The sequence below is a fragment of the Harpia harpyja genome, chromosome 5, assembly GCF_026419915.1.
Source record: "Harpia harpyja isolate bHarHar1 chromosome 5, bHarHar1 primary haplotype, whole genome shotgun sequence".
Lineage (NCBI taxonomy): Eukaryota > Metazoa > Chordata > Aves > Accipitriformes > Accipitridae > Harpia > Harpia harpyja.
The window spans coordinates 67,335,166-67,623,523 of NC_068944.1; the positions used below are offsets into that span (position 1 = coordinate 67,335,166).

A 288,358-nucleotide genomic window follows, 5' to 3' on the forward strand; every position below is an offset into this window, starting at 1 on the left:
CCTGGTCTGGAGGAAAAGGACGTGGGCCCTTGTCCCACTAGAGGTGACTATCAGCTCATTACATGAGTCCTGTGGGAGGACACAAATGCTGTTAAAGTGCTTCCTACAAGGGTTTAATGCAGGAATATTCATCTACACTTTGAGCAGGGCTCTAGAGCGTCTAGAGAGTGACCACACTCTACCATGGGTAGAGCACTCTTGGAGACACTGCTTATCCCACCAGTCCTTGCTGTGTACCTGCTAACCACCATGTTTTTCTCCTTGCTCTCAGTGAATGAGTCAGGGAAGGGAGATTACCCAGCTAAACTGTGAGTCCTCTTGGCCTTCCACCAGTCCCCAGTGCCTCTGTTTGTGGCTGGTTGCAGTGGGCAGCTAGGATACAGACAGCAGCTCTACAAAGGCTGACCTCCTCAATGGCTGTATGGAGGATGTCCATCGCCTGCCCCACACATCATTTGTGAAGGACCCAACCTCTCCCTTGAGGAAGAGGTGGGCCAGGAAAGACCATCAGCAAGCCTGATTCTGCTCATCAGCCTTGGCTGAGGTGAAAGAGGCTGGTATTCTTGAAAACCAGCCCAGTCTTATACGCAGAAGAACAAATTTGGGAGCCAAGGACCTGCCCTAAGCTAAGGGAGACAGAATCCATGGGACATGGACTTGGCATTGACAAAAACATGTGGAAGAAGCTAGAGCAGAGGTAAAGCTAGAGCAGGACATTCAGCAGTCACCATTTAGAGATGGTGAGGCAGACAAGGGTGGAGATAGGCAGCAGTTATAATTTAGAATTGTAGCAGTGAAGCAGGCTTGAGCTGTGGTTGTACCTGAATAGTCCTATCACAGAGAGACTCTCAGTGAGCTTCCTCTGAGGTACAGGTAACACCTCTCTGGTGGAGGAACAGTGAGTTAGAAGATAGTGCAACCTTTCATCTAGGGGTTCCTGTGCCTCTTGCCCAAGGCCAAGTTTGATGTAGCACAGCTGAGTGAATTTCAGTCACTTTTATCAAGAAAACAGTTAAGATGTGAAAAATACATGAACTAAAGCCTTGCCGATAAGAAAAATAAAAAACCAGAAATGAAGCTGTTGAAATTGTAACAGCAGCATAAGGATTAGAGGAGAATTCTGATATGAAAGGTATAAAATCCTAAAAAACAAATCAGGAGATCAGAAGACAGCAACACTGAGGACGTCTCTGCTCTACAGAGCAATGGAGGTCAGCCTCTCCCCACCTGACTGATGTTCTTCTGAAAAGCAAAGAGCCACAGGGCATCTTACCTAGGGCAGTGAACATATGCTTAGCCCAGTAGCTCATTAGTTCTAGCTCTGTATTTGTTATGTATTTTGGCCAACAAGTTTTTGGGTTTTGCTCTTCGATTGGGTTTATCCTGCCTGAAGAGTTTTTGCTTAGACAGTAAAATTTACCTGAACGAAATGGCCTCTGATACCCTCATCAGGTCAGGGTGAATCACTACAAAGGTCAGTATCCTCAAGGAGGTGAAATAAGAGATGAGAAGTGCCACTAAATTAAGCTTGGACTTCAGAGGAAAATACTCAGTTCTCCTATCCAAGAGTATTTTGTCTAGGAGTACTTTTTCCAGTTTTTAAAGATTAAGAAGCAATTGAACCTCCTAATGAAAAGTTAGAGTAGATGCAGAAAAGACTGAAAAGAAACAGGGAAGATGGATGGCAGGGAAAACATACAGAACTGAGTGGAAGAACTTATCTGCACCTTGAGACGATGAGTTTTCAGAAGCTTTTATCACATGCTCCTACAGTCTAAAGAGACAATCTTTGGTTTACAAAACAACCAACCTGCTAAAATGGAACTTGTCAGCTGTGTGCAATCTGTCCACCAAGTTTTGTAGGCTAGGCATCTTGCTGTAATGCACCCCTCCAGACCCTGTAATTACAGGCTGTCCCCACTTTTACTGACATTTCCAACCCATAATTTTCAGTCATAAACTTTACCTATCCTTGATGTTTATAGATGTCAAATGTTTTATATGCAAAACACTTTTATTGGCAAGCAATATTTTTTGTTATGAAGTTATGTGGAATTTAGTATGTGGCAATTAACCCTCTTGGGAAGAAAGTTTGCTCAGCAGCAGGAAAAGTTCACTCACAGCAAAGTCGATGTGGATTAATTCCTGTCTCATACGATTTTTTTTTTTCGTATTTGCTAAGCTCTCTCTGCTGATCCCTTCTCATTGTCTGGCTTGTCCTTTCCATCTACCCTCGAGAGCTCACCTGTTCTGAAATTCTAGTGCATGGATAGATTATTGTTGATGTGTAATTTGCAGTTCCACTTCATGGGAATTCACAAATATAAGCTGCTTTCCTTCTTGCTTCAGCATTGCTCCATACTGAACTTGAAGACTTGACTGTCTTCTGGGTGAATATAAGCTCCAGCTGTGTAGAAACAAAATGCTCACTGAGCAAATGACAGAGAGAAATGGCCTCTGGGATCCATGATAGGTCTGCCATAGAGAAGGAACCATTTGGATTGCATGTGGAGATAGACACTACAGAGGCTGCATTTCTGTTCAATGCTGCGTAACTGCACAAAAAGAGACTTTTAAAATAAATGCCATTAGAACATTGATATGCTGCTCTACTCTACCTCTGTCATCTGGTTCTTTAACCTCTTTTTCCCTTCTCAGTATCTGTAGTCTGTCTGCCATCTGTTAACCCTATTCCTACATTGTCACCTTCACACTGCAAGCCTGAGGACTGTATATGCCTGTAGTGGCTTGTAAAAATCTTTTGCTGTCTTCAGCAAGGCACGACTAGGAAATGTCTATGGAACGGATCTTCAAAATCAGAGAAAAACACAAAATTGTCACTGCTGGTGTAAAGATTGTAATTTTAAAAATAATGAGTTAGCCTTTCCCTTTCCTCTCCTTCTGTCCCAGTCAGTTGACTTGTGATTATGGCTATCATTGACTGAACACTCACCCACTCTATATTGTAAGAAAAAGAGGTAAACACATTGATAATATATTAAAAAATCACAATGTGCAATCTAAGAGATAAAACGATAGAAAAATGGAGAGCATAATTCCAACCTTATAGGGAAAACAGAACCAAGAACGGGACAAGTGCTTATAGATGTAGCTGTTGGGTCTGACACAGGGCATGTGGCCACTGGCTATACCACAGTCTGTATGTATGTTGCCCGTATTTCTCAAGCCCAAATAACTTTAAATCACAGCCTGGACTCCCCAGGCATTAAAGCTTTGCCACCAAAGACGTGCCCTCTTAATATTCTGTACTAACAGACTGCAAAGAACATAATAGCTACTAGCTTTAATTCCCTAGTTATGCATTAATAAGAGACAAATTATTTTACAATCTTCCTGCTGGGATAGAGAGAAAATACTGCTAGGCATCCCTTTGAACACTTTATAAATACAGTATGTCATCAGGATGAACTTTCATGATGTGCTGCATAATGTTTTAAATTTCTTAGTGGATTTCCAATTCATGCATTACATACATATATATTTGATAAAGTTTTTGCTGTTGCTCAGACATTAAGCTGGGGGTTTTTTGACACTAAAAACTCACTGAAAACATCTACAGAGTTCTTCATTGTGATCAGTTCTTGAAAACTGCACTGCACTACTTTGCCAGAAAAATTAATTAAAACACTCATCTTCTCAATATAATAAAATCCCCACATGAAGCGTAACAGTTTTGTATCCCTTCATCCACCCACTGATATATGTGCAACAACAATTACAGCTTTTTATGTTATGCAAGTGGCCTCTTGCTTCAAAGCTCGAAGCACCTCTAATTCTGAATAATTGCAGTTTCATATAATCACCCTTCTCATTTTTCAGTAACTCTACCACCTTCCTCTTCCAAACATTCACCAGGCTCTGCTTCTTCTCATGATGATTAGTGAAACATAAGGACAGGTATTTTTCTTTCACCTTTTAGTCTACACGCTAGACTTTCCCCATCTCTCTACCAGTGCGGGTAGATGACCATTAACTGGATGCGCAGTGAGACCAGGCTCTACATCATGTGTAGCCTGTTCATGGACAGCGAGGCTCAGTCTCATGCAGCACATGCTGGTCAGTTTTGCAGCATATAAGCAATAGGTCTGATACCTTGGATATTGGTCCTGATGCATGTGCTGCCAGGGTAGTTGTGACCATGAACTAGGGGCATGTCTTGTGTTTTATGGGTCTGCATCTTAAGATGGCAGACATACGATGCCTACTTCTGCAGGACCAGCAAAGTCTTCATCAAGTGATTTATTTTGTATACCCTCGAGTTCAGCCAACCATTTCTGGTTATTCCAACATCACATCGTGCCCTGCCGACTGCTGGTTATCCAAGTCTGAAAACAGCATTTCACTGAGTGAAGCCGCTTCTGGAGAAGGGCTAAAAGTCTGCTCAACTCCAGCCTCTTCTCTGCTGCCTTTATTTCCTGGCTGTGAAGTTGTTACAGAATTTTAGAAATTCTTGTTTCAGCCTGTTCATATTTGCCACTGTGAGATTTAAATAATGAAAAGTTGTTTCACAGTAGTCATCTCGACAGTGTTTCACAAGTGAAGCAAGAAGTTTCTTATTCTAGAAACAAAATTCTTAACAAAGTTCAAGAATGCACATAAATACAAAACAAAAAAACCGGGTTGTTTTGTAAAGTTAGAAAATAAGGCTATAGCAAAAAATCAGTAGCTCTACCTACCTACCTATCTACAGAAATACCTTCTTATTTATAATAATGTAAGCAACAAGACATAGCTCTTACAGTGAACAAAGAAATGCAAATATGTCAAGCTCTTCACCATAGCCAGGACAGTGAGAGTAAATGAAGAGGTGGTGGGGAACCACCCACTTTCGATGTCTTGGCTAGAAATACAGAAATGTTCCGATAACATCTGAGCCTTGAACAGATGCATCTGTGAGTGTTGCATTCAAAACCGGAATTTTGTAATTGCTTCAATTTGCAGTGCTAACCACTCTGAATATAAGTATCAAGAAAAATGACTCACAAATTACATAATCCTGAAAGGCATTTTACATGAGTATTTCATCAACAGAAGGTGATTTTTGGGGGTAGAAGGAGAACAAACATGCAGCTGAAGATACACCCACACTTACTCCTTCCATACCAGCCATGTATTGTTGCCCTCTCCTCTGGCTCAGGTGCAGTGGCTACCAGGTGACTTGGACGAGACAGAAAGTTGATGTTCTGTAGTGGGTTACACTTACATGTTGTCACTGAGTCAACACAAGTAACCTTACAGCTGCATGAAGCAGGATCCACAGGGGGTGAAAAGGGGTTTTGGGTAGTTTGCATTAAAGTGGAAGACGAAATTTTACTCTAATCTTAAAATCCTCATACCATTATCTTCATTCACATAATTCTGCTTCAGACTGTTTTCTTAAACACCATCCTTCCTTCTGTTAGCCACTTAAGCTTGTTCTGGGCCTTGGTACAGTTCTGACTATGCACTTGCATTACTGTGGCATTATTTTCAGTAGTTGTTGGTTCATGTATGTCAATTGACATTTCTTGGTCTTTGGAAGGTTTGTTTTGGTTCCAGTAACTTAAAGGCTATGTTTTTTCTCGTGTTTGATCTCTAGCGTGAAATGCCCAGAAGGGTTACACACGCTTTAACTTGGTGTTACAATGTACTGACTGACTCCACGGAGCTCAGCCCATAAAAAAGGCATTTTTAGCAGGGACAAGGAACATTAGTAAAGTGAACATAGGAAATCTAGTGCAGATGTACTTAAGAGGTTCAGTCTCAAGTGGTTTAAATATAGAACTTGCTGACAGCTATAATAACCCTAGTTCAAACTGGGGAAAAGTAGCTCCTGCTGTGAACATGCTTTTACAGGTAGATGCCTACGATTACAGATGCCTCTGCTGCACCAGAGTTCATTTCATCACTGAGGGGAATAACCATCATTGTTGCATGAGACCTGTGTCTTTACCACATAGAAAACCTGCACTTGATCTCCTTAGCTCACAGGATCTTTACATTTAGCCTGAACTGACTGATCTGATGAATGCACCAAAGCCCCTTCTCTTACCAGCTCCCGTTTCTGCCTGTATTCATTCAAGTCTACCAAACTGTTTTCAGTGTCCTTTTTACTGCATGAGAAACTACTAAACATTTTTCCCCTCTTCAGAATCCACTCCATTTTACCACTGCAAGGATCTTGTCTCCTTTTGCCCCATTTACATGATTGGTTCTGCTCGTTCTTTTACCAATTCTTCCTGGAGTGGAGTCCTGACGTGTTTCATAGCTTCATCCCTTCTAAGTATTATTATACTGCAACAGAGAGATATGTTCAATATTGTTGTGCTGCAACAAGTACATAGCCCAAGAAAGGTCCCTCTCACAGAGAAAAAGGGAGGACCACTGGTGTGTGCCACTGAGGAGCTCAATGCTAAAAAAGGATTATTTCTGTTTTGTTGTTTTTGTCCAGCCATACAACTCATCCCAGGAGCAAATCTCCAAATTCCCCTTCCTCGGTAAGGCTGGGGCACAGCGGGCTCTTATCCTTCCCCTTGCCTTTTCTCCCATGGGTTTTGCATTTCTGGGCCCAGTTTGCAGCTGAGCGGCTGCCAGCCTGCCCCTGCCCCTCTGGCTGTCCTGCAGCCGTACCCTTACGCCTTTCCCTTGGAAAACGGCTCAAAATCTCCTCAGGCTGCAGGACGGTGCCGTCCCTCAGAACTGACCAGCGCAGCCCCCTGCGCTACCACCCCCCCCGTCCTTTGAGCTGTTGGCCCTCAGCCTCCTGTCCCCCACAGCCGGGCAGGCGCCGCACAGAGCACGGGAGACCGCGGTGCTGCCACCGCCCGCCTGCCACCGCCAGCCCCCCGGCCTGCACCGCCGGCTCCCGCCCGCTGCCCTCAGGCTCCTCGCCGCCCTCTCAGGGCACGTGCGCCCCTCCCAGCGCGCATGCGCCGCCGCGTGAGGCAGCCGCGCGGGAAGCGGGGAGCGGCAGGGCTGGCTCCGCCGCCGGCCCGCCGCGGCAAGCACCAACCCCTCATCCCGTGACCATGGCAACCGTCAGCGCTCCCGCCCCGCCCTTCCCCGTCGTCACATCGCCCTAGGAGCCCGGCGGCCGCAAGCCCCGCCTGCCTCCCGCTCGGATTGGGCGCCTGCCCATAGCGCCATCTCGGCATAGCACCGCCGATTGGCCGGATGCCGCTGAGGCACGGGGCGCGCGGTTCCCACAAGGAGGCGGAGGCGGTTGCTCCATTAGCATAGCCCCTCCCCTCGGCGGCCGGCAGGCCCCCCCCCCTCCTCTCCCCCCCCTCCCCAACTGCGCTCGCGGGGTGCTCGCTGTGAGGCGCCGCCGGAGCCCGGGGCGCCGGGCGGGAAACCGGGGCCGGGGCGGGGGGGGGGGGAAGGAGGCAGCGCCGCGTCCTCCCTCCGTGAGGCGGCTGCGGGGGGCAGGTAGAGCAGGTAGAGCATCAGCCGCGCCCGCCCAGGGCGTGAGCCTTCCTCCGCCCGAGCCGCCCGCCTGGGCGCGTCACGGGCGGCCGGGGCGGCCCCCTGGCAGCGCCGTCGCCTCACTCAGGGGCCGTGGAGTCTCCGGCCGCATCGCCGCCGAACGAAGGCGCATCCGTCCCCGCAGCCGAGGCGGGGCTGGGCACGGCGGAGGGGTGACCCCGGGAGGCGGTGGGGAGGGAAGCCGCCGGGCCGCGGCGGGGACCAGCTCCGGCTCCGCGAGCATCGCCTGTGGCGGCGTGCGTTTCCTTAAGGTGCGGTGGGGGAGATCGGCGATTTTTAAGACGACGTTTTATATTGATTTTTGGGGGGCGTTTTTGGAACCTCTCTCTGGGCTCCTGTGGCAGCCCAGCGAGGGGAGGCTTGTCCCTCTACAGGGTTTGGTGGAGCTCCTTGTTTTTTCATTGTGATCTCCCTCCCTTCCATCGCAAAGGAAGTGTTTGCATTTCTGTACGTACATTTATTCGTAACTCGCGCAAAACCCCCTTTTGGGCAGCATCCGTCGACGGGAAAGCTTTGGAGGAAGCAACCAGGAACAGTGACCAGTCACCTCACGATGTGGACCTTTCTGGGTATCGCCTCCTTCATCTACGTGTATAAAAAGTGTGGAGACCTCATGACTTACGCTAATAAGGAGGTGCTACTCTCCGTGTTAGTGTTTTTCTCCCTCGGCTTGCTGCTGTCGTACAGGTACCATTTCAGGGGGCCCAAGCAGCAGCAGCAGCAGCAGCGGAAGAAGACCCAGCTGGGGATGCTCTCTGACGTTCTCTCAACTTTACCACTTGTTGGCTTCTTCTGGGCCAAACCCACCCCAGGATCTCAACAAGTTGAACAGCCCAAATCCAGAAAGGTAGGTTCAATTCAGACATGGCACATGGGGTGCAGTGTCCTCCTGCTGTTCCCTCTGGCCGCTGACCCTCTGCCCTGGTGAGGGAAAGGAGCTAAGAAAGGATTGGAGAGGGTTTGTCTTTAGATGGTGGATGTCTGATTTGTTGTATGTTCTGTTAGTTTTGGATGGCAAAAGAAACAGTGAAACTTATTTAAGTGATAGACCAGGGGGTTTGTAGAGTCAAATCAAATGTAAGTGTTTGAAGAAATATTTGTAGTAAAGGTTTATTAATCTAGCAGAAAAATATCTTCAGTTGCCAGTCTGTTGTAGAGATGAAGGACTGGAGCATCTGTCCTATGAGGAAAGGCTAAGAGAGCTGGGGACCATTCAGCCTGGAGAAGAGAATGCTCAGGAGGATCTCATCAATGTATATAAATACCTGAAGGGAGGGTGCAAAGAGGATGGAGCCAGGCTCTTTTCAGCGATGCCCAGTGACAGGACCAGAGACAATGGGCACAAAGTGAAACACAGGAGGTTTGATCTGAACGTCAGGAAACACTTTTTATTGTGAGGGTCACCAAGCACTGGAACATGTTGCCTGGAGAGGTGGCAGAGTCTCCATCCTTAGAGGTATTCAAAACCCAGGTGGACATGGTCCAGGCCACTCTGCTCTGACCCTGCTTGAACCAAGGGGGCTTTGGACCAGATCACCTCCAGAGGTCCTTTCCAGCCCCACCCATTCTGTGGCTCTGTGATCAGCTTCCTAATATTTATAGATAAATATCATTTGTCTAGACAACTGCAGATAGAGTTATTTGGAAATTATTCCTAAACTATTGCTTGTACAATAGCTACAGGAGCTGTGCTCAAATAGTCTGTTCCGCTGAGCCCAGCTTGAGAGTTGCTGTGAGACAGTGGAGAGAGCTGTAGTTTGTGGCTGTAGCTTAGCTGGAGTCCTGCCATCCAAGACTACCGACTGGACATGCATATTCAGTACATCTGTGGGTCAGCACTCTTTGGCTACTTTCCTGTGTACTTCTGGGCATTTTTGGCTGAGCACTGACCCCTTGCACAAAAGAACTTGAAACTATTTTTGGCCGCAAGTCGAAGGTTCTGGATTTTCTTTTTTTCTGGTAAAGCCTGCCTTTACCCCAACTTCTTCTATTATCTGAATTCAGACAGTTTTGCACTCCCTTCCTGGGTTGTAGATATAAACATGACACCATGCCACTAGAAGTTCTGGTGTCAGTGTTGTTCTGGGCATTTGTTTCTCTGATGCAATCATATTTTTACCACTGTCAGCACTGCAGTGCTGAGGCATTTGTGAAAGAGTGAATTGGACTCAATTCTTCATTCTAGCAGCTGGAGAAATGACTTGCAGGTTTGCAATGGAATTGCCCTTAACAACTTTTTTTCACTTCGAAGTGTATGTGATTAGATTCTCTTGGGAAGGTACTATAACATAGCTGGTCTTCAGGTACCAGTTTGTATGTTAACTGATATGTAATCTGATGTATGTCAATTCTTAGCAGTTTTAAATGTAGGTGAATCGTAATTTTGCCAATACTTTTGACTGTCTGGTGAGTTTTCATTTCAGGACCACTTCTCTGTAACATTTTACAAGTAGCTGCTTCTGCTGACACTTTTCCATGCTGAGTATTACCATAAGCTGTTATTTTGGTAGGTAGGTTCACTTAGAGTAAAATTAAAGAGAAAGAGAAATACATTTTCCAGTGAATCTGATAACTTTTTCATTGCAAAGTGCTAAGGCTTCCATGTGGCAGTCTCACTGGTATGAAGGCATTGGTGGGTTACTTTATAGACCAAGAATATGGGACTGCCTTGGCTTACTGCCTTTTATAGGAACCTGACTTTCAGTCTCTCTGAGACTATGTTAGTGGTTTGTCTTTGATCAACAGGGCAGTTTTAAGCAAGTATCTTGACTTTCTTTGGGCAGTGTTGTTTTTTTCTTTTCTCTGCTTGTTGTGTTTTTGTTGCATTGTAGAGTACAACTGATTTCATTTAGGACAAAACTAAACTGGAAGATGCTCTCCAACTACTGATGCGCTCTCAGTCGCGTGGGTCAAAGTAGAACTAGTCCAAAGTCAGCCCTCTGACAAGGTTATGGTACAGATACATCGACATGTGTAACTTTGTTGGCTTTCTTTTCTAAAGGGTAAAAGAGAAGTAAACTTCCCAGATGTATATCTGACAGAGACTGCTCCAAATGCAATATTATCACCTCAATACAATCCAGAAATTATCATTGTGGGATCAGGCGTCCTTGGTTCTTCCTTGGCCGCAGTGCTCTCGAGGGATGGAAGAAAGGTGACTGTGATAGAGAGGGATCTGAAAGAACCTGACAGGATAGTTGGAGAATTGTTGCAACCTGGAGGTTTTAATGCACTTAAAGAGTTAGGTCTTGAAGGTAAGTGCATTTCAAAATGTAAATATATCTATAAACAACAGTTACTATACTCATGTTTTTAGAAAAAGAATGCCTACAGGGAAAATGAAGAAATACATTATCTATGCTTCATATTTGATTTGAAATTGCTTGTATATTTCCAGTCTGCCATTTTGAAAATATTCATCCTTCAGCGTGTGTGTTTTGATTGAGAAAATTGGACTCTATGTAAAGAAATGCTTTTCATACATAATTAAGCTTTCTTAAAGACTTCTTAAAACTCATCTATTGCCTTATATTTTGCAGATACAGTAGAAGGTATTGATTCACAAACAGTAAATGGTTACATAATTCATGACATGGAGAGCAACTCGGAGGTTGAAATTCCTTATCCAATGTCTGAGGATGGCCGTGTGGCAAGTGGAAGATCTTTTCATCATGGCCAGTTCATCATGGGTCTCCGAAGGGCAGCTATGGCAGAGCCCAAGTGAGTCACCTTGTGAACAGCACAGTTGGGACCCAGAGGTTCAGAAGCACTGTTCCCAGCATCTGTGAGATTCCTTAACCATTTCACTCTGTCCCGGCACATAAGGCTCCAATGAACAAGACTGAGAGAAAGTAACAGCTATAGTTACTCGTTCTGTTTTCTGTAGACATGTTCATGCGTTGTGTATACATCATATGTTACCCTTTGGGACAACTTAGTCTTTAAACTATGGGAATAGAGGCTTTAAATATGAGGCAAGGTACTGGCCCATCCGTGTGAGAGAACAGTTCAAGGGTAAAAGGCTGGTTCTCTTCTGCTGATTCTTGGGTTTGGCATTTTACCAGAAGAAGCGACCTCTTCTCAGTGAGCAAAGCGTAGAAGTTCTTTGGTCAAGAAACGACTGGCAAATCTGGTATCATTTCTTAGAGTCATAGAATGGTTTGGGTTGGAAGGGACCTTTAAAGGTCACCTAGTCCAACCCTCCTGCAGTGAGCAGGGACATATATTTCTTCCACTGATGTTATATGTGATGCCAGAAATCAAGCTTCTTTTACATTTGCATGTTGTTCTGTTTTTTCTGATAACAAGAAGTCAAGCAAAATAACTAGAAAGGAGCACTAAATGGAATTGGCTCTTTCCAGTTATTAAATTCTGTTTTTCAGAATCTTGAAGACACCTCTTCCTAATGAAATAAAAATTAGTGTTTGGTATTCCCTCTTTAACTGATTTCTTTCTTTTATACAAGAGATGAGAAGGAAACTTTTCTTGAAACAGAATAGATTCTAGGTGCTGTTTTCTGTGGGGCGTTTTTTTGGTTTGTCTTTTTTTTCCCCTAAATAATGCTTTGAAGGGAAGCTTGGCATTACCATCTTTTTACCTTACATGTCTATTCTGAACTGGAAAATTGCTTTCTCCTATCGTATCTGTTATATCATATAAACTACTAAAAGTAGCACTAAAAGATAGCAGCTCTGTAGTACAGTTAAAATTAGTGACAACCGTGTTTACTAACTATAAAAGCTAAAGCCTTCTTGTTGAGGCTTTGAGTTCAGTGAAATCTGGGCACCTGTTTGCTCAACTTATGGGGCAAACTCCAGTAGCTGTACACAGTCTTTGAAGCAGAAACTTACAAAAGCTAATGTTTGAGACTTGAATTCAATTCTTTCCCTTTTTCCACACTGTCTTTAATGTTCATGTTGTGTAGGTTTGCTTTTCATTTTAATTGTAGCACAGAAAACTGCATGTTAAATTAAGGTGCGGGAGAGATCAAGAACTCTTCATAGTGCCATGAGGCTTTGTTTTTCATCTGAAAGCTTGTGAAAATATAGGGGATAATTATTACTGATTAATATATCCTCTTTAAAAGTACTAGTCAATATGAATTTATTTCAGATGAGTAAAATTAATTTTGCAGAGGAAAGAGGTAGGGCATCATTAGTTAATTATTTTTATAGTGGGTGAGAACCAGAAAAAGAAGTGAGCACTACTTAGGTAACTGAAATGACAACTATAAAAGAAATTTAAAGCCAATAGGGTCCACAGAACTCTGATTCACCTGCTATTAACCTGACATGTTGCTGCACTCCCTTGCTGTTGAAGTTTCTGTTAGTGTGCTTATGCATAACCATTCAGATTTTGATACAGCCAACCTGCCTGTTGCTTGGTAAATTAAGCCAGTCACGATCTGCTCTGAAATTTCTGTGCTGGCTGACATGTCGAAAAGACATGAATTCAATTGCTCATGTTCCCTCTGAGAGGCTAAAATACCAAACTGTTTTATTCTCACCTGGACCTTTAGCTCATTTTTCCAAGTTGTGGAATTCCATCTGGATATGAAAATATTTGTGAGGGGGAGAGAGTGTCCATTTCAAGCTGCTAAGTCTGAACTGCTGGGATCAGATTTAAGAGCTCAGACACAACAAGGAAGTTTAAAGAACAGAGATATAATTTGTGAACCCCAAATAGCTCTGGTTGGGTGGTAGAAGTAAGGGATGCTCAGTTCAAACTCCAAATGTAAGCATTAGCAGAACTTTAAAATCATAAATAGCAAAAAAAAAAAAAAAAAAAGTTGTATCCTGAATTCCTGAGGTGAAGAGCTAGATGTATCTGTCCTAAACAGGTTAGATTATTTTAGACTACTCTGAGAATTAGGTGCTTCACTTTTATCTAGTATATATGTTAAGTGCCAAAGTGCTACGTTGGATCTTGCTCCTAAATTCTGCTTGGAGTTAGGTTTCACTCGTGCTGTCAGCGTTTCCCACCATTTAGCAGGGATGACTCAGTCAGCTGCCTCATTTCTGACCATTATTAAGTGTCAGACTCCTCTCTGCATCTCTCACATGGCCATGGAGCACCTGAAGCACAACTGGGCATTCTGCTAAGTGGTAGGGTGTTCAAGATAAGCACTACGGTTTTAGAATATTCTCAGGTTATCAAATCAAATGGTAGCGTTGAACTGAAATTAATGACAAGCACTTTTTGACATTTAATGTGGCTTCTGAAAGTGGTTTAGAACACATCTTTGTCTGTAAAATTTAAACAAAGTGTGTTGGCAGAGACAAGATTAGTGAAAATCTGGTTTTCCTTCTGTGTCTCATGTCTTGAAATGTTGGCATCATCAATCCTCTTCCATTATGTTCTAACCGCTCTATTTTATTTCAGTGCAAAATTCATTGAGGGGACTGTGTTACAGTTGCTTGAGGAAGATGACTGTGTCGTGGGTGTTCAGTACAGGGACAAAGAAACTGGAGACACTAAGGTAAGACGGTTTTCTGTTATGATCTTTGTTAAACTATTGAGAAAACCAAGGGTTGGTTTATATAAATATATATATACACACACACACATAATTTTTTTAAAAAAACTCTATTTTGGAGCACTAGTACAGATAATGCAGTTATCAAGAAAGTGAAAGCCATAATAAAGGGAGGTTACTTTCTAGTGGATACAGTCCTGGCATATGGGAATTCTTGTTATAACTTCTTGGTTATAACTGGAGAATTCAGTTCATTATTAATTTCAATATTCATATGTCTGGAGTTTAAAATCTCCAAAATAATAAAATATTAAGATTTATGCTTTGCCTGTGTGTAATGGTCTACATTTCCACATATACTTCCACTATCGACTGAGGTGTCTGAAAATAAGAAGATAGGTACCTATTCATAGAGATAGCTCTGTCCAGTCATTTCTTGGATCACAGAAAGAGAGTTCTGGCCTATTTTAATTGAATCACTGATTTGATTAATGTTCTTTGCCTCAACTAATGCTAAACTGCTGGCTAAATGCTGTGAAACTGTGTGAACTTACAATAATAAGTTTAGGAAAGACCAGCCTAGGTAGAACCTATGTGCTGAAGTTCTGGACATACTGCCTATTCTCTAGAAAAGCCAAATTTGTAATCTCCTTCTTTGTTGACTTTAAAATTCATTTGCTACCTAAAGTTACAGAGCCATTGTGTTCAGATGTGCTCTGATGGGGAAGACAGGAATCTCCTGCCTACACACTGCTTCTCTCCATACAAGATTGATAAAGTTCCTGAGTAGTTGGAAGATCCTGCTCTGAGCATTACTAACAAACAAAATCTCTCATCTTTAGGTCATTTAGAAATGGAAATGGTGGTATAAAACCATAGGTAAGAGAGCCTTTTAAAAGTAGTTGCCCAAGATGTAGGAGTGCTAGCTGGTTTTAGACCCACCTCAGGCAAATGGCATTTCAGCCCATGTGATGGCGAAGTGGTCTAAGTAGGAACCTGTAAGAGAGCTGAGTGGAGACATCCTTGACCCCTCTTGAGGTTAGCTGGAGGAAAGGGGAGTTCCAAGTCCTGTTCCTTGGTCTGTCTTACATGTCATGTAAAATGAATAAAAACATATTAGGAAATCCACTCTAATAGAATAAGCCATTGAATCCCACATGGGTACTGGAAAGATGGGGAATTTGGAGAGGAGAAGGTTTTTTGGGAGGGGGGTGGTTTCCTCCCCCCCCCCCCCAAGTCCAATTGACTTTATCATCCAGCAATACAGAAGGTTTGTTTTGTTTTGTTTTGTATTGTTTGGGGCGTGGAGGGGCATAGTGCATATTTTGCTTTGAGATTTGTTTTTAAGCTTTACATATTTGTGGATGTTGTTGTTGTAATTTTAAGTGTGACTTATTTGACCAGCAGTAGGGTGACCAGTGTTTTAGCTTGCATCTTTCCTGAGAGCATGGATGTTGTTCTTAAGGCTTTGAGTTCCCTATCTGTATAATGGGGATAAGCAAATTCATGTTTTGCTCTGAATGCTGAAGCTCTGTGGCTGGAAAGAGCTGTTTCATTTGCTGGCCTAGATCTCCTTTTATTTTAGAAATCTAGTGTAAGAAATTTCCACTAAACATTTCTTGTAACTGTGTTTCCCTGCCTGTGACTTTTTACAACTGGGAAACTACTTCGGGAAAAAAACCCCAAAGCCAAAACCAAGGCCTGTTTACATTCCTTAGCCTGCTTTCATAGAGAAAGGAGGCTGATCTATGTTGTGTATCTGTGTTTTTCTGTTCTCTCCATCCCTCTTGTCTACCACATTACCTTTGAGATTTTTATTCTCTTAAATGAGGTTCAAATTAGCCAGTATGCTAAAAGTGAACATATTAAATTTATCAAAACCGGGCAACTGAATAGAGTAAAGGTCTTAGTATGTTGACTGTGGAAAAATTGTAGCATGAATGTTCAGATCATTAGACACCAGGGAACCCATATGGGCAGGTGACTTTGCTCTAATTGCAGGAATAATTAGAGCTTGCAATCATCTGAGACAGGAATCCATAGGAAAGAAGTTTCATTATCTCTAGTCAGGAGCTCATTTCTAAAAGCTCAGACACCACAAACGTATATTATTTTATTTAGCTCTACTCTCGTGTGATTTTGTCCAACTTCCCTTCACACAGCAAAAGATGTAAGGATTGTGTGACACAAGTGACTGAGTCCATTCCTATGCGCACAAGAGCTGTTCATAGAGGAACCCATTCACATACTGGCTCACCAGATGCTTCCATCCAATAATAAAATATTTTCCAGGAGTACTAATGAAACACAGCGTGCTTTTTTTGCTTTGTTACTTACATCCTAAAAGCTTAAAAGGAAAACTGTTTCCATGCCAAATGTATGAGATTATTGAAGGCCAAGGACTAATGCTCGATATAAATTTATAGTCATTTGCAGTTAAATCATTGAATACACTGACATTGACAAAGCTGTAGGTAGAAGGAAACATCTGCCTCTAAATGCTTTCTAGTATAATAATGTTATATTACTATAACAGTAAAATGCTTAAAAATACATTTTAGTAATCAGAATAATTTGCTTATGTTAGAGAACAATGTATGTGTTACAACATTAGGAATTTGTGCATACGTTCAGGCTGAACCTAATCAGTTTACTCAGATTTTATTTTTTATTTTATCTATAGACACTATTTGTTCTTATAGTTCCTAAGTATACTAGGAACTGCTCAGGGTTCACTGCTTGGTCTTTTAAAGAAGATCTTGGTATACTTACTCATTTCAGTTTGTTACACTTTGGTTTGTTTTTGTTTAGTTGCTTATGCATGGTTCTTTAATTTAAAATTTCTTCTTTGTTTTCTTTTTTCTCCTAAAGAGTATTATAGATTGAAGGGAGCAATTACTCTACTTTCTTGTCTTTTTTTTATCTAAGTTCCTACACGGTCCCTGTAACTATGTTATCTGAATGCATGTCTGAAAAAGCTGGAGTATATCGTTAGGTCAACTTTTAGAGGAAATAGAGTTAAATATGAATATGAGGAAGGCAAAAAATACTGTATTTCTTAATATGCATATTATAAATATGGTCTGTGATCCTCTTATATGTTTATTGTTTTGTAGAACATCTAACATACAATTGAAAATGAGAGCTTGGGAGTTGTTTCCCACTGTTCTAAAGTAAAATTGAAAATGTCATCTTTTTTATTTTTTCTTTATGTTGCAGGAACTTCATGCACCACTTACTGTTGTAGCTGATGGACTTTTCTCCAAGTTTAGAAAAAACTTGGTCTCCAACAAAGTTACTGTTTCATCCCATTTTGTTGGTTGCATTTTGAAGGTAACTTTTATGTATAATACTATGTATGCCAGTACGCTACCACTTCTTAATGTGGGTCTGAATTTCACCAAATGTGTTGTTGTTCATTATCTTTTCCAACAGAATCAGTTAGAACTATACTTTTAGATATTTATGCAGCTGTTCTATCAGTTTCTGTGTCCTTTTGAGGAGTGCTTGGAATTTTTGGTCTATGTTTTTAACTCTTAAATTATTGATGCATACTCCATCCCAGCTCTAGGATAGCTGAACTTGCTATGTCAGACTTAACATATTTGGTAAAGTTACAGGTCAGATTTTCAACTCTTTAAACACTTTTAAGTAACTGTGAGCCAGGTTTGGATTTGTGGTTTGTTTGGGTTTTTTTAAGTGGATATTTTTGTTAAAAATTAGATTTCTGGTTTAAGTGTGGAGTTCAGTGTTAATCTTAAGCATATAGCTGAACAAGGGAGGGTTTAAAAAAAACTAGATTAGGATTCAACATAGCTAATTTAAACCAAGCACTGGACTCAGGAGGCCAGTTCATAGGAAATAATTTTTCTCTTTTTTTTTTTTTTAAGAAAAAAAGTTTCAGCATTTCATATAAGGTAGTGCTATGTGTGCTATTAGTGCTGTATTTTATATAGCACTAATCTCTGGATTAGAAGTAGGCACTATTGTAAAGCTGGAACTCAATCTGTAAAATTGTTTCCCTGGATATAGGTTCTTTGACTGGTTTGTGTTAAGATATCAGTAGCTAAGATGGTGACACCATTTTTTCACAATACTTACGGCACTTGTTCAGGGAGCGGAAATCTTGAGTTTTAGATTATCCCAGGAGCTGCGGGTCAAACCACGTACGTTTTATACTCCAGAAGAATACTGTGATGGGTTAACCCTGGCTGGATGCCAGGTGCCCACCAGAGCTGTTCTATCACTCCCCCTCCTTCTCAGCTGGACAGGGGAGAGAAAATATAACAAAGAGCTTGTGGGTCGAGATAAGGACAGGAGAGATCACTCACCAATTACCGTCACGGGCAAAACAGACTCAGTTTGGGGAAAATTAACTTGATTTATTACAAATCAACCGGAGTAGGGTAATGAGAAATAAAACCAAATCTCAAAACACCTTCCCTCCACCCCTCCCTTCTTCCCGGGCACAACTTCACTCCTGGATTCTCTACCAACCCCCCAGCAGCACAGGGGGACGGGGATGGGGTTTACGGTCAGTTCATCACACGTTATTTTCTGCCACTTCATCCTCCTCAGGGGGAGGACTCATCACACACTCTTCCCCTGCTCCAACGTGGGGTCCCACCCACGGGAGACAGTCCTCCATAAACTTCTCCAACGTGGGTCCTTCCCACGGGCTGCAGTTCTTCACGAACTGCTCCAGCATGGGTCCTTTCCACAGTGTGCAGTCCTTCAGGCACAGACTGCTCCAGCGTGGGCCCCCCACGGGGTCACAAGTCCTGCCAGAAAACCTGCTCCGTGGGCTCCTCTCTCCACAGATCCGCAGGTCCTGCCAGGAGCCTGCTCCAGCGCGGGGTTCCCACGGGGTCACAGCCTCCTTCGGGAATCCACCTGCTCCGGCGTGGGGTCCTCCACGGGCTGCAGGTGGATATCTGCTCCACCGTGGACCTCCATGGACTGCAGGGGGACAGCCTGCCTCACCACGGTCTTCCCCACGGGCTGCAGGGGAATCTCTGCTCCGACGCCTGGAGCATCTCCTCCCCCTCCTTCTTCACTGACCTTGGTGTCCGCAGGGTTGTTTCTCTTACATGTTCTCACTCCTCTCTCCGGCTGCCGAATACCGCCGTCCCAACTTTTTTTCCTTCTTAAAAATGTTATCACAGAGGCGTTACCACTATCACTGATTGGCTCGGCCTTGGCCGGCGGTGGGTCCGTCTTAGAGCCGGCTGGTATGGGCTCTCTCGAACACAGGGGAAGCTTCCAGCAGCTTCTTACAGAAGCCACCCCTGTAACCCCCCCCGCTACCAAAACCTTGCCACACAAAACCAATACAAATACCCAAACTATGCTCCTGCCTGAAGGTGGGGTACCTTGTAACCAGGTACATATATACCTTCAGGACCTATAAACTTCAGGAGAGAAAACGGGTGTCCTGGTTTCAGCTGGGATAGAGTTAATTGTCTTCCTAGTAACTGGTACCATGCTATGTTTTGAGTTCAGTATGCGAAGAATGTTGATAACACACTGATGTTTTCAGTTGTTGCTAAGTAGTGTTTAGTCTAAAGTCAAGGATTTTTCAGCTTCTGATGCCCAGCCAGCGAGAAAGCTGGAGGGGCACAAGAATTTGGCACAGGACAGAGCCAGGGCAGCTGACCCAAAGTGGCCAACAGGGTGTTCCATACCATGTGACGTCACATCTAGTATAGAAACTGGGGGGGAGTGGGGGCGGGGGATTGCTGCTCGGGGACTAACTGGGCGTCGATCGGCAGGTGGTGAGCAATTGCACTGCACATCATTTGTACATTCCAATTCTTTTATTATTACTGTCCTTATTTTATTAGTGTTATCATTATCGTTATTAGTTTCTTCTTTTCTGTTCTATTAAACCGTTCTTATCTCAACCCATGAGTTTTACTTTTTTTCCTGATTTTCTCCCCCATCCCACTGGGTGGGGGGGGAGTGAGTGAGCGGCTGTGTGGTGCTTGGTTGCTGACTGGGGTTAAACCATGACAGTGGGAATCTAGGTTAGTAGCTGAGTGGTTGGAGAACCCAGGTAGAAATCCTGGCTGAGTCTTTCCCTCTGTGGCTGCTGCATTAGCTATTGCACTAACAGCAAAAACAATTATGGGAGAAGGAACCAAAACTACAGAATTTTCACTGGACTGGGAACACTGACTTGGAGGAATTTCAGTGCTTTTTGGGTCCCTAACCCAGTTACCACTGCCCAAGTGCCTCCTGTTTCTCTACTTTTGGAAACTTAAGACCTAGTTAGATAGGACCTTACGATTCTTCCTCAGTTGGTATCTCCATGTAGTTATATACAGACTAGTGTATTTCTTTCCCTCCCACCACTTTCTTTATGAAAAGAAAACAAAATTATCTTACTGAAAGCTATTACATTGATTACATAACAGGTTTTCAATGGCATGTATTAAATATTCAAATGAAATGTGTAACAACATATATTCTAGCAAATATTAAAATGTATTGCCAGCAGGATTGTAACTACACTGAAGTTCAGAACTTTCTTTTTGAAAACACTTCTCTTGTTCATTGAAAGAGAAAAATAACACAAACTTAATATGAGATGGGAATTTATTTCAAAGTATTGCAGAAAATGATTTTGTATATTTGAAGTTTAATATCCTTTCATCGATCAGTCTCAATCTTTCTCCCCCTTCTTTTCTTTTTAAGGATGCACCACAGTTTAAAGCTAATTATGCTGAACTTGTTTTAGCTAAAACTAGTCCAGTGCTAATCTATCAGATTTCTTCAACTGAGACTCGGGTCCTTGTTGATATTCGAGGGGAAATGCCAAAAAATTTAAAAGAATACATGATTGAAAATGTTCATCCACAACTACCTGGTAAGTCTAGAAAGATTTCTATCATAATTGTCACAATTAAATGTGCCAAAAAAGGCACATTTCATTGAATCCATTGAACTGTGTGGGCTTTTTCCATGTGCAGAGTTACTGTTTCAGTAACCATTCACCTTTCTTTGATTCCACATCACATAGCAGTTTGTTCAGCTCACATCTGTGAGGTTAGCAATTCAGAAGGATTATAGATATAAGAAGAGGTTAAAATGGGTTGTGTGCAAATTATTTTAGACTCTAAGTAGTGTAACTAAAATACTTCGTTATTGCAGATCACTTAAAGGAACCATTCTTAATAGCAGTTCAGAATGATCGTTTAAGGACTATGCCAGCCAGCTTCTTGCCTCCTTCAGCTGTAAACAAAAAAGGTGTGTATTATGAAATAAAAGGAGGGAAAAAGGCATTATAAACTTCTTCTGGGACTTAGGGCTTTATTGTCATAGATGTATATTTGTTGTTCAATGCAACTGTCTCATAATTCTTCTATGAAAAATAATATTTTGAAAATGTGTACCTTGGGCATAGTTTAACTAGAATGTTTATATTGACACCGGACTTCAAATCAGTGCCTGTTTTATTTTTAAGTTTAAATCACTCAGTTGCTCAAGCTTATACAAGTGTAGTCTTTTTAGGGAAAACTTGATCAACAAAGGAAAGAAATTACTTTAAAAAGTGTGTGTGTGTATGTTTGTGTTCTTTGATGCACACACATGCCTATAGGGGAAAGAAATATTTTGACCTTGATCATCTTAAAACCTTTTTAAGCCTCTTAATTTAAAGACATCCTTTGGTTTTTTTTTTCACTTTCTTTTTTCTGTTTAAATTTCTAGTTGTCAGTCATCTTATTTTCTGGTGGGAATGAATTCTTAGTAGTTTGACTTTTAAAAAAAGAGACAGTTTGAGTTCTAAGATTATGTAATGGTCATGCAGTATCCCTTTAATTTTTCTCTTCTACCTAGGTGTTCTTCTTTTAGGTGATGCATATAATATAAGACACCCTCTAACTGGTGGAGGAATGAGTGTTATTTTAAACGATGTTAAAATATGGAGAAGTTTGCTCCAGGATATTCCAGACCTTTATGAAGATTCTGATGTTCTTAAGGTGCAGCTTTATTTTGGACTTATTTTAGGCAGCTTTTGCCGCAATTTAATGACACACTTTTAAGATTATGCAACTCAGGGACATGTAAATTATTAATGAGTGTGGTGGGTTGACCCTGGCTGGATGCCAGGTGCCCACCAAAGCCGTTCTATCACACTCCCCCCCCCCCCCCCCCCATCCCCTCAGCTGGACAGGAGAGAGAAAATATAACAAAGGGCTCGTGGGTCGAGATAAGGACAGGAGAGATCACTCACCAGTTACCGTCACAGGCAAAACAGACTCAACTTGGGAAAATTAACTCAATTTATTACCAATCAACCAGAGTAGGGTAAGGAGAAATAAAACCAAATCTCAAAACACCTTCCCTCCACCCCTCCCTTCTTCCAGGGCACAACTTCACTCCCGGATTCTCTACCTACCCCCCCAGTGGCACAGGGGGACGGGGATGGGGTTTACGGTCAGTTCATCACACATTATCTCTGCCACTTCATCCTCCTCAGGGGCAGGACTCATCACACTCTTCCCCTGCTCCAACGTGGGGTCCCTCCCACGGGAGACAGTCCTCCACAAACTTCTCCAATGTGGGTCCTTCCCACGGGCTGCAGTTCTTCACGAACTGTTCCAGCGTGGGTCCCTTCCATGGGGTGCAGTCCTTCAGGAGCACACTGCTCCAGCGTGGGTCCCCCATGGGGTCACAAGTCCTGCCAGAAAACCTGCTCCGTGGGCTCCTCTCTCCATGGGGCCAGGGGTCCTGACAGGGACCTGCTCCAGTGCAGGCTTCCCACGGGGTCACAGCCTCCTTCGGGAACGTACCTGCTCCGGCGTGGGGTCCTCCCTGGGCTGCAGGTGGATATCTGCTCCACCGTGGACCTCCCTGGGCTGCAGGAGGACAGCCTGCCTCACCATGGTCTTCCCCACGGGTTGCAGGGGAATCTCTGCTCCAGTGCCTGGAGCATCTCCTCCCCCTCCTTCTTCACTGGCCTGGGTGTCTGCAGGGTTTTTTTCTTACATGTTCTCACTCCTCTCTCCGGCTGCCATTTCTGTGTGCCCTGCAACTTTTTTTCCTTCTTAAATGTGTTATTTCAGAGGTGTTACCACTATTGCTGATTGGCTCGGCCTTGGCCAGTGGCAGGTCCATCTTAGAGCCGGCTGGTATTGGCTCTGTTGGACATAGGGGAAGCTTCCAGCAGCTTTTCACTGAAGCCACCCCTGTAACCCCCCCTGCTACCAAAACCTTACCACACAAAGCCAGTACAGTGAGGCACAGCAGTTTTCAAAGCTTTGGATAGATAAATCATGCATTAGGCATTCACCAGTACGTGGAACTGTGATTTGTGAGTCTTATAGCTGTGTGGCAAAAGGCAGATTCAAAACTGTGCTTAATGACCTGTCGTGCTTTGCTTAAGGAGACTGGTGTGCTGTGTCTAGTCAGCATGCTTTGCTAGTATAACCTGATATTCCCATATTAGCAGTGTATTTGTAACATAGATTGATTTTAAATGGGGTGGGGTTGGACCATTACACTTGTATGAGTGGTACTTAGAGAATAATGAGCATGTGTACCAAGTTTTTCAAGAAGCATCTCAATGCTCCCCTAGCCTCCTGACTGCTGCATTAATCTTACAGTAGTAAGTTAGAAGACATCCTTTCCTAGGAATCAGCACCATTGGTGTTGATGCTAGGCTTATTTTTTCAGTGAGATTTAGACCCAAAATTCTGATGACTAGATAAGATTTCTTATTTATCTGTTTACAGCTTTTAATTGAGTTAGGCATATTGTCTTGGCTAAATTACAGCTAGAATAATTATAGACTACAAGTAAATGATTCAAAAAGTGTATTTGAAAATTGAGAAGCACTTAGAGGGACCCTGAATGTCAGGACAATACAGGACTTACCTGATGAAATGCAGATGCTCACATCTCAGCTAGTCACCTCAGACTTTCAGTTGTTTCCTACTTAGTCTCAGTCAACAAAGAGAACTAGGTGAGTGTTATCCTCCAAGTTTCTGACCTACCCCAGCCACCTACTGTAGAATGAGATGAAGCACACCCTGGAACTACCTTTTTTTTCTATATTTAGTGTAAGAGGAGTCTAGATAACTGGTTCAACAAGTTTCCAAAATTCTGTAATGACCTAGCTTGGAACCGATCTAGCATATCACTAAATCCACTCCACATTTTTACATGAGTATGATGACTCTTACCACCTCTTTGGGAATCTTTTGAATGCTCTTCTGTATTTACTGACGGAAATACTTTTTTTTCCCCCTCTTTCAGGCAAAAAGAACATTTTACTGGTCAAGAAAAAAATCTCATTCTTTTGTAGTGAATGTTCTTGCCCAGGCACTTTATGAACTCTTTGCTGCCACAGATGGTAAATATATTTTAAAGATAACTTCTGACTAATTACATCTCGGTAAATAAATATGCCTGGGGAGGGGATGTGTATGCGTATGAGCATATGTCCATGTGTTTGTGTGTATATATGTATATATATGTGTGTGTATATATATTAAGAATATGTCAGTCAAAGGATTTTAATGAGTTAGCTTATGTTCTCTGCCTAGTTGTTTAGTTGTAGTGTTAGGTAAACTGAGTTTTAGCAACGTGAAGGCAAGCCTGGAGTTAGTATTAAAAAACCAAAACCAAAGAAAAACCCCACAAATAAAGAAAAAAACAGAAAACACTTGTTCTTGTGTCAGTTAATTCAAGAATATGTAAATATTCCATAAGACTATCCTTTACTTAAAACTAGCTCAAAATCCAGCTGAATTTAACAGAACAACAGCTACCAAAGTCCTGGATTTAATATCACTGTTATGTATGCTGAAAAAGTTTTTGGTATGTGTTGAATATATTTGTTGAGTCATTTTAATTCACTTTGTAGATTCCTTGCACCAGCTAAAGAAAGCCTGTTTCCATTACTTCAGACTTGGTGGAAAATGCGTCTCGGGTCCTGTTGGATTGCTATCTGTGTAAGTTCAGTGCGCTGGTAATAGTTAATGTGAACCGGGTCGAGCATTGATGAATCTCTGTGAGGATCTGCATTGTTCCCTATCAGTCAGCTCTGCACAGGGAGAACGGTCTACATAAGCCTATATTTTCAGGATTATACTAAAGGTTGGAGTTTTATTAGAAGCTATGTCTTTAAATGCTGACTCTTTTTTTTTTTTTTTTCCTTTGTAAAAAATATCACTAAAAGCTGGAGAGAAGTTAATGTAGGTGGCATGGGAGTTTGAATGAGGTCGAGGGGTCCAGACTAGCAGAGGAGCTGGTGGAGACATTTCATGCTTGACAAGTTGAGAATAATGAAGGATGAGGTCTCCCATAAAAGAGCATAAGGAACTGGGAAGTTTGTAACTATCAAGGTGTTTTGAATGACCCCTCAGAAACTAGTGAATGCACAATAAATCATACTACTTTGAACATGTGAGAATGTGTGCATTTATCCTTCTCCCTTTTTGGAATGAGAGCTAAAACTGATAGAGCCTGTTGAAAATAATGCCCTGGGGGTTGATAAAGGCAGACACAGAGTACTGGAAATGAACAGAAAGCAGCACTGTAGAAGGGAATACAGAGTGTGTAGCAGCTCTGAGACAAGCGAGTTAGTATTTTTTAGTTGAGATGGCAGGACCAGAGCTGCCTAAATCAGAAGGGGGTGTGTAATCTTGAGTGGAGATCTCTAGTTGTAAAATGAAAATCTCTCAGTGCTTTCTGATTCCCTTTATTTACATGTTGTATCTATTTATTTTTAATACAGGTTATCTCCTAAACCAATGATACTGATTGGCCACTTCTTTGCTGTGGCATTATACGCTGTTTATTTTTGCTTTAAGACCGAATCCTGGATCACCACGCCTCGAGCATTTTTCAGTAGTGGAGCTATTCTTTACCGGAGTTGCTCTATAATATTTCCACTTATTTACTCTGAAATGAAGTATTTAGTCTATTAAAATCCAGGGGGAAATGACTGGAGGAAGAAAACATGAAAATCACGATGCCTTCAAAATCTTTGGACATGTACTATTTAATATTGTGTTTTCTTCTCTTCGAAATGCGATTTCCTTGATAAGGATTTGACTTAATTTTGGTTTTGTGGTTATATACATATATATTATATGTAAATTTTCTTTTCTTTAAAATTAAAGTTCAAAAAGGAGTTAGCTGTTTACAAGGACTATAATTAAGTGTTGACATGTGGTAGATAATTGCCAGTTTTGTCAGAATTTCATTCCTTGCTTTATCCATTGCCAAGTGCTCCACTAATATTAATAAACTGAAAAGTGAAAACTGTAAATCATAGGCTGCTATTATCCTTCATGCTTTTTTCTGTTCAGTAGTTCCATGGACTGTTTCTTTATTACTGTGAAATAGTAACATTCTTGATTTGGGTTATTTCATTAGGATTTGCCTCTGTTCTTTTTCAGTTGCAGCTAAGATACTAGTCTACTGACACTTAAAAGGACACTGTAAAGGATTTCAGATCTTGAAGTGCCACCAGGTCTTTAACTTCAGTCACTGTTGCAAGTGCCATGTTGCTCTTCTGAAATCATTCTTTGCACCAGAATTCATTTAAACAAGTAATAATCAAACCATAGTTATGTTGGCTACTGCATTGCACTCGGGTACTGAAAGCACATGTTTTTGAAACTTTCTTCCTATCTCACTTCCTTTTAAAAACTTAGGAGTTTTGTTTTGGTTCACTTGGGGTGTGTGCAATTGAAGTTTAACGCTGCCACAAACTGAAGCACAGCAACAAACCACATCCACTGAAACAAATTTAGTCCAGGCTACTTCCAGCAGACAGTAAAGTAATCCTTAGTACTACTTCTTAAAATTCATAAGTACCACAAAAGTGTCCTTTTAATACTTGGAGTATGTTTCTTTTCCTGTAGAAATTACTGCATGCCACTAAAGAGTTCCTGTCTTTTACTGTTGGTCACTCTTCCTCTCAATGTTATCTTTATCAATATGCTTTCCTTTGTTCTTGTGTATTTTCATTTTTCCTTACCTTTCTTATGATTGCTTTGTGTATTGCTGTATGGCTCTCCTATTTTGGCTTGCCTAAACAATCAGTTGCATCAGTGCAGCCAACAGGTTAAAGAGAAGTAACAGATGACCTTTTTCTCTACTGGTGAAACTTTGGCTATATCTTTTGAAAATACAGATTGCGTAAGCTGTACATAAACATACATTTTATGTTGGACTGTGAAAAAAATCTGTGGAGAGGCTTTTTTAGCATTTTATTTGGCAGGTATTTCAAATGACCTGTTCTTTTCCAGGAGCAAAAGTATGTATATTTTTCTAACCATATCACTTTTGATACCCTCTTGAAATTACATGCATCATGAATATGTCTATGTTTAAACTTTAGGGTAAAGTACTAATATTTTCAAAAATCATTATATATAGTAACTAAATGATACCCCTTTAAGGGTATACAAAGTTTGCAGAATTTATACAAGTGTTTTCAAAATTTGTGACAATTTTGAAAATGTTGATTAATTTTACATTTTCTATTTTTTTATATTATTTGCAGTCAGTCTCTTTAAAGTCAAGGATAAACAATCCTGAGCCAAATAAGCATCCTCAGCTAACTTAAATAAAAAGTTATGATATCCATAGATTTTTTTTGTTGTGTATCTCTGGTTAATGCATTTTGTTAGGTCCTGATTTGTCAGGAAATACCAGTGTGCTTAAACTTACATATGTGTTTAAGCACTTTTTTCTGTTCTTTTCTTGAACTCAGTGCCTGGTTAAGTGTCTTGATGATCGGGGTAATGATCACTTGCTGGAAATTACTGTGGGGGAGAGAAAAATCTTGCATGTACGTGTAAGGAAGAGCAACCTGAAAATATGACTCATGAAATGGTTACGTGCCTTGTCCTCAGGACAAGATGAAGGACTTACTGGGAAGTATCGAACAAAGTGGGATCATTTGGACACAGGGCAGCACAGGGTGTGGGCTTTGAACTGAAATTACTGGTGAGTTGGTCTTGGGTAGTGTCTGACAGCATTGGCTGGGCTCCGGCTCCAGCTGGTCAGTAGCACGCAGCAGTGCTTTGCCCTGGTGAAGAAAAGTCACAGGGCAGAATTTCAAGCTGTGTTCCGTAGTCCCTGGCTGTGGTGTTTTTCTCAGGGACACGGAGGTTGGGGGGTGTGGGGGGGAAGTAATGAAAGAAGCAGTTCTTGAGCCAAACAAGAGTAAGAAGAGTAAAGCTGGCAGTGAGTGGGCAATGTCTATAGGTAAAATGGAATCTAACATTGCTAGCCAAAGTATGCAGCAGACAGTCTGTAAGAGTCCTGGTTTTCATTTTCTACACCTGTATGCAGCAAAGGGAAGTGATACGCCAGGGAAGATGTGTCAGGCGTGATGCAGAATCTGAGAGGAACACAGTGCACACGCAGACAACTCACAAGTTGCATCAAATATATATCTGCAAACTCTAAAGAGGTTAGTTCTAAGGATTTTCACATGGCAAAACTTAGTACCATCCTGTACCCTTAGCAGTGCACTCTGATAAGTGTTGCAGGCACGAGACACACATCGTGTATATGTGGTTATCCCTGTATTCAGGACCAGCGACAGCTACAGCTGAGATAGCAGAAGGAACAAGAGCAGCGGCAATACACAGTGATGAGATTGTAGCTCGTACATGGTGCAGGAGTATGAAAACTTGCTAGTGGTGGGGAGGAAAGAGGAAAGGGTAGTCGTCTTCTCTGCTAGCCTGGAGGCTTGTTCATAGGTGGGGAGTCGGTTCATGCATGTAGGTGTCACATTTCTTGTATCATGTAGGTTGAGTGTTCTTGGTCTTCTGTCTTCGGGGGTTTGGTTTGGTTTGTTTTGAACAAGCCCTTTACTAGAAAATATATGGGACAATGAGAGGGGTTTTTTATTACAGCTTTGAAATGCCTGCTAGTGCAGGCATGCGGTGTTGGATTTCTTGTGAGGAGTGATACCTGTTTGGGCTGTGCGTGTGTTTAGTGTCTCCTCTAGCTCCGATGCAAGCAAGTAAAAGGCAGAGTGGTGGTAGTTTTCTTCCCACCTTCACTTTAATCACCTGGAACAAAGAGAAGGCACTTGATTAGTCCCAGATTAGCTGATGGATTTTGTAGCTGACTGTGTTTCTGAGACAGTGGTAGTATAATGTGATGTTAGAAATCTCAAGCATAATTACAGTGCCTGTCTGGGGAAGTGTATGAATAGAGGCTTAAATAGTCTGTTCTGCAACTGAAGAAAAGAGGAGCACATCATTTTCTGTAGATGTAAATGATTTGTTACTGATGTCTGAATAGCACTTTACACTTAGAACTATCACACTGATATCTGCAGTATGCTCAGGGAAAAAACAACAACCGATAACAAGGAACACATGCTATTCCTCATTTGTATCGCCCCAGCTATGTTTCAGTCAAACCATGATTTGGTTCTGAAGAACCACACTTGAGTTTGGTTGTAATCCAGCTGTTCCAAATTACGTGCAACATCAGTGCTGTTACTAGGGATTCCGAACATCTGTGGAAATCTGAAAAAAAGGGGATGATTAAAACAGATTTCTCCTTCCCTGGTAATGCCAGTTTCTGGGTTGTCTTCCTCACTCGTGCTCGTGTCATACACCTGGTCTCTGCCTTCTACCACAGTTTTCTGGTCCTTGCTCTGCGTTTGCAGCCAGAAGCATGCTGCAACATAGGACTCAGCTGCTGCACTGCAGAAAGGTTGGATAGACAGGAAAGGTGCGGTGAGCAGTGTGCTGCCTGTGCTGGCTACCCATGTGGAAGCCGTGACCTGTTCTACTTCAAAGGCTGCTCGCATCTCCTAAAACCTACACGATGGTATTTACTGTAATACTGTTGATGCACACAGGTGGTTTTGTGTCAGTATGGTGGTAATTTATGGTTGGCTCACAGTGCTTGCACATATTGCTCTCTGGAACCAGCTTGTGTATTCTGGACAAAAGCAAAATCCATTCAATCCAGAATAAATATGGGCAGTTGATAAATTATGCATCCTGAAATTCTGGCTTGCTCAGCATGACATTACTACGTGGAAAATAGCGTCAGCAGTTCCTAAATTGTTCCCTGCGGAGCTCCAAAGAGCTGCGCAAGCTCCTGTGCTGTGCATAGTGAACAGCAGCGTGACAGAGTTTGCTGAGATAAAGTTATTCAAGGTACTGAAAATAAAAGCTGACGGGGTATTTTAAATAGTAACTGAAATCCACTGTTACTATAAGCAAAGTAACATAAATAGGAAAAATAATCCTGATGGTGGAACCCAGCTGTGAGTGTCCTGGAATCACCATGACTGGTCCTCTCCAAGCTTCCACCCAGTTCGCAGCAGCAGTCAAAAAGGTAAACAGGATGTTGCAAGTTGTTAATGAAGGGCTAAAGCAAAAAACCATGATTCTGCATGAAATGAACCTTTGCACCAACTGAAGTATGGCAGAGCAGGAGCTAGTAATGCTTCGGGCAGGATCAAGAGAAGCTGCAGGGTGAAGCCTTGGGCCTTTGCTGGTATCATTTTCCAAAGGTAGGGATAATGAAGAGCCATGGAAGAAGGGGCTTCTGGTATCGCAGCCAGGTTTTAGAGCTGGTCATCGAGCACAGGTTACCAGGCCAGCCAAACACAAACAGCAGAACTGTAGGCTAAATACTGAAAGACTCGTTGGTGTTAAGGCAATAGGCATGTACTTAGCAAGCGATTCTGGAGAAGCACCCAGGCGACTTAGTGGGGTGTGTTGCATTCTCATGCATGATTTTAAATGGTTCTGCCTATGCTATTACAGTGACTAATCTATTTTTCCATGGAAAGGTTTGGGTTTTCTTCAGCTCAACACCTTGTTTACCTGTGGGTCACTCCTATGCAACTACTGCTTTTTCAGGTTTCTGTGATGCAGCTACTTTCCTTCAGATTCACAGTTTTTAGGCAATGGCATCCTAACGCTGTCTTCCCAGGTGTGGTTTTTGATAGTCCTAATATAGGGTCTGATACAAATATGGTCCTGAAAATTTACACTGTCTAGTATAAGTATACAGAATTGTATGTACAAATATCCACTTCTAACTGCTGTCTATATACTTAGGCAGTACTGTTGGTGTGGGTTTGACCTTATGGGTTCTTTTAGGCTACGAGACTGGATTTTCTAAGGGCAGGATGGGAAGGGGAAGCTTGCAGAGGGGTAAGGGTCCATAGTCCCAGCTGTGGCTTGGCATGAAGGCTTCATCTACACTGGGAGGCACACCAGGAGCATGGCTGTCTGTCCCCCTTCGCTGGTGGTGCTCTGTCCATCGTAGTCTTGGCATAGGCCAGCTTGGGAGGCATCTCCTGGGTGTGATTTGGAGGGGAAGGGGATTAGCATGGAATAGGGGTCATTGCCAACACTGAGTGGATCAGGCTGCCCCGTTTTGGGTGTGAGCGATGCTGTGCCAGGTGGTTCCTACGTCATAGGATGGGTCCCGACATGTTTTATGAAGTTGTGGAGTGAATACTGAGATCCTGGACCCAAATGCCCACATGGAGCTTCCTGGGCACAGTGGTGAGCCCAGCAACAACTGGTTTATGTACTTTTTGCGTGGGAAGTATGACATAAACATATCCCTCACCTATATTTCAACATAAATAAAACCCTGCTTTTAAGATTTTAGGTTACGAAGCTTTACCACCGTCCTTGTGACTGGATATACTTGCTGCCTCTGCATTTTCCATGCCAGCACAGTGGTCATTTTATCAAGTGTTTTGTCCTCGTGTCTGCTGGAGGAAACTGTTACAGAAGAGGACACTAGTAGGAAGAAATTGGTTTCTATTTTGAGAATGTGGTGGACGTGCTTTGACCTTGGCTAATTTTTGCTTTGCCTTTTGAAATGTGGATTGAAATGCATTTTGTTGACGATGATCACATTTTGATGCACATCCTGTTGCAGGCACATAAACACCTCAAGCATTTGAGATGAGACACCGTGATGCGCAGGAAACCCCCTTGGGTGTTCCTGCCTCCACCTTCTCATGGGTCCTTATTACCACCTCCAGTGGTCAGAAGGGATTCTGTTAACCTTGAGCCTCATACTGCTTTTTCTAGTCAGGTTTTCTCTTTCAAGTGAGAATCAACAGGAGGCAGGAGAAGCTTCTGGCACAGGCTGCCTTGGGATGCCTGGGGTCACTTCTGCTCCCTGGCACCTTGCCCCATGCCAGAAAGCTTTTCTGACTAATGACTGCCGCCTATACTGCATTTTTCTCCAAGGTCTTCATCTCTCCTGCCATCACCAGGCAGGAATCAGATCCAGTACCCAGGTTTTCACCTCCAGGTGCCTTTATCTCTGTCAAACCTGAGCTGTAAAGTGGCACCGACGTGGCTCAGGTTTGGCCATATGGTAACTCGGTAACCACAGGTAATTACATGGTGGTAGAAACTGGATGTTGACTTACCATGGTTTCCTCTGCACACAGAGTACACTTGCTAATTGCTACAGAGCATACATGGACCCGCTTTGTCTCTCAATAATGTATTTGGTGTCTGCATTTTTCATCTTGTCCAGAGCTATTTTCTCCTGCAAATGACACCTGGAAACAGGTAGTGCCTATAGATGTTATCTGCAAGCCCAGCTTGGGGCATTTAAATCAGAGGTCTCTTTGTTTTCATGTGTCTGATCACATCAGCATCACCCGGCATCATTCTGTTGTCCCTCAAACAGGGTTCATTTACCCAGTGTGCAAGCCAATAACACACAGAGTCGAGGTATTTTCAAATTAATTTCATTGATGTGCATGAATGGGTGCCTGTCTCAAGACAGCACACCTTTGTCTTAAAAATTCTCACATTTATACACTTAACTAATACATATTCATTGTTGTTTTCCTTAATGATTGGTTCTTTCTTCTTCACCCCTGTCATGGTTTAACCTGTCAGCAACTAAGAACCACGCAGCTGCTCACTCACTCCCCCACACCGGTGGGATGGGGGAGAGAATCGGGGAAAAAAAAGTAAAACTTGTGGGTGGAGATAAGAACAGTTTAATAGAACAAAAAAGAAGAAACTAATAATGATAATGATAACACTAATAAAATGACAACAGTAACAATAAAAGGATTGGAATGTACAAGTGATGCACAATGCAATTGCTCATCACTTGCTGACCGATGCCCAGTTAGTTCCCGAGCAGCGATCCCTCCCAGGCCAACTCCCCCCAGTTTATATACTGGGCATGACATCACATGGTATGGAATACCCCATTGGCCACTTTGGGTCAGCTGTCCTGGCTGTGTCTCCTCCCAACTTCTTGTGCCCCTCCAGCTTTCTCGCTGGCTGGGCATGAGAAGCTGAAAAATCCTTGACTTAAGACTAAACATTACTTAGCAACAACTGAAAACATCAGTGTGTTATCAACATTCTTCGCATACCTAACTCAAAACACAGCACTATACCAGCTGCTAGGAAGACAATTAACTCTATCCCAGCTGAAATGAGGACAGCCCCTCATGTAAATTAGTGCGCAGAGTCTGTCTTCTTCCTTCATTGTCTTCTTTTGAGTAGGTGGTCAGTGCGTTGGTGGTTGCAATCTTCCCCTGGAGGAATTACCTTTTACGTACTTCTTCCCTAATCTTGGCAGTTCCAAGCGGTTCTTCAAGGTTTATTGACCAGCCCACAATCCATTACCTTTTCTGACATAAACATAAAGCCCCACTGTCTAGTAGTTAGCTCTTAAACCCTAAATCATGTCTAGTTGTTTCCCTAATTTAAATATTAACTGATGGGGGCTATATACAGGACTTTAGCAGCTCCCTGGTTATTTCAATCATATTATACATATTAATTGATAACAATTCTACTCCATTTAGTGCCTACACAGGACCTGTCAGGTACTGTATTTGTCACATACCATCTTTATAATCAGATAAATTAAAGCCTGTAATGGGAAGACATTTCTCATCTCAGACTTCTGCATTACCAGTCATCACTGCCCGATGCTGCTAAAGAGACACTTTTGATGCCCTGGAACAATACTCTGGGGAGCTGCACACCTTAAAAATACCCTTTGTGGTGGGTTAACCCTGGCTGGACGCCAGGTGCCCACCAAAGCCGTTCTATCACTCCCCCTCCTCAGCTGGGCAGGGGAGAGAAAATATAACAAAGAGCTTGTGGGTCGAGATAAGGACAGGAGAGATCACTCACCAATTACCGTCACGGGCAAAACAGACTCAGCTTGGGGAAAATTAACTCAATTTATTACCAATCAACCAGAGTAGGGTAAGGAGAAATAAAACCAAATCTCAGAACACCTTCCCTCCACCCCTCCCTTCTTCCCAGGCACAACTTCGCTCCTGGATTCTCTACCTACCCCCCCCCCCAGCGGCACAGGGGGACGGGGATGGGGTTTATGGTCAGTTCATCACACGTTATTTTCTGCCGCTTCATCCTCCTCAGGGGCAGGACTCATCACACTCTTCCCCTGCTCCAGCGTGGGTCCCTTCCATGGGGTGCAGTCCTTCAGGCACAGACTGCTCCAGCGTGGGTCCCCCACGGGGTCACAAGTCCTACCAGAAAACCTGCTCCGTGGGCTCCTGTTGACGCGGAAGTCACGGACACTGCACACAATCAATATGATCAAGCAGATGCCACTTTATTGCCAAAATATCTCGGTTTATATGCTCATTCTGGTTCCCGTTCACGCATAAGCTGATGAAAGATTGGTTAGCATGTGCTGTCCACGCGCCTAGTTACACCTAATGATTGGTTATATCAACACTGTACACGCGCATAAACATAAGACATAATTGGTTATATTAACTAAAACATGTGAAACTTGTCTCAGTCTAATTGGTCAAGATAAACTGCCGAATTGAGGTTCTTTGTGCCAAGTTCCCTTTATTGTGGAATGCGCACCTGTGTTCTTCTAATTGGCATCTTTCTTTTTTTGTCTTCTTGTTTATTCTGTTCAAGGCCTTCTAAAGGTGTCTGGAATGCTCTTGTGACTGTTAGCTAAATATGTGTCCACAACAGGCTCCTCTCTCCATGGGGCCACGGGTCCTGACAGGAACCTGCTCCAGCGCGGGGTTCCCACGGGGTCACAGCCTCCTTTGGGAACCCACCTGCTCCGGCGTGGGGTCCTCCCCGGGCTGCAGGGGGATATCTGCTCCACCGTGGACCTCCCTGGGCTGCAGGGGGACAGCCTGCCTCACCGTGGTCTTCCCCACGGGCTGCAGGGGAATCTCTGCTCCGGCGCCTGGAGCACCTCCTCCCCCTCCTTCTTCACTGACCTGGGGGTCTGCAGGGCTGTTTCTCTTACATGTTCTCACTCCGCTCTCCGGCTGCCGTTTTCTGTCCCAGCAACTTTTTTTGTTCTTAAATCTGTTCTCCCAGAGGCTGATGGGCTCGGCCTTGGCCAGCGGCAGGTCCGTCTTAGAGCCGGCTGGTATTGGCTCTGTTGGACACGGGAAGCTTCCAGCAACTTTCTTACAGAAGCCACCCCTGTAACCCCCCCAGCTACCAAAACCTTGCCACACAAAGACAATACACCCTTATAACCTGCTTTCAAGGACCGGCATATCTGTAGAAAGGATTATCTTGATTTTATTCAGTTGTATTCAGACAAGTAAATGAAAGTGCTTATTTGCCAAATGCAAGGTAGAGAAGAACACAGCATTCAAAGGTTTAAAAGACACGAGTATGCAGAAATGAGATTGTATCTGCATTAGCCTAGTGTATAACATCAGCTTTAAAAGCCCTGTGTGATTCAGCCAGGAAGATGCTTGAGGCTTCAAAATCTTTTATCCTCATACAGCCATTGCAGCGCTGGGGAGTCCTGCACCAGGGCATGTTTTAACGCTGGAAGAGCTTAGGTGGAGATTCTTGTCTGGGATGGCAATGCAAGTTACAGATGCCTCCTCTCCCCAGGAAGGCATTTCAAACGCCCCATTAACATGTAGGCTAAATAAATGCAAACATCCCCTGAGCAGATCTGAGTGTGAGTCTTGTACTGGAGCTTATCTGAAGCCAGTTAATGAGCTTTCTTGGGCCTTGTTAACCAATTAAGCAATGGATAATGGTGCTGGGAGATAACACAGTCTGCCACTGTCAAACTTAAAGGTAAAAGCAATATATGGGGTCTTTTGTTTCCCATGGGAACGTAAACTGAGAATTACAGTTTAAGCATACTACTACTACTAATTTGCTCTTAATTCCCACCAATGCTAGTGGGAAGCAAATAGCTTGCGGTGGTACTGGCTGTCGGGTGAGCTACAGCCGCGGCAGCTCTGGCTTGTGGGCAGCAGCGGGACGTGACCCCCTCGCAGGAAGGCTCCTGCCGCCGCTGTCGGGTGTCCCAGGGATGGGGTTCGCAGTGGCATGGAGTGACCGGCACCCTCTGTGCAGAGCAGCAGCTCGGTCCTGGGTCCCTGCTCCGGTGGGGTTTCCTGGGAGATGAGAACTTAGGGGTTTTTTTTGTTCTTGCCTGATACTTAATTTTTGCATTACAAAGATGGAGATGGATAGATGGAGAATTTGAAGATGGAGGACATTATTTGATGTTGCTTCATTTGTATATAACTGGATTTTCATTAATGTCTTATTTGTTGTTACTTTTAAAAAAATACAGAATGTGAAAGCTGGAAGCCTTGTTTTCTGTAGATTTCTATTTATTTTGCTTATGTGGAAGGATGAGAAAATATCATGGGTATAACCAATAGATGTCTGCTAGAATCGTACCTCTATGATTATTCTAAGTATTAATTTTCCTGGTTTCATCTGAAGAGCCACAGGTGTTAAAATTAAGCGTCATAATTAAAAATGGCATAAATTGCATTTTAACTTCCATGGCACGCTATGTACTGGTCGGTTTGTACCTGCCTGAAGTGAAAGGGAATCCCTGCACTGGTGGTTTATACCCATATAAAGCACGAGATGGTAATTTCCAGGGAGGAATGCTGGTTAACTCTGGCACCGTGGGTACGTCCCAAAGCAGATAAGTTCACAGTCAGGTCTTCATAAAGCATTATTGAGACTTTGGGCATAATATAATGTTTTAAAGAAGAAATACAGGGCTATATTCCCTGCTGAGGCATACTGTGATGAGCTAGAGTGCAGGAAAGATGCTTGCTGATGTTTACAGGCTACTTCAGCTGCAGAAACTAATTACAAGTATTTTTTTCAGAGCTTTTTCTAGTCTGTCTGTGAGCACTAGTTTTCCTTAATAAAATCATTATTGATTTTTCTGCTTGCTGAGTCACGGCAGTAATTTACACTGCCCTTGAACTGCCCCTTGTAATCTGTTTTTCCCCCAGGGTCCAGTGTAACTCTTAAACAGGACCTAAAACTTGAAGCTTAATCATAATTAATTGCATTAATAACAAAAGCCCTAATGCATTAAGAGTTTTCTGTGTGTTTTAACTTATCCTAACCAACTTTAGGAACCTGTACTTCTGTGGTGGGGGACAGGATATTTGCATTTGTTTTGGGAAAGTTTAGAGCTTTCTAAAGGAAAAGCTTAAAAATAAATTAAAATAGGGAAAAAATAGTTTGATGCCAGTTTGTATTCTTCCTCTGTTGCGCTCTGCTTTCCTACCTGGTAAAGTAGGAGTACATGTTTCTAGTGTGGGTTAGACACTAAAGGCTTCAGGTTATTAATGCTGGGTGATACCTATTCCCCTCCTCTCCCATTTCACCCTATCAATCATCTCGTCTTTTTTTTTTTCTGCAATCTTACCATTGTGTTCCCTTTTTCTCCTGATATACATCTCCATTTGCTTATCTGGTGTCACAGGTGAATTATTAAGAGAAGTCATTGTTATGGGGTTAACTAAAAGGGTTTTATTAATGATCAAACGATGATCAAATGGTAATTAATTGATAACTGAATGAAAATCAAACAGTAATTGAATGGTGATTAAGCAATAACTGATTGATAGTTAAACTGATTTGATGATGATTTAGATGGTGGTGGTCACTCTACTACTTACTACACTTCTAATAATAGCAGTATATACAAATGTTGCTAGCATACAATATACATTTAGGCCTAATGTAAAATGTCATTTACCTTGTTATAGATATCAGATGCCGAGTGAGGGTCTCTGAACCTCGAGGAGTAACCTTGAGAGGTGTCCCTGCTCAAGGGGGAGATCACCACCGTGCAGCCCGCTGCCGAACAAGGGAGCTCAGTGGGCTCGGAGGGGCTACAGATTTTTATAGCGTGAAGTGATTGAGTCATAGTCAAACTTCCCTTTGGAGCATGTGCAGGAGCGCAGCTGTAGGAGTTTTAATTGTGTCTAGTCTCAGCTTGGGCTGGTGCTCTTAGCTGCCGATAAGATTTGACCTAGATTCCTTAGTTTCTGAGAAGATGCGGCCCAGCACAGTTCTCACGGTTTGCACAGCAGGGCTGATCTCAGCCAGGGCCTCTTGTCGGTGATGCCTGAACCAAAGTGCTGTTCACTCGCTCAGAGTCAGGGCATCTGTCACACCTGGAGGGAGGCGTGGAGGCCAGAAGGGCACCGGCTGCCGGCGGGGAAGCCTACGCTGTATCTCTGCTGGCATGAACACGCCAAAGCTCTTGTGTGGGCAGGGACATGGGTGTTGGGCAAGCCTCTGCCTGCTGGTGAGAGAAGGGCTGGACTCCTAACGAAGTCAGCTGCTGGCACAGAATGCAGGAGTTAAAATCCTTCCCCCTTGAAAGCCAAGTCACTGTGACACAGGTTCAGCTTTTGCAAAGTTTGATTTGGGAATAGGTGAAACAATTCTTGTTGGTGCTGAACCCCACAGATCAGTACTCAGTCTTTCAGCAGAGGAAGAGCAGTTTGGGGAACATATTTAAACAATGTGGGCATACAGAAGTCCATGGGGGCTGGTGGGATGCACCCCTGGGTGTGGGGAGAGCTAGCAGATGTCAGCGTGAGACCACTCTCGATTCTCTGTGAATGGTGGTGGTCATCCTGGGGCCTGGATGACAGCAAACATCACTCCTGTCTTCAGGAACAGCGAGGAGGAGGATGAAGGAAGCTGCAGGATGGCCAGCCTCACCACGAGCCCTGGGAAGGAGATGGAGCAAATAGACCTGGAAACTATTCCCAAACATACAAAGGACAAGAAGGTGACTGGGAGTAGTCAGCATTGATTTACAAAGGGAAAACCAAGCTTAACCAACTGGCTCAGTGGCTGGGCCCAGGAGGGTGTGATCAGCAGCACAACGTCCAGCTGGAGGCCAGTCACTAGTGGTGTACCCCAGGGGTTGATACTGGGGCCAAAACAGTTTAATGTCTTCATTAATGACCTGGGCAATGGACCCTCAGCATGTTTGCAGGTGATACAAAACCAGGAGGAGCAGCTGACGTAGCAGAGGGTTGTGCTGCCATTCAGGGGGACCTGGACAGGCTGGAGAAATGAGCCGACAGAAAGTTCACCAAGTTCAGCAAAGGGAAGCACGAAGTCCAGCACCTGGGGAGGAATGACCCCAGGCACTGGGATGACTGCTGGAAAATGACTTGGCAGAAAAGGCCCTGGGATCCTGGGGGATCCCAGTTCACTCCTGCAGTGGTGGCCACCAGCCTCCTGGGCTGCATCAGGCAGAGCATTGCCAGCAGGTCGAGGGAGCTGATTCTTCCCTCTGCTCAGCACCAGTGAGACACATCTGGGTGCTGCGTCCAGTGCTGGGCTCCCCAGTACAAGAGACAGATGGACATACTGAAGGGCCATGAGGACGATGAATAGTTTGGAGCATCTGTCATAGGAGGAGAGGCTGAGAGAGCTGGGACTGCTCAGCCTGGAGAAGAGCAGGCTCCAGGGGGATCTTATTCACGTGGATAAACAGCCGATGGATGGAGGGAGTGAAGAAGATGGAGCCCAGTAATAGTAAGTGGTGCCCAGTGACAGGACAAGAGGCAATGGGTACAAACTGAGACACAGCAAATTCCATTTAAACATAACAATAAACTTTTTTCACTGTTCAGGTGGTCAAACATCTGGGCAGGTCACCCAGAGAGATTGTGGCATCTCCACCCCTGGAGATACTCAAAACCTGACTGGACATGGCCCTGAGCACCCTGTGCCAGCCGCCCTGCTCTGAGCAGGAGGGTGGACTGGACAGTCCCAATGGGAGACTTCTGACTTAATTGCAAACCAATGGAGACAAGGAGGGTAGAGCCCAGCACTACAAGGAATAGACAGGGATCAGCTAATCAGGAAAGCATGGAAGAGTTCAGTCCCATTTCTTTTTCTAGAAGTTTTTCTCCTGATGCTTTCAATCCCTTGCATGTAAAAGCACAGAGAAATAATAGCGGTGATGCCTGTGCCAGTCTGCTCATGGTATTCTAGAATTAAATTTACAAATGTAGTAAAAAGCCAATAAAAAGTTACGTTCATTGTACCAACCTGAAGCAAGCTGAGCATGAGCACAATGTTGTCCATCCTTGAGTTGCTACCATTTGTGAGAGACTGAAAGAGTTAATGTCTCAAACATTGTGGTGGGGCAAGTTCTGCTTAAGGACAAACCCTGCACAGCAAGGAACCGAGGTGAAAAGCCCATCAGCTCAGGCATCAGCAACAGGAGGGGGAGGGCGTGCTGGAGGGTGCGCAGCTCCCTGTTCTGATAAGCTGTTCTGATACAAAGATCAAACAATGGCCGTGGCTGCAGGGGCTCATTAACCTGACGAGTTCGGGTGCCCATCCAAAGGAGGGGCAAGGATGATAAAAGGACACCAACCGAAGCCCTGGGTGCGCAAGCCCACCGGGACTGGACACCTCGGCTGACTGAACCAACGCTGGACCCAGGACTGGTGAAATCTTTCTCTCTTCCTTTTTCTCTCCCTGTGTCTTCTTCTCTCTTTCCTTTTCCTTTTCCACAATCCCTACACCTCATCCGTTTCAAGACATAAACCGTTGACCAAGTCTGAGACTAAGAGTAGATCCAGCCACCCCTGGGCCCTTCTCTGAGGAAGAGTCTAGAAAGCAAGGGGGTCTGCTCTGAACCTCATGACTCGACGGGAGGGATCTCCTTATTCCCTGAATCGATGTATATGGTTACACGGTTTACAGAAGCAGTCTTATGCCAATTCCTGTTGTGAGAAACTCTGCCACCTACTACCACGCCTCCCCAGTTCAGTTTGCTTCTGTCATAAATAAAATCTTTAACTGATCATTTGGTGTCGTTTCACCTTAATTTAGCCCGAGGAAATTTCGAATTAAACACAACTCCCTGGCCTGTCCAGTCTGGGTCGTGACACCATTGCACGAAGCCATTCAGCCTCCTGCTGCTTGCCTGGCCTTGCCGGAGCTGCCCATGAGGCTGCCGAGCAACTTTTTAGCTTTCGATAACTTACAGATGGCACCCTGCTGCACTACGTCCCAGCTTCGAGTCTGTCTGTAGGTGCCATTAACACCCAGGTGCCCAAATTTTTCATGGGCCCACTTGGTGAAAGCTTCATCATGGCATGGCAGAGCATCAGGGGACAGGCTATCAGGAAGTAAAGTAGTGTCATTAATTTGACCTGATCAGTCTGCTGTAGCATTGTGCTCCTCTCTTCCCTGACACTCTGGGTGACATGAGCATCAGCATGTCAATCCCACAGGCTGAAATTCACGTATTTCTGGGTTAACAGCTTCCGTAAATCCTGATCCCACAATGGCTTCCTGCGTGCTGTCCAGCTGTCCACTTACCACTAACCCATGCAGTTAATTCCTTGTATACCACCCAGAAGGCAGTATATAACTCGGGAGTGGTGGTGCGGGGTCTTTTCTAATATCATGAGCGTAGCCATTAGCTCCGCATAAGGGCTGCTACCCCCACCTTGCTGAGCAAGCTTTGCTTGGCAGGATGACAGGCAGCATCCTTCTACCACCTCACGCCTTGACGTATTTTGCTGATCCACCTGTGAACCAGGCGCACTATCACTGCTCAAGGGCTGTGTGTGTACGGCAGAGCTGCCTGAGCAGGGGGTAGCAGCCTCCCTTCACCTTTTTGCCTCAAACTTCAGTGTGCAAGATCATCTCCTGAAATGAGGACATCCTGCTCAGAATGTTTGTGAAGCTGCTCAGGTCCCAGTGCAACCATGGGGCAGACAGTGTGGTGGGCGTGTTAGAAAGCTCTTTCTTCATTTTTCCCCCATCCAAACTGGTTCCTCTTTCTTGCTGCATTATACAGGGGCCCTAAAGGCTGTGCTTAAACTGGCACCAGTACCCCAGTAATCTTAAAAAGCGCTGCACATCAGCCCTGTTTTGGGGCTCAGCTGTATGAAGTTTTGTTTGTTTCTGTAATCCGGCAGACTCCTTGCCAGACGATGCCTAAAAATTGTACTTCACTTGGTGGTCCTTGCACTCGTTTCCCAACCGTGCCCTCCCATGGTGCCCACAACACTGCTCAGCGCTTCCCCGACATCCTGCTTAGGCAGGTCCAGCCAGCAGGATGTCAACAACGTAATGGAGCGGGTGACACACTGGGGCCAGGCTGCACTCCTCTGAGGGCTGAGCCATGACCCCGTGACGAATTGTGGGGCTGTGCAGGTATCCATGAGGCAGCAGCTGGTGCTGTTTGAAGGCTATAGGCTTGGCGGGGGGATCAGCATAATGGTGGGAGCCACAGCCCTCCCTGCCACAAGCTCTGGGGTCCAAGCTGGTCAGGTACCAATGGAGTATTGTCCCAGTGACAGAATAATATCCCCCACCAGCTTTCCCACAGCAGCCCCTAGCATGAAAATTATGCCAGGTATAAAAGATTCCATACCAAGACTGCAAGTTACATGAATAAACATCTTGCCCTGAACATTAGGCATGTTACAATTGCACTGGAAGAAATATTTATGCCTATAAATAGCATGGCAGGACTTTTCAGTTATGGCTATTTAATTATTTTTCTGTCCTTTATAGAGGAAAACTAACTTTTGTAGTACAGAGGCGGATACGACACCTCTTTTTCACATTCATTATCACTAATGGTTCTAACACTTTGGAATCTTCAGTCCTGGCAAACTATCCAACACCTTTATTTCCAATTTCATTGTTCATTTGTGATACAAAAGTCAAACTTCCACAAATAGTTCTTCAGAACAAAAAACTAAATGATTTATACATAAACAATTACATACAGCATTTATAACGTGCAGTACAAAATGTACACTGTTTGGATGAGATACAAATTGCGTATCATGCCAAGATTTAAACAAGTGTTAATTATATAGACTAGTGCTGATGGTTCCATTTCATAGAGACAGTTGTAGGTACTGCCTTAAAGCACAGAAAAGAGAGAGTTCTGAAAAGCTGTACTTGTATCATCCTCAGTCCCCAACTCCCCATTTCAAGTTTGGGTGAAAGACTTGGTCCTTCTTCATATTCATAGAACAGTTCTGAATTCATCAAAAATGAAGCTAGGCACATGTGCTTCAACAACCTAAAGTAAACAGGAAGACACAGTTAGGTATTTTCTTCATTATTCATTTGTATTCTCTATTCATCCATTAACAAGCACAATTAATCTATGAATCAAGCAGACAACACTATTGACCTGAACCACCCCGGCTTTAGGATGTACTCCTGGATGCGTTCTTGCTTGGTGCACAAAGGAAGGGAGGAATACCATGTCAGGCAGGTAAGGCAAACCCTGGGCTGTGAGGAATTGCCGGGACCATAGGTACTGTGTAAGACTGGAGGAATGCTGACACCCTCACTGCTGTTTCTCTACATAGCACCAGGCTGAAGTGGAAGCTGGCACAGGTACCACATACATCAGCTGCAAGACTGACATGGGGACCTTCTACTACATTGCAGTGTGGGCTGGAAAGAAGAGAGAAACTGGAAGAATTTCTCTCTGTTTTAGTTGTGAGTATTAGCTGGGAAATGGCTTATTCAAGAATCACTGAGGTACAGCCTACAGCAAATAGGATAATGACTTACTTTTAATACCACATATAAATAAGGTATCATCTTCAAATGCAGTTAAGTTGCATTTAACCTTAAAAATAAAGTCTCTCTACAAGCCCAGACTTTCAGAACTTCCCTTGCACGTGAAATAAAGAAGCTGCCTGCCGTGCTTTGGCAGGAAGGGAAGGGAAGGAAATCAAGGACCGGAGATGGTGTTTCACCAAAATTTAGACTTCCTAATTAGCTTTTTGCCCTGCATTTAGAATACTGCTAAGTTTGTTACTACTTAATTCTGTAAGATCTCAGAACTTCTACTTTATTTCTTCCCTTCCCAAAAGCACACCAGCAATGTACATGCTCTCCAAAGATTAAATGGAACAGACTCTTCTTAAATCCACACCAAGCTGAAATCCTTTCTCTATTTTGTATCCCCTCTGTGTTTTCTAGAAAATAATTTTTCCATAAGGATACCATGACTAGTATAGGAATACTTACTCAAAGAATTCATTATGACCCATTCCTATCAAGTAACAGATTTTTCATCTCTTTTTCCTTTTGGAAATCTTTCACAGAATATCTGAAACTGGTCAATACTGCTTTTTGGACAAAGTTAACAAGTCCATTATTTTGGATATTTGTTTACAGATGATGCCATGTTCCAGAGTAGATATCCGTGATCAAACTGCTAGTACGTAACCACAGCATAAACCAAGATTTAGCTCCTCTGAACAGCTCAGTCCTACATATAGGAGACATGGAATTCTTTCTTACCTTTCTTGGTAACTTTGTGTAGCGAATGTAATCTTCCAGAAACATGAGGGCACCCACTACATCAGCAGGCATTTCTGGTATCTTCTGGCTAAAATTAAACCACCATGAAGATCATATGCTTTCTAGCCGATCAGTTATTTGGATAAAATTACATGGAAACACGAGCCTTCAAATAACACTGTTTCCACTAGGCACCATGTGATTCCATTACAAAAAGAAATAGTATTTTAATCTTGTATTTAGTCAAATATATTGTTATTATTATGTCAAATATACTCTGCTAGAAAAACATACTGAAGAAGCAGTGATAATACTACTGAAGCCCTCTTCACAAAGGTGATACTTAGAGAAAAAGTAAAACATGGATACCTTGTGCACTGTTCCATCGTTGAACGAATAAACTGACCGATCAGAGCCAGAAATTGTTCTGTGTATCTTGAGTGAAACTGTTTCAACAGGGTAAGGAGTCCCAGAACTAAAGGAAGCCAATCAATTTGATCAGCTGGCCGCTTGCACACCACTCCTGCACAGAAAAAAAAAACCCCAAACAACACATGTTTATAAAACAGAATGTATTCTTTATAGCAGAGGCAAACTTACATAATATACTCTTAATGCTGTGCCTCCCCTTCTGCTTGCCCACATATAAAAATTAAGAACTAATGTAACAACTGCACATCCTCCATAGCAAATAGCTTAATGATATTAACTAAGGCATAGGATGAAATGAGAAAGTCAGGAGTTTGGATTCTGTTTCCTACTCCATTGTATTTGGCTTCAATATTATAACAAACCTGTCTGGACATGATGGACTAAAGTCAGGAACCAAGTATTTTCTATGCAGATAATTTTACTATCTTCTCTACAGATAATTTCACATAGGTTTTCATTAGATTTAGACAAACAACAACTTATACAATACCTAAATTTCTGTTGTACTGAAGTTTTGGAAACTGGGAAATGAGAAATAGGAAGTTGACGGTGGGAAAATAAGGCAGACATTTTGTTGTTATGTAGATCTGGGGGAAAAGAAAAAAAAAGAGGAACACAGTTCTTCCACATATTTTTTTTTTCTCAGTTAATAATCAATGCAATAGAAAAAGCAAACTGTACCAAGCACTGGAATGTAAGCCTGACCTTATTTAATGGATTGTGAATGCCAGCTGCTTCCAGATAAGCTGTGATTTCATACAAAAGAGTGTTGTCTTCTTTAGGATAAGGTAGTGATGGGTTCTGATAATGTGCTTCAATGTCAGCCAGTATTGCTCTAAAAGGAAAAGAAATTGATTATATTAAATACATATTTAAATTATCCCCAAATAAACCTTACGCAATGCCACCTGTCATATTAAAGTAAAAACTTCAAAGACACAATACCTGTAAAAGGTTACAAGCAAGATTAAACCACCTTTTTTGGAATATCTTTTTACAAACATCATATTTGTTTCAAAATCAGCACCACACATTTTCACTGTTCTTACTTCTCATCCAAATATGACCTCAAATCCAGGTATAACCAAATGCAATTAGAAGCTGCGCCGTCCATTAGCATGTTCATACAAATTACTTGCCAAGTTATTTATTTTTAATGTTTTTGTTGCGTTCAAATTCAAATACTCATCAACAAAAACCTGAATACAACCAGACTCCACATTTTTCCATAATTTAGATTTTAAGGATTGCCAAGTTGATAACAATTACATCACAGTGATACATGCAGCTCTTCAGCACATTTTGCTTCTTACTTATTGAGATTTTCCAAAGCAGCAGCCAAATGCTTGGAGTCAAACCTGCAGGAATAATTTAATTCATTGGTAATCTGTCGTCTTAAAATCTGCATCTGACCAACCTGTTGAAACAAGCAAACAAAAAAAGGGTGGGCCGTTATGCTCAACACAATGAAGGAAGAGTAACGTCAAACTAAGGAAAAACTTAATGAGTAACAATTTACAGTTAAATAGATTACACATGTCCTCATTACACCTAACAGCCTTTGCATGGCTGCCCAAAGCAGGGACATACACTGTGGTTGGAGATACTTCCTCATTCTGGTAACAGGGTACTGATTCAGACTTCCTGCAGTCAGAACTGACAGACCCCAACTGCGCAGTGCAGTCAAAGGAGAGCAGTAGTCACAGCGCTCAAGATTTACACACAGCTCATGGTAGCAAATACAGGCAGTGTGAAAAGGGCACTAAAATGGTAACAGGTATAAAACCCCAGCTGCTTGCTTGTTTTTCACTGGCAAGTGAAAATGCTTGTACTCTTTTCCACACCTATCCCTAGACTGTAGGGTCAGCAATGGCAGGGATAAAAACCATCAGAGAGGTTTGCTGCAGTCAACCTTCCCCTTCCTTCCCTGACCATTCCTCTTCTCTTCAGTAACATAAACAAACATTCACATCACTCTGAAAAACACTAAAACACTGGTCGCAAAATATTGTTATAAAGACAAGATAAAGAGACATGTTAATGGGCTAACTTGTTTAAATCTTCGGCACGGTAGACTGCCTTCTGTGTGAACAAGGCAAGTTCAGGAAATGCTACTGCTCCAAACTTTAGCTTTAGGTACATTATGTTCACAAGGCGCTGTGGGGAGTCTCAGAGCTCCTGATACTAAGCACTAACTTGGTCTTCCCAGATCAGATCTCTAGCGCCAAACTCCATTTTTGGCGAACTATTACATATGAATCTCAGCGCCAAGCACTTTGTGGAGTGTGAACTGTCCATACAAACAAAGCTCAGGAGCTCCTGCAAATCCAGGCCTGCTTCACTCAGGATGTTACAGAATTGCAGGTCAACATAATACAACATTGTAAAAAAAGCAGATTAGAGTATATAACTACAGCCTAGAGCAAATTCTGTGTATCACTAAGTAACATAAACCTACCTTCATTATGGAGTCTAAATATGCTGTCCAGATCTTCTGAGTTTTTGCAATTGCTGCAGAATAAACCTTGTTTGAATTTGCTGAGGAAAGAAAAAGGGTGAGGCATTAAAAACAGAACACGTAAGAAGAGAAATAAATGCAAGCGTACAAAGACAATGGCTTGCTTTCATCTTAACCAGTAAGCACTTACCTATAATTCCTTTGAGAGGACTGACAGCATTCATAAGTGCTTTTAAGGTATCCTGTACTGTCTTGTCACACAATATATTTTTCTGAAATATACTGAGGAAATTCTAAATAGAAGAAAGAAATAAGTGAGTAAAATCCTCACACATGTACTCTATGCTTAATCTTGGTGGTATAAGAGCCACATTTTTTGACAGCAGGGAAAGAATATTTCCACAGATGAAGAGTTGAGGAATTCTGTAGTTAGACTTTGTGCTCTTCTGAGTTATGCTAATCAGTGATGCTAATCAGTGTTAGGACAATTAGCAGATCCCCCTCATCAATATGTAATACCCACTGTAGACAACTATTAATTCAGTTTTTGAGGAAGAACTGTCTTCATCCATGCTTATTTTCCTTAAAATCTTTAACCAGGCTAGGATTGGATTCTTCTCAGAAAATTAAAAAAAATTAGTTTCACATAGAGGTATGTATTAGTGAAAAAGTCATTGCAAGAAATTGACACTTTATTTATTACATGGTAGACCCAAACAACCTAATTCTTTGTTGATATCTAGGCAGAAAGACAGAAGTTGACCTGAGATCAACTTTTAAGTATACACAAAGTGTACACCTTCAAAAGGCATTCCTTGCAAACCACTGTTTAATGTAACACATAACCTGGTGTTACACAGCACCATTTATTCAAGAGTACCAACTTTCATAATTATATCTGTAACTGAAATTCTTACCTTTGGGTTTGAATACACATTTTTCAAATGCTTTTGATTTCAATTTACCATTTAAAAAACAAATTAACAGATATTTTATTTCACTAGAAGTTACTAAACAATAAAAGCATCGTGACCTTGAGAAACCAAAGTTCAAAAATTACCTGCAGCTCCTTTACAATCATGAAACACAGCAGCCTATCTAAACCATTGAGACCAAAGGTACCTAAAGTATCTTGGATCTCTGAGAAGAGACGACTATTGGTTACTTCCTGATGAGTTCTGATATCATACCAGGTGTTCATTTGGTCAATGTAACAGGTGATTCTGAGGAAAAAATAAACAAACAAATACTTCAGAACAAGTTGCAGACAGTTCCTGTGAAAATCTGAGTGATGAGTTATCTTATTCAGGCAGAGATTAGAAAGACTCGCTAAGTATCTCAGGTGATGTTTAGTTACTCCTCTCTCCGCAAGGATTCTGTCACCCTTTCCTGGTTTATCTTTCCTTTATTTGTGTAACACACTGTTTTCCTCCTTAGACTAAAATCACAACTTTTCTAGACTAGTTTTTAAAATGTATAGGATGGATTGGGTAAATTTGGTTTTAGATAAAGATGGTGATATGACAGCTAAGGAAAAACTAGTTGTTGTATACTTTGTTTGTATATGGTGGAACTGGAGCAATCCAATGCATGGTGCTTTAATACAGCTTGTGACACAGTACTTACTTTGGGTCTGTGATCCTCAGGATTTCTCTACAAAGCCGACCAATAAATGTTACAGATTCATCCACAGGTGTGAATTTTGGTATGGGAATGTGAGTAGACTGGTATATGCTTTGCCAGTCTTGAATCTGAAAAATAAGTTTTAGAGTAATTTGCAGTGTTACCATTGCATGTTTTTAATTCGCTTAGAAATTTTATTCCTTTTGTTTAATTTAAAAAGACTACACTGTAAAACAATATTGTAAATTACACACAGCAGAACACTATAAATACAGAATAAAGCAAAGAGTGAATCTTATGACAAAGAGCAAGCAGAAGATAAGTGTGGAGGTTGAAAGAACTACCTACATTTTTGGTGAGAATTCCATCTGCAGTAAGACTAGCCACCATTTTGTTAGCTACATTTAAGATCTATTCACTCTACCACTTGTGAAATATCACAAAGAGCTGGTAACTACTGCAATCTTTCTAAGCCTGCATTCTGATGGCTAACAATAGATACAGAGAGGACTACTGTGATTCAGTAATTATTTTATGTTTTCTTTGAGAAAGAGAGGAAGGATATTGTTCACTGGCAAGAGATACTAAAATACTCTGGGGTACTTTGCTCTTCTTATGTACAACTAATGCAGTGGGGATGCTGAAATCATTCAGAAAAAAGCTGGAGGCAGATGTTTTACATAGTAGTTAGCACATTTAGTTTAAGTCACAACAGTATGGACGGTGCACAGTAGAGTACATATGCTCCATCAGTCACAAGCTTTAACATCCAAATATTAAGACATTTATCATCTTTTTACTCATTCTTGTTTTTGACTAGCACCTTTGTTCTTAAGAAGTTATTGCACTCCTGTTCCACATTGTAGTTAATAATACGAGACACTTCCTCTTGCCAAATTTTTAAACCATATATGTTGACATAATCCTGGATATATTCAAATGATCGATGGAACCCATCCATTGTAGCTGCCATTTCTTTCAGTTTGGGCATCAGTTCGCTCGGCTACAGATGAAAAAAAAAAAAACCAAAAAAAAAAGATAAACCCAAAACTGTGAACAGGTAGAATGCAAAGAAAATATATAAGGCTTCTAAATGCCTTTACACAAAAACCTCTAGAGGATTTCACTATGCTCCAGCCAAAACTGAAAAGCACTGAGAAATTTATCAAAGGTTGTTTGATATCTGAAGTAATTCTTGTTACTAAATATTTTTTCCTCCTGCTTTTAATGTCTATTTTAGGCTTCAGTGGTATGACTGACTGATCTGGGAGAGAGACTCAAGAATCTGGACAGGATCAAAACAAGGAGTCACTCTCCTTATTCTATCATTGCCTTTCTATGTTTACCTGGCTTATACATATCAAGTGTTGTCATCAGTCGTCACAGACAAAGACAAAACTGTGAAGTCAGAATTGACAGGACACTTGGCAATAGAATAAAAATATGTTTTTGAATTCTGTGTACTCTTAGCAGTTTATAAACTCATTTTAACATCAAATAAGGCATTCCAAATAACCTTTGAGTTCAAAAAGTGTACTTTTTTGCAAAAAGGAAATCTGTACAGAAAAGTATGAAATATTTCCTAGAAGGTACTATAATAAAAGAGTTCCCAGCAAACCCAAGATACATAAAAAAATAAAATAAAATCAAGCTGTTACACACCTTGGCTCTAGGATTAAAGATGAGTCCCCTGTGAAGAGCTAGAGCTACCCGTTTTACTAGCTCCTTCCTTATTCCATCCTCTAGTAACTGTTTTGGGTCCACCTAAGTTGAAGAAACATTTTTTTCTTAAAGTCAGAAAGGTATAAAAAAAAAACCCCAAAACCCAAGTATTTCGTTTGTACCAAGAAAGATACTAAGTACTTATGACGAATTGGAAAGCACTGCTAACAGATGCACTTTCCCACCAGTGCTTGTCCAAAGAATAAATATTTGAACACTTGTACTAGATAATAAGCAATTCCTTTAAGTTGAATGGCAAAGGTCTGCAATTCCCCTATTCAATCTTTGTTAATGATCCATTGAGAATGTTACAATTATAAGAAGTCAGTATGCATTAAGAAGTGTATATTTCTTCAATCATACTTGCTCCTGGTCCTGAAAGAGGTATCTTAATGCAGGAAGAGCAGTCTTTGCCAATGGAAGAAACAGCTCTTCAGAAAAGCTTGCAGTCATTTTTCCAGTAGGGAAAAAAAACCCAAAGAGCGCCAATTAAGGCTGATTAATTTATTTACAATCAGCACTGTGGGTTCTTAACAACCTTAAATAATACAGTTCTTTTCTGAATGTCAAGTTAGGTGTCACCGTTTGAAAATTTGTATGCAAACTTATTTTTTCTTGGCTTTTTATCTTTCCTCAAGGTCTTGCTTAATGTGCTGAAATATCTGTGCTAAAGTGGTAATTGCCACTGAATGACTTTTTCCTACTAGAATAATGGAACATTACCTTGATGATACCAACTAAAGTAGTCTTCATCATGAGGATACCTTCAGTGAAGATTGAAATTGCGTGGGTTAGCTTGGCAACCTTCAATAGAAAGAGAAAATACAATTTATTAAAGTGATTCAATAGATTAAAATAATTACACTAAAAAGGTATACATCTTTCCCAGTGGTAGCTTCCTATTTTAAAGTAATTTGCACTGATATACTTTCAATTTTACATCTTGTTCTAGACTTACTTATACTACAATAATAATCTTGCTTTTAATTAGATCAATATAAGTATGTTACCAGTAGGAAAGAACAGGTAACACTCAGAGGCTTTACAGAGATTATGGGAGGAAAGACCTAGCCAGCTATATCACGTGTGTACAAATCATGGACAAAACTCTTTTAAGCTGGTACCTTTGAGCAGGCTAGGGACACAGCTTGAAGTAGTTATTTCATAATAAAGCCTGCTGCCAGCAATGAGTCCACTTCAATATTTCCACTGATTTAATACAGTAGCACATTCACTTAGTTTTAAATTATTAGGTGAGCATCCTTAAGCTCAGAGTTCAGACAAGCCAGTCTTTTGCCTTTAAGACATTTACAACATAGAACAGAAACAACATAGTTCAGACTTACGATTCTACAGAAATCAAAAGTGAAAAGCTTTTGTGTGAGATGATTAGTTTCCCCTCTACCTCCTCAAAATAAAATAAATATTACTGAATACTGCCTCCTCCTCCATCCCTGCCTCCCTGCCTTCCCCCCCCCCCCAAATAAACTGTCTTTACAAAGTTTAATGAGGGGGTCTAAACCTAGTGTTTAGGTCTGAACGTCAGCTTAATCAGAGACCACAGCCTGTTTGTATAAAACTCCTAACAAGTAAGCACTTTGGCAAAAACTGCTGGAAAAAGCTGGCATCTTAACTGATAACTGGAGAGATCAAAGATGCATTCTTTGAGGGAAAGAGTTACTGGTCTACTCAGGTTTTTGCTGCTCATCTTTCTCTATTAAAAATAAACCCAAGTAATTTTAGCGTTTGCTCACTCTTCCAGACTGATAACAGTGCAGAAGAAAAAAAACCATACAAAAAGCCAATGAGCAATAGCAACTTTATCTGATCAAACCAACATGCCTCCATCCTGTCTTCACATTTGAGGGCAGCAAAAAGCTTAACCCTGCTGACTTATTCAGCCTTCAACCTTCTTCTCCTGGAACAAGCATTCCAAATGTGGAGAGCTTCATTTCAGACTTGGGTTTTTAGTTTGTTTTTTTTTCCTCTCTACCTAAATAAATCAAAAAATTTTTACCCTCATTTATAAATATATTTAGTTTTCCTTCCCTTTTCTACAAGATCAAAAGTTCAAACTTTTACGAACAGAAGAGCAAAAGTTACTCATCTGTCCTCAGGAAACCTAAGATATACTCATGATAACACTAGTCAATTTTAATTCTTACTCAGTCAACAAATCCAACTTCACTGTTGAAGTATAACTCTATGGAGCTGTACCTATTTTAACTTAGGCTGGAGCTGGCCACCTATAAGGTATGCTTTTTCAGAATTCCCTATTTTTAACTGCACCTCGTATCGTGGTCCAAGCTGAGCATAATCTCGTAGTTTGTCCTTATCAAGGCGAGTAGGCACTTCAATAATATCATGAGTCTGAAGCTTTATAATTTTGAGAAGAGATGTAAACATGCTTTCTGGAATTATCTGTAGAACCTTTGTAAATGAGAGAAGAAACAAACACAGTCAGTATATTCTCATTAAAAAAAAACCAACAAAAAACTTCAATTAAGAAAAAGTAATTAGAGAACAAGACAATTACACCTTTTCAAACGCCTACCTTTCTTACATAGGAAACCAACTCGCCCGAATAATACTGTGATACACTGAGAAGATCAGGACTGTTTGCTTGATTGATGCGGAGAAGTGGCAAGTCAAGTGCAGAAGCAAGCTAGAAATAAAGTTAACATTCTAACTTCACATGACTGTTTTTCTAATGTAAATTATATGCTTGATCTCTCCTGCTCAGGCTCTTAACCTACAACTCAAACCACTAGATTCTTCCTAAAGAGCAGCGTTACTACATCAGGTTTGCCAACAGAAAAAAAAAAAAAATTGTTAAAAGTCAAAAAAATTCCAACAGCCTATAATGCTACATCCCCCTTACTAATTTTTTTTAAAATCTTACCAGCTGCACAAGATATTTTTTCATTGTAATTTTACACTCCCTCCCATGCTATTTTGCACTCTTATTTCTACAGAACATATTTTCATTTGATGCCAGATCTTCATGACAGACAAAGGGCATAGCCAACGTAACTTTTGTATTTCCTTCAGCCTCCTCCGATACATATGCAGAGGATCCCATCTATGCACCAATGTCTCCAGCAAATAACTGTAATGAGTAGAAGCTGGATGATGAGACTTATTTGCCTAACAGCAGTAATATAACTGGTTGCATAAAAAACGATGCATAACTTGGTTTTATTTTCTTTAAAACTAACCTGGGGTTAATTTAATACAGTCTAAAAAACCTGGATATAGAAAACGTTGGTAAAAGGAAGTTTTGACTCTTCTGTGACTTCACAGCCTTAAGGCCTATTTAACAAATGCTTTGGTTGACCTGCAGTGTTCAAGTACCTTCACCGTTGTTCATACTTACCTTTAGGAAAGTGGCTCTGAGTTTAGTTACCATAGAAGGACTGACTCTTATGCTTTCCTGCATAATAGATGTAAAGCTGGGGTAGGAAACAAACAAAACAAATCAACTTCTTCTCCTGAAACTCTTATTTTAAACTCTTAAATCACATGTCACCAGCACCAGTGTAATCTAGAAATAGCACAGGAGATCGCTGAAGAACTTCACTAGAGGAGAATTTTGAGCTGAAGAGATATTGGCTCAAAAAAACCCCTGTAAGATAAAGGGGTAGGTGGGGCAAAAGAAGAGGGCATCAGGGAGTGTTAACAGCCAAGGCAATGAAGTAGCAGCTCAGCAAAATCTCACCATGGAAAATGAGTTCTCTAACATTTGTCTTTCATTGTTTGTTTTGGTTGAAATAGGAACTCCAGTATTTTGGAGAACACTTAACTAGACTAAGGCTGGAGATAGAAGCTTATTAAAATTGCTATATTTAGAACAGGATAGAGAGCAAAAAGTCAGAGTATCACTTAACCTGCAGCTAACAACATAACAAGGATAACTGTTAATTCTTGTTTGCGTGGATTAGGGTTAAATATACTCAACAACTCACAGAACAAGGCTGTTTTTAAATTGGAAATCTTATGGTATTAATATTTATGCATGTTATTTCCCACAAGTTTCGCAAATGATGACTGACTTAGAAGAAAAAGCTCCTGCTCAGATACCTGTCAATTAGTTGCCAAGCATAAGAAAGATCACCAACTATCTGCATGGTGATCAAGACCTCTTCTTTAATGTTGATAGTTCGGATCATCTGATGGAGAAATTTGCGGGTGTCAGCCAGAAACTGGCAAACTTGCAGGTTAGTTTCCAGCTGGTGAAACTCTTGGACCTATATTTAAACAAACCAACCACATAAAACAACTCCTTTTTTTCTGTTCATCTTTAAGGACAGCAATATAAATAGAATCAGTAAACTGACATTTCTTCAGGATATTATTACAGTAAGACACTTAACAAATACTAGCCTACTTTAGAATGGATTAAATAATAAATTTCACAAAGTTACTCAAAGAGGTGTACTGTGAAACACCATACTGAGTATTCTTTTATATCCTGGAAGTAGAAGACATGCATACATAACAAATATGGATATTTTTATTTTGCCTTTCAAATTACTCTTTCTAGTTTCAAATGAATTTACTTTCAGAATTTCTAATAAAATGAGTAATGTTGCCAAATAACATTTAATACTGAATTCATTTCTTAAAAAAACCCTACTAATCCTCAGATGCAGGTGGCATTATGTTTCATGCTATATCCCTTATTTTACAATCACAAGGTCTATAAGCAAGTCCTGCTGACTGTATATATAAAACTGCAAAGATCTACAGACTTAAACAGTTGTTAAAATGCAGATCTGTTTTTTAACTCATCTATCGGAAGTTGGTGCATGTGTATCAAGTGCTATTTTTCAAAAGGACAAGGTCATTTATCTAAAAAATTCTTTGCCATACCTCCTCTAGTGCCTGTATTAGCTGCACAGTTTTTCTGCCTGCTGCAGTGGAATCATCATAGTTTAGAGACATTATTTGCTTGGAGATTTCTCTGAACCAAGCCTGAAGATTTTCTATGTAAGAACAAGAAAAAATGAATCAAATATTTGCATGTACAGGAAGCAACAAAGACAGGGTACTTGCTAGTAAAAAAAAAAAAAAAAAAAAATATTCAATGCTATACATGTAGGAGATTATTTAAAAAGTCTTCATCTTACTCTTAAAACTCTAGTCTTTCAGCATGTAGACTTGTAAAGAGGCAAATGCTCAGCTAAGGTTCACGTACAACATTAAAAAAAACCAACTACCAACACAAATGGGCATTATAAAATCTACACAAGGATGATAAAGCCCTTTAAATCATAAATTTGTGTTTTATGAACGGTTTTACAATGTTAATTGCCTTTGCAGGTGCAATTTCTATGTTTTTGCTACAAGTTTGCTGACCTGAAAAAGATAAAAGGAAATATTTCAGTAAGGTAATTCTGCTTTTAATTGGAAGCAAGTGAGAAAATTGCCTGTATTCTAAGTTTTGTTGTTTTGGATCAATCACAAATGTTGCCCTTATATTGACACTTTATGCAGTGTTCCTGATCAAATGAGAGTGATTTACAATTCTTATTCTTATGCTAGTTCAAGGGGAAAAAAAAAAAAAAAAGAAATGTTTCAAAAAACAGAGCAAGAAATTTGGAAAGAAATATAGATTCATTGCCTTTAAGTCCTTGGACAACTTGGAGAATCAGAAAAGTACCACTCAGTGCAGAAGAGAAGTAAAAGAAGGTTTGAAAAGATGCTGATACAACAGTAATCCAGTTTACAACTAGGGAAAAAATGAGACGAGAGGTTAAACTACCCCCTTATTTAATGGGCATGATCTTCACACTCCTTTGTACATAGAACACAGTAATGTGATCTCCATTCTACATGGAAAAGTGAACTGGCATTTCATAGTCTTACCTGGCATATCTAAAGTGATAAAAAATATTTAAAAAAACACAGCCATCTAAATATTAGGTACCTAAATATGGCTTACATGGAATATATGCGGAAAACCTAAACAAGACAGCGTGTAAGAGACCTCTGTGCCAGCTGAGGGACATGAAAATTTTTCTTATTATCAGTATTAGCATCATGTATTTTCTTTGGTATCAGCTTAGAAATAAAAAACAAAATTATTTTTTTCCCCTCACAGTTTAGTTTTCAATAATTACCATTTTTCTCCACTCTAGTAAGAGGTTTAACTCCTGAGAAGACGTCAGCAAGCTCAGTCATCCTTTCAGATCCCTCTTTTTTATAGTTCTCCCATTTTGTTTGTTTTTCTGACAGCATCTGCTTGAACATCTGTTGAAAAATGAAGCATTTGGTTTACAAAACTGGCAAGAAGGCATATTACAACAGATGAAATAAAATACTGAAAACAGATGGAACCGACTTACAGTGATTACTACATAACTTCAAGATCTTGCCAGAATATTAAATACAAAATTAAAAATATTAAGAAATACAGCCAGTGTGATGGACATACAGTAATAGAAACTAACTGAATTTTAAAAAACAGTACAATGCATATATTACTGATTTTTAGTCACTTATAAAAATATCCAGTAACTTTTTTAGCTTAGAGATCCTAGAAGACTCTGGTCTAATGTTGACTTACACTTTGCATAGTCCTCTCAGCCTATGCAGAGAAACCCAATTCAAAAAAGCATGTACATGATGTTAAGCATGCTCTTATATATTCTACCAGGTTAGTACCAGAGCATTAATGGGGAATCTTTTAGAAATGGCAGAACTTCATATATAGGTGTAAGAGTTTTCTTAGCAGCTCATTCTCAACATACATAGGCTTTCATTTCTGTTTAAAAGAAAGCCTGAAAAAGAGAAGTATGGCAGGATAAAAACTTATGCAGCTTGCTCAACAGATTCTATTATGCCTGTTATAAGGATGTTTATGCAAAATTCTGAGTAAATATAAACACGGTGGGTAAAGAACGAAAACTGCCAATTATTGGCAAGACTGCAAAAGTCACTTCCAAGCAATAGTAGTTTGTAATCTTCTTTAGAAAACTCACAATTAACAAATCAAAATAATCGTTCTTTATGTAAGTGGACTGTGTGGTAAATGTGCCACTACTATACAAGTCTTCAGTTCTGTTCTGCCATTCAGGGGAAAATGTTGAAGAAGGCAGCAGCACATTACCTCTTTCAAAATAAATTCAAATTGAGCTGTATCCAGAAGCAGCTGGAAAAGGATCCTGGGATTGTACCTTGAGTCTGTTAGGATTTGATCCTTTATCTGGCGGAGACGTTTGTTATTTGGATCACAAGCTGAAAGTGGAAAGACAACATTTCTACGCTGTTACCGAATTTGGCCAAGCTTTTCAATCTTGTAAATAGACTCTTATTAATAGCTTGAAAGCAAAAACATTTTGCTCTGATATGTAAGTCCCCACTTGTTCTCCATTTACATGGGTCTCACCACCCTTGTACAACCCTTCCTTAGAAGTGGAAATAATTAAGGTTTCTGTGGTGCTTCAGCCTTCTTAAAACTCGTCTGCTGGCTTCTGCAAACTAAATGTGAATTTAGTACACCTGACTGAGAAGCCCAGAGATCAACATTTCTGAAAACATTACAGACAACGCATGGAGGTATAACAGAAACCCTCTCACATACCAAGAAGCCCCAAAGACAGCACAAACATTCAACGAAGAGAATGTCTAAATAGGTAAGTTTACAGACCCAAACTCATGTCAGAGACATTAGTCAACAGTTTCAGTTGAATTTCAGTTCAACAGAATAAACCCCTTAGTTTTAAACTATTAATTACTAAGATATTAAAAAGTTGGCTACTGCTTTCCTTTTGGTGCTAGGTAAAACTTTCAGAATGATGCTTTAAGTGATAAGGCAGAAAAAGATACAGTTCCCAGACTTCTCCTGCAGAGTATTATTCAACAGGATCATGACTTCTCACACTACTTTTTGTATCTGTGTCTAGCTTGCAAGAATTAAGGAAATGCACGTGTGCCATTTCAGCCAAAGACTTTAGAAGACTGTTAGCAAAAGAACAGCTCAACAATCTATTGCAAACAGTAGATGAAACTCTGCTGACTTCAACAGCAGCACACACTGAGCTTCCCTCGGGATGTAACATGAAGCACCGGTATAGCTCTGTACTACAAGCCTAGCATGAAGTCTTACCTGTATCTGCAGTGTGAAGCATCAGCCAGCGGATTGCTACATTGCAGTCTCGCAGGCAATTCAGCAGCTTGGGAATATTGTCCAGCACCAGCTCTTCCCTTAGACAGCCCTCTTTGAGAAACTGTTGCACCTGAGTGTGCACTCGCTCAGTGACTGCAGCGTATCTGCTTGCCTTAGAATATACAAAGCTTGCATCAATATAATCCTTGCCTCGAATGGAATACATCATGTACAACGTGACTATGGCTTCCCAAGAACTTAAAGGTCACACAGATCAAAATAGTGCTATAAAAATTATTATCATTACTAGTAGGCAATATCATACACTGCAACTGCATGACAAAGGATGCAAGCTAAATTTTAAAGCAAAGAGCCTACACAGGAAGCATAATGTTTCAAAAATGCAGAGTTGTTAACTTCCTGTATTCACTTATGTACTCTCTAGAAATCATTCCTAAAAAATGGTACTAATATTTTATTGCCTAATGAGGAAGAACAACAACGAAAATCTATTCCAGAATGGAAATACTTGTTATGCACTAAATGTCAGTTCTACTTAGTGAACTTCTTCCCTAAAGACTAAGGAAAAATGTCTGCTCATATTCCCTAAGTTTACTGGACAATATATAGTATGGTTCTCCTAATTAGACACTTCCATGTGTTCTTTCCTGAACATTAGGGTCAGATTCTAAGGAGCCATTTAGCTATCATCGGTCAACTGATTTGTTGATTGTGCAAACAATCAACCAACGCAATACTACTGACTGTTTTTTAGGCATGGAAAAAATGATTTCACATAAAAAGAACTAACTGAATTGCATCACACAGCATTCCGGTATCATTCTTTTAAATCAGATGCTTTTTCCAGATTATCGTTTATTTAATTTGGGAGGCCCCATTTAAAACTGACTGAGTGCGACACTCCATCAGCATAAATGTGTAACTTCTAAAACTGTTATCTATGAAAGACCAAACACTACAGTCAGCTTAAGACATCCCAATAATGAACAAAATGGCGATGACTGCTAGCATCTATTCAGTTAAGTCACAACGCTGAAACTTTTACAAGAAACAAACACTGCAAGAGGAAGTGAAACAAGTAGTGCTGTGAAGACCAGATTTTGAAGCTTTGAAGTATCTTTAACTCAAAGTCATGTACAAACTGATGTATTCAAAGTCTTGTACTTGAATGTAATGCAAAGAATTGTGTGCAAGAAAAAAAGACCCACGCATTATTGATGTCATATAACATACTTGAGATGCCCACACAGCTTGAATCTTGCTAAAAATACTTAACTCTGGTTTATATACCTGCTCTTTGACATTTGAAAGATCCAGTGTGTAGTTGAGGGCAGTTTTAGCAGCTTTGTATGGTTCCCATGCTTCTGCTAGATTTACAGTGATTCCCATGTAAATGCTAATAACCTAAGATTGGAAGCAGAAAACAAGAAGTTGTATTGGTATTTTTATTAAGAAAAAGACATACTTTTAGCAATATGAGTAGAAAGTGATATACTGTGGGTATAAATATAACTTAATTTTTTTTGCAGCTGTACTTTTTGCTCCACCACCTTTGGAAATCAAGGAGTAAGACGACTTTGAAATAAAAGGCACACAGTTAATTAGAGGCTTAGTTCTGAAAACAAGCCCACAGTTCTTTCAGTCACTATGTATGATCCTTGGCCTCTATTTTTTCCCCTATGAATTTATGACTTTTTCATTTCCATGATGCTATGCAGAAGACTGATGAAAGCAACTGGGGAAACGACTATGATAGAGGGGGAAAAATGATCTGAATGAATCCTACTTTGAGAATGCCCAAAGGACCAAACTGAAATGTAATGCATCTTCTATGTTGAACACAAAGAAAAAGAAATTATGATTCCACACTGTGATTTTTAAGGAGCAAAGAAGAACTGATTTCAGACCCCTAGCCCAAGTTTAAATGTAATTAAAAATACAAAGTTGTGGTTGACTTACAAGCATTTGTAAGATACTTGATTAAAAATGGAAGCCTTGGCTTACTGACAGATGGAGGATATACAGAGCTGTGGCATTATGAGCTTTGTCACACTATTGCTCCAATATTCTTCCATCCAGGAGTGATCACATCTAGGGGGACACTGTCAGCCTTTGAGCTCTTCTGACAGTGTCAGAAAGGAAGCCAGTAAAGGCAAATGGGACACTGGTCTGCTGATATGAGGATCCCTCTCATAGTATCGAAGTGAAGCTCATTATTTCCTGTAGAGCACAGCTCCTCAAAAGGCTACACTTCAACTGCTAACAATCATTTGAAACCAGCCTAAGAGTCAAGTATTCTGTATGATGCAGCTAACTCATCCATACCTGATCACAAGAAGATAGGTGTTGTCTTAAAAGAACAGTTTGCACTATGAACTCAAGAGAATAAAAATGCTGGCATAATCAAAAATTCACAATGTCAAGTTCTCATTTCTAAAATAAGCTTGCAGTTTTTCAGAAACTGATGGGTTCTCATGTCTATTAAAATAAGCAGCCATTACAGTTTCTTCCCTCCTTTCTTCACTGTTCTTCTTATGGTACAGAAGAATACAACTTGAAACCAATAGATACACACAAATTAATTTATAATTTCTTTGTTAAGTCTGATTCCCTTTGATAGAGACTACGTGGGGACTCTATTGCTACATGCCAGCCTATTTCAGTAGCATTTTTTGCAGACTAGGGCTTCTGGGTGGAAACCCTAAATCTCAATACTGAGACATATAGTAATTCCATTTTGATCGCTGCATCTGAAAAGGTCTATAGAATTGCACAGAGTGACAGGTTTTGCTTCTAAGTTATTTGGACAATGGCACGGAATGAATCCTTAAACAAGTTTTCAAGTAACATCAGTGTGGGGGGACTTCTTGGAGAGCAAGGCTGTCATCCAGATTGTCCTTGACAAGCTGGTAGAATTCACCAGCAGAAACCACGTAATGATAAATACAAGGTCCTGTTACCTGGGACAAAACCAAACCCTTGCAACAGCACAATCTGGGAACTCACTGCTTACGTAACAACTATGCAGAAAAGGACCTAAGCGTCCTGGTGGACAAACTGAACATGAATCAGACATGCAGCCTTATGACAACAAAGAGTAATCATACACTAGGCTATGTCGGCCATACTGTAGCCAGCAGATTGAGGGAAGTGATTATTTCCATCTAGTCAGCCCTCATGAGGTCCCATTTAGAGTAATGTGTCCAGATTTGGGCTCCTCAGTATGAGACAGACATGGACAAACTGGAATGAATCGAATAGGAGGTCACTAAGACACTTACAGGCACCCACTACGAAAGTGGAGGCTGAGGGATTTGGGCTTGCTTAAGCTGGAGGAAAGAAGACTAACGGATCTGACTGCGGTATTCCACTACCTAAAGGGAAGTTACGAATAAGACAGAGCCAGACCCATCTCAGAGGTGCACAGTGAAAAGACAAGAGGCAACAGTCACAAGCTACAACAAGGGAAATTCCAATTGTACAGAAGGAAGAAATTCTTCACCATGAGAGTGATTAAGCACAGCCACAGGTGCCCACAGAGGCTGTAGATCTTAATTTTAGATATTTTCAAAACAACTGGACAAGGCCCAAGCAACCTTATTTAACTTTGACGCTAGCCCTGCTTTGAGGAAAAGGCTGGACTAGAAGATGCCTATATTACATTCCAGCCTACACTTTTCTACGATTCACTTTACCATGACGGTATCAGAGTGGCTGATTCTAAGCATTTTAGACAATAACTGATATTGTCAAAGGATAGTTTTCCACACTTATCCAGAAGGTTTGACTCAGACCACTTCATTCCGAACAAAGTAAAACTTCCCCAGAGAAGAACCTATTCTAGTTTTAGGACATGTTTTCTACAATGCACACTAAAAGGAAGGTAAATTGTTCCTATAACATTAAATCCAGGGAACAGTTTTAAAACAGAATTATTTTTTACCCAGTTATCTGGAAAGTATTTATCCACTATCTCTCTCATTTTTGCTTGTTGAGTGTGAAGAATAGAAGGGTCAAAATACAGTATCACATAGAGCATAGCAGCCTGAGTAGCCAGGGCAGTGCTGCGGTGTTCTGGTAATGGATATGCCGAAACCTAGGAAAAGGGAACAAACCAAAACTGAACATAATATAATGCAACATAAACCACTTGCAAAGATTATGGGACACAATAAAAAGTACAGTATATGGATACTAGGAGGCAAGGAGGATATGTGGGTAAGCCGGACATACTTACACATGCAGCATATTTACCAGATATATTTCACAGAATATAAAAGTTGACTGTGTAAATGTCTGCTAACTTTAACAGGATATAGTAAGATATTACTATGCTGTAAATGAGTCAGAGGAGGGATGAACAAAGAGCTTACGACGAGCTGAAAGGAGCAGAGTTAGAAATAAGTATTTCATAGCAACTGGGTATGTTTAGTTCTTCTCAGATAGAAACAAGTATTCATTTAACTGAAGTAATAGGCAATTAGGATGCAGGTAATTTAATTATTCACCAATGCCATGTACCAGCAAGATCAAGAAGATTCAAATTATCAACTGAATTTTCATTTAAAAAAATACATAGGATAAAATATTAAAAGACCTTCATACTAACAAAAAAAGTTGGTATCAAAATAATATTCAACAAGACATAATGATTTGTTGTTAGGAAAACGGTTCTCTGCTTTTATTTAATAACTTTGTATTTTTCTTTAATTTTGTTTGGTTATTTTATTAGGTTAAGTGTGCAGACTAGTAAGAAAAATCAGGAGGCTTCTACCCACTGCCATCAAGAATAAGCTGCAAGTATCAAAGGAGCTAATACCTCAGACATAACATAATTTAGTAAAACAGGCTGTATTCAGTTTGGGTTGAGCTGAAGATTTCTACCCTACTTTTTGTACTACATTTGGAAAAAGTACATAGCTTATAATCATGCTTTGTATAGAAACATTAATGTTTTCCATTATCACCTGTAAGCATTACAAAATAAAATTCATGAATTGTAATATTATTTTAATGCAAAGGCAATAAACCAACAATATTCTATAAAAAAGAGGAAAAGTAATTTTGATACAACATACCAGCTCATTTAAGTAAGATTTCTAGGTTAAGTACTTTACAAGAGCATAGTCTCACAAACACTTTACAGTTTCCTATCAGAGCCATAGATTATGTCATAAAATGGGCTTTTTTCACAACTTGCTAAGTTGTCTTTTTTTTGTTCCTAGAATTCTGCACAACTTAAAAAATTCTTACAGTACAATACCAAAAAGACAATTTTTCCCCATTGAAGGTTAATATATCTGTCAATTGTATGAAAGTGTTTTTGATACGGTCCCTACTTTTCAATTTTTACTCCTGCCTAAAGTTTTAAGCCTTTATTTATTTCTTACAATTGTTCATTAATCTTCCAATGCTGGTTTTCTGGCATCTATAAACTGCTTCAGTTTTCCAGGATTCACTAAAAGTGTGCCAATAATTACAGAAATAAGATCGTTTGTCCATGCTTAAGACTGAAACCTGCTCAAAAGCAAATGCCTTGTTAAAGATCTCTCAAAGGAGTCATATTAGAAGAGACTGTAAATACAGTAGCCATTATTCATACCTTGCTTCAATTTTTGTTTTCTTTTATTAATACAATTGTCATAGTCAAGAACTGCAATAATAGTGTTCCTTTTTAAACACATTGTCTACTAATGGATGATGAATCTCTTTGCAGTAACTAAAAGAATGGGAATCTCTGAATGAATTAAGAGTTATTAAGAGTGGGCAACCATTTATGATTTAAAGACATTAAATAAAAAAGGTTTCTTTACTGTGAGATTGGCCAAACACTGGAGCAGGTTGCCCAGAGAGGTTCTGCAGTTAGCACCTCTGGAGATACTTAAAACCCAACTGGACACAGTCCTGGGCAATCTGCTCTAGCTGACCCTGCTTGAGCCAGGGGGCTGGACTTTGTGATCTCAAGAGGTCCCTTCCAACCTCCACGATTCTGTGATTTATTTTTTTCTGGGCTTCATGGTCGAGTAACTAACCTGAGAATCCATTTCATACTCAGTTTTAGATCCCTCTTATCTCATAGTAACTTACCTGGTTATAAATGTCATCTGACCGTAAGCGGCCAATAACCATGCTAATGAATGTTTCACTTATGGGTACCCTGCTGAAGTAACTCTCGGGGTAGTTTGGAGGTCTTTTAGCTCCAGGTTGGCTTGAGTATCCAGTGCTTCGAAGCAATTTACAGATATCATCTAAATTGGAATCGGCAGAGGATCGGGCTGCACTGTTTTACAAAAGAAAGAAACAAAAATTGAGCTGTATGACCTATTTCCTCTTCTTCCCCACCTTGTAACCATGCCTTTCCTCCAAGAAAATGAGCAGATACTAAGGTCTGGGAGATTTCTGGCTGTTTATTCCATGAATATAATGTTCCCCATATTATAGGAGGACACTGATAAATGTCCATACTGGAATCCCAGATAAGCAAACAAAGCACAAACAGAAAAATGAACTTTATTCAGGAACAGAAACAAGTAGCTTTATATTCAGAGGAGGAGTTTTGTTCTGTTGGGTTTTTTTTATTTCTTTTCTCCTCCCCTTTCTGAATTCCCCTTGTTGATCCACTTCTGCATTCCAGAGTTAAGGAATTCTCTCTCATTATATACTGACAGGCATAAACATAGTCAAAGAAGCATAGAAACAGGATACCTCCTTTTTTCTATGTGTGAAAGGATTTGCACTGATACCCTTTGAGACCCTAACTGTCATACTGTCATGATGCTGTCAACCTACCCTGGAAACTCATTATTGATTTGACTAATCAAGCACTGAAACTACAAGAAGCAATACCTTTGTCATCTAGATACTCGTGACTTTTCACCAAGATTTCTCACACATTTGGGAACCTGTGATACTTTCATAGCTGGCACTTGCAACATTGGAACTTTAGCTGAAAGTTTATTTGTCAGCAGACTTCAAATTTCTACTGTGACAGCATGAAAAATCTGTTGCTCTGGTTTTGCAGCTAGACCTGGAAAACCAGCTAATGCAAGGAGTTCTGTCAACATGCAGAGAACTCTGCAGAATTACTAGACTCTATCTGTAGACAGTCAAAAAGTTGCTGATATTTCCATTTATCTTAATCCAATAATGTAGGTAACTGAATATACTACATGTTACATCCTTTCAGCCTCGAGTGCTTCTGAAAACCAATATACATTACCTGTATCTGTAGTAGGAAACCAACATTCTTTCTCTGACTTCTCCTTCAATCTTCTGGTCAATGACCAGTAGCATGACTCCATATAAATAGAGCGCTTCACACTGTTTAGAAAAAGGAAAAATGAAGGGAAGAAATCACATAAATACAATTTTGTAGTTACGTGTAAAGACAAACGTACTGGCAAACTAACCCAACATCAACTACATAGTCAATACAACATGAAAAATGGCAGGCTGTACATTTTTGGTCTTTGTCCTCCTAAAAACGAGTCATAGCATTTCCATGCATTCAGTAAATTTAAATCTTTGTCTAGTTTGGCACTAAACTAGTTGGTTCATTTTCTACTATTACAGAATTGTTCAATACTTACCAGAAGCTGTTTTCCATCTTCATTAAGGAGGACCGTTTCTAATGTTTGCTGAATGTAAATTCCTTCATTGAGGTCATCTAAATATCTAGGGATCATAACAAAGAGTTGGTCATTGACTATTTTGCTCTCAAATTGCATGTCCTCAGAACTCAATTCGCCGATTTTCTCTGGAAGTCAACAGTCACATCAGAACATTTCCCTAGTACAAGCGGCATGGAGTTTTTCAGATAAAGAAGAGGAGATGCTCTACTATGAAATGAGAAGCTAAAACTCCTAGCTAGAGCCAACCAGTTGGCAAAAGCCTCCTGCCATATCCTGATGGTGTATGTGAAATACACCAGAGGATACTCTCTAACTTACAGCTAACATTCTCTTAATCTTCTTATGGATGGCTAACAGCCTGAGAAGAGAGTACTGAGAAGGCTTCTACTCCAAAATTTATTAAAACTGTCATTTTCAAGTTACCTCAAAAATATCTCCTGGAAATACCATACATTTGTCTCAGTTGCAATTCAGAAAGTAGAGCTAGAAATAGAGTATGTTCATCTTGATTAACAGAAGTTTTCTTCCTATTAAGGGATTTTCCAGTAACACTACTTACTAATAAGTAATGTTAAACACTTAATTTTTTAATTCATCTTTTCATATAAGATCAATAACAAAAACAATTCTTACACTTAAGATTCTCTGGAACTTTTCCTTAGAGTATTTAATGAATCTTTCATATTGTTTTTCACAGGTAAGAGTAGCAAACTTGAGAATATGGCAACTCCACTGAAAAATTAAGTTCAGGAAAATACTGCCAATGAAAGTTAAAGAAAAAAACCCTATCTGATATTCTGTTTTGCCAAACCAAAAAAACCCTAGTTTACTAATACGGAGTCTCCTTTTATTACAAAAATCTTCACGACAACCTCCAGGATAAAGAAGAAAAACTAGCTCTAGCTTACAGTTGAGGAAATGAGGTACAGAGGTTAAATGTTTTCAAGTCATTTATGATGCTGGTAAGCAACAGTAGGAGTAACAGTTAGTGTTCACTCCAGCAATCCAGGTTTCCTGGTGCACATGAATATGGTTCAACAGCGAATGTATTGGGTCTCTAAGGAAAAAGCTTCTCATTATTAAGAATAAACAGTAGTCTAGTCTCTAAGAAAATCCACATGGATTTAAGATACCATACCTGTTTAAATCTACAATGTATTTATGTACACTCTGAAAAGCTAGATAAAATCTTGTCAAAATTTCAATGTTGTTTTCACGAAATTCTTCATCTAAATCCAGTAACTCAGGTTTGGCTTCCAGTTTGCCTTCACATGTCTCAGGCCCCTAAGAAAAGAAATTAATCTTTAGAGACAATATTTGACTTTGACCTCTATTTTACTTCTCTTGGTGAACAACCACCACTGTGCGCACAACACCAGAATTAACATTTCTTATTAAAACAAAGATCTGTAGTTTTCCAAGCTACTTCATGATTGAACATTGATTCCATAAAGATGAGTTTTACACTTTGTTACAATCTGCAATGATTTTAAATATGATTTATCCTATGTAACCAATGCAAAAGAATAGTTAATGCCTTGGGTAAAGCCCCAATGCATCTGAAGCCACTGTGTGTTTTTTGTAGTGCTAACTATTTCCCTGCTGGAATTTTTTCCTTCACACATTTGATCTGATTGATTTCTCAGATAGAAATCATAACATTGAGACCTCACAAAGATTAGTACCTTTTCATACATTTAAACTGCTTGAAAGTATTAGACCTGTTTTTTACAGGCTCTGGATCTAGCTCAGCACTAGTCCCCCAAATTAATGCAGAAATTATGTCATTAAAAACCGTGGGGGGAAAAGGGTGGGATGAAGAGCCCGACTTCCTTAAAGCAATTGTACAAACTTTTCTAACCATTTACCACTGTCAACACTTCTCATAACCACCATTTGGTCCTACCATCACCATCTAAATGAAAATACCATTAATGCTTAATTGAAAATATTATTAACATTTAATTGAAAATACTGTTAATGTCATTCCACAGACCACTTACAATAGCATGAGATCATGGCTTAAAAGGATTTAGTCAACACAAACTCCGTAAAAATAGCTTCAAATAGTTAAAATAAAATATCAAGCTTAATACCCAGCTGACAATTTTTGTGTGGTTTTAAAAATGCTCTTCTGCTTCTCTTTTCATGCAAAATACCTACATAAAACAAAGGATAAAAGCAAGCCCCAAACTGCCTACAAGTTCAAATGCACAAAGTAAACAGCCTGTATTTTCAAAACATCAAATCACTTCTCATTAGGTAATTATAAGAATCATGAATACAGAAATGGCGCATTCGCAGTGAAAATATCTGTAAATTCACTAATCTCTGCTTTATAAGTATGTCTTTTATGGATTTTGGGGTGATTACTCTGAAAAGCAGCAGCACTGTTGTGCTTTCTTAACATTCAAAAATCTTACAATTTCAAGGGTAATGGTATTTCTCACCAATTATACCTACCTGCTTTTAAATTTTCAAGTAATTTCTGTAAAAAGAGACTTCTAACAATTACTTAGATCTAAAGATATGTGGGAAATCATTTGTGCTCAGGGTTTTCAGTGTCCAAGGCTCACAGTGCTTGAAATTTACAACTCTTACTAAAAAAAAAAATCCCCCCATTTGCTTTACTATTAACACTTCTTGTATTGTACAATCCAGATGAAGTCAGATTAGATAGTCTCTGTAGTTCCCTCTTAATCATGCTGGAGAATGACAGAGGGAAATAGGTACTGCAAGAAGCTTAATTTTATAAGGGAAATAAGGGCTTTTCATGGACACTACTCTTTGATTTATTTGTTTATTCAGCACATGTGACAAGTCCAGTGAATGAACAATCACAGTACTGTCAAACAGGAAAGCAGAAAGCAGTTTTCACGGCTGCAAAGAATAAGCTACAGATAACCAAAAGAAGATGGGCATACTGCCCACAGTACGGCTCCAAAGGAAAACAAGCAACTGCACAGGCTCAGAACCTGCTGGTGAAAGTAGAATTTAATGTTCCTGCAGGAAATAATAATAATCATAATAATTATAATAATTAAAGAATTCCCAGAACCCAATACTTAAGTTTCATATAATCGGTATTCATCAAAGTTCACAGTCCAGATGACTCGTCAAACATTTTGAAAGGTGTAGCTGGGACTGCTCTTGAATGCACTTAAAACTGCCACCCCCTTCTTGTCCTGATACTCTCCATGCAGGTACCAGTTATACTTATATTCTGCCTAGGGGCCCAAGCACAGAAACTTCACTAGACTGCTTCTGCTCACTGAAATGAGTAAGATGAGGCTGAGTATGACCAGAAGTATATAAAATACAAGACATCCCAGAAGTGGAACATTAGCATGCAAGCATATCCCAATTGCTATCTCAGTTTGGTGAATTTCTGGTAAAAACTAAGCAAGAAGTCATGATAGTAAATTCTGAAGAATGCTAGTAATAAACACAATAGTCAAAAATGGCTGTTTCATAACCTGAAGCACCCTCATGCAGGACAGGAATGCTTTAAGAAGTTTAAAAATAAAAGGATTTACCTTAAAATAACTGAAATCAAATATGATATCCCCATACTTCTGTTGATCAGCCTTGTCCTTCAGCCTGAAAACACCAGGAATAAATTCAGAAAGTCTCAGAAGTTCTGCAATGATGGCATTTCCACAGGACACAATCCGAAGAATTGCCTGACCACAGAGATTGTTTTCAGCTAGAAAATCGACCATTGTGGCGCTGGACGTGACAGAGCAGCAGAAGTCCTGCAGCTGGATTCTGATCGTTAGTCTTTAGGTTATTTGAAGAAGAAAGTCTGATGATGAAACTAGCTGCGCCATTAATAACCTGTAAAAACAAACCCATGTACATTCAGAGTGGTTCCCGTTCGTATTCTTTATAGTTTAATCTATGTGGATGTTTAAGCATACTCTCAAATTTTTGAATTTATGAAAACTAAATTATCCACAGCTTTGTAAAATGAAAAAAATGCACTGAGTTCATCTTCAGCACATACGCTGTGTTTGACTCAGTCTCCTGTGTGACCAGGCAAGGGAAGCACGACCTTTTATACCAGAAAAGTTTAAGGGAACTATCGAAGAATGAAACGATCACAAATACTGAAGCAACTGAGACCATGCAAGGAGATGGCAGCAAGCAAAAACATATAACAGGATGTGTTTATAATAGCCACTTTAAAAATACAACCAAATTGACTGCAATAGGCTTTAGCAAGAAGGAAAACTTTTATAGCAAATGGAAAAGATACAGTTCCCTTCCTCTATTTATTGCTGAAGGGTTAGCTTCCATGCTGTGGTTGCATTTCCTAGTTGCAATTCCATTTATTGACATTTCCTGCAAGATAGGGAGCGCAGCACTGCTAAAAATAAGCTTTTTATGTTTAGAAACATTTATGGAACTTATGAGTTGACTTGACATTTCACCAACGACCTTCCAACCTACTGAGCCAAATTCAAGACGACAGTGCCTCTTCTGTCCCCAAATGAGAACCAGGAGCCCGGCCTTCCCGTTAGGCGGGGTGCAGGGCGTTAGCGCTGCAGCAAGCTGCTCCGCAAGGCCCACAGGAGGGCCCTACACCCCCCCAGCAGCCGGCCTGGGCTTTGAACCACATCCCATCCCATCCCATCCCTCCCCGCCAACGCCAGTCACCGTGCCGCTCGCACGCTCCCGCCTCCCGCCCAGCCAGCGCTCTCCCTCACGGTTTGAACCTCGCCTCGGGGCAACGGCCGCGGCGCGAGACCAACCGCCTCAGAGCAGCGGCAGCGGCGGCGGCGGCACCCCCTGCCCTGCCCCGCCCCGCCCCGCTCCCGCTCCCGCCGCCTCCCCTCACCCAGCGGCCTCCCCGCCGGTGCCACCGCCGCTCGGCGGCGCTCACCCTCCCCCGCCGCTGGTGCGGTGAGCGGCGGCAGCGAGGAGGGTGCCCGGCTCCGTCAGCGCCTGCGAGCAGGGACGGCGGCCACCCGAGGGTGAGCTGCGGCGGCGGGTGAGGCGCGGGCAGCGGCAGGCAGGGAAGAAGAAGGCGGCGGCGGAGCTCCGAGCGGCGCGGCCGAGCCCTCCCATCACATGACGGCGTCGTCATGTGGAGAGGCGCCGGCTGATGAGGCGGTTCCGCCGCCCGCCTGGCCCGCCTCCCCCGGGCCCAGCTCGCCCGCCTGCTCCTGCCGCCGAGAGGGTCGGTGCGGGGGCCACCGCCGGGCCAGGAGCCCCTTCGGGCCTCGGCGGCTGGGACTAGGTGAGCAGCAGCCTCTGGTGAGGGTGGCTGCCCTCGCCGCCCCCTTCCCCTCTGGCGGGGTGAGGGCAGCGCTTTCCCGGCCGAGGGAGCGGGAGGAGGCGGGCGGGGAGGGGATGTGGGGCCGTTGCCCTCCGTGCGTGACTGACGAGGGGCAGGCTGGGCCGGGCCAGCTGCCCTGGCTTGTCATGGACGGGGTAGGGGAGTAAGGTAGAGGGCTGGGAGAGCGGAGCTTCCTGCTTGGTGGGCTCTTCTCCCGACCTTTGTGTCAGGGGAGTAACGTCTCCCTGTGATAGATGGCCACCGAGTGCATCTAGGGGGTAGACGCTAGCCCTGGTAGTCAGTGAGCACTTGTCACCTATAGATCTTGTGTTACAGAAGTAACTCTTTTTCTTCTTATCCCTGCTTCGTAGTTTGGTATGTTGAAGCATAGAGAAATTCGGTGATTTGCTCAAATCTTTAAAATAAGAGGCAGAATAGAAACTGTAATTTAAGTCTGCTGCTTGGTAATCCTGTCTGGACCATTTGATCACTCATTGTTGAAAGAAAAAAACGCTGCCTCGGTAGTCTCACTTGGTCTCCTTTTCAACTCTGATTTTGCTGGTTCTGTTTTCCAGAAATGAGGGGGTTGGGGGCTGGGAGTTGCAAATTTTAAGTGCTTCATTGATGCACCCATTGAAGACCTTCCTGGCAAAAAAGAGTGCCTTAAAAACACTGCTGTTAAGTCAATTCCAGTGAGGAATGTGGCTTTTCCTCTGAAGGTGGAATGGACAGCTGCAAGCTGAAGTTGAAGAATTCACTTAGAAAATTCAAGAGTGAAATCTTTGCTTGGGATCATAAACAGTTTCTAAGAACAATAATCTTTTATTTAAAAAAAAAAGGGAAAACTTGTCCAAAAGTACTGAACTTACTTTTCAAAAGAGAATTTGAGATGAAACTACCAATGCAATGGTATGATTTAATATTGTAAACAGTAACTTCTGTTCCTGTGTAGTTTGCTCAGTGTTTCCACAAATCTCAAGAGAAGAAAGAACCCTTTTTAACTTTGCACTGTTGTTTTTTTTCAGATTCCTGCCTTTCACAGTGTATATCTGTGAAATTTCCAAAAGAACAGCAGGCTTTCTCAGTGACTGAGATTTACCAAGTTCAAGAAGGGAATTAGGTTCTCACTGTTAACTTTGATACACTAAATGGGCCCAGAAAGACAAAGCTGCTAACATGATTTTATGTGACTGTTTAATAGTGTATATTTGGATCACACAGCTTCTGTACAGACAGTCTTACTAAGATGGCAAACAGGTGCTTTAAAAACAAAGTTAAATAATGTAACAGCTGAAAGCATTTGTTATTAAATCTTTAAGAACATCCTTTTCCTTTACATTCAAGGAGTTCTGTAAGGAACTTTTTCCTTGTCTTCTGTTGTCAGTCTGACAGCCTCTAAAGATCTCTAAAGATAGCAATCACTGTCTTTTGATGGGGAGAGCATGAGTTGACATAACTGGAACTGTTGTTGAAGGCTGCTGCCTCATCTGTGACAAAATGCACCTTTAGAAGGGGATAGAGAGGAAGGCAATTTGTAATTCAGAAGTTCAAGTTGTGGTAGACTTGAACTGTTGTTAAAATGTTGTTGGAAGCACGACCTAAAAATGGTGTCATAAAAGGTAGTCTTGAGTGGCCAAGCACATTTTCTTAAATGGAAAAAAAGAAAAAGATACAGAAGAAAACATTAGGAGAGAAGAGAGCGTGACGGCAGGTCTCATAGTCTGCATGATATTTGTAAGAAATGTGGCAATGTTGTTTAGGTTAGAGGGAGCACAAGATGTAGTTCTGGAGTCCCAGGGAAAGTAGTAGAAGGAGATACAGCCTTAAGTATGCAAAGCTTGGGCAAAGCTTTGTCCTTTCTATTTAGATATTTTCCAGATTTCTGTTGGACTATAACCTGTCAAAGGCTATTGTTGATAGAACAACTCGTCCCCTTGTTATTTTGTGTATGATTCAGGTAAAACTTCTGGTATACCCCAAATTTGGTTGCGGATTCTGTTCTCTACCTCCCCCAATATGATCTCAGTGTAGTCGTTGAACATATCAGTTATTCTTTACATGGACTAATGCAGTATTTCTGTCTATCCAAGACTTTTGGTGGTTTTTTTGTTTGTTTTTTGTGAACAACCATGTATCTAAAGCTGAGCAGAATTTTTCTTATCTCCTGCAACTTAAAGGATAAAAATCTGCACACCGGGTTCATGTTTCTTGTAATAGCTACATGTTGTCCGAGCAAGTTATGGCAAAGCATGAAGAAGGAAGAGCAGAAGTTGAAATTTTTGAGAAGAAACCAACTGATGTGAACAGTGTGGATAGGCACAGCATAAGCAAACCCACTTGAAGGTTGTATTAGTGACAGAGGAGAAGCAGTTAATGCCCCCAAGGCTGTAGGTTGTGGGTCTGTATTGGAAAGGAAGATGGTGGTAAAGAAGATAAACATGATTCCTGTGCGACACTATTGTGTGCAAATGGAACATCAGTACTAAAATTTTGTAGCATCTTTGGGGGAGGTAGAGAGCATTTGTAAGGTGGGCTTTTATTTAAAAATGGCGCTAGGTGTTTTACTGTTAAGTACATTCTTAGAAGAGTGGCCCTTTGATAGATTATTTTTTCCAAGGGCCAACTGTTGCAACAGGCTTGTAGTTGCTGGGCTGAATTGGATGTGAGAAGTCATATTTCTTTCTAGCCTAATTGATAATATGCCTAGAAAACACAGATGAGGTTTTGGGCATGTGGGCTTCTTTGGATCTGAAATAGGGCAGTAATTTTCAAGTGAACATAATCATTGAGTTTGAACCTCATGGTGGTTTAGCAATAGGAATGAACAGATGAAAACTGCAAGTTGATTTTTGTGGTGTAGTTTTGCCTAATATTGAATAGGAGGTGAATTGAAAACCTCTGGTGAATTGCAGTTCCACTGAAATTACTGTCATCTTGGGAGCTTAGATTTCATCCCTGCTTTCTGATGTTTGCAGTGGTTCTATCGACACTGCTTTATGGTTAGTTATCTGTACTTCTGTTTTCTCTCCCAAATTAATTGGGTGTAAACTGCATTCAAAATGTTGTATCTGTTATTTCTAGAGCAACAATTTCAAGATGCCAGGTGGTGCAAGAATCTCATTCAACTCTGTGGATTCCTCTCTTTCATCTTTGAAAAACTGCCAGTCTTACATAAATACCGGAATGGATATTGCTACTCATGTTGCCCTTGACCTTGTGGAAAGTTTCAGTAAGTATATTCTCTTTTGTATTGCATCCTGAATCTGACAGATGAGTCCTAAGCCTTTGTATTTTGACTTAGTTACTGTCAACATCTACGTTCATTATAGGAGCTGTAGCTCTTCTGGCTAGACCAGGGTGTTTTCGTTCCAATCACTTCATTGTCTTAAATGATAAATTCAGTGAAAATGTAAGTACCAGGCAAACATTGTCCCAGCTTTTGTAACACCCAAAACTAATTGTGTTCCAGTGGTTGTTACCCTACAGCTTTGTAAAAACTTTAACGTTGCTGAGCAAGATGGAGAAGGCCTCTTAAGTGGGTGAATAAAATGACTTTTCATTCTAATACTGGTTCTTTGTGTGTGTTTTATTTGATGTTTAGGGCAAGATATATTAAAATGATGCTAATGATTTTGAGTACAAAGCTTGAGACACCTGTTAGGGGATGCAATTTTTTAAAATGCTGTCTCTTTCTCTGCTGAAAATTAGGCCCTTTTAGGGTGCTTCATTTTGGACATTTGCAAAATGGGTTACCTTAAGTCTGTAGTCACTTCTAACAGTCTTGTCATTGCTATTTCACTATAAAAGGTGCACTGCAAAGCTACTTTTCAAAGACAAACATTAGGCATCCTGATTCTCTGTCTTCTTAGATCTGTGATAATGTTTTCACTAGGAAAAAATAAAAACTTTAAAGCTCCAAAACCCTAATAGTTTTAATTACGAGTGGAGAACAAGAATCCTGTGAAACAAAGTTTTGCTATTCATTATATATTTGCACTCAACTAAGCCAAGGGTTACATACAATCAAGATGAATGCTTTTCTCTTTGTCTACTGTGATGGTTCATTCTCCTTTGACCTTTTTATCCATACTGCTGTCAGAGACAATTGACATGTCATTTCTAGCAGGGTAGAGGAAATGGAAAGCTTGTCTGAACTGTCAGCTGGGGATTCCCTTTGAGGTAAAACTGGTATAACCGGTTCTGTTTCCTTTCTGCTTTTGCAGTCATCATCTCCCCTACTTTGCCATAAGCAATACATGGAAATACACTGAACGTACCGAATTCTTTCAGTCCCAAGACTGCAGAATGATCCACAGAAATTAGTTATTTGTACAAAAGTTAAAAGCTTTGATTAATTTCACCTTTCAGTAGAAACCCCTGTTGCATTCCCGTTTGGAAGGGTGAAAGGCAACTTAAGCTCCACTGTGCAGGTCTGTAGCTGGAAGTCTGTGCATTATAATCCTAGGAAATGTAGTTATCTTCCTCACTTACCTGCTTCTGACACATTAATCTTTAATTACAACCTTGAAATTATTTTGTCCCTTTCATTCAGTAACCAAAGGAACCATATTTAGCATTCTATCCTGAGAGGAGGAGATTACACTTGATGAAATACCTATGGTCATTGTTACAGTTAAATTATACCATGTGACTGGAAAACAGCTCCTAGACTGTAACATTAATTTTATTTTAGCAGGGGCAGCTTTCCTGTAGAATCATAGTTACAGAATTATCAAGCACGACCTTTTAACACAGTCCATCCCATTGCTCTACAGAAAAGGTATTCCAGACTTGTATTTGTAGTTTATACCTCTTTGGTCTGGTGTTATGGCGTTTGCTTTTTACTTACAATAGTTGTCTTCACTCCTACACTTTTCCTTGCAGATGTATGTACATGTGTACATGGAACAAACAGTGAGTGAAGCTCCTCACTTTTATAAGGTTTGGTTTTCACTCCCTTGACTACTCCACTTGGACTTCAAGTTCTTATGTTCCTTACGCAATGCCATCAGGAAAGATACAGGCTTTCTGTGGCATAACATACTTTTGGTAAACAAATACTTCCAGTGTTTTAGAAGTAGCATCATCTGATCTGCCATACCTGACTGTTCAGGTCTTGCCTCCAACTCATATGTGGCAATTTCTATTTCTAGAATTGTTACTCATCTATCCTACTTTGCCTTCGTGTTCTGAGGCAAAATATTAATTTAATTTTGAGCTAGTGTTAGATAATATGTTTCTGCATTCTTGTTCCTGTCCCATTTGTAATTTGTTTTAATTTCCTTTACAAAATTTAACTGTCCAGCTTCGGATAGGTTTCATTGCCAGGCTTTATAGAAGCAAAGAATTCTATTGTGACTATTATTTTATGTTACAAGCACTATTTCTGTGAAAGTATTTTATTCCTTTGGACTTTCATATTAGACAATGCTGGTTTTAGGAATAGTACCAAAAATTTTCATAGCAAGTACATGAGAGAAGTTACATTTACATCTGAAGATAAATAACTGAAAAGGCAGGAAAAGGTAGTGCAGTTAAGTCATGTCTCTTTCTTAATTGCTATTCTCCACAAGCCTAATCCTGAAAACATTTACTGGTAAGCATATTTATTCAATAGTACACAGTTGTGTTTGCTGGACTGCCTACTGTTTAATGCGGTATCATGGAGGGACTTCCTATAAAAGTACCTGATGCTAAGATAGATCAAAAGATCTAACTGGATCACTTTTCCCCACTTTCTTAGGTATGATAGTGGGTTTGCTCTGGTGCTGTATTTGAGGTACTTTCTGGGCAGCAAACACCATAGGGTTTTTTTGTTTGTTTGTTTGGCTTTTTTAACAATTAAAAAGTGATTTGTGAAAGAACCTGTGTGTGATTTTTCTAACTTCAGAGCTCTAGTAAAGCAGATAAATATAAATTAACAAATTTAAGTTTTCTTTTACATGTGTAAAGGGTTTTTATGGTATGCCAATTTTGTGGGCGTTTCCCAGTTCAGTAAAAATAACTTCCTGCACATTAGCACTGTAGGGCTAGAAAAGGCTCTTCACTTTCTGACGCATTTAGTGGAGGACAATACTGAGAAGGCTTCCAAAGAATGTAAAAAGCAAGCAGTTTGGTGTTTCCGCACTTTTGTATGCATGTAAGTTATAAAGCAGCCACGATTGTTCAGGTAGAGTGAAAATCAGAGTTCACTAGGGGGCAGAAGAAGATAGGAAGTAAGCAGTACAAAAAGCATCGAAAAGAAACTGGCCTCTTTACCTGGCCGTTCATCTGGCAATGATCCTTGGGTAGCCTAAAGTCCTCTCTGGTTAAACCATGCAGAGAACAAAGAACTCTTACACTGGTTATGCAAGCTATAAAATCCTCTCAGAATGATTTTGAATTTAAGCTTTGTAAGCAGATGGTGGTAGTGTTACATAGAATAAAGAGGGAATAAAACTACTTGTTTGATCGTGAGACCGGAGGGCTGCAGATAGGAAGAGGTGCCAGACTTGTGGGCAGGAATTGGCTCAGGGTATTCCATGATTTATAGTAACCTCGTAACCTATAGTAACCTTTCTTCAAACATCTCAGATGCTTTGCAAACACTGGCTAAGCCTCTCAACTCTCTGGGAGGTAAATAATGGTTGAAGGGATTACTTACTTTACCACCACTGAAATGAAACCCTTTTGGGTGAAAAATGGTTGCTGTATAGAAACATTGTAGCTGTATCATAATCCGAAAGAAAAAAATAAAATTTCCTTCAACTGACTCAAACAACTGAGAGGACTTTATTAGAGAAGATAGATAGAGGTTTCTGAGTTGGACATCAGGGACATCAGATTAAATTGCTTACTCATGAATAAATATCACAATAGATCTTTCACACCTGTGTTTTGACATAATGTTTGAAAGTTTCAGAACTAAATCAAACACTGGTTTTTCATTTCAACAGTAATTTCATATGGAGAAAGCCTCCTGTTGAATTGAGACTATCCTTTCTCTCTGCACTATAATTCCTTTTAGGAAACTGCTGTCTACCTACTGACTCACTTTAGTCCTGCTTAAATGGAATTTATCTGTTTCTGGGTAAAGGCTGCATGGCTGCAAGCCAGTGCATGTACTGATGCTACCATTGACTACTGTGCCTACTGTTTATTACTGTGCTGCTGTAGTTAAATTCGTTCTGTCTTAAGAGCTCTATGTACATCTGTTCATCATTATATTCTGAAAAATGTACACTTTTGCTCTTCATAGTTAACTTACATGAGGCCATTGCTTTCTGGCAGTAACAACAGAGCCTTTCAGTTTGGATACAGTTCTCAGGTTTGGGGTTTTTTGCCTTTTTTTTTTCTCCTATACATTAATTGTGCTCAGAACTTCCTATTAACTTGGTATTTTCCCCTATAGCTTTTGACTTTCTGTTCTGGAAAGATAAAGTAATCTCACTGGACACAGCTGTTCCAAGGAGTATAAACAACTGTTGGAGAAATTGACAGGGGAGGAAGGGTTCAATTAAGTAATTAAACATTGTAGCTCTGCAATAAGTAGTGGTCAGAGAAATGTAGAAAAGCAAGGGAGTCAGTTTCACGAATATAAATTGCAATTCAGATGACTTTGAAAATCTAAAGATTTATAGCCTCTCATCACATGGTCCTACATTTTGAAATGTAGGACAGAATGTACCAATTAATCTAATTTTCCATGACCTTGAAGGAGTTTGTTTTACTACTTTCCGCAAAATAATAATACTAATAAAAACAATGCTTTCCCATTTCATATGAATAATGGAAAGATTAAATACCCACTATTTCTAGGCAGTTTCATGTTAATCTCTACTTATGCATATAGGATGTCCTCTTGATATCTGTTTGCAGCCCACAATAGTAAATTTAAAATTATTCCTGTCCATTTAAGCTTTATTTAGTGCTGTGAGATGTTTTGGGAGTCCTATTGAGAGATAATATGGAAGTATGGATTTTTTACTTGGAATTGTAAATAATAACAGACCTCACATGAAGAAGTCAAAAGGAAAGTATTTCACAGTAGAATGAAAACAGTCTGAAATATCTGTGAGGCCTCTAATGATATAAACACTCAGAATCTGTTCCCAGCTTTGTACTACCTCCCCTTTCTTTTTGTGCCTTCTAGCATCTTGTTCACTGCTGCTGCACTCTGGAGAGAAATCTTAAGTTAGCTCTAACCACAGTGATTCCCAAGTCTCTTTCCTCTAAGGAATCCACTGTTCACAGTGTGCCATAAGGATGAGATACTTAGACTACTGTAAGGTTCATTGCAAAAACTACACTTAACCAAGTCTTAATTTCATCAGTGATTCTATTGCTTAGTCCACTAATACATTTACATTCATTTTGTTCTAGTCCTGTATAGATTTATGAAAAGAAATTACTAGTGTTAAATATTCAGGTCAGGCATTGCTCATTTATGAATATGTATGATCTCTAGCAAAATAAGGCAGAGTTTCTGTTAACTGCCGTTAATTTAGGTGAAGAATAATTTTAATGCATTTGATCCTGAAAACCTTTTATTTTTCCAGTAACTTTGTTGATGTCCATGAAGTTAAATTGTTGATTAAGACGTCCCTGTCCATTAAGAATCTGCAGACTTGTAGCATTGAGCATTTTCATGGTGTTGTGTTGTGAGCATGTGCTGGCAAAGAGACAAAATTTTAAAAGATCCTTTAAAGGATTAAGGATCTGTATCTAGAGGTGAAAACTAGTTTCACCAAACAATGTCAAAGGGAAACAGCCAATTTAAAAGCTCATTTTATTTAATGAGTTAAAAAGAAAGATAAGTTTTCTGTCCGTCTCAGTCTTTGTGCTGATTATCTTTAGATACTGACATTGTCTAAAGCTAGTATTTTTCTCTTCTTTTAAGAATACCACTGTGGTATAGAAACATTTTAAAATGTTTCTATTACATCTAACCCCAAAAAATGATTCTATATAAAAAAATATGTAAGCAGAAAAACAGACTGTGCACAGTCAGTTTCAGTATGTCCTCCCTGTGCTCAAAACACTCTTGGATGTTCTGTGGCCCAACCTAGCAAAATACTGAAGGCAAGGATACACTGAAATTCTTGAGTGGTCCACCAACTTTCAGAGTGGTCTGTATATTTTAAAGCTTAAGCACATGCTTATATCCTTTGCTGGATTGGAGTCGTAATAGATAGGTGAATTTGAAGGTGATGCTGTTTGAAATCAGTTATAATGCAAGTAAAATCATCTAAGTTCTACTATAATTTGCATCTTCCTAAATTTAGCCTCAGTCTGGTTTTGAGCTTTAGTAGTGTGATTGAAAAAAGAATTCACTAAGTCAGTACTTGTTTGGCAATGTCTCTCAATTGTAATGCTCCTAGTATTGAACTTTAAGCCCCATATTGACACCTTTGCACACTGAGGAACAGCTGTTTGCACTGCTAATTTAACTTCTCTTAGTTGCTGAACTGTCTTTACTTAAACTACTTGGAGTAGTTCTACAGAGTTAGAAAGCACTGCTGGACATCCATGCAAAATACTTGAAGGATAAGTCTTATTCTCTGCTTTTGGAATTAGTGTAACCTGCTATGTGTGTTCACTGATGTGCTGATAATGATATAAATATGCTGGCCCAGTATAGGTCTGCCATATCCAAGACAGGCATCTATTCCCAGCTCTGCTGAAAGTTATTGGGTGTGAGTTCTATCAATTTGCTGAGGATGGCAGTTTTATCTAACTCCTCAGGAGAAAGCAGCAGAACTTTCTCAAGAATATGGGACTGTGAAGTGCAGAGAGCTGTACATAACGGAATGAAGAAGACTAACTTATGGTCATTGCCAGGCTTGCAGCCCAGCAGCTTGCTCTTTAGAGGGGTTGTTGGTTTTGTGCGGGCTGGAGCCAAAGCTATGTGGGACTGGGAAGAATGTCCAGTACAAATGGGAAATAATTGGGAGGGCTTGAGAGTATGCGAACTACAGATGAGATGCTAAGAATGTCTTAGCATAAAACTTCTGAAAAGCATTTTAAAGCATTAACAGATAGGGTTTTGTCTAATTAGCTGAACTGTTTTTCTAGTAGAGAGCAAGATGCTTCCTTGATGTCTGGGACTTTGTTCCAACCACACATCACGTTCCCACTGTGAAGAGTAGAGGCCCTGGAGTGTAGAATAGCTGGGTGGGAAGCAGTTACTGCACCTGAACTCTAATCTCATTTGGGAACAAAAAATGAGCTGCTTTTCTTTTTCTTCAAAAACTTGCCCTCAAATGTCATGGTCAGCTGCTGCCTGTGGCTGCTTGCCATCTGCATTACATAGCAGTGATCTTCCTGTAACAATATCAGGGCCTGCGTGAGAATTCCTCCTCTCTTTCTCCACACTTCGAAGGATTTTTCTGCTCACCAGTAGGTACAGGGCAGGCCCATGGGCCTTACAGAGTGTTAGTGATACGATTCTTTGGCATGTGCCCCAGATTAAGTTAGCCCTTTACAGCTCTGGCTTTTCCTGCTTGTCTGCTCATTTCCTATTGCATAACCTGCTCTCTCTGCCAGCAGTTTACCTCAATTCCGGCTGCTTATCCCATTTGTCTGTTCCCCTTGCCTCAGAGTTGTCTGTGCGCTTTCTTCATGTGTGCTGCACTACATCTCACATGTGCAATGTCATCCCTTTACTGACTGCTTTCTCTTCTCCAGATTGCTTGGGATCCACTTATGTCATGGTGCCTATTAAATAGTAGCTAAATGGTAGTTGGTAATGTAGGATCTTTTTTCAACGTGAATTTAGCTCTGTGAGATTACCCATGTCACTTTGATTTCTCTTACTGCTCTCTTGAAATGGTGTTAAACAGGAATCACTCTAAATGTTGCTGACCCTTGTTGACATAGGAAGGAGTATAGAGAATATAGACACAGCAGTTAGCCTAGTTTTATGAAATTATTGACAGCCTTTTTAATAGACGGTTCATGAGTTTCTATGGAATATCCACTATTCTTACATGCAGTGGTTTTCTAAACGTACTGAAGCAACCTATAACAAACAGACTTGAACATCCTAAGTTCATTCATCACTGAGAGCAGGGGACTTGTCCGTGGAAGTGTCTCTGTCATTGACCTAAAACTTCTACCTGGAATGGTGGAAACTCCAGTATAAGGATGGACTCTGTAGCTGTGTTTGAATATAAAATGTTTTGGTTAATTTGTTTCCTTCATCTTTTTTTTTCTAGTTTATTTTTCATCAAAAATTCAAATGCATGATTCCTGCAGCACCATAGCATAACATGAATCTTAACATTGGTGAAGTTCTTGTGCATGAAACAACCATGATGTGATTGTTTTGGGACCCAGAAATAAACCTGCTGACACCTGTGCTTCTAAAATTCTCATGCTCTGTTAATTTCCATGGTGTTAGAGATCATTGTGCTTCATAAAAACAATCAAAACATAAGGTACTTGTCCTGAGAACAGGCTATAGTATATAGGCTAGAATGATACTTTGCAACCTGCTTGAGTGAGGTAGCATGAAGGTCCACTGACTGAGGAAATTAGCAGGACTAAACTTTGACATGCTATCCTGTTCTTGTCCAGGGAGGATAAGCTGTGTGAAGATGTTTTCTTGCACATCCTACCTTCCTCCGCATATAAGTTGTGGTTTTGTTAGGTTGCTCTCCAACTCGTAGTGGCCTCATAATGGACAAAGCTGTGGCCTGTGTCGTAGAGACCCTGCACAAGGAATCAGAACTTGTTTTTGCCTTGCGAGCCCATATATCTGTGAAGGTGCTCATGGGAAGCAAACAGCAGTTTTATATGCAGTGTAGGACTAGCATTAGAATTGAACAATCCATTACTTCTTTATGGACACGAGGGAACAATCTTACCTGGATTTGAAATCCCCAAGAGTGTGCCTCAGTCTCTGAGAATTTACTTTGTCTTTAGGTTAGAGTAAATTCCAAATAAGGGTTGCAGGTTTTTTTTTTTTCTTGTTGGAGAATGTAAGTGTAGAATGTCAAAGTCCATCCTGGAGATAAATGGCTTTTCATTGATGCTTGCTATACAGAAATGTTTTCTAACTATGAGAGAAGGTACTGTAGAAAACAAAGGGAGTCCAGTGATCCATGAAGTTCAGTAACCCTTCTGTGTTAGCCTCTACCAGATGCTTCCTGTGAAGCTGCAAGAATTCCCTCACGATTCAAAGCTGTTCACAGAGGAAGTTTCTTTCTAACCCCAGGCATTTGTCTGCCAGAAGCTGTTTGTTAACTGGTCTGCTTTGTTGCTACACCAATGTCTGTGGTACTGATTGGTGGCATGCACAAGCTCAGTGTAGGGACCACAATTACGTCTTTCTGTTTGGGAAGATTCTTTTTCCTGTTGTTTAGAGTAAACTTGTATTTTGGGGTATGTGAGATAAAATGTTTCAGATTCCCTTTCTCAAAAATACTAATTTTGCTTTCCTTCAAATCCCTCACTTAAGATTCATCCTTTTAGGAAAGATGTTCTTATTTATCTTACGCTTGTCCTCTATCATGTTGTGCTTCTTGGATTCTTTTATAGGTATTTAATCTTTCAACTAACAGTGAGAAAGATATGTATGTCTTCTTGAAGTAGGTAGGTAAATGGTGTCACACTTTAACTATTTCTTCTTCAAGTAATTTTAATTTTTGAAACAAAAAGGACTGGTTGGGTTCTTGTGAAATGCTTTTCTGAAGACAAAAAAATTACCTTCTGTGCATTATGCTTTTCAGTCAATACCAAAATTTTGAGAAGAGAGGGTTGGATTAATTTTTTATCCTACCTTTGTGCTTCAGTAATTACAGTGTAAAAATGACTTACTACATTTATAGCCAACACTGATGAGCCCATTGCTGGAATACACCAGTTGGTTCTGAAGGCTGTTCTTCAAAGAAGCTGTCTGAAAAATGAGAATTTGGAAATGTGCCTTGTTTCAAAATCTGGAAAAATATGACTTGTAATGAAAGATTTGTGTTCTTTTATATTTATCCAAAAACCACCCTGACCATAGTCTGTAATCTTACAAAGTGGGAAGAAACAAATATGTGGGGTTGTTATTATTTCCTAGTTGGAATTTTGACTGTAAAAAGAACACAGTGCAGCGGGGAGGGGGAAAGTAGCTATATTAAGCAGCATGCTTTTTGTTCTGCAGGCTCTTTTGCGTTTTGGGTACTCGGTAAGCTGAGTGCATCCAAGTATCTTCGTTCCTCAATTTTTGCAGTTCTGGAAGGAAAAAGAAACCCATTAGGTGGCAGCAAAGGCTTTCCTGCAGCGTGTGCCTTCACTCCTTCACCTGCGGTGGTCAGTTGCTGTGGCACTACAGTAACTCACTCCAGGAATGGATTTAGAGGTGTTGGGGCCATATCACTGCACTCTTGCATTTACTAACACTAAAATATAAATGGAGGATTAAGATTAATAGTGGAGAAAAAGAATTTGTATTATCAGTTCATAGATTTTTAAGCCTGTTTGGGACCAGCATGATCTACTGGTTTGACTTCCTGCATAATACAGATCATTGCATTTCGTGCAGTTATTCTTGCGTGAAGCTGGTATGTTGTGGTTGAACTAGAGAGTATCATTCAGAGTGAAATCCAGTCTTGATTTAAAGCTAGCTAGCTGAATAACTGTCTTTAGTGCATTCTCATAGAAATGTACTGACAGCTTGCACCTGAGCAGAAGGTCATACTCTGGACAGTCTTGGTTTTTGTCAGAACTCTTGTGAGTGCTCAGATGAAAACTGCATGATTTTTATTTCTCAGGTTTCCGTAGGTGGTATTCACATAGTTTGATTTCAAATACACACATACGTATGTATGTGTGCATTTTAATACTTTTTTCTTACGTATTTTCGTAAGAAAGTGGGTAGTTTTCTCCCCCAGAGGTCATTGTGAGTTAGGGAGGTTTGCAGTCACCTGGTGGGTTACCTCATGTACCCATAGTCATTATAAATTTCTCTGTGTCCTAGACCTCCTAAATTCTCAGCAGTCTTCAAAATAGATCATAAGTGGGATTTAAATGCTGTATAGACCTTTTTGCAGACCCTCTGCATGCTAGTGATGTTAACCTTGAGAGAATAAGTGAGCTTACAGCTGTAAGTTATAGGCTTGAAATTGCTGGGTGAGGTTCTTTGGCCTCTACTATGCATGAATTCAGAATAGATGATCCTAATAGTCTGTTCCAGCTTCAAAATACTATGAAGTACTGCAGAGGTCTTGTGTGGGCTCTTTAGCACAAAGATAAATCAACCTCTTTGAACAAAAGCCAGAGAGGAATATTTTATCTGAGTAATTTACTGTATGAAAATATTCTCTGTAGTATATTAATCTGTCATTTTCTTATCGTCATATTTCTGCCACAGAAATGTGGCAAAGAGAAAATACTGCTAACTCCTGTTTGAATGTAGAGGCATACAGTATATATAGAAAGTAGTGTGGGCTTTGAAGAACCCATTCTGAAGGCTTTAATTTTTATCAATTTAAGTAGATCAGTATTTAGCTTTCAGTGATCTAATTGTATGCCTAAATAACTAGAGGGAGAGGAGGAACCCACAAAAGTAGAAAAAAATCTGGGGTTGGCAGCATTCAGAAAGATTAAGAATATAAAGCAATTGTATTTCTTTTCTTGATTTTTTCCATTAGGGAAAGATTTATCTGGGTTAAAAGTAAGCGTTGTGCTGACATGTTCTCAGTGTTTGGTCAAAACATGAGAGAAGCCCTTATGTAGACATGATCATTCTGAAACCTTCATCCTGACCCCTACCAATAGACACAGGATGCTCAACTCTTTTTTTTTTTTCTTCTTTTTCTTTTTTTCCTTTCTTTTCCTTTCTCTTCTTTGTTCTTCTCTTCAAGAATTCAAGAACTTGTGACTGTTTTTTTTACCATTCTTTTTTTGATACTCAACTTTTTTGTCAGTGCATGTAGAATTAATTCTGAGAGGTTTTTAATACCTTCAGATAAAAATAAATATAAAAAGAAAACTTAAAAATGCACTCTGACTCAAGTCCAGATTTTATGACATGTTTCCATTTACACCAATATTTTATAGCATGCTGATGCTCTAGTAAAGCATGGTTAAATTCCAAGAATCTAAGTGGGAATGTTTGCTTTATCAGTCAGAATCACACGTAAGACTTGTGTGTTCCTTATGATTGCTGACACTGAGACCTATGAAAAATTTCATCCTTTGGAGGACAGGCAGAGATTGGTTGTCTGAATTGTAGGTTTAGAATATTTTTTATTGTAATTTTCATAGATTTTTTTTCTTCCCTTCTCATTTTCTTTCCCATTTTCTCTCAAGAAGAACAAGGAACTCATAATAGCATTATATGAAAGGGATAAAACAACTGAGATCCTCCAAGTCTGATTTTGCTGAGGCCTTGAGGGTAGGAACAAGTGTGCTTTCAAATTGGCATTGCACTGTGTGGCCTTGGGCAAGTCATTGAAGTTCACTAGGCATCAGTTTCCCTTCTATAAAAAGAGGTGTCAGGAGTGTTTTGAGAGGATGTATGAACATCTGAGTATCTCAGACTCCTGTGTAGATACTCACTTCTGTTGTTGCTTGTGTCTGCTGTGCTTGTGGAAATTAAGTTGCAAGAATCTAGAAATAATGTGAGTTGTCTATAATGGTGGTAGATGATTAGAAAAGGCAGGGGATAGGTAGCCAGGAAAAATATGTGTGCAGGGGAAATAAAAGGCAGCAGAAAACAACAGCCTAACAAAGATGTCATATTTACCATTTGTGAATTAACAAATAGGATGTATCACATCTCCAAGAACCATTATAGGTGATGTGAAATGGTTTGAACTACTGAAATATACACAGGGCACTAAGTGAAGATTTGCACTTAGATGAAATTTATGAGTGGATCCTACAGCCATGTCTACAGGAGGATAGTCTGATGTTTCTTAGTGGTCAATAAATGATACTATGTGAAGACAGAAAATATTACACTGATTCGAAAAATGTGCTACTAAAACTGCTTATGGAAAGAAAATTTACAGTGAACCCCACAGTCCAGCAAAAGGTCAACTGAAGTGACAGAGAATCTATTCTATCTCTGAATAAACAGTTCAACCTTGTATTTTCTTTCTTCATTAGCTTTGTTTCAGTTTTCAGGCACTGCATCTTATGTTTCTGTCTGATAATCAAAGAGCCCAATATGTTCAGAAATCTTCAAGATGGTAGCGGTAGATCATGAGCAAGTCACCTTTAGCGTATCTAACTTAAACTTTGAAAGTTGAGCTGCTTTAGTCAGTCTTGATGTAAGTCACACTTTCCAGGCATTGAGTAATTTGTGTTGCTCTTTCTTTGAAATACTGAAAGAGCTTATTGAAGGAAAATGCAATTAGCAAGATTTAGTCTCATGCTTGTTCGTTTAGAAGGAGCCTTTGCCCTAATTATAGACTATGTGCCATGTAAAGATAGGGACGCATCTGCAAAATTGTCAGCGTAAAATCAGCCCCTTTTTTAAAAAAAAAAAGAACGATCCCTGTACCCCTCTTTAGATGTTGAACAAGGGTCTGATATTCATCATGAGCATTGTACAGCACAACCTTCTGTGTAGGGCATACAGTAATAGCCAGGTAACCTGCCATCACTCACATTGCTGCCCCAGCCACCCTTTCAGGCATTGTTTGCATTAGGTTAGTTCCCAAACTGTGCACTACATAGCAGTTACTATTAATGACTGGTGAGCTTATGTCTTTTTTGTTATTGTTGTTTCAGTTTGTGGTTTTTTTGTGTGCTAATGGACCTTTATGCCAGTAAAAGAAAATCAACAGCCATGAGTCTGTTAGAGCTGGTATTATATAAAAGGGTGGGAGAAAGTGGGACATGACCCCCAAAGATTGTCATCACCAGGAAGGTATCACTTGCTAATAGAGAAAGAATCAAAAAGCAGGCTAGCAAGTGCTTAGGGAGAAAAAGAGCAGGAATGGGGGAACTGGTTGAGGAGGAAGAGGAGAGGAGCAACTGGTAAAGAAATGCGTAATGAAGGAAAAGGAGAGGTAAGAAATAAGAAAGCCACAGCAAAAGGATTAAGCAGGACAGTACGCTGGTCGTGCTCTAGATGATGAAAGATATTTAAATGCCTTCCTAATGATGTTTCCCATGTAAGCAACTTCTGTAGTTTCCACAAAGGTGTTAGCTTTTGCAAGTGGGAAGAATAGTCTGGCATATAAATTGAAGGAGGACTGGTTCATATGGCTGAAAATGAGAAGAGAGATGTGGTCTTTCTGATTGGTCTCACGCTAGAGTTGTTCAGAATATATGTGTGTGTGAATCTCCTTACTTTTTTGACATTATCAACAAATGCTATAGAGTGCGCTGAAATATGCATGTGCTGTAGCACTCAGTAGAAGGTGACAATCTCAAACTGCTCCATAAATTACATATCATGAACTTTCTTATTAAAAAAGACTTAACAAAAGGAGCCAGCTGGCTTAAGGGAAGGTGGCAGATGAAAAGAACACAATTCAAAGAAGTGTTCACACATTAAGGAAGTATTTTAACAGGCTTTCCCCAGACTGTAAGTGGGAATGGAATTATACATTGCATGTAAATGTCAAGTGACAATAATATCTTCTGAGTTAAATCAACCTTGCAAACTCTTTCCTATTTTTCTTAAGCAGATGAATAAAGTTTAACTTGTGATTTCCTTACTAATCGTCTTAGTAAGCAGTGGGTGAGTAGACTTTTTACTGTATGGGTAGATCAATGTGACATTTTCACAAGACTTTTTGTTTTTAAAGTTTATTACTTGTGGGTGTGGATCTAATTCACAGCTGTTTTTTGAGTGAATTAGGTATGCCATCACTCATACAAATTCTGTATTTCTTTGGTATTTTTAGATTAATCTTTTATCCATGCTTTGTTGGAAGTGTGTAGTGAATGCTGATATCTCAAGGTAATCTCAAGGTAATCAAGACTTCTCCACTGAACATACTTTAGTGCACAGATTTGGCCCAGTCACTTTTACAGAGAACCAGATTTTAAATAGAACAAAGTTCAAAAGCATATCAGTATAAAGGGGAGAAAATCTCTCAACTAGTATGTGTCAGCTACACAAATCTCAAGCGTAGTCATATGGCTCTGAATTTAATTTCTTTTAATAACACAATGTCTGATAGCTGTGTGATAGTTTACCAGGTCTGTTTAAGTACTGAACAGAGGGAGCCTTCTACTTCTTCCTATCTAGTTACAGAACATTTCCACATGGTTTCAATTTATATTCCTGTTTTTTCAAAACTGCCTTTTTAAATGCCATGAGGCCCCCACAAAGCTACTTCTTTCCTACTATGGACCAAGATAACAGCATTATCTAAAAAACATGCTGAGACACCATCATCTGTGGTGTACTGTAAGCCATCAAACAAATTCCTGTTTCCTCTCAAAATCATAAATATTTGTGCATATGTGAGAGACCCAGGCAATACAGAATTGCATTGCCCTTTTTTGCACAGAGATGTGCATTTCCACATGATAACAAAGTAGCAGCTCCTCATAGTAGGAGAAATTTTTGTATGAAGTTTGTGGGAAATGAAATTCCAGCAATGGAAAGATTTAGCTCTGTCACTTACCAGTATGCAAGCAACAGAATGAATGCCACATACCAGCAATTCATGCCAAAAAAGGGAGATCTGCCAATTCACAGAAGAGGTTTTATGCAAAGGAGGCCTGCTAGAGGCAGAATGAATTGCTGGTTTTCATTATGCTTGCAGTTTGTGTGCAGTCTTTGCCTTTGCCTTGTCTGTGTAAGACGATTAGGTTATGGGTTGGGTTTTTTTGGGTTGGTTTTTTTTGGGTTGGTTTTTTTTTTTTTTTGGTCATATTGAGGAATTATGGGCTCTGAAAGTCCTAGCTTTAGTATTGCTGCATGGTTAGCACTTCAGGTACCATATCAGTATGTGATTCATGCTGAATTAGATGTTTTGTGTGGGGAACATCACCTGACCTTTGCTTGCATGAGACACTGGTTTTCTAGACTCCTTTAGTTTAACCTTGGTTGTGTTGTCTGTTAGCTCTCTTCAACAGAAACTGGAAACTATCCAAAGTATGTGGAAGTATCTACATTTTCAACAAACAATTAACTTTGGAGATGATACTTATATCTATTTCTACTAACCTTCCCATTTCTGATACTCTAACAGATCAGTGTTTCTGATTTTAAAACCAAAACCTTTCCATTGTTAGCTGTATATTATGAATCTGATTTATCTTTTGTTTATTCCTCTATGTATGTGGACCAGTGTCATCTCTGTTGTAAGACACATAACTGCTCTGTCCACAGTGGTGTACAATGTGGAGTTGCCTGCCAGCCAGATTTGTCTAAAAAGCTGACTGTAAAACTGGATTGTTTTTCCACCCTGAACTGCTTGCTGCTGCAGCTGCAATACGGCTAGTGTCCAGGCTAGTTAGCTGAAGTCCAGCCTTGCTCTGTCTGGGGCTACTGATTAGCTTCTCTAAATTCTGAAGTCAGTAGTGCCAAGGGTAGTAGAAGCAGAAATACAAAAACTTAAAACGGGAGACTGTGTGGGTTCAGAAAAAAAAAAAAAGTTATATTTGGAAGTATCTAATCAAAATATTTGACATTTAAAAACCAGATATATTTTGGCAATTTTCCTCCCCCAGCTGTTTCATTTTAGGTCAATAATGTTAAAATTTGAGTGCTGGAAGAGTGTTCATTTGTGTCTGCATGAAGCTGTTGCTGTTCGGTGTGGAAACTTAGTTTGGATTCTGTGGGTTCTTTTGTGGGGGAATATAACTATAGCCACTGAACTGAGCCAAAATAAGCTGGTGCTGGATTGTCTTGAAGTGAAGAATTGTCTTGGTCTTACCTTCCTGTTTGATACGTGTTCTACTGCTTTAACTTGTACTAGAGCTCATGCACGCTGCAGTCTGCTAATAGGGCTTTGCTTGAATTAGAACAGCTCGCTCAGTTTTAGTGGGAGCAGTTTGTTGAGCAGTTCATGCACAAGCCGTAGTAGACACCAGTGAAATACGAAGGGCGTATGCAATGAGGGACCAAGAGTGAGACTGCCTCTGTACTGAAACTGCACTCTCAGTCACTTTGTGAGGCACCTCTCCCATGCTTCTGTCCTGCATCATGGCCCTGTTTCTGGCCAGGCCATTGATGATGCACCATGTGACTCCTATTTCTTGTGGTGCCACATGCAGCATGTCTAGTCTGTGCAATTAGATTTCTAATTGGATATATCTGCACCAGACTTGGATATTATGGTAGCTTGAGCCCAGATCCAACACAGTTCCATTTACTGAAACATTATATCTGATTAAATAAGCTCTGATGAGGGCTTGGTAGCTTGGTCTCTGAGCTAGGCTGCCTCCAATTCTGGACAGAGGAGTAATGTTTCTGAGAATTTTGAAGGTCTTGGGTGAAAAGGGTTTATTTTCCTATCTTTACTGATTTTTTTTACTGAAATGTCGTTCCAGCCCATTTCCTGTTTCCCCCAAACGGAGGAAATTCTAAGTAACTACTGCATTTAGTTTAATGTAGGTGCACTTTGAATGAGCTTCTCTGAGATGAGAAATATAATAGGTTCGTTAACACAAGCAAAGTTTTTTTGTGAAAAACCTAATGGTATTGTTAACTGCTGTATAATAACAATCATGCCTTTTATTAGAGACAGACTTGCACTTCCCACTAAAATATTTATTTTCCACCTATCAATAACCAGAATTGGTTATTGACAACAGAAAGCATTAACACGGTTGACTTGTGAGCAAAAGAGGGGTGGATTATCTCTGTAGAATTCATAATGTGCAAGTAGAGATCTTGTGTAATACAGAAGAAATTGTGCTTCTTAAAATAAAAAAATTCTAACAAGTTGGAAATGAACTTGTTGGAATCATAAAAAAATCATAAAAAAATTATTTTGCTGGTATTCCTTTCCAGTGGAAATCATAGATAAAGCAGCCTGTGAACCTTTTATGGAAATTGTAAATGCCCATTAAAAACCTTGAAATAAAATACTTCATTTGAAATAGCAGTTGTAGAAAGTGTTCTGAGGGATCAAAGAGTAGCAGTTACACCACCTTAACAAATATTTCACTGTTCCTTGTCAGGGAAAACATTTCAAGAAAATTTTTGCCTGAATTCTAATGTTACCATATCAAGTTCTTAGAGGAGAAGGTGGGTAGAAGGAGGACAGCAGTAGACCCCTTGTTTTCAAATATTCCTAGCCCTCCCATCTCTCATTCTGAGGAAGGCAAGGTCAGCAGCAGCTCGGGGCTCTGAACCATGCTCTATTGTGTGGTGTAGACATGCCCACGCCTCCACAGGCAAGAAGCTTGTTAGTCATAGGAAAATCCTTTCCCATTAAAATTATTAGTGAATGTTGTTTTCAGCCTTAATTTCATCATATGTTGAAATCCACTAAGAAGAGAGGGATATATGCATATATATAGTTAGGAAAATAGAGGGGGTTTTGTTATTTATTTTATGAGAGATTGCCCAGATTTCTGTGTGAAGAGAAAATATGCCTTGTACTTGCTTAGAAAATACAGGTGTGGTTCCTCTACCTTTTTCTTGGCAAACAAGTTGGTTTAGGAAGTTATTTCCCCCCCAAATCCACCCTGCTACAGTTCGCCATCCCCTCAATTGTACTGGTACAACTGTTTGTATATCTGCACTTCAGATTCAATTACTGGAATACCATGGTTTGGGGTTTTTTGGTTTGGTTTGGTTTTGGAGGACAGAATGCTATTTTTAGCTTGGATTGTTTCATTAATCCAATTTACAGTATAACCCTGTGAAAAGTCATGTTATCCTAGCTGAGGGGCAGCAGAGGAGGAACACAGGCGAACAGCAAGGAGTACCTGGGGAAGTGACCTGTGAAACTCCCTTTGTTGCCAAAGAAAAGGTACATGAACTTCAGCCTTGGTGTTTTCTTGCTGCTTGTCTGTCAACATGACTTGTCCTGGTTTCTGTTCTTCTTGGGCCTGTGGATGTAGATAGTATTGAGGAATGCTGATTTACTCATTTGGTGAACAGAGCATAGTAGTTCTGGATGGGTATCACCATAATGCCAGGAAACTGATACAGAATTATGACAGAGGAGAGCTTGAATTGCTTCTCAGAACTGTTGCACCTTGTAAATGCTTTATCCTCCTTTCCGTGCTTTTGCTTACTAGTTACATTGTCTTTGTTAACTTTAAATTGGTCTTTCTGCAAAATTAAGTAGGTGTTAATTGGTAAAATAAAGATTAACCTCACTGTGACCTTGGAATTTATTTAGTAAGGACAAAAGAGGTGCTGGTCTCTTTTGGCTGAAGGGAGGGAATTAGCCTGGGAATTGTATCGGCCTTCATATTTAGTCAAGCAAGCATCCATTTCTATTTGGGGAAGTGTGTACATACTACCTGTCTTCATGTCTTTGTGCTGTATGTGTGGCATCAAATATAGAGGTTACAGTAGCAAAAAATATGTAGATATGATATAAAGACTTGTTTCTCTTTCTGTTCCATAGCAAACTGTTGACTCGTATGAGAGATTAGTTGATGTCTTTTTACTATTTGTGTGCCTCAGCCTAAATTAAACCATCTTGATTTGTGTTGAATAGTATTTTACTTTGGGTTTTATAGAGGAAAGCACGTCAGCACATGTTGGAGTGTTTTGCTAAATCAAACTCTCTGTGAGAACCCACTTTACTTCATTAGGTATTACCACAGTGTCAATAGGTGTTCGGAGGTATTGCCCTTCTTTACATTGCAGTCTGTTTTGGGTGTTGTGGCAGAAATATCTGGTGAGATAGATCTTTGTTACTGCTCTCAAATCTAAACTGGGATCATTATGACTTTTTAGCCTTCCCCTGGTAGTCCTGAAGAAAAAAAAAGTACTGTAAGGAAGTTGCTTTCAAAAGCACTGTTGGCCTAGTTCTGCTGGCAGTGGAGTTTAAGGGAGTTTCATGTTGAGCAAAAGTTTCATGATTACTTTATTATAGAATAATATAGTAAGTTATTTTCAAAAGTGGTTAGTAATACTGGGTGCCTCAACTTCTCTGTGCCCACTCTGAGATGACTCTGTTTTCAGAATGCGTGCAACACCCACTCGCTGGAAATGCTGTCCCCTTGAGATGTTTCAAAGTGGGCATTCCACAATTGAGATGTTTCAAAGTGGGCATTCAGACCCTGCATGGTCTGTTTCTGTTGAAATTCTGACTCTCTCTACAATATAATGTACGTGGCTTTAATTTCCATGGGATTAGCAGGAGCCTCCTGGGTCACTGAATCTTGTCTCTTCCCATTTCAGACTGTCATAGCCTACAGGGAAATGGCTTGTAACACAAGATGAGGTTTTTTTGTCAGGAGTAGTCTGTAATCTAACAGACACTCTTGGTTCATCTTACTTTAAAAAAAAATAAAAATTAAGCAGGGAGAAATGGATAATTGAAAATTTTTTCAGTCACTTGCTGAGTAAAACAAATGTTTAAATCCAGACTGACAAGCATTGCCCTTTCCTTTCCAAAATAAAACCTCAGAAGACTGTACTCAGGTACAAGCAAAATGCTTGACCTGAATTCAAGTATTGTAGTTTGATTTACAATTTCTTAACAGAAGCCGAGTAGAAAATGAGATGAAACTTTAGGAATCATTCACAAGCAATAGTTCTGGTGCAGCTGTGGGCACAGTCAACTAATGGTGGTGTTCTGTGCTGGTCTTTACAAGTTCTAGTAGTACTGTCTCCCACACTCCTCTCACTTTTATTCCTTCTACTCAGATTTTTTCTTTGATAGAATATAGGAAACTCAGATTCAGCTTCCTTCTTTGCTTGAGAGGACTTGAACTTGAACTCACTTTCAACCATCTTCCAGAAGAATGGTTTAGAGACAAGGTTGTTGGATATTGAGGAATATCATAGAATTACAGGATGGTTGAGGTTGGAAGGGACCTCTGGAAGTCATCTTGTCCAACCACCCTGCTCAAGCAGGGCCACATAGAGTAGGCTTCTCTTTCTCTCATTGATGTATTTTCATTTTGTAAGACATACCTACTTTTCACTGGAGTGCTGGTACCTAGGTGAAGGTATTGGTCTGTAAAATCACTCATGCTCGCTTGGTCTCTAACTCCGTGTATATGAAAGCTTTCTATGCAAGCAGAATGGCTTCATTAGTGGACACTGAGGGAAATCCAGCTCAAAATACTCTACAGCCAAGTTAAGGCATTTCCTTAGAAGTCGGAGGTTTCTTTAGGACCAGCTTCAGCAGTAAGTAGCTTCTGACTGTTACATGAAGGGAAATTTTGCAATTGCTGCCCTGAGTTCCCCTTTACTCCATCAGTTGCCATTCCCTGTATGGTTGTTGGCCCTCTAATCAGCAATAATTTTTCTTCTCTTATGAATTGCAGAGGTTAGTTCCTATCCAAAGGGCTCCATGGAGATTTTTGGGCATTCTATTTTCAACCATTTCTCTGGTTTTAATGTGAGGACACCTGCATTCAGTTGATGAAATTGGTTTTCTCCAGTCTTTTGCTGTTCCTTTGTATTGCTTCTGATTTCTTTTAGTTCAGAATTTTCTGTACTAGCATTCTGCTCTTTTTGCAGCCTAATAGATAAAATGTGTTACAGGTCAGGGAGATGAGATTTTGAAAAAAATCTCCTTCGGTGAGAGTTTTCTGAGGAGCTGTCCATGTATGCGCAGAAGAAAAAGTGAAGATGCACCCTCAGTGCTGCAGAAACAATCAGTCTCCTGTTTTAAGTTCCTCTTGGTCTGTATAGTCTGGAGTACCATGGCAGGGTTCAAGTATATCTAGACAGAGGAGGGAAATAAGACAGTGGTCTCCTACATGGGTGTATATCCTCTCACTACTGAGCATCTAGACAGTAGAGGCACATCTCGCCACTGTCTTCTCCAAGTGTTTTGTGACTCTATTCTTAAAGAGTGTGGGTTGGCTGATAGTTTTTTTCAAGATGTCTTGTCCAACTTGAGTTACCAACAGTTCTGAGTAGACCAAAATTGGGGGCACAGAGGGGTTTCTTAGCACTTTTGGTTTTGAAAATGAAATACTTGCTAAAAACTTCAACAAAAATGCTTAGCTGTATCCTGAGTTGAGAATGTACATTCTCCTCAGAAGACTGAACTAAATCAAGGAGTCTTGTGTTCCCTTGCTGTCAGCAGTAACTTGAAACCTGCTGGCAAAGCGTGTATTTTATCTGCTGCTGGTGCATAGGAAGAAGACAACTGCCTACTACTGCTGTTGCTGTTGGCTCAAGTGACAGATGTTTGTGTTACATGTGTTTTAAAAGTATGAAGTCTACTGTCAAAATTTGTGGGCAATGGTATACCATTATTCTGCCTTGAATGATGGGAGAGCCTTGTAGAAAAAACAGCATGTAGCCTTGAAATTCAAAGCAACCTAATACGTAGCGCAAGAGGTAGAACTGACAATGTCCTGTTTTCTTTAAATTGAAAGTTTGACTTTTATTAGCCAATATTATAAAGATATGAAGTATATATATATATTTTTATGCTAACCCACGTTGTCTGTGCTTAAGCATTCATTTTAAGTACTGTTATATTTGTAGGCTTAGAGCCTTCCTGTAATTTCATGGTATTCCAGACTATTTTGTGTTTGAGATAGTCTGCGGTGGAAGTGAATGCTTATTTGAATTGCTGTGTATTGGCTGCAGGACAGCTGTAATACCCTAAATAAGCAAATACTGATGTTGTAACTTTAGCACAGAAAAAGAGGTAGTTGTGAAAAATCTTTAGAAATTCTGCTAACTAGGGAACTAAGTATGAACTCAGATGCTAGACGGAAATGCAAGTTTTGGATAAATGGGTGGCATTTTAGATGAGTGTGAATATAGGAAGTATTAAACCAGTGCTGACTTGACTCTATCCTATTATTGCAACTTCTGTTTTAACACTGTGGGGTTCATGATATGTAACCCAGCCTACAGTTTGAATCAGCAGTAAGGCACCTGAGCATGATCAGTTTGGTCTCTTATTAGAAATGAGAAATTGAAATCTTGCTAGTCTCTTTATGTAATTTTGTTCTTTAATATTTAGGGAGACTTTTCAGAATAATATCCCTGTTTCCATTATAAAAAGAGACCATAAAGTCATGCGAGCTGGAATTCATAATCATGAATTGTGCATATTCAGCCAGCTAATTTTAACATGATGCACATGGGCCTTTGAAAATGAAAATTATGGCCTTGAACTGGGCTTTCTGTGAGTAAAAGATGTAATATTGCAAAATGTATAATCTCTGGGTGGTGAGGGTAAGGACTTGTGGAGAAATGCTTACTAAACTGAACATATTTAGCCTAGATAACAAGGAAACTTAACTACAGTATGCAACTTTGATGATATTTTGTGGCAGTAGCTAAAAGCATATGCAGAGAGTTTGGAATGCATTCCTTAGATATGAATTAGAAACAAGATTAGGATAAATTTTGATTAGATAACAGAAGGACATTGATCCAGCACTTGCAAAGCGTTTGATTTTGGTGTTGAGCTAGGTTGTTAGCCTGCAGAATGCAAGGTTTGAGTACTTTGGAGAGTTAGCTGGCTTTGTAGCTGGAGCCTGGCTGGAGAGTATTCAGCAGATAATGTGGTCATAGTCTGCTGGAAGAGAGACAGTACCTTGAGTCTCTTTACCATGAATCTCCACTGCCTTCCTTACAACTGAAATAAAGGTAGCAGTGGGGCTTGCAGAATCGATAACAGACAATGCCTTTTGAATCTTTCGAAAGCCTGATATAATTATTAAATTTTGATTCTTCTTGATATAATAGTGCTGTTAAACTAATGGGTTGGTGGGATTTGGGAAAGTGAGTTGTGGGTTGGTGGGATTTGGGAAAGTGAGTTGTGGGATGGTGGCAAGGAGAGGTAAGTCTTTCTTTTCTAATTTATTGTTCCCTAGTAAGATCAGGTCAACTGGTGTGTTCCGATTAGTCTATGATGGAGTCTGTTGTAAGGGAAACATTGAAGGTGCTGGGATCTCTGCCTTGGTGAGCTATAAAACTTTACATCCCCATGCAGTCCCCACAGTTTCTCATCATGTGCACCCAAGCTCTCCTCTGCATCTGCTCCTTACCAGGGAGGGGCAGAAGTGCTCTTAGCTCATCAGGGGAAGGGAGAGTGTGGTGGGAGCAGAGGAGCCATGCAGAGTGGGTTATTGCAGTGTGTAATGTGGTACAACCAGAGTTTTTTAAAGGCAAATAGAATAGCCTGTAATGTAAGTTTTCTCTTAAATCTTGTTTAGGACATGAGGAGATGAGTGGCTGGGAACAACATGGGAGAATTCCTCTTAGCTCTCAGCACCCTGGACTATGGATTGAACTGCAGATAGAAAATGGACCCTAGTATCTGTCAAAGAGCAGAAATAGGGGATGGACATCAACTGACCTGTATACAGTCCTTCAGATCTATCTTCATGTCCATAAGAACTTCAAGAGCAGGGTATGATCATGTGTTAGTGATGCACCCAGCGATTTCCCAGTATATATAACATACTTCATGTGCATGAAAAAACAGCAAGAGGGAAGCAGCAGTGAACATCAGAGACTTAAAACAGGCCGGTGGATGGGTGGAACGGTCAGTACCTGAAGAATGTAGGGCAGGATGTAGTTACAGATAATGTTCCTCTTGCCTGAGCTGCATTCCTCCTCTTTGAGCTTTATTTTAATGCATCTCTCAAGTTGCAACATTATTATTCTTTACCTAAAGCTTTTTTTAACTTTTAGGAAAGATGATGTTAATAAAGCTCTCTTGGTGTTTAACAATGCACTTCTCTTCCCCTAAAAAAAGAAAGATTTAGGCCACTGTAGTTTCTTTATGTTGTGGATATGATTCATTATGGCCATGGGAGGAGAATGACAGTTACTTGCTACACAAACCTTTCCTGTGATTCATGGAGTGCCATTTGTGTCAGCCTTGAAGGAGGCACTTCATATGCTTCCTAGCAGAAAGGAAAAAGAGCATGATCATAGTTACCAGATAGGATATGGAAATTGGGTGGGAGGGAAGGGAAAGGGGAGAGGGAAATGCTGATTATTCAGAAGAAAGTTGCAGGAATGCCAAGATTCTGTCTGCAATATGCATTCATCTACTTAATGAAAAATGGATACATACCAAGCCTATATATAATTAAGGGAAACATCATGACTGTAATTGCCATGTTCACAAAATAGTATGGCTTATTATGTAACTTTTTTGTGTAAATATATCTTAGCACTTTTCCTTCTGTCTCCTGGATCTATCACTGTTTCATATGGTATGAAGCTCCTATCCCCAAGTGATGTGTTTCAGCAACAGTTTCAGGTTTTGCTCTCAAGCTAAGACGGCCATATACAATGCTATGTTAGCTTTCTGCAGAGACAGATTTTTGTGCTCTAACATACTAATATAGTTAGCAACTTAAGAAGTGCAGTAGCTTGCCAGATCAGAAGATGTTTTCCTTTCTTCACAAAAAAGTAATTTAAAAATCTATACCACAATTTTCTTCCTAAAAATAAGAGCACAGATTGGCTACTTAAACTGCTTGTAAAGAAGAATACTCCATTAAATGACAGCCCTTAATGCTGCACAGCAGACTTTGGGGCTCTTTAACGGCTTCCAGCTGCTTCCAGCTGTTTTCTCTATACCTAGAAACTGCAGGGTAGGAATAAATGGGAATAGAAGTGGAAAGTTACATTTCCTAATTTCTTAATTTCCTAAAGAGGTTAGGGGCTCATGGCTGGATGTCCTCCCGCAGTTGGCAGTATTTGGTGTGGTACATGCACCTGTGTCAGGAGATACAGCTGTGGCTGTTCAGCCCTGTAGCATCTAAGAAGAGTCCTTATCCAGCCAAGCAGATGCACAGCAACATTAGAATGGGAAAGCAGAGGTGTAGTTAGAGATGAAAGGAGTGAAATTAGGAGGAATACAGAAGAGAATAAAAGTAGATGTGAATTACTAAGCACATGTCCTGTATTCACTGATTTTCACTGGCAATTAAAATTTTACTGCTTGATTCACCAATGCTATTCAGTCTTCCATTATTTCCTGTGTTATAAAATGCTGGCTCTGTTTTGATTTTGCAGTAGCTATGTTTATTGGGGATAAGGGGTCTAATTATAGCTGTGAACTATACTGTACTGAGAGGGCATTTAAGTTTCTTCTGACTATTTCTGAGGCAATGTGATGAGTCATGAAATATAACTTTTGCAGAAAATATCCTGATTGCCTAATGACTAGGTGTTGGTAGATGAAATTACACACACTCTCTCTTGTTCACATGAAACCAGGGAAGTGTCTTTCTGAGTAAGCTGTTTGTTCAAGTTACCCAAGAAATGTCAAGGTTTACAAGTTGCAAAATAGGAAAAAAAGTATATGTTTGAGGAGCTTGAAAACACCTGCTGTGCCTTACAGATGCTTTAGATATCACAGCATTAATACTTGTCTTCATATCTGTAAAGAAAAAATGCTGCCTAAAAATAATACAACTGATCATCCATGTACAAAATATTTTGTTTTGCAGATGATGTAGAGGATGTTAACAGTATGGAAAGTGTCATGTTAGAATATGCTGCAATGGACAGAGAACTTAATCATTATATGAGAGCAGTTGAAGAAACAGTAAATCAGGTAAACTGTCACTTCTATTAAAGTTATGAAAATATATCTTTATTTAAGTATTTTCTTTCAATAGATACCAATGTTACATTAAAACAATACATAGTTGGAAAGATAGATCTTTGACAGGTATAAAATACTAAAGTTGCCAGTACAACTATTAATTTTTCCTCCTAGCTCGTGTGCAGTGTGATACAGTTTCTAATTCCTCCCCACCAAACTTGCGTCAGTTGAAATATGGGACAAATAGTGCTTTGGGAATGACTGAGGACTGTGTAGTTAAGACACCGTAGTCTCAGATGTTACCTGGTTCACATATTGCAGAAGATGGAAGCTGCGTAATGAATGAGGCAGCTGATTTCAGGAATAAACAAGCAGTTGTGGCAGCGGGGAACTGATGAAGCCTGGTTTCCAGTGTGTTCCTGCCACATGAATTTGCTGGTGCTGTGAGGTTGTTAATTGTTCGCTGAATTAACTAGGGTCTCGTTTGCTACCTGACCGCTCATTTTTGCAAGAGCTGTCGCATTTCGGCACGTTCAGGGGTTTTCTAGCTCGGCGTTGAGTGTGACTGCAGTTGCACGGCAGGTGCCGGGGCTATCTGGATGAAACGCACCCAGCACGGGTTGCGTAAGCTCCTTTTCATTAGCGAACCGGGCTCGACGAAGGACGCCGCGCGTTAGGCAGCTGAACGCCAGCTTTCGGAGGACTTCGTCCTCTCTGCCTTTCGCGGACTGGAGGCGACGTCGAACAAACCCCCTCGTACCTCCCCGCTGCGCCCCGAGGGCCGGAGCGCGGCGCCCGGGGAACGGCAGCGGCCGGGCGGGGCCGGGGCGCGGCGGCGGCGGCGCTGGCCGCCAGGGGGCGCCGCGGTTGCGTTCCCCGCGGGCCGCGCTCCGCTCCGCGGCGGCCGGCTCCGCCCGGGGCTGCCGCGGGGTCCCGCCGCCTGCGCAGCGCCTCTGCTCCCCGCCAGCGCCGCCGCTCCGTGCTGTCCGTTCCCGCTCCGCCATTATCTCGTATGTCCTCATGATTATCGTCCTGTCAGCCCCCTTTGATTCTCTGTCGCTGGCTGTTGCGCTATGCGTAATCCACTCAGCTCTGTAACCTCGTTACCCCGATTCCAGTGTGCTGCTGCTGCTTCTGCGTTCTCTCAGGCCGTCCCTGACCGCGCTCTTAAAACAGCTCCTTCGTTTTCTCTTTTCTGATCATCGCAGCCCGGCCATTAGCAAGCAAGGTATTGAAAGTGTAGGCTCCACGGCAGATCCAGACATTGAAAGAGTCAATTTCAGTGCAGTCTGTACTTGATCACTTCATTTTTGGGCCACATCATGCTTGGAGGACTCAACTTTCTAAGTAACCTATTTTAGGGTCTGCAGATAGACTTCTAGGTGTCAGTTTTGTATGGATGTCTCTAGAAAAGGCAAAAGCACATCCCTGATTTCCTTTCAAGGTGTAAAATCTGTGTTTTAAAGCATTAAGGTAATAGAGCTTTTCAGTTAAACCTGTCTTGCTATTATCTTGCCGTTGTTTTTTGCTATTTTTAAAACAAAACAAAAACAGGAGAGCAAAGCAATGCATTTTCCACTAGTTCTATTCTGAGAAATGCCTACATGGTTTTTATTTTGTAGAAAGGTTTTCCTTTAATTTTTAAAAGCATCCTGAGTCAGATGCTTAACTGAAAAATCTTCATTCAAAGAATTAAATATTATATGCTTAAAAGGAGTTGAAAACTATGTATACCTCAGCAAATGTTGGGCAGCATTAAATACAGTCACTGTTCCCCATGCAGTCTTCAAATGCACTTTTCAACTCAGATGTCACCGTAATTGCAGACCTCCTAGTTTGTATTTGTCAGAAACTGGATGGATCAGAACTTTTTCCTTTTATTTGGAATTTTCATGATTTTTAAAGCTTTCCTAGTAAAACATAATGTAGTCCTTGCATTGTTAGAGATTAATCATGTATATCCAGACTTGAGTGAAACATAGTAGGTTTATATTTTGATTGTAAGCTATTAACTAATTGGTGTGTTATTGTTATAATAGAAATTTCAAGTAATTTTCAACAATGTAACTTCTTTAACTATTCCTGTGTATCAGCAGAACACTTTCTTCATCCTTAGGAATATAGAGTAAGCCCGTGCCTTCATCAACAAAGCACTCAAATCCTGTTTACTTCAGATGCCCTCACTCCCAATCTTTTAAGTTAAGCAGAGGTTTAACTGCTTGAGTGAAGTGAAGATATTTTTGTGGGTTTAGATAGGGCAAAGATACATTCATGATTTTTAGGACTGGATTCAACAGCATCTGTTGTATGCATGTATATGCTTGTATGCAAAACCCAAAAAAGTCCTGGAAGGGTTGGTTTTCATTTTTTCTCCCCTTTTCCCTAATGTAGCTCACTTATGTTGTGTCAGAGACTCCTCCTCGCTTTGCTAAAACAGGCTCCTTCCCTGTTCATTCACTCCTTAAGTTTTAAAAATGCAGCTCCAAGACATTTAACACATTTAAGAGTCTACATGGATTATAAAGTCAGTCATGGCTGATCTATTAGCCTCTAGCCACATTTCTCCTATCTCTGTTTCCTACCTCGCTCTAGGGAATTTGCTGTACTTTCCACTGCCAGCATCCTGAACAAAACTTTCTGAGTAAGGGAAAGAAACGTATATAAGCTTATGCAGTAAAACAGAGATACAATCTGTTCTCTAAAAAGTAACAGCTAGTGCTTTGTTTTGGAGGATAGCTACGTGCCATGCCTGTAGAACTGCACAGCGTATCTCCAGTTACCTGTCAGAGACAGCTTAAAATCTGCTTCTGGAAAACAGGTACTGTTGCTGAATTTGAATGACTGCACCTGGAGGTAGCCGTAGAAAGGCTTAGGTTTAAAATAGCCTCCGCTGGCTTGCTCCCGGGTTCCATCTGAATTCCTTACCTGAGGGCTTTCTCTGGGGAGTTGCAGCTGGTCATTCATTTTCACAAGCAGACTGTTTTTCATATACAGTGTTAACAGTATTTGTCTCAAGCTGCAAAACACATTTTATCTGGTTATTTTGTGAGTTTGCGTGGTGTCATTTTTTCTGGTCTGTAGTTTCTTCATACAGCAATGAATCTGAAAGTATGTTACATTCTGTGTTTCACCTTCTAACCACCTGCTTGTAGTGAAATGTCCAACTGGAAGTTAGCAAGATAAGGAGACAGCAGCAGTTAAAATTCCTGATTTATTATTTTATTCTGTGTACCTTTAAATGATATTGACAAAAAGATGATATTGTACAACACAAGTATGTAATGTAAATAACTAGGAGCTAGCATGAGATATATTCACATGTTTTTAAAAGCCAGTTTTTTTGTTGATTTAGGCTGCAGTAGGTGGAATGCAGAAGGTGAAACATACCAGCATCCTCTTCTGGTTGAATCAGCAGCCTGTTGAGCAAGAAATGAGCAGTTGAATCACAGTGTTTCCAACAATAGGCTGTGGGAAATCCTTTGTGGAAACTCCCTGTGCCACTGGATTTTCTCGTACCTGTGTAATGACTGGACCCCTACTGCTGCTTCTTTTTTCATTTTTAACAGGTATTTTTAAAATAAATTAGCCAATATTTGGGTCCTTTCCATGCAAAGTCTGGACAGCACTCTTGGTGTAACAACAAAAGACTGATGGAGCTGGAGTATCTCTTGCAGACTTCCTTATACTCTTGAAGTGGACCTAAGTGACTGGGACCCAAGCTGACTTAGCCAGTTCAAGTGTCCCCTACTTAGGGAGACCTCTCAAGTGGCCACAGCGCCAGCATATTGTGCCTGCTCTTTCACTCCCACTCTGCTCTCTAGATTAGCAGGGGTGTTGGTGGCGGACTTTGATCACTATCTCAGCTTTTCAAGCATTTACCTTGTTTGGGACTCTAAAAGCTGGGGTAAATTTTCTGAAGTCCTTGGACTTCTCTAAATAAAATGGATCACAATGTATTGTAGATCAATCTAGAGAACAAGGAAGACATAACTAACTTTCTAATGTTGCATTATTCCTGCCTCTCTTTCCTTCTCCTGCAGGGAAAGAGAACCTGGGCTATTTTGTTTCTTTTGCAGGTGAGAGCAAAGTGTTGAATGTGGTAGTGGCATCTCTGGCAAAGATTGCCTAGTACTTCCTCTTGTAAGTTACTGCTTTGCCAAACATCAGTTTATCTTTATTGAATTGTGTCTGCCTTTTGCTAAGCCTGAGCGCTGTGAGGGAAGATAAAATGTAAACCTGAGTGAGATGGAAGAAAAACACAGGACGTGTTTAAGAAAAATGTTAAGAGCCATGTTAAGAAAGGACTGAGAGTGGGAAGAGGTATACAGAAAGGTAAAGGACATGGCCTTGGGAAGTCATGAGGTCATATAGACAGATGAGAAACGAGACTGGTTGAGAGTGCTAGGAAGGAGGTGGTGTTGAGCTGGAAGAAAAAGGTGGAAATGTTAGAAATTAGATTGGTGCTTGGGCTTTATCCCTACTTCTGCTACAGCTTTCCCATGTTGTTCTAGGCAAGTCATTTCTATCACCATGTCAGTGGCTGCTGACATCTTTGTTTTCTGATTGTCCTGCATGGAAACTGATTTGAGCAATTATAACTGTAAATTAGATCAAAGGTAAATATAGTTTGAACACAGGAAGTTAAGTTAAACATGTTCTTGTATGTAGTTTTACAGATAAAACCCAACAAACTGGTGTTAGGTGTGTGTCTTGCATAGGATTTGAAATCTGGATGTGTCAGTCATTCATGCCTGTGTGACTTCACACCTTGTCAAGTGTTCAGTGTTCCTTTGGCAAAGATGAGGAGTGCACCATGTTCCTTATACAAAGCAGTTTTGTCCCTACAGAATATACAGGAACTAGTCTTACATTTGTTTTGTATTTTTTATAATAGTTCCCTTTAGACTAGCAAGTTCATTGGGCAGGGGATAAGAGTGGGTGTTTGTTCACTTTGTCAGTAATTTCGAGCAGATTACTTAGTACTGGGGTCTGTTACCTTCATGGCCAAGTGTGTAGGTTTTAATTCTGCAGAGGAATAATTCCCTTCAGTGATGTAAGTCATATTAATTCCAAGTGTGCAGCTTGTGAGTGATCTAAGGAGCATCTGCAGAAAAGGAAAGAATCCTATTTAAAACTGCTGTACAGGAGAGTCCATGGGCTATGTTTGACTTGCAAACTACTCAGAAGAATTCCGGTTTCTTCACTTAAAACCCTTAATATAATGCTCTCGTGACTTGGACAGTCTTCCTTGGTCTCAGAAAAATGAAAGGGACTTAAAGGTAACATCTCTGTTACCTGGGCTCTGCCAGCATAGCTGTGTTGGCCATGGGTCCTACTGGAGAAGGTTCTGCAAATACATCAAAGTCATCTCTTTTGACAAAGCAGACTAAACCAACAAAACACTTTCTGTAGTGGTAGCTCCACCTGCAGCGTGGGTTTTGAAGAAATAGCAAGGTCAACCAAGGAATGTGATTCCACCCAGCTCCCATCCTCCTTGGTGGTACAGCTATGGGAGCAGAACTAATGTGATGACGAAGTCCAGTCTGTGTAGCAGGCACTGACAGTGTCATCAGTGACCTCTTGCTGCCTGTTAGAGACAGGGCTGTGCTTCAAAATCAGATTGTCACTTAGTTTTCTGTAGGGCTAAGTAACAGGAAGACTATGAATCCCATGGGATTCGTGTGTTTTAGTTGATTCAGGACTCTTTTGCCAGTGACTGGCACTGTGATACCCATTACACTGTTGGCAGTGAAACAATTTTTGACAGGGAACTTGCTAGTTTCATGGAACAAACAGCCTTGTTTGGTGCTGACGCTTTCTTAATGAGCACTTTGCTCTTCTTCTTGCTGCAGTGTCATGACAGCATGTTTTAGGGCAAAATCCACTGATGATATCCATATCTGCAACTGTGACCTTTACTGTTCCAGCTGAGTTCAGAGCATTTTCTCTGCTACATGCAGTGCATCAGTGTTGCTTGATTCTGAAATCTTGTATGCTAGCCATGAAAATTTTGAGACCTTCTTTTCATCAAAAAAGTCCTCTGCTACACAGAAATTGCTCAGGAAGATGTTTGTGCAGTCTGCTACCATGAAAATGGGTTTAGTGAAATGGATATATCTTTTCTTGGGCTGGCAGAAAAAATAAAAGAGCTCTTATAGTCTTTCACTGCATTTATTCTGACTCTGTAATTGTAGAAACTAGTGAATCTATCTTGAAGTTCACTTACAGTGTACTAAAGTGCACCATCAGCAGCAACAAGTCAATCCCCTGGTAAAGGACATTGTACCTGTGCAGTGTCCTCTCTCCCATCAAACAGTAAATAGATTTCTGGAGAACTTGCTTCATCTTCAACGTTTTTGTTAACAATGGCTGTCTCCTTGGCCATTATTTTGGTACTTTGAATGCTAACTGGAATTGCTCTTTAGTGCTTGTTTACTTGCCTACTACTGAAGCCACTTCAGATTGATAATTCATCTTACAGAATATGCAAAATACAGACATTGGATCAAATCCTTATCATGACTCGGGCAGGATAGTAGAGGAAAATAGTGTGTGACTCTATAGTTGTGCCTCTACATATATATAATGCCGTAGGGCTTACTAAAACTTTTACAGGCAAACTTAATTCTGGCATTTACTAGCTATGGAGTTCTTTAACATTTTAAAGTTTCTTCAGTGCAATTTCTTTGATATAATTCATAATCAATAGTGTAATGCTTGCTTATAATGCTTGCTTAGTCCTACTGCCATGTCCAAACAGTAATTCACACAATATTGCACTGTTGTAGGCATGTACTCCGTTTCCTGCAGAAACTGGGACAAGGATGCATTTCAGCACATTTCTAATATTTACTTTATAATATTTACTTTACTTTTTTGTGTCTGTCTCTGTATGTGTTGGGCTAAGCATTTGATGGAAGCCACTTTTTTATTTTCCCAGAATTAGTAAGCTGTATGTATAGTTCACTACAATAACATGTTAGAGTCCACATTTGATGAGCTGCAATAAAAATATTTTTTTAGTGAGCAGTATATAAAGAAGTAGGAGTAGTGTTTTATTTTATGTGGGTTATATAGCACATCCTCAGTAGTGTGTCTGAGTGTCTCATAGCAAGCATAAAAACGTGTCCTGCTTTTTGGAGACTAAACCCTGGAAACCCTTGCACATGAACACAGGTTTATTTGACTTCACTGTGGTTACTTACATTTGTCAAGCTAAACGTTTTCCTAAAAATTTGCAGTGTCAACACTGTAGTTGCCTTGGCTTGCATAGGTAGCAGTGGGGCAGCAGGGGCCACAGCTGGTTAACAGAGTGAGGATTTGGGTGAAACGAAATGTTCTGGACCTAGGACCATCACATGGAACTGGGAGATCCATAGACAGGGTGGCAGCAGGGATAGTGTTTAGAACAAAGAAGTCCTCAGAACCCCATAGTAATTTGAAAACTGTGTTTGTTATGTTGGGCAGTGGTGCTGCCCAGTAGGTAGCAAACTAGCCTGGGATTAAGGAGGACTGGATACTATTTTCAGGTCTACTAGCAGCCTATGTGGTTGACCTTGACAAATTGTTTCACTCTGTGCCTTGGGCTACGGTCCCATGTTCATTAATACCATTTTTGTGCAGTACCAAATCACCTGGTAGCACATTCTCATCAAATAAGCCAGATCACATGATACCGTGTTTATGCTGGCTGTATGCCGGTTGCAGAAGGACAGACGCTACCTGATGGAGCGTAACTGTGCAAAATTAGAATTGGCTGAGTGGGTTGCACTTAATCAGTGCATCATGCAGCTGTGGTGTTTTTGATCTTGTACTAGACATACTGAAACTGAATTTACTATCTAGTTCAACCATGATCTTGGTCATGTGGATAGCATCCCATATCTCTGTCTGTAAAGAGATTTTTTTTTTCCTACCTGAAGATTTCAAAGCAATTTGAATTTGTTTTTTTAATGATTTGATTTTACTACTAAGGATTGTAGTTGGCAGTCTGAACTGTTTCTGGAATTCCAGAAGGTCACAACAGAGAGCAACCGAAAGTCTCTGTGGTTTGGATCCCTGCTTTTCTAGGCACTGTCTGCATTTCAGAGTCAACATGAGTTAACTCTGTCTGGTTTAGCTTAGCCTAGAGGAAGAAGATAAAATTATGAAATGTAATGAAATTGGTAGGTGTTGAGGTAGATAGCCAGTGCAAATTAAAAGGCCATCTTCATCTCAAATCATGGATTATTATTTTTTTGTTGATGAAACTTATTACTGGAAACACTGGAGTTGTAGTTTCAGTTGATCAGTAGTGAAAATAGTCTTTCAAATTAACCATCTCATCTAGAAAGCTCCTGCTGACAGTCCAAGGATTTAAATGCTGGGGCCAGGGAGTGGGGGGGGAGTGCTAAAGACTGGATGATTCTCAGCAGCAGCAGGGGTTTTGACTTGAAATTAATTTCTCCTGTTAATTGCACACACCCAAGTTGATCAGTGTCTTTGGGGAGGCAGTTCTGGAATGCCCTCCATAAAATGTCTCTCTCCAAATGTTCAGTGTTGTTTTAATTACTGTAATTGTTTCCAGAAATTATATGTGTATGTTTGGTGTTTTAATATTCCTCTCCCAAAAGTTTAAATGTTAGGTCACTCATTTAAAAACATTTAGTCTTTCTCCTAGTATGTTTTTTAACTGACCGTATCAGCAAAAATATTCAGTTACACAGATTTTCCCTCTGCAAAATTCTTAGCAGCTTTATAATGAATCACAGATAAAATGTTGCTTACAGCATTAACTAGATCACACTTTTTTGTAGCTGCTACTACCATGAATTTGTTTTTGTTAAAGAATTTCAGTTAAGAAGGAGTTCGTAGAAGTTGCTACTCTCATTCCTAGCTTCCTCATAAATTACATTATTTGGGACTTTTTCTGGTTGAGCTATCCAATACTGGGCATAAGCAGGAGGAGTGTGCATACAACATATTAAATGTAGTTTAGAATGTACCAAATTCTTGCAACTTTGTAGTATGGATTGTTCTGAATGTTTTAACTTCTACAGAACTGCATATTTAGGACCTTTGTTAAAATGGAAAGAACTGAAGGTTTGTGGAGCATTTCTTTGTTTTATTTTTTGATGTTGGGAGTTAAGAGCAGCTTTTTGATGTTTATTTCATTAAATTGTATAATGGGTTTCTCATGATTTTTAACACATGCACTGAACTTGTTCTGCAAATGTCAAATTGTCTTTCTTTCTCACCTTTCATATTGCTCCTGTTGATGGGAGGTAGCGCTTTGATTTAAAAGAAGCAGCATGACTTCTTTGTGTTTGTGATTTGCTGCAGTATGTAACTATGCCTATTCTAATGCCTACTAAAATAAAAAATAAATCTGCTCAATAGTACATATGCATTTTATTATCTTTCCAACTTGAGGCAGAGGTTTCAAAAAAGACCTAAATCCTGTGAGAAATCAATAACCAGATGTCACAGTAACTCCCAAACGTGACCCCATTGTTGATAACCTACTGTGAGTTACAAACACTATGCTTGATAATAAGGGTTGGCAAGTTGGACTAATTTCTGGGCTCTCATCTTATTTAACTGAGCTAAATATGTAGCCTGAGTAAGCTGATTTAACCAGCTGAAGTATTTCTTTTATCCTTAGACTTGTGTGTTAACACTGACAGTACATGAAAAATATTTTAAAAGACTTAAGAAAATAAGCGTGTATATCAGACACATTCAAAACTTCCTTGTAAAGTGTAAAGTTCCCATGTTAACGTCTACTCACACATACTATGCCTGATAAATTCCACAAAAACAGAGAAATGAAAAGCTCAATGATGTTGCTACTGTTAACCCTTCTGGCTCTTTTCAAATGTTGGTGCCTTACTGCATTGCCACTGCTTCTGTGTGGTGTTTATTCAACAAGATACTCATCCTTTGTTCAAAGCTGTTATGATGCTATTTTTTCCCCAGCAGTCTGTTTTGTGGGGAGAGGGATAGTAAGGGCTTGGATGCAATGGTGAGTTTACAAGGGTTGCTGGGAAGATGGCAACTCTTTTAGGGAAAACTTCTGGGGTGTGGTTTTGTGGTGTGTGATAATTGTTGTAATGATGAAGCGTGGGCTGTAGATGAAATGGTTCTCCATGGATATTTTTATGCTTAGTTGGAGGTGATCAAGGGATACAGGTAAAGGCTGGGCTACACTAGAGGCAGTTTGGTCCAGTTCAGTAAAACTGTCTATTGAAACAGGGCGTTTCTGGACTTAGCTATTAACAACCCCACTGTATGCCCTCATTCCCCACAAAACAACCCCACCTTCCCCCACTGCTGTCTGTTAAATTCCACTAGCTACTGGAGCCACAGCCCTCATCACCACCTCTTCTCCACGGAATCACGTTGATTATGTTCAGTTTGGTGGGCAGCTCCCCTTCCTGTCCCCTTGCTTCCCCTCTTACAGCCTGCTTATGCTTTAGAATCCCTTTCTCGTCTTCTTTTGACCAAAACCAGAGTTGCGTGTTGTTAGTTGGTGTCATGCACTTGGAGAAGACTTACAGACGCCTTGCCTTTTCTCCCATCCACAGCACTGCATTATATCTCTTGGCAGACAAAATCTGACAGAAGAGTGGAGATCCTGTTGAACAGTGTCTTAAGAGAATCCGGGATTTGCACAGAGCTGCCCCATCAATTATAATGATATATGTCTCTGCTAACCGTCTATGAGCTAATTAGACCTGAGTATAGCTGGTCATCCTCCTTAATCTACCAGTTAGGTTTGCATATGCCTCGCCTCCTTCATCAGTCAGGCTTATAAACATATACCAGGCAAATCGCATCAACCAGGTTTATACTCACAGTATGGATAACTATAGTTGTAACATGTATTACAGCTCAAAGTAAGTTTACACTCAGCCATTTCAAAACCCCACAAAACTCAAACCCAAGCTCCTTATATTAGTCCCTCCTTATACTAGTACTTTTCAGTACTTATTTGTCTGTTAAATTTTTAATAGAGGAACAGTGTTTTATGGTAAGGAGAAAATCCATCTAAAGCAAAAAGCACCTACAGAGGGTCACAGGTGTGGCTTTACTTCTGTTCAAGGAGAAACTGTCAGTTAATTCAGATAAGAGGTGACTATAGTAGCAGTGTGTACAGTCACGGATGGAACAGAAGTGCTTGTTCACAATGTGTCACATAAAAACAAAGAGCCATTTAATGAAATTATCCAGCAGCAGGTTTTAAACCAACAAAAGGAAGTAACATTTTGCAGCGTGAATAATTACATTGTGGAATTAATTGCCACAGGATGTTTTGGAGACCAGAAGCATTAATGGGTTCAAAAAGCTACTAGACAAATTCATGAAAGGAAAACTCATTGACAGCTATTAGTTGTAAAGATTCAAATACAGTCACTGTCTTGGGAAATCCCTAAACTGCAAGTTGTTAGAAGTAGGGAAGGTATATGGTAGGAAACGGGAAGATCTTTCTATTTGGTGGTCTTGTTGTACTCTTACTCCAGCTTTTTGCTTCTGCCAGTGTCAAAGACAAGAGAATACACTGGATGGATCTTTGGTGTGATGCAGTACTCACATCTTTATGCAGCAGAAAACAAACTACATAGAAAATACAGAGTCCACAAGCACTACTGCATCCTAAAATTTATGTTGACTTGCTATGTAGCTTTAGACAAATAACATATATACTCTGTTTCAAATGTATTTTGGAACGGAATTCTATCTAAAAACTACCTTTTGCCACCACAATTTTAATATTTGGAAAGTCTTCGGGGTATCTAATAATTTATCTCCTGTGTTCTTACTCATATATTTGATGATTTAAAAAATAAGTAAATGAACAGCTCCTGCTCTGGGCATTGTTACATAATTGAAAAATTCTTAATCTCAAAGCTCACTTCAAATCCGTATCATAAAACCACACAAACCATTTAATAATTAGGTACTAGCAGATAAAATCCAGCTTGAAGTTAGCAGAGCTACACCCACTTGGACCAAAGAAGGGAGGAATCTTCAGCTAGATCCTTGTCTTGCAGCCAGTTTTCTCCTTTAATTCCCAAGAAAAACTTACTAACTTGTTCTAAATAACAAATCTTGCTTGTAATATTGATGGGAGAAGGTGAACTACAGCTCTGGGTGAGTACCTGCTGGGACCCCTTCTTATAAATTTGATGAAATTCCAACTTAAGTACCTGCTCTGATCTCAACAATGCCAAATCTGATGAAATGTTTTCCTGGATGGTTAGGTCCCATACAATGTACATTTTGTACTTACTTTAATAGTCTGGAAGTTTTAAGATTAGTCCTTGAGATTCCTGGATCAGTGAACAGAAAAATGTCTTTTATATCCTCATCAACAGTGTTATAAACTAGAAAGGTGGTCCAACTGGGATTATATATATGGTCAACTAAGTTGTGACTATGGGCTGCTTATTACAGGAGATACTGAATAAGAGACAACAAAGCATGTCTTATTTTTAAAAAAAGAAAGCACTAAGTTGATAGCATCGTCAGAAAAAAATCGTGATTTTACATGCACTTTCATTACTTGAGGAAAGCTTGGCTCCACCATTTTTATAACTCTTCTTCAAGTAGTATTTGCCTCTCTTAGCCACCTGTTTATCAGGCTAAAAAAACCCAGCTGCTTCAACTTCTATCAAGCGTGAGCCCATGGCCCCTCCCCAGACTCCAGTTTCTCGATGTACCTCTTGAACTGGGGAGTCTACTGGATGCAGTTTTTCAGCTGTTGCCTAATCAATGCTTCATATAGGGGGAGAGTAACTTCCTTTGTCCTGCTGGCCACACTGCTCCTAATGTAGCTGGTATCCAATTTGCCTCATTAGCAGTGAGAAAGTTTCCTCATGTTTTGCTTGGTATCTACCATAACCTCCCTGTCCTTTTCAGCAGAGCTGCTACAAAGCCAATCAGTTCCTAGCATGCATTGATGCATGGAGTTACCCTGCCCCTAGAAGAGGTGCAGAACTTTTCTTGTTGAATTTGACATTTCCAGTCCTGAATTTCCTCAAAGTCCTTCTTGATTAAAGCTCTGCTGCTTGATGTGTCAAACGCCACTAGGTTAGTGTTGTCTAGAAGATTGCTGAGAGTGCATTGTGTTGCATCCAGGTCATTAGTGAGGATATTGAACATTTTCAGCCCTACTGTTCACCACTATAATACTCTGCTTGGTACTGGCTACCAAGTGGATATCAAACTAACGTTTACTGTGAGTGTTACCCTCTGAGCCCAGCTGTCCTGGTAATTTTCAATCTAGCTACCAGACCATTTGATTATATCCACCACTCTCCCCACATCTGCATTTCAGGTCAGTTCATCACATAAGGCAATCAGTTTGATCAAGCATGAACTGCCCTTTGTAAGTCCGTGTTTGTTGTTGCTGATTACCTTTTTGTTCTCTGCATGTTTGGAGGTGGATTCCAAAAGGATGCGGTATGTAATCTTTCCAGGGGCTGAGGTGAGGCTAACCGGCCTGTAGTTGCCTGAGTTCTTTTTCTCATGCCTTCTTTAAAGACAGGCATAGTGCTAGCCTTTTTCCAGTTTTCAGGGGCCTGTCCCAATAATCATGCTTTTTTTGGAGATGGCAGGCAGGACTCTTGGACTCATATCAGCCAACTCTTTCAGCACTTTCAGATTAATCTTGTCTGTCCTCATAGGTTTGAATACATCCAGCTGCTCTAACTCATTCCTAACTTGTCGTCCCTAACCTGTTCCTTCCCACACCAGCCTTGTACAGCTGGAAATCTAGGAGTAATCTTTGCCTGTGAAGACTGAGGCAAAAATGTATTGAGTACTTCAGCCTTTTCCCTCTGCACAACCACTAGGTTGTCTCCCCCATTCAGTAACATCCCCACATTTCTGAACTTACACAATTCCATCTTGCTGCTCTTTATATCCCTCACTCATTTTAATTCTAAATGCGCTTTGGTTTTCCCAGTTTTGTTTCTAAGTGCCAAAGTAGTGCTTTTGTACTCCTTTTTTGTTGCCTGCTCTTCTTTGCTCTATGCTGTCTTTTTGCATTAGAGTTCATTAAGAAGCTCGTTGCTTGGTCAGGTGGGTCTTCTACTGAAACTTCTAGTCGTCTTGTACAACAGGATTATTTGTACCTGAGCGCTCAATAAGTTTTCTATAAAAATTTACCAGCTATCCTAGGCACCTTTGCATTAACTTCCTGGGAGATTCTGCTGAGCCATCTCCTGAATAACCCAAAATCCACTTGCATAAAATCTGAGTCCTAATTCTTCTCCTTACCTTCCCAATCTTCTTCTGGATCCTGAATGCAGTTTGTGGTCACTACTCGCAAGCTACTATCTGTGGCCACATTTGCCGCTTGTTCTTCCTTGTTTGTGCACAGAGGTCACATAGAGTATTAACTTTGTTTGGTCTCTCTAGCATTTGCATTAAAAAGTTATCACCAATGCAGTCTAGAAATATCCTGGATTGCTTGCACAATGCTATGGTGCCTACATGGTTGAAATCCCTAATGAGGACCAGGGCTGGTAATTGGGTTGCTTTTGGTAGTTGTTTGTAGACAGCGTTATCCACTTTGTCCCCTTGCGCAGGTGGTGTGTAACAGGCCCTCACTGTTGCATGGCCAATGTTGCTTTTGCCTTTGCTTTTGACTAGAAGATTCCTATCAGATACATCTCTGGTTTCACACTGGACCTCTGCGTAGACAAGGAGGTGCTTTGTAAGAAAGTGCTACTGCCCTTCTTCTTTATTGCTTGTTCTCCTTGATTAGCCTCCGCAACACTGTTCCAGTCATGGATGCTATCCCATTTGATCTTTGTGATCCTGATCACATCAGAACTCTCTGACTGTGCATAGACTTCCAGTTCTTGTTTGTTGGCCAAGCTCTGTGCATTAGTATCCAGACACTTGAGGTGCATGCCCTCCCTCCAAGCAGAAATGCGTAACTTTCCCTTGTGGCCTTTTCTCACACAAACTTTCTCCTCCCCTCCTTTACCTCTGGGCCAAGTACCCATTTCTCAGTGAATTTAGTTTAAAGCCATCCTCACTAGAATAGCAAGTCTCTTCACAGAGATGTTTTTCTCTTTGTCAGGTGGCTTCCATATCTTCGTAGTGGTCTGTCCTGGTTTTGGCTGGGATAGAGTTAATTGTCTTCCTAGTAGCTGGTATAGTGCTGTGTTTTGCATTTAGTATGAGAAGAATGTTGGTAACACACTGATGTTTTCAGTTGTTGCTAAGTAGTGTTTAGACTAAGTCAAGGATTTTTCAGCTTCTCATGCCCAGCCAGCAAGAAGGCTGGAGGGGACACAGCCAGGACAGCTGACCCAAACTGGCCAAAGGGATATTCTATACCATGTGATGTCATGCCCAGTGTATAAACTGGGGGGAGCTGGCCTGGGGGGCAGATCGCTGCTCAGGAAGTAACTGGGCATCGGTCGGCGAGTGGTGAGCAATTGCATTGTGCATCACTTGGTTTGTATATTCCAATTCTTTTATTATTATTATTATTATTATTATTGTCATTTTATTGTTGTTATTGTCATTATTATTTTCTTCCTTTCTGTTCTATTAAACCGTTCTTATCTCAACACACGAGTTTTACTTTTTTTTCCTGATTCTCTCCCCCATCCCACTGGGTGGGGGGAAGTGAGCGAGCAGCTGCTTGGTGCTTGGTTGCTGGCTGGGGTTAAACCACGACACAGTCCATCTTCATTGAATGATGCATTGTAATCAAAAGAAACCAAAGTCTTGGTGATAAGAGCAGCTGTACAACCAAGCATCAGTCTGCTTGTTACATCTGCTAGCCAGGCCTCTCCATTCACGAGAAGGATTGAAGAGAGCATCACTGGGATTTCTGCCTTCTCATGTTTGCTCTGAGCTCTCTGTTCCATTTGAGCTGCTCGAGGTTTCCCTTGGCTGTGTTACTTCTGTCCCACAAGGGTTAGTAGCAAGAGGAGGAATTTGGAAGGCTGGGTTAGTGTTGGCAATTTCTCTGCAACATCAGTGATCTAGGTTAGGTTCTGGGCAAGCAACAGACTCACCGGGATAATAGGGCACAGGAGCATCATCAGCCACTAACACCAATGCTTTCTTTGGTGCTGGTACTAATCCAAAGACTTGAGATACCCACTCAGAATTTTCTCCCCAAACACTCCCTGCTGTTCCTGAAACTGTTTGCTAGGCACAGCTGGAAGAGGAAACAGAGCTTTATTCCTGTTACCTGAAGTCACAGGCTTCCAGCTTCCACCCTCTGCAAGTTTGTCTCCTCTTCCTGGTCCTTCAGTCATACCTTTCTCCTTAGAATCATAGAATCATTTAGGTTGGAAAAGACCTTTAAGATCATCGAGTCCAACCATAAAGCTAACACTGCCAAGTCCACCACAAAACTATGTCCCTAAGTGCCACATCTACACACCATTTAAATACCTCCAGGGATGGTGACTCAACCACTTCCCTGGACAGCCTGTTCCAATGCTTGATAATCCATTCAGTGAACAAATTTTCCCTAATGTCCAATCTAAACCTCCCCTGGTGAAACTTGAGGCTGTTTCTTATTGTACTATCACTTGTTACTTGGGAGAAGAGACCGACACCCACCTCACTACAACCTCCTTTCAGGTAGTTGTAGAGAGTGATAAGGTCTCCCTTCAGCCTCCTTTTCTCCAGGCTAAACAACCCCAGTTCCCTCAGCCACTCCTCATAAGACTTATGCTCCAGGCCCTTCACCAACTTTGTTGCCCTTCTCTGGACACGCTCCAGCACCTCAATGTCTTTCCTGTAGTGAGGGGCCCAAAACTGAACACAGGACTCAAGGTGTGGCCTCACCAGTGCCAAATACAGGGGAACAATCACCTCCCTGCTCCTGCTGGCCACGCTATTTCTGATAGAAGCCAGGATGCTGTTGGCCTTCTTGGCCACCTGGGCACACTGCTGGCTCATATTCAGCCGGCTGTCCACCAGCACCCCCAGGTCTTCTTCTGCCAGGCAGCTTTCCAGCCACTCTTCCCCAAGCCTGTAGCTTTGCATGGGGTTGTTTTGACCCAAGTGCAGGACCCGGCACTTGGCCTTGTTGAACCTCATACATTTGGCCTTGGCCCATCGATCCAGCCTGTCCAGATCCCTCTGTAGAGCCTTCCTACCCTCGAGCAGAGCAACATTCCTGCCCAACTTGGTGTCATCTGCAAACTTACGGAGGATGCACTTGATCCCCTCGTCCAGGTCATTGTTAAAGATTTTTAAACAGAACTGGCCCTAATACTGAGCCCTGGGGAACACCACTTGTGACCGGCCACCAACTGGATTTCACTCCATTCACCATTCCTCTTTGGGCTTGGCCACCCAGCCAGTTTTTTACCCAGCAAAGAGTATACGCATCCAAGCCAGTTTCTCCAGGAGAATGCTGTAGGAAATGGTGTCAAAGGCTTTACTAGAGTCTAGGTAGGCAACATCCACAGCCTTTCCCTTATCCACTAAGCGGGTCACCTTCTCATAGAAGGAGGTCAAGTTAGTCAAGCAAGGACCTGCCTTTCGTAAACCCATGCCGACTGGGCCTGATCACCTGGTTGTCCTGTACGTGCCACATGATGGCACTCAAGATGATCTGCTCCATAGCCTTTCCTGACACTGAGGTCAGACTGAGAGGCCTGTAGTTCCCTGGATCCTCCTTCTGACCCTTCTTGTAGATGGGCATCACATTTGCTAACCTCAAGTCAACTGGGACCTCCCCGGTTATCCAGGACTGCTGATAAATGATTGAAAGTGGCTTGGTGAGCACTTCCACCAGCTCCCTCAGTGCCCTTGGGTGGATCCCATCCAGCCCCATAGACTTGTGTGTGTCTAAGTGGTGTAGCAGGTCACTAGCCATTTCCCCTGGGATTATGGATCTTCATTCTGCTCCCTGTCCCTGTATTTCAGCTCAGGGGTCTGGGTACCCAGAGAACAACTGTTCTTACTATTAAAGACTGAGGCAAAGAAGGCATTAAGTACTTTAGCCTTTTCCTCACCCTTGGTCACTGTGTTTCCTGCCGCATCCAATAAAGGATGGAGATTCTCCTCAGCCCTCCTTTTGTTGCTAATGTATTTATAGAAACATTTTTTATTGTCTTTTATGGCAGTAGCCAGATTAAGTTCTAGTTGGGCTTTGTTCCTTCTAATTTTCTCCCTGCATAATGTCACAACATCTGTGTAGTCCTCCTGAGTGGCCTGCCCCTTATTCCAAAGGTCATAAACTCTCTTTTTTTTCCTGAGTTCCAGCCAAAGCTCTCTGTTCAGCCAGGCCGGACTTCTCTCCTGCCAGCTTGTCTTTCGGCACACGGGGATGGCCTCCTCCCATGCTTTTAAAACTTCCTTCTTGAAGAATGTGCAGCCTTCCTGGACTCCTTTCCCTTTCAGGACTGCCTCCCAAGGGACTCTGTCAACCAGGCTCCTAAACAGGCCAGTGCCTGCTCTCTGGAAGTCCAAGGTGGCAGTTCTGCTAAACCCCACTCCTTACTTCTCCAAGAATCGAAAACCCTATCACTTCATGATCACTGTGCCCAAGACGGCCTCCAACCATCACATCACTCACAAGTCCTTCTCTGTTTGCAAACAACAGGTCCAGTGGGGCACCTTCCCTAGTTGGCTCACTCACCAGCTGTGTCAGGCAGTTATCTTCCACAGATAGGAACAGGAACCTCCTGGACTGTTTCCTCTCCGCTGTATTGTATTTCCAGCAGACATCTGGTAATTCTCACCTCAGTGGAGCTTAAGCTTATGTCATAGAGAAATTTCTTTGAAGTTCCTACTGGTATCCTGTGCAGCACCCCTAACGCAGTGAAGCCCGCTGACCTCTCTTGGCAGCTCCTCACTGAGCATAGCAGTGACTTGATCTGAATGCACTTCCCCGGCTCCCTGCCCCAGGGAGGAGCACTGGGCATCTGAGCCGGCCAAGCCCTGGATGGCAGAATGTACCCTCAGCACTTCCATGGAGGCTGAGGTAGCCGACGTACCAGAAAGGCTGCACCGGTGACCTGTGCTGTGTTATCACCATTTGGGAGCAACTTCAGTTGGTGACATGTCTGGCATTTACGCTCCCTGCAATCCAGCTGCCATATTAACTGCTTTGCTTCTGGTTTTGTGTCCTGATGGCAGGGCTCCTTGTTTCTGGTATTCCCTAAGGAACACCATCTCATCTCTAGGTGAGTAGGAAGCTGATGCAAGTTAACTCTGCCCCTAGTGAGATTCCCACCTGGCAGGGAGCTCCTCATGCTGCTGGTTAGTTAGTTAGTTCCCTGCCCTGTTTGCTTGCCTTGTGATCACATCACACATTGCTTCCTCTTGCACTGCTGTTCAAAACAAGGGTTGGAAAGTGGACACGAGTTAGCCATGCTGCTTTAGGACTAGGACTAGCAGTCCCAGTTTCAGGACAGGCAAATTAGGGTGATTTACACAGGATTTGGTTTTATGTGCTTTCCACAACAACCATTCAGTAAAGTAAATATATGTTGTTATTTTTTTCTGTAAAGTATTTTTAGTAAATCCTCAATGCCTGTTTTATTGAATGACTAATGCATTTTGGTACATCTGAATTACATCTATACTGAGTCATTTTGTTTTGTAATGACATATTTAAATGTTTAAATCTCTACAGAAATTAAATATTGTAAAAGACTTTAACCTTTTGTTCCGGGGGTTGGTTTGTGCCTGTATTGTATCACCACAAGCCTCTGCTATGGTGAAGAACTGTACACTGAAGAGTGACAGAATGCTGTGTCGCAAAAACATTTCTGGAAACCATAAATGAGCCAGTGTGTTTTTGCACTGCCAAAATTTTGGTTTTTTGAATCAGATCTTCCCCTGCTTGCTGTGTAATGTTGTTGCATTTAACATTTCACAATACTGTCGTTGGACTCTTAATTTTTCCTAAGCCACTGTTCACCCAACATTTCTAAAATTTTCCCTCATCTCTTCTCAGACTGTAGTTACTTCACATTTTGAAACTAAGGCTTTGTTTATGGGGAAGGTTTTGCCAGTGACAGAACTAAAGTAATTATATCAGTGTTCCCTGCATTCTTGCTTTTCTTGTTGGTGTTTTTGGTAGGGTTTTCTTTTGTTTGGTTTTATTATGTTAAACTGTCATGTAGGACATGTAAGCTGAAATGAAGTAAAAGGATCTGCAAGTTTTGTAGTGGGATAACTGTAAAATAAATATAAACATTTATTGCTTGTGTAGACCAGTTGAACAACCTTCCTTGAATTACTTTGTCATGGGTACTACTTCTTAAACTACTTCTTCCCTAGTCTGCTATCTTTCTTTTATCAGCTCAAGATGCCCTTATAGTCCTTGAACAAATGCCTGTTATACCAGGCTGTCCTTATTTTGAAATACCTTACAAGCTTTCACTTGTGCTTCGTTATCCTGGATTTGTAATCTGTGTTACTCCTGATGTGTGGTTTATATTGCGTCTTTGCTTGTGTGCCAGGTCCATCATTTACTTGGCGAGCTCTTTAGGGCAGAGAGCTGTTCATCACATCATGTGCTTTCTGAAGCCCATACCATATTTTTAGAATCCAAAGAACGATCATCAATCATTGTGAAAGACCAATATCCCTTTATTGTGATGTCTATGAATACTGTTTGAGGCTTCTCGTTGCCTTCTCCAAGCAAGGAAGCAAAACTAAGAACCACAGAAAAAGTTGGTTTTGTACTTGCACAAATGGGTTGTATTGTGACAAAGGGTTTGAAAAAGACCCCCCCAGCAAACAAACACACACACAAACCAGCTAGCTTTCATCACTGAGCAGGAGAGCTGGTACTATATATGAGAAGAACGGGAGATATTTGTTGTGGTAATTCTGAAATGAATGTGACTTTCTGCTCTGTAAATATTTGTATGTAAAATATAGAGAATGGGATTTTCAAAAGTGCCTACATGATTTAAGAACCTTGCAGAAACAAAATGAGAGACTGAATCCACAGCTGAATTGTTAGGCAATAACCTGGGATGTGGGAGAGTCAGGTTCAAGTACTTGCTTCAATTATCTTTTAATTAGTTATACAAAGTGGAACAACTTCAAACAGGAGAGACCAAGATGTCTTACCTCTGAATACCCAATAGCCTATGGGCTAGGACAGCTAATACGGGATGAGCAGAGATTTGAAAACGGGTCACTCACCTTACTGATGACTGTTTTAACCACTGAGATATTAAATCTGATAGCATGTGAATTTCTCTCATCATGGTTTATGAGGAAGGATTTGCCTGGCTTAAGCAACTGACTCAAGGAAAGGGTTTGTGGTGGAGGCACCCATTGCCATTAGAGGAATAGGACTGCCTGTCTCTTAGACAATCTTTGCTTAGATAGCTGGCTTCTGTGATTCCTGTCTTTTGACATTGGCTTTCTCCATCCATTTTATAAAAAGCCTGACTGTCTACTTTCAGGAGGGGATTGCGTTATGTAGCAGGATCTCTAAAGCTTAAGTGCTACAATTTGCATATTTGCTACAACTTAGTCTTTTTGTGCATCTAGTGGTCTACCACAAAGTAGGGACTTATTATGGTGCCGATGGACCAAACAGCGCAAAGGACTTTTAGCAGGGCTGACATATTAAATAACAGACATAAAGACATGACATATTGTTAAAATGTATTTATTGCTAAAGGAGGAAACCATGCTAATATACTAATTACATCATCTTGAGAGACTCATAATTATCTCTACAGGATTTCATGAGTCCGTATCCATTTGATTTGTCCTAATTCAGAGCTTTGTCATCCTCATCTGCAATCTCTTGCCCAGATGGAGCATGGAAATCGACACAAGCGTTCCTAATATGCAAATAGAGATCTGCAGTCCCACTTCAAAGCAGCAGCTTCTGAAGTGGGAGTTTTAATTATTCCATTTTGAGTTAGTGACTCTGCAAAAGAGTTTTTTCTTCTGCCAGTGAGTTGGGTGTTCTTTTTTTTCAGTTTTGTTACCCAACTTGCAGTAAGCATGTCTCATTCTCTCTGTCATGTGAACAATGAAATGGTTGACCAGTTAATGATCCATCTGTTTACTGATTGTAATCCATAACTTCCTCAGGGAGTTGTTTGTCCTGTTCTTGGGTTCTTTTGCATGTAGTATTTTATATAACAAGATGAGATTCCTCATTGCTTGTTACAGGAGTCTGTCATGAACTTGAGGAACAAGGGCAGATATCAACTGCCGTATATTTTGTAGAGATGAGCTGTGTCCGCTGTCAAAACTTGAGTCCCTTGGACAAGAGAATGTGCTGGCGAGGTTGGTGGAGAAGAGAAACTCATAAAGTAAGAAATGACTGTATATTGCATGGCAGAAGACAAAAACAAAGGGGAGCAATCATGATGGGGATTGGTAGTAGTTAATCTAGAGGAACTGACCAAAATAGCAAGTGATTGGCTAAGTAGCTGAAATTTCATCTGATTGTGAATAACTACAGAGCAGTGTCAAGTCAAATTTAAATATTTTGCTGTGACATGTACTCATAGAGAAGATCCCTGTTGAAGCGTGAGATGCAATTAAAAGGTTTAGTTACTTACGGTGAGTTATACTGTTCCACTTTGGATGGTGTAGTTTCAGTTTATAAGGAGGTGACTTAAGGAGGTCACTGACAGTTGAGGAAAGTGCGCAGCAGTAGCACTCTCAGGACAAAATATTCCCAGGTACCAGTGGGTGCACTTGCACTTGAGAGAGCACAGACTACAATACCCCATGAAGAGGTCAGCATAACCTACCGTTCCTGTGAGGCTGCTGACCCATGCATGGAGGGGAGGCAGTCACTCACTCCATCTGCTCCCTAAATCCTTTGCCAGTGACTCAGGACCTGGTGTTTGATGAGAATGTAATATATAAAAGGAGTAATGGAGGCATCCCATAATTAGCGCTAGTAATAAGAGAGGAATCAGTTTAGCATGTGATATACAGTGACTGAGTCAGAAAAATGAAGGAAAAGTGAGTTTGATAGAATTGTAAGAAGGAGAGTGCGGTACTGAAAAATTGTGATGAATGGTGATGAGCTTGAAAAGAAGCTAAAAAAGGGAAAGCAAAGTAATATGAGAAAGAGGAAGGACGAGTTCAAAACCAGTACTAAATATAAGAGCTAGGACTGCAAATTCTGGAAGATGTAGGGAAAAGTTCGAATGGCAGGGGAGGTGTGATCAAGAGAGTTGGCTGGCATAGGGTTTATGCTAGCAGCCTGAAAGAATTTGGGGAGACAAATTTGATAGTGTTGCAGAAACTGAGGAGAAAGAAAAAAATGTATCTATTGAGTTTGAAAATAACAGAAAGGAAATACTTGCATGCATAGAGTGATAAGTTCAGAAGAAAGTTACTTCTTTTTTATGCTTTTTAATCTTACGGTAAGTGATAGTTTCTAGTCATGGACAACATCACATTTCTGGGACTGTCAGCCAGTATAATGGGGATGTTTTTGATAGTCAAAAAAGCACTGAGTTTTTCAGTATTATGGCCAAACTCATACTGGTTTGACTTCCCGTATGAGTAAGTTCTTATGGAGACAAACAAGATTTCTACTCCATAACCTTTTTTTGTCAGCTGAGGCAGTATTAAGAAAAGTGTATTTAAATTTGAGGCTAAGCTTTTAAATTTATTTTGCTTTTACAAACAGTATTTCAACAGTATATGTGAAGACTACTCCATTTAGGAATTCTATTTCATGCTCCTTTTTTCTTCTTGCCATGCAGACAGACTCTCAGGTGGAGCCATCTCCTTCAGCCTTATAACTGCAGCTGAGGACTCTAATTTTTTTCCTGTTTCTTCTCACCCTGCTGTCACATTTTGCAGACATGAGTAAACTAATACTGCTGTCACACACCAGTGTCATTCACAGAAATTGTTATTTTAACTATGAACTGTTTAAAAACTGTTTTAAATTAAAGTTGGATTTTAATTACTTCCAACAACATGTAAAAATCAAGGGCTTATGTGTAATGGGGGAGTCTATATGGGCTGGAGAGTTGGAATATGATTTCATTTTTAGTCATAATTTTAAACCTGGATTGATAATTCATGTTTAGATTTTTAAAAAGGCATTGCATATAAATTGCAAGGGTGTTGCAAAACAGATGTCTCTGAATTTTTAAAAACTCTTCTTGTGTGCTTTCTATTCTACAGTCAGCTATCAGATTGCATCCGGTATCCACCTTACAGTTAGGTCTTACTATTGCTAGTACTGTGTTTAATTACAGCTTAATATATTGTTCACAGTTTTTCCTTTAATGTGGAGAGTATGAAGCAAGCTGGTTTTGAGCTAAGATGTGGAAGTTAATGTAATGACCTATAATGAAAAAGCTGTTTAGGTTTCATCAGATTTCTCAGGACCCAGTTTTGTGAGGCTCTGTATAAAAAAGGGATGCTCTGGAATCAGGAAGTTGGGCTCGGTCGTGCAGGGGACACAGCTGTCATAGCACAGAAACAGTCAGACAGTTACAAAGGTGTTTGTGGACATCATAATAAAGGAAGATGCTTTTAAACAAGGATTTTGAAGAAGGATTTAAAGATATATTGCCAAATGTTTATGAAGAGCTTTCTCACAGCAGGAGGACCGGGAGAGAGAAAGTGCGAATGCATTTGTTTTGAAATTCAAACAGGGTGACAGGGACTGGCATCATCAGTTATCTACTGGCAAGAACCAGTCTCTTGATGCTCTGATAGATAACAGGAAAGGTGTGGATAGACTCCAAGGATTTTGGAAAGCTGGTGGGAAGGATGTGTAGGGTGGTAATGTAGACAAGATTAATCCAGGCTGTTATGCAGCATATGTCTTTGCCAAAATTGGTGACAATAGAGGAATGTATAAGCAGCTTAATCTAGCATACTAGGAGCAAGGGCCCTTTCAATGCTAATTTTCTGATACAGTTCTGTTTCTGAGGCTTTGCTGAAACTGCATTAATAACAAAAATGGGACCTATAAGCAAAGAGGAGGAAACGAATTGCAGTTGAAAATATCCTTCTCTGTCAGATGATATACTGCCTGGAGGGAGCCTATAAAAACTATGTAACTGAGATATTGTGGGATACCCATATAGCAAAAAGTGTATGTTAGCATTCCAAACTGTCCTGTGCAACAGAAAAGCATCACTCGTGCATATATACTAGGAAGGCACATAGTGTTTACCAAGACAAGGGAAGAGTGCAAGCTGTCAGCCAGAACTGGTAAATCAAGAAGGATAAGAATGGAAGTAAGACCTAGGATTTAGTGGCTAGTAACTATTGAGGGCTGTCCCAATAGGAAGCTGGATAAGAACACATCACTAATAATGATTGAAGCAGGTGATATGTGGAAAGGCTCAAGGGAGACACTAGTCTCTAAGGCATCCGCAGTAAAGTGCAAAATAAAAGGCAGTTCTGCCACAGGGCACAGACTGGGACTGTCGTACAGGTGAGGTGTTTTGTACCCACTGCAGTGTAAGGTAGGTACTCCCAGTTTATGAGGAAATTTGGGGGAGCTTACTGCAGTTACACTTGTCGTGGTTTTTTTCTGCTTAATGCAGCTCTGCACCATCACTGAGTTCACTGTTCTGTGTTAAAGGTGGAGCTGACCCTGATGGAAGTATTGCCATCTTGATCCATATATTAATACAGATATATTAATTTGATGAGTCTAGGCTGTAAGTGTCAGCCAGGATATATGTTTTTCAACTAATGTCAATTCAAATAAAGCATGAGTCTGTACTTAAGAAATCTTACTGCTGTTTTCCAAAAGTGTAAAGGTTACATTTAGTCTTAATGAAAAATGACAATATGACTCACATTGCTGCTTTGGAGACTATGAAGAAGTGCTATCAGTGCTGAAGAACTTTTTGAGGACAAGGATATAATCAGATGAATGAAAAAAAAAAATGGGAGGAATAAAAATTGAAAAAGACTGCTTGACTTTCCCTGGAGGTATACCCAAGGAATATGGAAAACATCCCTCTGGAAAATCAGCTGATTTTAACAATACATGCTGTATGCAGGTCTCCAAAGGATAAGTTACACTTTGTATTAAACAGGGATCAGCTTCACAGCTGGCATAAATCAACGCTGTTTTGTAGGGGCTGGTGAAGATAACACTGAATTGTACTTGTTTTAGGATTTAGCCCTTTATTTCCACACTGTGGAAAACATGGGGTTTAGTGATCTCAGTCAACCAAGCAGAGCCATACAAGAGTAAACAGGTTGTTAATCTGAAATCACCTTAGGGCCTTCTTCTGCTCCCACTGAAATCAATGTCTAAATTCCCATCAGTTTGAGTGGGATATTAAAGGAAAAAAAAGCTCTAATATCCATGTTAATGTATTTTCTAAATATGTGAATTAATCAGCAGCTTGGTAAACTGGTTCAACAGCCTGATGCATTTGCTGAATCAACCTTGCTAAAACAGATGCACCATCTGCCTCACAGTTTCTAACATGCTGTTAAAACAAAGCAACGTTTTTATAAGAATAGTTATTTTTGCTGTTATATGCCTTAATCTGTGCTCAGGCAAAACTACTTAGAACAAGATGCTGTGTATCTCTAGTGCCCCCAAATTAGCTTGCATATGAACTATGTTTGTGGCAGAACTTTAAAGTACATAGAGAAGAAGGGATTAGTAAATTTATGTACTTGCTCCTCCGCTGTGTCTTGAACCATATCTTTTAGGTGTTTTCATAAATGTCTCCCAAATACTGTAGAATTTTTTGCTTTGTTGTATTCATACTTCATATATTGAAAAACTACAGAGAAACAAGATGAAGACAGACTTCTGTTTGGTTGAAATCATTAAGAAAATTCAGTTTAACCGTCATGGCAAACCACACAGGCATTTGGGCTTTCAGAAATGCTGAAGGGATTAAGGTGCTAAATATCCATTAACTTTCTTCCCTTTGGTACCTTGGGAAAACCTCACCTCTAATGCTAACATTTATTGCTGTCTTTATGAGCCAGTTTTACACTATTGGTAAAAAGTAGTTTCAATACTGGTATTTCAATAAGATCCCCTTTCATTGCTTCTCTTTACCCCTTTGCACTTTGTAAAGCAGCACACAAGGGGTCTTGGAGAGAAACAAAAAGATGTTCACAGTCTTGTCTCTACCATAGCGGGTAACTGGGGAAAATACAAAGAGTGGGTTTTTTTCTGTTAAAACATGTGCAGAGTAAAGCATTTTGCTTGAGGTGAAACTTCTAACAGATGGGAACCCCAAGAAATGCTGTTCAGGCTGTAAACTTTGCACTTGCGCCAGACAATTTTGTTTCTTCACCTAGTGCTCATTTACTGTAATCCCACTCTGTATATATGGTTCCTTTCTAAACAGGAGAAAGAAAGCAAACAGGGTGGGCCAAAGTCCATTTCTAGTCTTGCCAAAATGACTCATGTGCCACGACTTGTGAGGAGTTCGTTTGGATATACCCCAATATACATGGAAGCAGTGCGTGCCCCTCTGTGCTTCCTTTCTTTATAAAGGTTAAACATCTCAAGGTGTGTTCAAAGTAGGGAAAAGAAACTGTGGAAGGTACTAGCAATTTCATTATGGGGGACACCTTACCTACAACCACCATATTGACATGCTGCCTTTGAACCATGGCAACCCTGCCTCATCTTCAGACTGTTATTCTGGCAGTGTTTTGGGATATTTGAAATGTGCTGACAGTCATTTTCTGTTGTGCTGGCCTGGTTTAATAGGCAGTATGTGTCATAAGTATGGGTCAGCCCTCATAAATATGCCTCTCTTGGCATTTCACAATTGTCTGCGAAGGTGTTGCTCAACTGGAGTCCCAGCCCTGCAGCCATGATGTATAGAGGTGTTGAATCTCCTGAATCAGATGTGGGCCCTTAGGCAATTCTGACTGCGGCAAAACTGTGTTCAAACTAGTGCAGCTCCTGCTGCTGAATGATGATATCCTTTTTGACATCCCTTACAGATGTTTCCAAGAGCTGTGTTTTATTTGTGCATCAACAAATGATCTGATATTTGCTAAGGGTTTGAATCCAGCCATTGAAGAATAATAAATGACTGTTTAGGTTGAGCTGAAATTTTGCAGCCTGATTCAGTTACAGTGGTGACTCACTTAGAGTCGGTTCTCACATGATTCACAAAGTGTATGGGTGACTCAACCCACAAATTTACTTAGCTCCCATGTTATTTTCCCTCTCAGTGAAAAAAATTGGTTATAATAAATAATCACAGCAAACTTTGACTTACCCTGAGGTAAAATAAATGTGCGTGTTGAAAAACTGCATATTTGTAATAATAAATTATTTAGTGAGGTGAGGATGAAATAATAGGATGTAGAAATCGTTAAACAAGAAAGAAATGTGACATGCATTTTTGATTGATTTTGTTGCATGGCAGATGTAAATAAAGGAAGAATAGTTATTTTTATCTGATGGAGGTGCTCAGAGAAGCTGTTTTGACAGTGTCCATACTTATTGCTATAGCCAGCCAATTTGTTCTCTGAAATAAGTAGTTTTAGATATGTCCATGTCTGCGTCAGACATTTTAAAGTGATGTCAATTCAGAAAGTGTGAGATACCTAGGTTCTGAAAACTGGGTCTTCGTAGGATGTCTTAGGCTAGTCACCCCAAGTCCTGAAGTACCTGAAGTTGTGTGTCTGAAAAATCTTGACTGAGTTCCTCTACAATATTAAATTCACAGAGATAAGAAATTCTGTCCCAACAGGAGCTATAAGATACTAAGTTTTTCTCCAAAAGATGCAGCTGCTATCAGTGTTCCGTAAGCATATGCACAGGCACATTGCTGTAGTGTAAATACAGTCTAAATTACTATGAGTTTAGAGTTAGCTGGAGACATCAGCGTATCCTTTTTTGGGTTATCCCAAAAGGATGTAAATATCTAGGTAACTACATACCTCTGAGCTTCGTAGCACTGAGTGACTAATCACCCTCCCTTTCATAAATGAAACAACAAAGAATCTGAAAAATGAAGAAATTCTGCCATGTCAGCTGACTTGGTCATTAAAAAGGTCATTAGCAAGCAGGAATGTTTCTTTACCTCACAGATACCAAATGTCAATAATATCCATAAATTAAACTTTAAAAGTCCGTATTTTGTAGGGATTAAGTTACAGGGAAAAAATAATGCATGTTTTGAAAGATTAAGGTGAGAATTCTGAATACTTTGGAAAGACAGTTCTTTTGCAGATTGTGTCACTGGTTTGAGGAAACCTCAGCATGGTTTAGGTATGGCAAGAAATTTGTGAGAAATAAAATGGATGGCACTGGCAAACTCCCCAAAACCAAGGGACATAAATGATTGCCCTGAGAAATTAGGAACAGCGACAGGATTAAAAATATGCAGCTAAAGGACTTCTGTGCTAGTGAGAGAAGAAAGAAAAGGCTAAGAAATAACCGTGGAGTGTCACATGCTGAACTACTGCAATGCAAAGTCCAGTGAAGCATTTTTGTGGTATGCAGAATGCCACTCTTTTATCACAAAGTTTGCCAAGCAGCCACAAGGCAAACCTTGTTTCAGACCTCTTTGTAGAGAGTGAACCAAATGCACATGTTAATTTGAACTTTCCCTCAGCTAAAGGAGAAGGTAAAAGGATGGCTTTGTGCTCAAAGCACAGAACCGGGATTTATTTATTCTTGGTTCTGCCACAGTCTCCTTGTGCAACCCGAGGCCAAGTTATTAATCTCTTCATGCCACGGTCTCCCCATTTGTAAAATACAGTTGATGGTACATATGTCACAATGGGCGTTTGAGGCTAAATTCTTTAACGTTTGTAAAGTGTTTTGGGACATAATACTGGGAAGGACAAATTACTAAATGTTGCAATGCTACATGCAGGGTTATGCTAATTAGTGCATTTTTAGGCACTGATTCCTTACTGTATGTAGACTAATACCGCAAGCTGGTCCAATTTTAGTCTATGATACCTTTGACCTCACTGGTTCTGGGATTGATCTGGAACAGAATAATTTATTTCCCATTTGGTGGTTGTGGTAATTGATGAAATAAAAATTCCCTAGACTGCCCCTTAGAATATCCTGAGTTTACTGTTATCTTAGGCTGTGCAAGCTGGCCTTTCAAAAAGCCTGATTTTTGGAGGCATAGTCTAACAGCTTATGCATGGAATAGACACACTGCCAGTGAGAGAATCTACAAAAGGAAGGCTCATCCTTACAGATAGATATTGGCAGAAGTCAAAGACCTGCCATGAACTGGCTCATTTCATAAGCATTTCCCATCAAACGCAGTAACCTCTTTGCACATGTCACCTGTGACCAGGTGGTGTGGTGTGTTGCCATGAGCAAATGTATCTTTTGATAGGTAAACCACAGCTACGTTTTTCTAAACAATTATTTTTTTAGTATTTCTAAATGTGTTTTCTTGACAGCACTGCTGGTAGATCATGTATGGAGTATCATTAATTATCATGTATAACATGTCTGTTCTCCCTCTTATTGCTGAGCTCCCATGTAAATACCCATGTGGTTCTTTGCTGCTATGGGACTGTCACAGCAGATGCTTTTGCTTTTTCTATTGCTGTAAACAAGCTGTTGTGACTGATACTTCTTTTCACCATATGTCCTGAACACTCCCAGTTCATAGTTATATGTCATTTCGAGGATGCTTTGTAGGGTGTGTATGCCTCCACCCCATTTCAAAATCAATGTAACTCTCAATGGATTGACTAATGACTGCAAGGTGTTACTTAGCATGCTGGTTTTGGCTGACAGTGCTACTAAACGAACAGTTGTTTGCTTAACATGTGTTTCATGGTTCCCATGTGAAGTAACTTTTACTGACAAACTGAACATGCCAATGGCTTCAGGTTTGCTAGTAAGCATTTATCTGACATGCTGCTTAGACCAAAAAGAAGTATGACCCCAAGTTGTCCTGAATATTGGTGATTTTGCCCTGTTCCTTAGCCATATCCTATGTTTGTATTGTCCTCGCACATTTTGTTATGCTGATCTCATCATCACTACATCCATCATGAATCTGTAGAGTAGGAGTGGGTGGTGGTAACTAAAGAAAACTGTAATGTACCTGTAAGAGTGTTGTGCTGATGCAGTTTATAAGATGTTGCAATTCTGTACCACCATGAGGAACAGGGACTGATGTCACATTTTCTTTCATTTGTTTTCATTTATGTTCTTGGGTTAGAACCATTCTCAACCCTCTTCATGGAATAGGATATGCAGCACCAAAGAGAAATTGCTTGTGCACAGCAAACGTATCTGCTTGTTATTACAGTGGGTGGACATGCCTTATTATTCACCTGTGACGTGTTGACCTTCCAGAAGGTCTACCTGGCATTTCAGTAATAGCATATGTGATGGTACAGTATTGAGTGTGGTCAGGAATGGTGTCTCTACTAATCATTTTAATGAAAGCAATCATTTGGAAGTGAACAGAAACTGAATTTAAATTGTAAACATGAAAGAAGTTAAACTACAGGAAATAGCATTCTTTGAGCATCTCTCTCATCTGACTCTTTAGGTTTCTATATTAGATGGTTGTCTGCACCTATGTCATATGTGCTGCATTGCTGGATTATCCTCACAATGTAATGTATTGCTATTGGGAATATAGCTGGTGTGAAAGACTTTTATTTTCTTGGTAACTGGTGGAATTGTTCATGTTCCCTTTAGCAAATCGCATGCTAGCTCTTACTTTGTTAGATATATGGCAGCAAGCTGTGTGATTATAGTTACGTAGCCAAGGGAGGGTGTTGTATAATTGTTCTCTTGAGGTTAGTACAGATGTCTACATGCAAATTTTTGTAGCTCCACAGTGGCAGGGGCAAGGCTTATTTGTGTGCATATAATGCAGCTTCTCAAACATCTGTCCTTTTTGCTAACAGAACAGTGTAAGTTACAGTTCCTGCTCTTTTTCTGCTCATATATGTAAAGTCCTTTAATTCTGGAACTTGGAGCTGAGAGAACCACTGTTTCAGCTAACATTGGCTGTGCCCTTCTCTTCACCTCTCACTCTGAGGGTATGATTGAAGATCCCGTGTGTGTTAATTTCTGTATTCAAATCTTCCATGAGTCAAGAAAAAGATAAAAAGAGCCTGATGTAACTGTATCAATGTGTAACATAGTCCCTGTGGAGAGAAAAAGATTATTGACGTTGTCTTTGCTACAGATGGATGTCTGTAATGAATGTCCACATAATTTCTTTTACTCTTTGTGTGAGTATCAGCAACTTAGAAGCACTTTGTGAGGTTTTTTTTTAGTATACACAGCTGGATCTTCTATATGGTATCTGGCCATAGTGCTGTCATTTGTGATGAGGGCAGGTCTTAGTGATGGGTTGTTATTTGGACTGTGCTTGTGAGTGTGGTCCTGTGTTTATATGTTATTTTTATGTTAAAGAGAGAATGTCTGTAAAAACAGCCTGATGAAGTTGTTGCAGAGAGGAGTATGTTTGCACCGCATGTTGTCTGAATCAAATCATTGCTTTATAATGTGTTGGATTATGAAAGTATTTTGATTTAGTAACTGCTTTCTTGTTCTTACATACACCTGATGGCCAAGTTTCTTCTTCAGCAGAGTACTGAACAATGTTTGTTTTGGTTGTGGTAGGCCTTCTTTTGCAGCAGTTTGCTGTGATGCTGACACAGGCAAATCATTGGAGTGTGTATGATTGCCCCCATTGCCGTGGGCGCAGGATGTTCTGTTTTCCTTTGCTCCTTTTTTCAAGTTTCATAGGATAAGGACTGTATGCTACTTCTTACATTTATGCATCAGTTTGAGCATCTGTGATGACATGCTGTTGGTCTTTCATAGTCACTGTGCTCCTTTGTTACAAAGCTATTCCTGAGTCTTTCCCATTCACAGTTGGATGTTGTGGTAGGTGATCTTTTATCTCCAGGTACCTTTGAAAACTGCATGGTATCACCTGGCAGTGCATGGTTTTTTCTTATTTTTCTTCTTGCCACAACTCGCATCTGCCTAAAGTAAACGTGCCAAACTGGCTTTACTCTTGGAAGAAATAATAGTTCTATGGATTGCTTTGCTTTGATTAAAAGGAAAGTAACGTTTTCTTGGCTACATAGCATTTTATATATCCGCAAAGTCCATTTTTACATGAGCATTTATTATTTCTTTGGCTCCTGAAATAAAATATATTCTGTAGGATTTCCAAGGTCTCTGTAAACTCTGGAACCTGAAACAATTTGATGAAGTGGACCATTTTTTTCTCAGTAGGCTTTTTCCCTGTCTTTCACAATGAATAGTACCATGGTCTGGTGAGGGGCAGAATTTAATGTGTGCGGTAGGGGAAGAGTGGCTCAGCAGAAATGATGCTTACCTCTTTCTTTCAGATTGGCATGTTTTGCCATATGTTTGGGATAGAAATAGTCTTTGTCTGCTTCAGAAAATGCTTAGCATTAAGGATTTGACAAATGTCCACCTTCTTTCAGAGTTTGTGCTGTTGCTGATCATCATTGCATAGCACAGTCCCCACCACCTGTAAGCTAGGTCTTATGAAGACCTGTCAAAGGTACCATTCCCTAGAATTTAATGTTGGCTTGAGAAACAGAAGGGAAAACTCTTAATTATTGTTTTTTGGGGGGCTTTTTGCATTCCCAAAGTGCTTTTTGCATTCTCGGAATATCTTACTATTGCCTTCGTGATGACTTCCCTTTTATTTCTAGTTATTTATTCTTCAGGTCATTTCAGATGCGATTACTGTAAGCAAGTGCTTTTCAAGAAACTGTGTTTTTGCCTGCCTATATGGCATAATGCTTCTTGTTTGCACAGCACAAATAAATTGAGGTGGTTTCCTTTTACGTTAGCTATCTGTACTGCTTTTGCTGGTGTTATCCCACTAATCATGCATGTAGATTATTAACTTCTGTAAAGCTGATTGAAAAATGGTGAGAGAGTGGAGGTTTTTAGAAAATTCTTAAAAATGTTATTTCTGTTTTTCAGTTATCTTCTCACTTTTTGGACAGACTCTTATTCTTTGGTTTCATTCATATTCAGTGTTATGCTGGTTGCTGTTAACATGTTGACCTTTACCACTCACGGAAGCAAATTTGACTGCAAGGTTCAGTTTTCCCTATTGTTAGTGTGAGAAATACCCTGTATACAGCAACTGAGTTAAATGACACTGAGAAGTTAATCTCTACATTTCATAGTTACTTTTGCTGAAATAAATAATTACCTGGAGGTTATGGTTTCACAGCAGGCAACCTAACTGTAGTCAAAAGAAACTGAGATTATGTTCTTGAGTTTTTGCTTGATGTCTTTTGCTTTGTATTAAAATGTGTCATATTGAATAACATTCTATTTCTTATTCCTTACAGATAAAACGAGAAAAACCAGAAAATATACCAGATTTAAAATATTTAGTAAAAGAAAAATTTACTGCACTGGAGAGCAAGAACAGTGACTCAGATTTACAAAGGAATGAAAAATATATGTATTTTAAGGATCAACTTAAAGAGATGAGAAAACAATGTAAGTCTTATTTTAAAAAAAATAGATTCCTTGAATGCTAAATGGTAAGATGTGACTAACTGCCCTAAAATACAGAACTGCCAGTTATGGCTTAAACTGAGGTGAGTGTTCTTATTTAAAAACTTACTTAAATTGATATCTGTGTAGAAAAAAGCCAGCGTAATTACCTTGGTAGTTTTATTTAGACTCCCACAGTTCCTGCTGTGTTTGAATACAAATATCATGAAAATATTGCTTCACATCTTTTTTTTGTAAGGTGGACTTTTTCATTTGAAGAGTTTTTCATTTTTTTTCTTAATTGATAGGATCTTCTAAAAAGATTAGGTAAGCTGTTTTCATTTGTCACTTAAACAAATTGCTCCTGTTTCACAACTTTAGGTTGTGTTGCAACTCTAAGAAGACCTTTGCTTTAATCGTAGAACTATATTGTTGGAAAATGCTTACTGTGTGTGTTCTCAGGTTTACAGCTTCTATGCACGCACCCAGTAACACTGCAACTTACAAAAATGTGTTTTTCTTAATTCACGTGATTTATCAAGTGTTAAAATTTTAAGTTATTTGTGCTTGAATTACCAGAAAAGTTGGAGAGTGAACAGTTCTAGTATTTATGCAACACAAAAAAATTGTATGCTTTTATTGCCCTGCACATATAACAGCTATTAACATATCACTCTGATTACTGTTGGCAGGAAAGTTCATGGGCTCTAACACTATTTGTGCTGTTCTTCCCCAATCATGATTATGTTTTGAAATTATATTATTCTGCTTGCTGTCCCTTGACCCCTGTACGTATTCCCTCCCACCCTACATTTTGATTTCAACATAAACTGGTATCTCAGGAACTTCAGGAGTCATAGATTAATGATTTATACCATTGGAAAATTATATACTGGATGCTCTCCTGTAGCTCTCCTTGAGTTTTGTTTTTTTGGAGCCTTATCCAAAACCCACTGAAACAAGTGGAAAGAATTTCCCTGCTGACTTCACTGGACTTTGGATTACTTCCCTATAGAGATTTACGAAGTGTGAGGACATGCTTGACAAGGTGAATTTTAGATCTGATATCTCAAGACTCCCTAGGATTAGAGCTTGAGGGCTTAATATATTTGTTTCCCATCTTTATGGTTTTTAAGATTTTGGATTTGAGTATTAGCACTGATCTCTGAGTTTAATAGAGCTCTTGGCACTACTCTAAGAATGAACATACCAAGTTGCAGACCACAAAACAGTGTAATTTTCACTCCCTGCATAACCATAAAATTACTACGGCCCCACCATTATGTTGTAATTCCTAATTTCCAGGTGTTTGTAACTGAGAAGATAAAATCTTGATAACTGACTTTGGATTTACTTTCCACCCTGTAACTGCCTGAGGAAGGGGTGTATGCCCTAGTAATGCATTCAGCTTAGGCTATGGGACTAAGTTCTAACTGGCAGACCTATTGAAAAAAACCCAAATTAAATAAGGACAATAAGAATTATTCTTTAAAAAAAAAAAAATGGGGACATCATTCTGCTACTACTGCCTGAAATCCAGATTTGTCTTATTAGCCACTTGGACTTTTCTTTTGGTTGTGCACAGAGGTCAGACTGTGCCCCAAATGAAATGCATGATGATGTTGAATGGACTGCTGTGTTCAGTACGCGGACTATTGATCAACTGGAACAGCTTGGGTTTTGTAGAATTCATGATGTTGTTGATGAGGTAAATCCATCACATTTGCTCCTATCGCAGCATTTATTGCAATTTAAAAGGTTGAATGGAAAGTTGTTAGCTTTCACAAACAGTCTTGGATGCAATATGATGACCATGTATTCAAATAAACAGTCTGGTGCAGCCCACCTTCTTTTAGAATCATAGGATCATAGAATCGTTTAGGTTGGAAAAGACCTTTAAGATCATTGAGTCCAACCGTCAAACCAACACCACCATGCCCACTAAACCATGTCCTGAAGTGCCTTGTCTACACGTTTTTTGAATACCTCCAGGGATGGTGACTCCACCACCTCCCTGGGCAGCCTGTTCCAATGCCTGACAACCCTTTCAGTAAAGAAATTTTTCCTAATATCCAATCTAAACCTTCCGTGGTGCAACTTGAGGCCATTTCCTCTCGTCCTGTCACTTGTTAATTGGGAAAGGAGACCAAAACCCACCTCACTACAACCTCCTTTCAGGTAGTTGTAGAGAGCGATAAGGTCTCCCCTCAGCCTCCTTTTCTCCAGGCTAAACAACCCCAGTTCCCTCAGCTGCTCCTCCAAATTTGAAATGGAAAACTAAATGCCACCTCAGGTCTGCAGATAGAAAACAGGTGGAAAATTCAAAGTTAAATTTTTCAAAGCAAGCACAATTCTGCTGCCTTAAACTTGCATCAGTGTTGTGTCTTCTGCCTAAATAATCTGTGGATCCACCATAAATTCACTTTCCTACTTTACTTTCCTCTTCAAAAGGCTCTTTTACCAGGAAGGCTCCCAGAAATTCTTGAGTAATCACGGGTGACTGAAGATCAGTGGAGTCTGTTTATATTCACATATGTAAATTTGCTTCTATATGATACAGTGACCTGGAACCAGTCAGACTGTCCAGTTCTCTAGTTATTGTAGTTAAGTGATCTTCTTGCCATTACCCTTATCCTCCCTCTCTCCTTTTGTGTGTTTTCTCACTCGTACCTAGCCTTTAAAAAGACCCATGGAATTGAATATCACAAATTTATTCACAAGCTTAAAGATGACGGATACCCACATTCTTACAGGATCAGGGCCTCTGGTCTTAACATTGTTGTGAGAGGCTAAACTGACACGTGGACTCCATCTGGTATAAAAAGCCTCTTCTCATTGTTGAGCTCTATGTAGTAAATTACTATGCTGAGATGTGTAATTGAGCACTGTCAATACTATCTAACATATCACATATGCCATGTAGAAAGTACTGCAAAGAAAGAGTGGACTCAGAGGCAGTAATTTCTGGGTTGCAATACCAGCTGAGCTGAAGGTTCATAAAATCTGTAAAAGACATCTACTAGTTTTGATAAATTGGTGATTTACCCTACAGCACATTGTGTGTATGTGTTATTTTTTTTTCTTTTGTAAGGAGAACATTAAGGTCACCCTGTTAAATACTCAGCAGCCATGCTTAAGTCAAGCCATCTCTATATTCTTTAGCTTCTCCTGTATGAGTTGTGATTTCAAAAGCATGAGTCCTACAATACTGGTCCCATAATACAGCATATTACGTGTCTGCAAATTTTGGGACACACTTGAAAACTACTTGGTGTGAGTTACGCATATCGATAACTTCATCAACAGCTACCTGGTTAGTATTTTGTTTTCAACTATTAGTCTTGCCAGGTTTGGGCACAACTTAGTGCATAGCTCCTGGCCTGTTTCAAGCACATATATACAGTATGGTCCAATTTTTAGCTCTTTCCTGGGATTTGGTTTTATTGCTAAATCAGATAAAATACAAAAACTCCAGCCAGGTTTTCTCAGAGGGGCTTTCCTGGAGTTTTCTTTTGTCCCAGCCTTTTCTATCTCAAAGAAGCACATCGGGTAGATGCTAAAATGATTTGCCTTTCATGATGAGTTACCTTTAATTATTACACACCTTCTATGCAGAATTTGACATTCGTATTCTAGAATAGCTGAACAAGGAAACATTATATTCCCACATGGTCTTGCTACTTAGAAATTAACTAGGATTTGAAGGAGAAAAACTTTCTTGGCACAGTTTTTAGGTACGGTGCAGAGTGTGAAGCAGTTAAATATAACCTTATTTTAACAGAAAATTAAGAAAGCTAATACATTATCTCTCTTGATACCTGCTGCCACAGTGATGAAAGGGAGCTGCATGGTTGTTTCCTGCCACCTGACAGGTGACATGCAGTGCAGTAGGTAGCTCTAATACTCAGGGAGGAGAATGGCGCTGTATCACCTTCAGATTGTCCTCTTCTCTGGGCAGTTCTGCGGGAAGGAGACCTTCTTAGCTTTGAACTTTAGCGGCAGCTAAGGTGCAGAAATGAAATTGGGAAGGTGCATGTCTGTGGCAGTAAGAATGATATCGTGCCTCAGAGAAGTTTCTGTTCTGCTCATCTTTCAGACAGTTTGCAGGCATTTTCCATCAATCTGTGAGCGTTTATTATGCAGCTACTTTAGCTGGAATTTGTGCAAAATGATGCAAAATCTCCACCTCTGATGATATTTGTCAAAACACTGTCAGACAGATTTTATGTGAATAGCAAGTGATTTTTCTGAAGTCTGTTTTCAGAATTATCTTACATTCCTAAGTTCCCACTTCTTATTTTCAATGGAAAACATTTCATTTTTCTGCTCAAACCTGCTTAGAATGTAAACAGTAGAAAAGAATTGTTGATTAATTTTTTTTAGTATTATTTTATTTTAGCTATTTTGTGTACCCCCAAAGGGCTGCATTATATTTTCCAAATAATTGAGCACTTGGAGGGATATTGACTAAATCTGCTAATATCAGAAAGTTCTAAATTATTGCATGTGTGGTTTATAAGGAAGACTTTTTGTGACCTTAACCCTACATAACTGATGCTCTCCTTACACATAAGGGTCCTGGATGTGCAAAGTGCTTAGTGATCTCCTTTTGATTAAATGAAATGCTTAAGCAAGTTGCTTAAATTAAATTGCATGAGTAGGTCCTTTGAAATGAGTGAGATTGCTGGCATGTTTCACTTCCTTATTGGAGTATAACCACAGTACAGAACCTTGCAGGACTGAGCCCATAGGAACTAAGTCATGATTACTGCAGGAATTGTAACTTTGCGTTTTGTATCTTCTGTAAATTTAAAATCCCACCTTCTGTTTAAAGTGTATTACCAAGTCTTTTTATTTCATGCCAGTATATATATATCAAAGGCATCTTCTGGCACAGAGTATGAGAATTTTGCCTTCACAAAATGAAAGTAAGATCTGTCTTTAATGTCTATGTATCGGTTTAAATTTCTGATACTCTGTGAAAAGAGCTAATCAGAAGGTATAATCTCTACTGCTGTGACCCTAGCTGCCACTGCTGTATTTGCTGAAGGTTATTTAGTTTCACATTCAGTGCACAAAGTATGACAGGTTTCATAGCCCTTTTATAGCAGCTAATAACATGCACTTTGGAATCCTTGATAACTACAGCCTGTACGAACACCTAACAGATGCATGCTTCAGTAGTCATTTTGTAGAAAGTGGTAAGATTTGAGTGAAGGACAATATTGCTGGTTATGCCAAACAATTTAAGGAGTGAATCTGGTAAATGTAGGAAAGATAATATTTTTTTGATAGGTAACAAATCATTTTGAGACGCAATAGTAGTTCAGGCAACTTTTGTCATAGGAAACTAGTCATTGTAATGTACTTTGGAAAGTAGCAACACTGCAGCTGTAAAGCTCTTCCTTGCCCTCTCCACTGAAGAAAAACAATCTCAGAGGTTCTGAAAGGAAAAAGTATGTATCGTGATTTAACATTTTACTAGGACAGATTTATAGTAGTTACCAATAAGCAAATATTTTGAAAAGAGAAGGTTTAAAATTTAATATTTAATGTTCAAGTAGACACCACTATGCCCTGTTGATACATGTATTTTAAGCCATGCATATGCTGAGAAATAATGATGTAAAAAAATGCTATTTTAGATGCAGTTTGGGGTAGAAAAAATGACACTGTGAAAGGAATTATCTTTAAATTCATAAAACAGTCTATCTGGAGATACCAGGAAAGACTGAAGTCTTTGATTTGCTTTTAGTAGGATAAGAAAACAAGCTGCAACAAGACACTGTGTAGTATAATGCTTTACAAGTTTCATCCAATTAATCCTCACAACATCACACGGAGGTAGGCAAGTTAATTTTATTCCTCACCATATAACAGAGGTGAAACTTGAGTAAATAGTTGAAGTTACTTGTGTGGAGTCGCATAACTGATTTGCAGATCTGGGTTTCTCTTCCATTGTACTTAACTTCTTAGTTGGTCTATTTTCATCTTTATACTTAGAATGGGTTGGCAGAGGATCAGCTGAAAAATAACGTCAGTGTATTTTTCTTTGTATCTTCAATATAAAATAATAATAATAATTTAAAATCCCTTTACTGGCTAATTATGGGAAAACAACTTCAGCACAAAAGTTGCAAATTCTGACTGAAAGTGGGATTGGTATTATGACATTCAGTGGTGTGTGTGGGATACGCACTTGTCCTGGTTTCAGCTGGGATAGAGTTAACTGTCTTCCTAGTAGCTGGTACAGTGCTGTGTTTTGAGTTCAGTATGTGAAGAATGTTGATAACACTGATGTTTTCAGTTGTTGCTCAGTAGTGTTTAGACTAATGTCAAGGATTTTTCAGCTTCTCATGCCCAGCCAGTGAGAAAGCTGGAGGGGCACAAGAAGTTGGCACAGGACACAGCCAGGGCACCTGACCCAAACTGGCCAACGGTGTATTCCGTACCATGTAGACGTCCCATCTAGTATAGGAACGGGGAAGTGGTGGCAGGGATTGGCCGCTCGGGGACTGGCGGGGTGTCGGTCGGCGGGTGGTGAGCAATTGCACTGCGCATCATTTGTACATTCCAATCCTTTCATTATTTCTGTTGTCATTTTATTAGTGTTATCATTATCATTATTAGTTTCTTCTTTTTCTGTTCTATTAAACCGTTCTTATCTCAACCCACGGGTTTTGCTTCTTTTCCTGATTTTCTCCCCCATCCCACTGGGTGGGGGGGAGTGAGTGAGCGGCTGCGTGGTGTTCAGTTGCTGGCTGGGGTTAAACCACGACAGCACTTTTCGTTTATGTAAAATTCCTTATAGACAGCCCGTTGACTAGTAAAGAAATGAAAGATGATCTAGCACTTAGGAAGGTTGCTTGAAGTTTAGGAGACCTCGGTTTAGTTCTTTGCTTTGTTACAGTCGTCTTGTATTAGATCAAGTCATTTAGGTTCCGAACAGATCACTGGGAGTTAGGTGCCTAAAATCTTTGTGGGTCTGAACCTAATACCTATGTCTGAAATTCAGCTATGTATCTATTGTGTTTATAGACTGTGCAAGGAGAGACTAATGAACGTAGACTGGCTCATATCCATGCTGCTCTGGGCTAGTACACTATGGAGGAAAGTACCCATGTCCGCTCTGCACTGCAAAACACTCAATTGCCCTGCTTCTCTTGAGGCACTAAACCATCATTATTATTTTTTGTGATTTTTTTTCAGTTCAAAGAGCTGGAAATCATAACATAACTGTGTTTTAGTCTGCCAGAGTAATGTTTTCATGGCATGATACTGAGGGAGCAAATTGCAGCCCCTGAGGAGTGACATGAATATGTTTAGAGGCGTTTGTGTGAATGAGATCTGACTTTTGGGTAGGGTTAAAGGACTACCCTGAGAGAGAAACTTGGCATGGTTTTGTGCTTTTGGGACTGTCCTGTCTGAATATTTTCTGGAAGGAACTAGTTGGCTTGCTCAGGAGTGAGCTAGCCCACTTGTAGTTTTGAAGAATTAAAAGATCAGGGCCTGGGAGTGAAATGGAATGAGTTAAAGTGATGATGATTATGTCTGACATACAAACCCTCTATTTCACAGAGTTACTGGAAAGAGAAACAAGCTAGAGAAACAAACTAGATACACGGGATGCTCAAATACTATAGCAATGGGAGCTATACAGTACCTAAGATGAATACCCAAATTGCAATATTACTATCACAGCAAGGACAAAGTGTCCTTGCTAGTTTGCAAAGAAGGACCAACTCTAGAATGAATGAAACCGTCAAAACTTTCTTTTGCAATCTGGGACAATTTTTCCAGGTCAAAAATTAGCTATGTTGATAGGATAACAGGCAGAAGCTTGCATTAACAATAATTCTGTTAGTGGATTAAAGAAGAACATAATTGCCAATGGATCTGGTGAGGGTTTCTTGGATGAAATGATTGCCTTTCTAATGTTATTGATCAAAATAAGTTTCTTGCTTTTGCATTTAGAACTCTGATGTGGAATTTGTAGTTAAAAAGAAAGAGGAATCAACCCACCCCCTCAAACAGCCCTTCTCCATTTTAAGTAACCTGGAGTATAGGAGACCTGGTTTTCAGTCTCAGTGATTTAAAATCAGAACTTGACTGACTCTTGGCCTACAAGGTGATTGTCCTGTAGCTCTGGAATCAGTCTCCCTCTCTCTCTGTTCAGTGTGTATTTAACTATATATAAAAAGGGAAACAACTGCAGAAGGAAATAGAGAGACAGTGACCCTTTAGCACTATAGTAAAGGCAGTCAGCTGAGGGAGGTATCTAAATCAGAAAGACCATCAGACGTAGGTCTCTCCTTTTATAAGTATCTGCCCTTCCAATCAGTGAATACTTGAGGGTAAACTCTTTTCATCTCTTTCTGTGTCTCTCATCTGATCTATACATATATTTTAAAAAGATGTACATTTTATTGAATTGCAAAAGTCTTTGCAAAATATAATTATTGCTTTTATATCAGCCTGGCTTTCAGATCAGCACTGACTATATAAAATCTAGAAAGGAAATGGAGTGTTGCATAGAAATAATTTTTTATTATTATTATACACTTAGGGATAATACTTTGGGTAATTTATTGTTACTGTCATGGGATAATTCTGTCTTAAGTGAGCACATTGATGGCTACCAGGATGGCATTTTTACTGTTTGTAAGAACATATAGGTCAGGTAAGGAGCTTCTGGATGCTGATTCCGTTCCCTTAATGTTGCATTCAATCACATTATCTAATAAAATGCCATCTTAAAATATATTAAATTTTTCCCCTTTAATTCTGTTGGAAGAGTGATGAAAAACCTTAGAACCTTGCTCAGATGGTGAGAAATTTTCAGGCAAATCAAGCCTGTGACCAGTTTTTTGCTCATTTGTTCTTGTGCCAGCACTGCACCTTAGCTTTTATAGATGTTCTCCCTCAATGGTGTTTAGTTCAATTCAGTCAGTTCCTGTTTCTCTTGACTCTATGGTAATCCATTTGTGCAACATGGAAACTTACAAAATCTCATGTCTTGTGACCATATTTGAACTCATCAGAAATGTTTTATAAATTTCAGAGGAGTAAGAAGCATAGAGATAGATGGTAAAGCTTGCCTGTATCTGAAATTCTGAAAACTTCTATAGATGGATTATACCTTATGGAAAATTTGCTTTCTGTTAATAAAACATAAGCAATTTCACTAAGAGTTTTCATTCACTTCTTTCATGGTGTAATAGTACATACTATTTTTCTTGTAAAAATCTGAGCAGTGAAAATGCAAGAACTGCCTCTGCCAGCTCAGTACAATTTTACTTGCCATTATGTCTTTTGCATGCTATTCAGACAAATTTAAAAGATAGAGGATGGAGGAATTCCATTTTTGTGCCATGAGGTTACAGCTTAAACTTGAAGTGTGATCACAGGACAACAGGTAAAGAACAGTCCAAAGAGAAGAAAACAAAGAAAGAGGAAAGGGAGAGCATCTCAGTGTTACAATTTTTCAATTGAGATGTTCTCATTTTGAAGTTAGGATATTGAGGAGGAAGGAGGAAAATAAAGCTCAATGGAGCCTTAAACTTAGGGAACTTTGTTTTATTTACTCATTTTTTCTGTTACTTGAGTATTTGTCTTACTCCTGGAGGGACAGTAGTTTTTTTTACCCTTCCTATATGTTAATTTTAATCATTTATATGTGGGACTTTGTGCCACCAGTGTGCACAGGGATCAAAGGAAATACTACTTCAAGTAGAACTGTACTCCAAGTAATGCATTTGGATTGAGTGCCAGCACAAAAAGCATTTGAGGAAGAACAGGGAAGTAGATCTGAGATAATGCTGACTAAATAGTAATCCACCAGCGCATATCACACTGCATGGTAACTTCAGAGTACCCCAGTTCAGAGAAAGGAAAACACTTGGTGACTTTATGCTTCCTGAAACTGTTTGCCATGTAGCTCTTTGGTGTGTCCTTCAAAAGAGCTGCAGGTTGAGCTAGATCTTGCTTTGGTAAGCATCAGTGTAGCTTCTGAAATCAATGGATTTTCCCTGATCTGTACTTGCAACATGCAAGTAACATGCAAACTAGTAATGTACAGCAAGATTAATAAACATCTTCTAATTCCTTATCAGAATTTCACGTGCATTGGCTGCTTACCGTAATTTTTGGTATCCATATTGTTTCATTTCCTTCTTGAAAGCCGTAGGCACCAATAACCTCACAGTAAAGCATGATTTCTTTCCAACTTGAATTTTGTGCCTTTAAATGTACTGGAGATCTTCTTCACACTACCCCAAACCTGTTCAATAAATTGAGCTGAAATGGAGGAAGAAAGCTAGAGAAGCGCTAAAGGACTGCAACACCCATCATTTAGGTTTGTGGGCCTCAGACTGGATGCCCAAGCCCAGAGTTAAGTGCCTTAGCTCCCACAAGGAGGGTTATGGCACATCTGCGTGAACAGCTTCATTCAGTGACGAATCTATTCTGTCAGCGTAGCGTGCTTTACATCTGTACGTCAATCACAGTATTGCATAAGATAACTAAAAACCTGCCAACTATAAACTAATGCAAAGGGAATGAATCAGGGCTTTTACTGTGAGATGAGCACACATGCTTGTATTATGTAGCTGGAGAGGAAATGGACCATGGCTCTAATCTGTGGATTTGGGAATTTCAGGCGCTCAGATGATTACGGATGTTATCAGGGAGCTGAAGTGGTAATTGTGTGTACTGTCTCTCAGCGGTAACCTAAGATAGGTTGCTTTCAGTCACCATTAGCACAAAGTCAAAGAAGTCAAACACCTTCGCTGGCATTTATACTTACCCTAAAACAGCCTTGGAGCATTCAGATGTTCTGTCGCAGCTGAGGAGCGGTTTAAGTTGTCATCTTTCAGCTGTTATTGGCTCTCATTTGAGACACAGCATCTGACTTTACAAGTGTGGATAGTTTTATCATGTCTTATCATCTCAAGTATGGATGTAGATTTGTTGTGTTACCAGACTTGCCATGAACGATCTCAGGACTAAAGGCAAGTTGCTTAGCAGGTATTCCAGCAGGCACCAAAAATACCTCGTGAGGGAGAGAAGCAGTTAGTGGAGCGATAGTGAGAGTGCTTATGTTTTATATCATAGCATTGTGTCTACAGCAGTTGCCCAGGAAGTGATGCAAATGGATTCACAAATAAGCATCTAAGAAAAATCCCTTACAGGGAAGATGTCACTTTTGGCACCTCTCTGGATCCTCCAAATGCCCTGACCAGATTACTGGAGGCTGGACAAGAATACAGGAGAACATTGCTGTAGGCTTTCCTGCCTTGTGCCCTCTGTAGGGATTTGCTATTATTATTCATCATCAGAGTAAGACTGCTGGATGGGATAGACCTTACGTCTGACATCACACAGTTGCTCACAGGCATTTGAGCAACCCCTTGGTGGTAGGTTAGTCTGTAGAGGGCACTCTTTGGCCCTGTGGTTGAAACAAAATCTGCACTGTGAGCAGCTGGAAATGGAAGGGGGCTAGGAAGGATGTGAAGAGGGTGCATGACTGTGTACTCCAGTACAGCAAGGAATGGGAAACTGGGTTCTCTACATCTCCATCACCACCTTGTCTTCTTCTACGTGGATGGAGCTGTGCCTACTTTCAAGAGCCAAAGAGGGCCCAGGACAAACAATGTATTCCTTGTTACCCAGGCTGGGGCAGCTCTGGGCAAGTACAGCAGTCAGAACTTCAGATCCCTGGAGAACCTGGGAGGGGCTTATCAGTGTTAGATGCCTTCAGGGTTAGGAGGCCACTGAACAGGATTTTTCATCATTTTGGACTTTAGTGTCTGTAGTTTGCTTCAGTTCTTTGGATCCGTCCCAGACTTAAATATTCTCCCTCACTTCCTATTTGAAAGTTTATGGGTCAGTCCAAGACTTAATGAAATCAAAAGAAATCTTTCCAGGAAGGCTGTTCATCAAGATCTATCTATAAACTTCCAGTATAAACTAAGTGGCTAGTTTATAATCATATAGGAAAACAGGGAAAAAAAAGCCCTGCTTATTGCAGCATGGAAGAAGACTTCATGCAGAAAAGCTAGAGTTTTCTTTGAGGGGAAAAAATGTAAAAGCTTCCTGATTGCTTTATCAGCCTCTACAGTAAAAATAGTAATTACTGCAATTTAAGACCAATGAATAAATCACTGCATCCATTGCTTTGGTTTTTTTGTTGTTTTTTCTCCCTACAACCCAGATTAATTCTCCCTTCCTGTTCTCCAGCAGAGTTTTGTTATGCCATGTCAGATGTCTACATTAGTTGGGCTCATATTCCAGAATTCCACAAATACCTGCTCACCTAAGAAAACAGGGCTGTGCAGATAGCTTCATTGAAATCATGCCTGCATATGGGTTTTGTCACATCACAGCTATGTCATGGAAAGATATTTTCCAGCTCTGTCGTACTCTCTTTACCACTTCTCTCATTTTACCCAACTGTTCCCCAGCCTGAACCAGCATCCTTCCTCGTTTTTCTGCAGCAGCTTTCCCTTTTCACATGACGCCACAACCTCCTTCCTCCCTTCAGTGCTCCTCTTTGGCTTTCCTCCCTGCTAGCTCCTCCTTAGAAGTGTCACAGAACATGTTACCCATGATTGATGTACTTAGTTTCACTAGTGAGGCCTTCATGTCAATCTTGTTTTGTCCTGAAAAAAATACATGTAACTTCATTATCACGATAAACCGTTTGGTTCATTTACACTTGCTTTTGACTGCACAGTTACTGATATGCCAGCATGCTGCCAGCTCAGTTGTGTACACAGCACAAGCCATAATTTAGAGGAAAGTAGTGGCTATTGACCACTAACAGTACGGTTGGTGGTGTGCTAGCTATGGCTTTACATTTTTGTTAGAGTTGGAAAAACTAGTAGCTGAGTGAGTCATGAAACCCAGTGTAGCAAAATTCAGTTGTAAATGAAAGAGGAACATTTCCATATTCTTAATTTGGCTTAATTCCTGTGCCTAATGGCTGTGTATATACCATAAACATTGTGAAGGAGCAACCATGGAAACACTTGTTTTCTTGCATTGCTAAATTTACTCTGGGTTGAATATTAACACAGCGCCTGGCATTACTTTAAAAGCAAAAATAGCTAAAGCATGACTCACTATGAGTCATTTACTGCTAGTCCTGCTATACTGCCTAGAGCTTGACATTGAACAAGTTGGCAGCCTGCATTGCTACATTTTTTTCTAGGAACTTTGAACACATTTCATTCTTGTGAATTCTCTTGTGCAACAATATTAAACACAGCAATGTGTTTATTTTGCTTCCAAAGTCGAATGAATCAGAAAATGGTGAAACAAAGAGTATTTTTCTTGGAGATTCTGGAAGAGCTGGATTCTGAGAATTATTTTTTAGCTGCAATAACAAAATGATTGCATGGATGTTAAAAGTTAATTACATTTTATCCAGATTATGTAAGATATACTTTAAACATTTTAAAATATCTTTAAAAAAAAAAATTACTTGCATTTTCGGCAAAGGCATACGTGGAATCAGAAAGCTTAGCCTTCTCAGCCTTAGGTTGAGAACGTTTTCTCTTTGGTTGGCAAAGGTTTTATAATGGGAAGGCAGTCAACTCTTAAGGGGCAGACAAAACGAGGCAACTGTATTCCTATTGGCCTCTGTATTTAAAAGGCACACCCTAAATATGGTGCTTGGTATCTGACAGCAAGTAGCTTGTTGGCTGACTATGGGAATGCCTATAAAAGATCAGCTGATTTCAGTCAGATGTGAAGGGGTAATGAGAGAGGGCTGAAACCAAAAGCAACTTGCTGAGGCAACCATGTGACGATATCCTGAAATACACTGGCAGGGCCAAATATCACTCTTCAGTTTGCTAAAATTTTGGTTCCAGCCAAATGTCATTTCTAACTAAAAGCCAGTTCTTAGAGCAATAGATAAGGAAAACCTTTAATATTTTCCATAATTTTTTCTACTTAAAAAAAAATATAACTATGATGATTGAAGGAGAATCTTATGGTATCAGCACACAACCTTCTGCATGTCTTTAAAGGAGGTACCATAAATCAAATTAAAACACTAGCAATGTAAGTTCAAAACATCTACAAAAGTAAAATCCCACATACCTGGATACGGTTAAGAAGCTTGCTATGTATCTCTTCCTTTAACTACAGATGATGGAAATAGAGACTATACGGTGCATTCATCTGTACATTTAATAATACATGCTGTTGCAGGATCTTTATAAGCTAAAGCATTTTCTTTATCATCTAATCTGTTAGAACACCAACTTCAAAACTTTCTCTTGAAGTGGTTTCCCTATAAAAAAATCTCATTATGATGACTCAAGAGAGAAATAAGAATGATTAATTAAGCTTAACAGTGGCATCCTATGCATTGTCCTGATGTGCACTATTCTACTTTATTTCAACATGAATTTGTGAATAAAAGTACAGACATAACTGCACTGGAGAGACTTCTGTTTAAAACTTAAAAATGTTCAGTAAACTTAACTAAAATAAGGTTAAAGTAATTTTTCTTTAAGTTTTCCTAACAGTCATACTAAAAAATGATAGTATGTTATTTTCCTAAACCTAGAATAAAAAAATAATTGTGTTATATCAAACAGTGTAAAGTGGGACAGGGTTTTGATTTTTTTCTGTTACCTCTTTGACAGTGACCCCCAAATCACTGTTATTAAAATGGTTTCAGTAGTTACTCATGGTATATGCTCTTTAGCAATCTCTTCATAGCTACTGAATAGGCTGTACATCAGCCACACCTCCAGACATGTTATGCAGAATATAGACATGAAAATTTATGTTAGGAGTAAGACTGTGCCTTTTCAAAGACAGCTCTGTGTAGGAGGTTTTTCTGCTCTGAGGATCATCAGAAACATTGGGGCTGCCTAAGGTCTGATAACTGTTGGGCATCTCTATACACGTCGTGTAAGTTAATGCCTCTGTTAAGCTATAGCAAATTATTCCCCTCACATATGCGTGTGTTTCTGTGTATACATATACTCTGTCTCATATTGACACAGAGAATATGGGCAGGGCAGTGACATGGAGTCTTTCTCTTTAGGGCCTATCAGAAGACCTTGTGCTGAGCTCTAAATTAAGTACACAGGTGCATGGTAGTCTAGCACTGAATGTGACCTTCATTACAAAGTATTAACTGTTTTCCATAAATACATAAGAAATACTCTGTTGAACTGAAACCAATACCCTATGTTACATGTGCATCCTAAAATGACAGATGAAAACTCTCAGTTCTCAAATCACTTTCTGTTCCAGTTATGAATCCAAGATGATTTTCTTTAATATTTTCATATGACAGAACAAACAGAACACATTATGCAAAGCTGTAAATCATGCACAGTGATGAAAGAATTTATATCCACTTAACCACTACAGGCTGTGAAGATGTCCATCTTGTTGCATTCTTCTCCTGGGTCTTGAAGTGTGTTTGAGGTACAGTATAGGAACCAATATGTCTGTGAGTTGATGATAGAAGAGTGATAGGAATTTTTGACTAACAAATTGTGTTCTGTGGATATATTCAGTTTCAGCACTGCTTTTAAGAGCAAAATGGAGGCTTTTTTTTCCTCCCCCCTTCAAACTCATTTTATCAGGTACATCTAACCTGAGGAACTCTTTTTCATATATGATGGATGGCATGCTTAAATTCCTTATTCCTCATGAGTTGTGAATAATACAGTTATTACTAAGCAAATTTGCCATTACATGTAGTACTTGCATAGCATGAGCTACAGATAGCCAGAAGAAACCTGTTCTTTGTCTGTTGCACTATTTTTAATGTGACTGTACCCCTGTAGAACCAACCTTACTGACTAAGGTTGTCCTGTGATCCTTTAATCTTAAAAATAGCCCTTTTTGCTGGAGTTTGTCTGAGGTTGATTCACGAGAATAGTCATACAAGATCCAGTAGCATCATTGGACTGACTGTTAATCACTGTCACCTTTTGAGAAGAAGAGACTGAATGTTAAATTGCTCATTTCTAAACAGCTGCCAAATTCTTTTTCAAAAGCCATTAGTCTAGCAGATTTCACTGCTTCTGTTTTTTGTTTTTTCCACACTTAAAATCTATGGCAAGCCTTTTATACTTATGGTGGCAGGTGGTTTTGTGAAGTGGTTTTGTGAAAAACAGGTGTTTGCAGTTGAAAAGATCTTCCAGGTCATGAGAGTCCTTAGTCTTGGGGGAGTCAAGTCACTGAAGGCGATACGAATAGAGACATGCTTTTTACTAAGCAAGTTAGAAACTCCTGCTTTAAGGCATAACTAGCTTGCGTATTTCAGATCGACTGTGCCAGTTGAGAAGTTCAAGATACTGAAAGTTGACTTTCTGCATCAACACTGCACATTACAAAGTTAATTTCCTAAATCCACATTTAGGAATCTAAATCTGGAGCCATATTTTTAGTTCATATATAAACTCAGAGTATCTCTTTAGCTCCCTCATAGAGAAATTTGATTATCTTCTTTATTATGTTGCCCTCTGTATATCAGGGAATGTCTGCAGCTCAGGATGAGTGTTACAGACATGTGCAGACATATTGAGTTCCTCTGCCTGCGTTGTCTCTACATTTAGCCAGTTCAGTGCCATGCAAATGTGGCTAATACAAATTCTGAATCAGCACTAGCCTCCATCAGTTCACCCAAGGGAATGGGCAAAGGAGCTCTGTTTACACCTACCTATGCAGATATGCTGTCAGATTCTTCAAAATTCCAGAGAATGAAGATTGTAATTAGAACAATATGCTCATATTTCTGCTTATATAGATGTCTCTACATGTGGGTTAATTTGCTTTTACTGCTTGTTCCTCCTGAGCAGAGGTCAAGCCTCTGCTTGAGACATCAGCATGATTAATACTACACTGGATATCTAGCACAGCATCATTACTGTATTTTTTTAAGCAGGTAAAAATAGGTAGCAAGAACTGAGAAGTTTTTAATAGGCTGTGAACCTGTTGACATACCTTCTCTTTAAAGAGGAGCACACAAAAAAAGAAAACATTCTGTATGTAGGATGTATGAAGTTTATTCCAAAACTGCTTGAATAGAGTTGTTCAAAGAAAAAGATCGTGTTTGCAGTTCAGGTATTGTTTTAGACCTTAGTAAAATACTACAGAATGTGAATCAGTCGAAGGTTATCTGTGATGAGCAGGTAAACAAAAGATTTATTTCCCAATGGGTTTTTCATATGATGGTGACAAACTCCATTGCACAACAATGGTCACATTCCAAAGCTGCAACCAGGTTCTGGAGGGCTTAATTTCACAACTGCTTGCTGTGTCCTATTGCATTACAGTGACCTTTCAATAAAGAAGGGAGATTGCTGGTTTGTTTTTTTGTTTTTTTTTTTAACTTAAAAACTGAATGAGGATATAGTGCAGTGCCCTACTTCATCATAGCAAATTTTGTCCTTGACATTTTTAAATTATGTCCTCTAGTAAAGTATTCAGAAGCTTTTGTGGTTTCTAGCTTTTTATTAAACTTATAATGTGTAGATCTACTTAAGGTCTGCATTTACATTGGCAATACAGTTAACTGTGAAAAAAAGTAATTCTGATATTGAGAGACTGACATTAAAAGTATGTTTTTCTGGTGTAGCAACTTATATATCATCCTTTTGACATATCAACACAACAAAATTATTTATTGTTTAGCTTATATGTGGGGGTTTTTTTCAAGGTGAACTTCCTGAAGCCCTGATTTCTAAAAATTATTTTTAGAAAATAATTTTTTTTAGAAAAAATAGCTACAAAGCAAAAATAAAGTAATGTTAACATGATATGATATAAGAAGGATACAAAAAGTCATCTCAGTATTATTTAGTTCTTGGCTGTTACAATTTATTTTGTGCTTATGACATTCCCTACATAGTGACTTATTTTGGAGTTTGAATTTTAATAACATGAAGCACTCTGCTACAAGTACGCTCTTACTTCATAGTGTGAAACAGTTATGTAATCTTCAGAATAATGTCAGTGAAAAATTACTCTGAAGCTGATAAATGAAGACAGTATCCAACAACCTGCGAGCAAGCTGAAGAGGCCAGATCTGCAATGAAAAATATTTTACTATTGGTCCTGGGAAGGCAAGGTAGAGAGAAGCCCAACAGACACTAGCCATAATCAGGAAAGAGCAGCTAGTTAGATAGTTTCTTAAAACAGGTGGGTCTTAGATCATCTGTGTCTCATAGGACTGTGAACATCACATTTAGGCCTGAGCAGGCATTAAGTGAACAGTATATAGATTGTGAAGCTTGAGTAAATGCCTATTCATGATAACTGAATAGTAACTATTAAGCCCATTCTCAGCTACAAGCTTGCCCATCATCCACATTGTTTATGTTGGGTGTGTGCTCAGGTGCAGACTTAGGTCTGAGCCTGGGAGATGCTCTCAATGAGGAAAGCTTGAGGCTGCTAGCCTGACCCCAAGCTGTCAATCATGTGGTCTGATCTGATCAGGTGCAGGTAGATCTGATCACCTAACAACTGCAACTCACCAGCAGATCACATAACCTCTGCTGTTTGTAATCATAATTTGGATGCTTTGAGCCTGAGCTACAGCTGTGCTGGCAGCTGGCAGCATGGTACCAGCTGTGACACCTAGAAGACTTTGCTTTCAAACAGCTGTTGACTTTACAGTATAGACAGAGGCCAGAAATTACCCCTGAAATTCAGTGAGAATTAAATTGAATGTGTAACACTAGCTTCAAAGTGGTCTGTAGTGTTAGTGTCAATAGATGCCTTCAGAAGAGTCCATGGCTCTAATGACATTCCTAGCAGCGAGAAAAGGTCACTTCCATAGTGAAGGTCTCCCCCCAATTTCCACACCAGAAGGAATCTTTCTGTGGTGCCAGTGAGTCTGAAAGCAGTGTAAGCAATTAGCGAGAAGAGCTTGAAAATTCCAGTGCAAGAAGCAGGACTGCTCAGGAGTGGAGGCGCTTGGGATTTTTCAACCTGATTAGCTCCACTGACAGAGAGGTGATGTATGCTAATTACAGCTCCTTAACCTCCTTAGAAGCAGTTGCATAAAAGCACAGAACATCTCCATGTTGAAACGTAAGGCACTGCAGCATTCCCTGGCTTCTCTACATTGGTATTCTCAGACCATCTGTACAATCCATTGACCTGCCTGGATGATGCATAGAAAGGTGTGTCTGTGAGCCAACCCGCCAGTGGTTGTGGGTACAGGAATGGGAAAGTTTCTCATTAGGACATGTGGCTGAGTAATATAAGCCCTGATACTATCTCTTTGGGTCAGTCAACCTTTGAGAGTGGATCATGAAAACTGCTGTGCAGTATTTAGCCAGTGCTCTGTCGTGCAGGTCTGATCCAAGTATAAAGAATAGAAAAGTGCTTTTTTATGTAAAATGTCTTCCAGCTTTACCAGGTGACATTTTCTAATATGGTGTGGTTTTTATGCTGTCTTCATTATAAAAAGAAATAACGGCATTTGATCTATAATAGGCAACGTGATGAATTCTGATTGTTCAGTATTGCTTGGAGGGGGAAGGAGAGATCAACACAATATTTAAATTAACTCTTTGTAAATATGAAAGTCTCGTCATAGATAATGACTGTCACATTTTTTCCAGGAATTATAATGAAAGGATGTTTTCCAACTATTTTTCAACACATTTTTTCCAGGTGGTTCATGGAACAGATTGTTTAAGACTTAAAATAGAAAAGCAGTCTTTAGGCAAAAAAATTGTTTTAAGATACTGTCTTTAAAATAAACAACCAAAGACTTGAACAAAAGATCTAACTTGAAATAATGCTTTCTGTTCTGCTTTTTTTTCTAGGCAGTTCTCTTTAAATTGATGGTAGTGTTGTAAGAGCAAAACGTAATTCCTGTATAGAGATTAATTCATAAACAATAATTAAATAATAAGGGATGTTTTATATATGTAGCACTAGAGTTTAATCTGGAAAACCTTGCATATTGCATGGACTTTTATGAGACACTACAGGAAATATGTGCCACAGCAAGCACCTCACACCATCAAAAAATATGCCTAGATTTTATGCAGGTCATCAGCATTGAGGTAACTGTCATCCCTACTCTATAGTGAACTTTTTCCAAAAGTTCTATACACATTTGGTTTAATGTTTGGTTTCAACATTAATTCAGGTGAAAATTAATATTTAAGTGAAACCTGATGACTGTAAACATGGCAAAGAGATGTTAGTGCACTTTTTTTTTCTTGAGGAATTGCATCTTCTAACTGGTTAGGCATTGAGTGCAGGGATCCTTTTGTAACCATTGACTGTCATTTCCCCAGATCCTGTTGTAACCATTGACATTGACAGTCTTTTTATTTCTCAGTTAGCTTTTCCTCAAGAGCTGAACTGGAAGCTATTTGACTGCTCTTTCTCCAAAATCTAGCAAAAGTACAGTATTCTGCTGGGTTTGAGACTAAATACGCAAATGACTTGCTGTTCCTGGATGAGATGTATGAATTTTACATTAAGAAATAAGTATTTTAAGCACACATCAAAGGAAGTAATGATGTACTTGAAGTGCTGTTAGAAAGGCATGTATTAAGTTTGAACATACTATTAACTAATTCAAAGTCTGTCCAGAAACACTGAAGAATGCAAAATGTATGAGCTAGGCCTATACCCGTGGCCACTGTGGGACTTGATCCAGCACTGTTATTCTTAAAATTTGTGTTTATGGTCTTTTATAGTTATCAGTGTGGTCAATTTAAGCAGGAATTTTCCCCTTTTACTAATGTTTTTAAGATACCGTGTATATTTTACATGCTGTGTATATATTCACTTCTGTAACTGTGCCTGCTACCTACTCCTGTCAAGTGTTGTGCCAGCCATGGGGGATTCACTGATTTGACCTCTATCTCACACTCCTTCCTTGCAGTGCCTCTATCTCTGCGGTCTTTCCTTTTCTGGTCAATGGCTGATGGATGTGTTCTGAAGTTTTGCTCTCACTGTGGCAGTGCCATCTAGCCAGATCCCAGCTTGAGAAGATCGTCCTAGAAGGTCCTTTCCTTGAGAAACAGCCTGGCACCAGAGCCCCCTCTAGACGTTCAATCTTGTTTGTCCTCACTGAGGATCTAGATATCCACTGCCCTTGTGGTGTGTCACCAGGTACATGGAGGGTCATGCATCAGAGTTGAGTTACGTTGAGAGATCTCTAATGATGAGTCCTACAACCTTGCTCTTAAATCCTGCCTGCTGTTGAAGTAAGAACAGCAGGAGGAGCACTCTAGGTGATTCCTGCTAATTAGGCTGATAATCCAGCAAGGCTTTTTAACTCTTCTGTATGGAGCCTACAGTAAAAGGTGTTTCATATGCAGTCTAGCTTGTGTAATAGTAAATAAATCAAACTGCTTTGACAGTGTATTGTGACTGCATCAGTTTAGGAAAAAAGCCACAGTGGATTCAAAATACCTGCTTTAAAGGTTAGGAAAATCGAACACAAAAAAATGCCTTTGCTGCTGTTTTTATTAATCTTGCATTCTTGACTTACTTCTGTGAACTAATTTTCCTGGAAATAGATTTTGTGTTAAATCCTCTTGCTCACCACCACTTACAATATTAAGCCATATTCTGATAAGTATTAGCTGTTCAGAGATTGCACAGCAGAGCTGCCTGGCATGAAGCATATGTACTAGCACAGTTCCTTTTATTTCGAAAGGCTTAGATGTCCTTGCCAGTGCTTCACTGTAAATAAGTTTCCCTTCATTTTCATTTCCTTCATTTCCATTATTTTCAAAAGTAGTCTTATTTTTCTACTTTCAGTTTTACTCAGTTATTTTTCATCCTTGATCAGTATTTTTGTTTTGGGATGCTACAAATGCAGACACACAGCTCTGACAGCTGTGAATTTCCTGCAGATTTTGTCTTAAATACAGCAAATCTGCTGCTGTCAGTACCTGTTGTAAAGCTGTGGTTATCTGTTGCTTGCTACAGGGTAATGGTTGCAGTCGTATTTTGCAGCCACTCAGGGTATCCACCCATAATGTGAGCAAGTAGTCTGACTTTTCTTTTTAAGAGCTGGCTTATCCGTACAGAATTTTGCAATACTGAGACCTCAAGTTCAGTGAGCTGTTTTTCCTGTCCTAGTAGAAACTGAAAATGACTTACATTTCCAGAAAGAAAGGACCATGTAATTGTGTAAAAGACTGTATTTACAGAAAATGTCATGGAACGTCGAAAGTACTATTTTTGCATCTTTATATTCAGTAGATATGTTGCAATGCTATAATAACTGTTTTTGCTAAACCTGAATTTCATGACTATTTAATCCATAGGCCCTGCTTATATAATGGATGGATTTATCAGAATGAATTGAAAATGAAATCCCAAGTTCTTCCCTTCAGAACTGAAGGGAAGAAATCTAGACACATTGAATAAGTTCTGAATCTACAGATTTAGAAGGTTTGAAAGTGAATTGTGTATGACCATTCTATTTTAACTGTTTAAAATAGCAATTGCTAGAGTAGATGAAAGCAGCAGTTCATGAAAGCAGTTCATGTATTCAGGTTTCCTGTCCTGAGGGAGACAGACATATTGTTTTGGAAGAAAGGGTAGAAACCCAAGCAGGGATCATTATGTCTAAGGACAAAAAAAATATTCTTGACTTCCTCATTTAGAGAGGTTCATGTATAACCCTGAAGAAATATGTTTTCAGTTCTTTTAAATCATTTTCTTGGTGTTCACACTTCAATAAAGACATCTTCATTTCTCTGCAGATGATCTCAGTGCATTCTAAGAAGTACAAAGCAACTGTTCAATGCCAGCAAGTTGAGGTTATACCCTTTCAACTAAGATAGTGTAACTGGAAATAGCAGTTCCCAGTCCATTGTAAATGAGAAGTAAAACCAGTTAGCTTAAACCACCTTGAAGGTGACTTTTAAAGGATGTTCTGACTGTGTGAGCAAAACCTAAACAAGCAGAATATACCTTTCTGACCATTTAGCCTTTCCTGTCTGTGACCCGTTATCTCACTACGTCCTTGACACCTGCCTTTGTTGCTGGTCTCAATCTTCCAGCTCTCCTTGGGCACCTTTATCCTTTCTCTCATGACACCTTACTAAGCATAGGAGAAGCTCCAAGACAAAGTCCTGTCCTCCTCCAAGTGTCTCTTCAAAACTGCTCTGCTGTACTGCGTAGAGAGCACTCTAATCTAATTACAGGTGGGCAGATGGCATGTTGTGATTGTTCTTCCTCATTGGCTGCAAATCCTGTGCATCCTATTATTTGTTACCCCGTCTTTGCTACCACCCCCAGACCAACCCACTTGTTTGTCTCCTCCACCTGGTTTGTCTTGCCTTTTAGGTTGCATGCTTCAGAGCAGAGATTGTCATTTTACCTAGTATAATGCTGCTCTGATCAGGCTGGCATTCAGATGCTACTGCAATATAGATATTATGTAATTGTAATACTTCTGCAGAGATAGAACAAGTGTTTTATATAAAAAGAGCTTAATTCTCTTCCAAGATGCACCACATGCAAATATTTTGTGGGCTTAGCTATGAGCAGAAGCTTTTATCATACACATCTAAATAGAGCTACTTTGGCAGACTCCCTGTGACAAGAGCCGGCATTCTATGAATGTAATTTAATCAATGAACTGTATTTAAACCACTGAAATTTATTCAGTCTAAACATATCCAGACTCTTTCATGACAAATGTTTAATCCTTCAAGATTGCATAACTGAGAGATTTATGGATTAGTTAGCTTTGAAAAATAGGTCAGGGAAAACATCTACATTTGGTTAAAAGCTAATCGGGCAAGGAAATAAGTAAAATAGTATAAAAGCTTTAGAAAAAGTCTTTTGCAAAATGAGTTTTATGTAATGGTACAAAGAATGTTTTCTATTTATGAGAGATGCAGAGCCTCATCCCCTCCCTTTGTTTACACTGCTAGAATTCAAGTGAAACTCCACTAAACAAGTGATGCAAGTGTGTGCAGAGTTAGGAGTTGTGTGTTTTGTTTCTCTTGTGTCCAATGCTTTGGAATAACTTCATACAATTTCATAAAAACTTCAAAATTACTATTAAAAGCAGTGATTTGCAAGTAATGGACACTATCAAAAGTTGCAGTGAAAATAGGATTGCAATCCTAGAAGGGGGGTTATGAAAGAAAAGCTTAGGAATCACTGCAGTGGGGCTGTTGACCTAAATCTAATAATCTCCCCAACCACTGAAGTCTGAATTCCTTCTTTCAACTACTATTCAATTTTTCTTCCTCACTTCACCTCTTTTGCTCTCTGAAACAGACTGTCTGCTTTCTAGGGCTGTCTGGCATCATGGAATGGCTTGTATTGTCAGAGGTTATACAGTCTTACCATCTGGGTTCATAAGGGTTTTGTTCTGTCAGATTATTGGAGAAATAAGTTCCAAAATGCCCTACAAGCTGGTGTTCAGTTTAATCAAGGTCTTTGTGATTCATAGAGAAAGAGATGCTGTCTCTGAGATGCACTGCGTAAGTCTGTGTAACTTTGTGCTTTTGAGTGTTGTAAGAAGCAAAAAGCACAGAAATATCTTCAAAACTGCAGCACAGCTCACAACGCAAAATGTGCCCCCATGAACAGGGATTGCAGACTAAATTTTTTCACCTCGTGAAATTTCTTTGTAATACACTGAATACTTTGCAGTTTAACATCAGCAAAGCTAAAATCCATCACAGCACTAGATCTGCACCGTCTTCTAGTTAAATGAACAGTTGAAGAATATTTAAAAAAAAACAAAACAGTTTTATTGTCTACAGTAAGTATCTCCATCTCCAACATATCCCGGATTAAAAAAATGAATGTTCTCAACCACTACATAGAGTTGCTGTAAAATTAGCTGGTATTATAATTCCTATGAATACAGTTCTTGCAACCTTATCCTTTCTCTAACAAAACATACATTTGCCCTGATTAAGGACTGTGGAGATTTAAGCTACTGACGGGGTGTATTATTGTTTATTTGTTCAAGGTTTTTTTAGCTTTCTAAAATTTCATTATTTCAAGGTGACATGAATGTAACTAACCAATTTATCTCTTTCTTTAAACAGTTATCGTTGGAACACATGGAGTGTTTTATTTTTCTACCTGAAAAAGAGTTTTAGTAAGTGGCAGTTTGTATTGCAGGCATGTGATATCGAGATGGCAGCTTCATTACAGAAACATTGAAAAGCATGCTAAAGGTTAGCTTGAGTTGAGCATTCAAACTTAGGTAGATTAATAATGAAGCTTCTTACTAGGCTGGGAAAATGAGAAAGGAGAAAAAGAATACCCAGCAATGCATGAATCATTGACTTGTGATCCAAAATTCAGCATTAGAGTCCCTTGTAGCACTATGAAAATCTCTTCTGTAGTTCTGTAGAACTGATTTCCTCTTTGTTCTTTGCTGTTTTCAAATCTTATTTTATAAGCTATTATTTTCTGTGCTGTGCCTTCTCAGTTACCTCATTCCTCTGTTAACCATCAGATCAGATGCTTTTATATGCATCTATTTTCTTGTCTTATTTAACACAATACATTAGATTCTGATTCAGCTGAGAAGCAGGAAGATAAATGGCACAGGGTTTTGATTCCCAGTTCTAGGGTCAGATCTGAACTGCCCAGATGCTGTGAGGCTGTTGGGGGTCCATAGGAGCAGCAAAAGTCAGTGGAATGCAAAGATGGCCCATGCCACTCATCTCCTCTGTAAGCCATGCAAGGGCCTCAGAGAGGAATGGTGGTATTTTGAGCTTTATTAGCTGAGCTGCAAAGTTTAAAAAACATTGTGGAGTCTGCACAGATCTAAGCTTGATAGAAATCCCTGTAACTTTTTTTATTGAGAGCTTATTTTAGAACTGGAATTTCTTTGGGTCGTAAATTCCATCTCATTTCTTTTGTCCTTGTGCTTGACAGATATGGCGAAAACAGCCCAAAATAGGATTTTTGTTTGTTGAACTAATTAAAATAGAAAAATTCCTATGTATTGAAAATTATGAAAATACTTGCTGGGAAAAAATGGACAAGTTAGTGCTCTGAAATGATATGCAATGTCCCACAGTTGACTTGAACTGTGGTGTTCTTGTTTGTGTAACTGCTATGAAACTGGCAGGAATGGCACTTCCAGCTTCAAGAACCCTAACAGTGCTCTAACGCAACCTCTCCTTACAAGACCTACCTCCTGCTTCTCTGGCCTGCCATATTCCAAGTCCTGAACACCTACAGTCCCTTGTCAGGGCAGTCAGAGAAAGCGGGGTGGCAATGGAGCCTCTCCCATGCAATATGGCTTTGAATTAGACCCTTGGGCTTCCTTGCCTCTTACTGCCGCAAAGTCTGGCAAGACTAGGATCTTGTGGGCCTTGCAATGGCTAGATTCCTGAGTCTGCAGCAGGAAATTTGGGACATCTAGTACAGCGAGGCTGTTTTGTGTTTGGAGAAGTTCCTTTCCAGCAACTCATCAGAAAATCAGAAACATGCTGGTGACATGAAAAAGGTGTATAAATCCACAATGTTTTCTTGAAACATATGAAATTGGTCAACTATGTTTTCCATTGCAGAATTTGTGGTTAGCTTTAGCTGATCATCAATTGCTCATGAATTTAAGACAGAAGCATATTTGGAGCCACATCTGGTTTGGGGGACTTTCTGCAGCGTCCTGTGTAAGCTGGCAGGAGTTACATGAAATTGCAGGGTATCAGAGAAGCAGAGCACTGTCATTTAATGCAAATGTCTAAAAGACATTTAATTTCTGCTATTGAGGATTTTGTTTCAACTTCTATACTCAAATGCTGAATTTAGAAAATTCCACTGAGAGGCTGAGATAGCCTAGTCTCCACTATCGATCTTTGTCTTTATTTTCTCGAGTTCACCAGTCAAAACCAGTATTTTCTCAAGACCTTTCAAATTTAGATTAATTCCAAGCATTAGATTTAGTTATGAATCCCCTGGTATAACTGTGTACATAAAAATGTAGATAATGTAAAATATTTATTCGTTCAGGACAATTTTTGCAGAAGCCAGCTGTTGAGTCTATGACATGATACAGACTAGAGTCCCTTACAGGGGCATTCAATCAGAGCAGCAGGGTTTGTTTCATTATGCAGTGGTATATGCTTTTGATGTTGACTTTCATATTCAGTTGTTTATGACCCAAATTTTGGATTTAGCTTTCAGTTACTGTAGAGTTCACTGCATCATTTAATGTGAACTATCATAAAAGAATAATACACTAGTGGGGGAAAATGAGACAACAAGCTGGCCATCTTGATACTTTACAGTCTAAAGACAAACAAATCAACACAAATGTGTTTCATAGACAAAAGAAAAAATCTTATGCTAAAATCAACAACCTGAACTGCAGTCCCCAAGCTATAGCTATAGCTATAACTGTTTCTCTGTTAACTTGAGCAGATACTTGTCTTTTATTATCCTCTGACAAACTTGGGAACACAAGCACAATGACAAGACAGTCATAACTAAATGCTGTTCAAAACATAATAGTCATTTTACAGTCAACATTTTATATTTGTTGCGTCACAAAGATTTATTGAAGAGATAAAGGTGGTTATGGAAAACACTGTCCAGTAACTATGGCAACAGTTATTTGATCTCACAATAATTAGCTTAACATTTGGTTGCACAACACTTTCACAATACCTCCTTGGTTAGTTCATTAAACAAAATTAGCTTTTGTTTGAACTTTCATCATTTGTTGTTTTAAGATTAGTCTTAAGGTCATAAGAATTGAAAAATGTATTTTCAAGCTGCTATTGTACATGAGTAATTGATGCTATAAGTGAATTTGTTAACCTCTATGCAGTAACACCAAATGTATTAGTTCTAGATGTATTTTGTTGGTTAAACTGAAAATTATGTAATATATAGATACAGGTGTACACACAGTGTCAGTGTGGAAGATTTGTGAGTGCTTGCATGAATATCAATATGTGCACACACATAATTCGGAGTTAAAAGGAAATTATGAAGGCTCTAAGGGCAACCTTACAAACTAAGTGTCTGAATTAAAATTATTATTTTATCCCCTCCTCTTTCCCCCACACATAAGCAGTCAGATAGCCTTTAAGTTACACAGTCACAATTTACTTTTTCCTCTCAATTCTGATTCAGTATTTTGTATTCTCTACCTTGTTGGCTATATGGTCAATGCCTTTTTCTTACTGCTGTTACAGGTATTGTTTACAGTCTGTGAGTTATTAAATACCAAGACTTCATTGTGTTAAGATATAAACATAGACAGAGAACAAAAGGCCCATTTGTTGTTTACTGCAGACTAATCAAACCCTTTTCTTAATGCAGAGTTAGTGCTTCTGTTGTGCTTTTTTTTATGGTACTCATTACTGCAGTATCTGCAAGCATTAATGAATTTGTTTTTACATTACCCATATGAGAGGATTATTATTATTCCCACTTGACAGATGGAAAACTGAAATTCAGAAAGATTAACAAATGTTTTTGGTAGCTTTTGAGAAACCTAGGACTTGGTTTATCAGTTGTTGATGTTATATGGCACACAGTTCCCACTGACTTCAGCATTTATGCAAAGCACACTGCAGTCTTACGTCAGGTTTCATAGGTCATCTTGAATCACTCCTTTTCTAAATTTGGAATAAGGAAACTCCCTTCCTAACTTCCCTTTTCCTTTCCCTACCAGTCTTCTGTTTGTTCAATCCCCCTCAGGCTGCTTTTCCTAATCTTCCTCTTTCCTCCCCAAGGCTTGCGTCTTACCCCATTTTGATCAGAAAGCCTTGTCCTCCACTTAGTCCACTTAGTTTAGGCAGGGGAATGATCATCTTCCTTTCTTCTTTCTGGACTCATGCCCAGTCTAGATGAAATGTCAATATTACTAAGCCCAGAAGCCCAGAAGAGAATGTGCAGATTTCAGCTGTTCAGAAAGTTATTGTTGGGTAAAATTGACAGATTCTTATAGGAAAGACAAAAATTTATTCCCAACACAGAGATGACTTGAGCTTAACTTCAGGTCCCCGCTTCAGCACAAAGGGATGTTGGAGCTGTCCAAAGAACAAATTGTCAGAATTATGGAGGCAAAACTGCATAATTTGCCTTAGCTTTGTGATTTTGGTGCTCTGGATGCACTTTTTTGACTGAAATTCAGTCAGTCAGTTTCAGTCCAAGTGGGTACTGTTTAGCAAAATTATAAGCCCTGTATTGCTGTATTACTAACACTGCTATTTCTAATAGAACTGCTGAATGTGATCTGTTTGGGTATATGTTTGAGAACAAAATATCATTAATCTAACTTACTTGATACTAGCTTTGTCAGATGGTTTTACATTGGGACATGAAAGAAATATGTAGATCTCTTTCTTTAGTAGTTAATCTTTGATTAAATTGCTACTATATTATTGCACTATATACAATAAAGTGTTTTAGCTGCTTCTTCATAGATACAGCAGAAAAGTGGCAGAAAAGCCTGAGTATCCACAGGAGAGGCGAAGTCTTGGGGCTGATGCAGAATATAGTTATCCTCTGTGATGATGTGTTCTAGGGTTGATCCTCTTGTAGCACTTGCAAGAGTCTAGCAGCAAACTTTGGAAAGATTACAGGTCAGAGTTTATCCATATTTTAATAGTATCCTGTCTCAGACAATTTGTTCACCTATGCAACTATTGCTTTCAGATATTAGCACCAGCAGTATTGGCGGGACAGCAGAAATACTGGAGAATTCTGCATGATGCCCTCATACCTTAACAGAATATATTCTAAGTGGCAGAAATTATGTACTTCTTGGGCATCAGGTCTGGTGAGGCCAGAAAGAGAAAGCAAGTTTCATCTGTAACAAATGGCTTGTTTATCTGAAAGTACTGTAAACAGAAATCTTATCATGTAGTGATTCATAGCTTCTGAATTTGTGGGCTGAATTGCTATCGCAGGTTTTGTTTGTGCTGGATGAGACAGATAATGAGATTAACGGGGTTTACTAGAAAAATGGTTTTCCACTTTTCTAACTGAAGGCAAACTGAGAAGAGATGCACGTGTAGGTTTAAGGCAAATTCTAAGTAGTGACTGATAGCTGTAAGAAAAGAGATCTTTTCCCGTTTTTGGAAGCAGAAAAAGAGAAGGTAGTGAAATTTTTTGACAAGCAGAAGTCTAGACCCATCTCCAAAGACAGCCTGATGAGCTAGTAAATCCAGTAGATAATATGGACTAAATAATGAAGAGAGTATTAGGGGAAATCCAGGACACTTGGACTCTCATAAAGAGCTTCTTGTTTGTGGGAGGGCTGGTCAATAGATCCTGGTCCTAGTGATACTGGTGTGATTTGTCTATTGCTAATGCAGTAGTTACCAATTTCAAATGCAGGCTTCACACAATGAAGGTGTTGGCCCTTAGAAGGCAAGCCTAAGTCTCATAAAGATTAGTTTGCTTCTTTTAACCCTACAGTCTCCCAGATGACAGACTGAAAACCATTGACCTACAGCCCATTAATACATGGGGCCTTACCTTGCAAATCCTCAAAGACAGAAATGTTAATTTTAAGATATTTTTAAATGGCATGGATGCACAGAGCACCACAATAGTAAATAGCATTTCAGGACTTGTATTGTAAATGGTACTAAACTACTGAGGGAACTTTCAGAATTTAAAAATTCACAAGTGCTTTACATGGCATAACCAGATATATATATAAAAAAGACCATTATATTTAAGGTTAATTGTCCGAATTAGTATCTTGAGATTTTTAAAGGAAAGTTACATTCCGTACTGGCTAATTGTCTAAGGTTTGGCTGTCAGCTGCCCAGGTGTGTAGACACCTATCGTTCAAAATATTTGCTTTTGCAATAGCTCTATCTAGCTATAGCAAAATACACTCAAAGTTGAGCTCTTTCTTAAAAAATGCTTTTGCTCATGATAGTATTGGCACAAAATCTTTCAGGTAAAGGATTCCAAACTACATATATGCATAGGAATGAAGGGTATTCAGCTCCCTTGGGGAGTGTTTGGGTTTGAATTTTAATTTAAATGCTGCCATTCTGGCAAACAAATGGTATCAGAGGAGAGATGAATGGTGGAATTGCTTGAGAAGGAATGGATTTGAAAGTGTAAAGGGAGTGTGGTTAAAGCTGCAGGAGTGGAAACCCTTTCTTTGCATAAATTAGAACAGAGTCTGATTTGCTGCAGCTATGTCCATATGGAGACTCGCATTTACATGAGAGGCTGATTTCGCAAGATAAGCAATCATGGATTTACCTGTACATCAAAGAACTTTACATTTGGTACATGCTATTTTATCCTCTTAGCAATCTCAGAAGAAAATATCTGGGCAAAGGCACATCATAGTTTCATCATTTCAGTTGGGGTTTCTGTTCTGGATATGGAAGTAACTCATGTGAAAGCTATTAAACGACAACAGATTTTGATTCAAAAACTTACATGCAAGGTCAGATTTTTTGAAACGTGTGTGCCCAGTCTGGTTCCTCTTTGTTTTTTTTTTAAAATTGCATTTCAGGAATATTTTCCTTTTGGATTGGCTCCTTCAGAGTTGCATATTGAAAGAGTCAGTGTGGTCAGCAGTATGGGACAAACAATAAGGGCATAAAAGATTTTGTTGATGTTTTATTATTTGTTCTCAAAGATCAGTTTTCAAGTTAGTTATGAATTTGGGCATCTGGAAGATTTTATCGTCCTCTTCTTGAGTTTTAAGGGAGTTTGTATTTACGTTATCTTCGCTTTCTAAGAAAGAAAAAAATATAGCCCAGAGTTCACCAAAATGTGGCCTTCCAGTAATTATTGTTTCTGTAGTCCCCAGCCAAGTATTTGATTCAAGAAAATCTTTTTATCTAAGAGTTGTTTTTACCCCTTAATGACTGTAGCAATTGTGAATATAAGATATAACTCAGGATATGTTCTGAACATGTGATTCTGAAAGTTCTTCCAGGTATTATGGAGGTAGTCTAGCTGGAGGAGACTGGAGATTTTTTGTGTGAACACCTGTTCAAAAATTAAACACAAACACCAAAAGCTACTGTCCTATCATTTACATTAAAGTGAATCACAAATAAATAAATAGAAATAATAATAAAATAAACCCCAAGTAATCAGTTACATTATTTAAAATGGGATTTTGCTTTCTTTTTCTTAGCTTCTAATTCACAGGGGAACTGTAAAATCAAATCCGGTCCTGGGAACTTTGAAAAGAAGAAAAAGTCTTAAATGCAGTCCCTAATGTACATAGTTCTTATGGACTAATTAACAGTGACAGATCTCTGCTCCAAGCGGCTTACAGTACAAATACTTTATGGAATGCAATGTGCAAGAGAAAATGCACATTGTTTGTTAATTGTGGAATATTCACTTTGGTGCATTTATATAGAATTAGCTATGGATTCGTTATCCACACAGCGTAGTGTGCATTTTCAGTCTCTTCTTACAGCACTGTGAATAAGCCTCTTATTTGAAGAAAAAGTGCTTAATTGAATTTCCTGTAAGCTGGATCTTTCTTCTATTGTGTTTCCTTTGATTTGAAACTCTTCTGAGAGAACATGAGCAAAAATTCCAGGTAAAACACCTTGCACAGTTTGGGTGCTACTTGAACACAAATAAATCTGGAAAGTAACAAATAATAAACTTGCTTATTCTCTTCCAGCTACACAGAATGATCAGAAAATATTTCAGGTCATAAAAAATCCTGTGAGAAATGTTACTTGTTTGTAATCAAATTCAATCTGTAGTGTAGACTGTGGTTGGCAAGGTAATAGACTGTTCAACATCAAATACTCTGTGTTCTCTACACTTACTAGGCTTGTCAGTCTCATAGTTGTTAACAGAAATCAGAGCATAAGCAAGTTCCTGGCGTAAGCAGCAAAACTGAATGTCCATCTATTGTGTAATCAAGGAAATATTTTTATTGCCCTATGAAACATGGAGTTTGATAGGTGAAACAAGGCACTAAACCTACATAGCTCTCTGTGCCACTTGCCTAGGTTGTTGATACCCTTATGTAGTTCCCTGCCTTGGTCTGTTAAGTCTCATTTTGCCTCTGTGCTTGGTGCCTCATGAAAGGCAGTGTGGACTTGTAGGGCTAAACAGAAGTGAGATATGCATTGAGTTCTGGAAGGGCATGCTGAACATCAAAAAACAGTTGAGCAGTGCACGTTGCTTACTCTTGATTTCATCATCGCTTTTTCCTAAGCCTGCTTTTTTCTGTGGTGGAATTACATGTTTATTCAAGCTATTACCAGCTGAAAATGGCTTCACATGATGCCAAGTGCATCTGTGAAATAATCTCTGGACAGCTGACTTGTCTGTTCTAGAATCATGTTTCTTAAGCAGAAAGTGGTAGAATACTCAAACGATCCAAAGCAGCTTCTCACTTACTAGCAGCTGCAGATGAGGAATCATGAAGAGCTCAGACTGCAAAAAGGCCACCCTGATAGGGGAAGTAGAAAGGTTATTATTCTATTATTCAAAATGTAGATAAATGCAGCAACATGGAAGCTGCTGCAATCTTTATCTACGAAGAGGAAAACTAAACAGAGATGCTGGGATCCTGCTACACAGTTGATGAATGTTTCAAGTATTACCCAAGACGGAAAATGCTTGAAAGCCTGACAGTTAGTTTCCTGCAGATAAATTACAGGCACTGTTAAATGGAGAGTTTTGCTTTTGACTTCAGTAATACCAAGATATCATCCATTTGGAAAAAAAGAGTAGAGAATAGTTTGAATTTGCCTGTCAATAGCATTTGGAAATGTTCTGGGCCAAGTTTGGCTTTCCTCTGTGTTTTGTACTAGGTGCGTTGGTTGGGCATTAATTTCTTCACTCTCAGATTTAGGTTGCCTCATCATCACATTTCTGCTGAATGTCTAAAAGGACGTTTGATTGTGGTTTATTGCTTTGGTGAATGAGGGACATTGCTGATATGTTGGAGGCTATTCTTCTTGCTCTTCACTGCACTTCTGAGAAAGGTCCTAACAGGTACTGGCAGACAACTGTATGTCATCATCAACTGTTTTGAAATGCAGCAGCCCTTAAGGCCATATTCTGCCTCCCATGTAGTTTAATATGATGCCTTGTAGAGCTACCACTTCAGAATTTAGAAAGGAGGCTCATCAGTATGCTGGTGAAATACAGACGTGTCTCTCGTTACTCAGAAGAACCTGAAAGTTCAGCATCTCTCGTGAAGTAATGCTTGGATGATATTGCCAGCTGGCTGTGTTAAAGCTACCTTATTTTCAACCCTGGGAAAACTAAAGTGCTGCCACTGAGTAAAGGTCATTGATAGAAGGAGGTTTATTCTGCCTTTGTCTCCCTGTTTATCCAGGCTATGTGTTCACAAGTAACAAAAACAAGCTAAAGATCTCAGAATCTCTTAGGACCATGCCCTTTTCACAGAAAATCTTCTGTGTTGGATTGTTAGGATGTATTTTTTTCTCACTACCCATTTTTTGCTGTCTGTGGTTTATTTTGTTTGTAATTGTATCAGAATAGCAGCATATACCTTATGCATCAGCGCTTACAGATGGGCTTTTCTGTTGCCCATAATTCGTTGAATCACCAACACAGCTGCTCACCAGTTTGCATGCACCTTTACATATATGACTTGTTTTTGGATTCTTTATACTAACTGTTACCAGAGTAACAGGTTAACCGTAGAGTTGCACCATTTCTCTTTAATGAAGCAGATTCTGGCAGTGTATCTGTTTCTTTTGAGCTCTTCGTACTGGTATCCATTACCTTCACATTAGTTTATCTAATACATGAAACCTTCATTAACTTCATCCATGGAGACATATGTACTCATGCTGCCTGCCACTTAGGCAGTCTGTTGTGATTTCTTCCTAAATCATCAGCTTGATCACAATTTTAGTGTATTGAGACAGTGAGCATGAAATAAATTCAGTTGACAATTTAATCATGAAATGAGAGGCATAAGTCCTGAAAAGCCCGAAATAAGGGGCTTTGGCACTGTCACAAGCTTGCTGTATTAATGTGTTTCTTTGAAAAATTGCTTGGGTCCTCTTTAATTTACAATGTCACAGCCTTAAAGTTCCAGCTGTTCAGCAGACTATTGAACACCCTACATGGTGATTTCCATTGTATGTCACTGAACTTTTTAACACACACATTTTCTTTTTTAGCAGGACGTGGAATTTACAAACTCTTCAAACTCCAAAGTATGGCTTCTCAAAAACTTTTGCTGTCATCAAACCTAAGACCCATTTTACACTGTCTATTAGAAGAGATTGTGAATAAGTTGAGTAAATGACGACTGCTCTCACCAATGTGAGAGTTCATATAGAGAAAACTTTTTTCATGCCTAATGAGATAACTCGATGCAGCAAAAATGTCTCTCTTAGCTTCACTTCTCCATGACATGCTAGGATACAACTGCACTGTGGAGTCATAGTGAGGCAATATGAAATAAGTGCTAAAAATAAGCAAAATGTGAATCAATTTAATTCTGCCTTGAACCTCAACTGAAGTGTTTATCCAACTGAATTTGATCAGTATTTTCCAAATAATTGTCATGTGTAGGACTTTATTTTTCTCTTGAAGTACCTATCAGTAATTATTTACTATAAATAGCCACGACAAGCAAGCTGTTGGAACACTTAATATGATTTTGATTACATGCCTGCTGGAGAGTTTAAATAGGAACAGTAGGAAGTGGCAATAAATCAAATGCATGAAACTTAATGACAACAATATTTTGGCAGAAAATCTTTGATTCTGTTTCAAATGTAGAAATGTTTCCTCTTTCTATTAATTTTTGAAAATAAGGGTAGGTTGCCATACCCTTGCTGGTTATCTTTCTTTTTCCCATGCTAGCAGAGCCACAAAGGTTTTTGCTCTTCTGGAATCTTCCTAACACAGCAGCGTGTGTCAGAGAAACGGTGACTACCGAGACACTGGGACTGTTTATTTTAAAGACAAGTACGGCTTTGGGACTGAAATGTATTTTTCTAGGTCTGTTTTTCTCCTGTCTATCCTGCAAAATCCCACACAGCCAGTACTGTCTTTAAATTCTTCTGTACTGTAGATACTAGTGGGGAATATGTGAGCTGCTTTGGAAGAAATGCTGTTTTGCAGTAATACCTATTTTGCAGATGGATACTGGAGACCCAGAAAAACAAGACTTACTCTGACAAAAATATTTTTGGGGCCTTAACTCTCAGGGGTTTCAGTGGAAGTTAGGCATAGCATTCTCTTTGTGGATCTGGGTTGAAGTGATCTGTACAGGAGTTTTCAGAAAGTGTGTCAGAACAGAGAATTTTATCCACTTCTGTCACAGGCTAATACTTTTTCTTCCAAATCATGCTTTCTCAATCATATCTTTCCTTATTTTCTCTGTCAGTCTGTCTCTATACACACCTTAAAGCAGAACATATACCTGGAGAGTACTTGCTGCATGGTATCTTTGGCCACATGGAGCCCTAGTAAAATGCCTGCTCACCAGGAGTAAAGCTGGGCAAATGAAACTTATCTCTAATGAACAGGGACATAATTTTCGGAATTAGAGTGCCAGAACCCATAAAGCTCTCAGAAAGCCTTTAAAGTATTTCTGTTCAGGTGGTGAACAAGTTAACATTGTTGAATTTTCTAAGCATGAGAATAATTTCAACAGAGTACTATTAAACTACGGAATTAGTCTGGTCTCCTGACCCGTAGCACAAAATCTGAAATTGTTGTGAATAATAAAGTCTTTATCAGATTTGGAAAAATTAAGTCCCTTTCTATGGCACGCGAGAAGCCTTTTATTTCAAAAAGCAATTAAATATGGACCAGGAGAGGGTAAAATAAAGAACAGGAATAAGTAACACATTTTGTCATGAAGGCGACTCAGTTTGAGGTGACTTAGGGGTCCATTCAGAAAAAAGGTCGTAACACAGTAACTTATTTTATTGAGTAAATTTAAAAAAAAAATTAGCTTAGGCCAGAGTAGAAAAACTGTGTGAACTGTGGTAAGCATTACCTTAGATTAATTCAAGCTAGCACAGATAAGTTTAGGGGTAATGCCTACAGAAAAGAGAACAAGTCTGCATACGTGTGATTAGACTCAAAACCTTCTGTCTGCCCGAAGGACAGCTGGGAAGTGTCGGCCCAGGTCCCACAGCCTGGCACAAGCACAGGGAGTGGAATGAGGTGCTTCTGCTTGGCAACCAGCAGTCTCCTCTTCCAAAGGACTTGGTACAGAAAACCAAGGCATTTCAGAAGGAGAAATTAAGTTCTTTTCTGTAAGAGATTTTCTTACTTGAGTCAGTACACTTTAAAACGCAGACTCGGCTCATGAGGTCAAGTAGATGTTAACAGTCAGATGGCTTTGTTGTTCTGCACTTGTGTTCTTTAGAATAACTCTGTGGAGGAGAGCTCTGACTTCCCCAAGAACTGATCCCAGCAACACACTAGCTTCCTTATATAAAAGCCTTCTTGATCACAGGCTTTTCCTCCCAAGCTCTTTAGAAGCAGAAATAATTTCAGCCTAAACCTCTCCAGCTAGATGTTGCCTTGTTTTGTTACGAACAAATGGACAAGAAAGGCCCAAAACGATGAGTGCTTTCTTTTCTAGGTCCCCAAAATCAGGCCCATCACAGTACAGCAAGAGGAAAAGGATCATATTAAAAATGAATAGAGAAAGCTGAGAGATTATATACAAATTATGTATCCTCACCATGAATGCTGTATTCATCTGCAGGGATCTTATCTTCAAAGGGAAGGCAGTTAAACTAAAGTTCAGAGAGAGACAGGAAAAACTATTAAAGGCACGAAAAAACTTTTCTTCTATGAAGAAATCTAGACTGGAAATGAAATGACAGAAGAGAGGCCCATGAAATGATGAATCATGCCAAGAAAACAAATTAGAGCGTACAATTTACTCCTTATTTCAGATAGAGATATGCTCTACAGTATTCAAGTAGGTTCTGTTTAAACCTGCAGAGTGAAGCACTTTCTTCATTTTAAATGTAGAAGCTTAGAGTAATTCAATATTAAAAACAAAAATTAAAGTATGTATTTTGAATACCTCCTCAAATAAAACCAAAAAACTTTATAAGTAGCTTCCAGAAGCAAATGTAGTTACATTAGGAAACAAAAGATATTCTGAAAACCCAGAAGCCAAAACTTTACAGAAATTCAAAGACCAAATAGGAAGAAGTCACGTGAGAAGAGTTTTTTTTAAGGGCGTAATGATTTTAGTCATAAGTCTATGATGCTAAATAGCCAGCTATTCAGACTGAATGAGTTCATTGTAAATATGTGAAAAGGAGAGTCTTACAAATATTTCCAGTAAATACTAAAAAATTAACACATGAATGTTTCTAGGTTGCATTTGTAAAGATGGCTACATTTTTAAAAGTTGATCTCATTCAAAAAGAATTATTCGAGGATGGTGATGCAAGGGAATTACTCAAGACTGTAGTTAACATCAGAACTATTGAGAGAATAAAAAGCATTCTTCTACAGTGAATAGGAAAAAAGTATTTTCATCTATAGTGAATAAAGATGACCAATAGTTCTGGCACAGTTAGCAAGGTGTGTGTGCATGCATTCATATATGCAGGGCTGAATTTAGTAACAGGGTAATGATCACCCCAAGTTCAGTGATGACTTGTACATTGCTCACAGAAAACGAGGTAGAAAGTGTGCTGCTGGAGCATGGTTGCAAAAGTGTTCTCTGTCCTGTCAGTACACAGAGTAACAGGTTCAGATGACATGCTGAGTCACAAGTTTTACAGGAAATCAGCAAGGAAATAAATGAACCTTTAACTGACATTTGTAGATGTTTGCTGCAATAAGAGAACTGCTGGAGGGTTACAAAGAGAAAAACAACATTCTACTTTTAAAAAATTGGATGCAACTTATAAATTAAAAACAAGGGAAAATAGTTCAAGATCTTGATTTCTACTGTGAAATCTGCAAATACTGCATACGTTTGTGCTGTAGAAATCCTGCAAGCAATGTCAATAGCACTGTTTACTGCACTGTTCATGTGCGTGTTTGTATTTCCACTTTGTAGAAACTAAAGCCACCTACTTGTATTTTGCAGTCTGCATAGTTATTAGGCAAATCTTCAGTATTGTTTGGAGGGTTTTCTTGAGTGATTGCTTTGTTGTTCCTATTGTGTCTATTTTCAAGTTCCTCCCCACCCACCAATCTGTTGCTATAGCTGAACTATTCATATTTATGTATGCATTCATGTTTTTCACAGCAATAAATTCTATTCATCTCAATTAAAATACATATCCCATCAGACCCGGTGCTACACATATGCATAATAAGAAATAATCGCTGCTCAGAATAGATTATAGTCTAGATGCAGAACAGACAGTCAGAGATTCAGTACTATTCCTAATTTCTGTAAAGCAAAATCCCAAAGATTACATGTGATAACGCACAGATCTTCTGAGTTCCAAACTATTCCATTGCAACAAGACTAATGCCTGCTTTGGGGTGCTCCTTGGGAGAAATACTGATGGCCTCTACTAATTTTTTGTTTGGTTTTTTTTTCATTATTATTACTTTGTAAAGGTTGGAGGAGAAGAGAGCAATGACAAGGGGTTTTGTTTGTTTTTTTAAGTAATTAGTATTACACACTTTGAGTCCTTTTTTGAAGTAATATTCTGAAAACAAGGTGGAAAACAGTGAATGGAAGGTCCAAATCTAAATTAACCAAGCAAAAGTATCCTGTAAGAAATTGTAAGGCAGAACACTGAGAGTCACAGAAATAATTTCTCAATTGAAGTCAACTTGTTAGATTGAAGAGTTTATACTAAAATAGAGAAGCAAAGCGTAATCATATGCTATTTACTAATTTTCAGCAGAAGTTTCATTAAGCATGCTTTATTTCATAAGTACTTGGAAGTCAGGTTTCATATCCTTTCTGAGTCTTTTGTAATATGAGCTCTCTTTGTTATGCTTAAATATCCAGCAGTCCCTTTTTCTAGCAGCAGTTTTGTCATTTTACTGTACAGAAAGTATTAGCGCTATAGAATATATTTTAATTCAAAAAGATCATCTTCTATAGGGGTGTGATGGGAGGCATCTGTAAAATCTTCCCTGGGTGGCAACAGGACAAGTTACTGCTCTTCTATTCTTTCTTGCACCTTTGTCCATCACTATTGCCACTGTGACATTCCATGCGCTGATGGGTTTTTTAGGATGAGAACCAGCAATAAACCCCATTACTTGGTTATTTTCTTTCACTGCTGCTGTTTGTATTTTTTTATTTTGATTGTACATACTACTCCATTAAATATATTGAATATATCTTGGAGTTTCTTTAAAAGACTGGAAACCCTAGAAAAACTAATAAAATTAGTTCCTTGTCAGCAGATTCACTGAGAACACATGACAGATGATGAATGAACTTGCAGAAGTCCATTGCTTTTAGTATCCTTCTTTACATGATGTTGAATTTCCTTACTCTAATCTAGTATTTGTCAGCATTTATACCTAAAATAGCTTCTTTAATATTCATGTATTAACAAGAACAGTAGTCATTATCATGGGTACCATTGTGTCAAGACTGGTGGGTGTGCTGATGACATTACAAGCCTGTGCACCCTAAGTACAAGATAACTGGTTTTTACTTAATTACTGCTGCTTATATACCTTGTTTTTAATCACTAGGTGTTGATGTGTTTTACCAACAAAGGCATCTCAAATGAGGAAATTCAGACACTGAAAGGGAAAGTGATTTTCTGAAGGTCACCCCACCAGTCAGTGCAGTGTGAGGAATACAGGCCAATGGCATAGAAAAGCCTAGGAGGAAATGGATCTTCTGTAATTCTGGTTTTGATGGCTTTAGTGAATGAGACACTGAACCACACACTGAGTCATGATGATAGAATGAAATGTTAAAGACTGATCTATTTATTGCTCTGCAGCTATCTTGTGCTATCAGTAACATCGATCTCGTGTGGTTTTTTTTAAAGTATGAAACTGCTTAATTAAAGGACTGTTTTGTAATGCACGTGACAGCTTATCTTCAGGAAAGAGTGATGTTTTTAAAGTATTTTTTAAAAGTGGGCATGTAACATTTGATGTGCTCCAATGTGATCCTTCAGAAGATGCAAGTAAACCAATACAAAATTTGTAAAACAAATATAAAAAATTCATTTAGCTTCAAGTTCAAAAGTCAAAAATGCACTTGGTTTTTAAGAGCAAAAACATAAATTATGTGTATTAGAGATTCTTTAGCTTTCTCTCTTTTCATAACTTCCTGGAGAATTTGTGGACAAGTACTAATCTCCCAAATTTAGATTTCTGCAAATAAAACAGTAAAATCAATGAGTTTCTTTTTCTTCATGTTAAAGTAGTCTAATGTTGTTGTGCTTTACTTTTTGAAAAATCTCAGTTCAGGAAAGAGAGAGACAAAAAATATGCATTACAGGAAGAACAACCCAAATATTTTTTTTCTGAAAAGATAAATAAGAAATTTAAAATAAGTCTAAAGTAAGTGGAATAAGCTAAAATAAGGCAGAAAATAGGCTAAAAATTAAATTATTGACTTAATAAAAAAATATAAGTTTACATAGAAGCTTTTAATATGAAAAAGCCAAAACAAAACCTGAGAGGACAGTTGTGAAACAACTGGTGCATGAAGTTATACCTAAGGCATTTAGAACATCAAAACTATTAAACAGATCTTAAGCTGTCCTCATGGGAGATGGTAGCCTTGTCAAAGTTAGATTGCTCTTTACATTCATGTATTCAAAATGATTGTGAAATACTTGGAAGGTAATGGGAACAGAGGGCTGGAGGACTCTCATGTAGTGAATACAGTGCAGCTATTATTAAGATTTATTTGATGTTTTACATCACTGAATTTTAGATGAGTAGTCATTAAAATCACAGGAAGAAGAAGTTAATTGAGTTGGTAGTTCTCTTTGTAGCAACAGAATAGATTTCTCTTGCTGCCTGAGAGTTTTATGATATGTAGAAATACTGTTAACAAAGAAATTGAGTACTTTAGACAGTTATTCTGTTAACAAATATTCTTGATATGATATCTCCTACTCTTTTCTTTGGATTCTAAGACTTACAAAAATGTAACACAAAATATAAAGATAGGCAGTATAATGCATCATAATTTGGGAAGAAATATATACAGAAAGTAGTTTATGTTGGCTGCTTGGGGTGGATAATGTCTTTCTAAGTGAACATACAGGATCACTTAAGACTGGAAGAAGATTTGTATGAATACTTTTTTGATTGCATGTTTTTAAAATGAAGGACAAGACAAGTGGTGTCAAGGAGTGCTCTAGCAAGATGTTTCAGAGGAATATTGCACAATTCCAGCATTTCAGGGTGGAAGTATTTAATCACACTTACTGTTATGACATATTTTATTATTCAAGTCAAAACTATAGATATGAATAAATATGAATGGAATTATATTTGGATGTGGCGAATCAACCTAGAAGATTTTTAGTTTGATAACATCTTGAATAAAGGTGTTTGTTTACTTAGATGTGAGGTCAAAAGGGTAAATTCTAAATGCATAGAGAAACCACAAATATATTTACATAGCTCAACATTTTTAATTTCCATGCTTTTTTGATTTTGCTTTCAGTAAAATTCTCAGCCATATATGTTATAGTAAAAGTGTTATTTTCTGTTTAGGAATATTTTTTATTAAAGAGTACATAGGCAGCTCATAGAACTAAATTTGTCACAGTTTTCATCAAAGTAAATCTGTTTTCTGTCTTTCTGATGAGAAAAAAAGTGATTGATTGTGTAATGTTATGCCTGGTGTTTTGTATTTTATATTTAGAAGTGTTCCTTCTCTTTTACAATAGCCATTTCTTTTCATAGTAATGCTAAAAATATCTGTCCCTATAAGGTGGCTGTAGTGAGTTTATTGCCTCCTGACACCAGTTACACATGCAGAATGCAACCTGTTGAAGTCTTGTCTTTGTGGTTCATATGGTCATCAAAAACCAAAATAAAAACATATCTGTATGTCATAATGTTATACCTTGTAATTGGTATATCTTGTGCAATTCCTTCAGTGGGGATTTCCCTTTCTTTCCTGTAAACTGAAATCTTTCATGTAAGCAGTATTTAGACATACTCTTTTGTTAAACTGATCTTATCAGAATTATACAGAGCTTCCCACTTTTCTACAGGGGTTAAGGAGTGCTTACCACAAATGGTACTAGTATTTCAACTGGAAAATGGAGATGCTTTCAAAAAGAGGTGGTTTTTTTAAGGCTTAATATTTGATTTTTTTTAAATGGAACAAAAGCTATTGTATTTCCATGAAGACAGTATACTGAATAGCATATGTGGAGTTAGACAACTCCCTCTTAGGGACGTAAGGAATCCCTTGTTATTTTATTATCCATTATTGCAACAGCTTATAAACAGGCTTGAGTATTTTGTAAGTTTTATTGATGTTAGAAAATGATTCATTGAAATGTCACAGAAATAGCCTTATAAAACTTCAGAAATATGTCTCATTGTTATGCCTTACTCCTCCCTTCTTTTCCACCTACCAACCTTCTGCTAGCCCACTACCCCACTTCATATGTATTGTCATGCCAGAACACGACAAAACTCTTACAAGACTTGCAAGATGAAAACTTTAGCACTTAAACTTAGGAAATACAAGAACTGGCATTGTTTTTTATTTGGCTTTTTGTTTGGTTTGGTTTGGTTTGGTTTTTTTAATTGATTTTGATCTCATGTCCGATATATTAAGATTAGAATTGATTGAGCAAAAAAATCCAACTTTTTATTCTGACTCAGAAGGAAAACTAGCAAATTTGACTTATTTTCTTGGGGAGGGATGAAAAGAAATGCCAGAAATGTTTGAATAATTGTACTCCATTATAAGCAATAAAACAGAATGGTGCAGCTGGCTTGTCCTCACCTCTTGAGAAGATACCCCCAAACTTGCTGTGCGGGGGATCAAGCACTGTCAAAGAAATTCCCTTTCAATGTGTTACTACGGGCAATTTAATTCACATGGAACCATACAGAAAAGATTGAAAAGATAAGATTTTATTGAGCCTGCATGTTATCAACTGATTTGGAACATCAGGGTATATGGTGTCCCCTGCCACTAAGACAAAGAAATACCAGCAGAAGCAACAGTTTATGTTCTGTTTTCTGACCAGCCACTAGTGAGGGATTTTCCCAGTGTTGAGGTTCTGGAATTTCAAGTTTAATTTCAGACTCAAGGAAAATATGTTGTATTTGTAGAAACTCTCCTATTGCAGCCTTGGATATTTCTCCCTGCTACCCGTTGCAAATTTTCCTGACGTTCTTCAACCTAGCCCCTGCTTGTGCCTGTCACTCCCACCTCTTCTCCTTCAACCCAACTGCTACTATATTTTTCACCTTACCATCCTAATTCTTGCCCAATTCATCCACCTTGTGCATTCCTGCCACTTATCTTACTTGCTACCCAAATCTGCCTCGCTTCCCCTTTCTTCTCCTATTCCTAGTTTCCTGTTTTCATTCACTCATAATCTCTGCAGACTCAGATTCTAGACTACAGAAGAGTTTCAGCATTTTTAGTCTCTCCATGTAAAGTAGTTTGTCCCTGTCCTTGATCATCCTATTTGTACTTTTCTGTACCTGTTGTAAGTCCACTTTGTCCTTGAGTTGCAAAAAACAGAACTGCACATAGTACCCTAAATGCGGGCGCACCGGTGTTTTACGTACAGGCAGGAAGGCACTCAGTGTCATGTTCTTAATGCCATTCCTGGTGATGCCAGTTCAGCACTGTGCAGTCATGGTTTACATTATTTTTCTGTAGATTAATCCCCTTACATTTGTCTATATCAAAGCTCCTCTGTCACCTTTTTGACCACTTACTTCTGTAAAGTCTTGATGTAGTTCTCATTATCAGGGCAGCACTTGACTACCTGAAAGAGTTTAATAACATCCTCACACTTTGAGATTTCACCACCTCATTTGTCTGGGTCACTAGTGAAAATGTTGAATAAAATTGGTTCCAGCAGGGATCCCTAGAAGGGATCACTGGTCCTACTGCCGACTCTTCTTCAACTTTCAGTACGTAAAAGCATCTTTCCTTAGTCTTGCAGAAACATAATCTCTTTAATAATCTTTGAAGTGGAACCTTCTACACCTCCTCTCCTGCTTGTGAGGAAATTTTTAGAAATTTTAATTTCCTAAGTAATAATACTTTAGTAAGATATGCACAAAAATTTTTTTTTTTTTGCTAAGCTTTTAACATGCCGAGTTTTGGGGGGCGGGGGGGCAAGTGTCAAATCCATGACATGATGGTGTCCCTTTCATTGCCAAATATCTGACACTGGATATTCTTGAAATCTTCATTTACAACACAATTTTGCTAATCTTTGTAATTCTTACTGTGTGTCTTAGCCTAATCTAATCTCAGAACAGGCTTGTACCACGTTTGTGGGATTTGGTATCAAAACATATGTATCAGCCAGAGGCAGGCAGCTGGCTCAGAAAATTTCTGTCTGTACCCTTAAAATTTAACAGTATTATATCTGCTGAAAATTGCTATCATTTTGCCCATGATTTCTGTTAGTAAGTTCACATTATGAGTCTCCTGGGAAATGATGCAAAGTATTAAAGCTATGAAATTTTGAAAACATAATTTGGGAAGAAAGGTAGCTAATTTACAGTGATAGTGTGAGGTTTAATTAATTCAGTTGAAGCATCATTCTGGAGAATGATTCTGGTCTAAGGGAGGTCCAGGAATCCTTACAAAGTCGTATATTACTTGAATAGTTTTAGAAGGGCAGAGAGTTTAGAGGGCCAGAGAGTTTTAGAGGGTCTTTGTGTTTGCTGGAACTGTAGAAAAGTGGCTTTTCACAATCTGAGCAGGACAAATTAATTCAGTTTTAGTCCTGCACTTAACATCCTTCTTCATGTATCTACCAGGTAAAATACATAGTGAACATTTCCCCCTCCCGTTCTCTCACTTTGCCCACCCCAGAGCATAATTCTCTGATACAATTTATGGTGGTAACTAGCCAAAGGAGCTAATCGGGGAGTCGTACAGAAACTGAGACTTGTTTAAATCAAGTCTTAACTCCTGTTTGGCCTCTTCTGGCAGGCCTCCACAAATGGCAAAGAAAGTTTGCTCTATGGCCTTGCTGAGCTTCGCCAGAAACTATTGGCAGGATGCAGAGAGCAGATCCTCCGAGAAAAATCATTAAGAGGAAACAATGTTAATTTGTGTTGTGAATAAAAATATTTAAAAGCTAGGAAGGAGTTCAAACATTTTTAACTGTGCTTTTAGTAATATGGCAGGAATACTTAACTTTCTTTGCAGTTTTCCCTTGAACTTTAGGAATGATCTTGAACCCTCTGAGATCAGTAGTTTCTGTTAATCCGCTCTTCCACTGCAAAAATACTTAGGTAACTGTAACTGTTTACTTTTAAAGATTTTGTTTTATTCTCGGTAACGCAAGTCTGCAGAAGGAGGCTGTGTAAATAATTGCATTGGTATGTGGATAAAGAATTACTTTTGTTGGAACATTTTGTATGAAAACAGGAAAATAATGTATGGATAGATACTTCTGAGCTTGTAGATAACTAATGTTCTAATCTGAAGGCCAGTTTTAACATAAGGTTTCATTCAATGCATGAGGTAACTAGCAATACTGTTTCTTAGAAGAGATGCCAATTGACGCTAACAGCATTTACTGGCATAAACTGACCCAGTGTTTAGACATTTGAGTAGGTGTCCTGATTTCTTTGAAACACTGAGGACTAAGTGAAAGGAATTATGCATAAATGAGCACCTGGAGAATCAGGACATTTTTGTTCAGGTTCCTAAAAATCAGTTTGCAAATAGTATGTTAGACAAATTTCAAGGTGTTGGTCTTTCTTTTATAGGTTTTCTATTTATACAGATGCTTTTCTTTTTCCTATGGGTTTTCTATTTATATGCTTTTCTTTATCTTCTGATTCTAATGAGTTTCTATTCCATATTTGCTTGTCGAATAGTATCTCTCATCTTTATTTCTCTTTTCCTATTAGTTTTGTCATCAGTTGAGAGAAGTTGAAAGAGACAAAAGTTGGCTTTGTCAAAGTGAATATGTATATTCTGTGATCACAAAAGGGGCAGAAGCAGTTTGTTAAACTGGGTAGTGCAAATACTGATAACAGAATTTTTAGCCCAGCTCAGGCTAATGTGCCCATGCTAAAACAGGTTATCAAAGACATGACTAGAGGCAGGTAGTGGAAGACGTATAGGGGTTTGAGAGGAAATGTAAGGGGTGCTCTCTCTGCAGTGGTTTAAAACCAATATTCACTCACTAGACTTCCAGTTCTAAGGAGCATAACAGATGCTTCTGTGACTTTCTTAGAAGTAAGGGGCCATCACTGGAAAGGCATCCCTGTGTTCTTGTCATCGCCAGGCTCCAGAATAGCCCCTTGGGTATCATTGGTGGCCCTCTTCAAGACCAGGCAGACAACGTGGTTTCTCTAATTCATGTTTGGTGTTGGACTCTAGAGAGCTTAAAGATTTTTTACTTTCTCATTTTTCATTTCATAGGCTATTGTGCAAATCTGTCTGAACAGTATATTCTGGCCTAAAAATTGTATTTCTGCCCTTTCTATGTTGATCTCAGTGTTGAGGTATGTAAAAGGGAGAGAGATGGGTTGAGATACAGGACCAAATGAAAAGAGGGAGGTTAGAAAAGGAACAATACATGTATGAATTGCAGATAGTAGTTGAAGCTATGTGAGTGGTTGAGGTCACTCACTGATAAAAGGTTAGTGACAAAAGATATGAATTGTCTCTGTGACACAGAAATATTAAATTAGCGGAGTTCTTTAAATAGACTGTGAAAGGTTTGGGGTTTTTTTCAGGCTACCTCTAAAGGTTCTGTCATTGTTTGCATACTAATGAAGCACCCTAAAAGGAGACAGTGATTAAAGTTTTGCATTAAATGGCTTATATATTTTGGAAATATAAACCACAGATAACCTGAAAAAGGAAAAAATCTTTTAAAATAAGTACGTTCCAGTATTTGTAGTTGCAGAAAGGAAAAAAGGATAATTGAATGAATCGATCAACATGGTAAAAAATGTTCACTATAGCTCAGCTGTTGGATATTTTCCACAATTAGTTTCTAAGCAAGTATAGTTTTGGATGATAAGCTTTTTTTGTTATTGTTTTTCCCCTCATTCTTTGTTTTCATTGTAGTGAGCACACAAAATCTGCACTTCAAATATTTGGAGATTGCCATAGAATAGACAAATCTATGCTAAAAGAGAGATATGCCATAGACTCCATGAAGTCCATTAAGGATTTAGATCCTGAAAGAATCAAACTAAAGAGAAAGAGTGGTTGGGGAGACATTTGTAGATTTAGATGTATGTTCCTTAAAAGCATCAGAAGACCAAGTCATGTAGTAGAATGCCTAATGCTGAGTTACGCACCTACATGTTCTGAAATGAAAACAGACCTTTAAGGATAGGATTTACAACACATAACAAGCTTAAGCAGCAGAATACTTAGAACACCTATGTGATCTGAACTGCTACATGGAGATGAAGCATGGAGATGAAACAGTGTGTCTCCTTTAGACACAGGTACCTTGTTCACGGATGCAGCTAGTATGTTGTGCCATGTACTGTTCCTGTGAGAGACGCTTCCATGTCTCCAGTGAGTAATCCAGAAGCTTGAACTGAGGCACAGCATTTGTTTATTTGGGTGTAGATCCCTGTCTCCCTCTTCTCTTCAAGAAGAGCAGGGGTGGCAGGAGAGGACCAAGCAAAAAGTAACATTTTTGCTTTTTAGTGGTTGGGGCATGCAGCTAGGTGTTGGCACTGGTACTGTTCTCAGAATACTGAAGACTGCATTTTACATCAGGCAGCATGTGAGTAGTTACTAGAAATAACCGAGGGAGCTAAGGGAGAAGCTCAAAACTTTCTCCTTCCCAGTTGAATGCCCTCCTCTTGGAGCTGCAAAATCATGCTCTGGATTTTTGGCTCTCGTTTTCAACCCATTCCTCCAGCTGCACCGTGGTCCAGCTTCAGCAGGAGACATCAGAGTGGCCCCCTACTTCTTCCTTAGTAGGGCTGCAAGCTACCCATGAATAACTGAACTTTTTTTCTATCTTCTTAGTTACTGAAAGAAAGGGAAAGAGTGATGCTATTGCTTTCTCTTCCTGACATGTTTTGAAAGAAACAATATTGTCTCCTATTATTTAGAAAGAGCTTTGAACTCCAGAAAAGCCTTAGAACTCTAAATCTCTGGTGGTAGGAGGCTTTTGCAGAATAAAGCACCAAACTCCCAAATATGAGAGATCTGAAGTGCTGTCATCAGCATGTGCTGTGTGATATCTTTAGCAGTTTCAAGGTTGGTGGTAGTTGTAGATCCCTTTGCTAGTTAGCTGACTTTCCTGAAGCACTATGCAAGAGTCTTTAGCACCTAACTTGGTCCTCTCTCTGCCAATGCAGTGGCTGGGCACCTTTGGTGAAATCACTCGTAAAAGAATCACTTTTAATTTTACATAGCAGGTACCCAAGAAAGGCATTAATAGAAAGTTATATAAAACATGAAGACTGACAAAGACAGGCAATGATCTGGGTTGCTTTGTGTGTCCTTGTAATAAGAGCTTCTGAGGCAGAGCTAACTTTGGCCACAGGATTTAGATAGCTATCTCAGTCTATACTGATGATTACTATACATCTTCAATTAGCAATTAGGACTATTGTAACAAAGAACCTTCCTTATACTAAAATTTCTTTATCAGCTCTCCCAGCCCACATATGCATGGTGAGGAAGGGACCCGCATTGCAATTTGTGTCCCCAAAAGAGATTCGCACCCTCAGAAAACTAGCAAATCCTTGTAGAACTGTACTGCATGGCAGACTGGTGTGCCATTGCAACGAATAGTAATTATAGACATGCTTGAAGCAAGACTTTCATAAAACTGAATGAAAATTATGATTCATTTCACAGGAAGACCCACCCACCCATTCAACCATTGACATGTCTGTCGTCTTCTTTGGCTTCTTCTTTTTTTAAGTTTCAAAGGGAAATAAAAAGTCTGAAGTAGACCTGCCTGAACATATTCCTCTTCTGTATTTAAAACAATTTGTAAAATAATGTTTTGATTATAAGGTTTCCTAATTTCTCAAATGTTAATAACTCTCTGCATTTCCACCCATCTATTTGTATACTAATCACAAGTGTTGCTCAATGGATTAAATCTGATGTTGGCCTCTGATAAGGAAATTTTCATAATTTCAAATCGTATTTTAGTATAAGTTGCTAACATTGGTTAAGTAGTGTATCTCAAAAAATTTTACATGTAGCATTAGAGCTGTGCATTATCTTAAGACAGTTATTTCCTTTTGGAAAGAAATGCGTGTTGTTGTACTGCTAAGATTTCAATTAGAAACTAGTTTTTACAATATTATAATGCTCAACGCACTTTAAATGTTCAAGCATCCAATAACTAGATCTTTACAATGTTGCATATTAGAAAAGATGCCTGTGGCTACCTATGCCAGACAAGTTTGCAGGATTAAAGCAAGAGTGCAGTGGGGTGGTGCTAATGCTACTGGTTTATACCAGGTTTCGTATGTTAGTGCTGCCTGATTTCTGCACCTTTTTCAGAGGGCTAGATCAGTGTGAGCAGGATTCTAATTATGTTCTTCCAAATAAAATTTCCCCTGCATCTTCAAAAGCATTTTTTTATTATTTGATATTTGTAATTGTATTTGATTTTTCATGCATGGATATGCTTTGTCTAAGTATGACTTAAATTCTAAATTTTGTGTGATCAACAGACTAGACAAAATTCTTCTCAGGATGTTAACCATGACAGCAGCGTATGTAAAGAGGGATTTCCATCCTTCAGCGAGCTTAGGGACAACAAGATGACTATTCAACACAATTAACAAGACTGCTGGTACTGCTCTTGTGGAGCTCATTTCATGGTCAGGATCATAAGACAGAGTCAAATTCCCTAGTTAAAAACCAAAACAAAATAAAAAAACTCCACTCCATTTGTGATTTTATTGGAAGAGGAGAAAGTATTTCATAAGGTCCTTAGACATTCACACTTGTCAAAAATGAAAAGCAATAGAGTAAAATAGTGTACATTGTAAGATCTATTTCTGGGTCTGTATGCAGATAGCAGAATCCATAACTTATATGGGAGCATATAATATTGTATATGGTCAATACTGATATCTCAAATGCAGCCTCAGTTTACCAAATCCAGCTGATCAAAACACCCAATTAGTCGAAGATGTGTTCTTGTCTCCGGAGTGAACTTTACTCTTGTGGAGACCTGATTAATGTGCTTTGGAGACCTGTAATGAGGGAGAGCTTAATTATTCAGATTCATCAGCTTGCAAAGGTTTTGGATGATCCCACATAAGCCTGCTCAATCAGCATTCCAGAACATGTGCAACCTGCGTGTTTAACAGTGGTCATGGTTTGTTTTAAGCATACATTTTAAGGTTAACCCCAAGATTTTCAGTAATGTTTTTCATTACCTGAAGAGATCCCCTCTTCTAGACAACTGATTTTTAATGCTTATTTGAGATGTTTCACTTTATATACTGAACTGATTATTATTAATTATGCATATAGTGCCATAAAAGCACTGCCTCTTGACTATAGAAAGATGTGTTCCCTGCCCCAGAATGCTTGCGATCCAAGATAAGTGAGACAAGACAATGAGAAAGCCATACAAGAATAGGAGGGTGTGGAGTGAAACAAGAGACAGATAAGATGGGAAAAAAGAATCTGACAGATAGGACTCTTGCAGGAGTAGGCTCTGGGAATGCTTTAGCCGTGAGGACCTTCAGACTGCTGCCGCACCCAGCTGTGCGCTGTGCGACTTGATGGAGTCACCCACTTCCCCTCTGCTTGGCCAGCACTGCCGACCTCGATTGTCAGCTTTGCTTATTTTCCCCTAAGTGTCCCTTTGCTTTTTCTTGTGCCATCCCTTACAGGAGAAATGTTCTCCAGAAGGAAGGGAGCCCTGTGAAGGAAATTTACCTTCCCTCAACCACCCCCCTTTAATGACTTCCATTGTAGAAACACTAGTAATCCCTGAACCAGTGCTAAAGTAAAGCTAATAATACCTTTTTACTGATTAAAAGAAACTAGAAATGCTCTATAAGTAGAAACTGTATGCCCAGCTAATCTGTAGAAGCAAACGTGCTGCTTGTACACCATCTCTCTCACTCCACCATCTGTTTGCTTTGCATATCTATTATGTTTTGTCTTTAGTGAAGTGTTTCATGGCTTTTCTAAAGTTGTTTTTAAACTTACACAGCTTTGCAGCTGGACACATAAACTTGTAGCAGTGAAAATTATGAAGAAGAAAAGTGGAAGATGCTTTTGACAGAGAAGTAAGATACAGTTCTGAGCCCAAGAGAAACATACCCCAAAGTAGGCAGCAGATTTGAAAATAGCACTAAAGAGGTACAAGAAGACTGAAAGTTGGAAAGAGGGAAGAAACCCATTTTCCTACTTTTGACAGAAATCTGGGAATAATGAACCCAGCAGCTCCTCTTTTATGAAATCTTCAGCCATCAGCAGGAGCCAGAATTTCCATTTCTATCCACCAAGTAGCATTCTGTCTGAGGAGAACTGGGCAAAATTCTCATTGGCTTTTATCAGTGAGATTCCCAGTGTACAACAAAGTGAATTCAGAAGTCCCCTGTGAGCACAGACAGTGTATCAGGGTCAGAGAGCTGAGGAAATGACCTGTTCCTCCTTTTGAAGAGCTTTTCTGATGTATCAACCTGCATAGTTTTTTACAGGAAAGTAGGCTAAAGCTTTTGATGGCAAAAATATGAATAGAAATACTAACCTATTATTCTGTCTTTGACAAAATAATGCCATATCTAGGTTTTAGCAAAGTGTCTTGGGCAAAAAGGAGCTGCTACAGACATCTACTCTAGCTTTGGCTTGTTTCCCACCTTTCTTGTAATTTTCTGTATTCTGTTATTCTTGAGATGGCTGCAGTAGTTCTCCAACAAAGACTTGTCAGGGAAGATGCTTAGAGACCTATGGAAGCTGCCAAAGCCAGGGAAAATATGGAGAATCTAGAGGTACCAGAAAGAACTTGTGGACTGCTGAAAACAGTGCATCTTAGGTGTTCCACAGGAGCAGCAAGAGAGGTACTGAAGCAACCACATATACATGCAAAGTAAATAGTTTGCTCTGCCACTGCATTAGCAAGGAAACCACTTCAAACAACTCTCTCCACCTAGGGAAAAATGTAGTAATAATAAGCAATAGCATAAGTCTCCACTCCTTGCCCCAGAGGTTGTCTACTAATCCTTAGGAGCCTTTGCACTCTGCAGGCTTCCTTTTTCTATCGTCATTTGTCACTGGAAAAATATTTGTATGGGTCAGAGGCATAGTGCAAGTCAAAAAAAATATTATTAGAGAAAAAAATGAACAGTTCTCCAATGAATCCCTTTATATATGAGAAGTAAACAACAATTTATCTTCTCTGGGGAAAACAGAATGTTGTTCAAGAAGCTAGAAATGCCTACTGCTTGTGAGTCGCTGGTAGACCATTGTGCTGATGCTTCTGAAAGGAAACTGAATGCACTTGTGAGGGTTTTCTTTTCTTTCATTTCAAAAGCGTTCTCTGGTTTGAGATCTCCCCATGGCTAATTAAAACAGAACACAGAGCGACTTTAGTTATGCACCAGAGTGGGAGTCAGAAGATGTAAGTTCAGTTCCCAGCCCTGCCACCGACTTCCTGGGTGACCTTGGGTAAGCCTCTTGATGTAGATTTTCAAAAGACCTCTGGGCCAAATTTTCATATTGAAGTTTGATTTTCAAAGGAGCTCAATATCTAGTGATTTCCATGATGTTGATTATGGCCAGAATTTCAAGTGAGCTCAGCAACAAATATGCTGAGCTCATTTGAAAATTGGGCTCTTAATCTTTTTCTGCCTCAGTTTCCCATCTCTGACAGTGCTGGTAAGATATTTTCCTTGTCTGTCCTGATTGTTTAGACTGTAGCTCTGCAATGCCAGAAATTGTCTTTTCATGAATGTGTGTAGTGTCTTGTACAATATTGTTTGATCTCTGTTACGGTTTTTAGGCATTACTGTAATGATTGTTACACCAGTGATGTGTTTTAGAAAAAAAGAAACTGTAATCAGAAGAAAGCTTAATTATTGTGTTGTTTCTTGGATCTGGGTGAAGATCTATACTAATTTCTTTAGTTTGCTTGGGAGAAAGTCATCTGGAGAGCATCAAAAGCTGTATTTAAAATCAGCATATATATGTTAGCTGACTTCTCTCGGCCCGTAGGGACAGTTAATCTATCGAAGAAGCAGGTTAGATCAGTTTGGCATGATTTGATCTGGCAAGAAACATATTGATTGCCTCTTACTACCTTGTTATCCTTTAGCTGCTTACAGTTGAATTGTTTAATAATTTGCTGAAGAACATTTTCAGGCACTGAGTGGTGTGGAATTCCATATGCCTTCCTGCCCCCCATGGTAAATAACGTGATGCCGTTTGTAGTTTCTACTGCACCAGCTCTGTTTGCACTTTTCCCACACTGCTTGCATGCTCTTGCAACATCTCGGAGCAACATAACATTCTCTGTTGGCAAAGGTATAGAGTGCTTCTTCACTTCATAAATGCTGTTTGCTTCCCGGGACCCACTACAACCCATTCTTGAAATTCCAGATCAGCATTGTCAGTGATAATCGAGCTCCTGGTTTCAAGCTCTGTGCTGTACAAGCCAGAGGCCAAATGTAGTAACCCAGGAATGCGTGATTGCAAAGACTGTCACTTCCCAAAGAACTCTGCTTACTGCTAAATGACTGCCCTTTCGACATACCTGTGGGTGTCACTAACACGGTGACTCTTCCCTGTTAGGTTTGTCATATATGGGTGGACAGCACCTCAAGCAGCTGAAAGTTTTGAAGCGATCATTTCCTATGTTTACAAAATCAGCATGCGACTCGCTGCTGTTTTCCAGGTTCCTCTGTACTCCCTGGCTAGAACTATTTATTATTCAAGTATGTGCCCTCTGAACAGCCCTTTTGATACTTTATATGTTTTCTTTTATTTGAAATGGGATGCTGTACCATGATCAGATTTGCAATGAAAAAACTAGCAGGACCCCTCTAGGAAGTGTATGTTGCAGCAGTTTTTCAGTTAAGGCTGAGTGTGTTTTGTCATGGGGAGAGCTTAACTGTGACATTTGTCTGTGACTAGCATTTTCTATTGTTGCACTTTTTAAAGGATATAGTCCCTTTATGGTCTTTACTAAAAGTGCTTTTCAGCTTCTTAATCTAACAAATAATTTCCTAAATTGTGTTACATTTTCTAGTATCGGCACGCATGCCATATCAAGGTAGTAGCTGATCCCAAAGAGCTGTAACTGCCAGTGCTGGTATCTGCAAATAAAAGCTTGGAATCAGGGAAAAATTATAGAATTGTTTGGGTTCAAGGGACCTTAAAAGATCATCTAGTCCGGCTCCCCTGCCATGGGCAGGGACATCTTCCACTAGATTGGGTTGCTCAAAGCCCTGTCCAGCACTTCCAGGGTGGGGCATCCACAGCTTCCCTGTTCCAGTGTCTCACCACCCTCATAGTAAAGAATGTTTTCCTCGCACACAATCTAAATCCACCCTCTTTAGTTTAAAACCATTTCCCCTTGTCCTGTCACTGCAGGCCCTGGTAAAAAGTCTCTCTCCATCTTTCTTATAATCCCCCTTTATATATTGATTCTGTCCTTAAAGGTTTTCCATTCCTTCCAGTCACTGAACCAATTTCCCATATATTTTTAGTAGCTGTAGCCAAATGTGTAGAAAAGGAGGAATCTTAATTACCCATACAAACCAGAGAGTCTCAGTAACGCTGACCTAACCTAAATTCTGAGTTGCAGGGCTGTGCTTGGTTTCTGATGTGAAAGCAGCATTGACAAAAACAGGGTGTGCCTTATCTTCATTGTTTTGAAATGGTGATTCCTTAGTGTAGCTCTGTTGTGTTCAGTTTTGGTTTCCTTCCTTCATTAGTGCAGTTTGATTGTTTCTGTTACATTAAGCAGTTTATGTCGAGATAGAAAATCTTGATCTTTCTCAGCGTACATGTAGGGATTGTACGTGTTTCTGCAAGAGCTGATGTGCCAGCTAAAGAGTGCAAGGGAAGTTAATAGTTCTTAAGAGGACAACTATAATGTTTCTCCATCCTGGTAATAACTATAAGATTGAAATAGTGAGCGTGATGTTAACTGCTTTGCTAGAAAGATGGAGACTGTACAGAATGCCATGTGATTTAACTATGTGCTCATTATCCTTATTATGAAGCACAAGTGACACTGCAACTGCTGTCCCATCAATTCAACATTAGGTTCCCTTGCTCTGCTTGTCTTGCTTAGCCATTCTTATTTGTGCTGCAGTGTGCATCTGTGCTGAGGGTGTTCAAGTCCTTTCTCTGTCCTGCTTCACTACCCTATTAAACCTGATCTGGAGAGGAAAGTGTAGACAGAGAGAGACCTTGAGGGCTTAAAAGACTTTGCCTCGTGCTTGACCTGTGTTAAACCCCTCACAGTCTTCCCAGCACATTTCCCACAAAGCACAGTCATTTCCAGATTGTCTGTCATCTGCACCATGCAAAAAAGTCAAGGTGAAGTCTGAAATGCGTGTGTTGCTGTATAAATGACACGTATAGAATCGTAATGATTTTCTGATGCATGTGGCATTAATAAAGATGCACTCTGCCAGTTACACTCCTGGCAAATGAGAATCTGCAGAAAGAGATTTAAAATAAATATCGATCAGATTTAAAATTAACTAATTACCATCAGAAGCTAGTAGGCTGCTGCAGTTATAATACATGAATATTTATAGCTCAGGGCTTTAGCGTTAGGTTTTTTTTACTGACTGCCATTCAAGAAGCCTAATCTTACATCACAGGACAGGTTGAGAAAAATAACTGTTCAGCTGTTGCTAACTGATGATAGCGTTATGTTTAGCTGCACAAGCCCCCTGTGACATTGTTTTGGAGGATCCTGTATAAATTGGGATTAGCAACATTTTTTATTTCTTTTAGGGAACAGTTTACCAAGGATTATTGTAGTGAAGATCTGCTCAGTGTACACAGGATAGTTTATGCAGAATGTCTTAGTAAACACACATGCAATATGTTCCTCTGGCTTAACCTAAATGAAAACCTTGCAGTTTTATGACAGAGCAATGGCAGATCTCTAAGTTCCTCTTTTAAAAAAAAAAACTGTGAGTTTTATTTCTTAACTTGTTTTGATATATTAAATGTTGATTTTTTTTTCCTTTTCTCATGTAGTTTAGCAAAGAAGCATTATTTTATAAATATGACTTACCAGAAAGTGATCTTGTGTTTTTCAGTGCAAGTGTTAGTTTTCTCAAAATAAACAACCAGATATTGTGCAATTACTAGAAGATACTGGTTTCTGTATTGTATTTTTTGCTTTTAGCATGGAACTGATGCATTCCCTAAGAATGTATTTGGCAACTGTTCATAGCCTTAGTTACTCAAGGGGAAGGCAGTGTGGTCTAATGGGAAAGACAACGGTCTAGCATACAAGATGTGCTAGTGGCTCTCATATATTCCTGCCCTGTGCCTCAGTTTTCCACCAGTGAAACAGTCATCATAGTAAAACTGACCTTTTTTATAGTGCTTTGTGTTCAAGAGAAGAAGGAATTGGGTGTTATTACTTCCACAAATGATTCATTGCTTTAGGAAAATTCCTCTTTTGAGAAGGTTGTTGGGGCCATGGGCTGGTGACCAAAGGCAGAAGCAGAGCAGGAGATGCAGCCCCAAGCAGGTAGTCAGCCAGTGCCTGGAGCAGTGACCGCAGCAGGGAGAAGCTCTGAGATGGTGCTGGAGTAATGACCATGACATGCAGACAGCTGAGTCTTCTTGCCCATCCCAGAGGCCATTTCAGCAGAGGCATTTCAGGCAGTGCAAAGTTGCAGAATTCAGGATAGCTGGAGTGGTAAAGTTTATATGTGAAATACAGAAGAAATTAATTTCTATAGAAAAAGCTTGGGAAATGAACACAACTTCTCTCTTTATACATGTAATATAACTCCAATAACTTATGTGGATATATATAGTGCTTCACTGCACATTGAATTGTAATCACTTGATATTATAAATTTCTAAATGAAGGAAATTCATTTTTTAAGTAGTTTTAGAAAGCACTCTGAAGGATTGAAGTGCATCAGTAAGAACAGAATTGCAACTGTTGCTCGCTTCATTAATATTAATTTTGAAATAAAATATCTCACCTAAAAGTTTCTTTCAACTGTTTCAACATTAGGCTTTAGAGGGTGGAGAAAAGAATATTTTGTCCCCACCATTTCAGTTTCACTTTTTCTTATTTGTACTTCTGTCTTTATTCAAGAGCGATATAGTACATCTGTCTTTTCCTGGTAAAGAGAGGCAGATCTGTCTCTCCAGCTTCCTTTGGGTGAAGGGGGCAGTGGAGCTGGCTTCCTGTACTACAGACCTGCTGATTCCTGCAGGTGAGAGATTGCTCTTTCCTGTGCTTTCTCTGCAGTTTCAGACAGCTGCTGAGTTGGTGCCATCCTTGCCAATCACAAAATCAACAGGCTAATGTTCAGGGATTATAGCTTCATGCCCTCTCACCATATACCTCATAAATATTCTTACCTATACCCCAACACATGACAAACTACATGTGTCTGTATTCACCACTCCCCTGACACCAGGGCTGGGGGAATTATTTTGGTGACTTCTTAAAGGTGTTTTTCAACAGAGCTGTTTAGGATAGAAATACAGTGAAGTCTTTGTCAAAAAGTCTTGTGAGGAGAACATGAAGAGGCAGATTGAAAAGATAATCAGAATTATAATCTTCTAGGGGTGTGATCATTTGGGCTAGCTAGGGGCTTTTCTGCTCACTGGTTCCATAGCAGCCTTTTGGATGGACTGCTAGGAAGCTATGCTACCTGGTCTGCTTACCTGATCACTGCTCTTTTTGTTTTCTGTCCCTCTGTTACACTGGAACAGTTCTGTCCAGAAGTGTTTTCTAGTAGAAGCTTGTTCCACCTGAAAATATGCCACCAGTTCAGCTTTTCAGAAGCGAATGATTAAAAGAATGCACAAATGACATACTGAAATGGGCAAAGCCAACCTCCAACCATATAGGTTACAAGATACATGATGTTAGTTTTTGTTCAGAGATGTCATAGACATGGTTTCTATTTGTGAGCTAATATGTAGAGAATACTTGGCATGGATTGTTCTGAGAAAATTCTGAATTAAATTACAGAATAGACCATCCAAGGACTGCTAAAGACTCATGCATAAATGGATGTGGCTCCAAACTGCTGTCAATACCGACAGCTTTCCTCTCACTACTCCTGTCCAGCATTAACAATGCCTTTCTCAAGTCCACTGTGGAAGTGGATTAGGCTAAACAGCCAAAAGGCACTCCTAGTGCAGAATAAGAGCGTCCACACAGTGAGTTAATGCCAAGTAGCTAATGCATTTTACATTCACACCCTTGCTTATTTTGCAACAGCTTCCCTGTGTAGGCAAAGCCCTACATGTTCATGTCATTTGATGGTTAGCATTGCATCAGTGACATTCCAGATTCTGACCACAATGTTAGTAATGGAAAGTGGTTCATCTTCTAATGAAATGGTAGGCCTTTTTTTTTTTTTTCTGGTTGCATCTTTTGCAACTTTTTCTTTCATGTGTCTGGAGTGAATTTCTTAATTTTTTAAAATGTGTGTGATATTATTCTAATCGCTGATATATGAAATGATGCTCTCTAAGCATGGAAATTGCCTTTATACAGTATACTGTATGAAGCAGCGATTGTTCAGCCTTTTTTCTTCTGAAGAGCAGGAGAAGACCCAAGTAATAAAAATGTTCTTTACATATATTTGCAATTTAGTAGCTTGTGTCTGATATATTTTTTCCTCGCAAGATATTCCAGTTTTTGTCTTGCTTTGCTGTACTGTGGCATCCCTAACACTTTTGCTCTATTGTCACATGCCTGGCATGCTTTCATGTAGACCTAGAGTTTCCTGGTCATTTAAGTAGTCTGTTTATCAGTTAGGTTCATTTTCAGCAAGCCTTTGGTGTTTAACTTGCTTATGAAGATTACATGCCATTGTGGGTGATGTGTGGAAGAATATGGCCACCGTAGATTTTCCAGAAAGAGTGGCTCCTCTGAGCTTAATGATGAACCTTCATGACATCTTTTTAGGTAATCTTCACCTCCCCCAGGAGCTTCTTCAGCTTGAGTCCAGACTGCAGTGATGAGGAAACTGTTGTTTGAAATGTCATCCACGGACTTTGAAGTGTGGATTTCTCATGTTTGTTTGCAATAACAGAGGGAACAAGAAAGCTGCCTCTGTGTGTTTGCGTACCAAACTGTTTGAGTTGCGTGGTTTATAATCAAAGATATCCTTTCTGTTCACATTTCTAAGGTCACAGTTCCCACTGCACAACAGTCTGAATTTCCCAAAATCTAAAGGCAAAGATGATGTCTTACTTCTCACTTTGAATATTGTATAAGTTGAAGGTTTCACAGGGCACCTCTGGAGTTTGTTTTTTTTTTTCTAGGTGGGATTTGTAGTCACATTTGATTTATTAATACATTAAACAGCAAATTGTATCTAGCTTCAAGTGCCTTTCCATCTCCTTCACTTACATTTCTGTGATGAGTGTCCTATAACATTTCCATCAAATCATAATCTCTTTTCATTTTAAGGTCATTCTGGAAAACTGGCATCAACCAGCTCTACCCTGTAGTGAAAGGATAAAATGGGAACAGTATTTCTGTTTGGAATAGTGTATTTTAAAAGGCCTGTAGCTTAGTGGGACAAAATACTGTAAAATACGCAAGTGCTGCGAATTTGATGGCATTAAAGGAGTTTTTAGAGGATTGTTGCTTAGTGCAGGATACTGTCCTTTCCTTCCCCACTCTTATAAAGGGATTTGTTCATCTAATTTGTCTTTCACACTCCAGGAGAATCAGAATGGCTTATACTTACAGGATTGTAATTTTATTTTGGATTGACCAAATGCATACCTATGTACTTCTTACACAAACATGTGTAAAACAAGGCACATACAAGGGACTTGTCAGTAAATTACCAGCAAATTGCTTGGCCTGGGCAGGAGCAAGTAAATTTGCAATTGCAATCTGGAGCAACATGTTAGAGGCCACCTTCCTTAGATCAACTTGTATATTGCAACACCAGCAAGTAATCAAATTGTAAAGTACTTTAATGCAAAGCCTAGTTTGGCTTGGTTGGCAAATTAAACTATCGCATGCCTCTGGCAAAAGCAGAAAGCCTTTGAACTGTCTGACTGCAGCTGTAGCTAACACACCTTATTTTCCCTCTTAAAAATCAAATTAAACTGTAACCTGCAGCCTCTGTGGTAAGTTTCAAGGAAAATTAAACTGTTGCTAACCTTTCTAGCAAAGATAACTGTCTCAAATCAAGCTGAAAAGTCCAGGCCCAAATTCCCCTCTCCAAGTTCAAATTCATTGGAGGAAAACTCTAGTGCTTATTAAGTACAAAGATATTACCTCTGACTCAGGAAGTCCTGGGCCACAAATTGCTAGAGACTGGGAGAGTTTGCCAGGAAGGTATTACTCCGTGCTTCCCCTCTTCTTTTACTCCTCCTACAGTATTTACTGCAGATCCATCCCAGGGGCAGGACACTGGACAGTTGTTCTGGTCTGCTTCTCTGGATCTGAAGTCTAACCCAAGTTCAGAGCACTAATGGGCATGCTGACCCACCCTTAAGCATTGCCCATGGTGGTCTCAGCAGTGTGTTTCATGGAAAGCAGTGTCTGGGCCTTTTCCCTCCTTTAGACTTCTCCTTGCACCTTTCTCACACCATGCCAGCAGTGCCCCAGACTCCTTCTGGCTCTTAACTCTTGGATGTGATGATGTCCTTCACCACCCTCACCTTTCACTATTTTCTGTGTCCTGCTGGCAGGAACACTTGGCATTTGACTTGCCCTCATAATATTCATGTTTTTCTTGGAGCTCTCAGAGATAGGATTTTTCCCAGCCTGGATGAGTTGCTGTTATTTCTACAGAGTCAGCAGTACAATAGACCCTCTTGGGAGCCAAGACCTTGTCTGTCTAGTGGCTCAGGCTTACAAAGACTAAATCCGGCATGCTTAATGTTACCCTTTGATTTCCGGGATTAGTGTCTGACTGATGGCAGGTGAGAAGGCAGAACAGCGCGGCACAAAAGGAAAGAAATCAATTAAGTTTACATTGCAACATGTACTCACTCAGGGCCAGTTTAGAGAAACAGGAATTGGGTAGAGGACGTTGGCACTGGAAGGAGTGAACAGACAGCAGTCTGTCTGTCATAGAAGTGACAATGACAACGAAAAGGATCTTTCCTCTAATGCTTTTTTAATATGTATACTATCCATGCTTTATATAATTCACAATATTGCAGTTAATGTCTCCACACTATGGTTTTCTTATTTTTAAAAGTTTCCTTAAAAGTTCTCAGTCTCTCTCAGCAGAGTAGGTAAAACTGAGCTAAGGCATATTAGTCACGTTTTTATCAAGAGATGAAAGTGATAGAGATATAAAGTACTACCAGCTTTTAATTAAAATTGAATAAGTAAAAAACAGTTGGCAGTTGCAAAATTCATTATGATGTGTTACCAAAAATAGATACCTTTATGAGAATGCAGTTTTATTACAGCAGTGGGCACTAATTAGCTGTAAACATCATTGCTGAGATAGCCAGATAGAAAATGTGTTACTAATACTCATAAGAGGTTTCAGTTGGCTGGAATCGAAAACTAGAAACTCTGAAGGCTCTTAAAATGTAATCTCTCAGACTACCAAAATAGATGTATGTACTTCTTTTACTTAAGGCAACATCTGAATTTCAGGAACAATAACTTAGTGTTTTCTGCATCTGGTTTTAATTTGCAAGGAAAACTCAATTTTACAAAAATGTAACCTGACTTAGCTGAAATATATATGACCTGGTGTTTTTATTCCTTCTTTCTATAGAATAGTCGGACTTGCAAGTTAGATCCTCCAAACTTTTATACCTTTCATTTGGTAAAAAATCCCTTTGACCTTGATAAAAATATCTTCCAATATGAGTCTAGAGGTATAGATCTACAGTTTAGAGCATCTTACTGACCAGTTCGGGATGTATGTTTGTCTTGCGTAATGTCTGCAAAATTCACTGTAATTGAAAAAAGTTATTTTCCTCTCTCCTCCTGTAATCTAGAACATCAAGCAATAACAACAAATCTGTGGGTGGTTTATCTGATTTATGCTAATTTGCTATTGACTTGTTTGAGGTATCACTTGCATCATCCCAGTCTTGCATATTTATTATTAAAAATATTAGCTGCTTATGAAAAGTAAATATTTAAAATAATTATTCATTTGTGCTGTGATAACCTCTTGAAACCAGGGACCCACTCTGGCAGGCTGTATATAAAATCATTGCAAATGAAGTGCAACCTGAAGGGTTTAAGATAAGCTTGCAGCAAGAGGACAATTTGAATCCAGGAAGATTAATATATCCCACCTACAAGGAGTGGGTCTCAACTGATGGAATTTCCACCATTAAACATGAGGCATCTAAATCACCTCCAAAGCCAGTATGAGAAAGAGGTAAACCCAGCCTGTGATTTAGCTCACATAATTTAGAGACCTGAGGCCTTCAGGGGAGACTCAAGCACCAGTACCCAAGCTTGAGCTCCTATTTTCAAACTTGGCTGCTTCAACATAATCTCTTAAATTCTTGTGTCAGTACCTAAGTAAGCACACACAGAAGTGATGAGTGAAGTGGTGACTCCTTAGCAAAGTCAGAAGGTGCTGTGCGAGGTGAACACTCTTCCAGAAGAGGCCACTTACGTGCCTAACTTGGAGTGCTGAGTTTTAAAAATAAAATCACAGGCACAAGCCCCACATTTTAAAACTTTACCCACCTGCCTTGGCATCTACATACTGATACAAAAAAAAATAATCATCCTTTGTAAACAATCACCTGTCCTAGATCTTGCTAGTACTGCTGCTTTTTAACTTCATTGACTGATGTGATGAGGTGGTACACTGGAACAACATGCCAAGTTCACGGGTTGAAACAAAGTACAACATAGAAAAATATGAGTTTCCACATGTTTTCGGCAGGAAATATTAGAGCTGCAGTATGTCAAAATTTGCAGATACATGAATTTAAGGAAATTCTGAATCTCTTGTTCTTTGTTGGCATTACTCACAGAGAAAAAAAATCAGTGTGGTATTTTAATAAGGCAGCCCATGCCAAAGCTGGCACCTACCAATATTTGCAATATCGTTTAGCCTTCCTGTCTCAGTGGGATTTCACCCATTGCTTTGTATTTCAAAAGCTTCATTAAAAACCCCGACTTTTTTCCCCCCAAAGTTGTATTTTTGTCAAAATACTTTGCGTTTATGGTAGAATAAACCTTATGTATGAGCAATCTAAGAATAATATGTGACAGGTTTTCTATTCTGAAAACTGGTAACTGATGCAAGTCTTTTTCCGATGTCTATACCATTGCAGTTTTGGTATTTACAGTTAAATTGTGCCCACTTTTTCCTTCTGATTTGAAAGTGTTTACTTTTGTTAGGGGATCATTATCTGATGAAGGTGTGTTAATATTCTTGGAGATGAAAGCCTTAAAATTATTGACGTTGGACATTTGAGCTCCTTTTCCCCCTTCATCCACACCCTATTGATTGACTGAGGCCTTAGTAACATCAAGAAATACCCTTGATGCTTGCCTGAGTATTGCCTAAGTATTTGCAGGAGTACCTGGGTCAGAAACATTCCTGAATGCTTGGAAAACTCTTGGTATATTGGAATGGAGGGAAGGGCAAGCTCTGTTAAAGAGGAAGGAAAAATATGCAAATAAAACCAGCATACCAAGAGGTGCTGTGATGGAGTGATGGCTGCAATACCAATGCCAAGAGTACCTCAATCAGAGATGTGCTTGCTCACATGGCAGTGTGCTCAGTCTAGACTGGGTGTGAGAGATTGTGATTGCTCCAAGAGTGATGTCTGCTGTTATCATCCGGAAGGTGATGGTATTATACAGGCATGCAGGACTGACCATAAGTTAGGAAACACTGGTCCTTAACAGATGTGGAAGACTGAATAACAGGGATGCAAAAATGCAAAGATCAGCTGATAGTGTGCAATAGCAGCAAAGGGAATGAAGGCTGAGACTTTGTAGAAGGCAAATCATGAAGTAACTCTAAACCTTCCATGTTCACTTGTGTTTCTCACTGCCCCCTTGGCAGTCAAAGCCAACACAGGCCACTGAAGGATTTCATCCTCTCCAAACCCTGTGTTGCTACATTGCAAACTAGCTTGTGCAGCTGGAGAGAAAAATGTTCTGTTCAGCTTGGGACACCTTGAGGACTACACCCCAGGGCACTGCTGCAAAAAACATTGCAGAACTACCCCAAAGGAATGGAAAGTGATGGCAGGTGTTAAGTTTGCTATTATTACCAGATAAGATTTAAGGATAAACAAATGCGTTCAACTAGAAGCCTAGATTCACAATAACAGAGCAAAGTTAGGAAAAGATAAAACAACATGTATACATTTATTAAGGTTATACTTAGCAATATATATCCTCCTTAGCTGCTTCTGTGTCTCAGCTTTTGACTCTGGCTAATTAGTTTCTGCATGAAACCCTGGGCTGGCGTGCCCCTGGGTACGTAGAGATGCTTACACCTTGCCTTCTTCTTCTGGTAAAGGTGGGGACCTGCATCTTCTCTAGCTCAAGGTGGATTTCTTCTTGTTTGTCTGCCCCTCATTCCCTGGCATTGGGCCATCAGGTGTTTTCTGGGAGAGTTCAGTATTTCATTCTGCCCCTCCTCCTTAAGGTTACGTCAATAATGTTTCTATTGTCCATCTCAAATAACACTTTCTTGGCTTTTGTTTTTCACCAATTATAGTCTTGTTAAAATACAGCAGCATCACTTCACAAATGATGCATTATGATAAATAGTACAAATTCCTTTTAAAGTATATGCTGTGTATACAGGTTATATAGCAAGCCCATTTATGACATTCAAACACAAACTGATCTTGAGGGTAGGACTGACAAATCTGCAAAAGCTTCACCTCACCCTTTGTTAGATTTTGGGGATTCATCTGCATGTTACTGGTTTTTGGTGAACTTGAACAGAGAATACCGAAGGCTTTGCATATATTCAGGCCAGCTTGCTTTCCTTCCCAGCCCTCCTTTCTAGCATTGGCTATAAATAGCCATGCGCGCACACACATGCAAAAAAAGTGGTTACCATTTTAAAATCCACATTTTCTAACAGAGACTATGGTACAGTATTTTCTGCAGTATCTTGTTCAGGGAGTGGTACAGAAGTGTGTTGTGGCATCTTAGATATCATCGTGAGATAATGCTTGGCAAATGCTGGTTTTTATTTGCTTATGTTAAGTATTGGCTATCTATATTAAATATTAAATGAAAATTGTCTTGTTTCCCATTATAGTTTGTCGTCAATCAGATAATGATAATGAGACCATTGAACAAATCGATGAAGATTTAGCTGTGACTCAGAGTCAGATGAACTTTATTTGTCCCATTACACAGGTATGCTATCACTGCTGCTATAAGCAATTGGGAAATAGTTATTTCCTATTCTTCATTGGATTGTTTATTACAAATCTGTAATACTTGTTAAAAATCAGGCAGCGTAAATTACAAGCATTATCAGAGAAGAGCAACATTGCTTGGGAAAAAGCCTCATGTAAATAGGAATGCGATTTACTATGCAGGACCTGACCCCGTAATTTGAGTGGAATGCCATGTACGAATGGCAAACACACTTCCTGCTGTTTTACATAAAATCTCATAAAAAGCATTTTCGTGGGCATTATCAGTTCCTTTAAATTAAACCTTGTTGATTACAGATGGAAATGAAGAGGCCAGTTCGAAACAAAGTCTGTGGACATACTTACGAAGAAGATGCGATTCTAAAAATTATCCAGACTAGAAAGCAGCAAAAGAAAAAAGTCCGGTAAGCTAACAAGAATGTGTGGAAAAGCTATTTGCTTTGCTGTGTAAGTGGAATTTTACTCCACTTGTTCTAGGAAATGTATTTGGATTGGCAAGGCTGCAGGAAGTAATACCTCAGTGTCTGCCCAAGTCACAGGCTCCTCATTAGTACTGTGCACGTGAAGGAGCTTTTCTTTTTAATGAAAACAATGTGTAAGGAAATATTCAGGAAGTGTGTGGGGAAGTTAGAGCTACTCGAGGTACCTGCACGACAGAAGTGAAGAGATTTCGTATAGCCATGAACAACAAAGAGAAACTTCAGCTTCCTATGATTTAGTTGCTCATTTTGTTCCCACTGCTTATTTAGCAAGCCCTGAAGTTAATGAAAAGAAATAAACATCTCCTCTGTGCACCCTCTTTTGCAGTTATATTCCAGTACAACTGAGAAATACTAAAACACTTAAATGAGTGTTAAAGTGAGAAATATTAAAACACAACTTTTTATGTAGTTCAGAGTTTAAGAATGATCAGACAGAGCTTTAATAATGATCAGACAGGATTGTGCAGTTCCTACTATGATGCAATTAAGTACTTCTTACTTTATATCATCAAAGCAGTCTGCCACTTTCCACACAGGACGTATTTTTTTGAATGAAAAGATGTAACAGTTGAATTTTTAAACCTGAAATTCTCCCCAGTAAAGTTTCAAAATTAGGGTGGTTTTGATTAAAAAAAAAAAGAGAGAAAAGGGGCTCAAACACTTTTTAGAGCAAGTTTAGAGGACATATCATTTCATCATTAATTTCACATTTGTTTTTACACCATATGTGCTAGAACGTCATGCTTTGGGGTTGATGACCTCATGGAAATTTACCAATTGTGGACTTTTTAATAAACGTGCAGTTTGCACATGCTCAGGAAGGTCTGTCAGAGACTAGCACCCTGATTTCCCCAAAGATAATGCCACAGGCAGCTTACTTCCTCCGTCTCTTGCTCTTGCATTTCTGTTAGACTCTACATACTCTGCCATGGGGGATACAAAGGTGGAGTGGGACTTTTTATTCCATGCTTCTTCCTGGCTACAGGAAAGCACTGCTATGAAATTGAGCATCAGTTGGGGTGTCCAGCCACTACCTTAGTGTCAAGACAGCTTGAAGAAGAAGATGGGAGTGCCTTGCCTGTGTTATGAGGTCTAGGGAGAAAAAGGAGTGGGCACAATATCCTGGGAATAACAACAAAAGCAGCAACATGGATGGACAGAAACTTGGCCGGAAAAATGAATGGGAGTTGGGGAATAGCTCACAAGTTGGACAGAAGAAAGTGAGTGTTCTGGAGGATAGGGACAGACATGTGCTCAACAGCCCAAAACCATGACAAAAACACCTTCTGTAATACAGAACTGAATTTAGGATGTTCATATCTAAATATTTCTTTGTGTTGTTAAATCCATCAGGAAAATGTCATGGTAGTAGAGATTGTTGTGGTGGATCAAAAGTTTCAGCACTGCTTAAAAACTAATGGGGTCACATGATTGAATTTTATTTTACCTTTTAAGAAATTAAAGACTTAGAGAAATTCTAGAGTAAAAAAAAAAAATCACGTAAGCCATACAACACCTAGCTTTAAAAGCTACCTTATACCCAAACTGAAGTTATTTGTGCAGTCTGAATACTGGTCATTCTTAATTTTGAGCTTTTAGCTTGCAACCTTACCATTTTTACAGCAGTTATTCCAGTATGCTAGAAAAGCACACACACAGCAGTAACTCAGCTTTGCTGTAACTAAATTAAGAAAGACTACTTGGTTTTCTCTGCCCAGTCTCACTGACCTGCTATAATTTTAACCTTTCTCATGAAAATGCAGTCAATTTTGAAAAACCAAAGTCTGCTGTGGTGGGAAGACAGGCCAGCTGATGCAACAAGTTCCCCATTTAAGTACCCCATTCTCATGGTCTTGCTACTTGACTGCGCTCCTGCCAGCAATATTCAAGTGGAAGCAGGTATCTTGATAGTGCGCAATCATGGTTAGGGGTATCCTTTCTATCCTGACTCTGAAATCAAAACTGTTCCTCACTCTGGAGTTACAGAAGTGGCTGTTTTCTGACACATACTTTCCAGTTTGAATCCATGGGATCCCTTCGGTGCATTTGGCATTGCACTGGCTGAATGTCAGCTCTTCAACTGATGTACGCACAGCCACCGTTTTGTGCTGATAGACTTGCTATAGACTCCTTTAGGCAACGCTTACGTGTCTCCGTTTGCTCATTGTTTTCCACTGCCTGGAAGGACATGCTAATACTTTATGCTTACAGGAAATGTGGGAAGCTTTCTGAGCACTTGTTATTCATTAATCTGGCAAGCTATTGCTCTAATAAGGTGATAAATGGGAAAACTGAGGTACAGAGCAATTAAGTGACTTATGCATGACAAACATAGTAAGCTGTGGACAAATCTGGAGTACAAGCTATGAGTACTGAGTGTAGATAAGTTCAGCGCCTCAGACAAAAGTTACTCCTAACAGAAGAAAAATTCAGGAAAAGTGTTATATCTGACTACAGGTACCATCTGTGCATGTCTGGGCCACTGCCAAAGGATAATGACCTTTGGTCCCTGAATATCTTTCACCTTGCTGTCTTTATCTGGCTGTTTCAAGTAGTTGTAAGACTTTTTGCATTTGATTACCATTTAGAGGCTGTTAATTTGACCCCATCTCTCCTTTCTGTTCTTTCTGAGTTCATAAAAGGCCTGGTAAATTTTTACGTCAGCTAGATAGTCCACTGATTCACCAGTCAGCCTTTGCAAGTCTCATTCTCTTTTATCTATTTTCCTAGAAATTTATTTCCCTATTTATCTATCAGTGAAGATTATACTTTTCCACTGCAGATTAGTAAGGTAAGAGGTAGTTACCTGCAGTTTGTAGAGGGCTGCAAAGAGAGAAGGCAACACAGAAAGATGTCCATGCAATGCTAGTATCAGTACTGATGCAGGCAGCTTGTGTACATGAAGCAAGAGAGTGATCTACAGGTGAGAGGCTCCGTCTCTCGCTGTGTTCCTTCCTTCCTTCCTTGAGCTGTTGATTCCCACCAGTTTAGATAAATGGATTTATTTTTCCCACAGAGAGCTGGTGAAGAGGAACAGAGGTAACGAGGAACTGACAGAGAGAGTGAATCCCAGATAAATACAATAACTAGCAGATGTTATGTAAAAGCCTATATCTGACAAATACAATTCCTCTGATTTAATGGAGTCTCTCTTTTCTTTTTAACAGATGCCCTAAAATTGGCTGTAGCCATGCTGATGTAAAAGGATCAGATCTTGTGCCAGATGAAGCACTTAAAAGAGCGATTGACAGTCAGAAAAAACAAAGCTGGTCAAGACTGGAGAAGTCAGCTGGATACGCTGCTGCCACAAACAAAATTTGTTGTTAGAGGTCTTGTGAGATAAGCTGCTGATTGTAAGTAGGTTGTGTAACTGATTGTTATTTAAAGTGTTTCATTTATAGGCAAAGTCGAAGGTCTCAGCTGTAACTGAAAGCATTTTTTAAACTGCCGAATATGAGAATTTCCAGTTTAACTTGTTTGGGTTTTTTTTAACCCTCCTGAAATTCTAAAAGTTTGCATTTGATAAATAAAATGTGGTTTGCAGCATTTAAGCTTCCTTGTCAGTGTGCTAATTTTTTCAGCATATTAGAGATGCAGATTCTGCCGGCATGTAATAGCGAGTGCTTTGCTCAATATTGCAGATAGTTCTGTTACTGTCTGTAACTGCTGGGAATACTTGGGGTAGGGCACTCTGACCAAGGATTTGCCCTGCTTGGAAGCACATCCATGTTTTAATACAAACCTCAGGAAACCTTAATAGAGCTTAACTTGCAGGAAGTGCTGCACATCTATACCTTGCGTGTGGACACACAAAATTACCACTCAGCTTTGAGGATCTTGGCCTTGTTCTTAGAATTTTTGAACGCTCTGCCCTAACTTAGGCTTTTCTTTTGATATTCAGAAACTTTTATTTCAGGTTTTTTGCGTTTGGAAGTCCCAGAGGGCTTTACCTTAATACTGTAGGTTAGGAGACTATAATTATTTACAAATGTATTTCAATAACTAATTTGTAGATAATACAAATATATTATAACCATATGCCTTGAATTGAAAAGCAGTTAATCTCGTTATATATAAGCTTCAGATAGATATCTATGCATTTGGGCACAGATCCAAAAAAGGACTTAAACTTTGTGACACTCCATGTTGATTACCTAAATTGATCTTAACAAATCTAGCAGATAAGGCACTACATATATGAATTAGAGATAGCCGTAGGTAAAAGGAGCTGCCTTGGTAGTCAGATGGCAATTATCTCTTGGCATATGTGAAGCAGAAAATATAGGTTTCTTTGAGCTTTGGGATCCTTAGTGGGTTAGATGGTATTTTCCTAGGTCATTTTTCTGAATTTACAATCTGATGTTTAGTGTAAAATGTAGCTAAGGTACCTAAATGCTAAGCTTTTCACTCTGGGTTACAGTTTGCTAACAGCTTTCCTTTCATAGACCATTATTAACCCCAATTGCACTTAAGAATGCAAACCACTTCAAACTGAAATTGTTATTTTGTAATTCAAGAATATTAATCTGCAAGCTGATTTCATAGCTAAAAAAGGGAACTGAACCATTATTATTTGCACTGAGCTTTTGTGTTCAAAACACTTCATGGGAATTATGCGTAATTTTCATAATGTGTTCTAACCCCAAAGGTCCATCTTTTCAAAACTCAGCAGTGATCGTGAGTGCTTCTGTCTGTTGGAGCCCAGCTGAAATAGCTGAAAGAGTCTGGGGGGCGGTTAAGCAGTATGTACTTATTTGTATTTTTATGTGTAAAAATCAGGTCCCTTTTAAGACATCTCAGGTCTCAAACCTATAGTTTTTAAGATGGGTCACTGATTTTCAGTTAAATACCACAAAGGAGAATGTTAACTGTAGCATTTGTCAAAAAAAAAAGAGGGGGGAGGGTGAAATGTCCTAAACTGTTCATAGCTTTTTGTTTCATCCTTAAGTTTGTGGTTAAATTTACTGCAGCATCATTTATAAGTAGAACACTTAGAAACAGAAACTTGCGTTGGTTAAACAGTCTCTGCAGTTTCTGACAGAAGTGCATTAACGTTGTCCTCATGGCTCTAATTCAATCCCTAGTGGTAATCAGCCTCCCAAGTTTTCAGCTGCAGAGATGTACATACATTTTACATAGCTGCAGTGTAGCACCTCAAATTTAGTTTGTGTAGGTGTCTGGATGCTTGAATGTACCTTCCAATAACACATAACATTATAAATGCTAAATTATACCCAGATTAATTTGTACCGACAAACTGGTGGCAGCAGGTTTGGTTTGCTGCCTGTGGTGTTTGTACCAGTATACCCTTACATAGCTACAGTTCCTGATATGGTCATTACCCTCATGTTCCAATGAGTAATGCTCTAAGGGAGATTGCTGTCTTGGTTACACCTTGTTGTCGTACGTTAGAGGCTTGACCCATAGCAGTGCTGCTGGCCCAAGTGGAAGCTGCACTCAATCTGTCTGTCTTAGCTAATCCACAGGCAATAATGTGAACTGCCTGCTTAAGATGATGCAGCTGGGAGAAAAAACAAACAAATCTGAAGCAACACTTTAAATGAAGAGAACAAATAGTCAAGCACTTACTTATTGCCACTCTAAGTGGAAAGGTATTTTTGAATGTTCACATTCCTGCCTCAAAATACATGATCTTCCTTCTCTTCTTGGCTAGGCTGAGCCAGGCAGCATCAGTGAATCAGAGAGCCTGAACAGCAAGTGCAGGTGCAGCCTAAATTCTGAAATCCTTCTCAGTCTTCAGCTGAAAGAAATGGACTGATTTTGGGCAGCACTTACCTGCTTAGCTATAATAAAAATCACATATGAGGTGAAGAGGCATGTGTATTAAATTGAGGTAGGTTTCCTTCTATCATCACAGATACCTCTTTTCAAGTATGGCCACAGCCATAATGTCCAGAAAAAGACAAATACTCATGCACTTATGTCAGGATTGCTGACGAGAGTACTTGAGTCCCATCAAAATCAGTGATGCACCGCATAGATTCAACTGCTAGAGAAAACTGCCTCTATTTACTGAAATCAATGAAGTTCTGCCCAGAATGTTTGGCATTTCTGAATTTAAAATATACCATAACATCCAAGGAATGCTAATATGATGAGTGATTTTTTTTTTTCTCTGAACCTGGAATTTGAGCCATCCTGTTGATTTTTCATGGCTGGTTCTTTCTTGTTGTTGGTTCTTACAAGTAGTTTTCCTCTGAAATTGAAAGATTACAGGCTTGGTCATCAGCATGAATTGCAGCTGGCAGTTGACTAGGTGGAAGGACAGACTGGCCTTGGCATTGGGGAAAGCTTCTGTGCCTGTCAGCTGACCTGATGGAAGTTATAAACCACTACTGATTTATTGGGGTGGCTGTAGTTACTGGTAGCTCTTTGCTCTTTCATTTGCAAAGTTGGGGGTTTGTTATGCGGTTGTGACCTCTCTGTTTCTGTGTCCCATGTCCCCCATGAACTCCCCTCTGGACAGAAGTAGGTTGAAAGAGTTAAAGAATAAAAATAAGTCTCTGTGATGAATAAGCTGATCTGTATGATTCACAGCAGTGGAAACTCAACAGCAGTTAAACCTTCAAATCTTAATCTGTTTTGGCTATAAGATATCATATGTAAACAGGCATATGTTAACGGTTCACAGGGTAATTTGTGTCTCATTGTTTGACGTCAGAAATTTTGCAACAATATTTAAGGAAAGAAACTCAGAGGTGAGGTGGGGTTTTTTTTTCATTTCCATAAGGGGTGCTTTATAAATACAGTAAACCTCAATGTATCTGAGAAGAGTCTGTCATTGAAACCTGGTGAGAATCTGTCTCTGCCAGCGAACAGAAGTTCCACATAGTATTTTGAGTGATTAAAGAAACTTCTAATCAAACATTAAAATAAAGAAAAGGCAAAAGAGATCCATATGCAACAGCTTTCAGTGGTACCCTGAGGCACGAGCCATTAACACAGCTCTCTCACTTGAACAGATTCTCCCCGTGAAGCAGAATTCTCCATTTTACAACTAGAGACTCAGAAGTTTTCAAATCAGTGGAGCCATGACGTGTAAAGATAAAAACTAATCAGGCAGGCATCTCATGGAAGATTTAGCACACTTGTGCTAAAAGGAGTGCACATTCCTCTGTATCAAGGACATATTCATCATTACTGCTCCGGAGCTGTGATCTTATTCATTCTAGAAGAATCAAAAAGACTAGGCTAAGTCAGCGCTCCCTTGAGAAATACCCGGAGCAAAAGCAGGGGCTGCAGGAAGTGATACCGGTGACTCAACAGCCAAGGCCAACACACTGCCTTATTTTAGACAATGTCCTCTTGGACGTACTCATGTTTCCTCATGAGTGGCTGATGACAAAGGTCTTACCTACCTGTGGTCACAAGTGCCTCATGAGGTTTTTCTCAAGAATAGCTCTAGTATTGTAGCCAAAACTAGCTTGGAATTCACTGTGCAACTTGATTAACTTCCACTGCCGTTTCAAGTGAATCTTAATCTCCACCTTCCCTAAAAACCTCTATGTATGGATCCTGAGGTACCGTGTGGTTCATTAACTGAACATTTCCATAATGAACAGTGCTTTGTTACACAGTGAAGAAGATGCACCTAGGAAAGGGGCTTCCTGGAGTGGAAAACATTAGAATATCCCAAGGACAGGTCTTCCTTTATCTTGCTACAGCCAAAGCCTTAAGCTGATGGCTCCTTACTACAAGTACAAACTAGTACTGACTGCAAATTCCAAGTCTTCCATAAATAATGATTTATTTTCTTGTCATAAAGTACTTACTCTTAATACATATTATTTCAAACACACAATGTGGTCACAGCAATGCTCAGAGGAGAATCCTATGTGTAGGTGCCAGCGAATTCTAGGCTGCCAGCCAGTAACTATAAGAAGTAAAAACATTAGATTGATTGTCAAGCAAGTAAAATTCTGGGATGTGTGTACATCGTACAGTAGATACCTATGTATGTGCTTAGCCTCTTGGTGCATGAATAATCTCAGTGACTTGACAGGACTGCAGCAACGTACAGAAAACACAGTGTGTTTCATCATTTCAAAATGCTGCAGAAAATGCTGCGGTGGGCTGAGAAGAGAGCCTGCCTCACTCGCTTGTTCTGATGTTAGTCCAGACCCAAAGACAGAGCTTGAAAGCACTCACATGAATTGAATTGCATGGGAAGCTTACCAAAGGAAGTGTTTGCTTGTAAACTCAGTATGAATAGGATCTTCTCTGACCGCAAGGGAAATGGAGAGACACTCATTCACTGTCCGCTTGTGCAATCAACTTCTGAAGTAAAAACAGGATTTGAGGTTTAAAACCTGAACCTTCACACGTCCTTCAAGCAACAGAAGAAGCCTTCATGCTCTTCAGTCCGCAAAAGAACAAAGTCAGGAGGTGCTGCTCATGAGACTCCTTGGATTTGGTAACAACTGGCTTATCAGAAGGGAATTATTTAGATTTCCTAGCAACAGCAACCCTCAGAGCAGCTTCTGTGCGGGCTTGAGGGGAGACATCTGAACACCATTACATTGCACTTCTTTTGATGTCACTATGTGCTCATCATGTGTTTTATATCTTAACAGTGAATCTGCCGCCGAGTTCCGCAGTGTCTAAGGATGGTTGTGGGTTTATCACAGATGCCATGCCTGCTGTAAAAAACATTACTTTTAAGTTATTTATCACCTGACCACGTAACTACTCTTTGAGCCCTGTCTGTGCAGGGTGATTCTGTACACTAGTAGATTATGTGCAACCCGCTGGTTTTAAATTGCTGGCTTTCAATCTAGCAGTAGTTTAAGTTTCATTACCTAGCTTGAGATAACTTGTAAAATAAAGATATTTATTTTTCATCATTTGCCTGGTAGTTTAATATTAGCTGAAGTATTTGTGTGTCACGCCTCTCTCATCTGATAACTAAAATAATGGCTTTTTAATTTCTTCCCATAGCAAGCAGCCAGTTTATTTATAAGTGGCCTAATCTAATAAAGATTTACTCTGCATGTCCCATGAGACATGTTATCAAAGTTACCAGACCTGTCCCAAGCACTTGGGAAGTGGGGAGATATGGTTACACAATTCTCATTGCCTTCGGCTGTTCTAGTTACAAAGATAAAGGGTCAGAGAACTGGAGCAGCGGAGATAATTTTGTGAGCATCTAAGGAAAAGCAGCTGTTCAGGTGAGTGTAGGCACTGGCTGAGGGCGAGACAGGCTTGAATACCATGTAACAAAAATCCCCTTAAATAAAATAACATGCCAGGAAAAGAGAATGTTGATGCCTGGCCACCAGAAATCCTGGATTCTTCATCTGGCAGATGCAATAGCACTGCTTGTCTGTTTTAAGAGAAAAAATATATGGAGAGCAACATTCAGCTTGCCACAGTTTGGCAAACCTGTGCTGGGCAAGACCCTTCCCTTTGCTGGCACGTGCCAGATCTGTGATGCATATCCCATGGGATCTCATCTCTGCTCCAGTCCCAGCTCCTCAACCTAGCAGCTGGGACTCCAGGAAGAGAGGAGACAGCAAGCCGTCCTGCTTGCTTTGACCATCCTTTTCCAAGGCGGGATCTACTTTTTGTAATGGTTTTGTAATATCCTTTGACTGGGAGCTCCTCAGACTTCCTTAGCATTTGGAAGGTGCCTGTTGCACACTGTTGTCCTTTGCCAAGCACAAAGACTGCTGATCTGTGCTCCCAAAGGCCATCCCTGCCCCACCTCACTGGTACCGGGCCCCTGTCAGAGCATCCAAGGCTGGGTGTTGGGTTCCTTGTAGTTTACTGGCTCATAGCAGTTCATTTTTCCAGCACTTGGATAGCAAGACTCATCCACAGAGTCAATGTTTTATCCCAAAGTTAGGTCTGTAGAGTGTGATTCTGCACTGATCTGTGCTCCACAATGATTTACAGTGCTGTCCATTGGAGATGGATAACACTGCCTTGGTTCATTTGGAAGGGCTGTAAAGCCATTCAGACTCAAATTCACCGCAGGCACAGCTAAGAATTGCCATGCTAGTATTCATCTCATGTATGCTAAGCAGGTAGCCCCCAAACAATCTTTTTGGGGGGAGGGGGAGATGGAATGATGAAGGCTTGTGCAGAGAATAGAAGGAAGACCTCCAATGGCTTTTGATTTAAGGAAAAGGCTAATGCAGGAGATACACCTGGATGCTTAAAAGCCTGTGGTGAGACCTACAATGAGCAAGAGACTGCTATGGCAAGTGTGGTAGCTCCATATTCTGCAAAGATCTTCTAATACTGAAATGCTGCAACAATTCTTCTGTTCTTCACAAACCTCTCCCTGGAGTTCCTCCTGTTCTCTGCACTGGGTCATAACCAAACCAGTCTTGCATGCAAGCACTGGTGGAGATGGGTAAGGAGGACAAATTCCAACGCTTCAAGAAGCACCATGCTGTGCAGATCATCAGACACCATTCTTGGCATCCCCCTTTTTTTTCTGCATTGTGGGGAACAGCCAAAATTAGAAAAAACAGAAAAGCCAAAGTGGGAATCACTTCTCTGCTCTGCATGTTGGAATGAATTTGGTGCGGATGGAGAGGAGTCTGGATGTGGACGTTTTCTTATGATCCGTACCCAAAACATAAGACTGAGAATAAGGTAGTGAGCATTATTAATTTGGTTAATAATTGCTACTCTATGTTTATTCCTGACATTAATGCTTAGAGTACCTGAAATCATGCCAGGCATTTTAAAGAAGCAATGAAGGTTTCCTACTGTTAAGAACTGTCCCCATTTTGCAAAGACCTGATTCCTGGGAGATTTAAGCTTGGGTTCATCTCGGGCACACGAGACAACTGAAGTTTGGTCTATACAGTCAGCTGGGCGAGGGCACCTACCAGCACTTCTGGGATGAATTGCCCAGGGGTTATCTTTTCCTGGCCTTTGGGGACTGCACGCCCAGTTTCTGTGCTCCAGTTAGCAGGAACACCCCCACAGAGCGTGAAATCTGGGGAATCCGTGTGAGGAGAGGCTGCCCAGACACCAGGAGCTTGTGGCAGGACTATGGTGTGCAATGCTGTATGTACCTCTGTACTTTGCTCTCCTGTCACACCCTAGATGGTTTTTTGGGGGGACAGGATGACGAGGGGGGCTTTTTGCCCTTCTTAAGGACCAGTGGCTGCCATCCCCCATTTGGCTGCCAGTAGCCTGAACCAAGCACCTGTGCTGGTGGCATAGGGCCAGCATGAGGTGAACAGCTGTGGACTCTAAGAGGCTTTAAATGGCTGGGAGGCTGGGAAGGTGAAAGATACGGCTTCCAACAATGTGTGCAAATGGATCCTCAGTATGGCCCTTCTCCTCAATGGGGACAGTGAGCTGGCACAGGAGCTGAGAGAGGGGGATCTTCAGGAGGTTGAGGGCCAAAGGCAGGTACTTATCCCAGGTGCACCACTTGGTTTTTACACTGACATCTTCGCTCCTGCTCACACTGCATCTCAGTCTGAGCGCGCTACAGGGGATGCTGTTACACGCTAACAATGCCCGTGAGTAAGTCTATGTAGGTCCATTGCTATTTTGATGTGTCTATACCTTTCCTCTCTTCCCAAAAGCACTGATACACTCCCCCCTCACCTCACACGATCTCAGATGTAGAAAGGAGCCCACACATGAAGCATCCTACCAGCTAAATTTACCTGGCAGCGGCATCCCAATCATAAAACTTCCAGGAAAGGAAAAGTAAAACAAAGGTCTGATGGATACTCGTGAGTGTTTTACCTATGAGAGGAACGAAATAGTATAGCGCACTTTGAGAGTCGTGGTGAATTGCTCAGAAACAATCTGCAGACATTAATGGAATTTTTTCTGGGGAAAAAAAAAAAGGAAAATGCAGGCCCTGGGATATCCCTTTATGGCATATGCATTTTATGTTTAAATGCATTAATGGGACTGCTATGTTATGAGTCATCCTGCACAAGAGTTTCATGTGTTTCTTAAAATACACTAGAAGTAGCTGAAGGCATGCACGGGTTTGCCGTGCAGTTATCTATCAGGAATCTGAGCGAATACCTGCACGCGTGGCATCACGGGCTTTGGAGCTGGGGTGGGGAGAGGGGCCGTCCTGGGCCCTCTCTGCTGCTTAAACAGACCAGGGTTGGGGAAACAAAAACGGGATAGGAACTGATCCTACAGAATAACAAAACGCAGGCTCCCTGTGTTATTAGGGAAGCCTCAGCACTGAATTACAGAAAATTTGCATATATGTAAACAGAAAAGCTGGAGAGTTTCCTTCTGAAGCACTCTTGTCAAAACTACAGCTGTCTGCATTTTTTCCAGGGATGATTTGTTGTCTGTTTTTTTCTCATTTTTCTTCCGTTTACTAACAGTCCTGGCTACAAATCTATTTACTATTTCTTTAAACTCACACTTCTGAGCCCTACTCTCTGCTCCTCACAGGTCACTTCTTCAGCTGCTGGCTGCTGCTAGCTCTCGATGCTATTCCTTTTTCGGAGAACAGATAGTTTTAGCATGGGAAACACCCAATGCAAAGTATTTCTGATGGTGCACGTTAAGTCTGTGCTCGTGAACGAGCGTTGCTTTGCGATGCAAACCTTGGGATGAATGATGGTTAGTTAGCGATTAGCGAAAAGCAAGAATTGGGGCTGGGGGGAAGCTGCGGCAAATGGATAAAGGAGAAGCTCCTGGGAACGGAGCTGGGTTCGCTTTTTCTCCACAATTAGCCTGGCTTAACTTTTTGTTTTTACACATCGCACGAGGCGATGCTGTCTCGAAAGCAGCGCAGCGGCATCTGAAATTTCTGGCACCGTTTCCCACACGCTACTCATGGATAAACCCGCTGCTGCCATTTCCAGAAGAGACGCTCATCCTTTGGTTGCCGGTGACTTTTTTTTGTTTTATCGCTCAGCTTGGCTAGCAAACGCTCCCTGCCTCTTATCTTTCGGCTTACAAGCGGGAGGCGGAGGCTTCAGGGTTTTGCGAGCGCTCTGGGTTTGCCAGGGGCGAGCCCCAAAAGCCCAAAGGGTGATCCCCCCCAACTCCCCCCCAAGCGCTGTCGTCCTCAGGATGGGGAGGAACGTGAGATGTTCCTTGCTCCGGCCGGAGGACCACGGGGCCGGGGGGGTGTCCACGCCGCGTCCCCCGGACCCGGCGGGTCGCGCAGCCAGGGCGGCGAGGGACCCCGCCGCCCCGCCTGGCTGCGCGACCCGCCGGGTCCGGGGGACGCGGAGAGCCGCGGGTGGGGCAGAGCAGGCGTGTCCGAGCCTTCCTCCTCCCATTTCCCCGTGCGTCAGGGCTAGGAGGAGGAGGAGGAGCCTCACTTTTTTTTTTTTTAATTTTTTTTTTTTTTTAAAAAGCCTCTAACTACTTTAGCGCGGAGTCGGCAGCAGATGGTGGACACGGCCCGAGGTTTCGGCGGGGAGAGCGAAGGGATGCGCCAAGCGCGTACCGCCCGCCCTTAGCTCCGCGCCCGTTCCCGTTCCCCCCCATGAGCCGCCCCGCGTCTCTCCTGCCGGCCGCCCGCTGCCGCAGCGCTCCGGCTAAGCGGCTCCAACCTCTCCACGACGGCCCCGCCGAAGAAACGCCGGCCGCCAAGTACCCTCGCCTGGCCGACTGCGGACCCCCGGATTGCCTCAGCGCTCCCGGGTCGCCTTGTTCGCCGGCTTCACCCCCCGCCGGCGGGGGAGCGGCGGGTCCCAGCCTGATCGCCTCGTACCTGCTGCTGCCGCTGGCCGAGCGGGAGCAGGTGTCGAGGGCGTTGAGCGTGAGCTCCGGCCGGGAGCTGCGCTGCAAGGTGAGCGCCGAGCTCCGCCGGAGCGGATTTTGGGGGGGGGGGGGGGTCCCTGAGCGCCGGACCCGGGGAGAGCCTTGCAAAACATCCTCCCCGGTTAGAAACGCCCGGCCTGCCGCCGGTGGGGATTTAGATGCGCTGCGAGCAAGCTGTAACTCCGGGTTGCCTCGGAGGACCTTCCCCAAAAGCCTTCGGGGATGGTGGTTTGATTTATCCCCCCCGCCCTGCCCTTTTCAATATAAAATGAACAGGAAGGGTCTCGGTAACCGCTTTGAACGGCACTCCTGCCGAGCCCTGGCTCCCCTCCAGCTCCCTCGTCATTGTTTGGGGAGAGTTGCTACGCGAGCGGCTGCTTTCAACGTCCTTGAGAATGAATTTTGGTTTAATTTCCTCTTTACAGGTGTTCCCCCTCAAACACTACCAGGACAAGATCCGGCCTTACATTCAGCTGCCGTCGCACAGAAACATCACCGGGGTCGTCGAAGTCATCCTCGGGGACACCAAGGCCTATGTCTTCTTTGAAAAGGACTTTGGGGACATGCACTCCTACGTGAGGAGCTGCAAGAGGCTGAGGGAAGAGGAGGCTGCCCGGCTGTTCAAGCAGATTGTCTCCGCTGTAGCTCACTGCCACCAGTCGGCCATCGTACTTGGTGACCTCAAGCTCAGGAAATTTGTCTTCTCTAATGAAGAAAGGTAAGCGGTTATCACCAGCCAGCTCCGGGGTGAGTGGGGAGGGAGGAATGCCGCATCCAGAGACACAAAAAGCGTCCCAGGGAGCGGAAACAGCCCTGTCAGCCAGGCATCACCTGTGAGCGATCCGAGTAGGTCTCCGTCATGTGCGTGTAGTAGGTCACGGATCTAACCGGCACGCACTTACTCTTAGTTAGATCTCGACTGATGAAAGGGAGGAAGCTCGCCGGGAGCTTCCTCTCATTCAGCAGAAGTTCAGTGAAACCCACTGGTAGACAAAGGGACAATAGTTCGGATGCTCATTAGCGCCAGAAGATGTCATGTGTGCCACTCACTCAGTGTAAAATGAATAGAAGGCAGAGAGAAAGAAAGGAGGGAGACCGAGGCGTTGTGCCCGGGAGGGGGAACCGCCAGGCTGGGGGAGCAGGAGGTGTGAGGAGCTGGAGCTCTGGTCCCTCCTCACGCCTGGGAGAGCTGCCCCGTGGCCACGGCAGAGCTGCGGCTCTGGGGAAGGGTCTCCTTGCTGAAATCCCCTGCTGATCAGGGTTACGCTGCTAATAAAGACAGGCTGTGTCCTTGGAGGCTTTTTTCCTTTTGCCACTACCGCTGTCGGTGCTTTCCGAGCCCCCCGTGCCCATGGGCGTGGGCACGCACAGGAGGGAAGGGGCGACATGGTTCAATATTGGTTTGGGAATCCTGCACTGAAGAAGAGCACTTTGGTAAAACTTAGCCTAAAGCCTAGGTTTATAGAGAGGAGATCCAGAATCTAGTTGTTAAATTTAGATTAGGGAAATAATTCAGTATTTCCCTGGAGTGTTTGCTGCTCTTTTAGTGCCTCACCGTATGTGGCAGAGCCAGAAATACAGTTTTAATCAGCAAAACTGACTCTGACTGGCTGCTTATCCTGTGGAAAGCTAAAAAAATAAGTAAAAGCTGTAATGGAGTTGTGCTTAATCTGATGAAACTGGAGGTGATATTACTGAAGCAGAATAAAACGCATGTGTTTGGTTTTTTTTTTTTTAACTGGGCTAACGCTTCTTCAGGATATCGTTTATAAAAGCGATAAGAAAATTAACCAGCACTGCCCCTCTTAAACAGAAACAACCATATGTTGACATGCAAAGAAAGTAATTCCTTTGAAGGAAACTATTGCAGCTTTTCCCTCCCATAAGAAGCTGAAACATTTGTTGAAATGTTACATTGCACACAGTCTCGCTCATTTGGAAATAACGCGTTGCACAGGCGAGTGTCATGTGCATCCCATTTGGCAAGAAGAGGGTTAAGCAATGGCAGGCGGACTCGGGCTCTCCGGCACAGGTGCAGTTTCAGGGCTCCCGCAGCCAATCCCGGGCCCACGGTTCGCGTTGAGTCATATTTTCCGTTTGCAGAACCAATGGGTATTTGGCGAGGTCACGCTGAGGACAGGCTGCAGCCAACGCATCTACACCCCAGCGGGCTGCAAGGCAGCGCAGAGCCCTTCCAGGGCGAGCCGATGGCTTCCTCGCTGATGCGAAGGTCCCCTTTCCCCCCAAAACCGGAGGTTTAGGGTGGACCCACCTCCCCCTGGGAGGTGGGGGGTGCGTGGGGGGTGCGGTGGTACCCTCCGGAAAGGCAAAAAGAATAAATTACAAAATAAAATTAAAAAATAAAATACAAAACTGAGGAGAGCCGACGGTCCCTGCAGAAGGGAGCTGGACTTTGCAGTTTGCAAAATCACGCAGCTGGACTCTGTTTGCTCAAAGCCTGAACCTCAAATAGCGGCGTGCGCAATGCTTTGTAGCCGATTAACCCCCTGCAGTTGCAGTGCAACCTGCGTACATAGAAGGTGACTTGCTGATGTTCCTCGAGAGCCCCCTGTGTTGTTGAAACCCCCGGCAAATAAGCAGGCGTCACTGGGCGCCTGCCCGATGCACATAGCTGCGCTTCCATTACATGGGTCCAGGAGTCCAGGCAACTTCTCCGCTGCAAATTAAAAAATGTTTCCTCTCTTTTTCTTTATGCCGATGGGAGAAGGGGAGTGGGGATTGCCGTGGCGGGGGGCTCGCCGTGCTCACTTGTGCCTTGGTGTTGCTATTTCTAACCTTGGCTTCCTCTCCTGCCCTCCCTAGGACTCAGCTGCGGCTGGAGAGCCTGGAAGACACGCACATCATCAAAGGCGAAGATGATGCGCTCTCAGACAAGCACGGCTGCCCGGCGTACGTCAGCCCTGAGATCCTAAACACAACAGGGACTTACTCTGGAAAATCGGCTGACGTGTGGAGTTTGGGAGTGATGCTCTATACTCTGCTGGTGGGACGTTATCCCTTCCATGACTCGGACCCTAGCACTCTGTTTTCCAAAATCCGGCGTGGACAGTTCTGTATTCCTGACCACGTCTCCCCCAAAGCCCGATGCCTCATCCGCAGCCTCCTGCGGCGGGAGCCCTCTGAAAGACTCACTGCTCCGGAGATCTTGCTTCACCCTTGGTTCGAGGCAGTTTTGGAGCCTGGATATACAGACCAGGAGACGGGAACTTCGGATCAAATTGTTCCAGAATACCATGGAGACAGTGACGATATTAGTTCCTTCTTCTGCTAACCGCGAAATCTCAAAAACCTCAGCAGTTCTCACCTCCGGCATCTTCGTAGGGTTTCATTTTTCCACATTTGTAAACTCAACAGCATCTTAAAGTGCCAGTATGGTCAGAAAAGTGACCTTGTTTAAAATAAATGCCAACCCATAGATCTCCGCTTCCTGAACATACTCAGAGTTTCATCCTCTTGCTCTGCTGGTAGGTCCGTCCCGCTGGCCCTGGAGGACCCGTGCAGCTTTGCAAGAGCCACCTGGCTTCTCTCCTGCCTCCCGCATCCTCTCCTGGCGTAACTGGTCGCATCTTGGCTGCAGAGTCTTACGGCTGGTGAGATGTGAGACAGAAAGGCAGCCCCATCTCTGCTTTCCTGCGGTGGCTACGGGGCTGCAGAGCCCTGGCCGTGATGCGTAGGGTGTGGGGGGCACGAGGCGCGCCTCTAACTGAGCAAACCTGACAGAAATGGGTAAAAAGGGGAATTGACTCGGCGTGCCACACTGGCCGGCTTGCAAAGTAGCTTACTGACTGTAAGCGCACTTTAATGAGGGAAGGAGGTCTTCGCCCACCACGGCCAGCTGCCTGCTTGCTGCTGCACGTCTGGCTGATACTGCTTTCAGAGGCATGAAGCTCCTAGATCCACCCGTAAGACAAATAGCTGCTCTGGCTCTTTCCGAAGCAGAAACCGGTGGATCTCCCAGCTGGATCCCCTCCGATTCCATTTGCTGACCAGGAAAGCATTTTGAACAGACTTAAGCCTCACGTTACCATGGCATAGCCTATATAACTTTATGCCCTCAGCGAGCTTGTCAAGTAGCAGGTCTCCTTAGCTCCGAGTGCCAAAACATATCCGTTTACCAAACCGTAACACTATCGGCTGGGGCGTCTTCCCTTGGAAAACGATAAGGGGTATCTTGTACAGTACATGTAAACATGGTCGTGTTTTCCTACAGGCTCAACTCTTAAAAACATCACATCCCCTCTCCTCTTCCCTCCTCTACCCCCCAAAAAAGTTAGTCTTAAGAGTAAAATCTCCACACGCCCTTAGTTGATTATTCAGGTATGTTGTTTGCCTCTGGCTACATTTTTTTTTCCCTTAAAATTTTTTTTTTTTTTGCATGATTATTCATAGTCTTTCCAATGTGCGTGGATAATGAATATATCTAAATCATTAGCTTCCTGGGTTGGGGGTAAGTAAAGCTTAGTCCTGCCTAAAATTTCTGCTTTGTTTCACATTTGTGTCCAGTGGCTTATGCAAAGAGATGTCCATTCGCCTTAGGCGAGAGCACGGCTTCTGAAATGGCCGTGAGGTGGCTAACGTATGTCCCCAACACGGCACAGTTCCAGTGAAGTCATTTTAAGGGTTAACCCCCAGCAAGCTGCAGTCCCACCACGCGTTGCGAGAATACCATGTATACCTCATGGACTGTGTACTTTGTACATACCTTACTGTTTGGGGTTTTGTTTTCTTGTTTTGTTGTACTTTGTTTGTCCTAATAAGAGGTGTTGAAGAGCAATTTAATGTGAATTATTGTTGGCAATACTAACTTGACAGAATCATGAGCATTAAGAGCAGGGCACTACAGCTCTCCGTTGCACTAAACCTCTCATGATTGCTTGACATTTGTATCTGTGATACAGTTTAACCCTTCTATGAAAAACAGTACATTTGTATATATTGGTAGAAAACTCTGCCAGAAAAGCTAAAAACACTATGATGTCCAACTTGTAAATATGTATATGTATGTGGAAGCCTGGATGATAAAGTCTGACTTGTAGAAAGTTTTAATAAACTTGGTTTCATAATGTTTGTCCCTATTTCTTGTTGTGTCTTGAGAGGAATGCAGCTTAATTATGTTTGGTTTCATCTGAAAAGACGGGGTTTGGCCTCGGAGAGGATCAGCTCATCTACGGTCCCTAAGCGTGCTCCATCGTGCCGGAACCACCGGAGCCTGAGCCCTGACTCCCCCAGCTCTGCCTGGGGTTGAATCCCCCTGGAGATGAGTGGAGACAGGGGATGGCTCCTGCCTTTTGGGGGGTGGAAAGGGCCTGAGATGTCCCCAGAGCTACATGAAATGGGGTATCCTGTTCATCTGAGAAACAAGGGGGAGAGGAGTTACAGCCCTGCCTCTGAACTTCAGAAACCCTATTGCCTTTCAGCACGTGCCTTCGTTTCCATCTGCACCCTGTGAGCAGAAAATGCTATGGCACTGCAAGGCTGTCACCCTGCACCTGTGTGCGTGGCAATGTGATGCTCAAGCCAGTGGAAAATCGGATCTCAGGTGTCTAAAAGTGAGCAGCCAGAAGCAGAGGCAGTGGTCGAGAGCATTGGCTTTAGCGGGGAGCCGGAGCCAGTAGGCAGGGGCTTGACCCTGCTGCCGGGAGGCAGCAGAGACGCCACCCGGTGCTCCCGTTAAAAATGAAGGGAAAGATTATTACAGCTGCTTTTCTTTGTGGCAAGAAGAGAGGAGTATAAATAGCAGCAGTATCAAGGTTAGAGAATGTGCTTTCCTGAAAGAGATCAAGCCACCCTTGTAATCCACCCGGAGCGGTGAGATCATCGCTCACAAGTAGAGAGGAGGAGGAAGAGAGTCTTGATTTTTATTTATACTTTGCCTCATGTTTAACTTTGTCCTTTTGCTTGAAATCTGTTCACCAGAGCAACTGCTTCCAGGCAGCTCTTGAGCCGGAGCAACTTTAAAAAGGGTTTTGCTTTTAGAAGGGGAGTGGAAAGAGAAAAGGAGGGAATAGGGACACAGGCAGTGATAAAGCAAAGTGCACTGACATTAATTAGGCACCTTGACTCCCACTCTGAGAAACCAGCAATCTGTGCAGTAAGCATATTTTCTTAGCACTTGCTGAGCGAATGTCAGACACCAAAATATCTCAAGTTACTTTACTGATGTTATTCTTGCAAGACTTGTAAAAATACATGCGCCACATAGCCTGGCTGATTAAGTTACCCCCTGCCCTACCATGCTTTCGGGCTTGGACAGAAGCCCTGATGCATCCTTTTAAAACAACTGCAGGAGGTTTGTGTTTTGGTGAAACCTTCAAAACTTCCAACCTCCTTTTTTTCTTCCCCTTGCAGTTAAGTCACCCTTAGTAGGTGAATGTGTAGGTCATCCCATGACTTTATTTCACATGAGCTAAGCTGCAGAGCAATTAAAATAAACGCCAAATTGTAGTAACATCTGCGAACAGCCTCTGTGTTGCTTTAGGGATTATAATGCAACATCCGTTTGTACAGCAGAATAAATTGCTATTGCTTCGTAACCCCATCGTTTGTATTATTGTATACAAAGTTTCAGAGCATGTTGAAAGAACCAGCATATTAAGTGATTAAACTTTGATGGTGGGTGTGAGAACTTTGATTTATGCAATGCATACATTTCTTTTTGAGAGTCATAATTTGTCTATTTTTAAATGCTCCTTTTGGATGAGGACTTTATGAATCTCTTATGTATTTCTCAGACCCGGTCACCATTTTCATCTTCAAGTTGAAAGATATTTCTGGCCTCTGTGAAGAGTGCTGGGAACCTTAGTCATCCTCTGTTTGCTGCTGAAAACACAAGAAAAGTTGAGGTTTTTCACAACATCCTGGGCTCCATCCTAAACTGGCATCAAACCGCCTCCCAGTCAGGGTAGAACTTACATCCTAAATATATGCTTTTATCAACTCTTGATACTTTGGCTGCATTTTAGGCATCAGTTCAATAATTTTCTTTTAAAGTAGCACAGGAGAATTTATAAACCAGCTTCCTCTTAATGCGCCAGGTAAAACAGCCAGCTCAGCAAGCTCAGGTTTAAGGTCAACATCTCTTTGCCAAGCAGGTGATACTGCTGAGGTTATTTGCAGTTAATTAGGGAGGATTGGTAGAGGTTCAGTTCTACCTATGCTAAAAAGTGCCCTGATTTTAGGAGAACACCTTCAAGTCAGTCAAAGGCACTTCTGCATCCATGTAGCATTTATGAAAGAAAAGGGAGAAAAGAACAATTTTTTATACAGATGTACAAGATGAAGATTCATTGCACTTGGCTGGATTGCAAAGCCAGTGCAATGCTCTTCTCTAGCTCTGCTTTAATGCACTGAGGTTAGGCCTGAGAGACAACAACTTGAAAAACACATTTTATTCAATCAGTGCTGAGGGCATTCTGTCAAGCAAATCTCCAGACTATCTCTTTACACAAAAGCAGATTTTTTTTCCCCCCACTTTTTTCATGCTGTTGCATTCTGTCAGGGAAAAAACCCCGACGTTTAACATTATGGCACTGCACAGATTTAGCAGCACAAAGAAATATCCTATGCAAATGCTTCTTACAAATACAATGTTTTCCTAGCGAGCATTGAGAAGAATAGCTTGACATGTAACCACAGTCTGAATTATTAATCCCTTGCAAAAAATGGCTTTGTTAAATGCAACATCTCTCAGAAGTATTGTTGGTAAAAGTGCCGTGAAATTTGCAACAGTTCTTACCATGATTCCTCCATAACTTGCAAAATCCTGTTCTCCAAGTGAAATCCAGAGTTCAAATTTCAGCCAGGATCAATTTTTGTTGCAGCAAAACGACAAATCCTTCAGGATATGAGTTCACAGCAGAAACAATTTTTTTATTTTTTTTAATGAAGCCAGCTACTTAGAAAATGCCTTAAAGAAAACTCATTAGTTTTCATTGCCCTGTATGTATTTACAGTATTTAACCAGCTAAACAAGCTAATGTGCAGCACTTCATTTCCTAATTTGGCTTTGAAGCCGGAGCAGCCGAAGTATCAATTACATTCTGTCAAATGCAAACATTAACATAACTGTATGAAGCAATCATGTTTCTAACAACAGCAAGCACTGCCCAGAGGACCAAAATAAATAAAATTCATAGAGCAAGAGGTAACGCTTTTCTTTACGGCAGGATTAGGGCTGGCGAGTGCCCGTGCGCTTTCCTCTCAAGGGACGTTTGTCTCGCAGGGCTGCGGAGGCAGCCCCGGCGCTGAAATGCAGGTGATTAATAAGGCACTTGCTCACCGAGGGCACGGTCTCATCACAGCGGGCGTGGATTTCTGCATGCAACTCCCACTGTTATTAACGGTTAATTAATGTGTAATTTGCAGAAAGAGATGAAACTGGGACCTCGGCGGTGTGTTGTGAGCACACACACGGGCTTATCATTCGAAGAAATATCAGGGTGACACGAAGGGTGGATGACAGAAAATAAGTGCGGCATGAATCAGCTGCCCCGTGTTTATCATACGGCGCTGTTGTGGGAAAACATTCACCTCCACTGACTACCGTCTCCTGCCAACAACAAAAGTCGAGTTTGATAAATTATTAGTGGAGATGTTCTCAGTGGCTTTGCTTAGATTTTACTCCTCTTGCGCAAATTGCAGATTAGGAAAGGATTAAGTAACAACAGTGTGGCTAAAGTATTACACATCGTGCTGGCGATTAGCCAAAGAATGTAGCATGCAAAAGCTGACATTGCCTAAGAAATCAAATATAGCTCCGGTCACCACAGAAAATGACTCTTCCCCACCACCTAAGGTAGTTGCTCAGTTTCTCCTGTGTCACCCAGTGTCTTGCAGCAGCAAATTGTTCATTACAGGGCTTTTTTTTTCCTTTCCTTTTTTTTTTCTTTTCTTAACTTCCAGGTAGTGACAAAGCCATAAACATTTAGATGAATCACAGAAACCATAAATGTAATTGAGTGTAAAGCCATTGTTGGGCCTTGTGATAACATCCCCGTCAAGTCTCGACTTGTCAGATTCGTAGTCTCGCTAAGGTTCAAATACTGCGAGTTTTCTTTGCTGTGCTAGCAAACGGGGGCAAAGTATCAACGTAATTTGGGGCAAAAGGCTGCCCAAGGCTCTCATGCCCAATGACAAGGACTTTGCAGATGGGCAGTGGGACACCTGGTGTGAGTAAGTGTTTCCCCTGGTGAGTAAAGGCAGCAGAATAAGGCTCACAAAGGTCAGCTGGCAGCCTTTGTTGCAAAGCAGGGGGGCAACAGCCCTCAAAGCCCAGGCAAAAGGGTAAAACCCACCCTGGCGCTTGTGTGCAATTGTTGGCTGACAAGCAACAATTCCTCAAGGTGGGAGGAAGAGGCCTCACCCACCCTCATGCCTGTGCCCAAGCTGCCTGCATCTGGGGGAAGGCAGAATGCTGTCGGGCCAACAGGTCCAGCCAGCCGCAGGAGAAGCACCAGCAGATGCCTACAGATGTGCGTGGGAGCAGGGCAGGAGCCCATCGGGCTCCCCCTGTGATGTGCCCCCTGCAGCACAGGGACACTGTCCTTCAAGGGGGCCTGCAGGAAAGATGGGGAGGGACTCTTTATCAGAGCCTGTAGTGACAGGGTGAGGGGTAATGGCTTTAAATTAAAAGAGGGTAGATTTAGATTAGATGTAAGGAAGCAGTTCTTCACGGTGAGGGTGGTGAGGCACTGGAACAGGTTGTCCAGAGAAGTTGTGGAAGTGTTCAAGGCCAGGTTGGATGGGGCTCTGAGCAACCTGGCTTGGTGGAAGGTGTCCCTGCCCATGGCAGGGGTGGTTGGAACTAGGTGATCTTTAAAGTCTCTTCCAGTCCAAACCATTCTATGTTTCTATGACACCGTGGCCCACTGATGCCCACCTTGCTGTTTAAACATCCTCCAAGGACCTTCCTATCGAACAGTTGCTTGGCTGCCCTTGACCCTATCTGTACTTTGGGGTCTCGAAATGCTGCAGCAGTGACTTCCACAGCAGAGCTTCGCGCCACTCCATTAAATTACCTTGCTTGGAAAGGGGATGTGCTCCAAAACACAACAATACGACTGGAACCACTGAAGAGGACCAACTGGCCCAGTTTTGGAGGGACTTTGCGCTGCCCTCGCTCCTTGTGGGGACCGGAGGCGATGCAGAGCGGCCGTGCTCTGTGCAGGGCAGCAGCCTTTGGAGACGGCTGCAGCGCCCGGGGCAATGGGGACTCAAACCCAGTGGACAGAAAGGCTTAATCAGCGAACTCGTGGGATGTTTTATCATGGGTCTTGTGATCCTTAATATGTAAAAGCCCTGTCTGCTGAAGTTAATGATCTCTAGGAGGTTTCAAACTTTCATGTGAGGAAGAACGAGCAAGTGTCCGGTCCTCGCTGTTACAAAGAGGGATTTGAAAGGATGTGTCCTGTGATCTCTTTGGACTATTCCCTGCTTGTCACCGGTGTCCCAGCCAGATGCTCCATGCTGCAAAGGCATGCTTGACCGGCTACCTCATTACAGCAGGCAGAGCTTTGTCCTTTTATCTGAGCAGCTGGCAAAACAATAAATTAAAAAATAAGGCAAAGTCAGCAAATAGTTTTCTTTCCCCATGTGCAAGGTTAGAGGAACTACTCCCCCTCCTCCAGAATGATTTCCTGACTTGGTAATATTTTTCTCAATCTCCTCTTCTTCTTTTTCTCCAGGCACGTGGGGAAAAGCAGGATTTGTGATTCAGCCAGAGGGGGAGCACCTTTTCATGCCGTGCTGCAGCCCAGACGATTCATGGGCATGTGCCAACCGCAGCGAAAGCCCTGAAATATCTTTCTCTAGCATGGAGCAAGGGTGGCTTTGCAGGGAGAGCGCTTTCGACACATCAGGATGGGACCTGGGCTCCAGCCATGAGGGACAACCCCCCCCAGCTGCAGGCTCGTCAGGCAAGCCGTGCTTGCTGGAGACAGCACTGCCTTCAGTAGCTACGGCCAGGAGATGCTCCATCCTGGGACATCTTTCCGTGCTGGAGGGAAGATGCTGGAATCGCATCTAGCTTCAGCCCCTGGTGCTGGCTATGGCTCGGGGTCGCCGGCAGAGCTTTGGCTGCCGGACACAGGCAGGGCTGCTCCCGCAGGGCGCCGGGGGCCGCGCTGGTGACCCGGGTCTGGCCCGTGATGCACATCCTGCTCACGCATGTGGGCATGAGTCAGAGCCCAGGAGGAAGAGGCCTCACCCAGCAGCAGGCAGAGCGGCGCAGGGAGCTGGGGCTGCGTGCTGATGGAGGTGATGATTGATTGCTTATTACTGCTGACAGCCTCCCTCGGTGAAACGCCTGCACCTGCGGCGCGGGGAATGGGGTTTGGAGATCACCAGGTCGCCCGCCGCGCTGTCAGAGGTTCAACGCAAACGCTACGGGATGGGTTTGTAGAGGCAGCTCAGAGCCTGCCTTTCGGCATCTGTGTACCTTAGAGCTGAAGGACACACACATCCCACGCCGCAGCCCATCTGCCACGGTGAGAAGGCACAGCGAGGCTGAGCAGATCCACGTCCATCCCCCTCTACTCCGCTGTCATGAGACCCCACCTGGAGTACGGCGTTCAGCTCCGGGGCCCCAACATAACAAGGACATGGACCTGTTGGAGCAGGTCCAGAGGAGGGCCACAAAAATGATCAGAGGGATGGAACACCTCTCCTATGATGACAGGCTGAGGGAGTTGGGGATGTTCAGTCTCAAGGAGAGAAGTCTCTGGGGAGACCTTATAGTGGCCTTCCAGTACTAAAAGGGGGCCTACAGAAAAGATGGAGAGGGACTCTTTATCAGACAGTGTAGTGATAGGATGAGGGGTAATGGTTTTAAACTGAAAGAGGGTATATTTAGATTAGATGTAAGGAGGCAGTTCTTCACTGTGAGGGTGGTGAGGCACTGGAACAGGTTGCCCAGAGAGGTTGTGGATGCCCCGTCCCTGGAAGTGTTCCAAGGCCAGGTTGGATGGGGCTCTGAGCAACCTGGCTTGGTGGAAGGTGTCCCTGCCCATGGCAGGGGTGGTTGGAACTAGGTGATCTTTAAAGTCTCTTCCAGTCCAAACCATTCTATGATTCTATGCTGGGCAGAGGCCTCTGGAAAAGCAATGCAGTCTTTACCTCTCTTCTTCCCATCAGCTTGACCTCAGTCTTGCTATCTTCAGCACCCGTCAGCTGCTCTTTACCCAGGTGCTAATCTTGCTCAGGCACTGAGACAGCTGAGCGACGGTCCAGCTGCCCCCCCCCCACCTTGCCAGGAAACAGGTGTCCAGATCTTTTGACCCCTGCAAATGATTGCATTTAATTATTTCTGGAAATTTTCCACTATGGTCTTAGTGTGATTCTTCCAGAAATCAGGTTCATCTTTGCTAGGAAGCTGTCGTGTGTCTCAGGCAAAGGTCAGGATGAATCATTTTGGAAAGCACTCCAGCTGCAATGGACACCCAGCACCGGGTGAGTGGAAGCATGTCCATGGTTTGGCACTTACTTAAACACAAAGCCCTGAACAGCCCCAGCACTTCTCAGAGTCAATGGGATGACTTGCATAGAGCAACAAATGCCGGGTATGACTGTAGGCAGTTCAAAAGCCAGCGGTAGATGGATCACTGTCTCGCAGCTGTGGCTTTAAAAGGGTTATGGATTCATTTGGAAACAACTAGCAGGAGTGACTTTGTAACAGACAGGATTATTTAGTCTCACCACATGCCGAACATAGACAAAGTACAGGTCAGCACTGAGATTCTTCCAGTGACCATCACATAAACCACCCAACAGGATAACACACCGATGCGCTGGATAATGCACTTTCCTTAGGTATGTTTGCAGCCAGTGAAGGACGTGTGCAGCCCTCAAAAGCAGAGGAAGAAATTCTTCAGTTAAAGACCTAATAGGGAGGAGTTCAGTTGGGAAGCAATCAACCAAAACAAAAAAAGTATGCGGATAATGGTACAGCCATGATCCAGGCTGCTGCAGCAGTTCAAAGTAAGGAGAAATAAATCACTCTGTGTGTGTATAGAAAATGCATGCTCTGAAAACACACAGGAACAACTTCTCATCTCCTATCTGCTTCCTATGCTGGGCAGCCTAAGGGAGCTGGAGTTTTCCTTTATGGGCCAGCTAAGGATGCTCCTGGTGACAAGGACACACAGCATGATACCAATGGAGCCATCTCATATCCCAGTTGCTCCTCCTTTGCTAGCAAAGTGTCAAAAAATGCCAGGGAGTTACAGAGGCAAAGACACCCAGGGATGGGAACGACCAGCATGTTGCTGAGTTGTCTGCTGTGAGCCCTTGTGGGTCCTACCCCATTGGTGCAAGTTAGAAAGGCTTCACTCAAACCAGATGCCTCTGAGAAAGCAGAGAGCTGCAATTAAACCCTGGCAGCCCCACCGTGTCTTCTGCAGGGAAGAGCCAGTTTCTGTGCATGGGGTATCTGGTCCCAGAGATCCCACATGCAGAAAATCCCCAGCTGGATCATAAGGGTATATCCAGAAGTTTTGCTCTGACATGAACTGTAATGCAACTATATTCAGGATATACTCAGGAGTTTTGCTCTGACATAAATTATAACACAACCACTGCAATCTGCAGCAAAGTTAGGCTTGGCCTGCCCAGCAGCCCACTGCATTGCCATCCTGCTTGCTGCGTGCTGGGTCAAACCTAGAGATCCTAACTCAGTGTTCACCCAGTGGAGCCTGAGGAGTAACCCAGGGAGAAATTTTCCAGTGCATGCAACATTCCTGTCTAAATCAATGGGAACTGTAGAGTCTGGCCTGAAGTCAGGATTTCAGGATTTGACCCAATTTAACCTTGGCATAAATAGTTGCCCAACTCCAAATTTTTTTTTGTGAGGCTCAACAATTAACTTTCAAAACAGCTTTAAAAAAAAAAAAAAAAAAAAGCGGCTGGGGTTCAGAAGTGCTGTGTTAGCCAGCAGTGTTTTGTTAAAAGTTACTTCCACTATTATGGTATTTGTTGGCGTCAGCACTTTGTGCAAAGTAAAGCACTGCTCTGGGCTCTCCATCCAGGGCAGAGCTGTATGAGCCCGGGGCAGAAGTTGTGACTCTTCCCATATTGGACACACAGGCGCGGTAGTTCCTTTTACTGAATTCAACCATCGGGTTTTTTTTTACTCACTGGAGTGAAATTCAGCCATGTGCAAAATGCAAGGACTGCTCATTGCTCGGGTCCGATGAGTCCCAGTGTTGAAGGTTTATTGGAGAGGCTTTGGGGGGGACCGAGGGGTGGGATAAGAAGATGGGAAGAAGCAGGAGATGTTTAAACCCTTGCAGAGGGGTGAGCTTTGCCTTGGGGACTCACACCCTCTCTGTCCCTTCTTGTTTCTTTCAGGGAAAGGATACCGCTTCCCAGGCTGTTTTCAGGAACCTCTTTCAAAGAGCTGATGCAGATATAAAGCTCTTTTTTTTTTTGCTCACCTTCCACCCACAACAAAAGGCATCATTTCAACCTTAAAGATTTTATTGTTTTAATTACTGCACTGCATCTTGGAGTTTACTATGCCACTACTTGTTAATATATTTAATAGAGCACAGGGGATGCCAACACCATTGGAGCCTGCTGACATTTTGTTTCACCTCAGATCCTGACTTGTTACCCTGCACTGGGCAGTCCTGTGGCTCCGGATCCGACCCGGGCAGCAGCTGCCAGGGATGGGTGTCTGGCTGCGGTGGCAGCTGCTGCGGTGGGAAGGACAAGCCCAGCACTGAGAAGTCACTCGTAGCCCTGTTGTGCCCGTTAGGCAAAACCAAACGTATTTTCAGGGAAAACTGGTTTTATTTCCCCTGGGGTAAGTACATGCATCATTTCTTTCAGGTTTAGAATAAAATCAGTGGGATGGTCAGTTGCAGGGTGTTAAGTAGGAGTGGGTTTTAATCCATGTTTAAGTGCTTTACTTAGTTTTGGTTCAAAACTCTGTCTTGATTTTTAACACTTCCAACTACGAGATATCTGGGCTCTTCAGCTGTGGCTTCACTTGCAAAGGACCATGAAAATAAGAGAAAAATGGCAATTTTGGCAGTAAAACTAGCCCACGGAGGTTTGAGAGGCATGTGGACATCCTGCCTTGGCTCTCTGACATGTTTTGGCACCGGAAGCATTGCGTGCGTTGGTGTGTGTGGTGGCACGAGAGATGCTCAGGAACCCACCAGTGCTTCTAGTCCGAACGTGGCTTCTCCCTTGCAGTGCCCATCAGGCAGGGTCATCAGTTGTGCATTTAACATAGGCCTGGGCAACTTTTGGCCTATGAAGCAATTTCCCCCTCACGGCACTGAGCCCTGGGCTGCCGAGGAACACAGGGGAGGACAAAGGTGAGACTGGGAGCTGCGGTGGCCGGGGGAGGAAGAGTGCAGTTGTGGAGGGGAGATACAGGATGGGAGAACTTGAGGGTGGGAATTTTGCTGGTGATGCCAGGGTTGCCTGGGCTGCTGGTCATGTTTTATAATCGTGTGGGTGATGCCAGGCCACCGGCCACTTTGCTCCCACTGCCCCTTGCCTCAATAAGCGACTGGAGCTCAGCCTCTGGGCTTATTCAGACCAGGGAGGGGAGAAAAGGGGGTGGCGGGGCACGTGTTTGGATGACTCTGAGGTTGCACCCAGCCTACTGAAAGCCAAGAAGAGCTCTTTGACTCACTCTCTGGGCTTGCAAGAGTGAGCAGAGAACAGGAGGGGTTCAGTAATAGTGAAAATCTCAGATTCGTGTAAGAACTTTTTACTTTTAGCCTTTTACTTTCCCCTCCGCCTCCCCTCCTGTGACTCAACGCCATCGCCGCACGGCAGCGTAACTCCAGGCACACAATCGTCCTCCAGATATTACGACTGTCAGGCAAATGGATTGCTCACTCCATTCCATACTCGGCTGAAAGGATTACAATATAGATTAGGATCAGGATTGCCTTCCTAATGTTCTCAGCCTCAAAACAGGTGTAAGGGAAAACACGTGAGGGAAATTATTTGCCAGTGGAGAATCTCTCCAGGAGGAATTGTTGGATAAATACTAACTGGAGATTGGGATCAGGCAGCTGCTGAGTTAGGCTTTTCCCACTCGGAGGTAGTCTGAGAGCACCATTACAGGCTGCAGGCCCGTGCAAAGCAAAAATGCCGTTGCATGCATGCATGACGGTAATTGCCTGTGCACTCACACACTGCATCCTGAGAGACTCTGGTAAAATGGTAACAAAATAATGGAAAAAAGAACTGAACACACTCCTTTGCCAGTGAAGCGGACAGCGTATGTACTCGCTGTTGGAGGTGGCTTAAAGAATGGAGTGAAAAGCGTGACTACAGAGCAAGATCCCAAGGATTCATGCATATATACAGCCTTTTGTTCAGGTAATCCTACATACGTTGAGGTTGTCTGAGAACTGCAAATGCAAAGAAAGAGCCACAGGTCCAAAGTCAATACGTATTACCGAGAGCCTGGCATCTTTGTTAAAGAGTATTATTAACTCTAGCCTGCATATGTGGTATATCAATTTAGATACTTTCCTGTAAATACATCTGTGCTGGAAAGTTCAGATTGGATTCAGCATGTATTTCTCGCCTGCTTTTTTCAGCTGGATAGACTTAAGCAAACTGAGATCATGTGACTTGCCAAAACCACCCAGTGAGTCATTGGCTCAGCCCAGATTAGATCTCAGGAGCTTTCTAGCTTTGATCTAGCCACAAGACCACATGGCCTCTTTCTATAGTCTTTGATGAAAGGCTACATAAACACACATAAGGGAGTTTACTAAATTTTTTTGGAGGTTCTGAAAAAAGTTTTGCCCCTGCGGCAAGCAAAATTGGAATGGGCTATAAACGGGTGCCATGCACGTATCTGCTGGAGTAAAAAAAATAACAGGGAGAAAAAGTATATGTCCGAACACCTGAAAGAAAAACCGTGCGAATGACAACAGGATGCTCTGGATAATAGTGCGTGGATGCTGTACCTGCCATATGGGTCTTTCCATAAGAGCTGGTTACCTTATAAAGAGACATTGTTGCGTCATCCTTCAGAAAGTATAAACACATTAAGCAATGTTATTCTCTAAAACATCAACACATGAGCTACTTACAATGGACTAAAAAGTCATTGTTGCTTTGAGGATGTATTTGTCCCAAGTGATTCATAACAATCTGTGGCACTGAGGCTATGAAGACTTCTAAAGGATGCCTCCACTTCCAGGCAAGTATCCACGGAAACAAGCCCACAAGTTTGCTTTGTTTGCCGTCTTTTACCTAGGATAACCTTTTAAGCTGCTTTGTAGACAGCCAGGCTTCCTGACTGAAGCAGATGTCTATCCCCTCCGGATGCGAGGCTTCGCTTTCTATACCTGCTGCTGACCACTGCAATCCCTCCTGGAGGAAGGGCAGCGGTGCCCTTTGGTGGGGCCAGATGAAGATGAGGACATCTCGGTGGCAGTAGCTCCTATAGTACAGTACTAATGCGGTTCCAGAGGCGGCTGCCAAGAATTGCTTGCCCATGCATGCCTGCGCCAGGAGATGCGTGGAATGACGAAACCGAAGCTAGCGGAGTGCAGGGGCCGTGTCGCTGTGACCTGGGGATTTGGAGCAGGACCCAAGAGCAGCTCAGATACCCTCGTGCTCTCAGGATGGGCAGCTCAATTAGGCAAAGTCCATCCTCTGGCAAGGGAAAGCTCGATCGTCACCACCGATGCCAGAAGACTGTTTAGGCCTGTATATCATCTTTTAAAAATTATTTTCTCCACCCCCGCCCCCCGGCCTCCCTGTCCTTCTGAAATCAACTCTGACATGTAGGGAGACATCCTATAATATTTTGGATCCTGTGTAGCCCCCATGGCCGACTGGAATTTAGCTCTCAGTTTTCAGAGAGACCCACGTCATTAGGGTAAACCAGTGTGTGTGTGTCTGTGTCAACACATAACAAAACACATTGTACGCACCCTGAGCTCAGGAACTAATACGTGCTCTGGCAGGAAGACAGCTGTACCAGCAAGAGCACAGGGTCATAAGCAAAGGCAATATTGTCTCCTGTGGGACTAATAAAGACAAAAGACAAAGCAACTGTTTACTGTACTATTGAGGGGGCTGTTTGGGACACTGTACTGGGGAATGCAGCAGCTATTGTCACATGGTCATTAAGCACAGGTAAATGTTCAACCTGAAAAGCTTACGGAAACTCAACCCCAAACTGTACACAGATGTTCCGGGCACTGAGGAAAGTGCATAGCTGTGGCATGTTGGAGAAGCTTGTCTGCTGTCCTCCTCGTACTGGTATTAGCTCATCCTACCTTCTTGATTTGAATCAGTTGAACAGCATCCACATTGACTCATGTTTTCTATTCACATCAGTTGTAGAGATGCAGAGTCAGTCCCTTTCTGATGCCCTGGGGAACCCAGTTCCTCTGTGCTTCTGCACCAGGACTGGGCTCTGTACAGCTGCCAAGCTCTAAAAGCCTGCACAGCATTTGTGCCCAGTACCAGCAGGAAATGTCTTCCTTCTGGTTCTGCAAGTAACAAGATGTGATTTATGGAGTGAAGTTCTACTTAATAAAACTGGAAATGAGATACTGATGGGTGGCTGTGAGAAGACCACCTCACTGCACAAGAGAACAGGGTGTTCAGTCCTCCAGTCACCTCTTCACAGCTCAGAGGAGGAAACCCCACCAAGATTTTAATTTGCTGTTAGTTGGGTCACTTCATCCAGCCATCAGCAGTTCCCCAGAGTTTAAAAAAATAGGGGCTCATTTCTTAAACTTCAGACAGCTCTGGCTAACTCAAAAGAGAGCCTCCTCCTGATGGAAATGGAAGGATTAATCACTCAAGCTAAAAATTAGAAGTTGTTTTTGTACCACAGATCGTAATCAAATTAGATTTATCTCATGCAAGTAGATTAGAGCACTAATTATCAGCCTATGTATGCAGTGTGCACACGCACATCTGTGAATGTAAACACCGTATGTTTCTATATTCAGAAATACACACAAGGTTGAACCCAAAAACCCAAGTGGAGGTTATTACTGCCCTGTGTGGGGAGGAGGATCTCCACATCTGTGGTGCTGAACAATCTCCACATCTGTGGTGCTGAACAATCTCCACTTCATCAATGGCTTTTGATGCTTCAGACATCTGGGCTTGTCCATAAAGATGGTATCTTGGAGGTGGAGGATTTGGCAAAGCTTGTGGTGGTGGTGGAACAACAGTTAAGCCATAGACAAGTGTATGGCCTGGTAGGAGTGGAAGAAATTGCATTGAACGTTGGGTTTCTGCCAATGAAACATTAGTAGCCATGGGGCAAGTTAAGCCCTTGTGACCTTGTGGTCAAATTTCTAGCTGTAGCCTCTTCAGGAGAAAATCCAAGTGATGCTGGTGCCCTTGTTGAAGTCAGCAGACCTGAAGAACATGTATCATTGTCAGAAGCCCAAGCACACACTGACAAACTTCATCACTTCTTGGAGACACAGGCTGGTACATCACATTACTTCACTGTGACTGATGGAACTGAGACCTCTGCGGAGCAGCAGAGAGCAGCGTCCGGGGGACAAAGATCACTGACTTTTTTTAGTAATGACATGACTGAAGGCCTGCTCACCATATCGAGGGTGGGTTAAATGCACTCTCTCACTCCAGTGTCATAACAGCACTTTGCCAAGTCTGTTCTTTGGTGTTCCCACTTCATACAAATTATTGCTAACGCGACCATTTTTTTTGTGGTCCCCTTGTATCTCAGTTTTCAAGGTTGCGCTGTGTTTATGTGTGTGTGCATGTGTGTGTGTATGCACATATTTAAAGCAGTTGCTGGCATAGTTGACTGGGAACATAAATGTAAAATGTGAAGTGTTAATGAAAACTGGAAATTATCCAGGACTTCTCTACCGGATGTTCAAAAATCCATGATATCATGGAGATGGAAAATAGATATGTGGGGTAAGAAACACCCTGTTTAAAAAGAGATGTAGAAAGAGCAATATAACATGAAGAAATGATGTATAAAGCAGGCAACCCCCACCAGGAAATAGAACAATGATGATTATAAATTACAAGTCAAAGCAATGTAAGTGATTGATAAAAGGAAACCAAAGGATTAATAGACTATCAACAGCCAGTGGAGTGAAAGAAATGCAGAAAACATTCAAAAAATCATGTCAGGAACAATGCTGCCTCCTCTCTCAAACCCATCCCCACGGCAGTATAGATCAATTGTTAAATGTAGATGGTAAAATCATAAACAGTGGTGCAAAAAAAAGGCAGACATGTTCAACAGCTATTTCTGCTCTGCGTTTGGAAAGGAGCGGGATATTCATCCCATATGATGTAGCGGATGGAGTACAGCATTTACCATCTGGAACCACGGAGGATGTGAGGCAGCATCTGCTAAAATTAAACATTTTTCACATCATCTGGCCTGGCTATCTTTGGGTCTTAAAGGAGCCAGCTAAAATGCTCAGTGAAGTTTTATGTTTACAAATCTGGGGAAATTCCAAAGACGTGGGAGATTGCCAGGGCAGCTCTGGGACTTAATAGGTGTAAAAGGGACACTCCGGGGAGCAATAGGCTGGTTAGCGGGACAGTATCCCTTGACACAATTGCCAAGAGTTAATTCAGGTCTCCAACAACAAGGCATTAGAAGCTAAAAATAAAACCAATGCTAATCAGCAGGGTTTTGTGGAAGGTAAGTCTTGTCAGAGAAACCTGTTGTCTTTTTCTTCAGACAAGATTAGAGATCTGGTTGACACAGTATTCTTGGCTTTCTCCACCACTTGACAGGTTGATTAATGAGCTTGCATTATACGGGATAAATAGGGCACACACTACCTGGATTAAAAGTTGGCTGAGTGACAGATGTAAAAAAGTAGTTATTAATGGGGAGTTAATGGGGAAGAAGCAGACCAGGGATGTTTGAAGGGGTAAAGGTAGCCACGTGGAGCTCAGTGTTTCTGTAGCTTTGGTCTGGGTAATTCAAACATCTCCATCCTATGGTAAAGGGTTAGAGACCCTAACATCGCACATTTGTCTTGGCAAGTTCTTGTCTGTTTGCACAGCACTAAGACACATCTGAGCAATTACCTCCGTTATCCAGGTAGAAAAGCAAGGAGGTAACAGACATGGGCTGCTATTTTAGGAAGCTGTGAGAAACAGTGGCTGCTGAGAAACCAGCTGCTTTTTAAGGGACAGTTTGGGCAGGCAATATCAAATTTCTGGCCTGACAAACCCACCAAGGCCATAAGCAAATCAGTAGCAGAGCTGGGAAGATAGCTCAGCAGTCACTGGCTCAGGGCCTGACCCAGGATGACTCACTTATCTTACACATGTTGCATTTTTCCATGCAGGGAGCAGGCATTGACATCAGCAGAGCCCAGAAGAACTTCTCCCACTGGCCAGCACTGATTGTTCACTCTCTTCCCAGCACATGCCTCAACTTCCACCATCAAATAGCTGGAGCAGCACTTCATTTAAAAAAACCCCAACATCCTCCTTTACTAAATGTTTGGTAAAAGATTAAAGAGACAAGTTCTTGTATGCTAATGTGCTCATCAAGTATTTGCTCCTATTTATCACTTCACTTGCTTTCTTGTCTCTCCTGACAACTTGACTATTCACAGGAAATGTGAGTTTGCAGGGTACCGCACAGGCCGATGTGACTGTTAAACACAGTTGTAGGAAGAAGCCAGGTAAGGTAAACTTTATTATGTGCATTAATATTTTGTTTCTACAGCTGGCAGAGCAAAAAACTTGTGTCTCAAAGTTTGCCAGTACCCCGTCAGCAGCAGGTAGTACCTGGTTTAATGCTGAGGGCTAGCTGCAAGTCTGCAAGTAGAGCCCTGTTCTGTCCTGGGAAGGCTGGAGAAGAAATGAGAAACCCCTCGGGAATGCAGTGCTTATGGCAGAGCTACCCTGCACCCTCCCTCCAAGTGCTGCTCCCTGCCAGCAACAGCTGTTCTGAAGGTGAGGGCGAAATAGTCTTTATAAAAAAAAGAAGTGGGAAATGAGGTAAAATAACTGGCTTGCAAATATTTTATTATCTGTTGGAAACCAGCAAGATTGATTTTATTTCCTCTGCAGTGCCTGTGCTTCACATAGGAGAGCTGCCAGCTATGACATCTCCCCTAGGATCAACAACCCAGAGAGCAGGAATAACCGACAGCTGGACCCGTTTGGGCTTTTCACAAAAAAAAAAAAAAAAAAAAAGACTATGATTAATAAACAAAACACAAGGCAGAAGGCATCATACTGGGTATGCTCCGGGAAGGGCAGGGTGCAGCACTGGGCTCCTGCACCTGCCCCTGACTAGGCCATTTCCCACCCCTGAGGAAGGCAGGTCCCTCCGAGGCCAGGGAGGTTACCAGTGGCATTGGGGATAGCGGCAGGAGCAGTGGCAATGAAGATATGGGTAGAAATCCCCTCTGGGTGCAGGGGTCCCCAGGGGCAGGGGAGCTGAAACTCAGCGCTTGCCCACACGGCAGCTGAGGTGCCGAGCTTAGAGGGCAACCAGGAAGCCCTACCTGGCTGCAGCCCTGTAACAATACGTGGTGGCATTTATTTTTATCAGTAACAGCACTCGCCATGCTGTAATTACAGCCAATCGCCCGGGAATATTAGCAGAAACTCTAACCCCTCCAGCAGTACGACTGCAACAAAACCCAGGTATGCAGCTGGCACACCCCGCTGCTGCCTCCTGAGGTCCCAGCACAGGACTGAACCCCCGGCCATCTCGTTATAGTGGCAATGGCTAGCTTTTTCTGGAGACCCCAGCATGCACCCACCCACACCCTGCAAGTGAATGCCAAGAGCATGGTCAGGGTAATAACTAAAAGATAACGTGGTGGGGCTAGGAGAAGCTCCTGGGGACCCTCAGGGCTCGGGCGCAGCTGCAGCATCGTGAGTGAGACTCTTCCCCTGGTCATCGGAGACACCTCCGTGGAGGTGGGGTGACTGGGCAAGGAAGCCTTGCCAGCAGCGTGCTGGGGACAGGGCACTTGCTGAGGTGTTCCAATACCCCTGTTCGTTCACTCACCACACCCTTGGATGAAGAAAGCCTTATCGTTCCCAGTTATCTCAAAATTGCCCACAATGCCAGACAGCATGACATGAGATGCAGACAAAAGCACTGATGCATAGTGGAAAAAAGTAACCAGGACTCATTTCTAAAGGGTGGAGGTGGAGACCCCCCTTCCTTATCTGCTCACACAAGGACAAAGCTGCAGAAGTTGCCCCGGACACCACCAACGCACACAGCTTCTCCTGATGTGAAGGTGCAGGGGCTGCCATCCTTCCATGGCTCTTACACCCCTGGGGCATCCTGGAAAGACCATCTGCCTTCCTGGTGGATTAGGGTAGTTTCAGAGCCTGCCTGCCCCTGGAGATCCACTAAGAGGACCTGGCAGCATTTACCCATTTTCCCAGAAACTGCTTGATTTCTTCTTTTTGCAGGGGATGGGCTGATAGCTCTTGGTTAAATTAAACATCTCTTCACTTCCTTGGGGCTCAGCTCTGTCGCTGTCAGATGAGTGCTCACATACCGTCCTTCACAAACCGATGGCCAATCCTCCTCTCTCCTCTCAGCTACCTGTTTGAGTGGAAATCACTGTTTCTTTCCTGGAAGCAGTGCACTACAGCCCCTGGCATGTTACTGTACATGAAATTAAATTTAAACACAATTAGTGTGTGTGTCAGTGCTGGTTTCTGATTGAGATCATTCACTGTGAGAGCAAGTAGCGGGTCCTGACTCCAATATTTTTCCTCTAGGCAGAGCTTAACACACATGTCTAGAGCACCAGATTCATGGGAGAATCCCGGAGTGGTGGCATTTCTGTGTCTCCATCTGGTGCACAGGCACCCCAGTATGCTGCATGCTAAGACGTCTCCTGCCATATTCGTAAATAATACTAATTACTCTGAGCTCCTTCAGAAGCGCTGGAATTAGAGGGAATAATGAGCAAACTCCAAAGCTGTCCTTCTGAGGAGCTGCAAGCCTGGGTTAATCAGACGGTGTTACTGAGCACAGAAAACTCAGCAGCTGCAGTGGTGCTGCAAAGCCCCAAAGACAAAACACAGCCGTGCCGGTGGGGCAGAATTGGCAGCCCTCACCTGGGCTCAGGCCTCCCTAAAACTCCTCAGCGGCAGAGGAGTACATCAAAGGCTCAGTTCTGAGCTCAGCTGAGGAGTTAAGCTGAAAAGGCTTTTTCTCGTGAAGCAGCAGTGGGAAGCAGAGGCCCCTGGGGAGGCTGCGGGATGAGCTGCCCTGGGGCTGACAGCAGCCCCAACATTGTAGCCATAGGAAGGGGCTCACATAGATGTGGGGTCCACAGCTGAGCTATGAGATCAGGAGTTTGTCAGGAGCAGTACATCAATGAAATCCATGAATCGATGCAGAGGATGTAACCAGTGCCTTGCAAGACTGCGAATAGGCCACCAGCAGCTAAGGCTGCAATGCTGAAAGCAGGAGGCTCTGTTTCTGCTACAACCAGGCTGTGTAATTTTTCCAGATTGTTGGGTGCTGCTTTTTTTTTCTTTATCATAGAGAGAAAAAAAAAAAAAAATCAATCATTTTCAAAGAGCATGAAAAACGGCAAAGACCCTCATTTTTTTGTATAAAATATATTTTTTGCAATATTAAAAGAAATCTAATGCTTATGGCAAAATACCATTCTCGTTCATTCATGGATCAGGCACAATTCAACCTCATTTATGCCCAAGCACCAAGATTCATTTTGGTTTTTGCAGCTGCAAACTTGTCACTCGCTGCCTCAGCCACATGCATTAACCACAGGCTCTCCCCAACAGTGACACACATCTTCATGCCGTGGTCACTCCTGCGGTGCTGCCCATAGCACAGAAATAGCTGGGGGAGCTTCACAGGCGAGTTTTGCAGCCTGCACCGAATTCTGGCTAAAGGCAGGTAGTCCCACACTGACTCAGTTGCTCTAACGTGGACATGTCCAGACTGCGGTGGCCAGGAGGTCAGCCTGTGAGGAGGACCTACGCCATGAAATGGGATTCAGCGTGGGGCTGCCCGAGGTAGCTGCGGCCCAGCTGGCACACCCACGGGGCACAGCGAGGGTCTGGCTAGCCCCAGGTTGGAGAAGCCAGGCTGTATTTACACGGCACTGCCTACGAGATCCCAAGCCCTGGCTCTTGGCAGCTACAGCCTGATTTGTCTAGACTACATCTGGACTCGACCTGGCTCCTGGCCAGCTTCGAGTGAATCTCTCAACACCGTGCTTCCCACACGTCCAACCCTGGGATTAGCATGGGCAGGGAAAGCTCCCATCTGCCTGCAACAGCCAATGTAGTCAGTGCTACAGAGGTTGATAATATATCCTGGATTTGCTAGAACACTTATCTCCCCAAACCTTTGAAACAGACACATCGTGTTTTGTGTTTGCAGCTCGTGCAAGGGTCCCTGTCCTTGACTGGCATTCCTTGGCAATACTGCAGCATAAATACTAACAATATGCACTATAAATATATATTTTCTAGCAGCTGAGCCAAAATTGAATGACGTCCATAGAGAGGCATAGACAGCCTCTGGTTTTACAGTTGGACATTTATTTTTGTTCTGAATAAAAAAAAATAATTACCATCTAAGAAAAAGTTTTCAGGTCATCGTTGACTCTCAGGCTATGTCCATATTAGTATATTAAACAGCACACATTCCTGCGCCCTGATACACAATCATCCATGCTATTGAATAGTTAAAATGTTCCATTGTGCAGTGCTGGCCGGTGTTAACCAGCAGGCTTCCAAACAATTCCCAGGCACCGTTGTTTGGGAGTCAACAGAGGCTATTCAGCTCTCAATGGACAGGTTGGATATGGCTACCCTGTTTTGATGGGTAAGGGAATTTAACTGCACTGACATGCTGTTCCATGCCAGTTGGCCTCAGGGTCAGAAATGGTCCCAAGCACATTTATTTTACCGGTATAGACATAGCCTTTGGTTGTGACCACTTATTTAAGTGTGTGTAAACAGGTAATTAGGATTGCACAATTGTTGCTTGGATTAATTGTGTATACCAGATCTTTAAAAGAGGGTGGGTGCTCAGCACCCAATATGCACCTTTTTTTTTTAAAAAGAAGCAGTAATTGTGTGTAATAAACACTTGAAAACCTGGCCCCAGGGGTCTGTGTAAGGCTGGCAGAATTCAATAGGAGTAGTTGACTTTGCTATTTCCATGGTGGTTTGGGATGGGTTTTTTTGTTTGTTTGTTTTATCTTTATTGCAGTTTCTGAAATTTGTGGCTTATTGTGGCTGGCCAGATGGATGTGAGAGTAAAGAAAATTGGCTACTCAACATTTTTCAGAGAAAATTGCCAAGCTAGAAAGTGGAAACCTTGAGAGTCCAGGAGGGAAAAAGAACAGGAATGCTTAAAAATGGAGACCTGGGGCTATTGGAGCATCATGAGCTCTGGCTGTTGGAGACCTGGTCCACAGCACTAGAATCATGGCAGCAGGTGATTTAAACTGATTATTTAAATAGTGTTAATTAGCACTATAACAAAAAACTTAATTTTTTTCACTGAGGATCATAATAGAATTTTTTGCTGTTTGCAAAATATGTCGTTTTTGTATTTCTTCAGCTCGTTACATTACCTATTGCTCTTTAATTCACATTAGATTAATAGCCAGGAAGATTTCAAATGCAACTTGGTGTGTTTTACCATGTTCTCTCTTGATCAGCCTGGATACTTGGGGACTGCATTCCTCACACTCTTTCCTGCTGCGCTGGTCATTCAGCGCAACCCCAGGACTAGGATAAATCCTGGATTACAGTGAGTTTCTGTCAGACTCATGACTCCGCTTGAAGTTGCAGACTTTTGAGCCTTTTATTGGGAATCATGGTGTTAGTGTCAAATTTTTGAAAGTGTTCTTCAGTTCAAGTTGGCTCTAGTTTAACTGTGCAGATAAGGTTGAGGGTTTTCTGATTCAGTTTATCTGTTTGCAAAATTAATATAATGCTAATTAATTAATCATGAAAAAAAACTTATTCTGTATATAGATCCTTTTTTTCCTTCCTTGTACGATTTCAGAACCTCTTCAAAATGTCACAAATAGTTCCCAGAGGTCACTTTATCTCCTGCTGAAGTACAGCCAGCTTTGGAGTGATCTGTGGCAAATATTTAACATTCCAGAGCAACAATTTAGGCTAGGAAGTGGAAAGGAAAGCCTTGTTAAATTGAAACTAGAGGGAGATTTCAGATAGGCGGGATATAAGTACCTCAATTGTGCTTTGATTAATTACGGCTACCTCCCTAAGGTAGTCATAAGCTTGGTCACCTTTTATAAACAGTCATAAGAGGAAAGGAACTATAGAAAGGGAATTTCAGAATCATCCTTTGCAAACATGAATGAGTTAAACACTATCATCTGATAAGAAGGCAGTGTTTTGGGTTTTATTTTCAAAACATCCCATGTGTAAATGAGTAATGCAACATTCAACCTCTTGAGCAAGTGGCCATGTACATAACAAGCTGTTTACTCAAGATACTTCCATCAAATACAATCAGGTTGCCTAACTAAGTTTGCAAGCAAATGTTACAAGACCCCCATTGCAACAGGTACTGACTGTAAAGGCCTCGCACAAAAGTCTAAGAAAGGATTAAAGCTAAATGTGACATGGATAGATAGTGAACATTGACGTACAGAAATGTTATCTCTGGGAAAACAGGGTCGGTGACAGGCGGGCTGCTGGAAAATAAAGCCTGACAGGGAGCCAGCAAGTGTAATACTCAGGGAAAACCTGCCAGTCAGGGGAAAGGTGAGAGAGGGGAAAGGTTTAGTGGGAGATTTTGCCCTTTTCTGTGACTGATTAGATCCTTCACAGGACAGAGCCCGGAGCAGTTTGATTTGATTTGACTGCTCAAGGCAGTCTGGCCTGGAAGTACACATGTTCTGCAAGAGCATGCACAATTTACTTTTAAAACTACATCTGATAAATGAGACCCATGATATAATGTACCAGTTTATCTCAAGAAAGCCATAAAGCAGAGCAGTAATCAGGAAAAGATTCATAACAAAATGCCAGGGTATAGATGTATTATTCTGAAACCAATTACTCTCCAGTGTTGGAAGTCTAAGATACCTGCATATTAAAATTCTTGGTCTTTCCAGATTTTGGCACAGAAGCCATCAATTTCTGCTAGTCAGACATTATTCTCCAAGCACTGACATTTAAAGGTGGGCATTCTGAAAGTGTTATTCAAATTTACCCATACATTAGTAGGTCAATGTCCTCTATCTTATGCCAGAGAGGAGAGCCAACTCATGGATCAGAGACTTGGAGCTGGGACAAGAGTCTCACAGGCCTGGCCAGTCCTGAGGTTCCAGTTCAAAGCTCTGACACATCTTTCTGCATCATTTCGCTCTAGACTCTTCCATGAAGTAGGCATGCCTTGGGCAGTGTTAAGATTGGCTGTATGTTTAAAACAGGGAGCAGAGGAGAGGAGAAGGAAGAGGTGGAAGGATGTCCACTTTCCAAACCCTGGAAAACTCTGGGAAAAGTATTGAAGAAACTGTTTGTGAGCTCAAGAGATGGGCAGCAGGCAACATGGATTTGTTAAAAGCAAGTCATGTAAAACGGATCTTTCCTTTTATAGTTGGGTAAAAGGTTTAGGGGATGGGGAGAAGGTAACGGTCCTCCATCTTGATTTTTGTCTTAATGTAGTCCCACATGACAGGCAAATATGCTCTAGAATAAAACACTATGTAAAAGCTAGCAAAATGGCTTGTGCTTGGAAGATAACCTATTAGTTTAACTATAAGTTAATCACCATTGAAATGGAAAACTGTAACTGGTGGAGTTCTGTAAGGGTCTGTCCTGGGTCACCCTTTTCTATAACAACCTGGGTGATGACAAAGCTGCATGTATGCTAGAAGCTGTGGTCAGAATTCAAAATATTTGGGACAAGTTGCAGAAATAGGCTGAAAAAGGAAGAGTTCAGTGGTGCAGGTGCAAAATGTTACATGTGAGCAGAAATGGAGTAACTAGACCAATTTGGGACAGGGAACAATTGTTTAGCTGGCAGTTCTCTTTCGAGAAGACTCTACGGTTATAGTAGATCACATGCTGAACATGAATCAGCGGTGTCATGGGATTGCAAAAAAGGCAGACATTGTGTTGGGTTCTGGTAAAAGGAATGCAGCTTGCGAGACAGATGAAGTCATCCTTCTGCTCTACTTATCATTGGTGAGGCCTTAGCTGGGATATTATGTTGGGTCTGGGGCACTTCAGTAAAGATGTGGGTCAACTGGGAAGAGCCCAGAGGGGGGAAATAGGAATGATCAGAGATCTGAAAAGAATTACTTTGTCATGCTGAGACTGAAGAAATTGTGGTAAGCTTAGAGAAAAATGAAGTGGAACACAACAGCATTCTCCAAATACAAAAAGAGTACTTAATTTTTTTAAATGTATAGTGCACTATAAGAGTGGCTAAAATTTAATTAGAAAAGATTCAGATTAGTCACTGGAAAAAAACCCCTAACAATCAAAGATAATGAAACACTAGAATCAATAGTATAGCTTGAAGGACAAGGTAGGCAAACATGACAGGAATTACATAGGTACAGTTTCTTGTTTTTAAAGGATCTTTTTTTGAAACAAGGAGGATCATCTTTAGAGATCCTTCCCCTTCAGTTTACCTGGGTTATTGGACAGGATATTTTAGGTAACCCAGTATCACAGCATCACATCGTGGCTGACGTTGGAAGGGGCCTCTAGAGATGGCCTAGCCCAACCCGCTGCTCAAAGTGGAGGTGACTAGAGATGGTGGCTCAGCACCATGTCCAGTCAGGTTTTTAATATCTCCAGGGGTTTAGAATCCACAATGTCTCTGTGCAACCTGCTCCAGTGTTTGACCACCCTCATATGAATTTTTTTTTTAATTTAATGGCATTTGCTGCATTTCAATTTGTGCCCATTGTCTCTTGTGCTGTCACTGGGTGCCACTGAGAAGAGTTTGGCTCCATCTTCTTAACTCCCCCCATCAGGTATTTATTCATATGGATAAGATGCCCCCTGAGCCTTCTTTTCAGGCTGAATGGTCCCAGTTCTCTCAGTCTTTCCTTGTATGACAGATGCTCCAATCCCTTAATCAGCCTCATGACCTTTCTCTGGGTTCACTTCAGTATGGCCAGTACACCTGGCACTGGACACAGTGCTCCAGATCTGTCTCACCAGGGTTGAGCAGAGGAGTAGGATCAACTCCTGATGATGATCCATCATCCGGGTCATCAATGAAGATCTTGGATTATTGGCCCCAGTATCAACCCCTGGGGTAGACCACTAATGACTGGCCTCCAGCTGGGTTTATGCCAGTGATCACAAGTTTTTAAACCTGGCAATTTAGCCAGTTGTCAGTCCACCTCACTATCCAGTTATCTGGTTTGTACTTCATCAGTTCATCTATGAGGATTTTATGGGAAACAGTGTCAAGAGCCTTGCTAAAGTCAAGATAAACAACATTCACTGCTCTCCCTTCATCCACCAAGCCAGGCATCTCATCATAGACGTCTATTGGGTTGGTTAAACACAATTTCCTGTTCATAAATCCATGCTAAATACTTCTAGTCACCTTCTTGCCCTTTATATGTTTGGCAATGCTTTCCAGGATTATTTACTCCATCACCTCCCAGGGACCGAAGTGATGCGCACTAGATTGTAGTTCCCCAGTTCCTCCTCCTTGCCCTTGTTGAAGATAGGAGTGACATTTGCTTTCTTCCAGTCCACAGAAACCTCCCTGATTGCCATGACCTTTCAAAGATAACTGAAAGTGGCCTCACGACATTGGCCAGCTCCCTCAGCACTCGTGGGTACATCCCGTGGACTTGTGTATGTTTGCTTTAAATTACCTAACTTGGTCCTCACCCACCAATGATAAGTCTTCCATGCTGCAGACTTTCCCTCTGATCTCAGGGCCCTGGTATTCCTGAAGGCAGGTCTTACCAGCAAAAAGTGAGGTGAAGAGGGCATAGAGTACCTTGGCCTTTTCCGTGCTCTTTTCACCATGTCCCATGCCCCATTCAGCACCAGGCCTACATTTTCCCTAGTTTTCCTTTTGCTGCTGATATATCTGCAGAAAGCCTGAAGTCCAGGTTGTGATCCTGCTTTTTCCCTTCTTCCTCCTTTCAGGATCCTGTACTCTACCACCTTATGGTCACTGCAGTCAAGACAACCCCTGAGATTTGCATCCCAGATCAGTCTTTCCTTGTTTGTAAGCATGAAGTCTGTCAATATATAAAGGTGTGTCAGTGTGTGGGGAAGGGGGAAATTGCCATGTGAGGAAGTTCAGGAATCAGATTTATTTCCTGACTGTGATCTGAAAAAATAGAGAATTAGGGTATGGATCTCCTTATTTTCAGTCCATCTGTCTATCCCACACATCTGCCACTGCATCTGGACAGGAGCTACCTCTGAATTCATTTTTCTGTCTGGCAGGAAAGCAGGCAGGGTTGGGCAGGTGTCTGCATTAGACTTTTGAGTCCAGTCCACCGTAGTCAATCTGACTCACCTTTCCCCAAATCCTCTACCTGGACTAGGCAAAGAGAATTATTAGAAACTTCTGCTGGGGCTGTGAGGGGAGGTAAGGTGTGTGGAGAAATGGTGAGGGTGGGGATTAAAGAGGGCATGAGTAAGGGAGAAAAGGCAAAAAGAAGGTTAAAAAAAAAAAAAAAAAAAAGGTAGGACAAGAAAACCTTCCTGCATGTAGAACATTACCCTGGGATCCAGAAGGCTGATTCAAGTCATACCTCCAACTGTGACCTAGAATATAGCTTTAGTTAAGTCTTGTTGTTTCTTTGGGTTGTTCTACCCCCTCCCTCCAGCTGCAGAAGTGTTGAGGGCAGAAGAGGGAAGAGGAAGGGTTTGGCCAAGGAAGATCTATCTGTGCCTCCATGCCGCTAAGCCTGCACACGGTAGGCATGTGTAGCCTGTCACATGAGGTTAGCAGTTATGTGGCTGTGTAGCTCTCTTCCCTGTCTGCCTCAGTTAAACGTGTAAGCTTGTCTGCTGAAGGAGCTTTTCCTCATTCTTGTAATAAGGTTGTGACCTCAGGCCCCCTTGACCTTCTGGCTAAGCATCGGATTTCCACTGCAGAAGGCCAGGTTTGGTCCATCTTCTCCACACCTGGGAATGGTCTGAGTTGAGTGCTGTGGCAGCCCTTCTTTTCCTGGCTTAGCAGAGAGGGAGGATATTTGGGAGGCTGGAAATGAATGAGGTGAGTTGGAGGATATGGAGGTGACTTTGTCAGGGAAATACAATAGGTTAGTTTATTTTTCCTGGTTCCGGGGAAATATTTTCTTTTCTCCTAGGGCAGATAGGAGAGTTTATTCCTCTGCAACAATAGCGGCGCTTTACCTGAACATGTCCAGTGTTTGAGACAGCTGCTCTGAGGTGTAGTCACAGGAATTAAAAAAAAATAATGACAGAATTCCTTGTTCTGCAAATAAAACATGCAAAATAAAACCTGAATGAGGTGTAAGGGAGAGGAGGATAGGCAAAATTATCACCCTCCATAGTCAAATGGCACAACCCCAAGAAGGGATATGGCTTACACTTGCACAAACAGGCGTTACCTTTTGCCCTTGCTAGAAGTGACTCAGCTGCAAATACCATCCTCAATTGATTGTTACCCTGGAAAAACAAATGATTCAAACTTTGTAGAAGGGCATGTGCAAGGCATTGGAGTCCTGCAACAGGACACAGGAGAGATCAGCAGTCTGCTTGCAAAAAAGGTCTTTCTAAAGACCACAGCAGCCTTTGAAGCACACTTGAAGGCACAGAGTAGCACTACAGGCAGGCAAATAAAACCTGGCTCTCCTGAAAGTTAATGAAAGTATTGCCACTGGCTAACTTCCTGGGGAACAGGCTGGGAACTGTCCTGCAGTCTCTAAACTGGGATTATATACACTGCAGCAGTACTTACTGGCCTTGGCATGTGAATAAACAGCAGGAACAAGCTTCTATGCAATGAGCAATGGAGAAATATTTACCTCGCTGAAAAGTCAATATTTTAGCACAAACACGATTGGAAGATTTTATGAAGGTATTTTGTTTGTAAGCAAACTTCAAAGCTTTTCATGGGTTAGTTTTTTAGCTACTATTATTTACATTTTTTAATGGCGAAACAGTTCCCAGAAGACTGAATAGGATGAGTTTATGGCTCCAGCAAACCGAGGGAGTGACACACAGCACTTCAGTGCTGGCCGTGCAGTGGGAGTGAGCATGCTAGGATGCCAGGCCAAGCTGTTTCCCAAGGAGATGTTCAAAGTGATGTCCTCAGCCTGGGTTCTGGCTTCTGCTGAGTGACATGATGTGCAAATACCCTGCAGATTAAAGAGAGCTTTCCAGTGCTCCCCACTTCTAAAAACTGTGCAGATGGACTCAAAGTTTAGTTGGCTGTTTTTTTAATCCTGTCCAATTCAGTCCTTCAGTGTATTCCTCTAAAGGAATACTTTTTAGTATCTCGAGAGCTATTTTAAGGTTCCCAATCCTTCTGTCAAACAAGTGGAGGGACTCAAGAGGGGTGACCTTGGACATAGAAGGAATGAGGCCAGGCCACCCAACTGTAGTAGTGAGGGTCCCTACAGCTGATAGAGACATTACCTTAAGTTCTCCATAGCCCCTGAGTTTAGGTAGCAGTTCAGCATTATTACCTCTTTCCATTGACAGTACAGGGAGCTGAGGTAACCATTTTCCCAGTTTAGCAAAGTACCAAAAGCTGAGTGATGAAGTGGCTAACCTGATGCTACTTGGCAAGCCAAAGACTGGAGTCTTATCCCCCAGCCTCCTTTGTGCCTTACTGTGCAGACTCCCTGCTTAGCTCTGTAAAACCGCTTAGAGACAAACATTAAGTGTCTATCCCTCTGGCTTCCTTACCCAAACCTCTCACTTTAATCTTGAAATGCTGTAAGAAAATGGATCCAGACATGTGCTTCGTACAAAGGCCTGTGGCTCTAAATAGATAGTGTAAATAAAAGATGAGGTGCAAAACTGAAAGGTCATGGAAAGATCATTAACCACGTGGAACTGTAGAGTCTGCAGTTTTTCTCCTACCTCACAAATTATTCATTTCCTGCTTTGACGACTTCAAGCATAAATGTGATATTAGTATGGCCTTCTTTAGCACCTCTGTCCCATAGATTCCAGAGAAAAAATATGCTGTGATTTGCATTGCTTGCTGCATATGAAAAGACGATCTATTTCTCACATGTAGTGCTTCAGAGCTGCACCACTTAAATTTGTCCTGATAACTCCATCTAAGCAAATCCCAGCTGTATAGCTGTTGCTGCTGCTGTTGCTATACCCTGCCCTGTGGATGGCTAACATGACAAAGAAGCCAGGGTTTCCTGGAGTATCTCAGTGGTTAGGATGCTGGCAGATGATTCAGGCACAGAGGGGTTTAATTTTGCTTCTATTCAGTGACCCTGCATAAATCATTTCCCACCCTCTGAAAGTGCTTTGAAAATGATGGCTGACAAGTGGTATATAAGAGCTTGGTGTTTTAGCAGGGCCTGGTAGTCATTTCAACACAGCCATTTTGTAATCAGAGAGACAATAGTTTATACTGGTGCCAACGTATTTCATTAGGGCCCTCCAGTACTATGTGGTTCCCAGTGGCACAGCTCACTGCTGTGCCATGTACACCTCAGCTCTCTTTCCCACTGCCCTGAGCTCCCCATGCCTGTGTTGCCTAGTGAGAGTGATGACTCCAGCTTTAAAGGAAAACTAATATCGTTGGTGGGCAAACACAATTTTCAGTTCTCCTGACCAAAGGGAAATGTGCAGCATGGGAGGATGGCAGACAGTTAGAGAAAGGGAATATGAAGATGGATTTCAGGAGAAAGCTTTCTGACAATGAGATTTGAAGAAAGAAGCTCATGCAACAAGGACCCAAACCACATGGAAATTCCAGGCTTGCTTCTGAGTGTTGAATCAGTGGGAACCCTTCTCAGGAGCAGAGTGGAAAGGAAACACCCGACACTCAGAAGAGTCCCTGCATCTGGGGCAATGGGTGACTCAGTGAATGTCTGCTCCTTACTTAAGCTTCCCTGTGTGCAGAGAAAACCCAGTATCTCGTACTTTCTTCAGCTACTTCAGGTTTTTATTACTTCTGGATACTTTTGACCTTTTTGATTGCCATGAACTGTGTCCATGATTGCATTCTGGAAAAGAGATTGCTCAGCCAGGCTGTTACATTGAGAATCAGGTGGGGCACAAACAAGATTTATACTTTGCTTTCGGTCACTTTGTCTCACACATGGGAGTATTTTCACATTAAGCTGTCCAAATGTTTCTTAATCTGTATCCCTCCCTGTCATGTCTCCTGTTCTTCTTGGTCTTCTCTTTTTTCTCCTGCAATCCTGAGGCCTTTTTTTTTTTTTAGATTTGTTCAGATGAGGGGGCTTGCTTGCAAAAGTCCAGTTGTAGGATAGAAAAACGTGACCTCTGAATGGTTGTGCCTGTACGACACCATTGCATCAAGTGCTGGCTGACTACAGAAAACACAGATCATTAATTACCAACTGAAGGCTGCTCTCTGCTCTAGAAGAAAGGGCAGTTTTCCAGTAGAAAGCTGTCTATATGCAAATCACCACCTCTGTCGGCATTAGAGACCAGATTGAATGGGTACAGGGGACATCTCTCTGAAGGACATCTCTGTTTCAGTATCAGGAGACACAGAGAGCTGAGTAAGAAGAACACTGACCTGCTACATCTCTTGTCTCTGTTCTGTGGAGAGTAAGCAAATACGCATTTTGGAGCTAGATTACACCAATGTCCTTAACTAACATCACATTGCTAGAAAGGACAGGAAACACTAGAAAAGAGCTTTTTTTCCCATGTCCTACCTACCTCTTTCACACCTGAATGCTCTCTGCTGCTGCTCATTGTTTCAGGCAGGTTCCTGAGATCCATGGGCTATGCTTTTTACACTGCTGCCTGATTATGCATTCTGAGAAGCTGTGATCTAATCTTGTAAATTGTTCTGAAACACTGCTCATGTAAAAGGTGCCCAGCCTGACATGATGGCCCTAAGAATCTTTTTTCAGTGTTTGCATTTCAACTCAATGCTCTGCCCTGACTGTGTTTCTCTGTTTAAGTGCTCCTTTTCATAACACCTGGAGGCCAAACAGTTATCTCAGGGTTACAGATAAAGGATTTTCCATTGTGTTGAGTGTATGTGCTTGATTGCTATGTTCTTGTTTTTCTACAAAATTTATGTGTCTCTTTGCATCCTCTACCACGTAGCCCTGAAGAGGCAAACTGTTGGCCCAGTGGGGTGTAAGTTGTATTTAACCTATTGGGAAGCCAACACTGTTTTGCTTGTGTTGAGCACCTTGAGCTTTGAAATCCCATTTCCATGCCAGGATGAAGAATTAGGAAGAATCCCAGAGTGAGAAAGTGAAGAAATGACCTGGCAGCCTCAGCAGCACTGCAGTGAGATTCAAGCAGATGTCGGATCATTGTCACCTACTGTGATAAGGGACCCAAATTTGGCTTATGTACCACATATTATTGTACAAGTTGGCTCAGGTACATCTGCTTGTTTTTCAATTCCGTTTTGCATGCCTGCCTTGCTGCGAACGAGAAGTTGAGCAGTACTCCTTCAGGCTTGATTTCTATAAAGCAGTTTGTCATTTGGGTTTCCTTTGCTGCTCATGACAAACTATGACAAGAACTTTCTGAAGGCCTTCATCTAGTACTCCTGCACACACAAATGATATTCCACCCCAGTCCTAGCAAACAGGCAGTTTGAGAGACCGCCTTGTTTTCCAGTGTGCCAAATGCACATAGCTCTACCAATTTCAGTGGGATTTCAGGTGACTTGAAAGGAACCAGGAACAAATCCAGTACAATCTGCAGAGCTGAGACTGAATTTCACACCAGTGTAACTCCACGGATATGTAACAACACAGGTTCGAGTTAATATGGGAGTGAACAGGAATCCACAGAGTTCTTGTGACAAAGGTGCCCCTGTCCTGATGGCCTGGGCCTGTGGGCTAACCTGTGTGTTCCTCACATTAGGGAGCAGCTCCTGCACTGAAGAACACCCATGGGTTCAATGGATCTAGCAGCAGCTGTAGTTTGTTTGCCAATACAGAAAAGGGGCTCATAACTTGGCCCTACACGTTCTCCTTTGAAAGTTTTTTAAGGGTAGCTGTGAACACTGGAAGAAACCCTTGTCCCTATCCAGACCCCCAGGTCTCTTCTCTGTCTGTGTTTGCAGTTGTGTGGTGGAAGCATAGGGCCTGGAAATCCCCCAAGGCATGCAGGACAAGGGCCCCATGTGTGAACCACGGCTCAGCCGATGAGGTCTGGCCAGTTGCTTATGTGTGTAAGGGCTAAACCCCATATGCTTATGTGTGCTCTGAGCCATCCTTCAAGTGGTCCTCATCAGGGTGCTGCTGAGCTGACATGTGCTAGGCTGCACGTGCAGCAAAAAGTGTAGAGCTGGGCTCAGATAGAAATGGAGAAAGAATTGGGCAGCATTGGTAGAAAATGGGTGGAAAAACATATGTTCCTTTGTACCTTCCAGCCATGCCTTAGCTGCTCAGTTTAAAAGTAAAGAAAAACATCAGCTTGGCAAAATAAAAAAAAAAAAAAAGGTTTCTACAGATTCGTCTCCCTTTTTTCGTTGAGTTTGCACATTTCACTTCTACAGGGGGAATAACAGCTGCAATCTTTCCTCATCACAATTGCAAAGAAATGATCATCCCCTTTCGCTGCATTTCCTAACTCCCCCAGTTCCTCTTTCAGGTTTATGCCTTTTCTGTATGAAGTTCTCTTGGCGGCATGGAAATTAATTGAAATGAGTGTGACTAAGAGGGGAAGACCCAATAATGTCAGGATTTCAGTAGTAGCTCCTGAGTTGCGTAAGTACTATTTTTACAGCGATTGCAGACAATCTCATGAATCATTGCAAATGTACACAGCTAAACACAGGCTGTTTCTTCCCAAAGGCTGGACCTCAGTGGTTAAAGCTTGTACATCCATGGTGCATGGGTACTAATAATAACCACTGCATTTAGACAGCGCCGTGAGCTGGTGTCACTCACAAACATGATGGGGCCTGATCTACAGAGGTGTAGCGAAACCACAGCACTCATTGAAACAAATCTCCTGCAAGCAATTACCAATTCCTGTAGCCTCCTTGGACTTCCTGAAAAATACCTCACCCCCACAGACCATTAAGAATGTCCCTGCCAGGAGTCTAGAGGCAAAAACATGTCCAAATCCTCACCTGCTGTATTACTCCCTTCCTTCCTTTGTCTGTACATTATTTAAGTGTCTTCCCCTTGCCTTCAAGGCCAGCTGTAACCCTTAGAGGCCCCTATTGGAGGCAACTTCTGTACTCCACATACTGTTTGTCTAATTTTCCTGTGGAGGCATTTGACTTTCTTCCGTCTGCATGTCTTGCCGTCTGTAACGGGAACTTCTTCCTGAACTGAGATCGGCTCATTGTTCAGTGCCCATCTGCAGAATTGTCAGCCTAGGCTGTTTCTTTGTAAAGAATTAGAAAAGGAAAAGGGAGAGAAAAAGCTACCCTCTTTACTACATGACAGGCACTAATCATTATTAAGTTCCTCTATAATCTTTATTGCTATTACCACTTGCTTCCCTTTGCTCTGCACTCCTTTTTTCCTTCTTTCAATCTGAGCAAGCTGAGAGTTTTACCCTGGTGTGCTTTTTCATTCACACTGACCTTGAGATGGCATATTTCATTTTGGGAGAGGCAATATTAATCAGTGCGGCTGCATGAGTATCTCTAATGCCTCATGGAGAAGGCTTCCTGTGCTTCCAGTCTCGGCTCCTCTTGGGCCTCTTGGCCCCGTGGCCGCATTACATTACCCTTACTTACCGCACTGTAGTCTCCATGCTGTCTACACTGACAGGATGCATCACGGCAATTTGATGACTGCAGTGCATTACAGAGACGGACTCCAGCCAGGGAGTCTAGCTCAGGCAGCAAGAAGCAGGCGTGAGGCTAGTAAATGATGGGGACTGGGGAGCAGAAATGACATTAGCTGGGACAGACAGGTACAGAGATGTGCGAGAGACTCACTTTCATGTAAAGGCTATGCTTGCTTCCTTCCGTATTACTGTAAGGGTTGCGCAGGCATTAATGGGGTCAGGGAAACATAAAATACAGGGTCAGAAGAGACTGTGTGTCCATTCCCCAGCTAAAAGGTGGGAATCAGTGACTCAGTGGTGAGGGACAGAGGAATGTAATTCTTGCGCCATTTATATGGCTGCCAGGCTGTAGCTCAGAAGATGAGATTGCTTGGAGTCAGTTTTACAATGTCGCTGTCCTCCTCCAGGCATTTGTGAAGCATAAGGGTGTATGCTCAGAACATTGCAGATTGACAACGTGTTTCCAACAAGATGCATATTTACAGTTCGCTGTTGCTCTTGAACCGGATCGGCTTCCTGTTTTTCTTCTGGCAGTTCTGGCTTTGGATGGCCGAGTGTGCTGCTCCTCTTTCACTGCCCATTTGCTTTTGTGCTGAAGAGCAGAAGGACACACTCTGAAGATCCTTAAATCTAAAGGTTAAAGTAGGTTGCAAATTGCTTCTCCTAACCCTGTTATTAAGATTAACAGAGAGAGTTACCCATAAATCATGACAGATTGTTTTTTTTTCTACAGAAGATGTATAGCTGTATTTATAGAGTTTAAGAGGTTGTGAAGTCACTGCAAGCGTGCTTCCCCAGCCAGAAGCAAAAGATGCTTGAATATAAATTGGAGTAGGATATTTTATTACTAATAATACATCTATTTGTGAAAACATTGTACAGCAATGTTGTAAAATATTCTGCTTTTAAGAAGTACATGCATAGCCACAGGGAACACAAAATATATCTATGTATGAGGTAGAAATACGATAACAACAATGCAATAGAGATGTGCGTGTATGTTTACTATAGTATGTAACTGTACTAGTCTCAAAGCACTGGACACGTAGTGAATAAAACATGGGCTTCTGAGTTGGAGGGCTAGGGCTCTGGGACTATCTAGGCATTGATATCGATGCAGTGTCTGATATGATATGTACATTCAACGAAATTTTCTCCAGCTGTGAGCCTTCTGCTCATCGCTGACCATCTGCACATTTGCTTGAATTGTTTTCATTTCTGTAATTTTGAAGAAACCTCAAGATCTTAAATTCCATGAAAAGGGAGGTTGTAAACCTCCTCTCCAACCCTTTCCTTGCTGTCTCTAAAAGCTGGGCAGTATGTTACATAAAGGCTGATGAGAAATAGGATGGAAAAATGCGAATGCTATTTCAGTGCTTCTAGAGATGAGTGTTTCAAATGCCCAGTGAACAAATTTTTTGAAATTACTGCTCTAACGAATCCTCAAAATACTAAAGATGGTGAAGATGTGAGGAATGGTAGACCTTAACTGTAATGTGCATCAACATCCTTCTTGGATTCCTGATAAATTAGCTAGTTAGCTACCCTTTATCTTAATCTTACCTAATACTAATTATAGAAGCCCGGGCCCTGTAGGGACTGGGGATTTGCGGTAGGAGCTACACAAGGACAAAACCGTGGAAACCAAAGACTTAGCAATGTAATTAGAAGCAATCTGCTCCCGTTCCTCCTCCAAAACAGCCCGTCAGAGGCGCAGTCCGGGGAGGAAAGTGGGGCCGTGTGAGGCAGTCGGGCGGTTGCTGAGAGGGGCTGGATGAAGCTGGGCTCTTCTGAGGGGAGGTGAGAGCCTGTGGGCCCCGAGAGGGTCCTGTCAGCTGGGAGGGTTTTACGCTGGAGCTGGGCCAGTTCGTTGGGCTTAAAACCTTAAAGCCTTAAAAATGGTGTCAGGGGGACACTGCGGAGTGGCTGCCGCTGGTGCCCGTGCCCGGGGCGAGCGGGGTGCTGCCGCAGCGCGGGGCGGGCGCCGGTGGGGAGGGAGAGCCGTCTGGCACGGCGGGTGAATCACCCGCGCTCGCCCTTTGTTGTCCTGCCTGGGCGCCGGCCAAGGCACTCAGCCATTTTCTCTGAGGTGATCTGACGAGATCGCAGCGCAAGGAGGGCAGGCCACCTGCCAGGAGCTGGAACTTTCTTTTTCTGTGGATGCAGGTCCCAGTTCCCCCCCAAGGGCAGGTGGCCGCTCAGCCCCCGTGGCTGTGTCACCGTGCCACGCGTGTCACCAGCACAGGGGCCTGTCAAGTCTTGTGGGCCAAGTGCCGCCCGCCATCCCGGAACTCGCCTCATGTTTGTGGCCCATGGTGGCAGCAGTGTCCGATGGGGGGGCCCGGCTGGCCCACACTGCAGCCCCAAAGCTGAGAAGGGTGCTGGCTGTAGAGTCCCACTGCTGCCATCCGCCCGTTGGCCCAGTGACGCTGTCAGCCTCACTGCCTCCAAGCCTTCGCCCTCAGCACTCCTCTCCGCTACTGCCTGCCCATGGCTGCAGCGTCCTGGGGCTCCTGGAGGTGCCTGGTTATGCAGCAGGGGCTGCGGTCGTGTCCATCTGTCCCTGGAAACATTTACCATCGTCCTTTCTCCCTGCAAACATGCGAACAGTAACCCGTGCTGCAATCCAATCTGCTTCTCTCATTAAGATAGCTGCACATCCCAGCTCTTATTAATCACACCGCCTGCAGCCCTTCGCCTAGGTGGCTGCTGTGTACACAGAGGGGGAGCTGCCCTCCTCCCCATACCACTCGCACTGATGTCACGCTGGGCTGCTCCTGCACGCAGTGAAATGCCTGCCCTGATGCACTGCAGGGCTGTCAGCACCTGATGAAAGCACACGGGGATTTGCTGGCTTTGTGTGGCCCCTGCGTGCTGCTCGAGGCAGAGACCAAGGCAGGCCACCAGCAGCTCTGTCATGATCCCACTGTATGGTCTGCTGAGGAAATTCAGCAAGAAAGCAGAGGTACAAGGCCACAAACACTGGAGGACACATGCAACCTGGTGAGGTGGAGTCCAGTGTATTGCAGTGCAGGTTGGGTGGGAGAATTGTCCTGTATCTTGCTCTATTTTTTAACTCCAAACTATAAACTCTTAAAGATGTGAATAGTTCTTTCTCCTGCAATGAGTATGTTACAGACCAGATGCTCCTGCCTGGGCACCATGATGCCTTTGGTGGGACAGCTGGGCGCCAGGGGGATTTCTGCATCACATTGCACAGAGTCATGTTTTCTCCCTAATACCTCTTGTTGACAAAAAAGTGCTTTGGGGGATGTTGGGAAAAGAAACAACTCGACTCTGTGCCTACATGGCTCACAGTTAAATTCTGTTTGCTGAAGAAGCAAATTTTTCTTGCTGGATGAAATCCACCTCTATGCTAAGGTGCAAAGGAGCATCTTGCCATTTTGCTGAGCTGGCACCCAGGGTTGAATGACCTGCCTGGTGAATATAAAAAGAGACTTTCTAAAATGCTGCTTATTGAGCCATGGGACACAATTTATTTCTCTGAATTTAAGGTGAGTCTGTGGTATTGAAGATGTCAGGGACAGTGATACATGGTTAGAAGTTCACAAAGTGAGAAAGAGCGTGAGAGACAGTAATTTAATTTAATGTGTTTAATTTGTCGTATGACAATGTATTTCATTATCCACAAACGTAGTCCACATAGGTTAGAAATCCCCTGGGGACAAGATAAATCAGGAAAGTGCTTGCTTAAATATCTATCATCTGTGGGGACATCCACAACTGGTAATTCCTGGGGAATGTAGCAAAAAGAAAAGTGTAAAGTTCTTAGATTCTGCGTAGTTACTTGGTATCACTTCCCAACTGATATCACTACTGTGAAGATGGCAAGGCATGAAGAGGTTTAGTGGAGTAAGTTTCAGTGGAAGACGACACTGAAATGCCTTGAGTCAGCGCTGAAAAGTTCATTTGTCCTTACTGATGTGCACTGCCAGGACTCTGCTGTGGTGTGCTGTATCATACCACCTCCTACTTGAATGTGAAATAGTAGGTTTCAACAGGCAGCCTCTTTCTTCATGGGACATTACTCCATTTCAGTGTCTTTTTATCACTATGTACTCTGGAATTTCTGAAATGTTCTGGAGGACAACTGATAACTGCTTGGAGCTGATTATGGATGGGCAGGAAGAGAGCAGGTCTTTATGTTCAACTTTTTCTTCTGGTACACTTCTGGGTGTGAGGAAGTAGCAGGATTGCCTTCTTCCTGAAGTGCCCTTACAAGCATCAAGCAGCAGGTTGCCTTCCCATGACACATACTAAGGCAGGTTACAACAGTGTTTGGTGGTTATGTCACACAGTATGATGTGGTGTGGTAACACAGCATGACAGCAAGATGAAATGCAAGACCCTGTGTCAAAAAATCTGCTTTCAAAACATAGCCTGCTCCTTACCATCCCACAGTGCAAGAAACTTTTCACCCAGATGTCACATGCTCTCTTGTTGGTCTGCCCCTTTATTAGGAATGTATCTCTAGAGCTTATTTGTGATGGTTGAGCAGGATCTGAGGACAGATCAAAAAGGCATAGGGAGAAGACACTGTGTTTCTGCTACTTCCCCCTCCTCTCCTACACCCATGTCACTTTAAGAAGAATAGAAATGTATTAACAGCTCTGAATATGTTGTTGGGCATTTCTGAACACTCTGCTGATCCCAATGCTGTTGCTCTAAATTCACTGGATTTTTACAGGTAACACAGGACAAAGTCTAATGCTTATGAAAAAATGCCCTTAAGTCCCCCAGGGAGTATAGCACAAGTTATTCTCCCCCTGCTGCTCTGGTGATGGCCCTCAGCTCTGTCCTGGAGGTATTTAACTGTGTGGGCAGGACTGTGGTGTTAATTATTATGCCCCAGGAAATAAGGTAATTGTGCAATATGTTAAGGAATAGTACCCCTCAACCCAATAACCACTTTCCATTTCATCTTGTTACCTTTTCCAGGCAGGATCCAGCACTTACATTGGTGTATGAAGTACAGAATATAATGATGCCTCGAACCTAATTGTCCTGCCTGACTACAAGTATTTATATCCACGCATTTAATGGATATAATAGTTTATTTACCTGTTTCTAATGACCTCATTTGTAGTCAGCTCCCTTGCTTGCAAGGATGATGTATAGAGACAACAATATCAATATTGCTTCTACTAAACAAACACAGGTAGTGCAGAAAGGTGCTGAGCTGCTGTAAGTAGAAGTACACCTAGGGTCCTCATGACCTAGAATGATGGAGATAGGCTTGAAAGGAGGATTTAAATGGCTAATGGCCAACTTAGAGCATCAAAACATCTCTCTCATTTTTTGTTTCTGGGCACTGCCATTTCTGCCAGAAATGTCTCCATTGCTTCATTACTGCCACATTTGCATCTCTGGATAACTGTGGAGAAAGCAAGCCACGGTTTGCTTCTTCATTAATGAGATTCACAAGGTAGGTGTACTTCCACCTGTCTTGCTGTGATGGTCCAGGCTGACTCTGAAAACAGCTTATGAAACAAAATTCCCTCATGTCTGGAGAGGATGAGAGTGTTGGGGAGCACTTACAAGCATGTGGGAGGCTAGGGCTTGGATCTGCTTTTGGCTGGCGGTAGAGTACTGGGGTATGCATGCAACTCCATGTCAGCTGGGACTTTGTGAATCATTATGAATGCCTCTGGATGGTGAGCTTCTGTTTTACATTAAAAAAAATTATTTGGAGCAGGGACGGGAACGTGACTCTCCCAGATGTTGGTATTGGGCTCTTAGTACATCAGCCATTTAATTATAGTCACGATGAATTCACAGAAAGACTTCAGCATTGAAGTCTCACCCCTAGAGAATAGCAAGCCCAGACATTAAATGAACTAATCTACTACAAATTAGGAGGTACATAAAGCTAGCAGGCATCAGGTTTTCACGAATAAAGTTCTGTCAGTCCCTAACATATCTGCTTCTATGCAAGTCTGCTTTGTTTCTGCTTCTGCTTTGCTTTGAGTAGAGGAGTAACTACACCCCTACGTGATCCACAAGCCTTCCTGCTCATAGTTGTCACCTAGGGCCTGAGCCAAAAGGCATCCCAGGGCACACGTATGAAATCAGACCTTCCCCCTAAAAGTTGCATCCAGGTATTCCTGTGGTTAAGACGCTTGTCCAGAACGTGCGACACACGACCTCCATCTCTTTCTGTGAACCCCCATCTCCCACGGGGCTGTCCCAGTCAGCAGGTTAGAAGATGTCTCAGGGTGGGACATTCTCCATCCTGCTGCTGTGTAGGGTCCATGCAGAACGGGGTCGGTGTCCATCGTGCCAGGGAGAGAGTCCCACTCCACGAGCAGCGGTCAGGGCACTGCCTGGAAGGAGGCTGAAGCTCCTGCACCGCTCTACCGCATGAAACCTCCCTGTTTGGGGAGGATGTGGACCCGTTGCCCGGGCTGGGTGTGAGTGCGGAGCAGGGCCTGACACATGGTGGCAGTGCCGAGCCGGTTCCGCGGCCGAGGAAGCCCCGGGGGGGCGGGCTGCAGGCGGTGGGCTCCCCGGGGAGCGGCTCCTCCGGAGGAGGTCTTGGCACGCTGCTGTCTCAGGGCTGGAGGAGGTCGTCTGGGAAGGATGGACTCTCAGGGAAGCCGAAGTAAGAGTGCAAGTGCCCTGGCGATGGCCAGGCTGCCTCAAGCCAACGCTTTAACAAGAGGGACTGGAATAAAAGGGTGGTCCAAATTCCTGATGCACAGAATACACTTGCTTATTTTCTTCTTTGTAAACATACAGAGAGCTATCAGATGTCTTCGTATTGTTTTCCCATCAAACAGAGAAGTACGTGTGATTCCACATTCCTAAAAGCCTCTTGACAGATGGCAAAGGTGACTGGGGAGGTTAATTTTACTTTCCTAGAGCCACTTGTGGGTGGGAGCTCACACTGTAGTTTTATTTAATTAGCCACGAGGACCTCCAAGCTGACTGAGCAAAGGCATCAGAAGTCCTAAAGAGAGAATTTCTCTGGGAAATACACAGTGAAAGCGCTTCTGTGATGTGGGCAAAAAATGACCCTTTTGAGAGCAAGTGACATTGGGCTTTCTGCTATGGCGTTTGGCCTTTTCATGCTAGAGATACTTGGGAGCCGCAGTCACCAGAGGGAAGCTGGGACATTTCGCTGCTGCTAGACTTTCTGGGAAGATGTAGTTAGGACTAAGTGGTCAGTCACGCTCTCTTTTGTCTGACAAAAGAGATAAGTAAGATGATACATTTGCTGAAGAAGCAATTTCAGAATGTCTTAATATAACATTGGGCAGAGCGTTACGGTGGTCCAATTCTTGGGTCAGGTTTTGGTTAAGGATGTCAGGAGGCAGCCACTTACAAATGCTTGTATAGAGGAAGGCTTATTTGGGAATACTTCAACGTTGGTGGGATGAAGGAATAGGGACTGTTTTTTTTTTTTACACTAGACAGGGCTGAAAATATTAAAAATTAAATATATTCAAAACCTTCTTGTTTGCTTATTGGGTGGAAAGAGCTCATACTCCAGTAAAACCACCAGGGAATCCGAGAAAATAACCAATTAGCAAAATAACAGAAGGTGGGTTGCTTTTTTTAAATGGGGCCAGTTTCTGCCTGTCATGTAGAAAAATCCAAACCAAAATAGAAAGCTGTGCCAGTGTGCCTAAGATTAGATGTTATGGTATCAATTCTGTAAGATGTGGAAATATGAAGGGAAATATAGATCTAAACCAGACTGCATTAATCCCAGTGGTGTCTATAGTGGGATAATCCATCATACTCTGACCTTTTCAAATCCTGTGATGCAATGATCCCCCAAGAAACTTCCCCCAAATGCTCCCACCAACTCATTTCACAGTGGCCACTGACTAGTTACGAGGTATCTCCTTGGGAAGGTAGGGGTTTATGCTGGATTAAATCTGGCAGACTAAAGCTCCAGTCCTCCAAGTTGCCTAAACCTCTCCATTTTACAGTCTGGACAGGAAAAAAATAAATCTATGAAAACCAAAACAAAAGCATCAACCATTTATTTTAAAAACATTGGGAGGGTTTCCTACCAACTGTAGCACTATCTGGTTATCAGTTTTACAGTGGCTCGAATTTGACCTCCATGCAGAGAATTAGCTTCAAGCAGGCACCACTTGAATGGGTGAATTTTAGTCTGTATAATTTTATTATTCCTCCAACTATCACAATCAAGGACATTAGCATAGAGGGCACACTTTGAAGAGTTTATTACTGAGCATTCAACATTTGCTTAAATCCTCAGATCTTTTAAATGTAGCTATAGAGGACACTTTCATGAGCTGGAAGACTTTTTCTTCTGGCTGTTTTTCATTTCCAAGGAAAGAAATAAGAATGACTTTGAAGAGCTGATTAGCCTATGAGCTAATTTATGGATATTTCATAGTCTAGTTCTTTTGAGCCTCTTGCATGGAACTGATTTTTGTTTGGAGTAAGACTGTAGATTTTAGTAAATACAGACAGGATTTTTAAAGTAGCTTAGCACTGGCTGCAGTGTTCTCCTCGAGTTTAATGGGAGTTTTGCTGCTAATTTTAATGAAAACAACAGTGAGGGCTCTTGAAAATCTGATTTTTCCTGCTTGCTGAACCCTGTGTGTTCACATAGGAGATCTATTTAAAGCTCTTTTTATGAAAGAACAGACCACGTTCCATCAACAGTAAGTTGGTACTAAGATATTTGATGGCGAAATCTAGGCCAGGATATTCAGGGAAAATGCTTCGCACTGAGTAGGGGGAAGAGGGAAGGGCTGTGCTGAGGCAATTGGGAAAAGTCCTGATGCCTCGGTTTCTGCAGGTGAACATAGGCAGATGTGCCCAAGGGCTGACGTATGGGATGTGTCACAGCCTCTGCTCACAGTGGCACTTCACAGAATTCTCAGATTTGCCATTCTGGGATATATTTGACTACGCAGCTTCTTTGGAAGACAGCTAGGACCAGGCCTCCTGTAAAATGCATTGGGAGAAAGCTTGTTGGTGTTGTCTAGATGGTAGCTAGTGAATATTGCACGTACACTGGTGCAGCATTACTCTGGCACATGGGAGCTTTAAATTCAAGGCCATTCCATTCCTCTTGACTCCAAAATGTCAGAAATCTGAATCCAAGAACTAGAACTGTATGGTGGTTTTCTTTAATTAATTTATTAGGTGGTTTTCTTTAATTTTTGTTGTTGTTGTTCCTTTTTTTGTTTTAATGAGAAAAGGCTGGTTTGGGAGCTTCACTCCAAGAATAGCTCCTGACTGACAATCCTGGGAGCCCATAGGTGTGTCCTTCTGACATGGAATCAGACAGAAATGTCTCATTTAAAACATCTCACATTCAATTAATTTCTGCTGAACATAAAGCTTCAGCCATTAAAACCTTGCCTGGGTCCCTGGCAGACTGCCTTGCCTTTGAGAACTTAATGCCTCCATGTTCAGCAAGTGGACATGGGGTCGTCCAACAACATTTTTGCCCACCCAGATAATTACAAGAATCTGAACCTTAGAGGGCATTTTAGACTTCTCCTTCCCCCTTTTTCCCCCTGTTCCTTTCTTGTGGATACTAGCAAAGGTGGCAATCAAGAACCCATTAGAGCAGAAAATCTGCACTGTTCTGTGTTCTTGATGTCTTGAGCCTTATCATTTTATTTTGAACGCTGTATGTAGAATAGAATGTGCTAGAAAACTATGCATATAGCTCAGAGGCTGTGAAAAAACCAGTCCTGATCCTACCACTGACCCACTGGATGTTGTTAAATAATTTGGTCCCCACTTTCTCATCTGCAAAACTGGGAAACTAATTATTTACTGACCTTGCAGGTCTGATGCAAGATGACCCTCTCCACTGTGCTCTATTCAGATAAAGCACTGTGGTCTGGCTGGCAGCTTGCTGTCTCATTGCAGCCCTGGGGTACTTTTACCCTCTTTTTCTCCTCTTGCACGTGGACAACTCTTTGAGGCTCCAACACAGCAGCAGCTGCTGCCCCTTATTCCAGTGGCAGCACCTTGTCCTGCTGGCAATGATATTAGCTTTTTCCTTTGGTTTGCCTTAGCAGGCCCAGGAGGGGGAATTTGTGTTTGTTTGCCTGGCTAAAGTTAATGCAATGGATTTGAAGTCTGTAAATGCTGAGGACCTCAAAAAACGAGAGAAAAGGGGAGAATAAGACACATGATTTTTAAGATGACCAAAATGTGGTGGAAAGGAAACATCCTTCATGGTTTTGGTTTCCTTAAGTATCCTGGTACCTTGGAACCACAGACTATAATATGGAGAGTGAAGCAAAGTCAGCCAAACAGATAAATTGATGTTATGAATCCGGGACAGGATATGTCTGATTATCCTTTGCAACTTAACTGATAGGGTTCGCTCTATTTATGGCTAAGCCATTCTGTGATCTTACAGGAAATTGCTTCCTGTACATGCCATTCTTAATAGATTTTTAAATTCATGGCTGCTCTAGGAAAGTGGATTATACTACAACAGATTATGCATTTTTCCCCAGCTTTTAAGAAGCAGCCTTAATGATGGTTATTGTTGATGAGGGCATTACAGAGCATTCGTGTAGCAACCACCTTGAATAGCTTAGTGTTGAAAGCTTTAATTTTCCATTTAATAATAGTGAAACTAGTTAATACTAATTTTATACAATCACTTCCTAAGCTTCTTAGAAAGCATGCAGTCATGGATTTAGTCTGTGCCATGGGGGAATGCCATACATCATGAGGCTCAAAAAAACCCAGAGAGTTATTAGAGCTATGTGTAATATTTTACCTCCCGCCTCGGATCCACTTTGTAAGGCCTCTGATTCATGGGCAATGATGACTTACCTGGAGATGGCTGCAGTGATTCCTGCCGCCGGCTGTCTGCCCCACCTCTCTCTCGGAAGTTTTCATTCGTGCTGTGAAGGTGGCTCAGCTGTTTGGGAGGCAGCTGTTGAACCAGCACGGTTTGCAGGCCAGTAATATTAACAGAAAAACTGGCACCGGCTTTGGCTCTCCTGAATACACCAAGCTGTAATTTACAGTGGTTCAATTACTGCCACACTAGCAGCTGAGCTGTCTTGAAGCAGGGGCAGGGCTCAGAGGTGAAGATGGGAACCCCTACAGCCATCCGCTGCCATCCCTATTCATTAGCCAGATACCCAGATCTGGGTTGGGGTTTGTAAACATGCACGGTGGTTCCTACGTACATTCAACCAGCTCTTTTCTCAGACTGACTTCCCACCTTGCCCCACAAGACTCCACAGGGGTCTGTGGTATCACTGTGTCCCATGGGGATTTCCATGGGGAGGAGGCAGTTCTGCCTTTGGGACAAGGACCCTGTGGAACACTGGGGCCTCGGGAGGGATGAAATATGCTTTCTTGCAGGAGGCTGGTGCAGGACAAAAGCCCTACGTGTGTCTCGCTGAAACCTGCTTTTGAGGTTTCTGTGGTAACTTCTTCAAAAGCAAATGTCAGAGGGTAATATTGGGTTGGGGATTTCACAATTCACTCTTACCTAAGATGCCCAGCCAAGGGGCAGAGTCAATACCGTGTTATTTAACCAGCTCATGTGGGACATACCAGCCTGTTACTGGTTCACGGGAAAGCCTCCCCCTCCCGTGGCTGTCTCGCTGCGGGTGCCAATAATCAACACCCAAGACTGCCTTGCTGCTGAAAATCACTCACATTTTTTCCCTGCAAGTCACTCATGGGCTGATGATCTTTTGTGAACAGCTTGTGCTTTCTGCCTGCATTTGGTCTCAACAGCAGGACAGAGCATCACGTTTGCCATCCAGTCAGACAATAACTCACAGCTGCTTTTAGAAAAAAGGAAAAAAAAGGGGAGTGAAGCCCAGTTTTGAGGGCTTCAACAGCTCCTGCTTTTTATTGGACATGTCCTTTTCATCTCTTTTTAGGTGCCATTGAGGGAGATTTTTTGAGAAGTGTGGCTGATGCCCTAATTTTGTGCTTCAAAGCAAGGACCAAGAATTGTTTATGTTGGAAGAGCAGGCCAGCCTTGTGCTTGGTTGTGGTAATCAGCCCTGTTAGCCCCAATTACTGCCCTCCTCAGGGCAAAGTCTATTGGAGGGGCATCCTCCTCCTCCTATGGACATGCAACCTGTCTGAGCCCTCCACTGTCTCTGAGTGGGGGCAGATCAGAGAAGGGAGGAGAGAGAGATTCAGGGGTGGGATGCAAGTCATTGGGATGGGCTGAGAGGGTATGTGCAAGTAGAGAGGGGTGTCTGACAGAATAAGAGAGTGGGGCTTTTCTGGGGCTGGTTGCTGAGAGTGGTAAGGGCTGCTCTGGTGTCAAGGCTGGGAGGCAGGGGCGTGTGGTGATGGAGAGGCTGCAGTGGGAGGTCTAAATCATGGGGACTGCAAGGTGACAACCACAACACTGAAACAGGACAAGTAGGGGGCTTAGGGAGTAAGGCACCCTGTCTCAGACTGGTTTAAATTTCCTATGGGGCACCCCTGCTTCTTCCCACAGCCTTGGCTCTTCTTGGCTTTGAAGCAGGATGCACACAAAAGCCTACCACAAAGTTCCCATCCCTTTTTTTTTTTTTTCTGCAGGAAGCAGAGCAGTCCTAGTTGCATATTCAGTAGTAATTTACATGGTTTTGGTTAGTTACACAAGATATGTGCAGTTTCTCTTCCCCTAACTTGAATGTCTTGCACAACTAGTCAGCATAGTGTGAATTGTCAGTGTGAATTGTCAGCCCTACAATCAGGACTACCAACTGCAGTTTGCCCTGACAAAGGAGACAGCAGAAACACAGGGGGGTTGAGAACAGGCAACAAAAATAATTAAGCATGGACAGACTTCCCTCAGGAAGAAACTGAAAAGAATAGGACTACTTTGTTAGAGAGCAGATGACTAAGAGCTATACAAATTAATGAATGGGATAGAGAAAGTCGGGGGGGGGGGGGTGTTCCTGTTTACCCTCTTGAGCTACAAAAGAACAAGACAATGTTCAGTTAAAGGGGAAGCAGAAAATATCAGGTGACAAGCCCCACTTTGCTTTGGATGGGATTGAGTGGCGTTTGAGGAGTCTGTCTGACCAGGGAGCGTGGATGGAGCCTCGAGGACTTCACAGTTTGTAGGCACTTAAGCAGATGAATCCCACAGTGTTGGTCTTTTTAAAGGAAATACTTGTTTACATGGAAAATGAGGGTAAAAATAGGAGATAGTATGTGTTTGAAAGCGTTAAAAACTCTTTTTCTCACTGCTGGTTTCATGAATGCAGGGTAAAAATTTCCTTTGTGGACAAATATATAATTTTTGAGCATCTTTCCCTACTGCAGCAGAGTGCATTTTATTGATTCCAGCAGTCCTCCTCTGCCACTATCTGACAGTTATATGGTCATTTAAGATGACATTTTCCTTTGTGCTAATTTCCTGCTATTAGCCTCCTGGTATGGGATGTCTGATTATTGGCTCCTTTGCTCACAGCAGGTATAAGCATTGCCATTACAGGCACTGGGAGCAGAATCTGTAAGAACACAATGAAAGGCTGATAAATGCTCAAAAGAAAGACTTTCTTTTCCACAAAGAGCTAGTGCTCATAAAACAAGAGAAAAGGATGAAAAAAAAAAGAACATCTAACATCTTAGTTAATATATTATATTGTGCTTAAAGTCACAGGTTGAAACTGGAGCTATACTGGATGCTTCAGATATATGGGAATGCTCTGTCCCAGTGCTGTAAAATGGTACCCAAAACTCATCTGAAATGTTGGGTCACAGCAACCAATTCACCTTAGATGCAGCAGATGATATCAAGGCTCTCTACTAACTGAATCGACTAGAACTTGAATTCTTTGAGCTATTCTGCAGTGTCTTGCACAAACATGATCTGATGCCTAAAGGCTCCTATTAGGAAAGGGAATACAAAATGAGCTGCTCACCTTATTGAGATGATGCTCAGCTACCAGAGTAAATATGGGTGAGGTAGAAACAAACTGATTACTAACTACATGGGAAGATAAAGGACTTGGCAAAACTGGACTAGTGCCCAAACCAGCCTCAGTAATGAGAGAGGGTAGGTTTTCCTTGCTTGTGTAGTGGTCACATACTGACATATAATCACCACAGAAACTCACTGTGTGCTCGCAGGGCTCTAGCACAGTTCTTCTGGGACTAGAGGTCATGCCCCAAGTGGGTTACAAGTGGCGTCCTGACTCAACAGATACTAAACTGTTTGGATTAATATTTAGAGTCATGAGAATGTCAGAAACCGAGTTATAACAGGGAAGTGTTTGAGAACTGCTGTGCGAAGAGCTTTGCCCTGTAAGATGTTGCATACCTGACATACCTGTCCTAGCAAAGTCAATGAAGAAACACCTGTGCACTGAGTTGAGCATGTGCTTAAGTGCTTTGCAGGGTCCTTGCCAGCACACATAACCGAGAGTCAAGTCTTGGGCGGTTTCTGGTGCTTCCCCCCCTCCACTTTAAAAATCTTTGGGTCTTTGGATTGAGTGAAAAAAAAAATTATTGAAAAAAGTTCTAAATGAAAATACGTCTTCCAATAAACATGAATAACTGATATCAAACTTTGCAGTGGTCTGGACATTTCAGACAGTTTGCAAGATTATAAAGCAGGAGACCATGCTATAGCCTGAAACATCCTGACATTACTAGGGGGTGAAGGGCCAGGTGGGAATGCCAGGGATATATTCTCTCACCACGCTTTCAATGGTGTTACAAGGAGAGTGATAGTTGGCCTAAAGAAGCTAAAGACTATATTTTCAGAGTAGCTGCTAGAATTTTAATATGTGATAAGTGGCTTGACTTTCAGAGACACTGATCCTAACGGTTGTATCTGGAAGGTAGGGCATGTTTTGTAATTTTTAGGGTCAGAAGAGTCAGGCAGATGATCTCATCTGGCTACTTGAAATGGGCCATACCATTTAACTTAGTAATTCTTTTGGCTGAAGGATTTCTTCTCCTTTGTGTAAGCAAACACACCAGAGCTCAACAATACATGCTAGCTTTTCAGTTCCTTAATGCCTACAGTCAACAGGACTAATTCTCTTGATGGCAAGATGAAAAACAAGGAGGTAGTTCTTGCCTGATGTTTCTCTCCCCAGTCCATACAGACAATGATCAACTTTACCGTGTTTTCTTCTATTAACAAGATATTTTTTGTAGTTTACAGGCTAAAAGTCCTTCATGTAAACTCTTCCTACTTTTTTACTTCGTGTGGCCTCTATGCCCAGCTCTCTGTGTCCTATCCCTACTGTAAAGCTCATGAAAAGCCAGTCAATGCAACAGACTGGCGATCTTTGGACTTTGCCTTAACTGAAACCAGAAGAAAGCATACTGGGAAATGGTTGTGAGAAACAAGTGAAATTGGATTAGAAAGTTCATTTGGAGTAGAAGACCACAAGGAAGATTTCTTCTGTGAACATTTGATGAGAAGGTTACTTTTTTGGGGAAGAACAGAGGCTTGGTGAATTATATGCTCATTTTCTACTGTTCATAGGTAAATCATGCCACTTAATCCTTCAAAAACAAAAGTCCTTTTCTGTTTGTTTGCATGCCCATGTTCAACTGAGCAGCAACCTTATTTGTTGGTCTGACTACTACTGCTTCTAAGTGTTGCTCCTATGTGTCTCATATTACAGTTTCAAAATTACTTTCCTGTTATTAAAATTTTGGGTCCCTGCAATTTTCTAACAGCTCTCCTACTTGGATCAGAACCCTTGCCATGAAACTGGAAGAAGAGTCCACTGTGCTGACCAGAGGAAAAAAATCCTATAGGATTGTGAGATTTATTCCTCCTGGTTGCAAAATTAGTGTCCCTTTGATGATGTTTGTTATCTCATATAGCATACCTGACACATGGCTCAGAAATCTGACATAACAAAGACTTTAATATGTACCTGGATTTAGATGCCAGCCCAAATTTTGTCAGCACAAACAGTACTCACAAGCAGATGTATATCCTAGGATTTTCTGGGATATATTTTTTGAATGCTTGAAATTCACAGCATGTTTCCAATCTTCTGCCATGTGCTTAAAAATCAGGACTTACCAGTAAAAAAAGAAGATGATATTTCATTAGCAAAATGTGTTGCAGGTCTTGTAATAAGACGACCTCCATCTGTGTTGAAAAGCTTGTTCAATGCTGAATCTTTAGATTCACCTTGTGGTTATCTGTCATGTCACTTCCCTGCTTATGGGTCACGAAAATCTAGGTTCTGGCTAAAATTTGATTCTTTTTCTCCAGTTGTGCTTACTGCATTGAAGTATAGCTACTCCAGAAGGAGTCAAATGAAGGGAACTGTGGGGTTTTTTTTGTGTGTGGACACTTTAGGTTTATTGTTATAATATAAAACCTTTGTCCATTAGTGATCTGAATCTGCCATTCAACTCTTGAAATCATCAGCCACATACTACAAAGGCAGGTGTGATTATCTGCACCTCAGTTCATTCAGACTGATAACCCTGTGTGAAAGCACTTCAGTTGAGCAGTGTGAACACAAGCACCAGAATGGAAGAAGAGTCATGATGGCCTTGATTCCAACTTCAAGGTTTAGTCTCGAGGATGTGTGACTAAGCTGTCATTGTGTGTGTGATGGAGGGTGCATGAACATGTGTCACAGGGAAGACATCTAAGTCTGACCTAGTCAACATTGTATCTTTTGTATTAAGTCGATGGGAAGAAGAAATTGGGGTGAAATTGCTTCTGACACCACATATAGTGAGCCTAAGGTGATTAGAGCAGACATTGCTGTTTAACTTTTGGAGAATGAAGTGAAGGTGAAGGAATCCCACCCGCGGGGTCTAGCTGCCTGTCATGCAAACCTGACTCACAGATGTAGCAGGGTCAGCAATGCCACGTTTGCTGAAAGCAAAGATGCTGTATTGCATTCTGAGGATTTTGCTTATCTGGAATATTTCTCAGAGCTGTAGTAACTTATTGCAGCCCACAGTAACAAACTGCTGTTTTCTGAGGAAATCTGAGCTTGTGCAATTCACTTCTAACAGAAAGTGTATTCAAGGTTGAGACAGTGCAGACTTCCCATGTACCCAGAAAGCCTCTCCTGCAGGCTGCTGAGTGTTAAAAGATGCTTATTAACTTTACTTTTCTGGGCATCTCTTGTAAATGGAACGATGAGGGCTTCATAAAATCATTTGTCTTGGCAGTATACAGGCCTCCTTCTTGAAATCCAGCTACTGCTGGCTGCATTCATACCAGAACTGGAAAATCAAGACATACAAACAAAATGGTAGGAATGATTTTCAGTCTCTTGATATTGCTCCAAAGCTGAAAGAAGTTCCAGCCTGAGGATCATGTTTTAGTGTGTCATTAGTAGTTGGCTTCTTTAAATTCCCCTAGGTGGGCAGTTGCATCATTTAAGCATTAAAACTCTCCAGTTTATATCAGGCTTCTTCTAAGCTAACTAAAAGAGTTCATACTAATGAGAAGCAGTTTTTCTCTAGAAGAATTCAGTGTAACAAGAGCGAGGGATGACAGAGCTGGGGGAGGGAAATGGAGTCCCACAGAGATGAAGGTCAGGCAGTAAGTCAGGACCAGAACCAAGTTCCTAGTGTACCAGATCAGGCTACTCTCAGCTTCTGTCAGCTGGTGGGCTGGAAAGAGGAGTTTGAAAGAGGCTGTCAAATGGAGAAAAGAGCACTTACCTGTTTCACTGACTTTACCAATAGAGGTTTTTGAGAGAGGGTTTTCTCTAACAAGCAAAGCAGTTTCATTAACAGTAGTGGAAAAGGGAAAAACAAAGCATTTACAACATTTTCAGCCTAGTGTTGAGGATGTTACAGTTTCAAAGCATGTGTAAGTAGAAAGCACAAGATGCCAATGCTTGTGTTCTCCAGCAAGTTTCTCGCAAAATCAGCTGACTTCGCAGTTTCTGATGGCAAGTGTTGCAATGGTCAGAGACTCTGTTTCATTTCTCTGTGAAATACCTCTGAGGCCCTTTGGGCTAACTCCTTATGTGATCATAGACATTGTATTGCTTAACTTTCAGGCACCCTGCTGTCTCGTGGCATCCCCAGCCCTGGGTTAGGCACTCAGACTTCCTTCCCGTGGAAAGCTGGGGGAGCGTTCAACCTCTAGCACAGGGTTTAGGTCTTGTCTGCCTGCTAGGAAAACCCAACAGTTAGGCCCCTTAAATGGGGTGCCTTCCTCCAGGACAGTCCCAGTATAAACTGTATGCGATGAAGACCTCTTCTGTTGTTAGAACTTGCCAGCACAATCCTTCCCCATTGAGGAGAGGAGCATGTCTTCTCACTGGTACCAAGATATTCAGAGCTAAGTGTCATTTGGGAGACAAGACACCTGTTTTCTAGTTCTTCCACCTCTTGAGTTGCTGGAAAAGAGAATAAATTTAGATATTCCCCATTCTAAGGGTAATCACCTAGGTATGACTTAAAATGGGATGGTGATAAACATAAAATTGCCTTCTCATCAGTGGTCTTCTGTATGAGGACTGGTGATGAGGTTGTGCCCATGTATAGAGTATACCTAGAATACACCTATTGGTTTGGGACCTTGGAGGCAAGTGGGAGAACATCTAGGTTCAATCCTGCCCAGACAGGATTTCAGCATTAGTTAAGATGCTATCGAAAAGCTCAATAGTGTCAGAAGGAAGAGGTTGCTTCTGGCATGAACTTGGTTGCCTGTAGCTCTAGATGTCAGCTGAACAGGGTTTTTGAAGATCTTAGTGATAGTAAGATGCCTTCTGAAGCCCTGCTGAAAGTAGGCCTTTTTTGAGTCACACCCTCCTTGTCCAGTCTTGCCACTATTTCAGTTCACCTTGCAAATAATAAATACAAGTCTCATTTAGTACTAGCAAACTCCAAAGGACAAAATGTTAATGTCCTAATCTGAACATAAATAATTCCCTTCACTAAAGTTTAAAGAGCTGTAGAATTTTTTTCTACAACATTAGCTAAAGGCTAAAACTGTATGTCAAAGCCTGACTGGCTAATTATAACATGATGCTCTTTTAATGGAAAAAAGTAGTTCTGCACATGGCAGGACAACTGTCTCCTCTGTACTGAGATCTATTTCTTTTCACAAAACAGAAATATGCTGGACTGGGTAAATGAGAAGTAGCCTGAACTTTTTGTTTACTTCAGAAGTGTAATGTATGTTTATAGGCAAAACCTTCTGACTGCAAAGATTTGGAGGGATCAGGAAAATACACAAGCCCTGTTTTCTTCCTTTTTGGGCAAGAAAGCTGACTTATGAGTATAGAAGTATACTGTGTACTGTTGTCATTCAAGGGACCAGACAACTGACTTTCCATTGACCTCTGCTTTGCACAATCCTTTATTGCAGTGCAGAAAGGATGGACCATCATTTGCTTGTGACAGCATGATATCCTACCTCTGAGGTGCACAGCTGTAAATTGTAGTACCTCATCCAGGACAAAGGCAGGCTGGACAGTCCATGTGGAGTGAGCTGAAGCTGCAGAAATGAACCTTTACTCCATAAGGAGGTATTAATAAAATGTAGGGTGCAATAGAAACGGAGCTGGTAGAGGAATGCAATCTTTGAAGAAGCTAATGACCCACCTACCCTACAGGTGAACAGTCCGGAAAAGTGGAGTGATGTTCCAGCCAAAGTGTTGCCTCATGTCCCTGCTATTGTAGGATAACATCAGTTTATGGTCCTCTAGTAGCTGAAAGCCAAGTGTGAATTCAAGAGCTTGGAAACTAGGCAGGGTCTCTAATGGGTCAATAAATATAGAAGAAATGTCAAACTGCTGAGATACACCAGAAGTTGGCCAATATACTGTAGGCTGTCCCCATGGTGTGAAGTACCCATCCCAGTAGATGTGATATTAGTCAGAATGGAGGAAAAAAAGCACAACCTCTGTGACAAAACATGTGGGAACACTGCTGATCTAGGTATCATTTAGGACTATTCATTAATTATGATTTGCGGTATCCAGCAGTGGTACTCTTGAGGGACAAAACTGCAACATCTTCTCTAGCTTGGCCCACTGAGGCTGGGGTCATGGAGGTGCCAGAAATACTTTCCCTGCAAAGAGTTAGTCCAGCCCATTTTTCAACTGAAAGAGTAAGACCTATCAAACCCATGTTTCATTACTGAAGCCCTTCAGCTAATGGAGCACTAGGGTATTCTAGGGAGATTGCTGGTCACCAATTCATACATAGCTTCTTGTCCAATTAGTACACCTTTTCCTTAACCACACAAACAAAACTCTCTACTTGTGGGAATAAATATGCAAATGCAATCTGTCCACAAGAAAGCTCTCATTCTATTTCCCCTTTTTTTGGAAAAAGAAATCAAGAAAGCTTATACTCCCTGCAATCCTAACTCTGTAGCATTCAGCTGATTTGATGCAGTTACTCCCAATTTATATCCATATGAATGAGTAAAGAATCAGGCCCTGGTTGAGAAATACGTATTTCTACAGCACCACATCACAAGAGTCCTTAATTCCCTGATCCTAACCCTGGAATGCAAGGAAGACTTGAAGTTTGGCAAAGGTTGTAGCCAGATGCAGTGTGCTTCTATGTTCACACCCTCCCTAATTGTTACTCTTTAAAAAATAATAATAAAATGCAAATAACTTACACCTGGTAAAGCTGGAAAGGCAAAGAAAAGCAGTAAAGAACCCGGAGGTTGTGGGACTGTTGTTATTATTATTATTATTTTTAATCAGACGAATACACACCTGTCTAAAAGTTCCTCAAACATTGTCTGCTATTGCTTTGGTATCCCCTGTTAATACATTGAGGTAACGTCCTTTGGTTGTGTTACTTAATTGAACAGATGATGGGGGGTGGAGGAAGCTATGCAGGGAAACATGCTAGAGATAGAAGAGAATTCCCACCCACGCAGTAGGCATGTACTGTAATAATGGAATAATTATGTGCAGTTTGTTTATAGCTGTCTTCCCCTAGCATTGATGCCTTGGGCTAGAAGTGAAGCAGGACGGGTCCTGCAATCAGTTTTCACAATCATGTTTTCGCTGTGATTTGTATTTTATTCTCCATTAGAAAGCAGAGCATGTCTAGAGCACGCAGTGGCTTCAGCCCTTCAGGATACTGCAAATTTGCTCGAATTTGGGGAGGGAGGAGGTGCTCATGAGTGACTGGTTTGGATTTGTCCCATGACCTGTGGACCCAGAAATCTGTAATGATGGTTCTCACTCCACGCTCCCAATTTGCCCAGAGTTGCTCAGAGCTGGATCAGTCTTGGCCTGAGACATTTGCCAGCCTTTCAAATAATGAATGCTGGGCTGTGGATAAAAACCAAAGCCAGATGGCTTTGTGTGGTAGAGATGGCTAAGTAACTGTTACTGCAATGGGCTGTATGGTGGCAATCTGTTCTTGGTGTCTTTGAAGCAGGTTGGAAATTGTTCTTGTGGATTCTTCCTGCCGCTTGTTAATAAAATGAATCAAGTCCTGGTTTTTGTGTTTCATCATGCACTCTCAAAGTGCTGATGGTAAAATGCTGATGATTTTCTTTCAGAGGCTGCTGTAGGCTTCATGCAGCTGCCATTTTGTGTTCAGTTCAGCTGCAGTCTGCCACAGATGTATATACAGCATTTCATTTCCACTGGCACTTAGGAAAACATTTCCAGACAAGTGGAGGATCCACATGATGAACTTTATCTTTCTATTGCAGAAGGCTGCATACCGTGCCCGTGTAGTCAAGAAGAGAAATGGGAAGTATTCACAGATTAACTGCAGGGAGGTCAATAAACAGATGTTGGACTGGGAAACAACTGGAGAACTCCCGAGATAATTTTGACAGAATAGCCACACCTGCTGCATTGGATCTGTCACACAGGTTGTGAACTTTGGCAGCAAATGGCTTGTTTCATATGCATTTGTGCAGCACGTGACATGACCAGGGGCTTGATTTGAGGTCTAGTGAACATAGCTATATCTTGGAAACTCAGACCAACCTGCAGATATTAACTAATGAAATACCCCCACCCCATTTATATGCAGAGTAGACAAGAATGTGTACACCACATGCTAGCTTTGGAAATGCCTTGGAAATTAAATAGAACTGTTATTTAAGGGGTCAGAGAAGTAATAATTATTAGCTGACAATGAACAATATGCAAGGCAGCTGTTAGAATCACCTTACACATGCAGCAGACATATCCCTTTCCTGAGGATGTTACAAGCTGGAGTGCTATTTTAATAAGCTAAAACTGTTGAGAGGAGTGTAGAAAAGCATGATTTTGTTATCAAAACTGTTTCTAACCAAGCTGGAATGAAAAATCAGCTTTGCCACATTAAAAAAGATTGTCATAGATCTCATTTAAAAACCAGTTTTGGAATATGTAATTTCTAATTGTTTAGACAGTCCTGGTGCCCATGTGTCCTGGTTTCAGCTGGGATAGAGTTAACTGTCTTCCTAGTAGCTGGTACAGTGCTATGTTTTGAGTTCAGTATGTGAAGAATGTTGATAACACTGATGTTTTCAGTTGTTGCTCAGTAGTGTTTAGACTAATGTCAAGGATTTTTCAGCTTCTCATGCCCAGCCAGTGAGAAAGCTGGAGGGGCACAAGAAGTTGGCACAGGACACAGCCAGGGCACCTGACCCAAACTGGCCAACGGTGTATTCCATACCATGTGACGTCCCATCCAGTTTAGGAACGGGGAAGTGGGGGGGGGCAGGGATTCACCGCTCGGGGACTGGCTGGGTGTCGGTCGGCGGGTGGTGAGCAATTGCACTGCGCATCATTTGTACATTCCAATCCTTTCATTATTGCTGTTGTCATTTTATTAGTGTTATCATTATCATTATTAGTTTCTTCTTTTCTGTTCTATTAAACCGTTCTTATCTCAACCCACGGGTTTTGCTTCTTTTCCCGATTTTCTCCCCCATCCCACTGAGTGGGGGGGAGTGAGTGAGCGGCTGCGTGGTGTTTAGTTGCTGGCTGGGGTTAAACCACGACACCATGCCTTGTGCTTCGGAGAGGGTTGCTGGAGAGATGGGGCAATTGAAAGCCTGCAGGGTTGCAGGTAGATGCCAGCCACTGCTGTGGGCATACCTGTGCCCTGGAGTGCTGCTCAAGTCGAGTAGCTGGAACAAACCAAACAATAGGTACACCAGCCACCTTGGCTCCCACTGGGGATTTCGATGGAATAAGTGCACTTTTGTGCAATAATGATCTCAAGCAGCCCTTTCTGATGGGCAGACTTTCTGCTGAAATGCAGTTGCTCTGTCTCATAGTTTTCTCCCTTGGATCCCATCATGGGTAGGGCCATATAGTTATTAACAGTGGTCATCTTCTCTTCCTATTCCCACGGCATATCTAGGAAGTTACCTAAAGCAAATGGGTGAATCAAGAATAAATAACAAGGTGTGGTGGGCTAACAGAGATTTAGGAACTAGCATTTCTTTGTTTGACTTACTATCAATGATTTACCATGGGGCCTTGGGTAAGTCACTTCATATTTCTATGACTCAGTTTCAGCCTCTGAAACAACTGTCTGCTGATCTCATTGGGGTAGTTTTAAAGCTTAATTTACTTATATTTTATAGCACTTTGAAGATGTGAACTACACCATATTATGGGAAACATTGGGAGTCATAAAAGAAAGAGTCGGTGTTGCAAGAGGAGGTATGATAATGAAGCCTAAAGTCAGAGACTTAATGCCTCAGTTCTTTGCTGAATCAAAGCCTAAGACTGCAAGTTCTTTGAAACAGACTCTCCTCAATTAGAGGCCTGCTCAGAGCTGAACATAATAGGGCTACGACATAGCTGGGGCCTCTGAGCCCTTCTGTAATGAATGATTAGGAACATAAGCTTGAAGATGGCACCAGCTGCTGGACTGCTACAGGTCCCTGTAAGGTCTATCTCTTTCTCTCACGGCTCTTAGGTTTTTTATTATCTTCAAATCTCTGTACCTTACTGCTTGTTTCATTCTCCAGGTCATTAAAGCATTGTTCATGCTATAAATAAAGAAGATGAAATTACAGGGTACTTATATGCACACTAGCTAGGAAGCTGAATGGGCATGAAAGGGCTTCCTGGTTTCCTTCCAATTCAAAATGTTATTGAGTTACTATGTAATCAGATAAATGAGTTGTTAATCAAAGTGATGTCAGCTTGGGACATACTATAGAAAAATGATTCCGTTGTAATCAGAACTGTATAATTAAGCAATGAGGCATGACAGGGCTTGAATTATAGCACGATAATTTTCACCTCAGTGCTACTGATGAGGGCTGTGGCTGTCTGCCATCCAAGTACCTGACTATGTCGTGCTGTACAACAACCCCAATGCTGAAACATCTAAGGCAAACTGGAGTAAAAATTATTCTTTCATCTCTGCCCCCCCCGCCCTGCTCCAGGGTGAAGCATTTCTGTGATCAGCTGGGTCAGGCTGAGCTCAGTGCATCTGGGAGCGAGTTTGACTATGTGTCTGTCTGCTATTAGAATATTTATGGCATGAATACATTTTGCTTAACATGAGTTTAACATGACAGTGGGGTATGGGATCCTTCACAGGGCCAATGATTTGATCCATAGCTAGTATTAGTTAAACTTCAGCAAAATGCTTGGTTTTACAGAAGAGGCCCACAAAAATGGTTCCTACCTAGCAATGCTTAGAGTTTCCTAGACTTAAGCTCCCTTGTTCTCTGTGTCTGAGAAATTTAAATGAGGAATTATCTTACACATTCAGAATCCATTTTTTTTTTCCCCTACCACACTTGGGATAGAGAGAAAATTGGGTAGACTTAAAAGAAGAGCTCTGAGGAAGCATCAGAATAATATGGGCCTTTGCAACCTCTTCCATGAACAGGGGAGAAGGTATCTTGTGAGTTAAAACGACTTTTTTAAGTACCTACTTCATATGGAGCAGTGACCGAATCCTGCAGTCATAGCTTGGGCAAAACTCCCACTGAAAGCACTGGGCGTTTGTCTGAGTCAGCAGCTGAAAGTTTGTTCCACAGACTCAGTTTGGAGGTGAAAATGCCGGGGCTGAAAAGTTCCCCTTTCTAACGGAGGGAAAAAATGTCACATAAGAAAAATAAAACTGTGCCACCTCATTTTCCCCCATCAAGTGCCGGCTTTGCTGAGGGGGTGGGAAATATTATGCAATTTACCCTTTCCCTCAACGAACTCTCTGCCATCACGTCACCGTCAGTCTTGCTCGGCACGGGCATTGCTCACACTGCTGCTTCAGGAGTGGGATTTGCTGGTGAGATGATGCACCGCACTGTCAGCTGCCTGGGCAGCACTTCCCCAGTCTGCTTGTGGTTCATGATCCCTGGGGCTGTGGAAAAAAACGTTACACCGAAATAAAGCATTTTTGCACCTTCTCCACAGTCTCTTCCAAAGCGTCACCTGTGATGACAGTGCATGCACCCTCATGGGCACCTTGGTCTTCTTGGAGGTGGAGCTGGGCCAGTCTGCCCCGGTGCTGGCAGCCATGGGCAACCCAGCACAGCTGCCTCCTGCCTGGGGATAGAGAAGGGCAGCGCCAGGCTCCTGTGGCCACTCGGCACACCTGCACCAGACAGTTTGGCTCAGGTCCTCTGTGTGATGGCTGCAAAAGCGTTTATGAACTCCAGTCAGGACTGGTGAAGCACATCATTCTCCCAGGGTTGCCTCTGTTGCAAAAATGATGTGCTCTTGGCAATACCGTCAGGAAACTGTTCCTGAGGCTAAGTGCATGCAAAGCAAAGCTTCCCTTCTGACAAACAAAATAAAAATATCCTGATCTTGGCTGCAGTAGAAAAAGTGCTCCTGGCCTGTTAAAATTATGTCATTGAAAGAAGTGTCTCTGTGTCTGCTGGTGTACCTGTAAATCAGTGCAAGTGAATGGTCCTTTGAAACTCATTTCAGCTGATATATATGCTCTTGAGGATGAATGAACTTTTGAGCTGCTAATGCTGCCATCTCTCATAAGTCAAATCTCTTCTCCAGATACTTGAATCCCACGATGATAGTAAAAACTGAGAGTTTACAAGATACATCAGCATCAATTTTTTGAGAGTTTTCACCTTGGAAGGCAAGCAGTGTCCTTGGGTTGAGTGCCTGTCAAACGAGTGCAGTTGTGATAGAGGAAGAGAAGGATTTTTTTTTGCTCTCTCCTTTCAGTACTGGCAAAAGAAGCTGGCTTGAGAGATCCTCCATTAACAGAAGAAGAGGTACAAAGAGGGCAGTCATGATACAAGCTTCTCTCTGGCTTATGATTATATCCGTGTTTCTCTGAATGTGGCCACCAGAGAAGCTTTAATTATGGCAGGCTCAGAGTCCTGCCTGACTTTCTTTCCCATATTAAGGAAAGCAGCGTATCCGGGGGGAAACCTGAAGCTTCTCTGGACTGATAGCCTGGACAGGAACAAGGTTTTCTGGGTAGCATGTTCCAAAAGCTTATGTGTCCCTGCTGGTTACTGTTCCTTATATCTGGTGACAAAAGGAACCAATGAAACTGAGGGTGACAGATCCGTAATTGATGCAAGAGGAGGATGTTTTCGTAACATAATATCTGACACGTGGGACTTCCTGCCACATGATGCTCTTGAAACAAAGACTTTTTCAGGAATCTGAAAGCTTATGAATTTACCTACACTATTTGAGTAGAAAAATATTGACCTTCACAGGATAGGTTACATATCAGATATTAGGTAGATAGGGTTAGCAGGCAAAGCAGCATGTATTGCTGACATTTTAATACATATGCTTGGATCTGCATGGGACTGTCCTTCTAGTGTCAGCCCATTGCTAAGCAGTCCACTGACAACTTGGATTTGGCCCTTGCATGGTAAGATGTTTTGAAGGTCAATTCTTGTATCCTCATTAATGTATGCTGTGTGCAGATGCACTGTGGTTCTGTTGTGCAGGGATTTGAGATGGGATGCCCAGAGCTGATACAGGGTGAACAGTTCCCAGAGGGATTCATCCTCTGCCCTCCAGATGGCCTTTTTTGTCCACTGCCACTTTGATTTTTCCATCTGTGACTGTTTCAGTTTACTGCAAATATCAAGATTTGTCAGTAGGGTTGGAAAAGCAGAAATGGTTCTTCTGCCGGAAAAGGAGCATCCTGGCACTGTGGTACTCTCACAGCACTGTTTGTGAGGCACTGAAATTGTGAGCACAAACTAACAGTAGGCAACATGGTTATTTAACCCAGGCCATGAACTGAAAGAGGAGCACGTGTTTTATACTGGAGACAAGGAACGGCTCTGACACATCCACATATCACTGTGTAACCTAGAAGGTAGAGAGAGATCCTAAAATTGTAAGCTTGAGAGGAAATCAGATCCAGAATTCTCCATCTGGACTGAAGTCCCAGCAGGAAAGTATTCAGCTGATGACACGAATACAAGTCTGACCTTACATTTCTTTTTCCCCTAGACTTTCACTGGATGCAGGGTCAGGCATAGACTCCTTTGTGTCTGTGCGAGGCATGCTGCTGTGACAGGGAAATGACTTGCGTGGTTTAGGTTTTCCATTCAGATAAGATTACTAAATGATTGAGAACTTAGTCAGAGTTCACAAAATGGACTTTTGTTAAAAAATTTAGCAGTGCCACCTACAGGAAAGTGCCGGGAAACTCAGCGACTGTCCGGTAGCTGCAGGACGAACTGTCTGTCCTTCTCTCCCTCCTCTGTAAGAGGAGATTTCCCTGTCAGTGTGGTGCTCCCCTGATGAGCAGGTTTCTCATCGACATCAAAGGGAGATCTGCATGCACAGATAATGCAGAATACCTGAGAACAGAACTTTGTCCAGAAACCACTGTCTTTGATAGCTATTGACTTTTGATTTTAAGAGCCTCCTTTCCCCCCCACCAAAGAGCTCTCCCAAACACTATGCATTGCATGTATAAGCTCTGGTCCAACTCCCAGTGGAAATGATGGCAGCTTTCCATTGAGTGCGATCCAGTCCTTAATGCCTTTCATGTATGCCAATGAAAACTCTTTATATTGCATACTAGCACTCTTTAAAGGCTCTCAAGTAGATAGACAGATTAGATTATTTAGCACTATACAATGCAGCATAAGTGGTGCTGGTGAGTCATTAAATGGCATTCTTCCCTCTGACTCAGTGCAGAGTCAATGCCCGAGCATGTTGCTATGGGGCTCTGTGTTGTTGGAGGTGCTCTTTTCGGATGAGAAGTAAAACCCAAGGTTCTGACCCACTATTCTTGCTAAAAAACCCATTTGCCTGTGAGCCACTTAGTTGAACTTTGCAGAATTTTTCACCCTAGAACAAATTATCCTTAGCTTCCAATAGAAAACTATTGTTCTCATTGCCAGGAGGGAGCAGGGTTTTGAGCTATCTGAAACAAATTGTTTTAAAAACAAGAATGGGTTATTGCAAATACACTGTGGGGTTTAAATCCTTAATATTGAAGGAAAACCTACATGGTCACTTACTGCACATTAACATTTAGTGTTCTGGTTTTGTTTACCACTTCAATGACTGTTTTCAATTACTGTTCCCTGCATGAAACCACTTTACTCAGGCCTGCTGCATATGCAGGAGAACTGACTTAGGAGATGACTACTCTGTTTTGCAGTAATTTTCAAGGTTTCAGACTGTTTTTTTGTTCCCTATCTTTAAGGCGCTGGGTGCCTGGAGTGTGAGAGTCCCTTGGTTGAGCCCCATCCGTCTTCCTGGTCAAAAGATTTCATTGAAGCTCTTTCTCAACTGTGCAGGGAAAGGAGTTTCACCTGGCTCTTTTCGTCTCCTGGCTGCTGTCCTAACCACCAGGATGTAAATTACGTGACTCTCTTGCAAAAAAACTTTCTCAAAACCTGATGTCTTGACAAGAACACTTCAGTTTTGAAATCTCACTTTGTGGAAAATGTCCTGACCAGCTCCGGTGTGCAGCCAAGTTTGCTTAACAAATTACATAAGCAGCCCTAAGATGTCTGCACGGCTCCTTCCGAGGAGAAGAGCTGCCCAGGCAAAATTCCAGTGTACCTCAGGGCAGCTCTATTCTCTTGGTAATGCCGCAAATTCCCTTCTCAAGATGATAAGTGGTTCCCTACATCTCTTCTTGAAAATAAATCCACTGAGGGATAGGGAGCACTGAATATTTGTCAGTGAGGAATTGGCCTCATTTAAGAGGGTGGTGGACAAACCTTAGGTATGATGCCATCCACTCCCCTGCGTCCCTTTGCCAGGCTTGCTTCCAGCCTCAGAGAAACTATTTTAAATCTAATGATTGAGATTACAAGGAGTTATTCTAGGTTTGCACTATTGCAAGCGAGGTGATCTATTCCTCTTCAGTAAGGACTGCTGAGATGGGGATGGCTCCTTAGAGGTACATCAAAACAGGTGAGATGGAGACCAGGGGTGAGGTCAGGGGAGCAGCAGCAGGAGCAGCTCCTCAGCTCCTTGCTTGAATGTACTTGTTTCACAATATGACATTCCTGGCTAGCCCAGTGACTGCCTTTGTCCCTTGTAACATTTGTGCTAGCCTAGTATGATAAACCACCTGAGTTAGCTTATTTTATCTATGTTCAGTTCTTCATGTTGAAATTCTTATGTGGTCCCAAAGAAAACAGAGATGCCCCCCCCCCCCCAACGTTAAAATAATGCTTCATCTGGGACAGGCACCTTAATCATCTTCCTGTGCTGTGGTTATTTTCTGTAACCGCAATTAGTATCCGTTAATGATTAGCTGTGAAATCCAGAGCATTCGGAAACACAGACTTTTTATTAAGAATCATTTAATCAAGGCAGATTAAAGAAATGATGGCAAAATGCTTGGTCCCAAAGCTTAACTTAGAGAAACTATTTTTAAGGGTGAAAAACTGTATTTGGGAGAGTGCTCACTGATAGTTTTATGTAAAATTCACAGCAGCTGGAGGAGCTATTTCCTCACTGCTTTGGACTGTAAGCTCAGCTGTGTAGATGCTTTCTCAGAACCTAATTGTTTTCATATGAACTCAGAAGGGGACACAGAGCTATTGAAATTATTTTGATTGCCTGGGGAAGCATTTAGAAGTTCCAAAGGAAAGTTTTATTGCAAGGTCACATAGCCAATAACACTTACCTCCTAAAAGTCCTCTTGCTTAAAAGCCCTGTAGAGTAGGCCGATTAATGCTGAGCAAAGCAAGGAGACTGACATTTTTTAATGCCACAGTTATACCATGCAGGGATTGACTTGCATTTATTACATAAAAGCATGCTTAACACGGTACATTTTTCAACCTAGTCAGAGATTTTTTAAACACCTACTAAGGGGCTGTTCCTGTAATAAAGAGTTGATAAATGAGAGAAGTTGGGAGGAAAGCAATAACCTGCATTACCAAGAGGCAGAGCTGATTTGGGGTCAAGGGAATTAAAGAACAGAGCCTGTGACAGAGCCAGGAGCCCAATGCAGATGCCCAGCCTCAAGGTTAACTGCAGAGTTGCTCGTTGTCCTCGGTGCCTTTTCAGAGCTGTGACGTTTGTGTTGTGGCTGCTAAATCACAAATACAGCTGGACAAATTTAGTACTGGAGAGACTTGAGTGTGCTGAGCTGAATTCCTCTGGATTTATACCATGTTAGATGAGAACAGAGTTTTGTCTTGAAGTTTGTGGTTTATGTGATGTATGGTGCATACCGCTAGTAATGACAAAAAATCCTCTAGTGCCTTCCTCTGAGTTATTTCTGATTTATACCCAAAGACATTAAACTTTCTTGATATTTATATCCTAGTAAATGAAAACACTCTGAGGTATGTGATCAGGAAGGGAAGTCCATCACTTCTGTTCTGCAAGACCAGGCCTAAAATTGCTCAGTATTTTGGTGCAAATTTTATCCCTCTCTAAGTAGACTGTGAAGTGTTCGGGGAAGAAGACATAAAGATGCTGCAGAACAGATATGTGGTTACTAGATTGAAGTTTGCTCACTGTTCAGAAGGGGAGGAAAGTGAGTGTGTGTGAGATGACTCACATACATATCTCCAACAGATCAGGTTTAACTGCTCTGAAAAGCAAACTGCAAATGATCCTTCCCTATGTGCAAATTCTACCCTCTGTCTGCAAACACCTGCTGGTGACTTCAGTGGGAGCCACATATTGGGAGGCAGGATTTATATCTCCAGACTTTATCACGAGGAGAGGTTGTTGCAGGAGCAGAAAAAAGGACTGCCTCCTGCGTGAAAGCCCACACGTCAATTCCTGTAATATCTAGGCTTCATTTTGGCTCAGTGTTTTTAATTTGGACTCTCACAGATAGTTGCAGACACTGCCAAGGGACAAAAATACTATCATATGAATGAGAGAGTCATTAATCTAGGAAAAATGAAAATACAGGAGGGAGAGCACATGTAGGAAGAACAAGGTCTATTCAATCCATTGCTGGGAGAGGGGGGATCACAGGCACATACGTGAGTGCGTCCTGAGAATATGCTGGTGATAAAAACATTGCCATTGTGTTGTGCCACTGTTCCTCATGCTCTTTCCTTGGGAAATATCTGTAACTGTAAGAGCAATGCAATCAAAGCCCATGATGGCTGCTCTGCCCTGAAACCTGGGACTTCCTAGGGCTGAAAGCCTCCAGTCCTTCCCCCAGGAGCTGAAGAGCCATTCTGTCAAACTCTAGCTGCTGTAGGCTTGCCTCCGTGCATTGGGAATATGCCTTCAAACTAGACATGCGGTGCAGTTTCTTGCGGAATTAGGGAGCTGGGGACTCTGCTTGCCGGTCACTCAGGCTACGTCTCAGATTTGGTGTTAGAAAAAAGGTGCAAATCTGGGAATGCAGCCTAATCTTCCAGGGCAGAGGACGAAAGGGTTTTATATGAAGGCAAGTTTGCTGCTTTTTAAGAGGCAATTACATTGCCATAGCAGAAACGAAAAAGAGTTCTCACAGTTTTTTTCCACAATTGCTATGAGTAATGTTTCCAGTCGCTTGGTTTGTGTTGTGCATAATGAAATATAAATACTGCGTGGAATGCTTTGTCATAGAAAAATATTTATTAATAGCAGATTTGCAATCATCATCTCGTCTTTGATTTGAGCAGGTTTTTTCTTCTCATAAGGTTCTTTCAGGCTGCTGAGCTGTGACTGATGTGTGTTTATTTCAGTTGAGTCATCAGTATCATTAATATTATCTTATTTACCAATGTTTGTCATTTTATAGCGTTTAACTGGTAGGGTGACTCACCTCAGAGAGAAATGAGAACATGAATATAACTGGCTTTTTTCCTTCTTCCCCTTTGGCTTGGGATAGGAACAGAGAATGACCTTTGAGGCACAGCCTGAGTCATACAGTTATCGTATTTACCTCTGCTGTTGTGAGATTAATAATTACAAACATCCATATACACAAGGAAAAAAAGCTTGAGCTTTTGTCCACACTTTCGCTTGCCTCTCCACGGCTCACGTGGAAAGAGACATTTTCAGCAGGCCACTGGGAAAAGAAAGCTCTCAGTGCCTCTCTCCCTTGCACTGGAGCAAAAAGAGGCAGCAGAGAAGAAACTGAGGAGGAGCTGAGGAGGAAGGCTCCCTGGAGGAGCCATCCTGCTGGCCCTGCTTGAACTTAGTGAAATTTGCTCAGGGCACTATGAAACATTTGCATTTACTTTTCAGCTCAAGTGTGGGAACTGACTTAGCAGTACCTCAGCCAAACCTGCTTCTTCACAACTAGAAACAACCTTTTCCTCTTCATATCTGCCTGGTATTAATTATTGCAGCGCACCGCTTGCATCGTGGCAACCCGTAGAGAAAACGCGGGCCCTTTTGTAACAGGCATTGCAGAAACAGCCCGAGAGTGCCACTAGTCAGTCCTGCCACTCCGTAACTCCTCCTGAGAGGGGTATTAAAAGAAGAGACCCAACAAAAGACTTAAACATCTAAAAGTGAGGTGACAAGAGAGATTAGAGCAGAATCCAGAGACCTTGTTGTCTCCAATATATAAGGAGGGTTGTAAAAAGGGGCTTATTAAGGCACCCCATAGGATCTCCTTCCTGGCGACGCTTTTCTTTTATACAGTCCTCTCATGTCTGTGCTGTCCCTCTAGATAAGGAC

At 41.3% G+C, this 288,358-nt stretch overlaps 4 protein-coding genes across 6 annotated transcripts; 3 read left to right on the forward strand and 1 right to left on the reverse strand.

The window, feature by feature from the left end:
- The first annotated feature begins 7,363 nt into the window (after nucleotides 1–7,363).
- On the forward strand, nucleotides 7,364–26,240 carry SQLE (squalene epoxidase). Of its 2 annotated transcripts, XM_052787297.1 has the most exons (12): nucleotides 7,364–7,736; nucleotides 7,860–8,332; nucleotides 10,487–10,739; nucleotides 11,025–11,205; nucleotides 13,867–13,963; nucleotides 17,180–17,293; nucleotides 20,657–20,828; nucleotides 21,113–21,208; nucleotides 21,800–21,942; nucleotides 24,221–24,317; nucleotides 24,831–24,918; nucleotides 25,704–26,240. In XM_052787297.1, the coding sequence occupies exons 2-12, from the start codon at nucleotides 8,039–8,041 to the stop codon at nucleotides 25,894–25,896; spliced, it is 1,728 nt and encodes a 575-aa protein (XP_052643257.1). In that variant the 5' UTR covers nucleotides 7,364–7,736; nucleotides 7,860–8,038; the 3' UTR covers nucleotides 25,897–26,240. The 2 variants fall into 2 exon arrangements, with proteins under 2 accessions (XP_052643257.1, XP_052643256.1); XM_052787296.1 differs by having other exon boundaries at nucleotides 7,364–8,332.
- Nucleotides 26,241–42,870: 16,630 nt separating this feature from the next.
- Nucleotides 42,871–71,552, reverse strand: WASHC5 (WASH complex subunit 5). 2 transcript variants are annotated; one of them, XM_052787294.1, is made up of 29 exons: nucleotides 71,427–71,552; nucleotides 70,078–70,378; nucleotides 67,680–67,825; nucleotides 66,500–66,584; nucleotides 66,130–66,230; nucleotides 64,998–65,190; nucleotides 62,854–63,006; nucleotides 60,201–60,314; nucleotides 58,890–59,061; nucleotides 57,891–58,018; nucleotides 56,902–57,031; nucleotides 55,652–55,764; nucleotides 54,860–55,026; nucleotides 54,156–54,231; nucleotides 53,334–53,444; nucleotides 53,069–53,209; nucleotides 51,503–51,583; nucleotides 50,720–50,821; nucleotides 49,881–50,060; nucleotides 49,061–49,185; nucleotides 48,495–48,657; nucleotides 47,625–47,727; nucleotides 47,435–47,514; nucleotides 46,290–46,393; nucleotides 45,682–45,811; nucleotides 45,467–45,563; nucleotides 44,914–45,067; nucleotides 44,545–44,632; nucleotides 42,871–43,303 (listed from the first exon to the last, which is right to left on the reverse strand). In XM_052787294.1, exons 2-29 carry the CDS (start codon nucleotides 70,261–70,263, stop codon nucleotides 43,247–43,249), a joined length of 3,480 nt encoding a protein of 1,159 aa, XP_052643254.1. In that variant the 5' UTR covers nucleotides 70,264–70,378; nucleotides 71,427–71,552; the 3' UTR covers nucleotides 42,871–43,246. The 2 variants fall into 2 exon arrangements, with proteins under 2 accessions (XP_052643254.1, XP_052643255.1); XM_052787295.1 differs by having other exon boundaries at nucleotides 71,382–71,552.
- Nucleotides 71,553–71,650: 98 nt separating this feature from the next.
- On the forward strand, nucleotides 71,651–206,356 carry NSMCE2 (NSE2 (MMS21) homolog, SMC5-SMC6 complex SUMO ligase). Its single transcript, XM_052787299.1, has 7 exons — nucleotides 71,651–71,783; nucleotides 74,904–75,051; nucleotides 101,289–101,395; nucleotides 135,635–135,788; nucleotides 202,200–202,300; nucleotides 202,621–202,727; nucleotides 205,973–206,356. Exons 2-7 carry the CDS (start codon nucleotides 74,919–74,921, stop codon nucleotides 206,130–206,132), a joined length of 762 nt encoding a protein of 253 aa, XP_052643259.1. The 5' UTR covers nucleotides 71,651–71,783; nucleotides 74,904–74,918; the 3' UTR covers nucleotides 206,133–206,356.
- A 9,779-nt stretch (nucleotides 206,357–216,135) lies between these two features.
- On the forward strand, nucleotides 216,136–221,632 carry TRIB1 (tribbles pseudokinase 1). Its single transcript, XM_052788198.1, has 3 exons — nucleotides 216,136–216,576; nucleotides 216,974–217,266; nucleotides 219,372–221,632. The coding sequence occupies exons 1-3, from the start codon at nucleotides 216,271–216,273 to the stop codon at nucleotides 219,838–219,840; spliced, it is 1,068 nt and encodes a 355-aa protein (XP_052644158.1). The 5' UTR covers nucleotides 216,136–216,270; the 3' UTR covers nucleotides 219,841–221,632.
- The last annotated feature ends 66,726 nt before the right edge of the window (nucleotides 221,633–288,358 follow it).

Coding starts and splice junctions, on each gene's coding strand:
- SQLE (XM_052787296.1), top strand. CDS start 8,039: ATGTGGACCTTTCTGGGTATCGCCTCCTTCATCTACGTGTATAAAAAG. Junction 21,943..24,220: donor AAGATTCTGATGTTCTTAAG/GTGCAGCTTTAT, acceptor CCCCTCTTTCAG/GCAAAAAGAACATTTTACTG. Junction 24,318..24,830: donor ACTCTTTGCTGCCACAGATG/GTAAATATATTT, acceptor TTCACTTTGTAG/ATTCCTTGCACCAGCTAAAG.
- WASHC5 (XM_052787294.1), bottom strand. CDS start 70,263: ATGGTCGATTTTCTAGCTGAAAACAATCTCTGTGGTCAGGCAATTCTT. Junction 57,032..57,890: donor TTGAATTTATTTTGAAAGAG/GTAATGTGCTGC, acceptor ATTTTTCAACAG/ATGTTCAAGCAGATGCTGTC. Junction 50,061..50,719: donor TCTTTAATCCTAGAGCCAAG/GTGTGTAACAGC, acceptor TTTCATCTGTAG/CCGAGCGAACTGATGCCCAA.
- NSMCE2 (XM_052787299.1), top strand. CDS start 74,919: ATGCCAGGTGGTGCAAGAATCTCATTCAACTCTGTGGATTCCTCTCTT. Junction 75,052..101,288: donor TGACCTTGTGGAAAGTTTCA/GTAAGTATATTC, acceptor TTTGTTTTGCAG/ATGATGTAGAGGATGTTAAC. Junction 135,789..202,199: donor TAAAGAGATGAGAAAACAAT/GTAAGTCTTATT, acceptor TTCCCATTATAG/TTTGTCGTCAATCAGATAAT.
- TRIB1 (XM_052788198.1), top strand. CDS start 216,271: ATGAGCCGCCCCGCGTCTCTCCTGCCGGCCGCCCGCTGCCGCAGCGCT. Junction 216,577..216,973: donor GCCGGGAGCTGCGCTGCAAG/GTGAGCGCCGAG, acceptor TCCTCTTTACAG/GTGTTCCCCCTCAAACACTA. Junction 217,267..219,371: donor GTCTTCTCTAATGAAGAAAG/GTAAGCGGTTAT, acceptor TGCCCTCCCTAG/GACTCAGCTGCGGCTGGAGA.